This window comes from Centrocercus urophasianus, unplaced genomic scaffold (assembly GCF_019232065.1).
Source record: "Centrocercus urophasianus isolate 14NV4802_14NV808 unplaced genomic scaffold, USGS_Curo_1.0 seq_13, whole genome shotgun sequence".
NCBI lineage: Eukaryota > Metazoa > Chordata > Aves > Galliformes > Phasianidae > Centrocercus > Centrocercus urophasianus.
In genome coordinates this window covers 54,082,178-54,354,834 of record NW_024884475.1, presented here as the reverse complement: position 1 = coordinate 54,354,834, position 272,657 = coordinate 54,082,178, and the positions used below count along the sequence as shown (strand labels likewise).

Below are 272,657 nucleotides of genomic sequence, written 5' to 3'. Positions count from 1 at the left end.
AAACCAAACTGAACCAACTTAACAATGGTGAATTCATTTTCCTGAAAAAATGTAGAGCACTCAGGAAAAGAAGTATTTCAGACAGGCCAGCTCCCTTTCCTGCAGACTTTTATGTTTAGTACCAAAACTAAAGCTCTGTGGTTTTCTTCCCAACTACATTTGTTTTGCTAAGTATGCTGTATTTTATGATAGAAACTCAGAAATAAAACACATTTTTCGTCTTAACATCTGGAAATACGATTGAATTTCTTTTTTCCTTTTTGTTTTTAAGCATAGGGCCTTTTAAGGAAATAAGACACGGGACTGAAAGATCAAAATAATTTATTCAAACAAAACTTGTAGAACAAGTTAAATGACAGCTCTTCTGTAGCTGGCATTGGATACTTTACAATTGGTAGAAGAGTGTATGATCAGTGCAGACCATCAGCAAGCAGCAATGTGCCTCTAGATGAGCTTGGATGAGTACAGAAGAGTGTGCCAGTAGAGGGAGACTTCAACTGCAGAATCACCGAATGGTTTGGGCTGGAGAAGACTTTAGAGACCATCTAGTTCTAATCCTCCCCCCATGGACAGATTTTCTCTCAGTAAGTGAAAACATCAGCTGAATCTAGCTGGAGAAACGAGTGAGGTTGGGAAGGGAGAAAGAGTGCTACTTAAGATAAGTGAGAGAAGGAGGTGTAGAAAGCTATGTCATAACCAGGGCAACAGGGAAGCCAGGGTCAATGCCAGGAAAAATTTCCCAGCAGAGAAGTATATAAGCATGCCATGACAGTAAATTCATAACAAAGAATACTTTACATTAGTCAAAACTGGAGCTATACTGAATTTACATTCACTTCAGTTAGTTGGTAGCACTCTTACAGTTTTGCTTACAACTGTGGTGTAGCACTTAGCTGTCCCTTAAAGAACTGTTAGACATCAAGATGTAATGGTCACACTGGGAGATATTTGGATGCAACTTGACCATGAATTCCTCATTTCTTCTCAGCTGGTCTTGCAGAGCCAGGGAACAAGAGAGAAACCTGCTCACTAGGCTCTGCTCAAGGCACCCATAACCTAATGGAGCCTAGGTTTTCCAGGAGGATGAGTAGTAACTCAGTGCACTGGTCCAGAATCTGCACAGAGGCTCCCTCCTTACTTTAAAACTTGCTAACCTAAGCAATCTGTCTCATTAATTAATAGCCCAGTAACTCTCCTTAAAAAAAGAAGAGACATGAATGGGAGAGGAGAAACATGAGCATTTCCTTAATCACAGAAGGAACAACTTACTGAACAGCCTCACCTCTGATGCTTCCTGGGCAGACTTCATCTCTTCTCCTTCCTGAATCTGACCTGACTCAGCCCTGCAGTCCCAGCCCCATGCAGGTGCCAAGGTGTGTTTGACTTGCAGCTGTATCTGTGCAGCCATTTTATAACAAGTGCTGAAGAAAGTGTGGGTGCTCAGTGTCTGCACTCTAATTACCAGAGTACTGTCCACTGGTCTGTGATAAATATGTCCTTAGCTGTTCATGCCTTTCTGATGTTATATAAGTGGATTTAGAGAAAGAGCATTGTCATGAGCAAGTTTCTAATCAGGAAAAGAAATAAATAGAATTATTGGAATTAAGGCAATACCTCATCATGAATGACCCAAATCCCTTCCTTGTGCTGCAGTCCACTGCAGGCTATTAAAAAACATCTTCTTTTAAATTATTTTTTTTTCAAGTTAATTCATCATGGAGATGCAAGAGCAAAGGCAAATTCCTTTGCAGTCTGGCAACCACGCTCTCAGGCTGCTGGTTCCACCTACCTTGACAATGCTAAGGGCAAAGAACAATGCATTATGAACAGGGTGCTCCGCCATACAGCTGGACCCTGCCTTGTACAAACACTGCTGAACTACGAGCAGCAATGGTGTGTACATTAACGTTTCCTGATTTGCTCTGGCAACTTTCTGTCATCCAAACATGCACTTTGCCATTACTAGTCATAGCTGCCTACTGCTACATACCTACTACCACACTGGCTAATAGATGTCTAAATAACAGTGGCTTTTTTTGCAGAAGTATCAAGCATCCATAGATCTTCATGGCCTGACCTCGACAGCAGAAAAGAGCACTCCAACATTTTTCACAAATGAGACTGTATTTACCTAAATACTCGGTTGCAGATTTAAGTGCCTACATTTTAAAATATTGGCTTGTGAAACTAGTGATTTGTGGCTCTCAGAGGAGCAATCTGAAATTGGATGAAGAAGTATTATGGTTTCCACTCACAATTCTACTACTTACCACACAGTGTTATTGATAGAGTTTGAATCCCCAAAGATGTGGCTGTTTCTTTGTCTGGTTAAAGAAGCTGAGCAGATATCCTGGGATCTCATGCTGCCAGTCAGAAATCTGACCCCCTCGGGAAATCAATTTATGTATGAACCAGAAGCTAGCAGGCACTACCTCACTGAGACAAATTTGTTGCACGGTATAAAATCAGATAGAAACCGTGCACTGGTGATGATGGGTTTGATGAGATGCTAGCTCTTTTTCCTTCACAGAACTGAGCACTGTCTGTTTTCTGCTGTGTAGAGGATCTCAAAGACTTTTACTTGCTGCAGTAAGACTACAAGGATGAAGCAGGAAACTCTCAGAGGTTTTCCTGCCTCCTAAGGCAGCCTGCCAGATGCAGCATGCAGATGATGAATCCAGCCACTGCAGGGAAACACCATGCTCCTGGCAGGTAGTGGTCAGGAATAATCTTTGGCAGTCACTGGCATGCAGGAACCTGAGCCATATGAGAAGGAATCCAGCAAGGCTCATTAATAAAATACCCCGCACAGGGCAATTAGCTGAAGTAGTTGGAACCCTCACAGCCAAGTACAAGTACAAAAACAGTGAGTTCAGAAGCACATTTAACAAAACAAATAATCATTATTTTGGAGAAGACAGCTCCAACTTTGGATAGAGAGCCTCAATTTGCCATGCAGAAGGGTCAATATGTAACCACACTTCCCCAAGATCTGTTTCTCTCCTTTCACTTCCCTGATTGTGGCAAGGTAGGACGGCAGGAAGTGATTTTCCATATTCCCCAAGTTATAGCCATAGGAAAGATTAAGCCTGGGTACACAAGTCGTGTCCTCTAGTAGTAGACAGGCACATGGGAATACTGCACCTGTAATATGATTGGATCAAAAACCTTTGCTACCGTTGTCTGTTATCTTACACTATTTCATACCTTGAGATAAAACTTCTGTTTCCCTTAGGTGCAGAAGAGGGTTCAAGTTATTCTGATGCTGATGCTCCTGGCACCTCACACCACTCGGTGTGTGTATCCACCATGGATGTGGGGGATGTCCTTTCTTTCCATATGCCAGCCTACAAACAGAGACCCAGAATAATTAAGACAGTGTTCGTTTTATTGTACTCAGCATGGAAACCAGAAAATGTAAAACAGCAAACATTAAATTCCTAAGGAAGTCAATCAGGCGAGTAACATTGCTTTATATCATTGTACGACTTCTTCACATGCAGACTTCTGTTGGTATGTCTCAAATAAATGCTATGGTACATCTGGAAGCCTAGAACTAGCTTTACTTTGTACAGTACATCACATTCAGTCAGTAAAACCATAAAAATAATAAAGCCACAATAATATTAGTCATCATTAGAAACACATAACTGTTTTTCTTCTTTTGCTGACTGATTTACAATCATCCTTTTTATGGTGCTTGCAACAGCCAGGAATTCAGAGTTCACTCATCTTCTCTCCCTTCAGCTCTGTATACAAGCTCCCATCCCTTTCCAGTGTGCTACTGAGACCTTAACTTCAGACCCGAGACTTGATTTTATATACCAGAAACACTCGGACTTTTTTCCCCCATTACTGAAACTTCTCAGGGCAGCATCTAAACCTGGGTTTAAAGTACTTGAAACTATTCATGTGATGTTGCTAAGAAGTATCTGACAGACTTGTATTTTGCAGCATACAACTGCTGGAGACTTTGCTGGAAGAGCTGTCATTTATTTCTACGCCAGAGGTTAACATTCTAAGCAGAAACTTAAGAAAATCTCAAAGCGACTCAGTTCATACAATTCTGTCTCCAGTGAGCTCAGATGCCTGCTGTCACCCACAGCCTTTGTGAACAAACCCATCTGTATACAGAAGCATCAGTTTCCTCAAAGCTCTGACTCTGAAGTCAGTGTGCATCCCTGCACACCCAGGCACTGTGCTTTTTGTTGACAGCCTCAACATGGAGTTTGGCTAATTGACTTTTGTTAGCTAGAGCCCCGGGAATTTATTTACGGAGACCAGATAAAACCCTCATTTCTACTCACTATTACAGAGTGATCTAAATTTGCCTTAAATTTGTGGAAAATGTTGAGCCTCCAGCATTCAATTAGAAAGGGCAAAGGGAAAAAAAACCTTAGAGTATGTATAATGCATGAGCCCTACATACGTGTACAGCTCTTTCAAACATGTACACACACATACATGAGCACATACAAGCAACACTTACAGCAAACTTTCTTAGAGGAAAAAAAAAAATATTTCCTCTCTGCATGGCTGGGATCTATCAATTTCTTCTTTAAAGAATGCTGAAGGATGAAAGATGAGTTTCACATAACAAAATCTTTATTTCCAAGATTTGATTCAAAATCCACATTATAAATGCTGTGAAAGAAGAGGTGCTCAGAAAAGAACACAACAGACCAATTATTATAGCTCGGAGATTCAAAGAAATGAATTATGTTCATTTCACTTTGGATCAATTCAGCTGCTATGCTTCTTTCTTTTAAATAGCTACACTAACTCAGGTGGGATATTGAAATTTAGGCCCCTATGAGAACATTTCAGAACATTCGAATGTACAGGACTTGATCTTCAAGCCCACTGGTGACTGCAGCACCCCGTGATTGTGGAGATACTTGCAGTGTACAGCATTTGGATAGGAATGTAAGTGCATCCATTTGAGACAACTTTGAAAACAGTGACCACTTACACAAGCATCAACCAGACGAAAAAAAATAACAACAAAAAAACAACTCTAAAAAAATAAATGAACAAAGGCTGAGATGCTACTAAAACAAAAAAGGAAAAAAAAAGGGACAGGAGGGTTTCTTTCAGAACACAGCCCTTACCTTTCTAAACGATGGAACTGAAACACTGACTGCAAGAGGCTCTATATTGCTCTAGACCTTGGAGCTTGATGAACACTTATCTCGCATTCAGAGCTGTCATCTCTATAAGCTGACTGTGAAAGGCTTACTCTGCCTTGGTAACCTTCGGCATTCATTTTTCAAGGGCGTAAAGGAAACGATACGGAACAAGACAATGAAGAATCAGCCTAACAAACTAGCAAGATTTTTAGTTTTATATTTTTACATTTATAAAAACTTTGCTAAGTAGTAAAACACTGATATGGTAAATCCCACCAAATGTCCAAAAGGAATTTTCCATCAACTTCAACATTGATTTTTATTTGCATTTCCGTTTCTAACTGTAACACTTCAAAGCAGTCATGACACTCAAGATAAAAGCCAGCATTATCTTTAGACCACGTATTTCCTTCTTCTGAATCCCTTCAAGGTATTTCTCCAAACAGCGCATTTTCCAAGCTCTTACATGGTAGTAGTGGTACTAAATGGAGCTTGTTCACCTACTGGTATCACCAGTTACTTTATAAGATCAGTTTTATTGAATCATATTTGCGTACATCTATACACATTAGCAAAATATACAGCGTTTGGAAAAATTCATTTTCCTAATAGCCATGGGACACTTAGAACATAAAAACGTGAGAGCTCAGAATGAACAAGTGGGGATAACTGCAAAAATTAAGCAAAACATTGGCTCTAAGGACACAGAAATATCTCCATGAAGAACACATATCAGCTACGCTTTAGTTTTCATTTGGTCTTTTCTTCCTCACTTTTCTCATTAATTCCTTCTTAACTGTTTCAAGGAAGGTTTCCTACCTCTGAAATGGGGAAGACAGGTATTTTCCTCCCTGTCTCCAGATCTTTCCTCACTCTGTTTTTTCTAAGCCAGCAGAGGTCAGGAGGACCAAGTCAACAGAAATGAAGCAAGACTTTGACACTTGCGCCCAAGCCAACGTGAAGCCAACAGACATCAACCAAGTGCACAGACAGTGGGAGTCATCATGGCCTCAACTGAACTCCAGGCCAGGCTGCAAACTGCCTGCAACAGGGTTCTCCTTCAATTCAGCTTTTGTATTGGAAACACTGAAACATAGAAGTAAACACTGCATCCTCAATAACTGTTCTGGTCTTGGCTCTGGCCACATCAGTCTCTCCAGAAGCTCTGACAGAGATGTTTCCTGACAATTAACTTGTTTCCCTTGTCTCATCTTCCAACAAACTGAATTTAAGAGTTACTTTAACTGGGCAGGCTGCAATACAGTTTCTCTGGTTTTTTTTTTTTTCCCCTATACAGATTCACTCTTAGGAATGACAAAGTAATTTTTGCTTTGTACCCTTTTTTAATTATCCCAAATGGATTTCCTTGGTTGTTAACTATTCAACCAACGCTCTGTGATGCTGAGTCACAGCGCAGGGAAGATGAGCAGGATGAAGGCACATGGATCATCCCCCCAAACACTCTGCCATATACTACTCCAAGCACATTTTTACTTTTGACGCTGAAACGACACCAAGAACAGTCTTTCTTGGCTGCTAAAAGACCACTCACACACAAATTTGCTAATTGCTACCCAAAACATGGTTTTGTTTTCCTTCCGATAAACATACATCATCCATCTGAGGGTTCACAGCATCATCTAGATATAGTAAGCACAAGAAACCATAAATTGCCAGTGTTAAGCTACCAGGTTGTCTACAGTCTGCCCTAGGAGGGCAAAGGAGAAGCACAAAATATTTTACATGAGATGCGCTGGTGATTATCGATTCATTTTTGTGTGTTTGTCTTGGCACATTATTGCTTGGCTTCAAATGCACGCCTGCAGGAGCTCTGCATTGCTGACATTTTGCATTTGTCTGTGCACAAGTATTTTCACAGAGTGCAAAAGCACAATGCTCGGCTGACCATCACGCTTTTTCCAGCTATGCCCATGCAGTTGTTTAGATGCATCCACTTGGTTATCTACCCAGCAACGTTTTGCTGTATGTCTGTATTGGTGAAATTTTCCTGGAAGAAAGGTTGTTGGGTAGGGAAAAGGGGTGGAGCGACTGGTGAAGACTCCTGGCTGGAAGCAGCTGCAGGGTATCCAGAGATCCAGAGATTCTTGCTGAAGAAGCGTTAACTCCAGTGCTCACACATTGCTAAGCTCAGTTCAGCCTCAGTAAAATCATTCATACCCACATTCTAGAAACATTTTGGAGTGCTTGAGCTAAAGGATAAAGTTCATGGAATTTGGTGAGTGCATGATAGCCATTTATTCTCTAGAAGAGAACATTTGCACAGGGACAGGTCAGAGCGTGTCAGATCACAGTGCTGTAATGGGAAGGGATGTGAGCTCAGTCAAGGGACACGGTTTCACAGGAGAACAGGACAGGCAGCAGCTAAAAGGGAGCAGGCAGAAGGTGAAAGTGTAAGAAGAAGCCACACAAAGCCTTGGGCCTGGACAGGAGAACAGCAAACACTGCCAAAAACTCTGTGAATCTGAGCCTGACACAGACACAACATGGTAAGAGACACTGAACTCATCAACTAACCTTGCCTAATGACGCTGCTGCTATTAATCCCACACAAAATCTCACATGAAACTCACATCTCAGACACTGCCAAGAAGGTGATGCGAACAGCAGTACTAACAAAAAGACAGAAGACTTCCCTCCTACTGGATGTGGGAAGACACTCTGATGTTGCATTTCAGATTCAACAATTCAGTGTCAAATGGGAGATGAAATAATGCACAGAAATGGAATGAGGAGGTGCCACAGAGACCCAAATATAGACCAGAGGAAAATTAGGAGTCAGTTCAGTGCCAATCCAACAGCTTTCATTGAGCAAGTTTAAAATATTGGCCGTTATAAAACCTTACAGTGTTTTACCCCATAGTTGGGGAAAAGGTGCCTCAACAGCTGCTTTGAAGTCTTGGCAGTTGAATACACTCAGAAAATCTAGTCTTCTAAATAAAAGATGACCACTTCAGGGCTACTTCACAGACAAAAAGATAAGAAAGGATACTAACATACGTAAGATCTACAGAGTAAGTCTGATGCACAGTACTACAGACAAATAAATTATCATCGTGATTTGTGAAAAATCCTGAATGGAATAAAAAATAACTCCTATTTAATTGTAGTACTCTACAGGATTACAATATCCAAATCTCCAGTGCTTTGCAGAATTGAAAACTATATTTTCTACAAACTGCAGGAGTTCCCCAGCTCCCCTGAACTCTAGTGGACAGAATAAAAAGCTGGTGGGAAACAGATCTCCCAGGCTGTGAAATATTAAGCTGAGAAATGTGAAAATGTTCATTTGAGACATTATTATATACCACACTCCTGGAGAAACAGTCACTAAGCTACCTCTTATTAGCAGGTTCTACAAGTTCTCTAATATTAGAAATACACTAAAAATTGCCTCAAGATTTCAGTACTTCTGTAAAGTAAACGTTTCAAGTTATCTATAAGGGTTTATAATATAGAGAGATTTAGCCAAAACAAGGAAAGCACAGGCTAAATAAATGGTATCAAGTTTGTGAAAGGCAGCAAGAAAAGCATCACAATAAAAAAAAAAAAAAAAAAAAAGATTCAGATAGGAACTTACAAGGAAAAATAATCAGAGCAGCATAACACACTAAACACTTGGGCTCACAGACCTAGGCTCAGCCTGCTCCTACTCTAACATATTACTACGCATCTCTGAAGAGAGCAAAAAGACCCACACCACTTTAAAAAGTGCTTTACAGGAACAGTGTTCCGAACTGCTGGAGGCTGAGAGTGACGCGTGGCTGCTGGGCTGGCACCTGGCATGCCAGGAAATCTGGCTGTGTGCGCTGTCTTGTCTAGCCCAACACGAAGGCAACGCCTGCTTGCAAGCACACTCACACCTCTCTCGTCCCCTCATCAAAATCCCATTTACTCAACTTCTTCTCCCAGAGAGAATCCTTCAGCCCCGGTCTTCATTCTTTCCTTCGTTCTCCACTTCATTGGGAAAAGAACCAGCTCTCTCAGGCTCACCTAATCTGCGCCCCACTGCATCAACAGTACGTCTGCCCAGCGATCAGCATCTATAACCTTCTCATGGACATGCCTCAGTGTAGCCAACTTAAACATGAGGAAGGTTGTGTTGCTCTACTCCAGGTGTCTACAGCTGCTAACCTTAGTTTCACCTCATCCAGCTCGCCCCAGCGTTTTCCTTTGTGTAAGACCTTGTGATGTATACCAATAATTTCTGACAATCATCCTGATAATCTCTCAGCTTCTAGGTTTATCAGAAGTTGCTGCATTCCCTGCAACAAGGTGTTAATTCATATTTGTGCTTTTGCTAAGTGCCTAGCTCTTATCTGACAGTGATTGGGATGGGGCGCCATGTGGAAATGCAGCTATGGCAGTGATGAAGGTGTGATGGAGAGAGTGTCTACTCAGAAAACAAAGGGGAATAATTTCCACTGTTGCTGCCTTGCAACCCCAATGACACAACTGAACAGCAGGACTCGAGACTCAGGGGGAGAGATTCTCGCTACCACTGCAGACATCTACCCACCCCTGTGGACCGCTTCAGTCTAACACAGATGACGGAGCGGGTCGGACACAGCAATTGGGACGCCTAAAATTCTGCAGCATGGACTGGAATACGTTATGCTGCCTCCCTTTCAGTTTCTTATTTGAGGATGTATCCGAGGAAATGGATTTCCGGTTCTGACTGTTCTGAGCCCGGATCAGTTTCTCATGTTCTCGTATCTGTCTCTGTAAGTGGTTCTGGATAGCGATTCCCAGGGACTCAGGATCGAGGGAAGCACCGTAGACCTCCCATGTCATGCCTTGCTCATCCCAGACAACATCCCTGATGTGCTTGGATTGTTTCACCTGCACTTTCGCCTCCATGGCTGGGGTGGGCTGCTTCTTGCTTTCGCCATGGTTTGGCAAGGACTGAGCTGAAGAAGGATGAGTTGTGGCATGAATCTCAGGCCTCGTCTCCTTGGCCTGAAGGCCCTGCTGCTGGGGAGCTGCCAAGGCTTCTGGGTGAGGGCTGACAGGTCCAGAGCTGCAGCCTGGCACAGCTGTCACTCCCACCTGCAGCCCGCTGGCCTCTGCAGCCTGCCTTGCCTCTCCTTGGCCTCTGCTCTGCTGCTCCCCACCTGCCTCTCCTGTGTGAGTCTTTCTGTTGATGGGCTCAGCGCTTGTGTTTACCACTCCCTGGGCATCCAGCACCATCGAGTTTTTCTCCTTTGATTTTGCTGCAGATTGAGGAATCGCCTCCACTTTACTTGCACCCTGACATTGCTCAGAGCTGCTCAGGGCTTCTTCATTCTGCTTGGTTTCACCCTGTGTGTGGCAGAGCGAAGGCAACTTGCTGCTTCCAGCTTCATGGACAAGACACTGTACCTTGTTCTCAGTTGTGGCAGCAGAAGCAGTATTTTCTTCACCAGCTGCAGGCCGATGACGGGGGCGAATGGTGAGCTGCTCGGCGGGCACTGACTTTGGCAGGGCTGCAATATCCGTTGGCAGTGCAGCATTGTCCTTACCACTACTTGTTGCATCCACAGGTGTCCCTTGGGAGGTGGCAGCTGCTAAGGACAAGGGGAGGGTGGGCTCTGCATTGTCTGCTGAAGCTGGGGACACCGCATGAGGTGAGATTCCAGGCAGCTCAGCAGGCTGGCTTTGGGCTGTAGCAGCCACAGCCATACCAACGGTTGATTTCAGCACAATACCAGGAGAACACGGAGATTTCTGTTGTGAAGAGAAGCTGTCAACAAGCTTAGAATGGCTCAGTCCCCCACTGCCTCTGTAAATGATGTGCAGTTCTTCCTTATCCTCAGGAGGAGGATTCCCTTTTAAGAAGGCAGCAAGGATGCTGGGGCTGGTGGAGGCTGATTTGCTCTCCACAGTAGCCACGGCCTGAACCTCAGCATCTCTCCATGTCCTGCTTGCTGCTTCCTGAGTTAAAGTGCTGCATTCTGACTGAACTGTCATTGTACCCGTTTCTCTGAATTTGGACAGATGGGTTGGGGCCAAGTTCCCTGGCTCAACACTGGCATCACGTACAGGATGTGTCCCCTCACGGCTGAGCTGGGTTGGCGACTGGCTGCTCTGCTCTGTCTCAGTTTGATCAGTAGGATGCAGCTGCTCAGTGCCTGCAGCCCTACTTTTTGCATCCACAGCCTCCTGCGGGTCTCTCCCAGAATCAGTGGTTGTGTCCTTTGCTGGAGAGGCAGACTGAGCACTGGCTTCTTCTGCTTTCCCACCTGTTTCCTCTCTTTGCAGAAGACTTGCCTGAGAAGCAGGATTGGACTCATTACCCCCATCTGGACTGCTTGGGGAAGAACACTGCGTTACCTGGAGCATTGGCTGCTCCTCAGCCCTCAGAACCTTCACAGCAGAGTCTTCCACCTGCACCAGGGCATTCACCTTCATCTGGCCACCCTGCATGAACTGCTGGGAGCTCTGTGGGGCTGGCATCATGTCAGGCCCGCACCCTGCTGAGCAGCCCACTGCCACCGGGGTTGGCTCTACCACTGCCTGAGGGCCCTCTGCAGCCTGGCTGGACAGCCTGGGAAGAACGCTGTCATCCTCAAGCCTCTGAGTGTCGGTATGCTTCAGGTCACAGGCGCAAGAGGCCGCAGAACCAAGTGCTGTGCAGGGGAAGCCATTGCTGGTCCTCTCTGCAGTATGAGCCTTAGGCTGCTGCTTAGCAGGTGGCAGGTCTCCCAGGTGGTCCTTATCCTCAGGAGCAGTGACCAAGGAGAGCTTGGCAGGTCCCAGGGGATGTGGTACAGTCCCCATGGACTGTGTCAGGGATGGGGCTCGCTGTCAGCTTCTCCTGGGAGCTTTCTTGCAGGGCAGTGGGTCCAACGGGCAGGCTAACAGCAGTAGTTTGCTGCACAGGAAGAGCTAACCTGTCAATGAAAGAAATGTAGTGTTAGCTGCATTCAGATTTAAGAAGAAAAAGTACAAAAAATATTTATTTGATGGCTTGGAAATAAATACTAGTAGGTAGGGAGGAAAGAAAAACACCCAATTCTGCTTTAAGGCCACATAAAAGACTCAGATTTCAAATATCTCTCAATTCTGAAGTCTGGATGTCTTCTCCAATCCATTAGGACAAGAGGGAATGGTTTCAGTACAACGAGGAAAAATTTTAAACTAAAAGAGGTGAGACATAGGTTAGGATGTTAGGAAACTGTTTCACTCAGAGGGTGGTGAGGAACTGGCACAATTTCCCAGAGAAGCTGTGGACGCCCCATACTTGGAGGTGCTCAAGGCCAGCTTGGATGGAATCCTAAGCAGCCTGAGCTGGTGAGTGGCAGCCCTAGCCATGGCAGAAGGGCTGGAATTAGGAGTGCTTTGAGGTCCTTTTCTGTAATTTTAAGACAATGCTAGGAGCAAAGAGAAAGAGGGATGGGCAGAAAGGGATGCAGAATGGATGTGGAAGTCTAAGGGAAAATACTTAGGTACAAGAGGCCACAAAATAAACTCTGAGGTAAAACCCTCTATCAATTTGTCTGTGGAATGTGAACAAGAAATACCTTGCCTGCTGTGAGCAGGTGAAGATCAGATCTGCTTCCCTGAACCCTTGGGACCTGAGCGGACTCACTCTTTGGCTGTCCATCCATGGAGTGCCCTTCCCTCCCTCCACTGTGACCACGGCAAGGCTCACACCAGGCAACAGGCCAGCACAGACTAACATGCACAGAGTTACTGTCTGGTAAAAAAGAATACAGAGAGAAGATAACCTGCTGGGTAGCACAGATGAATGAATGCCAAGAGAAGCTACTGTGCTGCTAAGCCAATGCCATAGCCAGTGAAACAGTGGGGAGGGATTTTAACCAGGTGGAGCAGAGTTGTCCAGGTTGAAATCTGGCCAGGACTGCAGAAAATCTGTCACTTCAAGCAGAGGATGACCTCAAAACGTGCTTCTTAACTGGGGGCTTCAGGAACACTCAGCATTGCCCAGCTCCGGTCCTGCTAGAAGTCCAAGTATCATTCTCTCAGAGTCTGCTGAGTGGTGGTGGATCAGCAATTAAGTCCTACTTTATTCTTATTTTAAATTGCAGGCTATCTATGCTATATCAAAAGCTCCTTTTAAATGCTTTCCTGAGCTCATGCTGTCAACAGAGCACCAGTTTGTAATTCAGAAGACACCTCAAACATTTAGTTTCGTGTTGAACAGACAGATGATGCTGGAAAAATGTGTGCCCACGTTTCTACATGCACACAGTGGGGTCTCTTTCACAAAGCGACTCGGGAGATGCCGCTGGCAGGAGCTGTGCAATTGCTTAGTACCTCCACTCACTATCTGTTGGCAATATCAGCATCAGCCCTTTCCAAAAGTCATCCCTACCTGCCTTCTCTCTGTAAACCAGAATGGCAATGCTGTAAGACACCCTAAATTTCATCACTTCAGGGTATGTCGAAAGAGCAACAAGAGAAAAGAGTTCAATGAGAGGAAAATTTAAATGAATACAGACAACCTATTTGTCCCAGTTTCAGCTAAGGCAGAGTTGATTTGTTCTTCATTGTGTCTAATATGATGCTATGTTTTGGTTTTAGAAGAAAAAGAACATCCGTAACACATCAGTGTTTTAGTTGTTGCTGAGCAGTGCTGTACAGAGCCAAAGACACTTCAGTTTTTCAGCTTCTGGTACTGTCCCATCAGAGAGGAGGGCTGAGGGGGCATAGAGAGCTGAGAGGGAACAGAATCAGGACAGCTGACCTAAACTGACCAAAGGGATATTACACATCATGTCACATCACACACACAAAAAACTTTAAAGGGTGGGGATTTCGCCAGGAGAGCATCCACTGCTTTGGAACTGGCAGGGCATTAATCTGTGGGTGGTGAGCAATCGCACTGTGCCACACTTGTTTTGTAAAATACATACGTTATCATCATTGCTATTTTTTTTTTTTTCTTTCTGTCTTAGTAAACAATTTTTATCCCATCTCACTAATTCTACTCTGTTGCTTTTTCTTCCCTCATTTTCTCCCCCATCCCACTGGGAGGAAGGGGGAGTGAGCAAATGGCTGTGTAGCACTCAGCTGCTGATGAGTTAAACAACACTATTTTTTTCCTAAGAAAAACACTGCAACTTATTACTTATTCATTAACCTTTATGTCTTCCAGATATTAATAATTTATTATTTTTATCCTGTATCTTTGGGCTCTATCCAACCACAGATGCACACAGCCTTCCAGGGAGCTGAGATCCTGCCCCTGTAGGATACCAAATGACTTAGCTGCAATCTGTGTTAGCAGCCCCATATTGCTCCAAAGTGGGTCTGCTCCAAAGCTAACACTTGCTAAGCTGTTTGAGATGTACTGAGTTTATGTAAAACAGACCGCAAAGTTGCATCCCTTTGTGACTGCCTACAAGACACGTTTGCTTCATTCTGTGCTCACTTCAGTGTCAGCCAGTGCAGTCTTGAAGAAGGAAAGCCATCCAACTTCATGCTGTTGTACCAAGACTGAATGTCGAATGACTGTGAGCAGAGCAGCAGATGGCTCAGGGCATCTTTTTTCCTAAATTCTAGTACTCTCTTCTTTCCTTTTCCAAGTGTCAGTGCAAAACAAACCAGAACATACAGTTGGGGAGGTAACATCATTTTGTTCTTAGGTCAAGAGTTTCTTTAAAACCAACTAAACAAAACCCGGGACAAAACCAAACCAGTTCTTAGGATGAGACACAGAACTAGGGGAAAAGTTTCAGAACAAATAGAGAAGGCACAGCAGATCTGTTTGGCTCTCCGCTATACAAAAATCTCAGAGAGGGGGGTACACAAAATCAAACACTCTGGATGGAAGCAAATTGCCTGCGTTCTCATATGCAAATCCTGCAGCAGCAGAGATGCCAGCACAGCTCCGTGTGCTGCAGCTAGAAGCAGCTGTAACAGGAATTCTGCATACTGGAGGTGCACTGTCTGTAACTGAAACTCACCCAGTGGGGGAATAATTCCTTATTTTTCAGTTAATTAAATCAGTTCTGACCAGAACTCGCACATGAATCCCCCATCTCTTTAGGTCTCTTCAGCAGCATCACTAGAAAGTATGTTTAAGAAAGGTTATTTTTGATGCATACATTTAAATGACTGCCACAAATGCTGATCACAAGTGATTCTGCTAGCTATCTCCAGATGTATAATGCCAAGAGGAACTTCAGCCCTAGTAAACCTACATATTTCTGGTGTGGGGTAAGAGAACATGACTCAGATATTTCACAGAACATAGGGCAGGGAGCCAGGTCATCCTCCTGGAATATACGTTATTTTATGAGAACATGGTCTTTGTAAAGACTTCCTTGTCAAAGTCATGAGAGCTTTGTTATTGCTAGACTCTTCAAGCTAGGCTGACGACAGGAACCAACAACACTGTAGTAGTATAAGTAAGTGTGGTAATTATTGTCCATATTCTTTCTCAAAATTAGTAAAAATCAAAATGTCTTACGCAAGAGAAAAAACACCAAAAGCAGACTAATTACAGACTGCCAGGAGTGAAGGACAACAGTGAGGCCTGCGGGCGCAGCGTATGCATGCTATTCCACTGCCAAAGCAGAGGATTCAAACCAACAAGCAACACTGACTGCAAGCAAATACCTAGAAGAGAACGAAATGCAAACCTCAGTAGCTAGCCAAAAAATTATGTCAAAACAAATCAAGATTGCTAGTAAATTTTGCAAGTGTTATATGCCTGACCTGGAGCAATCAACCAAAAATTTCTTTCATCAGGAAGAGGTATCAGTATCTCCACAAAGGTCAAAATCAGTTTTTAGTAATAAGAGCAGATTCCTGACGTGAATACAACTCTCCTCCACCTTGTTCATTCTGATCACATTAGTCTGTCTGATCGTGTCAATCTTATCTCAGTGTAGAATTATTCCCGACCTCTTGCAAAAAGAAGTTTTTAAACTGACAAAGTCTATGGCTTATAAGTCTGGCAGAATCTTTGTGTGGTCAGCAGAGCTCCACACATTCTTGTCACTGAACGTATCTTCTTTATCTGCTTTACACGAACAAAAAAAAAAAAATCCACACTACCAAACAAATCATCTTAAAAACTTTTCAGGCAACTTAATGTACTTATCCTCAAGCTACAATGTAAAGAAACTGCTATTTTTCTCAGTAACTCACTGCTTACATGAATATCAATAAAACCAGAAAGTCTACATATTTTCTAAAACAAAACAGAATTTTCCAAGACACTCCAGCAAAAGATTCTGCTCGCCACTTCTTTTGGAAAAAAACCTGAAAATCTACAGAAACACAAGTAAGACTACCAGCATCTCTGACTGCCCTTAATTTTAAAAATAATTTAAAAATCAATAATGAAAAGCAATCCAAGTGCAGCTCCCACACTAATCAAGTGCCTCCTTCCAAATTCTGGATTCCCATCAGATTTGCATTCACTGACACTGCACTCTTTGAGCCCTCTGTTCACCCACAGATGTTAAGAACAGAAATTTAGTTATTGCATTTCTTGTCATATGGCTTCTCAGATTATCACAGAATTATATGGGTTAAGGTTGCAGATAAACACTTGCTGTGGCAGGAATTCAGCCTCCCTTCTTGCATACTGGTTTGGGAAAAAACAACCGGTTTGGGATGTTCTAACTTGTATCAGACCACTGAATATACAGATCACGAAGCACATTCATCTAGATTTTATATGCACGTATGCACATGCATCCTTCTTAACTCTGCATCTTGTTTTCTTCCAGCTCTTTTCTCTGTTGTTCTCTGTAAAATGCTGACTTTCTCTCTTTAGTGTCGAAGGGTGTTAGTTATACAACTTCAGAAAAATTTGCTTAATGAGTTATTTTCTCCTAATTGCCACTACAAATGAAAGACAGATCAAACCAAGGATGTACTCATTAAAATATGAAAGCAATAACCCAAAGAGGTAAGATAAGATAAACACAGCTTCCATCTCTCAGCGTGCTCTGGGATACTGACAGGAGACAGGCTCTTTCCCTACAATCGTGGGGTGCAAGATGGGATGCAGACAGATAGATATATTGTGTATATGTAGTTCCCACAAGAGATGGGACTGGCATTTCAACGAGAAGGTGCTCAGCTCTCATTTTGCCACCTTTTGTCCAAGGACAAAGGCAAATGGTTAGACAAGGAAGAACTGAAGTCACATTCCCCTTCCTGCAGCTGGGGTCAGCACCTGTGTGTCACTGCAGGTGCAGCAAGACCATCACTTGTTCTGTGATCTCATTTGAGAAAGACTATCAGACTCCCACCACAGCCACAAGTGCACCATGCCCAGCACAAGGCTATCAGCAGCCATACATCAGAAAATGTGCATGAGATTCAGGCTTACCCAGGGTACCACAAAGACATGGAGGCCATTCAGATATGGTCACTGCATCCCCTTTGTGACGCTGCTGCTCCAAATGATACCCAGACCAAACCTGCAAACACAGCAGGAACCTGTGCCTGGGCAGACAGAGACGTGGATGGCAGAGGCAACAGGTTAAACACTATCAGGCTGCAACGCACTCTCTACAAGTCTACTGTTGTAGCATTTGGGCTCAGGGCTGATTATTATGGGCTTGCTGCAGTATGAAAGCCACATTAGGCCATCCCAAAGCTTTGTTCGGCTCTATCTCATCTGCCCTGAGCACAGAACAGGCAAGATCTGATAGATGGCACGTGTTCTACTTGGGCACACAATGCCACATTCTCTTAAATGTTGGTTGGGTCAGTTGTACCCTTACAGAAGGAGGAGGGAAGACAGCTTGGCACGATGGTCTTCAGAGCTGAGAAGGAGATGGATGGGAAGCCCCTGCAGACGCCTCTTAAGTCAGAAGCCTTTGGTCTGGCTGCAGCCATGTCCAAGAGCAAGGATCTGCCTACAAAGACTTGCACCTAGCCTATTTATTTTTATCTATATTAAAAAATACATTCCTAATTCATGAGTTTGTAACTCTAGGCTTTATTCTGAAAGGTTTTACTTCTTGTTCTTTTTTGGGGCAGAGGAGTTTTCTTTAGAAAAATGTCATATTCATTCTGGCCAGCCTTAAGTCCTAGCACGCAGATACACCCGATCCTTCTTACATCCTTCCAGTTCCCAGCCACCAGAAGTTTAAGGATTTTCTAAATTGACACTATTAATCAATACTGGAAATTAATGCATGCTTATTTATTATGCCCCTCTATGTATTTGGCCCAAATAAAATTCTGTGGTGATGCATATCACAGCACATAAGAATATTGTGCAAAAAATGGTGCTTTACTCGGACAAGCCCATTCATTGAAAAGCCTCTTTAACTTTGCCAAGTGCAGAAGGGCAAAGCACAGCTTAACCTGCTGCCCACAGCCTGCAAATTAAAACAGGGGTTAAGTCAGTCCTGCCAAATGCCACAGAGGTCTATGGGCCTAATCCAAAGCAACACAAACTGCATTGCATCTTCCTTCATTCCATTGAGCTGCTGGCCAAAGCTTCCAAGAGGCCACAGAAATCGTACTGGGAATGTTACAGTCTACTCAACTATATGCAAATACAATTTGAAATACAATTCCAAATCTAATATGAAATATTCACTCACACAATGCAGGTAGCGTTGTCAGATTTTGTTTCTGAGTGTAGGTATTGCTTGCTTGCTCTATAAATCTACAGTTCCCTGTACTCTCTAGACTCTTGCTGAACTCCTGGGGGTCCAGAAACCGTTGTGCCCAGCAGCCTACAGAAACAGCTCACAGTGACTGGGTCTCAAATACTCTCTGGTACATAGACAGGCAATCCTTCATGCTCACTACTATAATTTTGCTACTGAAATCATTATCCTAGTTTAGAAGCAAGCATCAGTCACAGCAGCCCAAGCATGACCTCAAGACTACCAAAGAAATCAGTATCAGAGTAAGTGGGCTGGGACTGACATAAAAGGATTGTACCCAGGAAGAGCTCAAACAGATTTGGGCACACCTCTGCTCTAAATTCCTGCCAAAGGGAGCAAATCAGTCCAAGATCTGTGGCAGTGTGAGTGCACTAAGCCCAATTCAACTCCACCATACAGCTGGCAGCAAAATAATTACTTACACTTCAATTAGAAAGATTTCCATCTAAAAGGAAGGATGACTGCAGCTCTGCTCTAAGACTTGGTGTTACAGCCCATGTCCAATCTGCACTCTGTGGGCACGATCCGACTCGCTTCTGCCAGGAGACTGAGGCAACAACCACCTTCAGCCCAGCGCACATCCACAGGGCCACAATAACAGCTGCTAGCAGCATCATGATACAGATATTCTGCATACATGTAATCTGGCTCAGAATTCATCCTGGTTTCACTTGGCTTTTAGTCTCTGTCAGCAAATAACTGCATCAGAAGATATGCAATTATGGGCTCTTTACCTCAATGATCACAACTGTAGAAGCCATACTGGCAATTCTCACTCAGTGGTCCCTAGTACTGTGCAGCGAAGCTGGGACAGCTCTTTTGTAGAGGAGCTTCTCCTGGCCACCCCTCCCCAGCCTCTCACAAAGGCAGCAGGGCGGTAGGCACCATGGCAGCACTGAGAGAATGGCCTGCTTTGTCCCAGCCTGTCCACCTTTGAGTGCTGTCCCTCTCTGTTCTGCACCTGCACATCCTCTCTCACCCCATGCGTGCCCCATGGGCAGCTTGGCTCTTGGCATGTCTCCTCCAAGGGCTATAGTACCAGGTAAAACACTTCCTTCTGGCAGGCAAGCACAAATGTAAAATTCCCTGCTGAAAAGCAAGCTTGCTACAGAGTGCCACCGAGAACCTGGCAGTCCTTCTATTTCAAGGTGAAAGGGAAGGAGAAATGGGCTTGTGAAAACAGCCAAATCAAACAGCAGCTACCCTAACTGGCAGTCAACTGTAACAGTTACATAAGCTACAGCCACGCTCTCAGCTTGTATCCTGGGTCACTCTAGAGGGGACACAAGATGTTGACAAAACCCACAGGGCTATGTGTTTTCCTTTTTTTCTTATTGCATGTTATTATGTTTAATCTCGTTATTTATCAGAGCATTTTTTGAACTTCAGTGTCTGACACTGGAGGTGACTTTTAGGGACGCGCAGCCTGACTTCAAGGGTAAGCCTTATTTCACAAGGAATGAGTGATCCTGACACGTGCAGGTGGAAGAAAGCCAGCAGCCTGCTGCCCACATCAGGCAGGTGACTCCATTTCACACAGCTCACTGTCACACTCAGCTTCTTCAGCTTACTATAGAGTAACGAGAAAACAGGTTTTTGAGGAACGCCAGGAGGGTTGTATGAACCTTTCAAACACCACTCCCATGTTTCATGTTGAAAGTGACATGACTGCCCATCATTTAAGGGGGAATTTCCGTCCTCATTTATCCTGCTATCTTTTTTCTGTTTGACAAAACCACAATGAAATCTAACCCCTCATTAACGTAGATCATACAACTGACTGCCTCTGAACACTGACCGCTGCCAAACAAAAGCTCTGTTTCTTTGAGAGGGCAGTTTAACAATAGCTAATGATAAATACCTTTTCCCTACACAGCAATACCAATGTGACTTCATTTTAAAGCAGGATGATCACCTTCAGAGGTGAAAGCGCACTGCTGGCTCAGTGCCCATGCAATTCTTGCTTTCTCTGCTAGGATTTCCAGTTAACCAGTGGCAACCAGGATGGTGTGGTTGATGTAAACATACATCTACTGGGAACTGGCCCGAAACCAAACCCACATTTTGTGCAGCCAGGAAAACATAACTACTGCTTAGCAGGCCTGTCTTGGAAAAAGGGTGGCTCTATGGAACAAAGGATGTTATCCAACACGCTTTTTGGTTTGGAACACACATTTCCTGAATTTCATGGTGACTTTCTCCTTAAGAACACTCCCCCAGCACACCGCATGCAGTGTTTACCATTGCTGTGGCAGAAGCGACCCCAGCAGTGGTGGCAGCACACTGCTTAATTAAGCTTGATTTGCTGCTGATTAACTGTATTATTGGCATCAAGAGGAGCTTATTGTGGTGCTGTGGTTATTTGCCAACATACCAACTAAGGAAATTTTGCCTTGGATGAGCTTACAGAAGCAAGAATAATATATACACGCATAATTTAAGAACCAACTATAATTTTTAACTCTTATCCCCTGAGAAATTAAGCTTTCCTCATATACCACACTATTTTATGGAGACACCAGGCTCAATATTGGAGAATAGTTCTATACGTAACAGGAGCTGGCAAAGGATATACCCATTGCTGTTTACAAGCATTATCCTAATGGAAAAGAACTACTCCAAATGGCATGTAATTAGAGAAGAAGGATGCAGACTCCATCCAGTCATTACAGTAACAGAAATTTGCTGTAGTGTGTGATTAACCTAAGAAAAGCACGATGCTGATTTCACCATATCTACTCTTGCCTCCTGGCTATAAGAACACAACTAATGTCAATAGAGAAGCTTGCAGCCGAAACAGCAATTGCTGTGGCTATTTTAAAAAGTTAAAAATATCTTCCATTCTTCCTGCCTCCACCTCCGCAGTAGCTTCCTGCTCTTCTTTGTGTTCTCACTCTACTGTGCTGCTGCCTGTCCTGATAATAAACACAGTAAAAGGAACAAAATAATCTCTGTAGTAAACCACCTCCTGCTAAACACCTTCTGAAAAATCGCAAGAGGAGACCTTGTGCTACAGCCACTTGTTGTCTGCTGTATGGAGGCTCTGCAGGAAGCCAAACAGTGGCAAGTTGGAAGCCTTTGGTACTCAGAGATAAAATCGGAGCAATTCACTGCTATCTTTTACAATGCTGGTAAATGCTCTTCTGAGGACAGTGACACAAACCCCACATCCAGCTGAGGACTGTAACCTGCTCTCCTCAGCCACATGAGCTCACAGTACAGCTCTAAGCCAGGCTGTTACATAAGAAGCTGTTGTCTCAGACTCCTTTACTTGAGGCTACGTGCCTTTTTTTTTTTTTTTTTTTTTTTTAAATTGATTCAGGTAGATTTGGAGCAAACCAGAAAATAGCAATATAGCCCCATTCATTATTATGATTTTAACCAATGAGGCACTACTGCACACAGGACATGGGAAGGCAAAGAGGTGCCAACCAAGCAGACATAGGATGACACACGCTAAATGGCACCTTGCGATGCCCGGGAAAACAACATTTGTCACATTCAGCTGATAGTCAGTGGCACCATCTTTCTTTATATCAAAAAAATGGTGGAGCAGCCTAACATCACACACAGCAGTGCATCATTAAGGGCTTCCACCTGCCTAACCCTAATGAAGATAAATGCAGGACAGGAGCGTGGTGGTAAAATCTTACACCTATAAACCACACCGCATTTTCTTCCACTTCCACCCAGAGCTGACAGCATTAAAAGGCACATCTGAGAAACCACCCAGGTTACAGCAACTTCACCACACTAGATCTGATCAAGTAAAACTGAGAGAAAAATTTTGCTCTGGCTCTTGCTTTGTGAAAATGGAGGTTTGGGTACTATTATCACCTCTATAATATAAGCCTCAAGCCTCACCTCACTAACTTAGAATCCTGAAATTCACTGTATGACCAGAGAGTTCCTCAAGACAGAGAGATCCTTAAACCTTCCCCATCTGCCATGTGGATACGCTTGAACAAAGAGTCTGCATAGTGGTTTCCGTGGATAAAGAAGCCAACTCATTCACCAAGTCAACATGACATCTTTCAGCAGCAAGAAAAGCACCAACAGCTGTGCTACACAGCAGCCTATTTTAGGAACAGCTCATTATAGTCTGTCCCACAGGTGTCCGATGGTAATAGCTGTTCAGAATTGTTCTTGCAGCCAACACAGGTGTGTAAAATTCTCTCACACTAACAATTTCAGGAATCACCCTCCTGTCTTCTATTAGAATTGTTCCCTAATAAAGGCTTATTCAAAACATGTATTTATATCCTTAGATTCAACACTCTTCCATCCTTCCAGCCCCTTTGAGGGTGGTTAAGACTGCATACAGCTTTTATACTGTGTTCTAAATGTGCATTTTCATGGGCTTACGAATAATTTCATTTTCTTCCTCTGAATTCTCAGAAGTCACAAAGTTGATAAGACAAACCCTAGTGTCTGAGACTCAGGAAACTTATCCGTATCAGAACCCAACTGAAATCAGAAATAGTTCCTTAACACAGCCAAACCCAGAAACTAGTTCAATAAAAACTCCCCTCTCAGCTGTTTTACAGTATTTCTCATTTAAACGCACTAGAAATGGAGACCCAGTGTGTCTTGCTTTGTAATTCCCTTCAAAGCTAATAATGATATCAGGAGTCAATCACTGGAGCCATACATAAACCAAAACTTTGTTTTTTGTGACTGTGGATCTCTGCAAGGACACAAGAGCTTACACAAGCTGTTACGACATTACTACTCTTGTTGTGGGCCATGAGCTTCCAGGGCTAGACATCTGGACTTGTTCTTTCTCCAGATTTGAGACAGGAGTATTTACCTTTTCATTTATCATGCGACCACAGCAACACAAACTGTGGGGGAGGCGCTGATAAAGGACATTAACTTTGACAGGAATTCTTGAATTACCATTCCTCAGGATGATTGCAAAATTACTTAATGACTATCATTAGCATTAATTGCAATGACAGCTCAAACAAGGTATATCTTGCCTGGGTTTAACAGAGCCTCAGGTTTACTGAAGCTGGAGCCTCAACTACCTGCTCAAGACCAAGTCCTGAGTAGTGGGACTGGCACTGACCATGGCACCTACCCCTCCACGTACAGTTCTACATTTCATGCTGCTGCTTCACACTGCAAGAGCAAAACATGCCTTCAAGCTTTGAAGGAAAAAAAAAGACCAGACTGAACAGTCCCAGACAATTACTGAATTTATCACCTAGTACCCTACTCCTCACATCAGTCTGTGCTCCTCTCCCCTCCCCCTCAGGGCAGCTTCATCTGCCCTTGCTCAGGCTGCCAGGAATTCAACCTGCAGATGTTAGAAGCAAGTGGAGGTCAGGCTGTTCCTTGCCAAGGCAGAGCTGTGAGTGAGCAGGGCTCTGCAACAGCTTTGCCCTTGTTTCCAAGTCATCTGGAGGGCGTGAAAACCCATCATTCACAGCTTAGAGCTTGATTACTGGACTCGAATTGAACACAATGCCTGATGCACAGATGTCTACTTGAGGGAGTGAGAAAACACATGGCAGCTTTTCAGCTAGAATGAAAATGCAGGCAATGTGATTTATTTCCACATGGGATCTTCTTGAATATAAGCACTGGATACTTTACCAGCTGTGGATGTATGGTGGGCTTCCTACCACAATTTATATTCATTTACATCCTGTTTATGGACACAATTTTTACTATCTCAAACTATGCATACATACAAGATTACAGACAGACAGACATACACAAATAAAATTGTGATATGTGCTAACAGGCATCCTGCATAATCTTGGTGATTAAAGCTAGGCTCTGAGATCACAGAAGTCTGAGTCTCTAAAGTGCTGGACAATCAGAAATGCCAGCAAAGCCAGTGAGAGTCAAAAGATGCCCAGTACTTTTGAAGAGACAATTCCTTTTGTATTTCCTGTTCTTATGCAAGAAAAGCCAGAAGGACTCAAAATATTCTCCCATTTTGCCGGATGGTATATGTAAGCATAAGAATACATAACATCTGCACCTTAAGCAGGCAAAATAAGAGAAGTAGGAACTCAAACTTTTTCCACCTCTTCTTTAAAAGATATTGCAAATGAAAAACACAGAGAAAATCATGGAGTCTAACACCAGCTGTTCTAGTACACAAGAGTTTTCTTTTATAACATCATAATTACTATTGAAAATTCTTTGCATTTGTTAGTGTAAGAATATGACTTTGGAGATCTACTTTTGAAAGATGACCAAAAGGTATCAAAAGGGCTGTCACCTTGCTAGATTACTGCCATTTAGCATGTCCTGAATCTATAAAGAGGTGAAGCAGTCTGGTATCTTCGCTTGAGCATAATCCATAAAAACAAACAAGTTCATAGAATACGATGCTGCCAGCATTTACAAAAAGCAAAACAAAATAATAATAATAATAATTATGATAAAACAAAAATAAAAGAACCCTCCAAACCCTAGCAAAAATCACCACCTTAAAGTTGAACCAGCCTAGGAAGGTTACCCACGTGAGAAAAGTACTCGTAACCCCATGCTTTCCCCTCCAGACCTGCTCAGCTGCTGGTCAGCACTGGCCAGATAATTATTAGAGCTTGATCCTCACTGCTTCAGCTCTATTCACTTTGCTCCCTAATCTATTAATTCATTAACAGCTACAAACCACAGACCTCGGCAGCCAACAGAAAACTGTTGAGCTTATGCTATCACAAGTCAACAGGAGAAAAAAACATCTTCGCAGATGCAGACTGCCATAGGAGGTGGCTAGAGAGAGACAGATGTTCAGTCAGCATTGCAGGCAGGCTGGAAAATCCCATAGCATCACTCCAAGCTTCTTTACTCTTTTCCTCTCCCCAGAAGTCAGAAAACTTGCTCTTTTTCTTCCACAATGCACAGACTATACCCTAAATTTTCAAGCAAAGGCTGGAACCCTTGGAAAGTAGTTACCCCCTGCTGATCTTTTCCCTAGGCAGCAATTAGATCAAGTTGATCAGGTGCTGAATTTCAAGGCCAGTGTTCTTCAGTTCCCAGCTTCTCCCACAAAACTGGAGAATGGACCTGGTCTAGAACTGCTCACTCTGGGATCACTTCTTTCACATGAACTCAATTACTTTATTTGTTACACCAAATTATCTCTAGAATTGCAGAATGAATTCTGGCTTGGTGGAAAGGCAGTAAATGGTAAGTTAAGGTAAGAGCAGCTTGGTTAGAAAAAAACATACAAAGACATACAAGGAGAAACAAGTTGGTTGATCCATATGATACAGGCCTGTGTGCTGGCCCTCCGCCCCCTCGACCTAGGCTCGAATGCTCTTCCAGCACAGACTCCCCATCTGTCTCTCACTGTGTGCTCTGTGCCAGAGTATTTCACAGCTTCATATAGCTCAAGGCCAGAAAACTGTTCACAAGAAATGGATGTTTTTAAACAGTGTTTTGCATCATGTCATTTGAAAGACAATTCAAACACTGCTTAAATATTTGTAAAAGCAGCCATGCTCATACTTCTTGCTGCCCCACATTGTACACTCAGCTTGAGCATTCTAAGCATCTCTCTGCATTTCTAAACCTCTGATGGGTGTTTTCTTCTGTAATGCTATAAAGCAATGGAAAGTAACAATAATAGCAGGGCAGCAAAGTCTTTGCTGCAGCAAACAAGGACAAGCCAAAACACAGCAGCTTTAGACACAAAAACAAATTAAAATAAATAAATGAATAAATAAATAAAATTAAAAAAAAGCACTGCTTACTTCTGAAAGGCCTGAAGTAGGCAGGGATCTCCAGACAGATACTCTCACCTCCACTGCTAACCCTTAAATAAGACCTGGTAAGGGGTGGATCCTGGTTCCACCTCTTTCAGTCACTCAGGTACACTACATGCACCTGAGCTCTTCTGGGTTGGCCCTGCATTGCATCAGGTGCTTGATCACTGCTTCAGGCCATAACTAGCATTTCTGCTATGTTTCTATTTTCTGAATATTATTTTTTTGTTGTAGAGTCTGCGTAGGGCTGTTTTTTGCAATGGATGACTAAAAGCAGAACTATTAAAAAAAAAAATACTCTCTCCCACTCTACAGAAAGTATTTTTCTGAGTAGGGCTATAAGAAGAAAAAAAAAGTGTAGACTTAACTGATAAGTGCATATGAACAAAAGGGAAAAGCCCATTTTCTCAACAATTGTCTTCTTTTCAGTCACAAAAAAGAAATTTTCCCTTAACAAAGCCAGAATTAGTCATGAAATACATATGACTGAGTGATCTTTTCAACTGTCAGAAATGAAGAGTTTCAAATCAAAACTGTGTGCCTGTGGAACATTTACCCCTGTTAAATCCTGGTTGCGGAATTCATTTTGGGAGCACATGAACAAAATTCTACACTGAACACACAAGGTCAGCCTTCAAGATGGGGAAGGAGAAATGAAAGAATACTGTATTACTTCAAGGGTAATGTCTATGGCCACGTACATTTCTTCAAAATACTTTGCAAGACTAAGCTAATGGCTCTGCCCTAAAACGCATTTAACTCTGTCATTAACTCCATTATACAGATCTTAGGAAGAGTCTCAGTATGGCCTTCTAGAAAAGAGGCACTTCTGCACTCTTTTCATTTAAGATACAAGGACAAGTTGAATCATTAACCACTTAGCAAAAGGATCAAGGAAGAGTGCATAAAAGTGATTGCAATTACAGAATGGAGAAAGTAATAACAAGACTTATTCGGGGTCGTCTTCTCTGCAAGTTTTTACCACTCAAGTCTTGCAGTAAGTTATTGCAAAAAAACCCACACTGAAATCAGTGGGCTTGAGGCCTTCGCACAGGATAGTCTATCCACACAAAGCACGTTGGAGACTGGCTCCAGATTTGCAGAATTCACTGGTACAATCAAAGTGTGGAAGCTAGAAGAAATAGTGTTAAGCAAAACCCCATGCTCAAGCAAAAGCACATCCTGAAAGCTACTCTGTACAGCCAAATCCCTGGTAGATTTTATGAAAGAAACACACCTTAAAGAAACCAAAAACTGTTGCGAGGAAAATGCTATCATACTGTTTCATCAACTGATGTTCCTGCCATAACTTAATAACTTATTGTGAATAATTCCTTCTTCACAGTTTGTTTCCCCACTCCTGTAGTTTCTTTCTGGCCACAGGCATCTGTGAATTTAAACGTTTTCATTTGTGAGTTCATCACCATCATTATCAGCTCTTTGGAATAGCAACACTGCTCTGTACAAGCCAGGAACACTTCAGGACCATCACTAAGGAATGGAGAGCACAAGTATTTAGAAGAGCATTCTGCTGGCTGAATGAAGCATCACTGCAAAATCTTCCTCTCATTCATTTCTAACTCATCTGCCCTAAATTCATTCTGAATCAGCTGCCTACAGACTGGATTACTGAAAGGATGTTGTTGTTTGCCTTCCTGTCAGAATGGCAGCTACAGTGCCTGGAAATAAAATTGCAGCAATTTTATATCTCTGGTTGGATACTACTGGTAGAAGGCCATATTTATATTTCATATAAACTACAGCAGCTCGATTGATGGGATTTTCATCAATGAAATTACAGCCTTTTACTACAGGGTGAAATTTCACCCATCTAATTCAGGTTTGGTGTTTTTCTTCTTTCTGAGCAGCGTGTAAGCTATTGACTAATGTACTTCTCACACTAGCAGGTGTGGCAGTGATTGCTGACTAGTTGACCTCATGTGGCGGCTAAAGACTAATTTGACTGCAGATGTTGGATTATAAATCGCACTGAAAAAGACAAAATAAGAGACAAACTGAGAGACTCGTTAGTCACTAGAAGGCAGGCTGTGTTATGGAGAAGCAACAGCACATGAGTTGTCTTAGAGCATCAGCAAACAGATCCAACTGATGAGTAAACAGTGAATAATGTTTGTTACACTGCTCACTATTAGTGATTATTATATTATTAATTGAATAGCTAGCTATTTAAAAAAAATACCTGTTATTAGCTTTTCCTTTTTAAATTTTATTTTACTTACACCTAAGTTTTTTTAGGAGCGGCTCTCTCCCCTATCATCTGCCTGTTTGGGTTGGCTACTGACAGGGACATCTGCTCATGTTCTTGCAGGCATGTTGCTTTGGATGTGATAGGTACCTACACATACCCTGCATCCAGGAACCTAGCTGAACCCCTTCTGTGTGCTATCTGATTAATACAGTCAGTCCACTTGTTTTCTTGTTTGGGAGCAAATGTGAGTGTGCCTACTGTCTGTCTCTGTGGCAAACCCTCTGCCACCTTCCAGCATGGAAAACTGTAATTCTAAAATAGGTCACTTTATTATAAAAATACATTTCCCAAGCAAAGTTCCCCTGAGGCACTTCATAATAAGAACATCTTTTGATTGAATAAATATTGTTCTGCTATTTCCCAGTATCAACTGCATGTATTTCTATGATAATGCCCAAGCACTGTCTGGCTGGAAGCAACTCTTGAAGTACATAATTGAATACAGGAATATTTCCAATAGAAGCCTTCTATGCCTTATGATAGAATTCTATTATCTGGCTGACTTCATTGCTCTGTGGACAGTTAAAGTGGCCCCAAGACTTGAGGTATGAGTTGTTCCCCTGATGTTAATGTATATATCAAAACCTAGCCAGGGAGGTAAAGGCCTCTCTCCTCACCAAAACAAAGACGACCTCTGTATTAGTTTGTACGTCTGGTAAATGCAGGAGGAGGCTTCTTATCCCTTCCATTTCTTAGGCATCAAACTACTCTAGACTAAGACAAAATAAATAACCAAATAAATAAAAATAAAAACGAAGGCTAGATTCATTCCTGAATGAATAAAAATGAGTCAAAAAGCCCAAGTCGCTAAACTAATGAAGTTCATCCTTTTGTAATCCTCATTTGTAAAAACTTTCCCGATGAAACTTTCATCTCCTGATGAAACTTGCCTGACTTCTCAGGAAATGAAGAAACAGATTTTGGTCCTCAGTCATATTTTGCAGCACATCCTTGTGCATTTCCAGCATCATTAGCACATGGCCAGAACTACAAGCTGGATTTAGCCCTATGAATCTTAGGTTCTTAGGATAAACAGCACCAATCATGCACAGTTCTAACCTGAAGTCACCATGAGCAGGTATGAGTCTTTCAACTCCATATGCCACTGACTGGGGTAACCATCAGAAATACCACTTGCCCTTGATCTGAAAATGTCTTTGTTGTTCTGAGAATTGTCAAATGTTATCACTGTTGCATTTGTAAGTGGAATACCTGTCCCTGTGGATTAGATGGAAGCCTGTAAGTTCTTTTACAGAGCACTCAAACTTGTGAGGCTATTGCTTTAGCTTGAGCAGAAATCTGGGTTCTCATAAACATATGCAGATATTTATAGCCTCCTCAGTGGCTTTTAACAGATACTACCTAATTATTAACCTCAGGGGGAGGATTAACATTTTCTTGTAATAAATATGGAGATGCTGTAGCATGCTGCAGTGTTATAAAACTTTCAGCTCTTGTTGTGAAATACCAGACTTTCAGGGTGGAATAATTCTGTCATCTTGTTTCCATACAGCTCTTCTCAGAGTATCATCTTTCTGACAAATGTTTTGTCACATTACTTCTACTCCTTCCAATGCCACCCAGCATGCTTCTTATGTTTTATCATTTCCCTAATGACTCATCTCTAGAGCTAAGCCTATCGACTGTGAAGTTTTTCATGAAACTGATGCTTCAGAGAAAAGAGAGTGACGTTAACATCAGAGACCCATAAATTCAAGAAGTTAAATACTAAGGACTGATCATCCTTCTGTCTTTTTTAGCCTATGGGCTAGACAACCCAGCTCAGCTCTCCAGGAAATGGAAGACTGACGGGACTTCTGTACCTCTTCATCTTCTGAGCTTGGGATACAGTGATATCCAGTTTATTCTTTAGTGCACAAAGGCCACCCTAAAAGCTGCTCTGACCTGCAGCTTTGATAGTCTTAGAAAACCAGAATTTGCTAAAACACAACATGACCCTGCGTATCATCTTTGTTACACATTACCAGGGTGGAAGATTTCCTGTGTAGTCCATTCTACTAACTTTCCAAATTTATTCTGTTGTTCAGTGCTGCTTTGGGAAATAGTCCATGGTCAGAGTCCCGGGGCCCTGTGTGAGTGGAGGCACCTTTCCTCAAGTACTTGGCAGACACACTGCTTTGTGGGCTAAGATCACACTGACAAAATAAGAACTTACCAGAGGTAAAGAACCGGTCCTTTGAGTTAAAAAAATGTACAGTTTCTTTATAAAAGCAAAAAGATTGCACAAGAGTAGAATATTGTTTTCAGTCAGTCTGGCTTTACATTAAGAGATGCTACTGTTTCTCCAGTGTCTGAGTAACCACACTCCTACTCTACTCCCTACAAACAGAAACACCCATCTCTTCCCAAAACCATGTGAGATCAGATTAGTAATTAGCCTACTCTTATTTTCCTCTTCTGTTCCACCCAGAAAAGGAAAATCCATCCATCTGAAATTTACACCCAATCACATATCTATTTTTATTTGTTTTACACACTGTTAGTGAGATAAACACCAGTTTACACAAATTTAAGGTATCATGAGGCCGCTTTGTTACCCCACATTGGAAGTGCCCACTGTTCTATGATAACACCCAAACCGTTTTTCTCAGATCTCTAGTGATGTTTCATGGAGCAGCAGGTCTAGCTCAGCATTTCAAAAGGGGACCCTGGAGCCATGGAAAATTTCTGAAAAAAATCTTCCCCAACATCACTATCATTATTTAATTGAAGCCATTTATTTCTTTTTACAGTATCCTTTTTAGACCTGTCATAATGTAGCATAGTACTTGTGTTCACTATTTGAGTCTGCTGCCTTTTCTTTTTTTTTTTTTTTGCACCAAGAACAGTAAAAAATGCATAGCACCTTGCATAGGTTGCGTATTTTATCTTTTTATCTTGAGATCCCTTTTATAAACTGAGCTCCATTGTTGCACATTGGTATCATTAGTTTTAAACAAAAAAGACCTTTCATCTATAGAAAGCAATCTGGGATCCTGATAACAACAACAAATATTTTCCAACTTTCTCCAAATGAAAACTACATGTGCATCTTCAGGATCTTCAGGACAAAAAACCAACTGCTGGTAATTGCATGAGGATTCTTATCAGACTTTGCCAGGCTACCGGAACTTCAGAAAACACTGATCTTTCTGCCATTCCATTCATTCCACAAATGAATCTATGTCCTCACTGTTTTAACTTTAACTTTTGATATTTCTGTAGTATTCAAATATAGAACATCACTGATATAAAAACTTAAATGTATAGATGTGATCAGCACGGCATACCATGGCTCACCCTGCAAATGACTGCCCTCTCTCTCTTCTTATTGGCTCAGATGTTGGCTGCAAAGTCATGACAGATGCGTTTCACACTACAGACTTGGTAGACACTTTACCATGTATGTTAGTACAGATTTACCTAAAGTAAAGTAAGTAGGTAATAATGCATTAAAAAAAAAAAAAAAAAAAAAAAAAAAAAAAAAAAAAAAGTAGAAGAGGAAGCAAGCAAACCTCTGTGCATTTTTAAAGGTGTACTTGTTACCATGAAACTAACTGCTAATCAGGGCCATCTGCACAAGAACTGGAGGGTCTTAAATCTAAGAGACTGGCACAGTGCTAACCCTACAGCGTGTGCTCCCTCCTTAGTGCTCTTCACCCCACCATGCAGTGTGCTGATGAGTCACTCTTGTGCTGATGGACTTCTCTGGTCTGGCTGTGGAAATTCTGTGTCCTACAGATTGGACCTATGATTAATCCATGGGTAACACAAACAATTTTAAATTACGCAGTGCTACTGCTTCCTGGATCAGAACTTCATCAGTCTGCAATTAAGATTTCTGTCTAGTGACAGGCTTAATATCTATAAAACAGATTTTAAAATAACCATTTTCTTTCTTTCCTTAGTAGCAATTGTGTTGCCTAAGAAGGTAATGAGAAATAGCTCAGAATACACTCTTCTCCATGCTCTCAGGAGAGCAGTTTCATCTCCAGAACTAAACAGTGATATAACTCAGCTGGGAAAATGAATTATCATCATCTTCCAAGTGCTACAAACTGGGAGTCTCAGCTAAGAGCTGCTCCGCACTGCGCTAGGCACCATATTTGCAGATTCTAACAGATTAACCAAGAACCAGGGTTTGTGTTTTCCTCAGTTCTTGTACTTCTCGAGGACAGAGGGAGGGAGATGGGCATGAAAGGGAGCAAACTCAAACCATGCCACATTTCACTAACTTATAATAAATAAAAAACAAAATGAAAAGTAAAAATAACAGGAGTTGCTGACAATTACAACCACAGATATGATAGCTAAAGACCCTTGGTTCTGGGTTATTAAAAAAGTAATAACAGAACCTTCTTGTATGTTTGCTTGATGTTGGCTATGGTAACATGCCAGTAAGTTCTGTAATGTAGGACTGTGGAGTTGAGATGGGGAGAAAGAAAGAATACACTTAGTCCTCTCTGGACATTCTTTATAGAAGATGCTACAGTAATTCATTGCAATGTTTGTAATTGTTGGCATTTTTCCCTCCGCTTAATCATTTTTCCCATGTACATGCATCCACTGCTGGCAGAGGACAAAGCAGGGCACAAAATGATACTATGCTCATTTCTAATCATCGCTCTTTTGGTCTCCATCCTTCCTGTTTTCTCTAACACTCACACACTGCATGCAGTTGCAAGTGTCAGTGATGTGCTTTTCTCGTATTTACTCAGCAACATTTTGACGCTTCTGCCCTTTCACATGTGCTGCTGATTTACAGATGTGAACACTTAGCCACTGCCTCCAAAAAACAAGTCACTCGACTTTAATAAGTAACTGATCTGTGATTAAAAAATTAATCAGTACAAATCTTTCTTTCTGTAGAACTGTTAAAGAATTAGAAGTCCATGTATATAAAAAAATATATATGCAGCCTTTTTTCTTTTTTTTACTGTTTGTAGAAGTAAACTGTGGCCAGAGGCTCTCAGAAGCATTCCCTGCAAGAAGATAATTTAATTCAGAATGTATACAGAACATTACTTTTTTAACCAATAAATACTATCAGTGTTTCCTTTGTTCTGTCTCTTAAGAAGTTGACATTTACCTGAACAAACTGATGTACCCCCAAATATGAGAGTAGTTTAACCATCTTGTCATGTAGTATCAGTGCTTACAGACAGTGCATCCAACTCCTATCCTATGATTAATAAATAAACAATAATAGGTAAATTTTGGTACATTTCTAGTCTTCCATAATAATGCCAAACTACTGCCAACAATCCCTCATGCTAATCATCTTTTTTGGTCAGTTATGCTATTCATACGTACACAGAGGTGCAGACTGAGAAAAGGGCTAAAGCCTCAATCTTGGTTTTTCAGCTGACCTTATCTTGAAACCTAGTCAACCTGGAGTTTCACTTGTTTTAACTACCCAACTATTTTTGAAGCATTCTGCACCAGTTCATAACCCTGTAGGACAGATTTGAAAGTTTTATCAGATATGAAATCATTACATTTCATGAAATAACATCCAGGACTAGACTCAAATCCACAATTGCAACAGATTCAGCCTACGTGCCACCTCTGTCTTCAGTGCATGTTCTCTAAATCAAGGAATTATGCATATCTAGAAGAATAGTCATACAAGTTCTGAGATTTTGCTCTATAGCTGTAGGACTACAAGCATGTCGTTTTTCACACCGGCATCAATTTCAGAAGCAAACCACAGCCAGAGTTCTGTTCTTAGTGTAATCAGCTTCCCCTTAGTTTTGATTGCATCTAATGAATGTTGCTCAAGTTCAAAAATAAATGTTGCACTAATGGCTGTAGGACCCGTTTGACAAATGTTACTACTGCGACCACATTTTTCTTATGAAATTAACCTAGCTGTACCCACCACTTGTCTCTCCTTGCTGAGTGCTCTTCAGCTGTAACTGTGAGACTCATAAAAACACCATCTTCTGTCCATCACCGACTAGCGGGCTTAATCACCAGGCACCATTCTTAATGCCAGACTGACCCAAGCTGGTCATAGTAACTCAAAAACAGATGACTTTTGGGATCAACCACTCTATGGAGAGATCTATATGCTCTTCTAGTGGTTGAAGAGAAGATGCAACATTGAGAAAGAAAAGTTGTAAACAAACAAAAAAAAAAAAACAAAACAAAAACCACCCAAACCAACCAAGCAAACAAACAGACAAAAAAAAAAAACAACTAGCCCAGTTTGGGAGAAAGAGACAGCATTTGAATGAGCAGGAAAAGCTGCATTCCAGGTAACAGAAACTCAGAATTTTGTATATGGGAAATCTACAATTAAATCCACAATAAACAATTTCTAATATGCTGACACCAACATGAAAAGAATTTCCTCAGTTCGAGGGCTCACAGGGTTCTGTATTCCCCTCAGATATTCTCTGATATCTTAGCTCAGTAATCATTTTTACCCTTTTAATAGGCATCTCCCTCATTCATCACTGTTAATACCTCATGCAGCATTTTGTATAGACATATTTTCAGGGACTAGGATCAAAAAAAACAACCCCACAAAGAATCCTTTGTGGAATTGCAAGAGATCTCACTGTAGTGATATTTAAGCCACTACATGATCAGAATTTACATTTTCTTAATTCTACCACTGAAGACATTCAGACTGAAACCTGCCATATTTATTCACGCAAACAAATGCTGCTCATAGAGTCACCTCACTTAATGGAATTGTTCGCCTGTATAGATAAGGACTTGGATTTTGCAAACTGAAACACCTCGAAGGAGGAAATGATGGAGCAGTATTCAATCCAAGGATATTTTTTTAAATCTTACTGAGGTTCGTAATGGTATTATCACCATGCTCCACAACAATGAACAGACGACATACTGAGAAACTATGTCGATAAGGGGCCTTTCTATTCCTCTGCTTGTGAAAGGCAAATACCCTGCTTTTCTGTGCCACAGAAGTGCCTAGCAGTAGCTTTGCAAGCATTGCATTTGTTTGTAGTCCCAGTGTTTCTTCATGAGGCTTACAGGAAATGATTCTTGCACTTTCTAAGTGGTATTAGTTAGAAAGCGACTGACTCAGTGCTGCGTTCAGCACAGTTGCACACACACCAACACCCTCACAGAGCTGCCTGACTGTGCCTCTCTGACACCGCCCTCCCTCCAGCCACACTGGTAACCCCACAGGCAGAGGGCAGTCAGCTTTATTGAGCCAACTCTGCCGCTTATAGAAACCCCAACAGGTCTCACTTCAGAGAACATCTCCGACCCGCAGCTTTTCAGTCCCCTTTGGGCCGCTGCATGCTACCAGACAAGCTGACAACATCCTGCCAGAAGCCTCTGGCCCATGCTGTCAGGCCAAGCGCTTTCTAATGAAAACCATCAACCTAGGGTGGAGTGCAATTTGTACAAGTAAAACTCAGATAATTGAAGTTCAAGACCTGCAACACAGTGACCATGCACATGTCAGCCTTGGCATCACGCTGAGCGAGGGCTTTACCTCTCTGTAAGGCAGGAAAGCAGATCTCTCCCTCACCAACACTTGGAGGCACAGCTGAATAAAAGCAGCTACGAAACCAATTCACTGCAGTGGACGCTTTCAGTTCTTCGTTTATGCTTTACTCAGTATAACTTCTCCTCCAGTAAACTTCAAATAACTTCAAGGTTACACTGACTGAGAAGGAAAAAGACACTTTTAGGATGGAGGAAAAACTCAGTTGATTTGCAGAGGGAGAAACACCAGAGCTTGACTATTGTTAGCATACTGCAAACTCCCTGGAAGTGATAGGAGGGGGAGAAAAGCTTGAATACAGGCAGATCCAGAGTGATGCATGTAGGAAACTTTAGTTTAAATACTCCTTCCAGGACAGGCAACCAACTCCTGAGAAAAGCCTGGCTTGCCTAGAAATGCAGGGATCACAGACACACAAGTTCCCAGCGTGTGGTCGTGGGAAAGCAAAGTTCGTACTGCTGGGTGAATAGACAGGGGAATACTGCGCCCGATGTCATTCTCTCTGCAGTGACATTAATGGCAGCCTTCCTGGAAGCCACTGTGCCGTGCTGGTGGCTGCACTTTGCAGGCGGCCACTCTGGGGGCCTGGAGAAGAGCAGCCGCTTTTCCTCTGGAGCCTTTGTATTCCTGGGAGAGACCAAAGGAGCGCGGCCTATTTATCTCATCAGAGACAACACTAAATGGCTATTTAATTACCGTCCTTAAATACTTGCACAGAGACTATCTGAAACTAGAGAGCTATTTAATCTGCCAGACAAAGACATTACGAGATCTCATAGCAAGAAGATGAAGTCAGAAAAGTTCAAACTGGAAATAAGATACTAACATTTGACAATGAGATTAACAATCGGAGCCGGTTACCCAGGAATGCTGTAAATTCCCCATCGTTTAAAGTCATTAAATCACAGCTATTCAAAGAGGCTGGTGGGCCAGGCCTCCAGCTCAGTGGGGAACACTCTGTGTTTTGTACTATACAGGAGGTTAGGCTACGGGATCACCATCAGAACTCTGTTAAGCCCGCTGGTAGCACTGCTGTCTTTTCCTGGGAGAAAAGGAAAGTAGGATGAAGGAAAAGAAGTGTTAAAGCCAAGGCCTGCACAGAGAGAACACAAAAGTAGGTTGAGCTGTGGACAGCAGAACTTGGTAAAATTCACCGAGTTTGGCCGCTAACTTCATTAGCAGAAAGAAGAGACCCATTGGGGACTTACGACCCTAAACCAGTTTGCTCCAGGCAAACTTTCAGCAAACCTAAACGGCTAGCTAAAAGGCGTGAGCGGCACCGGGCAAGCCTTTAACGCACCCCGTTAACCAAATGCAACCCAGCAGGTCGAAAACCCAGCAACTGAGCCCCCGGCTGGCACAGTGAGAGCGAAGCTGCGGGAGCCCAGAGCTCGCGGTCCACCTGCGCCGCGCTGCCGCCCACCACTCGCTGCGGCCCGGCGGCGGCTCGGAGCGGGCCACGAGGTCGCCTTTCGGCGCTCAGCCCCGCAGGGCGGCTGCAGGTGTGGGGGCCGGGCCGCCCCGACCCGCTGCGAGAACTCGCGGGGTCTTCTCCCGCTGTGCCACCGCGGGCCGTTGCCGTGGCGACCGCAGCGCTGCCGTGGCGATCGCGCCGAGCATCCCTTCGGCCGGGCCGGAGTGCCGCAACCCGGCACGGCGGGTGGGGCGAGGGCACGTCCTTATTATTATTAATTGTTATCACGATCAAAGTTTTCCGCACTCGGGCGCGATGAGAGCGCGGGAGCCAAAGCACCGGTAACAACCAGCAGAAGGTGGGAGCGGGCCCCCAGGGCTGCCCGCAGCCCCGCTCCTCTGCGGAGGAGGACACCCAGCCGGGCAGGGCGAGCAGGCGGCCCTCACCACGTCCGGCAGCCCCGGGCAGCCGTTCTCGCTCCACGCTCGGGCAAATGTGCCGGGGGTTGGAGGTGCTCCCGCTCCCCCCGTTCCCCCCGCCCCTTACCTCCGCGGCAGCGCCCGGGGAGCCGCGGGCGCGCCGCCGCCGCGGGTAGGGATGACCTTGCGGAGAAATTCATCATCCGGCCAGGAAAACAAGCCCTTCCTCAGGGTGCGCGGCGGTGGGAGGGCGGGCGGAGGGAGGAGGGCTGCGCCGGGCTGCCCTCCCCGCTGCGAATGTAGGGGGGAGGCAGCCGGAGCGGGCGGAGAGGAGGCAAAGGCGGCGGGAGCGGCCTCGGGCACCCGAGCCGGGCGGGCGGCGGCACCTCCCGGCCGCTCGGAGCTGCGGCTGCAGGCCGGCGTCCGGCGCGGGGAGGCGGGGACCCCGGCAGGGCAGCGCTCCCCCCCGCGGCCGCCGGCGGAGAGGGGCAGCCCCGGGCTCCTGCCCTGCCGTTGCCGGTAGTGGCGGACGGGCGGCTGCTTCCGCGCGGGCACAACCCGGCTCTTACGGCCCCGCAGCCGCCGGCCCAGGACGCGGGGAGCTCCTGCCCTCCGTCGAGGAAACGGAGCTGAGCGAGAGGCCCCGGAGCCGTGGCCGAGACACCGGGGCGCACCGGGGATCGCACCGCATCGCCTCCTCTCCGCCCGGCGATCCCGCGAGCAGGCTCACTCCCGTTCCCAGCGCAAAGCTACCGACGGCGAAAGCCGGCGGGTGGCTGCTCCGCAACAGAAGAGCCAGACCTGCACGTAGGAAATCCACCAGTCTCATCCACCTGTGCTTGTCCTGCATGTGTCAGTCGAGAAAGTGTGCCTCCAGACTGCTATCTTGGCACCTAACGAGCCGTTTGCTTAAGGGGTTGTACACATTTGCATGTGGGATCGCAGCGTATGCAAATACTGATGGACTCTTGTCACGCTTTCGGCTCGGATTGTTGTTTTTGATAGGCAAATTTAGCTGCCACTGTGAAGCGCTGGCCGGTCTGCCTGCGGCGAGAGAGCAAAAAAAAAAAAAAACCAAAAACCCAAAACAACAACAAACAGAAACCAGCACCCCCACAAAAATACTAGCAAGAAAAACATTTTGTGTTAGGACTCATATTTGTCTGGAAATCTTTGATCAAATTGCAGTCTATTCCCACCAGCGTGGAATTTTATCTCTATCTGCTGCACTCGCAGGAAACGGTTCTGCAGTGCCAGGAGATTTGAGGGCAGGTTTTCAACCAGAGAGATTCCAACTCTTCCACTTTCCTTATGGAAATACTGTGGGAGAAGCTGTGAGGAGAACTCCTGTTTTTACACTGTTTTGTAACACGATCAAGGAAAAGATCGGGGAGCAAAAAACGACAGCAGGCTAAAAGACCCAACAAATCATCTTTTGATATCTAATCACCCCAAGCATTAATAAATCATATTCCCTTTATCCGTATTAGTGGATCCATATGTTCTTCACTGCACAGCAAAACACCCTCAGGCTCAGTTATTGATCCTAAACCTTTTTGACTCGTGGGTTACATGATGGTTGCTGATTCGTGGAGTTCCACAGAGCTCCATTTTAGGGTGAGTTCTTTTTAATGTTTTTAACAAATATCTTTGACGCAAAACTCAAAGGTATAATAATAACTTTGTGAAAGACATTAAACTGGGAAGAACTGTTGACTCTCTTGAGAGTAGAGAGGCCTTGCAAAGAGATCTTTGACGTATCAGAGGTCTGGGCAGTCACCAGCCACGTGAAGTTTAAAAAGTGCCAGATTCTGCATCTGGGATGGGTCAGCCCTGAATACACATATGGACTGGGGACAATAAGATGAAGAACAGCCCCAGAGAAAGGGATCTGGGGTTCTGGTTGATTACGAGCTGAATCTGAGGCATTAGTGTGCCCTGGCAGTCTAAAGGGCCAAACATTCCCTGGGGTGCACCAGGCCCAGCACGGAAGGGATTGTCCCACTCTGCTCTGTGCTGGTGTGGCCTCACCTGGAGCACGGGATGCAGTTTTGGTCACCGCAATAATAAGAAGGACATAAAACAATTAGAGTGTCTAAAGGAGGGCTAAGAAGTTCGGGAAGAGACTAGAGGGCAAGATGTATAAGAATTAACCAAGGTCTCTTGGCTTGTTCAGTTCAGATAAGAGGAGGCTGAGGGGAGGCCTCATGGCAGCCTTCAGCTCCTCATAGGGAGCGGAGAGGAAGCACTGAGCTCTGCTCTGCGGTAACAGCAACTGGACCCGAGGGAGTGGCATGGAGCAGCATCAGGGGAGAGTCAGGTTGGGTGTTAGGAAAAGGTTCTAATCCAGAGGGTAATTGGGCCCTGAAACAGGCTGCCCCAGGCAGTGGTCAGGGCCCCAAGCTGCTAGGGTTCAAGAAGTGTTTGGACAAAGGTTTGAATTTTGGGTGGTTCTGCGTGGACCGAGGAGTTGGACTTGATGATCCTTGTGGATGCCTCCCAACTTGGGATATTCTATGTTTCTGTGATTCTTCTGTTTCCTACAATGGAGTGTGCAACTTATTTCCCAACACTGGCCACTGAGGTCAGCACATATTTATGTAATATCCATGCCTGAATGTGGCTTTCTGTCTTTAACCATGGAAAATTTAAGCTAGATCTTCAATAACTGCCATCAACAGCTGCTTCTTCACATATGCCAAAATCAAAAATAGCAGTAGTTTTAAGAGCCTGAACATCCAAACATAGAGAACCTCACTGCAGGGGGAGAGTGGGGAGAGCATCAAACTTCATCAGGAAAAGCAAAGATGTACAGTACTGGCACAGCCAAGGGTTCCTAGGAATCTGACTCTACTTTGTTCTTGTTACGATCTTGCTCCTTTCTTGGTGCTTCAGAGGACTGTTACAGAGCGTACTCCTTACCCTTGTCTTCTCTGAGTCTGGAATCAGATCAGCCTGACAAACTCTTCTCATTATTCTCTTAAATGACATAATTTTTACAAAAACATTTCCAGACTTCCTAGAATTAACCCTGTTGCCATTAATATTACTATAGAAAAGTTTCCTCTTTTTTGTTAAAGAAGAAGGCTGGATGATGCAATTTCCTTTATTGGCCATTGGACTTTCAGGAGGAGGTAGCTGTAGACCCTTACAGGCCTTGGTGCTACAAAGATATCCTCAGACATCAAGAAGGCAGTTATTGTGGCTTTCCTAAACTTTTCTAAGCAAAAAAATTGCTTATTCAGATTCCTAATACAGACCTTTCTGTTGATCATACCCTCTCCTTAGCCCAATATACTAAAATCACAGTCTTAGCACTCAATTAATCATCTAAGCTAGCCAGTCTTTTTGCTTTATCTGATGCAGCTTTAACCCCACTGCCATCTTTTCATTTGAGCATCTTTCTCCCAATTCACTGAAAGAATGTTAGTGCTGTTACCTTCTACAGCAACTTCTCCCACCTAGGAAGAAATGTACACCATGGAGAGGTGAGAGTCAAGCTTGTCTCCAGTTAGCCCTTATTTGGCTCTGCCACCGTTTGCAAAGAGAGAAATTTCATCTGTCTTAATATTTATAGCTAATACCTCCCTCTTTTTTGGAAATAAACTTTGGGATTAATTGAAATCGAAACATGATTGGATTTTATCTGAACTCTGCAAGAAAACATTTGGGCACTGTTTTTGAAGCACGTGACAACAAAGTGCAAATCACAGTAGTTGTCTTATTTTGGCTTCAGAATTGCAGGCAGGTCCTCCAAGTGCTTGACACAGAAAATCTTCCCAGTTTTTCCAGCTGAACCTGCATGACTCAGTGACTTTCAAGGCTGAATAGTCAACTGCCTCTCTTACATGCCTTTGAAAATCTTCAGGAGTAGTCTGCCTGGTTTTACCAAAGGGAAACCATGCTTGACCAACTTGAAGAACTTCTTGGATGAAAAAACTGGCCTGGTAGATGAAGTGAGAGCAGTGGATGTGGCCTTCCTTTAACTCAGTGTGGCTTTGAGGCATTTGACACTGACTCCCCTAAGATTCTCATAGAGAAACTGATAAAGCATAGGCTAGGTGAGTAGGCACTGAGAAAAACTGGAAGTTTTTTGAACAGCCAGGTTCAGAGAGTACTGATCAGTGCCAAAAGACTAGTTGGAGACCAGTAGCAAGTTGTGTACCCCAGGGGTTGATTCTGGGTCCAGTCCTGTTCATGATCTGGATAAGGGGCAGAGCGCACCCTCTTCAAGTTTGCTGATGACAAAATTTGGAGGAATGACTGATACACCAGATTGTTTTGCTGCCATCTGGGGGGACCTGGACAGGCTGGAGAAATGGGCTGACAGAAACCTCATGAAGTTCAGCAAGGGAAAATGTAAAGTCATGCACTGAGGGAGGAATATCTCCATGCGTCGGTATATACTGGGGCTATTCAATAAACAGAAAAGCACCTCAACCACTCTTTGATTCATTTCATATGACAGGAAGCTTTTGGTCAAAGTGTTGTGTTACTAATATTTTCACCTTGTGTCTGTGCAGTACATTTGGGTATGATTAATTCCACATTCTCCTATTCCTGTTTCACAAATATTCTATATTTTCATTACCGTGATTCTAAATGTGAAACAGGCCATGCAAAAAAAAATAACCCTCTGCCTTCTCAACAAATTAAAACTACCATTTGATGAGTCAGTAATTTATACTGTTTACCTCTTTTTATGTCAACAAAACTGAGATCTGGAACAACACATAATCATAACGATTATAGACATAATGAGCTGATTTATTACGTACTTACCACATGGTATTCTGGTGCGTATTCAACAGTAATGATGGCAAATAATATAACTAAAAAACGTATCTGCTCAGATAACCGTGGCTTACTGTGAGCAATAAATTAAGCTAATGTGGTACCAGATACATGGGAACTCTGGATTCAGGGCCTTGTCTCCAGTTATGTTATGTTAACTGTGTATACCAAATGTGTTTGATATTTTCAGAAGTTCACGAAATAAGAAAATCACCCAGAGCACCTTCTAGGAGGTGATTGTAAGGGCTGCAGACAAACGTAAATTGAAATTAAATAATCTCAACAATGCATTTCTATGAAGCAGGGCTGCTATATATTGCTTGTAGACTTGTACAGATTTTTGGTACTTGTTACTTCTAATTGCCAGTCTAGTTCTGCCTACTTCCCTGGGTGTCATCAGCTGTCTGTGGAAAAACATTACTCCAGAGAGAAACATCCTTTGATGATGTTACTGCAGCTACTTTTGTGCTCTCCCATTTTGTCAGGCAAGATGGAAGCTTCTCACGGAATCAGATGTGGAATGGCTTGGGTTGGAAGGGACCTCAATCCCCACCCAATTCCAACCCCCTGTCAGGGACAGGCTGCCCCCCACCAGCTCAGGCTGCCCCGGGCCCCATCCAGCCTGGCCTTGAGCGCCTCCAGGGATGAGGGATCCACAGCTTCTCTGGGCAGCTGTACCAGGGCCTCACTGTCTTCACAGTAAAAAGCCTCCTCCTAATATCTAACCTCATGTTACCAAAAGAATTCTTTCCTGGGTGGCTACCAAGACAGTTTATAACTCATGGTAGCCTTCCCTACAACTTGGATATTTATGCCTATTCATATTACAGGAGAGATAAAAAGCTGACGTAATTGATGCTGCAAGGTTAGCAGATAAAAGATATATAGGTGTAAACATGGAGAGTAAGTACTGTGAACAGTAAGGAGTGGAGATGAAAAAAAGCAGACGAGAAGCAGAATATCCTGTTTAAATGTAAAAAATATTATAAAAACAACAACTGCTGACATAAACTGTATATCAGTTTAGAACCAGCTGCCTGAAAAGATAAAAAAAAAATCATGAATTAAATCACCTATCAGTATTGTCTCTAAATTCCTCAATGCTGCCCTGAAACAGAAAGCTTTGCATTCATTCAAGATAATGTATAAAATGAAACAGTAAATGTTCCTGTTTCCAGTATTTAGTAGTTCTCACCAGAATCCTACAAATGTGTGTTATCAAGTGTCTGTGATGTATTTGTGTATTGTGAAGTGATGTTCCTTGCTATCATTGAATTTGTCCGTGCGCAAATTATTCTTGAATTATTAAAGAAAAATTGATTTACTTTCTCTTGACCATTCTTAATGTTGTTGTATCTAAAATAAAGACATCCAATCTTTCCAGGTTTTTTTTGGCTTTTTCATGCCTCTGTTGTATCTTATACTCAGCGATGGGTCTAACAACATCACTGACACCAGACACTGGTAATAACTTCCATTAGTCTAAATAAATAGGAAATAAATATTTTGGGAAAAAAATAAAATTACTTGTAGCTCAAACTTAGCTCAGAGTAGCTCTGTATGGAAGCTAAGCTTGATCTTTCAAAAGGCTTGTTTTGCTTGTTTGCTTTTTCTCACCACAGAAGTAACTATCTCCATTTGATCAAGCCAACTCATTTTACATTTCCTCAATTTGCAGTAGCTCAGGCCTTTTCATCTCTGTCTCAGGACTATTTTTTGCTAAAGCATTCATGCATGCTGTAAGGAACTCAGTCTGTTCACACACCCTCATCCCCATGTGCAACCAAGCCTCTTTCCCCAAGTGACCTCAGTGCACCTTCACCATGGGCTCCACCACAGCAGTATTCAACCATAAAGCTTACACTGGCTTAGTTTCACTTGAATGCACAAGGTTTTCCTGTGAGTTTCTCCCACAGAACTGTTTGTCCTCATAACTCTTTCTGCTAGGGTGATTTTCCACTGTTCTTTTGTTGTTTGCTCCTTCTAAGTTTTTCCTTGCTACAGGCAGCATTCAAACTCTGTCACTAACATCGAAGAGTCAGACATGACCTGTTCAAGCTAGGACTGAAGCAATTGCTCTGGGATATGTGCAGGATCCTTTCTGTACAATCCCAGCTTTTTATGGCAGGCAGATGTACGGAATGCATTTTGAGATGGATTTTCATCACCATTCTGTGTGCAAGTCCCCAGCTAAAAGCATATCCATTTTGGTTGTTTGAATTGTATTAGGAGTATCAACATACGCCTTCTTTAAACATGTGGAATTTGTAGTAGTTGTTTGTTTTCCTTTGGAATTTGGGACACCTTCAGAACATGAGATAGGCAACGTCTGGTGAATCAAGAGTAGCCTTGCAAGAAATATCTCCTGGTTGCAGAGCAAGAAATCATTTTCCCTGTTTTTAAGGAAATGCGTAAGTACTAGAAATTGTCTTTCTGTTCAATTCAACTGACATTACCTTCTCTAAAATATCTGCAAAACCCCCTTTTTGCCCTGACCCCACTATTAAACATACAAACAGGCTTCATCCTTGTAAGTCTCCACTGAATCACATTTCCCCAAGCTCTTACTGGGAATGATCTCAGGTCTCATGTGATGGTATTTTTCACCCTCTCATCTTTTCTGTAATTGTGCTAAATGTTTCCAAGCCAGCTGCTATTTTTTCTCCTCTCTGATAGCATCCTGATGGACTACAAAACGTGAAGCCTGGGGCTGATTCCTGCTCATTAACACATTCAGCTGGTGTGAGATCCTGGACGTTGTCACGGAATGCAAAGCCAAAGCTAAAAAAAAATAAGGTGAATCAATCTTCTTTCCTCCACTACTTCCATATCAGTGAAGTAAAGTTCTCAGTCATCACGGTCAGTGCTTTCTGAGGGTATACACAAACAAACTCAAAGATATAACCTGGGCTGAGGTTTTGCATGGCTAACTCTTAACACTACATGACTTCTGTCTTCAAAGGAGCTGGACCCTCTCTGTTTCTTAAGTGCTCAGTCCCCAGGCATAACTATGTTGGATTTAAATGAGAGATTTGTGTACTTTTTTTCTGAGCTAGGCTCTTGAAAAAAATGAGGCCAATTGGTAACACGGCAAGAAGAAATCATTATTGGTAAACTGAAATCAATGGATCTCTGGCAATTTACAACGGATAGGAGTCTGCCTTTAGAAACAGATAAAGCCTTAAAGCTGATCTAAAGGGTCCAGTATGACACAGAAATCTTCAGCAGTCATAAAGCTGTCAAAACAAAGTTAAATGGACATTCTGGGGACATAGAACTAAGGCAGCATTGCCAGATAGAGCAGATGCTGCAAAAAGCCCTGAGATACAAAGCAAATGACTGCAACATCAAGTAGTCATGGAACTACCTCTCCTTTCGCTAATTATTGAGAGTTGCAAAGACCCTGAGAATTAAGTAATGACATGAAACAGCCTTAAGTTCAGCCACAAAGAAAAGGTTTCTGAGTGTTCAAAAATGACTAGAAATTTAACTCTCTCTTGGTGCTGCCTCTGGAATACATGGAAAAAGAATATTTCTTATTTCCAGTAGAACAGTGTACTTTTATGTCACTGGAATAAAAAACATTTTGAATTTATAGGCATCTTTTTATATCAGCTCTTTGTCCACATATAAATCATTTTTACTTGTTATGGAAGAATGAAAGCATAAATATGGCTTGACATTCTTATCACCTACTTAGCTCTCAATCAAAAGATTTACTGCATTGCTCTCTGGGAAACTTTTGGTAGTTAAAGGACTACAGAAATAGAGAAAGTCAGCTTACTTTCTGTACGTACATGAGAGATGCAAGTCATCATAGCCATCTCCACAGAGCTATAGTATATTAACTGCCAGATTGCAAAGGGTGGATAAGACACTACTCCTGCTCACTTTACATTGACATATCTACCTACAACTCATATTCTCCACATAAAATTATCATGTTTGAGAGGCTCATGGCCATTTAAATTTACTTGAGAATGGTTTACTGCTCAAAACAGTGGGAGTTTTTAAGGCAATGAATTATTTTCTGAAAGATCATCAACCTGATTAAAAATATATATATTGGTAAATATGTGATTTACTTACTAATATATTTATAATTGGTACATTTGGTAAATTGATTTATATTTGGTATCTGTAGCTGTGTATTTGCTCAGCTTCCTTCTAACTCTCATGTATTCACAGAAGGACCCCATTCCCAGGAGACACCAATACCCTGTTCTATGAGGCACCAGAGCTGTTTTTTCCACTGGGATGGCTCCAATTTTATTGGAGCATGCAGTTACTTCACATTATTCTTGCTCTTCTTTAAAAAGGGTCACATTGCTCTTTGGGAAAGCAGTTTGTGAACTCTCTTCAGCACAGGAAATTTGGTTGAGCCTAGTCTTTAAGTGGATTGTGCTAATGGACACAATGGCAACAGTCTGTAATAGATGGTATACTGCCACTTCAGTGATATAGCCAATAATAAAGTCTCACTCATTGCAGGACCTCCAAAGGAAACTCTGTCATCTACATAACTTGTCTTGAGCCGTATACACCATCAATCTTTAACACAGACAAAGATAAAAATTACTTCAGTAATTACCAAGAACAGTTACCAAGTATTTGACTAAGTAAGTCTTAACAAGATTAACTTGTGCTTACACAGTTTGCTTTTGATACTACTTGCAATAGGTTTATCTCCTTGTACATGCAAACAATTGCCTATTATGCGTACACATGCAAAGAATTCAAATTGCCAAAATGATAAAAAAGATAAAAATCAATCCATTTTTAGCTGAAGAGCACTGTGAATTAGTTACACATGCATGGACATGTACATATGGAGAAAATCTACTTCTGAACTTGTTCGTATTACTCAACCTTTCTCTACTTCAGCAGGTGGATTTTGGATTCTTTGCCCTAGAATAAATTTCAGAATGCCTGATGATTTAATAAATGAGCCCTGCTAATCCTCGTTGAGAGACTAAAAATGAATCTCTCCCAACAAGAATTAGCATCCTCAGTTCTTGTGTTGTTAAGGTTTCTGTAAAGGCCATGTCACAATCTATGCCTTTCTTTTCCTCAGGATATCATGCCAGATTTTGAGCTGGCATCCATCGACATTCCTCCCCTTTTCTTTCTTGGTTTGCTTTACTCTTTCCCAGTGCATTCACATCAGATGATTTTGACAAGTCTTCTCCCCACAAGCAAGCATGACTGTCACAGCAAGACAATACTCATCAGAACTTCCTATTTTTCTTGCTTTCTCAGGAACACAGTCTTCTGAAGCATCTCAGCTAACATGTAAGTCAAGCACATCCTGTTCTTTCCCTGCCTCCAGTGACTTTTCAACATCACAGCCCATGAGTTTCTACATATCCACCACAATCTAAATAATTCAATGGCCGTTCAGAGACATATTGGAAAGATTCAATTAGTCATTGAAAAAGTTGATATTAATGAAGTGAGTCTATTTATGTAACTGCTTTAATAGGCAGCAGGAGAATTGTTAAGAATTTTGCCAAGGGCAAAGGGTGCCATTTATACCACTAACAAAAGATATTACTCACAACTAGAAAAATAAATTGGATATCACCAATGCACTGAACGGGTCTCTTGAAATGCGGATAGGGAACAGAAGAAAACATAAAATCTTGATTCTGTTAAGGAATCTCTCAAAGAGTTTAAGGCTCTGTATTAAAAACTGCAATCAAAGCTGGATCCCACTGTGCTCTCAGGCTAGGTTAATGGCAGACAATGCTTCTCTGATCTCAGTGCCATTGCTAAGAAGGGACTCAGGTTCAGCTGAGCACAGTGAAAGGCAGATTCTTCTTTGTTTCATTTACTTATGTTAAGAGAAAAGTGGATTGAAGAGAAAAACCTGCTTATTTGCTGAGATTGATGAAGAGAGAGTGAGAAATGAAAGTAATTTTCCCTCCTGTGTTCATTTATATTGTGCAACTGCGTGACAGCAGTGGCAGGGCACAGGGAAATCTGTATGTGCTTCCTCATTTACCATGGGCTGCCTTATGACCTTAATTAAGGGGCACTGCAGTGCTGATCAGGACTTTTGCAAAATGACAAGTGTCTTGACATGCATGGGCCCCTTGCCTGGGCTGTGTCTTGACATGCTCACTTTATCTTAACAACTCTTTAGGAGAATTCTAAAGTGAATCAAGACAAATTAGTTCATTTCAAGTCTCTCACACAAAAGAGAGATGCCATGCATTTGTAGAGTAATCGAGGCATTGCTTTTCCACATAAGTCAGCAGTGTGTGGATTTCTCTTGTGCTACACGTGCTGTTTATTGACTCGTTTTAATCCTGTTTCCATAGAGGACAGCAGTGTGCTTGTTCTCCATAGCCACTGAGATCAGGCTTAGCGTAGTCTCCTCCAGGACATCTCCCCCAGGAGCTTCATGCCAGAAAACTTTTTCTGCCTGTATAACGCGAGGACAAACATTTTGGAAACATAAAATAAAGATATTGAGGGAATTCAGTGGAGAAAATAGGGCAATTACCTAAGATGTTTTTCTCTCTTCTTAAGATTTTCTTACTGTTTTGCAATCCAGAGGCTTCCAAGAAGACAGGTCAAGCAGCTGGACCGTCATTATTCTAATGACTGATCAACTAATGTTGATCTAGCAAAGTTCGAGCTCCTGCAAACTGATGCAACCTGCTAGACTACCTGCTACAGGACCTCATGCCTTCATGATTTTGCTTGTACTCTCTCAAGTGATTCCCAGGCATAGCCAGCTGGCAGGTAGGGTTCTCCAGGTCCATCCCCAAAAGCACTCCGCATGCAAGCATCCTATTGTGGAGGATGTGAAAATTTACAAAATTCAGTACAGTTGCTTCATGGCATTTAGCCTCATCACTTGGCAGAGGGGCCACGGGCTCAGTCTTTGCCTAGGAGCTGCCTAAAGAACATTCCAGAGTGTAGTTTTGGGGTAGTTTGCATTGTTCCTTGCCAGCCTCACCGCTAGCCGGACCAGAGGGTTAATCCAGGCAAAATATCTGCATCTCCAAATAATTAATTTTAGTTGTAACAGCTTTCCCAACCCCCCAAACCATGGGCCTTCCATCACCTGAAGTGAATTGTGGGTACAAGAACAAAGCCCACAGGTCATAGACTTAGCCTAAGCTGTTGTGGAACTGTACCTAAGTAACAGATAAAATCTCACTTGTTCTCTGTCACTTCTCTTCGCAACGCTGAAGTAAAAAGCAATTATTTCTCAGTTCTGCTTCAGAAAAAAGAAGTGGGCCTTCCAGTTTCTATAAATAAAACCAAAGCTTTCCTACAGTAAGACATGGTGCTCCAAGTTCTATTGAAAAGGAAGGGTGTCGTTTTCAGGGTTTGAAAGATTCAAGAAATATTTTCATGGATCTTACCACATAGTGGCTACTATTGCAGCAAGACACTAATAAAACCAGTGGCCTGAGGAAAATAGACTCTCCTGAAAAGACTGAATGATCTATACAATTTGTGATGGATACCATAAAGTCATCTGGCAGGCACTCCTTATTCCACATCTGTGCATTTGCACAAGGCTTTAAACAAAGACGCTTTCTTTGTTGTTAACTCATGGGCAATTCCACAATACTTTACATACCAACAGAATTGCTATCAGGAATCTCACTGTTAGCAGACTCAGAGTATCAGTTTTTTTGCAAATAAAGGTTGTTGTAGGATAGACTTCATGTTGCCATTTGTCATGCAGACATATAAACACACATCTAAAGATAGGTACACATGCAATAAAAGAGAAACATTTACGCATTACAAATAACGTCTGCTATATACGCATATCCAGCGGAACTGTACGGTGAGAGGTTCTGATTCTATTTCAGTATCTGAGGGCTTGTATGTTTTGAGTTTCCTCTGACCTGTAAGTTAGAACTGACTTTCCCATTTAAGAGGAAATTCAGACGTTGTTCAGTTTTCAGACTTACAAAACTGAACTTTAGAAGTCCTAAGAATCTCTAGTTCCACGAGGGGTACATACATAAAGCATGCCCATTATTCACCACTGTGCTACTCCAACTGAATTCCAAATCATTTCTGTAACTGGTTCAAAACCTGACTAATGAAGTGCTAAATCAAGCTCAGCAAGTGCTTCAAGATTCAATTCCTTTTTGCTTAAAAGATTTTGCAATTAGGAGTAATTATGATCCAACATTTGTACTGCTTCTGTTTCAGTATTCTTGCAGATGGGTTTTGCACATATTGTACTGTTTAGTTTCAATAAATGTTTCCGTAATAATGTAAATGCTTAAATGCTCCATTATCACTTAGGAAAAATCTATTGGAACATTTATTTACTAATAGCACTGAACAGTTCACAAAGAAAAAAAAAACAAAAACAGCAACAACCCAAACATGAGCAAGGGTTTACAAAAGCACTGTTTGCTTTTTTTCCCTGCAAGCTTCTACTGCTGCAAGGAAATTTGATTTATGAAGCCTTGATTCCATGCCTGCTACAGACCCTGGCCTATTGCTTAATTTAGCAACGAGTCATCAGCTGTGGATTGGCTGCCTTGGAGCAGCACAGTGGTTGGGCTCACTCTTGCTTTCCCTCGTGTAAGGTCACTTTCACCATGAGCATGAACGTGTGATGTGTTGCATACAAATAGACAGGAGAAACCAACAGCCTGCTTGTGAAAGATATCTGGCATTCTGGTAGTCATCAACAGTAATCAGCCCATTGTAACGGAAATGATTGTTCCTTAATTCTCCAGACTTATACCCCAAATCTCCCTGTAGGCCAATTTGTTTCTGCAAGTCTGCCCTCCCCAGCCCTCTATACTTTCCACTTGCATTATTATTTGATGGATAAGCGGTCTTATCTTGCAGATTTTTGGAGACAGACCAGGTGAGTTCCATACTGTATGGTCCAATAGAACAAATGGAAGGTGATGAGACAGTTGTAGAAGCATTGTGTCACTAAGGACATACAGTGAGATGCAAGGAATTCTTATATCTTACAGCTTCTCATGCTGAGTGGCTGTAAGGTATAAGGTCTGTATTAGGTAAAAAACAAGTAACAGAAGGCCTAAATGGTTCACCACCTAAACTCTGACTTTGTTTTTTCCAGGGCATTTCCTTGTTCTTTGAGAATAAAATTTCTTCCTATTTTTATCTCCTATTATTTTCACGAATATTTTACCTAACCCATATCCATTTTGATCTGGAGTAGCTGCAATCACTCCTTGGGATCAAATGGGGAATGTGAACCATTGTAAAAATTCACATTCATCAGATGTCAGAGAAGAAAGATAAACAAAGATAAAGCAATTCTTAATGATAAAACCTCTTCTGTCATCTTCCTGTAAATTCAGAGCCACTGATCACTTTGGTTAGATTGACATTCTGTTTGCTTCCTGTAAGAGCAGGCCTGTTCTACCACGTATCTTTCTGGATATGCAAATCATTCCCACGGACAGAAACTGAAGAGGGCTTTATAAGCAAAGCAGAGGCACTGTGCAGCCACAGGGCAGTCAGTCCTTCTGCAGACATCAGGCTTATTCAAGCAAAGAAGTCTCAAGAGCCCATAATATAATGAGATCTATCAGACCATCTAAATATAGATGTTTCCATCAGTTCCCTCATAAATCACAAAGAAGAAAACACAATTGCTGCGTACACAAGAGTCAAATCAAATCACCTGACCTTTACTTAGCCTTAACTTCTGCTATGATTTTTTCCATAGTTGACCTTTTCTGCTCCAGAGACCCCTTCATAAAGAATAGGCGGAGAAGGGGGGGAAAAACAGAGATGAAATTATCTTGCTGAAGTGATAATTAAGCCAGACAAGGGCCATGAAATAATGTCTTTTCATGCAGCTTGCAAAGGTCTGTGCAAACTCAGTCGCCTTGGGCAACGGGACAAACTGCACGGTCCTCTGCCCCACCTACAGCACTTCCTGTCTCTGACATCAGCACAGCACTGCCATTGCATCTGTTGGAAAGAAGCAGACAGGGCTGATGGGCTGCCTGAGAGAAGCTGTGACAGCTGCCTCATGCGTGTCACTGTGTTTTATCACTCCCTTACAAGATAATAACAGTGATTAGCCTTGTCCTGTTCTCAGAATGGAAAGAGGCACTTTTGTTGAAAGAAAATACAAACTTTCTTCAGGCATAATGGTGAGATTTCATGACTCAACAACATCCCTCAGTCGACCTGAGTAGTTATTATGATCTGTGTTACACTAATGCCCAGCTGGTGTGACACAACTCCTGGCCTCAAGGGCTCACATTAGAAAATTAAGGGACATGAGGCGGAGTAAGAATCCAGCCTCTAAGCCATGCACCTGAAATGAGGCTCTTCCAGTTACCTGTGTATGAAAGCAGAGCATCCCAGTCTGCTACTATGATTCAGCCTGTGATGTGTCAGACCAGCCTCACTGCATCTCACACCAAATGCCAGCTTCTAGGTTGGTCTGAAGAGTGCAAACATCTATCTGCTGTGATATCATTCCTGCTTCGATGCACTTCTTCAAGTCCCTTCTGCTACCTTTCCCATCAGCTGGAATGCTTGCAGATACTGCTTCAACACCCTTACAGTCACCACTTGCAATACATCAAGATATACACGATAAGCCCACTTGAAATTGTCAACAGGGTAGCTGAATAGGCAGGTGTTGATAAGTGTCTCTCTCCATATTTTCACCCACCACACAGCACCCATTGCTCTTGTTGGCACTGCCCTTCTTGCACTAAGCCACTGTTTAGAGCTAAATCCTCTCAGAAATTTTGCACCCGTCATCAGTTAGCGTCTCCCTTCTTTGATGAGAATCTCTCCAGTAACTTGCACAGCATTTTTTTAGATTGTGCTAAACCATGAACATACAGGCTAGATAAGCAGATGCAGATAAGGAAGCCCGATAGTAAAACGTCCTGCTGAATTACTCTACTGAAGTGCAAACAATACCTAAATGCTGGTTGAGAGAATGGACTGTCCCATTCTGCTCTGGTGCAACCTCACTTTAAGCAGCGTGTGCAGTTTAAGGCACCACAATATAAGGACATAAAACTGCATGAGAGCATCCAAAGGAGGGCTATTAGAATGGAGAAAGGTCTAGGGGCACAAGATGTGTGAGGAGTGGCTGAGGTCCCTTGGTATGTTCAGCCCAGAGCAGAGGAGGCTGAGGGGAGGGCTCATGGCAGCCTACAGCTCCTCACCAGGTGCAGCGCAGAGCTCTGCTCTTTATGACAGCAACAGGACCCAAGGGAACAGCATGGAAGCTGCAGCAGGAGAGGGTCAGGTGAGTATCAGGAAAAGATTCTTTACCAGAGGGTGGTCAGGACCTGGAACAAGCTCCCCAGGGCGGCAGCCACAGCCCCGAGCCGCAGGAGCTCAAGGAACGTCTGACAACACTTTGAAAAAGTGGTTTGAATTTTGGTTGGTCCTGTGGACCCACGAGTTGGACTTGATCTTGATTGGTCTCTTCCACTGCAGGATATCCTGTGATTCTGGTTTTTTTTTTTTTTTTTTTTTTTTTTTCCCCCTACAAGTAACTTGCCTGGTTCCAGTATGAGCAGTGAGATCGGGAGCAAGATGGTTCCTATCTCCTTTGATTGTATCACTTGGACAGTATCTTATCTTGCCCCTTTCATTCAACCAGCCTTTTTCTGATCTTGGAACAGCAGATAGTGGCACAGTATCTGCTGACAGAGTTTTTTGTTCCTTCTGTATGATAAGTAGAAGCATAGAAAGAACTTGAATCTTTGCCAGCCTCTTACATATCTTTCGGGGTTAGTAAGTCACAAAGTCCTTAAATGCAGCTCACAGCCAGAGAAGTCCAGCTGTTCTGAAGGTTTCATTTATGAAATGAGAGCTTACCCACTTCTTGCCAGTCAAGAGAGAACTGGAGGTGGGTTAAAACCATGAGACAGGTCGCTTGTAAAGTACTGAGAGCAAAAGAATATTACATCTTCAGTGCATACTAGCAATTCCAGATCCTAGAAAGGCCAGCCTGTTATCCACAGGATCAGTGTAGGACCTGACCACATGCGCCTGGTACAGATGGAAGCAGCAGCACTCATTCCTCTGTGAGTATGCAACAAAGGCAAATAATCTGGGAGTAGTCCAAAGATATCAAGTTAATTGCTCATTGCTACATGCGTGCTGTGCAGAGGAAGGAAGTAGCAATTTCATTAAGCTTTTTGTGCAAACAAAAGACACCTCTTTGTCTAGCTCAGTTCTTAAACGTTATTCAGAATTTGTTGCCTTCTTCATATTTCATTTGTATAAACAGAACTGTCATTTTGCAAAAGGATCGCTAGTTTTCATCAGCATTGACTGGCACATTCTATTCCTAACAAGAGAAAATGTATGTGGTCCTTGTGATTTGGCCTTTGGCTTACAAATTAGCAGCACGAATACAAAAAATGCAAAAAGACACTACTTTACGACTTTCAGACAATCACAGTTTTATAAAGCATCATCAAAAGATAACAATATCCTGACTGTATTACTTAAAAATTATAATATGTAGTAGGAGAGTGGAACAATTTGCAATCCAGTGACTCTTTAATAGCAGTGGATAAATTTCTCTGGGCATGCTTGAAGAAGCATCATTTTTAACTGTCAGACTCTCCCACTGATAGAACACAGATGGTTCTGTTGTGGCAGAACAGCCATAGTGAGAATCAGAGGGATAGCTTGGACATTTGGACAGAATCCACTTGTATCAAGAGCCACATAAACACTAAAACTTTTTCATCCATGATCAGGCCATCTCTCTTTGTCTTCCTGACTTAAAGGAACGTAGCTCTTACTTAAGTTTCATTACCTAAGTGCTTGGTAAAAATCCCATGTAAGTGCACCTGCTATTTAAAATTACTACCATATTTTAACTCAGACCCCATACAATTGACTGTCACCTACTGAGGTCAGTGCCCCAGTGTCTGTTGCTGCCTTGGCATTCACTGGGAGGAAAGATTGAACTTTGGAGGCAGGCAAGAGTATATCTTCTTACAAGACTACTGAGATACGCAAGGGTAAAAAAAAAAAACAACAACAACAAAAAAACCCACAACTGTTGGAAGTTACAGCAACAGTAGTCAGTACAGCTCCAAACTCCTTTTCTGTCCTTCCCAGGGTGATCCTCTCAGGGCATTTCTACTTGCTAAATCTGTTTGCCCTTCTCCATGCTGTGTTCTTTCAAGTCACTGCCACCTCCATCAAGTATTCCACTTTGGCCATTTGCTTGGCTATTCCTGCCAAAGCATTAAAGATGGAGATGTTCAAGATCACTTTCACTCTTGACCAATACCGTTGCTTCACATCTGTCCTTCACTTCACCTTCCAAAGCAATGAAATGCTGTATTTGTTTAGAGAGCAGAAGAAAATCCTGATGGATTCCCAGCCTATATTTAAGTGGATGGAAGTAAGCATTCATATAACCTTCTTTAAGTACCTCAACTGTCACTCTGCTTTCACTCACTTGTCATGAGCAACATTAATACTCCAATTTCAAATGGTTTCTTAACCTAAGAAAACTTTCATGCTTTTCCCTATAAGCATTCAGAGTTGCAGCTGTACATACGCTGCCATTTCCCTTTACCCTCTGCTAAGGGGTTTTCCTACTCCCTATATCTTCATAGCTAATTTTTAATAGAACCAATTTCTCTACATGGAAAAAAATGGCACCAGCTGGCATTGTTTGATGCTTGCTGAACATGGGTAGAGACCAAGCAGTGAATGTGAGCACAGTGAGGTGGTAGGTGGTCTGTTTCAGCAGTGGCAACAGTGGATCACCTCTGCTAGAGCAGATTTGCGTGAGCCCAGCACACAGGCTCTTGCTCAATGTTGATGAAAAATGCATAGCTAATGGTAGTGACTACATTGAGAAATAGTGTTTTGTACCTGAGAATTTGCTCTATCAAATAGTGTTATTGTGCTTTTCATAACTATTGTAGTTTCCATGAAAATAAATAGGAGGCATTACATTCAGGGCAACCTAAATAGCTGAACAAAATGAATAAATCATGCCGAGGTGGCTGGTCCATTGCACTTTTTCCTGGGTAAAAAACCTTGGCAGAGAAGACCTCAAAGAAGTGGTTATCATGGGGCACCTGGATCGTTCTTCTGAACCTCTACAGTCTCTCTTAGCTCATCCATCTTTCTGCCTTCCCCCCAACTAATCCTGCGCCACTTGCAACCCAGGCTGCAGATGGACTGCACAAAAAGCTGATGTGATGTGGGAACCCATTAGGCTTGCTCCTCTGTGCTGCGGATCACCAGCACAAGGCAGGCTGGGGCACAGACGCAATGCAGCTCTGCAGCAAGCAGTGCCTACAGGGCCAGCAATGCAGGGAGTTGCAGACATCTCTCTGCACACCTGTACCAGCTGTCTGCAGCCCCCATGGAACACACACTGTCCTTTGCTGTGACTGAAACAGAGCCAGCCAGACAGGCTTGGGTCTGGTGTGGTTCTGATATGCAATTTTCAAAAGGCATGAGGAAAAGAAATAAAATGCGCAATTTTGCTACTTATTTCTAGCTGATGTTGTCCCCTTTAGGGCAAAGAATGTGAAGCTGTTTTGTGATGTCCTTCATCACTGTGGGCAAATGAAATAGGAACAACAACGTTGTGCCCAATTGCAATTCAGAAAGGAAACTGTATAACATTTCCAGTCATATTAGATTTCACCTCATTGGCTCTCGTTTTCGTTCTTTTTTTTTTTTTTTTTTTTTTAAAGCTAGTAGGCAATGTTCCTTTTTCATACTTGAACATGAAAATAAATCACTGCTGAAATATATAACACTCAGTAGCGTTCACCTGCAGTAAATCCATAACACTGGCACTGACAAGCAATAAATCAAAACATGATGCTAAAGATCAATAAGGCAGTGGGTGCTAAATAAACATATACATCACACATGCAATTTCTGGGAGCAGGGCTCCTGCTTTTACATGCCATGAGCTAATACTCGCCAGCTTTTTCCCCCATTTTTATATATGAGGATACAAACAAGGGCATATCAGTTTTATAATAGCCTTGTCAGATATAAGGCTTAAATTTTGGCTCCACACCAGCTGCCTGTTATTATTCTGGCTTCGCACCAGAGTCTGCAAGAACAGGAGGAGGAAAACATTTCAGTTCTAAAGCTTCTCAGAGAAGAAGGGCTTGGTTTGATCCCATTTTTCATTTAACATTAATTGCATGCTTATGGTTTTGGGCAGGGGCCCAAACAGCAAAATAACAGCTTTCCACCACAAGCATGACTAGGGCTGAGCAGCAGCATCTAGGGCCATCTTGTTCTTACTGTTTTTGGCAGCGAAAACCCCTAACTAGTTCAGATCCTCTCTCATCATCTTGGGTGGATATTACAGAATAATCATGTGCAGCTACCTGTAGTGAGAATATTAAACTATTCAAATAGTCATGAGTGGCTTTCAGTGGGTGTCTGTATAGGGGCCTGTCCTTTTTAATATCTTTACTGGTGACCTGAATGAGGGGATTGAGTGCACCCTCAGTAAGTTTGCAGATAACACCAAGTTGGGAGAAAGTGTCAACCTGCCTGGGGGTTAGGAAGGCCCTTCAGAGCTATCTGGCCAGGCTAGATTGCTGGGCTGAGGCCAACGGGATGAAGTTCAACAAGACCAAGTACCAGGTCCTGCACTTTGGCCAAAGCAACCTTCGGCAACACTACAGGCCTAGGGCAGAGTGGCTAGAGACTGTGCAGAGGAAACAGACCAGGAGGTCAGACTGGATGATATTGTAGGTTTTTTTCCAACTGTGGTGATGATGGTTCTATGATTCTATCTAGGGAAACAGCTACAAATGCTGCAGTTTACCTCACTGCATCTGTAGTTCTGCCGTCTTCCTTTCCTTTTACACCTCAGTAGCACCAAAGACATCCCATTGCCCCCTGGCAGGCTAGGTGGACCTTGTGCCTCTGTATGCATCTTCAAAACAGGCTGTAGGAAGACAACGTGCACAGTACCAGAGCTCACCATGCTGTGCCACAACCTGTCTCCAAAGCATGCTTCTCAGCTTATTCTAGGTATATTATTGGATAAGCTCTTTCCCCTACCACAAGCAATACAATAATTTATTCAGCAGTTACCTAATTTCCTTCTTCCCACTGATATTATCATTCTTAGTTCTGAAGTCATTAGAGAAGCAATTAACAACACATTTTGTGCAGCTAACAGAAATGGGAAGAAATTTGTTTGTATGTCTTACCTCAATATTAATAAGCAACAACTTAAGGGAAAAAAAATTAGTTCTTTCGAACAAGTAATAGACACATAGAAAAATAACAGTAATTACCAGTTAAATGTCAAATAAGTACAAGTTCTCCATATACCCTATTTCTCATTCCTACGCTATTTCTGTATGAAAAAAACATTTCAAAAAATAGATTTCGATAAGTGATTGCTAGGAAATACTTCATTTGATAGCAGTGCTTTTTTTTCTTCCCTGCATTTATAGCCTAGGATTTACTGCTTTCAGCTGTATATGCAAACATAAAGGTATCCCAACCTATAGTTTGAATATGTGCTATTTACTCCACCTGCTCTGTGTTTGCAAGACATGATTCAGTCCCTTCTATCTAGAGTCCCTTCTATTTAGTTTCAATTAATACTCATTCTGAAGTGTTCCATCAGTTTGTTTACAAGCACCAAAATCAAGAGAAAAGGTATTGACACAGCACTGTACATCTTGAGCTGAACACTGAACACATCTCTAGCTCTCCTGGCATATCTATTCGAATTACGGAGAGACCTCAGTCACTTTGGAGAATTTGTCTTGGGGAAGAGAGCCTGCTTATTTGAGACACTCTATGCTCAATCCACATTACGATTGTGCAATCAATAAAAATACATGCAAATTGCTATAAATGGCAGTTATTTGGAAGTTTAAATTAAATCTGGATAAACACATTGTCAGAGTGGTAGGCTGCTGTAGGACACAAAGTCTTTCCTCCCAATGTGTTATTTGCTTATAAATCTGCTCTATACCACAGCCTCTCTCTGCCAGGTATCCTGTGAAGCGAGGCCTTGATATCTCCAATTCTGCACCTTTATGGTGAGCAACAAGCTTGGTCCTGTGCTGCTGCAGTAACAGGGAAAGAGATAGTCAGGCTGTCCTGGGCAAGGTGCATGGAGCAGCCCAGCTGAGCAGTGCCAAGTCACACCTCGTGCTTGGCACTGCATAGCCAGGAGCACAGTCAGCCAGCAACCATCTCATCTTGATCATCTATCTGTATACCACGCAGTGTGCACTCAGCCCAATACTACAGAACGCCTACTTCTCACAGCATTTGTGCTTGCTTTTCACACTCCATGTGGTGGGGAGAGCAAATGACTCCAGAATGTCACAGCCTGCTTCGTCCAAGCAATGTGGACAAGCAACTGTTTGTCAGTGACTCTGCAAATGTTAACACAAGCGTGTGGCAAAGTAAAAAGCATTTCCTCATAGCTGCGTAGGGCTGTCAGTTCTCTTCCTCCCCCGGTGCTTTGAGCTACTAGTGTCTCAGCCATCTGGTGTGTGTTCAGGACTTTGAGCTGATAACTCCAGCCAGCCCTGGCAGTGCTACACACTTGGCCTGTGAAGCTGAAACAGGCTTTGAAGTGTTTATATAAAGCTGAGAAAGCAGAGGAAAGGCTATAGAAAAATGAGTGGGAAGGTGCGAGGAGGGAAGATGGCAGGCTGGTGATGCAGGAGGATCTGCACACATTTCCCTTTTCTAGGAAACAGAAGATAGGGCTTTGCCCTTTGGCTTTACCCAAGTAGCAACCCCTCACGGGACGCAGCTACAGGAGAATAAGGTGGTAGTAGTCATGGCTTCTCCTTATTCCCTGCTTGGAAATGGAAATGCAGATTTTCAGAAAAATGCAATGACACAAAGTTCTTTGGATGAAGGAAGGTCTGAGGAACCATCTGCCTCGGTTTTCTCCATCTCCTCACCCTTCCATAGTACTCATACATGACAGTGTGGAAGCTAAAGAAATCTTTATGTTGTGTTTAGATTAGTGTGCCAGCAACCAGCATCAGAACCAGACTGTGCCCACGTGGTTTGCATGGGCAAGAGAGGAAGCTGCTGCTGTGTCAGCTCACCTGTGTGGCTCTCTATCATACAACCTGCTCTGACCTCACCTTACGCAGATTTGCTAATGCAAGCAGCTGTAAATTAAGCATTAGGCTACTTTGTTTATGCACTTTCATATATGATAGGCAGACAGGAACCTATCATGCTAAATAAATGATTAATTTGGCTTTGTAAGAAGATGTAATTTTGCCTACAGGTACAGCGCTAGTGTTAGGTTATTCATGCCAACATGAATATCTTCTTGATTGATACATAGGCTAGACTTCCTTCTCAGCATTCCTACTTAAGAGATACAGCAGTCATGCTGTACTGACTTGACTTTTATCTAATGGGAATAACAGGATGTCAAACACTGATAGCATCTGAATTTGGGTACAAGTTGCTAGCTCAGCATCAAGTCAGAAGTACCTCAGAGGTAAAAGAAAGTTTGTTAGTTTTAATCACCCCCTAAGTATTTCCTATAATATTTGCAGGGGATGTAATAGTACTACCACACAACTCCAAAAGAAGTCTCCCATCGTTTCACAAGCCATCGTGCAAGTGTTTCAAAGCAACCAGCTAGAAACATTCACAATGAAATGTTGATGAAATGACCGCCCTCTCATGGTTCCAGTTGCTCCTTGTGTGTTCTTCACAGGTTCTTTCCATGTGAGGCTTTCTCTTCCTGTATTTTCACACAGACAGAAGAGCTTGTTGGCACCAGCTGGTTTAGCCTTGACTCTTTATCTGCAGTGTTCACAGCAGCTGAAAATGCACACTGTGCCACATGCCTCCTTGCTAAATACCACCTAAAACAGCACTAAAATGAATGCCCTTGCAAACCAAAGTGTGCTCATTCACCTGAATGCTATTTCAGTCAGGCTCTAGCAAATCTACAACTACAAATCTATTCAGGCAACACTGCATCGACGTCACAGTATAAATTCATTTCCTGAATAAGAATCAAATAATATCTGCCCCATTGGAGCTGCAGTAATAGGAGCTCTGGAGAGTACACATCGAGATTAATAGCACAAAAATAGTAGGGCTCCATAAGGTGATAAGGCCATGTATAAAATGCAATTGCCTCCTCAGGCATAAATCAAGTTTATGACTTGATCAGGCCAAGCCTTTTTGCACACTAGCCCCTTTACTCCACAAAAGCAAGACAGGGTTACTTTTAAAGGTACCCTTGCAAAATCTTGAAAGGAAGACATGGATAAAACTATATTTTGCCTTTCTTTGCTGTCATTCTACTCACATTCTCCTTTGTAAAACTCTATCAGCTGATGCTAAAAAAAAACCAAACAAACCAAACACCACCACAACAACACTCAAAAGCAACTAAAAAAAAAAAAACCCACGCACACAACAGTATACTGTCCTTCCCATCTTCAACTCATCTTGTGGTCATCTTGTGGAATCCTGCTGGTCAAGGCCAGAGGATGGAGCCATGCACAAACTTAACATTTGAACAGATTCAAATGCACACTGCTAAGCTGGTTTTGCAGGCTCAAGTATCCACCACAGACCTGTATTAACTGATTAGCCAGTAGTTACACACAGATAATAAACATCTTAGACTGAAGGAAAAAAAAAAAAAAAAAATCCACCCCCCCCCAAAAAAAAAACCCAAAAAAAAAAAAAAAAAAACACACGTACTTCTTAGATTCTGGCATGAAATGGTACACGAACAAGTTAAACACTAAAAACAAGCAGGAAGAATCGGCTCAGAGAGGAAAGCAAGGCGTCCTTTCTCTCTGACACGAAACTTTCTATTACTCCCTATAGTCAACATGTAAGTTAATACAGCTATCATAGCATGAAACAGTAAATCCAGAGGAACAGAGGAAATCTGCAGATCACTAAACACAACCTTACTGTTAGGCTACTTTTCTCTGTAGTCGTTTGCCAATCTGGCCAGCAAGTTAAAAGAATCAGCTGCACACTCAGCACCTTCAGATGCTACCTGTCTAGCACAACAAAACAGAGGGTTGTGACTGTTCCAGAGTCACGCCAGAAAAAACCTGAGTTTTATTATCAGCTAGAAAAACATATGAAATTACACCAAAGCTTTTGTATCTTACAGCTTAAGACAAAGGTATCTTACAGGTATGTTTCAGGAGATTAATTTACATAAAAAGCTCTGTAATTTACCTAGAATAAAGAGAAAGTTGGTGATTTCAACTCATTTTGGCTGAGAGCTCTACATAAATAATCTTTTTAATGATTTCAGAAGGGAAATTTCCTGATATTTTACGTTTCTTGAAATTGAAAGCCCAGTCTGACAGTGCTGAGATTAGAGCCCGTGAAATCCAGGGTCAGTGGTAAAATGAGACCGCAGGCTTATTCCAGCTTTAACTCCTAAGTGGTTTCCAATATGGTGACAGGTTAAACCTTGACCCACAAACTCTTACTAACAACCAATTTGGATATGCTACTGTGTTTTCCTCCAAATGTGAAAATTGATCTCAACCTACATATGCATTTTCTTTTCACAACTGTTTGTGGAACCAAGTTTTACTTAATTTGAGGGCAGTAAGAACATCAGGAAGTACCAGCACTATGAAGAGAAGTCTAGTATTTCCTGGCAGAACTTCAGCACCCTAACAATTCAGGGTGGATGTACTTTTACAAACATCACTTCAGGTCAACACATTCTCACTGCATCTCATTCTTCACCAGCCCGTTATAATAACTCATGGCTCGATCTGCAGCTCAGTTTCTATAAATGGCTACTTCTAGATAGTGATTGAATGTCTGTGTTTTCAGATCTGTTACGTACGCAGTGATGTAAAACTCCTATTTTAAAGACAATATTTATTTATCACACTATAAGAGGCCATCATCTAGAAAGGCTGTATCGGTAAAGTAAACATGAAGCACAACTGAATGAAGTTGAACATAAAAGGTCTGTTTACATTCAGCACTGGACTTTTAATCTATTTCCCCATTTTGTTATAAACCAATAAGGAAGAACCAATACAGTATCTAAAGGAAAAAATCCAGAACACTGCATATTGGACAAAAGGAAAAGCTGTCATCCTCATACACTTTTGCTTTGTTATTGACAACAGTTTGTCCTCTGGCAATAATGTTGCTAATAGCAACAGGGTTTGCATTGAGCTCTCCTCTCCCATTTATAGTCTAGCAAGTTAATTAGAGGTGAAACTAAAGGTTGAAGTGAGGACAGGAAGGAAAGGAGGGCTTTATGGTGTGTAGGCTGCACATTCTACAGTAAACATCTCCAATCTGTCCACTTGAAGAAGGAGAGAAGGAAACTGACTGAAGACCCTGACAGTTGCCATGAGATGGCTACAGAGAACCCTGGAATCCCATAAAACCTGTGTTCTCAGGCAGCTCTGCTGCTTTGGGACATAGGCAACAAATAAGGGGACATATTCCACTTCAGGTTCCTTATTATTACAGCTCTGGAGGCGACCAGCAAATGAAGACTAGAGAAACCAGGCAGAACACAGGAAGATAATGAGGGATTAACTTATCCTAAAGGGAATGGGAAATCAGACTTAATTTCAAAGCTCTCCGTGGAGTTAATACAACCAATCTGAGAAAGTCCTTCTCACAGAAGAGATGCGAGAGCTACAAGCAATAGGGACCCTACTGGGAAACCCAAAAACTAAAACATTCATGTGAATAGATGAGGAGGATGCAATATGTTCACCTAGTTTATAACCCTCCGTAGCATCAGACAGAAATTTATCCAGCAATTTCCAAATCAGGCCCAACAACATTTGCGTTATCCATGGTAAAACTCTTTGAAAGCCATCTGACCATGTTAAAAAGTCCATTTGACAGTGACGCTATCAAGTGTCCTTTTCAAATTCTCCCTTGCAAGAATTTCCTGATTTCAGTATAGGTCCATCTGCTCTTTCCCTTTTTAATTCAGTGTGTGCATTTAACTACATGATTACTAGGTCTTGTTATTTGTGATCCTTCTCTGCACCCCCTCCAGGTGTCTACATCCTTCCTGGATAATTCCAAGAGTACAGCTACAGAAATATCTCTATCCTTCACTCTGCTACTGATTTCATTCCTAAATCTCGTGTTTAGAGCAGCTGTCTTGGAATTTTACATTGTATTGTTGAGGTTAAAAAAAATAATAGTGGAAAGTCAATTCTGATACAATTTTGTAATGGCACAAGGGACATAAAACTCCTATTTTGAAATAGGAAGGTCAGGAAGGCGAGGAAGGAGTAAAATCCTGAAATAAGATTGACCAAAAATCTCTGGACAAGGTGAACTTATGCGACTTCGTGCACCTCAGTTGCCACAATTCTCTTAGCCTCATTTTTCCAGTGAAAGTCCCCTGGCCAGATGCACAAGCATTTTTATGAACAGCGAAAGCAGCACAAAGTAAAGAAGAACAAGGGAAATCAGAACTGACTACTATTGATTTTGTGATAAAGGCTCCATGGAGACCAACTGTTAATTACCTTTCCAGAGAAGAATCTTGTTTGCTTGGAGCCAGTGCTGTTTTTCCTTCCCCCTTTCCTATCACATACAATAGACAGTACTGCTAGGATTAGCACAGGATTTAAAAAGTAAACGTGCATTATGAATGATTATTATTCATCAGTTTTATAACAGCCCCACTAACGTCCAGGCAAGAAAGAAGCAACACAGAAAATAAGTGCCATCCCATCCCAACCCCTATGCTAAAGAATAATAACCTTCCTAAGTAGAACTTGCATCAGCCTGGGCCTTTTCCAGCCAATTTAAGCCAAAGCAACACACATCTGTCCATCTTGTTTACCTTCCCCGACTGCACTTGTATCACATTCCCATTAACAACCTACCCTTCCGGATAGAGGGTTAGGCTTTCAGCATGGGGGAGGACAACACAGTGTCACCGTGCTCTGCTCCCTTTCCAATAAAGCCACTAAGCCCAGGCTGCATGAACTGAGCATGGTTGAAGACTAGCTAGTCAGTACAAATGAGGCTTGAAAGCCATCTGTTCTCTCACCAGAGCCTGACATGGGCTGACTCAGCCCAGGGCATGGCTGCTGCAGCTTTGCTGGCCTGCCCATATGATGTGAGCTGTTACTTGTGGCAATAACAGGTACAAAGCCTCCTGACAGAAGTGCTGTTTTTAAGTCTTGATTCTCCTTAATAACCCAGAGAGGTGTCAGGCTGAGCTCTCCAGAGCCGCAGTCAGACTTTGTACATGCTACCTAAGCAATTACAGATGCAAAACAACACGTGCAAGTAGCGTTGCGCTGTTCCACAGTTCTCAGAATTGCTAGGGATCACGCACAGAGAGCAGGAGCACACACAACAGCAGGATGACATTGCTAAGCTTTGCAAACACGCAAGCTTTTCCCTGAAAACCTGCCTGCTGTTGCTGATGCAGTTTTGCTGGAAGCCCTGCTGCAGGGACCTCCCCAATTTTTTTAATTTTTTAATTTTATTTTTTTTTAAACCTATATTGAAGAAGATTAAAGAGCAAGGACTTAAGCAGCCACACAGCCCAAACAAGCTGAGCACCTGAATGACTCCTTTTATCTAAGGTCTCAATTACAAGATTTAAAATACATGGTGCCTGAAATACAGCCTCTAAATACTTCCTAATTCCCAACACCCTCCCAATTACAGTCTGAGAGGAAAAAAAGCTACAGCAGTTGCAGCTCTGTAAAATGGGCAGTAACAGACCATACAGGAAGATGAGTGACTCCATTTGAGGTTACAATCTTGAAGCATAAGTGAAAACGCAGTTTTGACCCAAAGGGAGAACTGAGTGCAGTAAAACTTATAAATCTGCTCAGAGTAGATAGTCACTCTCTTCCTGCCTAGCACGCATTTCTTTAGGTTTTCTTTGTGCCTGTGTAGTACATTTAGTATGAAATAAGTAAACAGTGTAAGCTAGAAGCAATCAGCATGATGATCTCAGTTCACACAAACAATCTCTTTACCTTTGCAAGCTGCCACTTATAAAGAACTCAGTGCAATCACAAGTTAATGATCTCTGCTGGCTTTTGATACCAGATCTATTGTGCCTTATAAAATATTACATCTAAAAATACCCTGTGTTAAGATCCCCAATGGGCTTTGAGCACGGTGTTCTGGAAATGATCTGTAATATTTCACACATTAAAAAAAACAGCAGTGGCCTTGGTGAAGAACAGTTCTGCTCATTTGTATTTATACCCACTCCCAGCCTTGCAAGGCAGCCAAGGTGACTTTGGGGGAAACACTGCTTGAGTACAGCTGGTGCAATCTGGACCCACAACTTTCCATGCTTGTCAGAAGTAGTTTGCATATTCATTATCTCGTGATGAGCTCTGTGTTGTCAAGGGAAATGTACCAAGGGAAAACATACCCCTTTGGTGTATATCTCAATTTGCTCAGCCTTCTGTAAATCTTCTGTGTGCTCTATCAGTCTGAGGATAATCTGGCCTGTTTACTGTAAGGATTAGGCCCTATTCCTAGATTACTGTTGTTTTAACTGTATACAGAATAGCTGACGAGGCACAGAGTCTGGTGAGAGCTTTGCTGGGGGTAAAGAACTATAAACGTTCTAATTGTTAACTACTTAATCAGGACCGGTCCATAGGACTCTTCTAAGAGGCAAGAGAAGGTTCTTATTCATTGGGGTGCAGTTAGAAGTAAACCCAAGAAAGTCTAGCGTTGGAATCTGTGATTAGTTGAAGTTAAAAAGCACAGGTCTTCCGTCCTCATGAAGAAGGAGAGCAGTATAGGAAGGAGGGAGTTGCAGCAGTTTGTGATCGGATCCTATGAACAAGAGAGAATCAGCAGCAGAAGAGCTGCATCTTACCAGATGAGCAGAACTACTGCAGGTTCCTTTGGCCCTGAAAGCTGGACATATTTAGTCACGTTGCATACTTGAAATGAATTCAAGGAGCTGCCCAGCTTATAGCTCTGTAGGAGCAACCCTGTAGCTCTCTCTCAGGGCACAGGACAGCAATGCCACTTAGTGGCTTCATGAAAGCTATTTCCTCACTAAAAAAAAAAAAAAAAAAAAAAAAAAAAAAAAAAATCTGTGTTAGCAAAGGAACCAATAGATAGCAGCTCATTGTGGAATCTTGACCTTATAGTTCCTCATTTGCAAAATAAAACACCCTCCCCCTCCGCCACCAATAGGCTACAGAATAACAGTCAGGCACCACTCAAGTTTTCCTGCTGAAGCTCTCCTGTGAGGCTTGCCCTGCACTGGGATATGCTCCCCTCCTGGATGAACACCTAGAACAGACATGACGCAGCCCTCAGCATCCAGCAGGCAAGGCAAGGCTTCAGACACAGTGATCCACCCTGCCTCAAGAAGGAGCTTCAGCAGAGCTGTAGAATTTGGGTGGTTAACTACAGCTAAGCAGGAAAAGAGTTCTCAGGAAACAACACCCCATCCTGCTGGGCTTTCTTTCATAGAATCAGCAATGTTGGAAGAGGCCTCCAAGATCATCTAGTCCAAACATCCATCTATTACCAGTATTTCCCCACTAAACCACATCCCTCTGTATAACATCTCCACATTTCTTGCACACCTCCAGGGACAATGACTCCATCACCTCCCTGGGCAGGCCTTTCCAGCATGCCCATTTCCTGACATGAAATCCTGAAACTTTAGTGGAACCGGACTGGTCTGCATCGATGCAGAGCCACTCAAGACATTTATATTTAATAAGACTCAAGTATTCCTGAGATAGAAAATTAGAATGTGAACAAACCTAAAATGGATAGTTCAAATGAACTTAGTTTTGTTATCTAAAGATGAAAAAAATAGTTTTATCTTCGTTGGTTTTCTGGGCTTCTTATTCTGTATGTCACTGCATTAGGGAGAGGCAGCTGCACAGACTGCTCTCCTTTTCTGGTCCCTCCCTGCCTGGTTAACTATTTGAATATCAAAGATCATAGAAAATCCAGGCAGATCTTCCACGCCACGCTTTCAACTTGGAGGATCATCTTTTGGAGTAGAAATAAATGCAGAGTTTCTTTTCTCCTGGCCATCCAGATCTCACAAGCTTGCACTTGAGGGATGGGATGGCCCCTCTGTGCCCAAGGGCTCTCAGTTGTCTTTCTGGCCATCACTACCTTGCTCAGTAACCCCCAGTCACTCTCCTTCATTTTAATCCCTCTCTCAAGTATGTGAGGACATACAGCAGGGCAGGGTGGAAGTGTTCTCTTGCTGCATTTCCTTTCCTGCTGAGACTCAGTATACTCAGAATTAATGTTTGGTTTGGCAATAAGCAGTACAAACCCTGTTCCTCTCTCCTTGCACAGCTCCTGATCTCAACCTTTGCAAGAGAACAGAAATAATATTTCAGGGTATGTGCAATGACTTTAGAAACAGTACTTAAGCACCAAAGCTCTTCACATTTTAGCCTAATCCCATAGCATCTGAGGCTCTCAGAACAAAGCTGAGAATGTTTTAAGGCATTAAGGATTAGACTAGGCGAGTATTGCAACCAGAGTCATTTCAGAATCAAAGAGCAGATAGTCTGTGCACGTTCAGCTGGATTCAGCCCTGAAAAAGCTTATGTATCTCCTCTGACTGTAACTATTCCTGCTTTCCCCAAGCCGAATACAGCCAGGCTTATACACTATAGCAGACCAGCAAAGCAGGCTCAGGCAGCACTTGGTAAGAAGCAGCAACACCGAACTTGGAAGTCAAAAAGACAAGAATAATACATGTACACACAAATATTATATATATGTGTATGTATATATATATAAATTAGCCCATGCTTTGAGGCTGAAACATCATACACTAAATGACTTCAGTAACTCTAAAGGAGAATGAGAAATATTTCTGCTCTGATACTCAGAGCTTAGCTTGCCCTGTCTTGCAGTGGTGAATGTAAGCAGGGACTTCCCCAGCTCTGCCACAGCTCGCTGTGCAGCCATACACAGCCCTGGGATGCAGCTCTTGTTTTTCTGGGCTGGAGAAGACACCGGGGGGAACCACTCCTGTTTTCAGCTGGCAGATTTTTAGGAAGGAAGTTTCATGAGAAGTAATTACCTGTGGATATTCTGCTTTTAGGTGAGGGTTAGGCAGACAAATCGATAATGGAGGCAAGATTAAGCTGGAGGTACCATTCTGTATGTGGCCCTCTACTTCTCTTACTGGTCTGCATTGTGCACTTCTTTGCTGACCACTGTATCCGCTGCTTCTCTGCAAGCAATATTTAGGAGCAGTTTGGCCAAATGTATGCTCCCAGCAGGTATAAAAGTCCAGTTGAATAGTGATGTATATGAATTGTCCTCTTTTCCCTCTAGAAAAATTCAGTAATTCTTGTCCAGACTTCAGTCTGGTCTCAGTTATAAAAGATGTGCTTACCTGTAGCATCCTGCAGTTCATCCTGTCTGATGATTCACACTTTCTGTTTGTTGTGTGACTCAAAGAATGAGCTGTTTTTGGTACTGATTAACAGTTCCTACACCTTTTACATTTGCCTTCCAAACCCAGAAACTGCCACCCTGTGTTCTCAGTGCAACAACACCTGCGTTCTGTCCCCTGCTAGGACTGTTGCCATGTGCCTAGTACTTGCCTGTTCTCTTTTTATGTTATTATTCCTGCTAATCATTTGTTTGCACCTAGAAGCCCAGATGGAGATAAGGGCTGCAGCAGGCCACATACTATACAAACATACAAAGCAGCATTAAACTTAAGGGCTTTCAGGCTAAATAGACAGCAGATACGAGTGGCGGGGCAACCAGAAAAGAAAAGGGCATTACTCAACGCCATTCAAATTTATTGTGAAAGCCAGGAGTAATGACAAGCTTCCCAAACACTCATCCATAACCATATCCCGCTGGCTAAACCTCCTTTGGCCCACATGAAAGAGTTTTTCCTGTTTTGTGTCTTGCTGTAACATGATGGAAAGCACAACAAGAACAGCAGAGCAACAAGATTCCAAGCTGCAACAAGTGAGAACTCATTCAAGCACGAGAGCAATGGACACAAAAACAATGAAAATAAGCTGCTTACCTCTGGAAGGCCAAAAGTATGCAGAGAGCTCCAGACAGATACCCTCACCTTCACTGCCAACCCTTAAATGAGGTCTGGGAATGGGTGGATCCTGGCTTCACCCCTCCTGGTTGCTCAGGTACATTGCATGCACCTGAGCTCTCCTGGATTGGCCCTGCTTTCCACCAGGTGCTCAATCACTTGTTCAAGCCATGACTTAGCATTTCCGCTACACTTGCCTTGGGAAAAAAAAATGATAGGAAGGACTGAAACCAGTAACTACATGAATTGTGATCACAGAGTGAGACCATCTCTCCAGAGAAACGTGGGCAACTGCATGATGTATGTTGCTTGTTCTAGCCTGGAACATCTGTTCTCATGTCCTGCTATCTCCTGAACACCTTAGGATTTTTATTTCTGTGTTTCAGTTGTCTTCATATGCTGTTTTGTGGTCCTCTAGTGAAGGGATATCCAGATTTTCTCTTGTGCAGGTCTGCTGTTTAAATCAATGAACATGGCTAGTATATAATTCATACACACACAGCCTCAACCATTGCTCAGTCACTACTCCAAACTCCTTTCCTTTTTCAGACTGTAGCTGAGCACCAACAACATCTGGAGGAATGACAAAAGAGAAATAGGACAGAGTTTACTTCATCTAAAAAGAACAGAAGGCTTCTCTAACACAAGTTTTCAGTTGAAGCAATCCAACTGCTACCATAAAGGGTATGTATTTTTTAACTCTATTACTTTATAGTTGTTTTCTTACTCTTTGCATTCATGTAATTAATCTGTTAAGTGAGGAAAAATTAGTGTGCCATGTAGATAGATCCTTTGCAGACAACTGAGAATAGTGAGGCTGTCCTGTCGCGAGCATCTCTGCAACTGGATCAATGCAATAAGGAAGAGTTACAAAGGAGATGGCTAACAAGCTTAAAGTCGCAGCACAGGCAGTGTAAAAAGAAAGCGTTCTTTCAGTTAGAGGTGATCAGAGAAGAAAATGAAAGAAAACAAGAGATAAAATGAGTTGTTTACAAATTGTTGGTGTCCCCAGAGATATCTATGTCCACATGTATCTGTGACTTTTCCAGGGCTCTGAGGCAGTCATGGAGATGAGGGCAGTATTTTTACTGTCCACAGGTTGTCCATGCACCAGAATCATTAAAGTTGGAAAAGACCTCTGAGATCATCTTGTCCAATCCCTGCCATGCCCACTTAACCATGCCCCTCAGCGCCACATTCACACTTCTCTTGAGTACCCCCAGGGACAGTAACTCCACCACCAAAGCATCACCACTCTTTCAGAGAAGAAACTTCTCCTAAAATCCAACTTGAACCTTCCCTTGCACAACTTGAGGCCATTACCTCATGTCCTAGGTTCTCAATAGCTGCTTATTTTCACCAACTACCTTTCACACGCCATCTTATATAAAGACACAGGAATCGCACATATCCATAATTAAATATCTAAACAATGAAATACAAGGAAGCCTTGGAAGTTACCCACTGCAGGGAGCAGAGATGAGAAATTCTAGCTTGCTTTGCAGCACCAAGCAAAGAGTGTCTGCGCTTTATCGAACCAAAGCTCTGGTATGTGACTCGTGGAGGACTGCTGCTCCTTGGAAAGCAACCTGCAGATTTAACTGTGTGTGCTGCTACTCATTCTGCCCTCAAAGTGAATCAGGAGCTTGTGTCCTACCACCACAGAGCTGAACAGTACTTCTTTCTCCAGTGGCATTTTCCCCTTAACGCTGCAGGTGTCACTGTGAAATAGAAAATCTGTGTTTAACAGCTTCTGCTCCAGTTGCTTTGTATGGGGAGAAACACAGCTAGAATTTATGGTGAGCTGGCTATGAAAATGTTTGACAATTTTCTCCTGTAATAATAGATTAGAAGCTACCCTCTATTCTAATACAGCTGCTCAAATTTTATTTGGGGGTTGTGGTTCCCACAGAACATGTTGATGTTGTCAAGGCAGACTTTTCCCTTTCTGATGTTGCCATCTGTGAGAAAAATGCATAGTATTCCTGGTCTGAAAATCCAGAGTGCTGCTTTGTATGAGCATAGTGGAGCTGTGACAGTTCAGTGATGTAAAAAAGCAATTTTGTTCTGTCTCCATGGGGATAAGGTTGTCCATGGAGCTGTAGTTTTAAGGGATGCCTCAGTGATTCCGTGCAGAAGGAGGTTCAAGGGCTTTAATTAGAGGGGGATAGCCAGTCCACAAAGTTATTAGGACAATAATAATGATGTGATTTATCTCCAGTAAGCCTGATGGGTCCTGTAGTATTACTGCTCCCCAGAGTCCCAGATCTGCCACACAGAATTAAATTACAAGCCATAGTCCACAGAAGTGGGTTATTCCAAGTGTGGATTGATAACAGCCGTAGATGCAAACTCGGGCAATTTCCATTTCTCTTTGTATAACCACCTCTCTTACGTTTACTTTCCCTTTTTCTATATGGCTTTAGTTTTTTGTTTCTGCTCACAAATCCAAAAAGAAGCATGGATGCTACTGATAACCAGCAGTAGGCTCATTCCCAGCTTACTTTGCCAGTTTGGGAAACGCTCAATTAATGATATGCATTTCTGGAGCCTAAATACCTTGAAAAACCCAGTCCAGGACTTTGTACTCTGCCCTCAAAATCCCAGCTTCCTTTTGTCAACATGGATGTTTATAAAAGAAGACAAACCATGGCGGTGGGTGGTTTTTGTTTTGTTTTTGTATTACATGTAATCATCTCTGCTTTTGAGACATCCCTAGGGATGTTTTGTTAACATGGATTTTGGTACATAAATGGCTTACTTCCTTTAAATCTTTCGTATAACTTTAAATCCTAGCTCCAGTTCCTGTAGCTGCTTCTGACAGAAGGTGCCTCAAAGAAATAATGTTAGGAGCACTTGTGTTTGCAGTTAAATTGTCTTCATCCCATTTTTTCTTTTTCTTCTAACATGAACACGTTCTTTGTAATATTATGGGTTGCAGATGCTATAGGAGGTATTAAAGCAGTGGCGTCATGTCCCGGTGTTTCTGGTTCCCCATCACTGCAAAGCCTACCTTCTGTCTAACACAAAGTTTCTAGCTGCACTTCAGCCCCGCTATTTTTTGTTTGCTTCCCTTTTTTTGCCTTTTCCAAACTCAAGAATGACTGATAAAACATTTTCTACTCACATGACATATTTTCTAAACCTTTGCTCTTTCTCACATTGTGGATTATTTCACATTATGGATTATATATATATATATATATATAATTATATAATTATTCAATTATTATCACATTATGGATTATAAATTGGATTATTTATAGTTGCTCTGCATCTAGAACTGGACCCATGCTTCAGTTACTACATTGCTCTAAATAGAATGACAGAATTAAAGGATCACATAATGCCTTGGGTTGGAAGGGTGTTTTAAAGACACCTCCAGGGATGAGACATCCACGACCTGCTCCTATGCCTTGCCATGATCTGAGCAAAGAATTTCCTTTCCCTAGCCAGCCATGGAAGATGTCATAGACAATAATGTTTTTGACTGCTTCCTATGATCCCCCTCCGTGGAAAGTCAATTGCAGCAGCAGATAAAGTAGAAGCTACAGGTGAGCCATAGAAGTTTCCATCTCCTGTGCATTGCCAGTGAAAACTTCACATCTTCTAAATATAACCAAGGTAAGCAAGTAGTGGATGTCTGTGTTTTTCCTGGGCACTGCCATCCAGAAGGGAGCTGATGGGCTTTCCTTCTCAGCAATTCTTGGATAGCCCACTAAGATTTCAAGGTGTTGAACTGTGACCTCTTGCAGCATCTTTAAATACTGACGGTTTCCTCCTCTTTTTAATTTTTTACTGTATCTAGACTTAGGGAAGTTCTAGGAATCCACAGACCTCCTTAAGCAGTTCTGATTAAGCACTCAAAGACAGGGAAATAAGACTAACCTGGTTTTTAAAGGTGCTAAGTGGTCCCAGGTTCCCACAGAGAATGTAATCTGGCTATAAACATCAAACTACATGAAATAAAATATAGAAGCGTTGTCCCATAAGTGGAATTTTGTGCTTGCAGCAGAGAAAACATCTAGCACAGACCACTGCACAGAGATCTTTTCTCTGTGATTAAATTACACCACTTCACTGGATCCTCATCTTTGGAAACAAATCTCTCTCTGCAATTTGGACTACCTTAGCAGCTGATTAGTCTTTACAACAAAGGATGGGCTGCAGCCAGGTTTCACTTGTGGCTCCTTAGAATCAATGCTTCCCTCTCAGACGTTTTACATCTTTAGTTCCAAGTGTCTTTTCTTTCTTTTCTTTCTTTTTTTTTTTCTTTTTTTTTTTTTCCTACAGCAGTTCTTGTATCACAGCCCAGATTTTTAAACAAGAGGAAAAAATCAAAAGTATTCATTACTAGTTCTAGACACACAGTTTAAATGACAAGCTGCTGTGCATGCCTGGGCCTCAAGCAAAAGAAGATGTTGATAGGATCTATGCTGTGTTTGGAGACCCAGCACAGGAGCCCAGCTTTTGGGAGTTCCAGAGTCAAATGAGTCTACATTAATCAGAAAAAAATGTGAAAATCATGCAATAATATCTCAGATGTGGCAAGTATTTTTGTGTACCAGTGGATGGTGATCCTACCATTGGCTGCCAGCATACACAGGGATACCTCGAATAGCATCTCTTTCCCTCGGTGCTCTATGACAAGGTGAACTCAGACCACATTCCAGCCCAGCTCTTGGCAGCACAGGGCAGATGCAGGGCGTTTCTTTAGCAGCAAGAGGCTTGCTTAGTAGCACTAGTCACTTGGAAACTGCCCACTTCACCTCTGTTCCTCAGCTCAGATAAAGCTTCATTAATTCATCTGCTCATCGGTAACCATTTTACTAATTTTGTGGTTGACCTCCACAGGTCTGGCTTAAGTCAAAGTGGAGAACCCTATTTAGCACTTCCATAAGGCTGACCTACAGCAGACTGTCATTTGATATGAGATGTGAGCTAAAATGGAAAAAGTGAGATGCTCTCAGAGTCTCTGTTTTTCAATATTTCTTTTACTGCAATTACAAGGCCTCCTTCACTTAGCCATTACCAGACCAAGCTGAGCTAACGCAGAACAGCTGGAGTTGCATACAATTCACTCCTACTCTTTCTACTATGTTTTTGTTTTCTCTGTAAGCCACCTTTTGCATACTGTGTAGTAGTTTCACTGTTTCTCTTCTCACTTTGCAAAAAACACCAACTGCTGAACTATGGCAGGAAGCAAATGGTGCCAGTCTGTATAAGTACTATCCAGGTAGCAGAAGGAACCAAAGAATGGCAGTTTAAAGATGTGCAAATGTGCTTACTGAAAATACATCCATAGAGTCCTGCGCACAGAACAGAGGCTGAAGAGGATTGGTCAGGAACAGAGCAGAAGGCATCCTAGGATCAGGATATCCAAAGATTTATGGCCACAATGGTCAGAAATTGCCCTTCAGATCCAAACAGAACACTAGTGTTCAAGTATTTAAGTCAAGATTTTAAAGATTTGTGGGTTTTTTGTTTGGCTGGTTTTGTTTTGCCTGTTCACATAATTGTGTAAGCAATCAATCAGGGCAAACTAGGTGATCAATGAAGGAAGAAAGGAAGACAGGACAAAGCTATGTCACAATACACTTCTGCTTGGTGTGAATCTATGCATGTTTTCCTAAAGTCAGTTAGGGGCTGGAGCCTGAGATATGATAAAGTATCTGTAAAAAGAGTATCGTATCTCATATCAGCTGCTTTCCTGCTGTCCAAGGGTTCTCACAGCATTTTAAGCAGCATTTTTTAAGGATAAAATAAGGACAAACATTTTAAAGTTAAACACTATTAGAAACTCTTTGTTTCCAATTCCTAGCAAAGAGTAACCTCCTGGCGATACATATAAATTTATAGTATGTATACGTGATGGAATATCTTCTAAAAAGCTCTTCAGGCCTCTTTTAAGAGTGATGAAGGAATTCCCAGAAAAAGGTGACCTTTTCTAATGACATAAACCACCAATTTCTTACCGGGACTGACTGCTGAAGCTATGAGCCAAGATGGAGTCTTCCGAAAGACTGCAGTCCTTGTCTTTTTTTTTTTCTTTTCTTCAATTTTCTATTTTGGATGTATGCATTCCCAACACTGTGCTCCTTAAGTTATGAGCATCTTCGTAGACTTTATGTTGCTAAAACTGCCTACATTTCCTTTGGTTACACCACTGAACGCTTCACAGAATCATTTAGTTACATTCACGCCAAGGTGCCACAAGGACAGCTCAAGCTCTCAGCAGCTGCAGTGATAATAAGAAGAATGATACCTTATTATGAACAAAATCCACTGAATGAAGTTTTCAAATAATCCTCCTTCTTCTTCTTCATGATCTGTTGTTGTCAGAAGGGAGCTAATACCTCCTATCCTATTTTAACAGGCTTTGCTCAGCATGTAGGTTCTCAGTTCACTCTGGGTTCTGCTCTGCTGGCATAGAGGGAGGGCTGCAACTTACATATTCTGTTCAGGTTTGGGCCCCTCACTACAAGAAAGACACTGAGGCTCTTGACCATATTCAAAGAAGATTAACAAAGCTGGTGAGTGGTCTGGAGCAAAAGTGATAGGAGGAGCAGCTGAGGAAGCTAGGAATGTTCAGCCTGGAGAAGAGGAGGCTCAGGGGAAACCGTATTGCTCTCTCCAACTATCTGAGAGGAGGTTGTGGTGTGGTGTGGGTTTGCCTCTTCTCCCAAGTAACAGTGATAAGACAAATGAGAGTGGCCTGAAGTTGTACGAGGGGAGGTTCAAGTTGGATATTAGGAAAAACTCTGATAGGCTGATCAGGCATTGGAACAGGCTGCCCAGAAAGATGGTTCAGTCACCATCACTGGAGGCATTCAATAAATATGTAGATGCCGCACTCTGGGACAGCATTTAGTGACCAACATTAGTAGGGGGTCAGTTGAACTACATGATCTTGGTGGTCTTTTCCAACCTTAATGATTCTATTCTATGTTCACACCTCCAGTAACAAAAAATATATTAAAATAATTTGTTAGTTTGCCTTTTTTGACGTACAGCATCATAAGTTAATCACAATTTGTATTCTTTAGCATGTAGAAGAAATGAATGCAAAACTAAATGTTAAATGAGAGCATATATGTTATGCAATTCCCTTCAGGTCACAGACTTCAAAGCTAATTATTTTCACAATGTGTTTGCTCCTTCCAGTAGCCTGAAATGACACTCTTGGTTCATAGCCAAGATTTTCAAGCAAGCAAATATATTGCAGGGGTATGAAGTAAGTAGGTCTTTTGTGTTCTTGAATCAGTTCTAATCCCTACAGTTTGGCAAGAATTACAGACTCTTTGAGTGCAATAAAATCTCTGTAGTCAGCAAAAAGTTATCTATTCCTGCCTCATCCTCTGTTCTAAGAAATATTAGTGCAGAATCTATGCAACAAAAAATGTAAAATCCAGAAACTGTAGATGACAGCCATTCTCAAGTGCTTATACTAGAACGATTCATCTACAGTAAGTGGTTCTGAAAGCAGGAGAAAAGAACAGGTACTTGTAAGAAACTTCAGGTGTCTGAATTCTCTTCATGAAGAACAGAGATCTCATGCTATCTTTTAAATATTCTTTAAAAATAAATGCAGAAATTATTAATAATTCAAAATACAAAGTATACACAATAATTTAAAAATTCTAATAAAACCTATTACATTTAAAATATTTTTATAAAAATGTTATATATAAAATTTTAAGTATATATTGTATACTAAACTTATATTTGCATATGATACGTATAAACAAAAATAGTCCCAAGAAAAATCCTTGCCCATTTTGGAAAACCGTATCTATTAAAAAATGTAATTCAATAGCTGTTACTATTTCATGAGACAGCAGAGACTTCTGCAACACACTCTGTTTTGAACATCTTCAATGCTTGAGAAAAAGGTGCAAAAATCAAGAAAGGGATATTGTTTTATCTTTGTGTGTGTGTGTGTGTCATGAACTCACAGAAGTAAAATCCTAAAGTCTGGGAAAACACATAAGGCTTCTTCATAAAAGCAGATCGACTCCTTAAAATCACAGAGGGTTGTATAAGCTGAATAAAATCCAGTTCCTCTGAAAATTCAGGAAGTTTTAGGAACTTCGGTCAAGAGCAGTCAATGTTCTCCTGTGGACTTTATTACTTGTACATTGAAATGCTGCTAACTCCAGCCCTGGTACTGCGAAACAATTAAATGCATGCTTAAACCACTCTGTCTTCACACATGCTTTGCTGAAGCACAGTGTTAGGCAGTTTTCAGGTCTATTGCCCAGCGGATTGATGGTATTACAATAACCCATGAGAACTGCAGAAAATACCATTCCTCTAAGCAGAACAAAAAAGAGGAAACCAATTTCTTTTGTTTTTTTTTCTGGGCAGGAAAGAAAACAAGAGTAGAAATGCAGTAAGCACTTGGGCTGCTGGACTTGAGTGGTGCGTCACAGCTGTGGGCCTGTTTTCTGTGCTAGCAGTGATTGTGAATGACGTGCTGAAAGAAAAGTGACTGCTGCAAAACAGTGGAGCAAATTTAATTCAGCAGTTTTCCTCACTTTTCATTAGCATGATACTGAATTCACACCGGACTAGGAAAGATCAACAAGCATGACAATAAGGGTCAAATGTGAGCTGAAGGGAAAGTACGTCATGCTGTCATGCCTTGTAATTACCCTACAGGACATGCACCACATCCAGACCTTGGTTGCTGTCCATCTGTGTCCAGCCTATCTTCATGCTCAACAGGCAGTGAATGAATCATCTCCACTCCTGCTGGTGAGCTGGCACTGCAGGAGGGGGGTGCCAGTCTATAGCTCTGTGCACCAGGTCCAAAAAAAATAGATTTTTTTTTTTTTTTTTTTTTACTCTGAAACGACAGAGCAGTTTAAATATATATAAACGTTAGTTTATACCAGCCTGCCTAGAATCGCTATGGAATCTGCAAGAGCTGATCCTTACCAGCACAGCAAACTAACACAGGTTCAGGTACTAAGATGCACTATCATCTTCTCTTTCTCTGGACATCAGCATTCAATCCACTGCTGTTTGAAAAACAGGGAACTAGACAAATAGTAGAAAAGGAGACTTCAAAACAAGTAGGGTATTTTTTTTTTTTTTGCCATTTTATTGAAGACAAGAAAGTGTTAGTCTTCATAACAGGTCTGCATAATTATTTCAGAAGTACTAAGAGATGTGACTCTTTCCTCATGACATATATATACACACACAGATAAAACTAATATACAGATTTGCCTGATACACAGGGAAATATTACAAGAGAAAAAATGAAATAAGTATTGCTAAGACACTGTTTAGAAAAGCACTAATTCACTGTCCTAAAAAATTTAGTTCAATAAGAGAGACACTTTTTTATGTCTCTGCCTTTTATCTACAGTAAGTAGAAATATATAATTTTGTCTAGTTTCATTATGGGATGTAATCACTCTCCCTTTCATACACAAAGGTGCATACCAGCAGAATGTCACATTAATCTTTGCCTCTCTTTTATGCAAATGTAGACCTATTAATTCTGAGATTTTTTTTTTTTTTAAGTATAGGCTGCCTTACCCAATTTATACAAAAGTGCATGCGTTGGTTTTCCCTGTTTAGTAGCCTTGTTTTAAAAGCACCTAAGAATTTTTTTTTCACACCTTTGTAAGTTAGCTACAGTTGAGGTACCAGTTTGAAAGTCTAAGTATTACATGCAGTGGAAGACTTTATTATTAAGGACTGTAGCTTCCCCAAATAAATCATTATCATATCATTATTATTTGAATATGAAAAAGAAACCACATTTAAGAAATATTATTGTTAAATATTTTATTATTTATGTTTTATTGTATTAATATTAAATAATATTTAATAAAGAAATATATATACAGAGAATTTAGAAATTTTAGTACTGCCTAAAGGCCCAGTGTTAAGTTAAAAAAATAAACCCTTCATTGTCCTATTTGTTTGCCACATGCCTCCTGGAGGTCTGTAAAGTTTCTGCACATTATGTTTTCCACCAGCAAAATCCTAGTGCAATAAAAGATGAAGGGAAGAGCCTTGAGTTACCCAGAGCCCACAGCTAGGCTTCACATTTCCATGCCCCTGGTATTTAGTGTACTAACGGGCCTGTATTCTGACAAGGTAAGTTTCATATTAAGGCAATGATGATCCTTCTGCAATGCATTTCTCTTTCAACTACTGGCAGCCCTAACTGCAAAATCAGAAGCCCAGGTCCTTCTTCTCCTTCCAGGGAGGTGGGTGAGCCACCATCCCTGGATGTGTTTAAAAACAGTTTGGATATGATGCTCAGGGACATGATATAGTGGAGGGTTGTTTGGATAGTATAGTTAGGTTGCAATTGGACTTGATGATCTTTAAGGTCTTTTCCAACCTGAGCAATTCTATGATTCTATGATTCTCTTTCTTGAGACACTTTCACACTGCACAGTTCCCTATTGTCTCTATCTACAACAGAATTTTCTTGACTTCTCTTGGTGTTGCTGGTAATCATACAGTCCCTGGACAGAAAGACTTTGTGTTCACTGCTTATTCAGGCATTATGCAAGACATAGAAACCACGTGGTGGCAGCAAGTGACAATGTCAAGAACAGGTCACCTTTCTTAGTAACTATGCATCAACAAGGAATCCAAATCTAGAATACTTTCTTCTCATCCTGCCTTAGCGTGAGCACAGCAACCAGTCAACTGTCATCATTCTTGCACTCTTGAGTCAATAAATAAATAAATCAGTGCTATGCAGCATCTTCAGAAGTTGCTGGAAGTCCTGAAGGTTCAGCACCTGAAATATTGTATTAAGTATTTGCATCTACAGAACATTCCCTTGGAAGAAATCTTGATTTTCATGTTCAACTATATTCGCACAGCTTCACCCAGATTTCTTACTATTAAATGTCACTGTTATCAAACAAGCTTTGTTAAAGCTTTTAGTTAGCTCAACTGCTTACCAAAAGTAGTGAGAAAGAGAAAAGATTTCTTACTGAAGTGAGTGCTGCCTGTGAACTCAGGAATTTGTTCATTTTAACTGTAGTTAAACTAGTAGAGGAATAGCAGGGCTAAATCATAGACCTTTGTGCTTTCTTTCCATTACATCAAAAAGAATAGCTACTCACCTTTTGCCCGTAGCTAAACTATATTGGCATGTCCAGCTCTCTTTTTATACATACAAAGAAATGAAGAGGCCTATGTGATGTACTCAGAGCCCATCCACTGGAATAGCATTGCAAAATTCTGCCTTTAAATGCTAAGATTCTACAAAGTCAGCAGTGTTAGAGCTACCACTAACTTCAGGGAGAAAAAATAGAACAAGCATTTATGATTTTATGCATTTAGGCATAAGTGGATTCATATCCAATTTCTGGGATTTAAATTTGCAGCACTGGAGACTGTTCCAGTGTTAGAGAACAGTGTTTTCACTCCATGTATCAATGAACATTTTATAAAATAAAAATAGTAAGTTACTGTTATTCTATAGTAGATTGATAGTGAGCCCTAGAATACCTTGAACTTACTTACCTAAGTTAACAATCACACAATAATAGAAAAAGAAACATAGCACAGAAAACACACTTTTTCCAACTAGATAACAATGCATTAGATAATAAAACTAGAAGTGATACTTTAACACTATAATGTGATGAAAAGTACAGCAATAACAGTCAAGTAGCACAACCCCAAGCTATGGAAAATAAGAACAAGCCCAACCAAATGCAGAGGCCATGGATGCAAAAGCAAAGGAAAAAAAATTGCTTACCTTTGCAAAATCTCAGGAAATCAGGGATTTCCAGCAAAATATCTTTGCCTTTACTGCCAACCCTTAAATGAGTTCTGGGAAGGGGTGGCTCCACCCCTCCTGCTCACTCAGGTACATTGCACGCACCTGAGCGCCCCTGGGTTGGCCCTGCCTTTCTGCCTGCTATACCAGAATAGATCAAATGCGAATTCAAAGAATTAAGCATTGGTATTTGAAGATTTTAGCACAAAAGATATATATAAATTATGTATAAAATAAGAAACTATTAGTTTCCTTTTCACAAGCAATTTTAAGACAGATTTTCATTCCTACTTCTTATCTATAGACCAAATGGTATTTCTTGTTGTAAAGCAAGAATATTCCAGTCTGGATTTTTTTGTACTGTCCTGTTTTATCCTCTTAGTCCTGAAGCACTAGTGGGGTCAAACCGTCAGCATTCTCCAGAGTTTTTTAAATTACCATTTTTCTTCTTTCTTTCTCTTTTCTCTTTCCTATTCTGTTAGCTCTGTGAGCTACATCCTGCTCCCAGCTCCATTTTTGTAGTTCTGCATTGTCCATTGGAGTCACCTCTACAAATTCATTTACACTGCTTGTCCATGTTTGGTTATAAACAGCGCTGCAAAATTTTAAATGAATATTTTGAGTTTTCCATGGCCGTCAGCCCAGATGGTACCACCTTAATACAGGCATCTGTTGGCTCTGGATCATGCCAGCTGCATACCACTGGTTTACTATCAGCCTTTGTGGAAAGAAAAGGCTGATCATCATTGAAATTCAAAACTATGTTTTAAGCTGCTTAAAAACAGCATTGCTAAGTGTTGACAAAGTTGTCATTGAAATCTTTCGTTCTTTCTTGTAGGAGTAATAATGGCAATTTTGCTTCTCAGCCTCAGCTGCCACTGAGCCATTTCAAAGCTCTGACATACTATTGCTATTTTTATGAACAATCCTGTCAGCAGCCTAGAACATAGGAACACCAGAGATTTCCGGTTGCTTACAGACTTGAAGCTGCAGTAAAAGTGACGAAAGAACCATCAAACTGTCCATCAGGATGGCTCCTTCCAGGGTACATTTCTAGTTACTGGAAACATCTTAGAAAAAAACATCTTTTCTCTTTCCTGCCCACCTCCAATAGATGATAGCATTGCTGAAATGTCTTGTGTACATGAAGCCACTACATGCTTTCTCATAGCATTTACTCTTGGGCTCTGCTTTTTCCATGCTGATTGGCCGAGTTTTGCAGTAAGGCAGATCCACTCTTCCTTTTGCTTGAGCAGAAAATTCCTGTTGTGCTGAATACTTACAAAGAGTATCCAAAGCATTTCTGTCAGTTCACCACCTCTGTCTGTACCAGGAATCTCAGAAATCCTGACCTGGCAGGAGGGAGGGATGTCTCTCAGCCATAACATGAGCCTTCGTTTGACTTAAAGATGCTGAGTAAGAGACTGCACTGATGCCTCATACCTTATCACAAGCTGTTGAACTGATGATCTTGCAGTCTTCATCCTGATAACTGTCCATCATGCTGAAGAAGTATGCAGAGAGATCTCAACACTGACTTCTTGCCAAGGAGAGTCTGCTCCTTGTTATCAAAAGGGAAGAAATGGGGAATATGAGGAAGTAACCAACTCTGTCATGCTGCCTCGCCCTTAGATGACCTCATGTGGGTATTCCCCTCATTGCAGCCCTTCTCCCTAGAGGAATTGAGACCAGATCTCAGACATTTTCATCTTCACACTGGCGCAGCAAGAAGGAAGAGGCACAAACAGCCTCACCAGTGTTAAACTTTTAGATAAATTATTTAATTAGAGATCTTGCCCTTTTAATGGTTGACTATTTCATATTTCAGTCGGCCTCTGGTTTACCATGAGAAGGAAAAAGGAAAAAAAAAACACTGAAAGAAAGCTCCGTCCACCCTCAGTTGACTTTTTTTCCCCCCCAGTCACTTCTATTTTCATTTAAGTGAACTAATATGTAGACAATGTCCTTTCATATTTTACAGAAGAGAGGCTTGCAGTTAGGAGTCCTAGCTAACTAGAGTCTGAATCTCAGATCCAATGGCTTCCTATTTTTTTTTTTTGTTATGTTAAGCCCTTAATTTTAATTTCTATTTACTCACTTCTATTTTTCAATTGAAAGCTGGGTACTTTATTGCAGAAGATGGTGATCCCACCAGCGCAAGCGCACAGTAGTTTAACTCACTGTGTGTGTTTCTGAATGCTGAGAGAAAGTAATGCCACAAAAGAATTATACAGTTATTACTAAATCCTGAAAAGTTTCTGAAAAGGCATTCTGATAAGCCATATTTTGCTTATTTCAAAAGAAAGGCATATAATTCATCTCCAGTTTTCCATACTTTACTCTATTACTGATGATATTTGAACATGTTTAAGATCTTTCCCCAGATGCCCTTCCCAAATATAAACCTTTTGCTATTGTTTTTCTTTCCCCACTGTAAATCTTATTGTTTGGTTGTCCATATGTCTTCCTCTGACTTAAACATCCCTAGCAGTAGCTTCCTCAGACAGTAAAATTTTATTTTAAGATACTGAGATATGAGAAATGAAAATAATCTGAATCCACTCTAATTAACATATGGTGATCTTAAGAAAACCTTGTTCCTGCCATGTTTTATCGTGATATTAAAGGCATTTGCCTCTCTCTTGTTAAGAGTAAACAGAAAAGATATTCTGCTATACCATGCTGGGTACTCAATCTAGTCTACATATCAAGCTATAATAATTAATCAAAACTGCTGTAGAAACACATATTACCTCTCAATTTTGGGCACAAGCTACATCGTCTCTGATCCTTTTAAAATGGGACAGCTTCATCTCAGCCCAGGGACTTTTCCTTATTGTGCAAAATTGATCCCTTCTTTCTTTTGATTAAGAATTATACATCTTCTTTGAATGATCTTCTGCATGTGTATATTATCCTTCTAAAGACCAGGGCTCCCGTGGAAAGATAATGAGAAATGTACCAGAGCTGCTTCACTCTTGCATTAAGACCTGCTGTAGGAAGTGCTTCTGCCAGGAAGAGCAGATAAACTGGAATACTTCCAGGAACTCTGGCAGATAAGGATTATTTATTTTGGAGACAGCAGGTCATCAGTATATATTGCCACATACCACTGTTATTCATTAATCTTTTACCTGTATTTTCCTTTGGCTATTGTTATTAGGAAATTTCTTGTTGTTTTTTTTTTTTTAAACTTTCATACATGCTTGAGGGAGGATTCAGCTGAGAAACTGTGAGCCAAAAAGGAATGTAACTCATTAATATTTTCAATAAAATGAAGATGCAGACCCTCCTGGAGACAGTGCTGGCTTTGCACAGGATCAGCTGAGGAAATTATGAAGTCAGACATTTTGCCTGGAAAAAAATGGAATTAATCATGACAGAAATCTCACCAACATCTCAAAAACTGCTTGGCTTTATCCCTGTTTTTAGTCAGCTGTGTGATACGAATCATTATCCAGGCTTTCACCCATATATGCAGTGCAGTGCAAGTCTTTCAACAGAGCATAATTAGCATGGAAAAAAAGTTGCTGATACTTTTATAGCATGCAAACAAATCTTGGAATAAAGCCTGCCTGCCCCAGTGAGAAAATATCCTCATCGGCAGAAATGAGGGGAAAGTCAGAAGGGATTGTATGAATAGATAATTTCCTCCTATCATAACAACTGAATCAATCAGTCCTAACATCTTCTCTCACAGCTTACATTTCAGACACCTATCTCTAAGTCTGTATTTCATTACTGGATTGGTTTGTTTTTTTTTTTTTTATCTTGTGATGCCACTGATATTTTGTTTTCCTTGTATTTACCTCTATTTACTTTAACTCCTCTCCTTTAGTCTCACCAATTGCTTACTTTTCTCCTTCTTGTGTGTCCTTATCATAGCTTTTATACTTAACAAACATTATTATCATGTTATAGACCTCCTGGTAATGGGGATTTGAATCTCTTCAGGAAGAGATCAAATAACCAGTTTTAGCAAAGGCAAACAAACTTCCTTTCTTTACCCTGCTTCTCTAGCTTTCCTTGAGGGAAAATTCCAAGCAGTGCAGTACAAAGAGCGTGGCTGCTCTTTACACCGAGGCAAATCTGCTGAGTCAGCACTCTTGCAGAGGTCTCGGTCTGAGCCTTTAATACCACTGAGACCAAAAGCATGTACAAATGCCAGCCTGAAAAGACTTCCTTCCAAAAAGCTTTAGTTTGACAGGAGCCCATCTCCTTCCCTGGACGATGACTCTTACATCCAAGTATTTCTGCACTAAAAACTTGTTGCCTCAACTCAAACTATACAAATTTACAGGTCAGCTTCCAGGTGTTCTGGCAAGTGCTATTTAAAATCTAATTAATGTCATAGAGGCCTTTGCTCTGATGTGATTCCATGAGCAAACTAGTCAACTGTGAAAATGCATCCTTGTTGCTAGATCTTTCTGACAGGTGTCACGTTTGCTTGGCTAGAGTGGCACAAAGGATTTGCAGAACAGTTGAGATGTTTATTAAATTTATGAAGAATAGGAAAGAAACAAATAACAGCAATGCACTTTTTTAAAAAAATAAACCATCATTTTACAAATCTGTAAACTCTGACTCTTTTTTCAATCCCCCTTTTTAAGTTAAATATCATCCAACCTTTTGGTTGGAAATGCTATCTGAACAGCTACTGTAGCTCACAACAACTGTATGAATTATAAAGTAGTAGCCATAATATTGTTTATTACTTGAATTTTAAGGTTTTAGCCATTCAACTCTGAGAATACTGAATGTAAAACATCAAAGGATGACCGGAATTGATTGTTCTACAAAATTACATTTAACTACAGAACAGCACCCCTATCAACTGCACACTTCTGTGTTACTCATTAGCAAGTTTTCCTTTAACAGTTGTAACAACTGACAGGTGCAGATTGTTCATTGGCAAGCATCACATGAATTGAATAAGAGATCAGAAACACATGGTGAGATTTTTATTGACAGATAAACTTTAAATCATTTCCAGTTTTACAGAGAGCGTATCTGACCATAAAGAAAAGAGCTTTGCAAAATAAAAATCACTTGAAACGTGTATTGAATGTATTAAATATCTTAGAGATCAGTAATAGATAAGAAGATGGGAAGATGTAATATCTGAACCCACTAGTTAGGGACAATGCCTAAGAACTTGTGTTTTCTCTTGCAGGGATACATCACAAAATCTGCAATATCATTGCATGAAAGGGGCTGAAATTTTTGCAGTTAGCTGGTATGACCATCCTGGTAGCTCCAGGAACTCCTGTCTCCATCTTAGATTTCACTGAGTGTAAAACATGAAACAAAGCTTATACCAAGCAAAATGCTTTAGCACATTATCCACTCCAGCTTATAACACACATGCACACCCTCATTATTACAAAAATCTCTCTGCCTTATTCTCTTCTGTATCTGGATTTCTTTTTATTCCCCTACACAGAAAATCTTGAGATCTGTATTTCTAACTTAATACTTTTCATCTCCTCCCATCCATATTGAGGATTCTGTTAAATTCTAGTTTTTCTTTAGCGTCACTTGAATCTAACATCTTCCCCTTTCTAAACACCCGTATTTGTATTTGTATTTGTATAGGGTCAATATAAGTATTGACTATTACAGTCCTCACCAAGGGCTCTGAGCAGCCTCTCTATAGCCACAACTTTGTCCCTCTTCTATTCCTTTTTTCCTCCCATTTCTGTGTCCTTCTTCCCTCTTTATATCTACCTGATTCTGCTCTACATCTTGTCACAACAGAAGTCATTTCCGTGATTGCATCTGTAAGGGATTACTTCTACTAGTAAGCAGAAAGCCATCCAGTGGGTGAAGCATTCATTAAAATCTTTCCTTGGTCCTATTTTTGACAGCTCCATTGCGTGAATATACTTGCAGAGAGATCGAATGGTGGTATTTAGACTGGAGTTAAATTTGTTACGCATACCCATTCTAAGCATTAACAGTGGTTATCCTATGTAAATTAAATCACTTTGAATAGAAAGCCCTGTTGTTAGTCAAGGGACTTTCTGAAAAGTTAGAAAATAATCCAAATGTTTCATGACTACCTGAAAAAATCATGAAATTATATTCTCAGATCATGGGATACACTGTAAATGGCAATTCTGGAGATTCCTGCTATATTTACTATTCCAGGATATTAGATGATCTTGGCTGTTCCCAGTTCGTGAAGGTATCACAAATAATACACATTAGTTTTTGTTCCTGCCTAGTAGCAGGACTTCCAGTAGACTACAATGTCAATTTTTATCTTTTGGTGACACTGATTTCCTTTCATGGAGCGTATTTCCAGTATAACAGAACATATAAAACTACCTAGTAACAGCACAGGAAAAACTCCCTGGGCTGGCAAAGGAGCATTGCAGCAGCTGAGCACATGACCCTCATTTTTTTTGCTGAGGAAATCCATCATAACGACAGACACACGAGAGAAAAGCCATAATTTCTCTCCCGGTCACGTATCCACAGAGCGTGTATTAGACACAAAGCTCGTCTAGTCCTCTTCCACACAAATGTCTGGTTATTATCTGGCATTCAAAGCATAGGAAGCCAAACAGATTGTGGATTTGACAACATACATGCTATTATCTTCCTTATGCTTTATGTTCTGAATGAACACTCTGAATTGGTTTCTTCTGAAGCAAAATGTTTTCACTAGCAACTGATGTTTCCTCCACTGATATTTGACAAAGAGAAATGCTCCGGGCTTTGCATGGATGCATTTTCCCAGTTCTGGAAATGGTTCAATATTTTATCATTCTGGGGAATGCCTTTATGCTTCTCAGGAATGACTGACCAATCAATTATTCCACATTCTCTAAAGATATTCAGTCACTCACAAGCCTACCTCTTATTTACATTAGAAACACTGCATTTCCTGAGTTAAATACCTAAATACTTTAGAAATTAAAATAATTCAATATTGTGTTCTCACGGTGTTTTGTAGTCAGAGCCTTAAAAATATGAGCAAAGTGAATTAACATTACTGGAAAAACAAAATAATTCTGTGACTGCTTGAGTGATCTGTTCAATAACAATATATAAAATACCTTTTCCCTCATAGTTATTTACAGATGTGCTGGGATTAATACACACAGATATGAGGACATCCAGCAGAATAAATTTAACTAAACTGAAATCTGGTTATGGAGATTCTGCTTTTCTGTTTTTCAGCTCTAAAACACCTCTCAGAGATTAAACCTTGCCTGAGTGTAATCTGAAGATGGAAGGAAGGAAATGAGGAATAGGAGACCTCATGACTACATGTAAAATACAAGAGCTACAAATCATCATTACACAATACAAAAAATAAAAGGTCAGCCAATAAAGGTGATAAGAGAGGTGAGTTAAATTTGATAGAAACACTTCCCTCTGCTGACACACGGCTGAAGAGTAGCTCCTCCCCAAACGAAAGCCAGACATTAGAGACCTTTCAGAGACTACAAAGGACATGCTTGAATTTCAGCAATATCTATGTTCACACCAAGACCCCTAGAAAGCCTTCAGCCAATTGCACTTTTTGTTCTCTGCCTCATACTCAGGTGATTTGTGTAATGTTTTTCCAAGCTACCTGCTTTGGTGAAAAGAAGAATTTGTGGAGAAAATCCTTGTCGTAGTTCATTCAAATGATTGTGAGCAAGTTGCTTAAAAACCTTTGAAAATCCAACTCTAAATCTCTGAGGGGTGATGTGAAGATATGCACAGATACTATTAACGAACACAAGTTGAACAGTGAGGAATGTATAATTAGGCTGTTTCTGATGTTTATCAGAGAGGAAGGAGCCATGAATAAAAAGCAGGCGTTTAATCAACATGGCGAGACGTGCATGCTTGCTGCAAGCAGACTTTCTCCAGCTCATTTAGACTGTTAATGTGGAGATGCACTAAGAGGTGTGTGGAATGGCACGATGTGTGGAGCACACATTCACCCCCAGGAGGATATGCAGGTGCACAGCATTTCAGTGCTGAGGCTGTCACAAGTCAGCAAATGAAAATGGAAGTATATTTCTGCCTACACTCCTCATGGAGCATGTTTGCAAAGAGAATATGTGAGTTGTAGTCAGGTCATAAACACTGCTGTCCTTTTGATTTACCAGTGGCATGCTTGGGACTTAGCATGATGCTGGATGTTGAGTGAGCTGATTTCCAGAGATGGCAGTAGTATGCCACATAGAGTCATGGTTTTCAAGGCAGTTTTCAAGAATGCATAGGAAGAGGGATGAAAACATGTAAGGTTTCTTCCACTCTGAAAACATCCATCCATCTTGTCAGTCAGGGCAACTGGTAAAACAAAGACGAGTTAATCTGGAAGGGCGTAATTCAGTGTGGAAGAGTGAGGAAACTTTTCAGCACAGAATAGGAGAAAGAACTGTGGACTACTGTCTAGAAGGATGGTGCCAGTTAAATGCCTGACCCAACATCTGAGAGCTACGTTTAATTTTTCATTCAACCAGACTAATCCTATTATTATTCTGGCTACATGCCCCTGTAAATAGTGCAGCAGAAGCTTTTTCTTCCAGCCTCTGTGCTGCTCACTTCCATCTAAAGCTGTCCCAAGGACAGGGAGAATCTCTGGGTCAGGAAGGTTATCATGAAACACTGACCTCAAAGGCAGCTTTTAAGCTAATATCATACTACTGTATTTGATCTAAAAGTCTTCTCACTCATAGGGAAAGACAGTATTTTCACTGCAGAGCTACAAAAACAAAATTTAGATAGAACTAGATAGAACTGCTAAAGAAGGCTGATTACTGTAATTTAAGAAAAATTCATATGGAGCAGATGAGGAAAAATAGATATTACTCTCCTGCCATGCATCCTTTTCTATTGTTGTACACAAAATACCAACAACTGAATGTTTCTCCCTCTGGGGAGTGTTTTTACACTCTCACCTTTCATAACAGACTGTCTGGATGTGACATGGCCCTTCCAGCATAGCCCCACACCAGCCAAGCAAGGCATTCCACAAACATCAGCTGGGTCTGGCCTCTCATTCCCATCAACATGATGCCTACAAATTAAAGGTAAAAATAGCCTGAGGTGGCTCACAAGAGATATGTTGTCTAATAAGGCCTATGTTTTAGCTATGACATAAACAAGCAGTTTTATTTTTTTAGGTCCACTTCTACATTTATACCATTTTATCAACAAATGTAATGCTCCTTAGCTTCATGGTCACGTTCAACTTGACAGAGGGAAAAAAAGTCAGATATATCTAGAGGAACTCCAGGAATTGCCACAGAAAACATGACTATAAACACTTGGGCAACAAACACCTGGAAAATATATACCAGCATCTCTGATCTCCACTGCAGGGCTCCAGATTTATAGCACTGATCCTCCCAACAGAGAAGCTGAGCTTCTTCTGGATAAGGTAAAAATGTTTCCTTCTATGATACATGAAAGTGAAATGGACAGATAGTGAGGAGGACAGCAGAAAAATAAGCTTTTCACCCTCCCAGCTTTCTGAGACATTAACCACTGGTGGGATAGATAAAAGCTCGTTCAGCTAATGAATCTTCTAATGAATACATTGAACACTTTTCCAGATACAGATACACTTTTCTAGATACAGATTGTCTCTTTAAAGTCATCATAGACCAATTCAGCTCTGGTGTGACTGCAGTGGCTTCAGTAGGGCTGCATCATCCTTACAATGAGGCTGAAATTGTTTCTTTGTTTCGTTTCCTTTTTCCTGACCAGCCATAGATCCATTGTCCCGGATTCAACTCTTCTAACAAAACAACAATTACTGCATACAGTGTTTTTGTTGTACATTTGCAAAGGGTGACCTTCCTTTTCCCTTGCACAAGTCCCCAGATGGAAGTATAAGCTTTCACAGCTGAATGACTTTCAATACACAAACAAAAACAGAGTGAAAACCTTAGCATTGCTATTATAGCTGCTCTCTATAAACAATTACTTATCTTAACAGGGATTAATAGAAGAACTAATCAGTTACAGAAATAAACTGAAACTGCTGTGAAGCCTGTCTTGGAGCTGTAATTTGCTCCAGTAAATAGAGCTGTGGAGCTACTAATCAAGTTGGGCACTTTTCACCAAGGAGATTACCAACAGTGTGAAAGTGCAAAAACAGGGTATGCCAGTATTAGTTAGGAAGAAAGTCTTCTCAAAATTAGCAAAAAAGAAAGAAAACAACATGTGAAGACTGCAAATACATGATGACACATAAAACACATGCTACATGTACCTTGTTAACAATACAGGATTTACAAATGATTTCAAATACAGGAAAAAGGATCAAGGTGTGCAGAAAAATAGAAAGCACCAGAATGAGGTAATCATTTTACATTTTAATAGTGAATTTTAATAGACAGTTCATTATGAGCAATAATACAGAACCAGCAACTTAAAGATGCTGTGCACCAGCATGATCAGTTAGATTAAATGTAACCTTGTGAACCACTAATCAGATTACATTTCAGTGAGCTAATCAATGCACTGTTGTGATTATATGGAGTTTATACAGATTATTAGAATAGAAGTAAGAGCTGTCATTTTGATAGAATTAATAGTCTGACTTTTCTCATTTCTCCTGAGTATCAGGAGCATTACAAATCTTTTGTTATGTCCTGTTTATTTGCCATTCACTAGGATAACGTCATTCAGCCAAGCAAAGGGATCAATAGAAATCTCTTCCCTGTCAAACTAGCATCATACTTTGTTGTGATGTGTGGAGGAAAAAAAAAAAAGACAACATACAGAAAGATCCATGTTTTATTTTGTGAAGGAACAGAAGTTTTACAAAGATGCTAATAATAGCAGCTCAATCAGAGCTCCTTTTATCTGCTGGATTTGGGGCCCTAAAAGTGTGTTCATTCTGTTGTTCTGATGACAGTTAATAGCCTATTCTATTTCAGCGTTGCCTCCACCTCAGCTGTCTCCTCAGCTTCTCAGTGAAGCTCAAAAGATGGCTCTGAGCTGCTTCTGCAATTTGTGGCTCAGCGTGGGATTCACTCTCCACTCAGTCAGCAAACTGTGCTGAGCTGTATGATTCTTCTGAAGCTCATATGTGTGGCCAGTCATAGCATCGCTGTTGTAGATGCAGAGCTTTTCCAGTCACACAACAATGTGTTCTCCACTTCTCTGTAAGTAGAAAGGTTATACCCAAGCCTTGTTACCTCCTCCAGTCAGCTGTCTCCTGACTGCCTAATACTGTATGACCTTTGAGCAACTTCTTATCTTACCCACTTCGTATTTTTTTTTTTTCTATTAAATATTGTCTTCTTCAGTTGGAATAGTAATTTCTCTGCTGGTACCTAATCAAATACTCTGCTTAAGTGTAATTAGATGAAAACTGTTCTACTTTCTTGTCTCAAAATAATAATAATAATTCTTACTGACCTAGAGGTTAGTTTGCTTAGCCTGCCATTTAAAACTACACAATATCTATATTTTTCTTTGTCATTTTCAGAAGTCTGTGTATTCTGAGGTCGGATGACAGAATGTAATATTTGCACAACTCTTTTTTAAAAGACATCTTTCTCCAAAAAAAGTGATTCATTTGTTATTCTGTGGCCCTTCAATCTAGTGTTTCTTTAACATAAAAACTAAAAATCTTTGATGTCTTGATCTCTGGGAAGAAGATCCCATTTTGCTGTCTTTTTTTTTCATGTTTACGGCATCATCTTAATCTAGTTTCTATGCCTGTTTATTTCTATAGGCCAGACCAGATGTTTCTGTAACCTTTATGAACTCCGATGCAAACTGTGCTTATCCCATTCTCTCCACTGGCCCATTTATTATCTTTTTCTCTCCACAAGACTGCCCTAATTTCCTTAGCATGATCAGTATCTGCCTAAGCAGCATCTATTGTTACTTTATTGTTGTTTTACAATCTTCTAATAACCTTTTTAATATCCCCCAACTGCAAGGTTTTATCCTTTCTACTAAAATAAATATTATAATATTACTGCTACATTTTAATACATAAAAAGAATAAGCAGACAAATACAACTGAAAGAAAACCTAAATGTTATATCCAAGCAGATCAGAGTGAATGCTTGGTGGCACCAGCCTGATCTTTTCCATATTTTTGAAGTTTTCAAGGCTAATCTCCTACAAAACAAAAATTTCAAGTAAGGAATGTTCTCCCTTGTTTCTAAAAGCAGAATTTGTTCTAGAATCTTTTGAGTTGGAAGGGATCTTTAAAGGTCATCTAGTCCAAAAGCAGTAATATTCTAAGGGGACGATGGTTGTATGGCTATCCTTGCTCTGATTGGCATATATTTAAATGCATGTTAAGCAAAGGAAGTTACCAGGTCTTCTGGAAAACTACAGAAGCTGAACACATATAGTAAGGAAAATACACACTTCTCCATCTATACTCAGATAGCACCTTTGTGGTGGGACAACACACTGAATAAGAGAGGCATATTTAGATCATCTGTGCGTTCTCTGGTGAACTCTGCATAATCACTGTGGAGGAAAATAGCATATTTACAGAAAATAATGGTGTTAAATTAATACTGTCTGAAGGGCTACGAATGATAATACAGAACAAGTCACCTAACCATTACTACACGAGGATAATAACAGTGATTAAGAAAGATACAACCCAATTGCCCTAATACTTTACCATCACCCACCAGATCCCACAGTTTCTGGGGAGCCTCAGTTGAGATATCCAACTTCACTGCAAGAGGGTCCAGCTTTTATATTGTTGAATAAAAAAGTTCACATGACAATTAGGTGGAAACAGCTGGTTTCACTGTCTATTTGTATTCCACCTCAAGCTGGCCAGGGCTCAAGAAGGAACCAAGGAAGTTTGTGTACCAGTAGGTCCTGACACTATGCTTCTAAACAAGGAAAGGTTAATACACTCTCATAATGCTTTATCTAAGCTACACCTCTAGCTAATGAGGTGGTTTGTCCAAGACACATATTTTGGTAATGATCAGATACCCATGATATATAATGCTGGGTTGCGAGATTCATCTAGAGATCAACTTTGATTCAAGACCTACTGTTCAGACCTACTAAAATACAATTCAATTGTATTACAATTACAAAAATACAGTTTCAGCCACTGAAATACAATTAATCTTTCCTTGCATCAGTTCAAAACGTAAATTGCACTTTTTTTATTTTCACATTTGTTACATACCTCTTTCTCGGGAATACAGTTTTCTTAAGATGTATTTAACCTGCTAAACAAAACCGTAAGTCCCTGGCTCAAACATTTTAAGTATTCTTGGTATCTATCTGAAGAGAAGTTAAAAACTCATTTTACTTTTTGTTTAAACTTCGTTCCATTCCAGTTTTAATCCATTTTAAGGTCAGAAGAACCATTGTAACAATCATTGCTTAATCAAAATACACTGGAGAGGAAAATGTCAAGCAATCTCCTCATGCTTTCCTGTTTTTCAAGCAATGATAAACACCCCCCCTAGATCTCCTGTTGATGCAACTATAACATAGCAGTGAGTGCATAGCCTAAACCCAAGCACATACCACAAACCACAGAGGCATGATATGCAGAAAATCTAAGTAAAGACTGAGTCCGTAGCAGAGTTTGTTTTTAAATTTGAGTCATATAGCGTTTGCTTTTTATCACTGTCAGAGCCGGTATTCCAAATACATGAGTTCAGGCATTTAGAAAAAAATACAGCCAAAGATGCCTTGAGTGACCTCATTGTGGAGTAGTCTGTCATAATACAAACAGGAAGAGGCCAACAAACACCAATACAACCCTTACTCTTTTGATTCTTGCTTAGGAACAATGGAATGCAATAAGAATTAATTTTTGAATTCCTACAGCTGAGTCAGATATTGTATCGGGATATACAAGAAGCTCTAGCAGGGCCTTCTTCCATAAATCAATCACCAGAGTTTCTGTTGGGTTGTTGAGTATGACAGGGCTGCAGAAGCATAGCACAATGGTCTTCAACAGAAAGACAGACAGAAGCTTATTTCTTGGTATCTTATTACTTCGGTACAGTCTTCTAAGGAATGATTGGAAATGGCCTAGAAAGAATTGATGATGGATGAAAATATGAAAAGAAACATTTATTTACAACCCTTTGTCTAACAATGATAAGAGAAGTTGTTTATACATCAGCTAATGCCTTTATTTTTTCAGTATAGTTATCAAAGAAATCTAGGTAACTGGACTTAAACAGCAGGTTTACCTGAGCTTGTCAGCTGTACATTGCCTAATATTGCTCTGTCCAAAGTTACAGATATTTTTGTTTCCTTTCTTCTTTTCCCCTCTCATTTCCTTTGCAGTAAACTCTTCCAAACCTCTACTTTTATACAGCTGTTTTCTTTCTCGCTACTTTTTCTATATTTTTTCCCTAATGTTTTACATGCCTGTATGCTACCAAAGACAAAAAAAAAGAGTATAGCTTAATTGCCTAACAAAAAGAAAGCTAGAGAGGGACAGGATGTTATAAGGAAATAAAACCCCATATGTTTGCCTATCGTGACATAGTACTACCTTGTTGTCTTCCCTAGCCCTCCAAAAAGGAAAAAAAAAAAAAAAAAAGAAAAGACCACAAATTAAATTAATGGACTCAACTAAAACAGACAGTAGATTTTTCAACCTATAGATTTTTCAACAAAGTTAAAATGCTGTCATCATTACCTTTGGAATTTCTGTTTCCTTTTGTAAGTCTCAGAACATCTGTGTATCACTTCATAACAGAAGATAATTAGCTCCCAATTAACACACCTGCCACTGCAAATTTTTATTATTTTACTTTTTACATACTTCCCAGCTAAACCTGGTCTAAGCCATTCTGTTATGAATGAACAGCTTTGCCTGACTCTTTTCCACTGTCAAGTTTTGTGTTGGCTAATATTAGACTGTTATCCTAGAAAACTAAATTCTTGGCAAGATTTTGAGCACTGATGCTCATGTACAGCCCTGCGTGTTAGACACCACATCCTGTTACACTGCTCTGGATATCAGGACAACTCTTGCTAGTGTTATATTTCTCCAGATACTCAGAGAAGACAAAAACACTTTTTCTAATACACTTCTAGTGAAATTCAGGTTAAGTCAGAGCAACTCAGAATTTAAGTCAGCAGAGAGCTCTGCTGACAGGAGCTTGGCTGAATGTAGGGGAGGCAGCTAGTGTTGTATTCAACAGCACATAACACAACAGAAGAAAAAGAGATTTTAGTTCATAGCTACATACATCTCACAAGTGAGGAATGTTTCTTTTTAGCTCCATATACCCAAGTGCAGCACATCTTGGGCTTCTCATATATCACAGATATGTCGAGTAGAAAGCACTTGCAAAGTGAAAATGCACTCACCCTGGAGAGTTAGAAGGATGGAAACCTCCTTTCTTCTCACCATCCACCATTTCATCCGGCAACAGTTGAACACATAATTACATTACCACCGAATTTATATTCATGTTGAAATTGCTCCTAAATTGGTCACTTAGAAGATGACCAAAGGTTGTATATGTTGTTTGATGACTGGAACATTCTAGAAGGGTCATGTGGTAAGTGTCAAAGCAGACTCTGAAACAAATTTAGCTTTAGCATTTGCTGTTTGTTGAGAACATATGTTTGTGAAGAAGATTTGAGGCTAAATCCTATCTTTAGGTTTGTATGCTTACGTACATTCAAACAGCAGATTCTCTAGATAAGGAGAAACATTGCCATTGGACTAGAATATTAAACATCAATCGTTGTTAGTCCCTAAATAAGGATGTGGCTCAAGGTTAGTCTCAGCAGTTTCTACATATTTCCAGCTATTGTCTCATCTTCTTCGTGCATGTTCTACTTCCCACTAGTCATGGTGACAAGCAACTTCCACAGTCACTCATTCTTGCCCAGACTTCCTCTGGCCCGACCATCTTTATTATGTTCTTAAGGTAAGGTCTTCCTTTTTCCATACTCTGTTTTCTGTAGTGCAGTTTCTCATTTGCTCCCCAGTGATATAAAGATTTACTGTGGCTTTTTCTAGTTCACTCACTCCCAGCCAAGGGAAGAAAGCTCTTCTAAGCTGAAGTCATCCAGTATTTCCTTCAACAAGAGAATTCAACACCATTCTCTCTGTCTAATACCCGTGTTTCTTCTGCAAAGTAATAAGCATCATGTAACCTACAGTACTTCCCAGTTCATCCACCAGGCAGTATTTTCCACACCTTGCATTTGCACAACCAGTGCAATCCCCTCAAACAAGGAAAAGTAGGGGAAACAGTGTTATTTTTTCTATTTTACCTGGGTATTTACAGGCTATATTTCCAGTCCATTAGTAATGTCTGAATACGAAATGAAGCGAGAAGAATTAGAGGTTAAATTATTTAACAGAAATTGCACTACAGATACAATAGTTGGCTCTTCCTTTTTGCTGAAGGGGTGAAAAATAAATAATAATAAAAAAAATCAGAGCTGAGACTGCATGCAGACTTTGCATGTTGCTATGAGTTCATGTTCCCTCCAGGCTGTGTACTTGCTGGGTCTCAGCTCAGGATTGGAGCCAAATCTTGTTTTCTCTGCCACTGTTCAGGTACACACTGAATGTCTTCAAGGACCTGGGTGATGGTCAGCAAGTCAGTGGTGACACTGTAGTGAACTGGACCCTGAAAGAATCTGGCAAGTCCACCTGCATCCCAAAACTTCAAGGTGCAGGTCCAAAAAGAGTGGGAGTTCCTAATCACAGAATCTTTCGGTCAGGTAGTACTTCTTGAAATCAAATTGTTGTCCTTGTCAGTAACGCCTGGGTAGAGGTTGCCTGGACTATCTTGCCTAATTGAGAGGAATGCAAAACAACTCAAGCACTTCTTTGCAATGATCTCTTCTGTTTGCTCAGGCTTATGAAATGCTCACCCAGTGATCAGGGTTTGGAGATTGAGCCCTTGTCTTTCTCTCATCTTGCTGAATCACTATAAGTTGTCAGGTTTAAAGTATTTCTATTAAATCGTGGCTTTGAAATATGTGTTCTGTGACTATTCTGTAGTAGCATAATGACAGGCAGTTTTCTTGTCGGTAATAGTCTCATTTGATTATTCCTAAAAATGCAAACAGAAGATGGAATGTAAATGTTAGCTGATAAGTCCTCAATTATGCATGCTAGCTATTAGCCCTAACAAATATTAATCACAACTTTTAACAGTTGGCAAAGTGGTCTTGACATTTCAAAGGTGAATTTACACATTAAAGACACTCATCTCTGCTGGGGAAGAGGAATACAGCAAGATCAAAATGCATGCATAGAACTGGTGCGACAGGACTGCTGCACATCTTGAAAACTAAACTGAACCTTAGTGAAGAAGGTAGCAGGTGAAATTATGTTGGATGGGGCAGAGCTAACTTGTCGGTTTTGGGTACCAGACCAAGAGCCAATGAAGTCCTCTTACCATGGCAAATGGGGATGCTGTATCCACGGAAGAACTGGCTCCTGAGTGTGTGCTCTTCCAGATCTTGCAGTGGTGAAACCAAAGATAGAGATGTATGCTGCTTAATGGACAGAGGAATGAAGCAAGTATACAAGAGCTGCTCCATGTAAAAATTTAAGCAAACAGACAAAATGCAACAAAAATTCACCTTCCCACCAGGGGTCCATAAGTAGCAGACCAGCCATGTCCATGCTGAAATACTTATGGTCTAGCAACTGCCAAAGCTCTAAGATGCTATGCTTTGCAAACTGGTATCAGGAGAGAGCAGTTTTAACCAACAAACATACTCTTTTCCCATAGGAAAATTTCTCGAGAGCTCACAGAAATGCATTAGTAACAGACCAGCATTTGCAGTGCTGCTCTGGAGCTGTTTTCACCTCGTTATTTCCCCAACACACGGTGTGTGGTTTTGTGCTTTGTTTTGTTTGTTTGTTTTTCCCCTGAGAGATACGTGGTGGTGGGTATGAGCTGTTCTGGGAATTTATCTTTATTCCTACCTGCAGTCCCGTTAAATTGCTGTCATTTGGTCCAAGGTTTGACCACTTCTTCACCCTTGCAAGCAAAGCAGCCATACAAAAGTTGGGATCTGCAAAGTCCTAGGCTGAGTATTACATGACACCTGCATTGCTCAGCTTGGTGTCGGCTCTAAACTCGGCCCACGGTGCACTCAATCCCATCGCTTAGGTCATTGGAATAGGTCAAACTGTCCCCAAGCACGACCGTTTCAGCCTTATTATCAAGCCCTGCACGGCGCGCCCTGGATTAGCTGCGCTCCTCGCTCTGTCAGCTGGCATCCAACGGCACAGCGAGGCGCGGGCGGCGAGAAAGGTCGCGCGCCCCCTGCTGGTGAGGGCGTGTGTGAGCGCGTGGGTGGCGCTGGGCGGGAAGTGCGCGCGGCACAGCCTGCTCCCCGGCCGCCATACCTAACACAGTCACCAGGTGGCGGTGCGACGTCGGCGAAGCGCAGTTTCTAAAGCTGCACTGAAACCTTCGAGTACTGAGTACAGCCCTTTGCTAAAAAATAACGCCCAAACACTAAAAAACAAACAAACAACCTTCGCCTCCCCCAACAACGACAACAAAAACCTTGCTTTTAGTACACAGGTAACTTTTTCCTGACCTCTCCGGGCCTCCCAAGCCCTTCACTGAGTACTTCCTAATGTCCCAGAAGAGAAGCGAAAAGAACAAACTGTTCTCACGGAGCAAGTTGGAGAGCTGGTTCACAGCCCTCTCAAACATGATAACAAGAAAAATGTAGGTTGGTTTTACTCTGGGAGGAAGAAGCAGTAACAAACCATGCAGAAAAGAGGTTTATACAGAAGGGGAGTCTGAGGTGCTGGTAAGAAGTAAAAGGGCATCACCAGGACAACGCATTCACACGATCATCACAGAGGACTTACATTTGTTCTGCACGGCTGGGATTTCCTCCATGGTGCCTCTGTCTGCGCTGGTAATACTCATCAAATGCAGAAGTAGCCATGATGGGATTTCTTGCAAACACTGACCTGTCCTGAAATCAAACAAAGTTAAAAGGAAATGAGCAGAGAGGTACATAACACTACCTTACACGCTGTGAGAGAAAGGACAGAAAGGCAGATCTTAGCCCAGAGCTGCAGCCTCTCAGAATACAAATGTTAGGCGAAATAGGAGAGATCAGTGCAACCAGCCTGACTGCGAAAGCCATCACATACCTGAGGAAACAAAGGGCAAAACACATCTGTTTGGGTCCTGCCACCTGCAGCCTGAGTAACACGCAGTTTTCATTTGACTGAAGAGGAGAAGGGAAAAAAAGTCTATTATCTGCTAAATCTGCAAACAGAGCTGCATTATTGATTACAGCTCCAATTAAAAGAAAGTACAAACTGTTCTCTAGGTCAAAGTGAAAACAAGCAGCAAGAATTCAGTAGTATCCCTGAATTCCTTCTGAAATCTTACTATGAGAGCATGTGGGAACCCAGCAGGCAAACCCAGCTCATGGGCACTGAAGATGCCATCATGGAGCCCTTACGAAGACACAGGCAGATCATGGCAAGCATTTACCTCCTCAAGCTGTGCCCTCCAGGTAAGTCTCTAAATTTAGTTTCTGACTTAAAAGTAGATTTTTGTTTGCCTAACACACTGTGCTGTTACTTGCCACACAGCGAAGAAGTAAAGTAGCTAAGTTAATTTTACTTTAAAGAAACAAGTTCCACATGCCTTAACAAGGGCAGGAATCACCTCATAAAGTTCAAACTCGTCTGCCAACAACAACAAAAAAAAGTACTTGAAATCAACTGAGCTGTCATTTATTGAAGAATAACTGAGTTTAAAAGCATGATTTGGTCATAATTTGGCCTAGTAATATTATAATAACAAGGGGCTGGCCTGGTGCATGAGCAAATGAAGGTAACTAGTCTCTTGATTACCTGTATGGGCTCTGGGCTATTTTTCCTCTCCCTGCAAGGGAAAAATGGGTAAGTATCTTTCAGCACAATGCATGAGCTGACCCCAAACCTTCAGCATTCCCGTGTCTGAAATGTAACAGGAATGGCAAAGTGAATAGGAGTAGGGGAAAAAAGGAAAAATTCAGAATGCTTGAGGTTGGAAGGGACCTGTGGTAGTTGGGTGATATCTGGATGTCATCTTGTCCAAAACAGAAGTTTTTAACTGTTAAATAACTTAAATACATAAAAAAACTAACTAAATTACCTGGATAAAAACTGCTGTTGAAAAAACAAACAAAAACCTGATCTGAGCTTTTATGAATTGTCTGGAGAAATTTCTGTTCAAAGAAATTCTCTTCATGCTGTGCTGATAGATTAGATTTTATATTCTTTTGTATGCTGGGTGCCGATCTGAGCAAGCATGGGATGCGCACGCAGGTGAATACAGGCATGTAAGTCAGGACTTAACTGGAACAGAAAAAATTGAAATAACAAATACTACCTGAGCCTTAGCTATGCAAAGACTAGAAAGAAACTGAAACTGCAGTTCTGCTCATGCATTTGTAATTTTCAACAGAAAATCTGAATAGAGATCATCTATTCCTGATGGGTAATTTCTAGGAAAGAATCTTGTGTAATTGAGTGCTTGTTACACTCTATATTGTATTTAATTTATAAATTAAAGGAAGTAAGCCTCTAAGCCATAATCCAAGCCAACTATGAGCCTAATCTGTTTATCATGCTCCTTGTAAGTTAGTAATGAGAGGCTGGTAGGACTTCTCTAAACTTGGGATGGCCTGGAAAAGATCCAGTAGTTTTACAGATCTGAGAATTCCAATAGGAAGAAAGAAATTAAATTAAATGTACAGTGTTATTATAAATAAAAGTTCCCAAATTTCAAACTCAATTTGAACCATGGCCCAGACTAAGGGGTGATGTGACTTTGCTGCTACATCGTGTAGCACAGTTTCAGCTTCCCATTTCTTTCAAGCCCTGAGGCTTCCCTCCCACTCTTCCTCTTTATAGTAGCCCAACCGCGCTGCCTAACATGTGATGGGAAAGGGAGCGGAGATCAAGTTCACATCCTTTGCTTGCCATCTCCAGCTCCACAAAGACTTCTGGTCACTTAGTTCTCTCTTCTACCAATGGAATAATCTGCTTCTTCATCTTCCTTTACACGAACATGCAGTTGTACTTTTCCTTCTTTTTCCTTCAGACATGTTTGTAATCTAGGCTCCTAGGCCATTGATACATGAAGGGAGCGCTACAACACTTTTGCCAAAATTTTTTTTACAAGTTGTTATGAGTTACATCCTCTTGGTATGTCTGAAAAGCATCACACTGCTTCAGTGCTGTGCCATTTTCAGGCTAATGCGTTTTATCTCTTTGATGAATTGGCATATGGTTATGGCACAATTTAATATTATGCTCTACTCCATACAAGAAGCTACAAGAAGGTGTTCAGCAATATCTTACCAGTGTAATACAGACTTTCTCTCAGTGTACAGTGAGTAATTTGCAGCGGGAACACAGGGACCACGAACAATAACATTTATCTTCAGATATTTTTATCACGCTCCTGCAATCTAGGCACTGCAAAATAAAACCAAAATTAAATTCATAGATAATTCTTCAGAATTATCTTCAAAATCAATGCAACCTCTGCTAGGGCTGAGTTGGAGTTATTCAGAGAAGAGGAGTAAATGTCCCTGTGCTATGTTTGGAGGTAACTCTTCCATCACTGGAAATAAAAAGCTATGCATGATGTACTTAAGCTGTATAAAAATTCCCAGTTGGTAATACGTATTCTATTTTGAATGACATAATTAAAAATGTTCTGTACAGAAAGCCCACAGCAAGTTACGTAGAAATATATAATATGACATTTCAAGGTTTTGATTTTTTCAGGACATTGCTGCATTTCTGAGTATTGTATTTCTGAATCAAAAGTGTTCCAAGAAAACAAGGAATTCAGCAAGCCCCAAATATATCACCAGAAGCCCCTCAAGTTCAGGTAGCCAAGCCTGGAGGATTATGTATGAGTACTTTCTGTTTGACCACCTCATGGCTAGGGCCCAGTGCAGGTAATGCACTTCCCAATGCCCTTGCAGTCTCCAGACTTGCTGGGCCTCACATCCCATCCCAGAAGTCCTTAAACTCTTGCCTTGCACCATGCCTTCACTGTACAGTAAGCATAGGGCTGCCTTGCAGCACTTGTCTCTCATCACAAAGCCAGAACCTGTCCCCAGCCTGCTTCAGTTTCTAGACAAATATCCTGAAATCCCTAAACCAGAGCTGTACGAGGGCTCTCAGAAATGCCAACATTTCTATGGCAATGCTGAGATGGAAGAAATGGAAGTTTGGGGCTGTTTGTAAACTGTATAAAGCAGGGATGCCCTGGAGCTTTCCATGCTGCTTTGTGGACCTCATTACTGGCACTGAGAATATCCCTGTCCCCTGAAGCAGCTGCTATGTGAGGGAAATATTTTGGTTCAGATACAGTGAGTACAAGTGCTTCTGAAATCAGATTTTCTTTGATTTCTGGTTCACAGATTTCTGCTGGAAATACAACAAATTGAATGAAAAGAATTAAATAATGTCTCATAAGCTGTGGACCTTGGCTCTACAGTCATCTCTGCTTGGCGCTGTTCTGTAGAATAAAAGTTGATTTAAGGATATTTCTGATTGCTTACCTGCTAGTGGATAAAACAATAACATGGTTGCTGGGTTTAGCTGTATAGCTGCTTGTTTAGTTACACAGATAGTATGAGGTAAGTACAGCCTTAACATTTGTGCACAGAACAAACAAAAAGTGCATGGTTTTACCAGCATCAGTCAATGCAGGACTCTTTAATGCAATGTGTGAAGTGGGAGTAGGAAATACTCCTGCTCTGATCCATCACTGCATTCACCCAAATAATATATCTTTTTAGAAATGTTACCTGCAGCAATATCTATCAGAACAAAGAAGGAGGGAGAGCAGTGAATTAACATTAACGCCTGTTAGTTGCTCCTTATGAAGTGACTAGTTTGGTGAATCTCTTGACATCACCAAGAAACATGATGCTTTCCTTTGTATTTTTTCTGAATCATGCCATATCCCTACAGGATTTTAGCTTCCTTCTCATTAACTACTTGGTGAAACAATTGCTGTACAAGTGGGTGGGTGGGAATCGAGTAGCAGCCACTCTCCTTCCTATCTTGAGCAGCATGCTGCAACCTGCTGCTTTGTTAACATCCTGCTGGCATTCATCCTCTTTACCTAAGTGGTATCTAAGATAGGAAAATATTTGTTTGTTTAAAGTGCAGCTTCTTCTGAGAACGAGGTCAAGGCATATGAAGTATGTGCTGTTTTTTATACAACAGGCTTTGGTATAGGGTCAGTTGAGAACTGAGTAATGGCTTGCATTCAAATATTTCCTATTTTAACAGCTATCTCTGAACAAATCTGAGCTTCTGAATGACAACATTGCCATGTGCTTAGTTTAACCTGTGCTAGTTACCTTGACATGCTAGCCATGGAATTGACGTCACCATGGAGCTGGCAATGTGCAGCCACCATGGGATTCAGGAGGGAAGAGGTACAGCAGTTCTGTCCTTGCCCTTCTCAGTTTCATCCTCTTTCTGGCTTCTATGTCATTCCCTGCAGCTATTGCCACCATTGCCAGTAATTTCTAGCTCCTGTATAGCACCTTTCATCTATAGCCTCTGTAGAAGCATTCCTTTTACCTTCATTAAATACCTAACAAGGCATTTAGGCTCTTCCTCCTCCAACCATGTCTGGCATCTACAAATCTCTTCTTGCTGTCTTGGCAGCCTACTGGGCTAAGCCTTAGTCATCTAAATAGCAGCTGCGTCAAGGGAGTGCCTCAACAAAAAGCAGCAAACTAGTTTTTGTTTCAGAGAGGTATTTAAGATGTGAAGTACCAGCAATGCTCCTAACTGAAGGCAGGCTTTGGTCAGTTCACTGTCTAAAACAGCTACAGATTGAGAAAGTCTCCATATTACTTAAATAGTTTCCTAGGGTGGTATTTGGGGGCGGGGAGGGGAGGCAGGAAGGAGAGGGGGAATGGAATTATTCGTTGAGCCTAAGAAGAAACCAAGGCTAGGCTACTTTTGGAATCACAAAACCAATTTAAAAACAAAAGCAGTTATGTGTGCAGAATTACAGCTCACCATCTACCCCATATCCTCTTGAAATAAACATCTAAAAAAGTAAAACGCTCAGAAAACCCAGATGTCAGACTCTCAAAGTTGAGGGTGACTTTACAGGTAGCGAGAGTGGGAACATGGGGAAATAGCCGAGGCTGCTGCGATACCAACTGTGCTCTGTCTCTCCTTACCAGTTAGGAAAACTTGTAACCTAAGAAAGGATAACACGTTCTTCCTCTGTTCAAGAAGAGATTTCCAGAGTTCACACTCACACAGTAGCCTTCTTGATGAGCATCCTCACTGCCTATCTTAAGTGCTTAAGCACAGTCTGCTCTCTGCAGATTTTTAGCGATGCAGTGGTCCCATATAAATACAATTCCAGGTACCTAGAGAAGGTGCACACTGCAAAACTGACGTGTATTGCTGTGGTCTGAAAAGGGTGTGAACGAGTGCTGCTGGCGTAGCACGTTTGTGGCCAGCATGGACCCCTTTGTGGATGACTGGCTCTGTATTTCCTTGACAATTTGGAGGCATTATTTTGAGTACTGTTAAAACAGAAAACAAAAATACATATATATATATATATATATTTGGCTCTATTTACTTTGTAAAATTAGTTCCATAAGCGTTTTTTAGGATGACTTTCTAAATCCAATAAGGATCTAGTAAGCATTCATTAAATTAGATGAATTATGGGTAAAGACAGAATTTGCAAATATATTTTTGCTTGGCTTTGCCTCACTGTTGGCACAGATATCTGGAGACTCTGATTCATGAACACCGTTTTCAGATCAGATTTACTTTTAAGACCAGGAGTACACTTACATTAAATGAACAACTTTGTGATGTGTTTGCCTCAGATTTTCTGAGAGAACGTGTCCTGGCTGTCAAGTGATGATCACTGTCAGAAGGCTTGCAAAATTCTTGTCTCGAAAGTCCTTGCAGAGTTTAAAGTGGTCTTCAGGCTTTTTTACAGAATGCAGAACAGATAACCAGAAATAGTATCATTATATTAAAATGCTTCTTAGAAACAACGGGTATAATTTAAAGAAAGTGACTCAGAAAGAGGCGTGGCTTTGTACAGTAATCCTCAAGCAGTAGCTAATAGGCTGAGATTTACAAAGTATTCTGTCTGTGTTTCTGCTTGTTTGTTAAATCTTCTCTACTTAATTACTTTGTGGGATTGAGAAGAACTTTCAGGGTGTTTCTTTCCAATTTCAGAAGAATGAAAAAATTGAGGATTCTATTAACAGTTTGATTGAACAGCTGGCATAAATCACAGTACTCTATACTAAGAAGTTTGTAATTTGTCATGTTTTGATGCTACTTAGTTGATTAAATACTCCTTGTTGCAGTAGCTAAAGAGCAAAATGGCCAGGGTACTGATATGAAATCTAACCAAAACCAGAGTTTGTACGGCAATCTAAGGAACCTTAATTTGACACTGGTCTTGTCAACCAGCACAAGGTAAATACTACAGAAAACATTATGAATTTGAGAAGAAAAGCTCTTGATTGAAAAAAGAGATAAGTTCAGTACAAAAGAGAATGAACAACACTGTAAATTGCAGCAGACTATGAAAAAAGAGTGTGTTTAATTAAAGAAAGCTGCTTTCTCATGTAGGAACATGCTGCCCAGGCTGTGTAAACATGCTGTCTGCCTAATCAAGGTTTACAAAGACCTCGTAGCAGTGAAATAAAGTAAAACCCAAGGCAATGTGACATTCTTTGATTTTGTTAATTACCCCCTACTTCATCTTTTTTGTTCCCAGGCACGAAGCAGCTTCACACTCTTTCACAGACTTGTAGTAAATTAGACTGTTCAGTTAGGAACAGTAAAACAATAGGATGGAGGTGAATCTGAAGGTCTGAGAGTTTCATCTAATAATGAGACCTTGGAAGTTCTGCAGTGCTATTGGTCCAAGACTCCATGAAATTTTTCTAATGAAATGTAAATTGAGTCTTTGCTGAACGCAAATGGGAGAGGGAGGTTGGATATACAACACTGAATGTTGTACCTGATCTGCAGGGGAAGAAAAAGGCAAATCAACTTCTACACTGTACATTCAGATTCCTGCAGACTTATCAAGCCATTCTGAGGGTAAAAGCCTCACCTGAAGGGCCTCATCAGCTGCTGAAATTGATTCTGACAGACTTTGGCTCAGGGAAGAGGATCTTCATGGTACGAAGTGCATTCAGACACTGAATCAACCAGACTAATGGAAAAAAAAAAAAAAAAAAAAAAAAAAAAAAAAAAAAAATAGAATTAAATTCCAGAATGCAAAGTCACAGCTCAGGTACATCTCAGCATAGTTTCCCATGACAAAAATTGTCCAAAAACACTGAAGAGCACAAATATCACTCAAGTGCTATTCCCTAATTTTGTACCTTTCCTATTTCTCTAATTGGTGTGTCTGTATGCCATTGATGCTGCAGCCAATGTTTGCAATTTCCAATTTAGATACTATTAGGCAGTAACGATTTAATTATGTACAGATTAGAACATTTTTTTTTCTTTTGTAAATTTCAGACTGTGTTTCAGCAAGACATGTTTTCTTTTCTGCAAGTAACACCTTTTTGGGAATAATAAACTAAAATGAAAAGGTGTAGTAATGCAAACAGGAGTGACTTGATCCTCAAATGCAATCAGAGCAACTCAAAGATGAAGAGCTGGAACAAAGCAAATTAAATGGTTTTAGTACTGAAATTTTTTACAATTTATATACACAAAAAAAGACATGAGGGAAAGAAATTTTGTAACCTCTGTTCAGCCAGTAGTGAAAGAGATTCTGATTATCCTGTATTTTTGATGCATTATGTGAATCAGTAGTGGTCCAAGGACAACAGTGGTCAGAAGCTTCTAGTAGCAACAGCATCAGTAGACAGTGCAAAGCTGTGAATGCAGCTCCTATATTTGTGCTATCATTTCTTAAATACAAAGTTGAAAATCTGAATTTTTGGTAACCAAAAGACAAATTTCCTAAAATATACATATTTCCATCTGCTATTTTTGCAAAATGTCTTTAGCTTAAAGTGAGCAGAATATATACTTTTTTTTTTCTGTAAAGACCAGATATTACTAATACTACTGCATCTTCTTTTCTTCCTGTCAACATTTTTTTCCTTCTTATTTCTGTCAAGGAAAAACAGAATAATAGAAAAAAAGAAATACAAACATATGAAAAGCATGAGAACCAGGTGTTTACCTAATGATGAGTTTCACTTTCATTCTGCTCCTGAACATAATGGAGCCCTCTTTCTCAGGAAGACCTAGAGTAAAAAACCCAATCCATTTATTGTTTGCTTATCAAGCAACAGTGGTTATTTGAATCTGTTTTCAAGAGAAGAAAGTCATTCAGTCTGTCTGCAGCAGTCACATCAGTGAATATCAAAAGATAGGCATTCATTCTGGCATGGTCAGCTGATCCATTTTTTCAGCCCAAAATTCAAAAAAGGAAGATGACCTAGACTATAACAGGACAATTAAGTCAGCATCAATATCAAGTAAAATCATGGGGGAACTGCACTACAAAATTCAAGCGACACACAGTTAAAGATGAAATTAATGCCGTCAGCACTGCTTCGAAGAAAACATTTATGAAATCTGTGGTTTAACAGCGAAATCTGCATGTGTGCAGTGTAGCCTACTTAGTTCTTATTCAAGTGCTCAGTTTATCTTTGCAGCAAATTAGATAAATAAAAATGAGCTCACACAAATAGATTTGGTCAGATTTCAAGAACACAGTTTTATGAAAGCACAGCAATTAAAGTCAGTGTGATATTTTGGATATCACAATATTTTGCAGTATACGGAACATATTAGGTCTGATAAAACTCAAGTTTTTCCACCAGTGATCCAAAAGTACTTCCAAAAACTTTGTTGATCAAACTGTCAGATAACAAATATGGGTACTATGAAAGTTCTGTGACTGAAAAGCAGTCACACAGAACGCCAGAAATAACCTGAGAAATTGGTCCTAGCCATGAAGTTTTCTTTCTAAAAGTCTGCAGTGCAAAGTACCACATATAGATGCACAGAACATAGAAGACAGAGCAAGCTTAGAAGATGGTGGCCTCCACTCCAGAGCAGCAGCTCAGGGAAGACTGCATGATATTTAGAAATTGCACCCTAAGGTCATGGTGTCAGTACAAAGAAAAAAATGACCTGCAGCAGAAAGAGGAGAGTAAGCTAAAGACACTGAGGTAGGTGTTACATACTCCTTTGCAGAGGTTTGGAAAACATGCAGAAAAGACTTTCCACAGTGATCCAGGAGACAAAGAACACACTTTGCTCTTGCAAGAGATAAGGAGAATAATGTTTAGTAAGCATGAAAAATGAAGACTGAAGGGGGATGGGATTACAATGTACAAACACTTCCCTGAAAAGAAACAAGGATTTCCTGAAGTGCTTTTCAATTTAGCAAGGAAGGGCATAACTTGAATTACTTGATGGGAGCTAATGCCAGGGAAAATCAAACAGAAAGTACAAATCTTCATCATGACAGTCATTAATCAAAGCAAATTATGAATGAAAGCAACTGATTCTGCAGCTCTGGATACCTTCATCCAGACAGTGTACCCTGCAGGAGCATATATGAATGCAGCAGAACTCAAACAGTGGCTAAACTAGCATCATAGCCAGAGCCAGGGTAGTACAAAAAGGACTCTCACCATGGTGCAGACACTGAGAGGAGTGCCAGTGTCCAGGAGCAGAAGCCATACTTACATCTGCTGGTGATGGACTAGGGCACTGCTTCGTTTTTCTCCTCAGACGTGGACCCTGCCCATATTATCCTGCCAGCAGCACTCACTGAGAAATAACTTTGAAAATGAGAGTTGTGGTCCCACATTCTCTCTGCCTCTCAGGTTTTCCTCTCCCTGGTACATAAAATGAGGGGAAAATAGTTGAATGCTCACTCTGCTAGTTCTGTAACCTCCTAGGGGCATCTTTCCTGCTCTGGTAGCTCAGGTCCAAGAGATACCCAGAGCTGCCATTCAACTTCAGGAGCATGAACGCTGTTATGTCTGCAGTGCTTCATAAACACAGAACAAATGGTACCCCTGGAAATTAAAGATCATCAATAAAACAGATGCCAGCTTACTTGCGAGTGGAAACAAGCATTCTCACCGTTCCCATTTTTCTGCAGTATTCACTGCAGAATCTACTTGGACAACAAAGTAGGACATCAGATAACAAATTAAATGTGCCATAGAATCATAGAATCACCAAGGTTGGTAAAGACCTAAAAGATCACCCAGTCCAACCATTAAATCTTTATGCTTTCTGACCATGTCAGAAGCATAAAGATGAAGCTTTCATAGGAAAAGGAGTAGGCACAGCACTATAAACTCAGCTGTGTTTTTCAAGGGGAACAAAGAGAAACTATACGGACACAAAGGTGTCCCAAACAAAGCCCCACGATTTGAGTCAGTTCAGACTGAATGATCACGGCATAAATGATCCTGGCTTCTGAGCAAATCTGGCATCTTGTACAACAGATACAAGAGCCAACTGGACAAGCATCAACTCTGAGAGCAACAGCAGCATGTGCTACAGATGGAAATGACTAATGCTGAGAAGTTCAAGAATGAAATGTTAACCCACACTGCACTGTTTTAGATTTCATCCCTTCCAGCCCTTTGGTTAATTCCTTCTTGGCAAGATTTCCCCGAATTATTCTCCAGGTTGATATCCACGGTTTAGGTCTGATCTGAATGAAAGGTATCTTAACAGAAGGCAAAGCAATGGGAGTTTCAGAAGTCACATTTCAGCCATAGCAGCTCCAGTCCTGGCAGTAAGTCAGAGCACGTAACCAATTAGGACCGCTACGGGACCTCTGACCAACAGAGATTTGGCATCTGTATGAAGTGCTCCCCTACCCCACTCTCATTCATCCTTCCAACATGCTGCCTTTTCAGTGTCCTACAGTAACAGGAATATGTTGATGGTCCAAAGCACAAACAAAGGGGTCAGGCATGAACGCATTTTACTTTTTCAGGAAGTCTTCCCGAAGAAGACAGCAACAGACTCTTTCCTCTTCCGCAGATCGATTGAGCCATGAAGATTTACCTGCAGCACAGTAAGAGATTTGGTATGCTGCCATCTCTGAAACACATAGTGAAGTTTTGCTTATACAAATTCAATTTTTGGTCAGCCACTCTTTCCTAAAGCAATGATACTTGCTCTTGTTCGATACATAATAATGGTAATTTGTATCCTGTGTACATGTGATGGAGAGTGGGGAAAAAAATATTTGTGCCATCTTACACTACCGAAAAAATCACAGAAAGATAAAAGAGTAGCCAACACTTTCCCCTGGGTAATAAGAGTATTTGTGAATTCATGTTTAATCCATTCTTTTACTTCATTTCTACTGCTTTGATTCTACTCCTTTCCTTCCTGGATGTTACCTAGCTCATTCACAAATCCATGAAACATATTCAGCTGACAGCAGAAGACAGCAGCCATTTTTGACCATGTAAAAAGGATGCTGTGTAATGTCTATCACGCACCTTGCTATAGTGTTCATCTGCGTCAGTGAAGTAACCAGAGGCAGCTCTGTGTCACATTTACCTGGAATAACGCTAGATGATGCCTTATGCCATCTCTCCTATCTGTGACAGCCACCTGGGGCAAGCACAAAGTTGTGCCCACTCCTTCCCAATCCATGAAGCAGGACAGAGGGTTGAAAGGTCCTGTAGGAGATGACTGAGCACTGAACTCACTGCTTCCATATCTCTCCAGGAGAACATCCTTTCTCCACAGAATACATCCGATTCCTTCAGATCCCCCAAGTATGACAGGTTTAGAATAGTGATTGGTGGCATAGATATCAGTCAAGTGTTTCTCATAATTCCTGAATTTCTAAGCAGGTGACAGATCTGACTATGTTAGTACAGACACCGGATGTTTGCTCTTCACTGGACTCAACCAGACTCACTCATGCTTATGTAAAGCAAATCCAGGTGTGTGCCAGGGCTGAGATGACAAGCTGTACTGAGGCCTTTAAACATACATGCCATATTGCTATGTTTTTCACAATCTAAAGTATATAAAGAAATAATAACTAGCCAGTATCCAAAGTGCCATTGTCAGTGATGTCTATAAGCAGACAGCATCACTGCTTAAGAGCAGGTTAGCGTTATACTCTTCCAAGGAAGGTGTCCTCAAGCTCTGTAACAATTCCCTTTTCTGGGAGACCCACTGAGCCTTTAGTTTCATCTGAAAAAGATACAACTCTTAGCTCATGAAGAAAAGCTCTACAGCTATGTTTATGCAGGACAATTATTATATTACATAAAATTAATTGACCTTCAATAAATGAAACCAGGAGACATGTTTTACTTTACTGTGCAACAGATTGGTACAATATATTCCTTCCATTTCCCATTACTGTGATAGGAGAGCACTTAGTAATGCAGGTTTGCCTTAAAGTACTATAAAAAGTAAGCATCTGCCACTCACTGATTCCTGGAAAGAGTGTAATACTTGGCTCTCCAAAAATGCCCTCTGAAATAAACAAAAGCAGTTAGTAAATATGGATGCTACTTACCAATCCAATACTCCAGTGGAGCTATTGGAAAGAATTTTAGGCAGGAAAGATGCGTTTATGACTGGACAGCACTGAGGACATTAGAATTTCAAATACTCACTGAGCTGAAATGTTTATGCACTGCCACAGTCTGATTAATAACATTATCAGCAGGGTTGACAATGTTATTAATTGTAGGGATGAGCACCAGCTGATCAGGAGCTGCCATGGAAGCTGTTCCATCATCTTGGACATAGGGCATCCAGATCCCACTTCTCAGATGCGAAGTCACAGGCCATGAGATAAGAAAAACATTCTTGTTCACTTCATTCTGACCTGAGTCAACTACAGACTAGCTTAAAGGTCTAAAGCCTAAGTTTTAATATCCTTTTCAACCTCCACTATCACATTCTCAAATAGAGTTGTGGTCGCATTATCTGGCTGCTTTTCAGGCTAAACTGCACAGTGTAACTGCAAGAACACAACTTTCATGGCACAGGAAAGGTAAGGCTATGATGCATTTCAAAGCAAACGTAATGTAATGGAAAACACCAGCCCACAATAGAAAAGGGTGGACCAGGAAGCCTTCAAACAACAGCTGTCACAACGCAGCACAGGCAGGCAGTTCAACTGCCCCCATATTAAAGGTGCCTTGTTGAGTACCTGCATGGGTGTCCTCAAGCTGCATACTTTGTCAACGTACCATAACTGAGAATATGATGAAAAATATATGGGAATAAAAAAATAAAAACAAATTAGTTACAAAACTAAACAGTTCACTTGGTAAAAAAGCAAAATATATTATTGCTTTAGTATCTGCACTGATCATTTTCTTGACTGCTAACACATCCAACAGTATTACTATAAGAGCAATGGAAAGAAGAAAAACTGAGTGGGAAAACAGAATGCAGGTGCAATACTGTGATACAATGGAAAACACAGCAATGACAGCAAAGTCCTAGGCTGAGGACTTTGAACATTTGCCCAAATGCAACAGCCACATGCACAGAAACAAAGAAAAGAAAATGCTTACATTCAGTAGGCCTGTGTAAGGCAGGGATCTCCAGCAAAAAATCCTTGCCTCCTCTGCCAACCCTTAAATGAGGTCTGGTAAGGGGTGATCCTGGCTCCACTCCTTCTGGTCACATTGCATGCACCTGAGCTCCCCCAGCTTGGCCCTGCCTTCCACCAGGTACTCAATCACAGCTTCAGGCTGTGACTTAGCATTTCTGCTACAGTGGGTAAATATACATGCTAATTTAAAATTTTTTAAAAACACAAACCTGCCATCTTGAGAGAAACTATGGCCTTCCGTTTTTGGTTTGAAAATGAAAGCTGTAAGCTACATCAAAATAAACAACGTAAGTGATTAAGAGGCGCTGTCCTTCACTAAAAATTTATATACCACTAAGGCAGAGAGATATCTCTAAGAACAAGATGTCCTGTGGATTCTCTTTTGTCACTGTGTTACCACCTGGTAATATCAAATCAGGTCATGTAGAGCTGTGCCTGTGCTTCATTGTTACTTAGAGGAAGGAGACAACTTGAGTGATGATACAAGGCTTTCTAAACTATGGCTTACTGAGGCACTGACTGACCAAAAGCCGGTAGAAGTTGGCTTTATTTTTGTGTGTGTGAAAGAATTTAAGCTAACCAGAATGGTCGTGGTCTTCAATTATCATGAGCATTATCAGGAAAAGATCTTAAAAGACTTGCTTTGAGACGTGTTATTTGTCAGGCGGTCTAAAGTACCAACCAGTCAGTCTTGAGAAATCACAGTGATTTTTTTTTTTGCATGTATGTTTAACACATACCCCACCATAACAGCTGAGTGCTTTCAGACTTCAGTTACAGCCTAGAAAATTAAAAAAAAAAAAAAAAAAAAAGAAGTTTACAATAAGGTTAGAAGAAAATATACACCGCAAGATAGCGGAATAGAGCTTGCAAAAGGATTTTGGGCAAATGAAACGGAAAGCTGTGCACAAGAACAATTATCCTGCAATGATATTTTCTATGATTTATTTTCAAGAAAATCTCCTTGTTTAAAAGGGTGGAAAAAAACATGATTCGTTTTCACAGTACATATTGTCTCATATGTGGTTTAGGAAGTCATTGAATCCTTATTCTCTCTCTTTTCAAGAGTGGGAGGCAGGAGTCGAATTAGTACCTCTGCTCAGGTCATTGTTGCTCCTCATTTTTGGGACAGGTTTCTTGGTCACTTCTTCCAGCCCTATAGTTCATGGCACCACACCTTCTCCTAGCCTGCCCCAACACACTGGCTGCTCCTCATGTTCCATGCAACATCTGAAAATGAGAGAGGATGCCAAGACCCTACTGCTGCAGAGACTGAATCCTAAATGACAATCCTGCACACTGAACAAGGCAGAAAGAAGCTGCTGTTATCCTTGCTTCACTGATGGCATTGGCAAACATTGGTGGAGGAGATATTTTAAGCCCTGTGCTCCAAAATAGAAGAAGTTGCCCTTTCTTTCATCGATTTCCTTAGGGGTACTTTTCTCAAGGTACTGATAGAGTACAATACAAACTGTCCTGCTGTAAAGGCAGGAGAATGCAAAGACTACATGGAGACAATCTTTCTGAATGAGACGGAGGTCAGGCAGAAAATAAGACACATATTCAATTGAAGTATGAATGGCTGACTGTGCATTAATACAAAGGAGGCAAAACAATACCAAGTATTTCTTTCTTTTCTTGCTTTCTTTCTTTTTTTTCTCAAGCCCTGTTTGGCTTTGAAATCTTTTTATATGCTTTCATATATAGTCTGATATCTTTTGTTATTAGGATTTCTAAATAATTTTTGTTTCTTTATTATTTTTCATCCCCTCAGGAACAGTTAGCTATTACCTTCTCAGCAGTTCCCAAGATTATTTGCAAATAGTCTTAGATTGCCTGCCTCTGTGAATTGTAGAAGGAGAAGAATTAAGCACTTTGCAGGTAAACTTAATAAATAGAAAGATGCTGGGTAGGCTTAGGAAATGATGGAATTAGTTTAGGAAGGAAATGAGCTGATGGGAAGAAAAATGTTTTTGCTTCCTTTTTCCTACAAAGCAGTTCATCTCCAGAGAAAAAACTAGCTTTCATCTTCTGACAGAAACCTGCTTTGACAGTTCTTGGGGGGGTTGCCTTACAGAGCATCCTTCAGATGCACTTGTACCTCAAAGTCCTTTACTGATTTCTGTTTGCATTGTTCTTGCAGCTATTGGAAATTTCCTAATGTGTACCATGAACTGTCCTCCAGCAGAAGTGATTAATGTTTTATACAGGAAACATTCTGGTGGTTTGGAAGGCTTTTTTTTTTTTTTTTTTTTTTTTTGTGCTAACGAGCTCCTGTGTTGGCTTTCCCTCAGAACTGTAGCTGGAACTCTCATTCTGTCACTTATTCTGCACGACTACGTCACGTCTTTTCACCAGAGTCATCTCTATGATGTTGAGGCTGTACACCTCCTTTTGATATACTTCATCATTCCTTAAAGACACACTTTTATAGCATTTTACCTACCAGCTCTCAGTCCTGCCCTGTGCAGAATTACAATGCACACAGCCAAGAGCTGTGCTGTCCACCAGGTGAACAGCTGGATTTTAAAAGCAGATGCCTAATGAATTGCATCTCTCTCCATTCTCATTTCAGTTGTGCTTTTTTTTTTTTGTTTTGTTTTGTTTGTTTGTTTGTTTTCCGCTGGACAGGATTAATATTCATTTAAACCCTAGAGGTTATGGAAACTTTTCAGAAGATTAAAATCTTATATAAGCCCAAAGGCATCAGACAGCTAGAAAACATTTTCACAACAGACAGAAAAAAATGTTGTTTAAAGCAGCAAATAATTTTCCATTTAAAGACAACACCATTGGTAAGATCAGTTTTTCATCCTGTCTGCCATCTCCCCTCTGGGGAGACTCCACTGTTTCACCTTGCTCTTGGAGCTAGGCCTAAAACGCAAAGAGTGTAAGAGTGAGAAGATTGTAACTGTTACTTGGAGTAAATTGAACAGTTCAGTCTGTTGCATTACAGAGCCTGATATGCATTTAAACCTCATCGAATCCCTTGAAAAATCCCATGATGTATAGAATACTGGCCAGCAAGTCTATTTCTCCTTTTATTACCCTGAATTTTATACATTTTAAGGGCCACTGACTAAAAATATTTTTACCCAAGACCTAACCATCAGGTGCTCTATGGTGGTGATTACTGAACCCAAACCAAACCAGTATCCTTGGTATTTCCTATAGTTTCATATAGTTTCATAGTAGATTTGCAGCTTATGGATACGTGATGTTCTACATGTAATGTTTGTGTATATATACGTGTAGATGTAGGTTTTTTTTTTTCAATTGTCCAATATGGCATGGAAGTATAATTGTATACATCGATAGAGGAATTTTTAATTTTAGCCATCTTTTAACTATCAGATCAATGTATAAGAGTAATGATATACCTAAAAATCATCCTTAATAAACTTAATAGACTTGTTTTGCTAATATAAGTCGTGCATTTCCAACATAACAGAAGTTGAGCATCATAAACTGCTGACCAATGATTATTAATAAAAATACAAGGAAAAAGGGAAAAAGGAAATAACAAAAAAAAGTAACATTTTTAAGAAAAAATGTGATTGGAAAACAATTATGAGCTTAACAATGCTACTATTCCAGCCATTTCAACTGATTAAAATATCAAATTGTTTTAGGGAAAATGACACTGGGGAATAGACATCTGGAAAAAAAGAATATCAGCAGAATTATCTCAGCTGAAGACATAAGTAGGGAGGTCAAGCCAATTCATTGAGTGGCAGGCTATACTGAACAAAGTTTTTATTTGGAAAGCTAACTTACCATTTATATTTGGTAGACAATCTCCCAGTAATTGGGCTCACCGCATAACTCTTTGTTTCTAATATTTTCAGCGTTCTGCAAAATGGATTTAAGGCAGTAAGGCAGACAGTGCAGGAGTCTCTGTCTCCATGACCTCCATGCTGATTCTACAGCAGTTCAGGACTCCCAGCCCTCCATTCAGCTGCCTCAGCACAATGCCTGGGATTGAAGCCCAGAGCAGACACCATGTGCAGTGAGCAAAACCTCAGGAAGTCTGAATTTTCTGTCTGAGCAAGTAAGTGAGGTTTATTTTTCAGTTATCTTTGGAGTTAAAACTTCGGTACAACCAAATTAATATGCTTGAGAAGAACCAGACCAGGCTAGAAATAGCCAGTTCAAGGGCTATAAAAAACTGAATTGAAGCAACAGAAACCTTCCCCCACCATGTTTTCTGGACTTCATTCCAGCAAAGAGGTATGTGGGAACTGAGTAACAATGAGAAATCAGCACTGACAAGCCAAAAGCCAAAGCTGAGTTATTTTACTGACTAAGAGCACAATTTACGCTTGAGAAATCAAATACTCCATCAGCAAATCTTTTCTTGTTCTAGGATTAAAAGCCGAGTTTGTATTGCAACTCTCCAGCCCTCTCCCCTCTCTCCATTTAGAAGTAAACTCATTAGCCAAAAATGGGAATGGTGATAAAAATATATAAAGGGGTAAGAGTAGAGTAAGAGAACAATGGTACTCCCTTAAATGTAGTCTATCTTCAGATTTCCCCAGATGCTAAGGAAAAAGCAATGAATTTTATGGAGGCGAAGAGAAAACAAACATAATTAAAAACAAACTCCTTCACCATCACAACACTGGTGTAATAGCTTCACTACAGGAAAACAAAGGAACTGTTATCCACGTACGGGGAAAGAAAGTTGTATTCCTCTCAGGACTAGAAATAAGTGATAAGTGTTTTCTGCCTTAACGTTTCTATGCACCAAAGAGATCCTATCCAAGCTATTGCAAGGCTAGAAACATTCTAGTAGCATTGGTTTCTACTCACCAAGCAAATATTGTGTTGACAAAGCCCTGGTATGGTACTTCATGAGTTTTTCCCCACAATACTGAGAAGTATAAGGACGTTCAAACATTTTAGGTCTGTGGAGAAGAACTATTACAGTTCTGCAGAAACTGATTTTATTGAGCTGGTTCCTTCCCTGTTGCTTTTGCAGCATGAGCACTGTGACTGTGCCGTGTACAGAAATCTGACAGTGCTGAAACAGCAGGAGGATTCCTCAGAAGTGGCTGAGCCTCAAAGGGCAATTTCAGAAAGCAAGTGTGCTGTAACCATGCATGCCAGGATGTCTTTAAAGACTGTTTGCTTTTATTTTACATTCTCTTATTATTAACAATGCACCTAAGATTTAAGTACTGTACACAAAGTCTCTGTTGAGAAGTAAAGTCTTTGCAGATGAAACAGTTTAAACCAACAGTTTCCATTCCTGCAAATTTCACCAAGCCACCAGCTGTATTTGGCAGAGCGACTGTTGCCTTAAATAGCTCCTTTCAAGATAGTTAAGGTGAAGCTGGTAACAAGACAGATCTTCCTGGATTGAGTTAAAAAAAAAAAAAAAAAAAAAAAATCCAATAGTCTACAAAAGCTCTTTAGAAGTGGGAATTTTAGCTTTGTTCCTGTGTTGCTTGCAACTTTATGCCAGGGCCATCCTCTGCCACTGCTTCCCTTCCTGACTTCTTAGAGCCTCTCTTCTTCCTTTCAGCCGGCGATTCTTCTTGGTCAAGCATCTGCCCTCCTTGTTCTGCCCAAATAGCTCTTAAAGCCTCTGCTGTGCTGGCCCTTGGCTTCTTCAATTGTGCTCATTTCTGTAGCTACTTGTGTCTCTGAAGTGAAATGGCCCAAGCCTTGTGTGGGAACAAATGCATAGCACCTGTCCTCTGAGAAATACAATCTGATACATTGCTGATGCACAACTGAGAAGTACTTCATGCTTTTTATGATTTTTAAATAAAGTCTGCAAAATATTAACCTAAAGATTTGTATTTTTGGGTGATAACTAGAGCAAGCTAGCTGACTTTTTTTTTCAGAACGTTCACCTTTTGTTTGTTTCCCAAACAAATTGTTGGCAAAGGAGATTAAAATAGAAAGAAAACCCTTGCTTTTCCAGTCATCACAAAAACATCAATTGCTGTTCTCCAAACTCTTCAAGAAGCATTTCCAATCAATTTAGCAATGCAATTTAGGTTAAGATACACTAAAAAAACTGAGAAAGTGATCCAGAATACAAAGAATTTGTTCTCCACCTCTCAGCCACCAACAAAATCAGACCTGCAACCCCACTCACTTGAAGTCATCTTCAAGTTCCAAACAGTCCCTACTGTAAAATATAGTTTAAGTCCAAATAGAAGACTATTCGTTTAAGATACTTATCACTCATCTACAGTGAAGGAACCACAAAACTGTAGTTTCTACAAGAGGGTTCCTGCCTTCTGCTCCTTTGCACAGCTCTGTTCCAAGATGAAATAACCATGCTAACAGGGAGATGAGCAGGGCTTCTAACTCATGGAGTACCAATTCACACAGTCTTCTGTTACAAAGAAAATAAGTCTCAATAGCTCCTTCATTAGGATAATTGCTTGCCAACAGAAGGAATGCTTGACCTATTTATTGTATGTAGCTGGGAATAAAGGTGAACCTCACAGTGCTGCCTTAACCTAAGTTTTCATCTTAGCACTGAGCAAATACCCTAAAGCCCAAAGAAGCCGATCATGACTTGGAAAACCTTGACTTGTATAAATGTGTTTTCACAGACAAGGTAGTTATTAGCTTCTATTCTATTTTGCAGTCCCCAGATACCTGCTGTTAACATTCATCTTCTTCTAAGAATATCAAAGCACTGCAAGACAGAAGAAAAATTATTCTACACCTTCATATATTTAACAATTTCCAGACTTAGGGTCTTTTTTACAAAACTTTTGTAGTTAAGAAGAGACAGAAAAATTCCAAATGAGTCAATCTATGTTTGTGCAGTCTTTCAGAAGAGCACATCTGGAGCTGAAAAGGAGACAGAAATTGTGAAAAGAAAAACCTCTAATAGATTGGTTGCATGTCAGAATCTGGCAGCAGTGTGACTCATTTGTACTGCAATAAATTACTCCTTTTCTAGGCTTGAATTTTCCCACTTGATGTTTCACGACAGCACTACATGAAGTAAACCAGCGCTGATCCCCCCATTGCAGGAATGCCATGTGGGGTTAATAATTAGCAATATAATTTTAGAAACAGCTGGAGAAGGGTGGTGCAATGCACAAATAAATATTAAACAAATAAATAAAAACAAGCAGGAGGTGGATTAGAAATGAATGGCATGGCCTAACTGCAGTATGCTATTTCACGCTGTCATCAATGTTTCCTTTAAAATGCCACTTAAGAGCCAAGTAGTCCAATTTGAGTGTGACATGGAAGAGACTTGCTGAAACTCAGGAGCTGATGCAAGAAATATGATTCACTAATATGAAATAAAGGCTTTTGATACACTTAGTGCAGAGTTAAATACTTGTTTTTAGAGCTGCTTAAATAGAGCATGCCTCTTTTGTTCCATACAGGCAGATGTTGTTTTCCATCTGAGTTACAGACAACATTTGACAAAAGTATCACGTCTTCTAATCAACATTAATTTAAGAAATCAAGTACACTCTCTTTGGTGTGACTGCACAAAAGCACCGAGCGAGCTTCTAAGAGCGTGACCTCCCCTCAAATATAACAGAAACCAAGAAAATCATGCTAGTCTTCTTCCTTGCCTGTGTCAGAGAGAAAAAATTACAAGACTTTTTTAAAGTACCCACATAAATATGCTACTTAAGTAAAGGTGAAGTGTTCTAGGTGACAGCACAATTATCCTTCACCAGAAGGTGCTTAGGCAAATGGTTATATCTGTCTGTAACCCTGATATTTGTGTTTCTGTGTCCAGCAGCAAATGACCTAAAGTCTTGACCTGGAAATTCCCAAGACTCGTTAAACTCCTCATCAGCTGTGTGAGACACTTCATTTTGAGTATGCACATATGGCACATAAAGCAGGAAATGTGGGGCAGGAAGAGCATCAACAAAGAAGGTTGAGTGGGCACTGCACTTAATATGCAGTGCTTCACCTCCACTGAGTCTGGCTTACTGGGAATTAATCTTATACAATTTTACTGCTAGATATTAGGGGAAAATAAATGGTATGTGATCGTTTGGTGAATCATTTATTCAAAAAGATCTTGTACCTAATTAGATTCTCTGCTCTTCAGCTCTTCATCTGCTGACCTGAGTGCTAAATAACATTTAAGGAAACATAAGTAGGCATGTTGGTGCTACGAATCAGATGATTTTAAGTTCTTACTAAGAACCTATTCAAAACCTGTATGCCCGAAGTAGGTAAATTTTAAGGTATACTCATGCATGCTGTTGAAAGGTGTTATTGGTGTTTAAGGTACCCTTCCTAACAGCATTAGATTCAGAATTTGGGGAAGTCTTTGTCTACAATAACAGCAAAGATAAATATACAAAGCCAGTATTTGTTCTAACAAGGAGAATGGACATAAATAGTTCTGTACAGATAGTAAGGCAGGCAGTTGTAAATTAGATTCTTATTGCAGAGGACAAATACTGACAAGATATTATAAGAGTATGTGGTGCTAGAAGCAATATGAACAATTTCACAGATTAGCACTCATTTAAATCCCTCAGGGTACTGAATGAATTTTGCCAAAATCTCACTGAGCAGAAAAAAGCGTGTATCGATAAATATTTTTTTTTATCTTTGTATTTCCTTTCTGTTTTGAAACCTTCCAGCTTTTATACATCCAGACTTCATCATAAAACCCATTTTTTTTTTTTTTTTTTACTCAGCTCTTATATCTCAAAGGGCTGGCATATATTTTATTCAGGACCAGCGGTACCACCCTGGTTTTTAGCAATTTACTCACTGAAGCTTAGGACGGGAAACCTGACCTTGCTGTGACATCTTAAAACAGTGAGCACTGTCTTGTCCTGCTACTTGATGCTTGATTGTTAAACATACTCTCCTGTTTACCTGCTTTGGCACCAGCATGCACAATATAGTCAAACATGTACCACAAATAGAGATAGCACAATTACAAGAACATTGTACGGAGAGTCTGTACTCCACCCCCAGCAGGTCAGTCTACAATCTAGTTTTTTTTTTTTTTTTGGAATTGATTCTAAAAAAACATCTCCCTCACTCTCACACATAGGTAATTTGAGGCAAATAATGAACTTCTGACATTTAAAACTAGCAATGCATGTTTTTTCCCTGCAATGTTGTTGTTTATTTGCATGACACTGGAGATGTGCCAGATGTTCTAAAAAGTCACAAAAAACACATCTTCCCTTCAGCTTTGTAAATAGCAGCAAATCCATTTAAACTCTTTGTCAAACCTCTTTCTTGAACTTGGTATTGGGCTCCTATCCCAATCTTATCTAGGGCCTGTAGGTATTCTTGTAGTAGAGACAATAAATAACACAACCCAAAGTATCTGGGAGTTCATGGATATGTAACTACTATGACACTGAGATCTGAAATAAGCTGCAGGCCTGCTGAGAATTCACAATCTCATCAGAAAACAGATAAATAACACCAGTGAGTTGGCCAATAAACTGTACATGACAGTCACAAGCATTGCTTTTCTATTCACCAGTAGGTGAATATGGGTGAATGCCAATGGGAAAGTAAGTCTCTCAGCTTCAGTAATCTTCTCTCTCAAGCAATAGATAAAGACTTGCATACCCATAAAGACTGTTGCAAAGCTCCCTTGAGAAGATAGTAGTCCTGTTTTCAGTGTAACTGACTACATGAGGCATCTGTGCCTGAAAGCCTTGTAAAACCCCATGCTATTCTTTATCACTAGCTTCCGGACCAAAAAGGAAAATCCAGGGGAGGGAGGCACGGCAACAGAAGCTCTCACGCCTCTTTTGTTTCTCTGCCTACCTTATGCAGCCACAGGGCTTCTCTAACTCAATACTCACCATGTCTTTGGATAACAGTCATGGAAGCATCCTGACGAGGATATGAGCTGTGGTCTTTCAGCTACGTAGAGGAAGGGTCAAAGAGCAAAGCTCAGCTCTCCAAGCATACTAGACACAATGACTAAAATAAGATTTTCCACTAAAATTGACATCGGGCTACAGGGATAAGGTGCAACCAAAGTAGTTGAAAATTAGGCAGATGAATGTAAGGAAACGAAATGTGAGACTGGTGAATAGAGAGAAAAAGAAGTTGAGAAAGAAAGATCCATGTTTCCCTGCAGTTTCTTGCTCATAACAACATCCTTCTTGTTAAATCCCTTAAGTTAACCAACAGAAACAAATAGGTGCTGTGGCATCTTGCAAACAGGTCTCCTTGCATCTTGCAAGCAGCTCAAACAAGCACTGTTGTAAATTCACCTGTTCACCCAATACAAATATTAACAGAAAACGCCAAAAATCCACTTTTAAGCCTCCACTGGAGGAAGCATTTTCAAAGCTTTTCTTCCAATGTGGAAGAAATCTCTGCTGACCTAGTTTCCTACCCTGTTTGTTACCTCTTGGCTGTCTCATCTGAGGTCCACCTGCTGTTTCTCCATCTGCCAGCCTTTTTTAGATCAGATGAACCTCCAGAGTTACACATTAAATGTCAGGCAGGCTTGAGAAAAGTTGTTTATGTCTGCTTTTAAGCAGATTGTATTTTCCATTAAAAATGCAGCACGGAGACACTAAAAACTAAGATCTCATTTGTTTTTGGTTAGCGTAATTCAAAAACAAGCCTGCTTACATGAAAACTGATGATATTTGTTCAGAAACTGTGGATATCTGTACAGAACGTAAATCAGTGGAAATACTCCCTTTGTTTTCAGGGAGTTAGGGAGCAGAACACTGCATTATCAATTCCACTGTGTACCATCAGTCTGACAAAAAGCTGCAGCACAATCACTACTCCTGGAAATCCCCAAAAGTTTCAAGGATTATCTCCCTAAATAGCAAAGAAAGAATGATGGGAAATTCATCACATGAGCATGCATTGCTGTGTGGTGCTAAACTTGTGCTGGCTCTACGGACATTGTAAAGCCTCCATGTTAAGGCAATAGGAAGCTTCAACATACGTTGCATCATGTCTTAGAGGAACTAAGAATTTAAGATTTTTAACATTTTATGAGTAGGCAGAGTCCTCTACCTATCTTCTATTTTCCTCTTGGATGAATTTCAGCCATCAAATGCACAGTCCCGCATGCTCGAGTCTCCCAGTTCTTGGAGAGAGTTGTCTCTCCCCTGATCCTCACGGAGCTGATGGACCCTCTATCCGTGTCAGATGATTCTCTACAAGAACCACAAATTCTAGAGTGCCCAAGATATGAAATCAAGGATGAAGTTCATGAAGAGATGCAGACATAACACTTCCTGAGTTTAAGACACCGTAAATTACCTTAAGTTTTCTACAGCTATCTTGAGGAAATAAAGTCACAGTGGGGGGAAGAGAACATTTCTTGCCCTATTCCTCATGCAAATATAATAACTTGAATGTCATTATAACAAAAGCACGTAGCACAAGTATTAACACTATAATTTACAGTAATAAAAGCATTATTACAAGTGTTTAATTAGTAGCCATTGTAAGACCAATTAAGGCTGTCAAAATAAAAAGGAAACAAAATGTGATTTTTCCCCTGGAGAACTGGGATATAGTGGGACTCATTAAGTCACAGATTGAGGACAGAAAACTGCTTTCAGTTAGAAATAAAATCTAGGCTCCTAGAGAAAAGTGAGCTGAGAGGTACGTTGCTCTCCAATAGACATTACTTAAGCCAATATTATCACAACACAGTAGAAGCATTTTTAATACCCTTTAAAAATTTTGAATACAGAAATAGCTATTCAGTTCAGCTTTAGCATCGTTCTGACATTTGCAATCCACACGTCATCGTTAATTTCACTGCAGGAAATGAGACAAAAAAGGCATTTATTCTACCTGGAAAGGATGGCTGGACAGCCCTTAAGGAATCTAATTAGAACACAGCTTGTTACCAGAACAGTGTATCACACTGTGCTACCATAGTTACCAGGATCCCATGGACCATCAGGGTCATCTGAGGGCATGTTGGCAAGAGGCATGAGAACAACACCAAATGCCTATGATACATTTTGAAGGAACACCTTGAAAACTCTGAATAACTTGCTGATATTAGTCTATGAAAGAAAAGAGTCTCTACATGCTCAGAAAATTGTCATGTCTCAAGAATCAATTTATTCTTATTACTCCTTTTTAGAACATACTGCTTCCCAGATCTTATTTAAGAAGCATGTGACTTATCTGCAACATCTGAGCAACAAAGCAGTTTGACTCCCTAATACAGGAACAACACAGCAGTTGAGACCTGGGGAAGAGTAATGTTAGAACTGTATTTTATATCTAGATGGTGTTTCCAGTGTCTGCTGCAGTACACCAGGCATCTGACCAATCATCAGGGTGGCAGCTCTGTTACTGCTTTTGGTGGCCAAGACTCTGCTAGCTCACTAGGGAAAAAAACAAAAACAAAAAAAAAAAAAACACCCCACAAGACTGCATCACTGAGCTTTTCTTGCCAATTCCTTCACATAGAAAGATCCTTTAACAATATTAATAATTACAGAAGCATGATCATACATTGTATGCCATCCTGCTATTTATTTACCATGGAAGCAAACAATAGACATTAAAATAGATTATAACAGTAAATATGTCTGTGTAGAGAAATTCTTTTGACATACTGTGTCAAGGACTGCAGACTGCAAACTGACAATGGTTTGTTGCAGGTTGCCATGAAAAAGTTCTGCAGAAGAGCAGAAGGCTTTAGTCTTCATTATGCACTTTAACTATTGCTGAAAATATCCACAAATTGTTTGGAATGATCAAGGAGATGATAACAGTTTTTAAACAAGAGTTTGATTGCAATTCTTTTGAAAAATAATTTTCCCTAGATAGTTTCTCTTGAGGACAACAATGAAAATTTCAACACCAGTTTTCAAAGCATGTAAGGCCAGTCCTGATACTCACATTCTCCTTTCTACTTTTAGTATAGAGCAGGCTTGTTTGCTTCTTTTGTTCCCCCTGTTCCTTCTCAGGAAGCCAGAAAACCTGAATTCTTCAATGCAAGCTCTTGGAGAGAAAATTAACTGTTATAAATAATGACAAGCCTAGAAATTAATTTTTAACAGGTTACATTTTATTTGCTTCAGTTGAACACCATTATTTACAGACACAAGTTAATAAAACACATCACACAACAATAAGATTTCAACAGTTAATATTTATAGGTGCATAGTTCATGCTCAGTTACTTTTTTATATATATAATACATAACATTTACATAAAGCTTTCACAATAAGTCTTTTCTGCACAGAAATAATAGTCATAGGAAACAAATAAAAATTGTATCATAAACAATATCAAATTACTGACAGCCTATCAACAAAACATGTACAGAGTTAGAAATAAGCAGTAGACACTTAGGTGTTTTTATTTAGTATTTTGTTTTTAACTTTTAAAAGTGAAGCCACAATATCCACAGCACAACAATGACCCTGCCAACCAGCTTTCATTTCAGCAGGAGGGAAATGCTGAAACAAGGTGGATGCAGTCACAGATACTCCAATCATTGCTGATGGAAGACTTCAAAATACACTGTAAAAACTGTAAAAAAATTTTACGACTGGGCACATTGGAACTCAGCACTTGTACAGGATGGGACGTCTTTGTTAGTAGATTTCAGGAGATATAAAGGAAGAAAAGATTTCTCATGCTTCAGGTTCATAATCTTGATACTCTTCCTATGAAGGAGAGCAGAAATCAATGCTACAATTTCAGACAAATATATCCTAACATGTATCTTAACTTTTACTGATTGTCCTAGTCACAATGGATGCAGCAAAAAAATAAGGATTTGTGTGTGATGAGAATCTTGTCTAGTATTTACTGTTTTGTCCCATTTTCCAGATACCCTATTTGACAAAGTGTGGTGTTAACAGGAGTGTAAGCTTTTACAGTAGTTAACATATCATTCACAGTTATCACAAAGACTTACAGCATTTGTGACTAATTCCCAGCAGAGAAGGAAAAAAAAAAAAACAACCAAAAAAATAACCTGTTTGTAGTTTACCTACACTACTCTTTATCCTTTTTTAATTAATTATTTTTTTAATCCCATTCATGTGGGTGGAAACAAGCTCCTACGTTTAAGCCGGAATCCAGCAAAACAATTGGACATGTTCTTTAATGATGAAGATCACAAATATTTGAGAGCATGTAACTGGGCTCTTCAGTCTGCTTACGGTGAATTAAATGAGTCTCTTTTTGAAGGATCAGGAGTGCAAACTGTTTTACAAAGGCCCACTGCAAAACACTTCATTCCTTACGTGCTTTACTGAAGCAATAGAGGCAGTTAAACTGTATATCTGTGCTGAGCTGTTAACATACATTTTTTCAGGCTCATTATCTATGTGACTACAGGACTTGATTCAGCTCACTTGGAACTACAAAATGATCTCTTCTGGTCCCCATTGACATTGCCAGAATTCCGTGAGACAGCCCACGTCAACTCACTTAGGACAGGAGGAAGAACCTTTGAACAGCACACCAGGTGCTGCAAATACTCTGGAAAACTGAAGAGCATTCAAAGTTCAGGTGCCCTTTTAAGTCCTTCACTGCATCAATTTCTAGATGCCTAACATCTCTGGTTTTCAGCCTGATTATCTGCACTACTGTAAAACTGCCACTCCAAATGCCAATGCATCATAGTATCATATACTGTTGTAAAGTTTCAGAGAGCATAATCAGGATTAGCTCAAAACCCTAAATAATTTACTCCTATATTTGCATTAAGCTGTAAATATATTAACTATGTTTTACGAAGCATGGTGCAAAGAAATACATTAAATGTCCAACCTATTAAAAGAATCTATGGAGAGGTAGAAGTTTCTCTCCACAGTTCGTATCAAATATGAGAAGAAGTTACTGCTGATTACTCAAAAAGTGAAGCATGCATGTTTTGAAACAAAGATAGTATTTTCTCATTAAACCTCAAGAAATGGATTTTTTTTTTTCCCAGCACTGCACCTCAGAGAGATTTTGGCCAGAGACTTATTTCTCCTTTGACCCTGCAGCTCATAGTACCAGTCTGTGCCACATTAACGCAACTCCAGCTTTCAGTACTCTGTCTTTGCCTTTCTCCTATGGGCATGAACAGCAAATACCACAACAGATTTACCTCTGGAGGCATTTCATAAGCCTCATTGTCAGGATCCACAGGAATATCAGTATTATTCACCACCCCTTCCTGCAGGAAACCTTCTTCATTCTACATTTAAAACAGGGAGAGAAAAAGAAAATAATAAAGTCTCAGATCAACTGCTTGCCCTCTCGTATTCCAAAGCATGTCTTACCTCCCCACGTGGAGGATACTGACTATAAAGGCATGCAGAAGTAAGAGGAGGCCAAAAGGAATTTGACAGCATCAAGACATAGAAATAAAACAGTAATTCTTTTATGTATTTTATTATAGGCAGATAACTCATCCTCCTACCCCTTTATTCCATTTTACAGTTTTCACCCTTCTCATATTATTTTTCAAAGTGGCCAAAGGAAGAACAACTGTAATTTATTGTATGCTTTTTCCTCCCTACAGTTTTAGTACCTAATGATATTGGGAAACATTTTTCCCTTAACGAGTCATAGTTTTAATCCTTTATTATGTTGAGTAGCACCTCACTGTATGCAGTATATTTATGACACACGACACTGCCTACCACACAACTTCTTACACGCTTCTCTAGAGATCTGTTATTGACCATTAAAGAAGCACTTCTAATGCCCCCTCCCACTCATCCCCCTTAGCAGTTGTTAATGCTGAAGGTCACAGAGAAGAAATGAAAGTTTTACCAGAACAAAGACTGCTGGAGTTAGTCCTAGAAAATTGATATGAAAACCAGAAGATTATCTCAGCGGAACTATTTTGACTATACTCATTTATAGCAGTTGTCAATCTACACAGAAAAGTACTAGAAAAATCCTAACAAACTCAGGAAGAAATTCACTGAAAAAAACCACAGTCCTGAGGCTAGAAGTGTGGAAAGGAATACTAAATTAATTCTGTCACAAACAAGACTAATGAGGAAACTCTTCAAAATTCATAATTTATAGGACAGTTCCGCTAAACTGAATTTAGGATGTAGATGAAAAATGAATAAAAGAGCAGTTAAATTGGAAACTCACCTCTGCCAGTTTAACAGAAGATATGAAGTAATACACAAAAGAAGCGGCCTGAAAACTTCTTTACCTTAATGCACTATTTGTCATGCTCCCTTAACGATTCCTGATGACTATCTTAATTTTATGACAGATGAAGGGCATGGAGTGAGCACCACATACTGAAGAAATATTATCTTCACTGGGAAAACTGGATTTAAGACTTTTTCTTCCCTCTGCCAAACAATTATTTGGAATGAACACGAGGGAAGACTAAATAAAAAGGTGCACGCATTAATCTACAATGTTGTAACACGTAGCTCAGCACTGGAAACCACTTCCCCATGGTCCTTAACAAGTGTGGTGGTTGGGCAGAATATTTGGGATGAACTCCTAGTATATGAAGACATACAGCACATCTAAACTTAATTAACTATCTTCATTGCATTTCCTTAAGTGGACGAATTCATAAAGAGCTACAAGACCTCAAGGATACACTGAGATTGATGAAGTACACGCAAAATTTCATATTGAATTTGAAAATGCTTAGCACACGACCAAAATTTCGCTAACGTTGTAACTGAATTCAATTAATTTCTTCGCTCTTTTTGATACTTCCTAATCTTTATCCTTTCCTTTATAGTCTTCTTTCTTTTATTAACTTCTTCATATGAACATTTTGTACATCATAGTCATAACATGTATTCAGTACTACTAACAAGTCTACACTGTTAAAACTCTACAAACGCAGGAAAAAAGAGTTAAGTCCTGAAAACCTCAGTTTCAGACACTCAGTATCAAATACCTTTTATTTCTCACATCGCCCACACTTTAGATACAATTTTTAAATGATTACTCTTCTTTCACATTTTTATATTCTCACACAGCATTTAGCACTGACTTTCAGACTTATTCTGCTGCCTTTTTCAGCTGGTACTCCCTTCCACCATTTCCCCTCAGGTATCAGCAGAAGTGTGAAGGCTATTTACTTCATTCCAGGCTCTCTGTGGCGTAACCAGCTGTCCTCAGTCATACTCAATTCTTAGCTTGCTATATCTCTCCATGCAGCAATAGTGACTTTTTCCACCAGAAATCCTGCTCTTCATCAGTTTGGTCGTATCTTTTCTTTGGCACCCTTGCCTGTACATTGACATCTTTAACCCTCATCTTCCATGCACATTATGGGCAGATTTTATTTCTATTACGTGAATTTCTCTCACGCTCTTATTTCAGACTACTATTATAAGAGTGACCAGCATCAGTTAGCAGCTCTACTGACTGATTTTCCTTTCTGAGAGAAGTTACAATGGGACACGTCTGTTCTCTTGGCAAGAGAAGCACACAGTCTTTTGGTGAAATTCTCATATATACCCAAACATAAAAAGATTTAGAGCAAGTCACCAGTGTAACATGAAAGGTCCAGTAAGAAGACATACCTTGCTCCTAGATGGTATCAGGCATCATTTTTCATGTGGAGGTAAGCAAAGCAGTTTGTGCAGAGCCAATGCATGGTATTCTGCCCAGCTCCCACCCCACGTGCTTGCTATAAAGCATGCTTTTTTTTTTTTTTGGTCTGTGCTGCTATTTATCACAGACAACGTGAATAAATTCCGTAACTGAAAAGACACAGATAAACAGAGTTGCTAATACCTTTCTTTAGCCCTGTGTTTTCCAGAATTAATTATTCTGGATGCTCAACATGACATGCAGCGTTTCAAGCATAAAACTATCAGAAAATAACAGGACTACTTACAGTTCTACCCTGGTTTATCAAAATGCTCAAACTCCAATTGAGCATTGAGTTTATTTGATGTGCAATATTTAATTACCATATTCTTAAAGCATATTTTCACAGTAATTCATGCCTGGTTACTTCTCTGAGAAGTAGACTCAATCCCTACAAGCTTTGACTGAAATAGCTAAATTGTGTGTGTGAGATGCAAATATTACAGCTGCCTCATCTGACGCGTTAGATCTAAGGGCCTTCAGCTCCTTTTTGCTCTCACTCTTATTCCAAAATGCCATTCAATTTCTGCTATCACCAAAGAACAGCTTTGGCTAACAATTGGTGCATCAAGTGAAAGTGTGCCCCAGATTCTCCCAGCGGCTGCACAAGGAAGAATAAAATGTAGTTCAATGTTATCTGCAGCAGGAAAACACACAGCAAGTGATACCACCAGAACTGCTAGGAATAGCAAGGCAAAAGATTTGCCAGCAGAATTTCAAAGTAGAGTTTCAATGCTCATATGCTGCTTGCTTTTAGGAACCTCTGAACTACCCATCAGAGTTACAGATAAACAGTAATTAAAAGAGGCAGAATTTATCTTCCCAACTTCCTTTATCGAATCCCAATGGTAAGTTCAGGATGAAGAATTACGTATAGCTTCAGATAGAAGAACCAGTAGCACTAATAAAATACAGAGATCACAACATCAATATTTTTCAAATTCACAAACAGTACCAAACCAACAAGGGAACTCTGCCTAGTAATGGCTTGTCACCTTCGTAAGCAAAACTCTACCTCTCATCTCGATGTCACTGCAACTCAGATGAGAATGCTGTTACTAAAGGTCACATCTACTATATTTAACTATATAGCACAGGTGGCACATCAGTTTTAATGGCTGCTCTCTCTGCTTCTCATGTATTTTCTCTAAAGTTAGGACATCACAAAAACAAAAAACCTCCCCCAGTAACACAGAGCCACTTACAATACACCTTATATCATTACTCATTTCCTTTAAAACAAAGCAATGCAATTTTGCTTTCTTGTGATCAATACTTTCATGTCTCAATCTAATTATAGAAGGGGAAAGCCACCTTACAGAACAATGTTCATCTTATTACGAAAGATTTATTTTCTTGAAGCTGCCAATTGTCCTTTTTAAACCATACAGAAAAGCAACTCTAGAGGGAAAACTTTTAGTAGAAAATGCAAAAAGCTAAACATCAAGCATCTGAGAAGTGAAATCAATTTTTAAATTGGGAATTCAAACTTTTTGCAGGCATGGTATTAAAAGAATGGTGAGGTGAATGCCTGCTTGTCCCCCTGAGGCCTCCCTGAAGAATAAGCAAGGTGCCTGTCTGTATCTTGTTTTGAAATAAAGAAGCTCTGGGAGAGACCTGCACTTCAGCATTCTCCAGTCTTTTGGAATCACGTCACTTAGGAATTCCTCCCTTGACAAAGCTTTGAGATTATCAATCTTGGAGAGCCCAAGACCTACCTGCCACCAGACAGCCTCACCAGCCCTCATTCACTTTCTACAGGAATGAAGGGCTCTCTTCCAAAATTTGCTGTTCTCAAGCAATTTAACAACACTTTGTAAATGAACTTAACAACATAAATGTAAATGGAGAGAGCAGCATGCCATGGTAAAATTGTATATCTGCATGAACCTGAACATCAGTTCTAAACTAAACAGACAACTGCTATACAAAAACAGTAAAAGTCAGATATGAGGCAGAACTCATTACATAATTTAGTACAATAGCTCCTAACGATTGACTCCTCCTTCGCTATAGGGACAAGCCCTGATAAGCAGTGTGCATGACAGTGCTAATTGACCCACATTTGCAATACAATATTAAGCTAACATTAAGAAAGCCTCCCTTGCCCTTTCTTTTTATAAGCCAGGGAAAAGTAAACAAAAGGGTTTCTCTTATTTCATTGCCTTTTGTTAAAATTACACCCATCACTCGCATAACACTCTTGAGCTAGAAGTAGAAAAATTGTTGAAGACTGTCTACACTTGGAAAACAAATCAAGTGGTCTGCTCATGCTCCAGCAGTTTAGGCAGCACCAGGTAGCAAAATGGTAACATTTGGTCTTCTCAGTGACGTGTCTTTGAATGCTCAGTTAGTTTCATCGCAAATAAATAAAATATTTTATCTCAAGCCACCGACAAAAGCAATATTATAAATGGAAGCAGCATAACTATAACCTAACCTAGCAGTAAATGCAAGTATTGTAATTTACTATCTCCCTGGGTTATCAGCACTTTTTTTTTCCCTATTATAAATCCTGAAAAAGTCTTACAATCACATATAGCCTCATAATTACTGGAGAGTAATTCCACCTGGAACACTTCTGTATTCTGAGATAAGTAAAACAGAGAAGCTGCATGGCAGGAAATAAGCATGTGTAACTGCCTTCAGCCAGTTTTCAGATAACCCAAGAAAGGTATTATCCAGAATCCAATACCAAAGAAGGAAAAGCTTACCCCACTCCCAAGGTTAGGGCCCATTAAAAAACTCCTAGAAGGAAGTAGTATCCAAGTAGAGAATTTCCTTACAGTTGCCAGCCTGTAAATGAGGTTAAGGAGAGGTGCACCCTAGTCATGCAAGTGAATTGTTCACACCTGTGTTCCCAGGGCTGGCTATGCCACCTCACCAGGTGCTCAATCACTAGTTGAGGCTGCAACCGAACAGCTCTCATACCCATTTGTCAGCTCCTCTAATGCTTATACTGTCAAGAGGAGACTGCTTGGGAGGTCAATCCCACTGTTCACCGAGGTAGGAAGGCACCACTGGAGTCCAGACCCCTGCTCACAGGGCTGTTCAGGTGCCTGGTAAGGTTTTGACTGTTCCTACAACCTGTAATTAAGCAGGGCTACCTTAAGAATGGTAAAAACCCATCTCATTTTGTTATTATGCACTTGCAGGAGCTTCACTAACATAATTTTCATTGCATAGTTAATAAGGAAAATCTGGGGATTCCTGAAAGATTATCTTTCAGTTGTTTTGCGTGATGTCCAAATGTATCTCTTGATACAAGATGAATTGCATTTTGCTCTGCCAGTGAGGTTAAAATTCCCCTTTGAAAAGGAAATCAGTTATATTTTTTCTTTTCCACCAAATGTCAGATTATTTTAGGGGCTGGATACTGGAGCTAAGTGAACCAGTAACTGCTGTTTCCATTTAATAACTCATCTTTTACAGTTATTTGACCATAAAGCCCAACTTACCTCAAAGGTGAAAAATCCTTTAACAAAACAGCAAATACCAAACAACGCGCATAAGAAAGAAGTGTTAAAATGGCCTTAATTCATTTGCTTTCTTAGTCCTAATGTATTCGCTGTGCGAAGCTGATGGGTCAGCTTGCCGGTTTAGTTTATGATGCCCTAAAGTCCCTGCCCACCGGCTACAACAGCTGATGCTGCACATGGCTGGAAGCCCCAGCTGTGAATGACACAGCACTAGAGGCAGTCTAGTGATTTTATTCCAGTGGCAGCAGGACACAGAGAGCAAATGTACCACCGCAATGCCTAGAAAGAAACAAATGTTTTTAATTAACCCTATGCTAAACACCCAGGTGAAGAAAATGAGGAGAAAGCACCATGCTTGCATGCAGCCTGAGTGTAAAGGAATTATCTGTCCCACTGCATCACTCAGAATACAAATAGTGACAAGTGGCTGCTATTGTCCTCCTTAAACAGATAAAGTGAGTGAAGAAGAGATAAATGTCAGAGCAATAGCATGAGTCCAACATTTTCGTGGACTCATGCTGGGAATCCTGAGAATGACAAATAAGTGAATACAGTAAAGACTGAGGCCTCTGGATAGAAGAAAAAAAATGTTATGACTCCCTAAATGTAGTTACATCTATCATGATGTCTACAAGTGAGTGTAAACACCATTCACAAAAGTTTATGAACTGCTGCAAAATCCTAAAATCAAATTTCAATACAACACGAAATGTGTTTATTTTATTTCTTCCTCTTAAAATCCCCCATTTGTAAAGATGGGGCTGAGCTCATTTCAGAATACAACAGGAATATTTTTGTGAGCAATCAAATTTCCTAAAACCCAGATGGGTGTTTTGCACTAACAAGGCTCATAAAGTTACCAAGTTAAAAGTGCTGATATTTTGTTACTTGTTAAGAAATGTCCGTGGTTGACAAGGCAGGAGCTGCCCATCACCTACGTCAGACCAGCAAGTGACACCCATTCAAAAGTGACAGCCAGTGCACTAGTTATACATGACTTCAGATAACCAGTTGTGTGGGGCTGACTCATTGTGCTATTAGTAATGCACATAAATGCATCCAGAACAAACAACACTCCCAGCTTTACCCTCTTCAGCCTTGGAACATTCCAAATCCCACTGAAAACATCAAGCATCCTCAGTGGAAACTGCACTGCTAAAGAAAGAAAAAGCTAGGGCTTTCTTTTTTAGTAGCAGGAATACTGGCTAGCTAAATATCAGGTCAGGGGGCATTGTGCAGAGCTGTGGAAAAGCCCCAAACTCTCAGAATGACCAGGGTTACTCTGGCCTCCTGAAAGCTGCACAGACTTCAGAGTTCTCTCAGCAACATCATTGAAGTGAAGGCTGAGAAGAACAAACACATCAGATTTTTCCAGTTCCTTAAAAACCTTCATATTCACATTGTTAGTGCCACTGCCTCAAGCCCTTTTTACTTTAGTAACAAAGGGAAAGATTAGAGGCTGTGAGAAGAGTCCTTGCTGACTTCTGTTCTTCTCCATGCAAAACAGCTTAGCAGGTTCCTCGCTGCAATTGTCATGAGCTCCCCAAAATGAACTCAGAGATGCCTGCACTCTCCTCAGAACCCTGTGGGACCAAGGCTGCTTTGCATACACCCTGCTTGCACAGTAAGACGACAGAAATCCCTAAGGCTTTACTGAATGGAAATGAGGGACTGGTATTTTGGGAAAGAGCCAACTTGCACTCATCTTTGCAATGAAAAGAAAAAAAGAGTGGAGCTGAAATACAGAAGAGTCAGCTAAGCTCAATGGCTAGAGAAATACCCAAATAAAAACAACTGTTTGAAGCCAAAAAGAGAAAACAGAGAAATGAATTCAAGCCAAAATCAAAACAAATAGTCAAACTAAACTATTTTTTTCTCCTCAGTCAGTATAATTTTCCTTGTGGATGTTAGATAACTTTATTTTACTGAAGGCTTTGCTACGTCACACTTGACATTCTCCTGAACAACGTAGAAAAGCATAGGTCAATAAAAACATTTTAGAGTGATTGTAAGTAGCTGTGTTGATGACAGACACTCAAGCAGATAATTCTCAAAATGGAAGTCTCTATCACATATAATTTCACAGACACCCTGTGTTCAATAACTAACACATTCATTAAGGATTTGGAAGAAATACTGAAGTCAGTACTTACTGTATGTTTGCTCTTCAGCATTAAAGTGGGACAATAAGCACCCTAAATTCATTTTAGTGATGTTACTACAATTCAAAACTATCAGGACAAAATTGAACAAGTGACTGAAATAGCTAAGATGCAGCTCAACGTGTTAAAATGCTGCACTTAGGCACTCATCAAAGCAAAGGAAAGCAAACTGTGCACAGAAAAGAATTATGAAGTCAAGGAATAACGTTAGCCAACAATGTCTTGTTATTGCAAAAAGGGCAGACCATTCTCTCAAGTCTTAACAAGGCCTAGTGGGTAATTGTCTGGGACAATTACAAGCATGCTTCCTGAATGCAGACTGCAGGCTGCAGTATGTGTGTTAAGAAAGATGTTGGGAGATCTCAAAGGAGAACAGCAGGAATGATCATGTCCTAGAATAGGGAGGAAAGATGAAGGGACATGGCAAGAAAATTGAAATGAATTAGGTTCATACAGTCCTAAAGGAATCAACTTAATTTAAGTGTTTAAGAGGTCGGTGTGCTATAGGAGCTGTATGGGATTAGCTAAACCCATCTGACCCCTACACAGTGGAGGATTCTCTGATCTGTATTAATTTATCAAGAATGACCTCTACATGTGACACCTGAGCTCTGTCTTCATTAAATAGAACATAATTATTAGATTAGAACAAATTAGAACATAATACTAAATAATATTGATTGATCATATTAACTAAAGCAATGACTTTAAAGTCAGCATAGAAACGAGCAACTATGTTCAGGCATGTCTCTGTCAGAATTTGTTGGTAAAGATTATTTAAAATAGAATAGTCCCAGTCTATGCTTCAAAGTTACACTTTACTGAAGACCACTTAAAGATCATGATCGCATTCCAACATCCCATGAATTTTTAGTGCAGATAAATTCCACAATTAATTGTACAAATTCCTCAAGTACACGTTCTCTTTACTAAGAGAATAAATTAAATGAGAAGAATAAGTTCATTTTAAAAAGGTTTCTACCTCCTACAGATATTATTATAATAAATAGTATTATCTAAAAGAAAAATCTGAAACGTGTTTATCTACAAAAAGTCCCCTGTACTGAGCTGCAGGACCAGCAATCCTCTAGCACAGTGAGCAACACTAGCTCTGACTGTTACATGTTGCCATGCAGACAGTATGCATTTCAATGGGGGTCTCAAGACCCTCAGAGATGAAGCAAGCAATATTCCTCTTCATGACCACTAGCTGCCCTCCTCTTGTGTTTTTTCCAAGTTGGCAGTTTTAGAGAGATACACTGGAGAGGGCACCCACACTGACCTAGACATACTGGGCTTCCTGAGTAGATAAGGGATGTTCTGCTTAGCATCATGTATGTTTTGTTAGCATTAGCAAGTTTTGTGAAAGCAAGGATTATTTAATTAAGGATATCATTAACTCCTTTCAGTCTCCTCTTCCCTGGACTATGCAGCCTGGTTCTGTTCATATAGCACAGTTTGCTAACCTACTGAGCATCTGCTGTTCTGTCTCTCTGGTGCTTGTTTCACAGATGCACATAAGGTACTTTTTGATGTAGTCGGGATGCAGCTGCTTTGCATTTGGCAAGGAGTCAAGTAGGTCAGATGCCACTCTGCTAGAGGAGGAGGGCAAGCCCCATCTATCTGTAAAGCAGGAAAACCACTATGTGGACTAATGATCTCTTCAGCCACAGATGGAGTTCCATAACAGTATTGTTACTAGCACCATTCTTACCAGAAAGAGCCTTCTATAGATAAGCTCTGTCAAAGCATTTGAAATTGATAACTTCTCTTAAATAATCAAAGAAACATAAAAAATTAGTTGTCAGAATTGTTAGAATGATACTTTCCCTCCAGTCACTCCTTGTTATTAGACACAGTAGCTTATTAAAATTCATCTTTTAGTCTGGGATCTCTGCATCTGGGAATGAACTGGTGTAAAAGCGCAGCGACAAAGTGATCACCACAAATGGCTACAATTCACAAATACCAGTTGGTCACACAGCTACATGGAGCGTAACAAAAGGGAAATGTTCTTTTCTCCACAGCTGCCTTTATGGCTTGAAAGCAGGGACTCTAATCATAATACAGCCATCACCCCACTACTATTTGAACACCTAAGTGGAAAAAAAGATGCATGCTCCCCATACGGACGATGCACAAATAGCAGTTGAGGCAAAACATGAATTCTGTTCACTACTTCCAGAACAACAGACAAACCACGTTTATGCCAGGAAATTCTGAGTGAAATAGTACTAGCACAGCAATTGCATTCATTATGCCCTTCACTTTGAGCATAACTAGAAAACAGCAAACCAAACCTAAACAAAAAACCTGGACCACTTTTCTCCAAATTATAAATCACATGTGATTTACAGAAGCTCAGTTGAAATAAAAAACAATTTCATTTATGTCATGCCAATGAGGATGATGACCCAAACTTACTTTATATTAATGAAGGGGCTCAGTTAAAATGCTGAGGAGGAACTGAAATAACACGCAGTTCATACATGGCAAACTATCTCACATTTGCAGTTCCTGGAATCAAGATTAATGTACTTCCCCAGAGCAATAAAACATTTTCAGCATTTAGATTCTCACTGTTGTACAGCCCTTTTGTATATTAAAGCTTTACAAAGCTTTTCAGTGCTGAGCATGATAGAAAAAAAGGCTGCCAAAACCACTCCATGCTTCAGAAAATGATGGTACATTTCCAACATGGCTCCTTGCAATCTGAAAGCAACACAAAATCTGTTACCACCAGAAAAAATTTCTTTGAACGCAGTTTGTGTGGTGAAAATTTAGATAACAAGAGCCATACCTTGAGAATTATTTATGCAGAACTAAGTGCGAGCAACACACTTGCATGGTACCACAACCAGATGCCAAAGCGTTTGCAAATGCTCAAGCAATATTATCAGTTAGATGCCCAGCTGGTCAGTTTACGCACAAATATCATTTTAAAACTGAGCCAAATTCATAAAATTAAGTGTAATATGAGGCAAAAAGTATAGTTTGCCATAAATTTGGATGATAAATAAAGATGAGGGGTTTGGTGGTAACCAATATGGCTTCACCAAGGGCAAGTCATGCCTGACAAACTTGGTGTTACACTGGAGTTACACTGTTAGTGGATAAAGGAAGAGCAATGGACGTCACCTACCCAGAGTTATGCAAAGTATTTGATACTGTCCCACATGACGTTCTGGTTAAAAATTCTGGTCTGGAGAAAAATGAATTTGATAGATGGAGCACTCACTAGATAAGGAGTTGACCGGATGGTTGCACTCAGAGTGTTGCAATCAGTAACTCAAATGTCCAAGTGAAGACTGATGAGTGGCATTACTCAGGGATTGGTGCTGGGACTGGTATTATTTAACATCTTTGCAGGTGATATGGACAGCAGGATTGAGTGCACCCTCAGCAAGTTTGCAGATGACACTAGGCTGTGTGGTACAGTTGACACGAGAGAAGGAAGGGATGCCATCTTGAGGGACCCGGAGAGGCTTAAGAAGTGGGTCTGTGTCAATTTCATGAAGTCAACAAGGCCAAGTGCAAGGTCCCACACCTAGATCAGAGCAATTCCAAGTACAGATACAGGTTGCGTGAAAAATAGCTTAAGAGGAGCCCAGAAGAGAAGGATTTGGGAGCAATGGTTGATGAATGATTCAACATGAGCCAACAACATGCACTCACAGCCTAGAAGGCCAACAGTATCCTGGGTTGCATCAAGAGAAGTATGACCTGCAGGTTGAGGGAAGTGACTTTGACCCTCTGTTCTTGTGAGACCACAAGTGGAACACTGTCTCTATTTCTGGAGCCCCCAGCACAACAAGGACATGGAGCTGTTGGAGCAGTTCCAGAGGACTGGAGCACCTCCCCTACGAGGACAGGCTAAAGGAACTGGGGATCCTCAGCCTGGAGAAAAGAAGGCTCCTGAAGGATCTTCCAGTAACCTTCCAGTACTTGGAGGGGCCTACAGGAAAGCTGGGAAGGACTTTTTGTAAAGGCATATAGCAACAGGATGAGAGGAAGCGATTTTAAACTGGAAGATGGGAGTTTTAGACTAGCTATTAGGAAGAAACTCTTCACTGTAAGGGTACTGAGACCATGGAAAAGGTTGCTTAATAAGGTTGTGGATGCCCGCTCCCTGGAAATGCTCAAGGCCAGCCTGGATGGGGCTGTGAACAACCTAATCTATAGGAGGCATTGCTGCTTACACCTACTGGTTTGGAACTACATGATCTTTATGGTCTCTTCCAACTCAAAACATTCTATGATCCTGTGATAAACAAAATAACATTTGTCAGTATGTTTTCTTATCTTTTAATTATAATTTCCAAAACATTTCTCTTAATTTTTGTTCTAGTTATCTGACAACAAATATATGCATGACCCCATAATGTGGGTACTTCAACAGCTGTCACTGAATTATAACTTTTTCAGTGGTCCAGCTTGAAGCTGGTTGTTGCGTTTACTATTTCATAAAAAACATTTAGCAAGTGGATTTAATGAGGAATCATGCTACTGAATGACATATTGGCCAAAAATCGTACCACTTCATATGAACTGTGACACTGCTTTGAAATCTGATGTAAATTTTTAACTAGTGAGATGGACAGGCTCAACATCTATTCACCTGTAGTTATACAATTAAATCAATGAGAAGATAACTTGTCTACTGTATCTATGCAGAAGAAGCTTGTTGATTCACATATAAAGGGAAAGCATTCAAGTAAACTGTATTCCTAACACGTTTCAAGACACTGTGGTAAAGAATTAACATGAGTCAGAGAAATCTTTTGGAAAGGGAATGCGAGACAATATTTTTCCAATTACTACTGCAGAAGCAAAACCAATTAAGACTGAATTTGTTTTTTTATACTGCTGGTGATCACCTCATGCAAAAGAAAAATGCTCCAGAGCATTTTCTTTTTTTGTGGGTGATACTCCCATTTCCCAACTGAGTTAAACTGAATGTTTATACCAGGGATAAAGTGTTCTAAATTGGTTTGTATCAGTACAATGACTCCCACGGAAGTGGGAGGATTTCAAGCATTTGACATTGCTTCTCATATTCTTGATGTCACTAAAGCAGATGCGAGAGAATTTAAATTCATTTTTATCATGTTATTTTAAAATTATAAAAGGGACTTTGATCATTCAAGAGCCTGTTAAATATTTAGCAGTCAGAAAGAGAATATTTTTTCCATGAATGTTTAGTCACTTTCAAGTACAATACTCATTTCTTCACATGAATACAATGTATCATCATTTGCCCATTTCTCAAAAAAAATCCTATAATTAAAAATTTATGTTTCTATTCAACTTCAATGAAAAGACAATTAATACAAGCAGAAACAAGATGGGGCTGTGAACTCTGTGAACTATGCCATCTGTTTTCACAGAACACGTGCACATCTTTCGGACTTTCATGAAATAAACTTAAACTTCAGAGGATGGCACAGTAATTCAGTGCCTTGCAAATAGTGGCAGAATCAATGCTACAATCTTGAAACATAGGATGCTTGTCCTGTTGGCAGCAATACACTAAAAGCACTTAAGTATGTCAATCCCATTGAAGCGTACTTGATTGTGTTTTACCATACTATGAATCACACACTATTAGGATTTCTTTCATTTTAACCAATGGACTGAAATTAAGCACCTGTGACTCAATTCACTTTGGTGGCTAGGTTTTCCTTTGCTCATAACTTAAGTCAAGGTGGCTTCTTCACTCTCACACACACACTTTCCACTGCTCCTGGTTGCAAGCTGCTTGCTATGTTAATGACTCATCCGCACTGTAAAGCATCTGTTCAGACTTCTCACCAATCAGCTCAAGCACGCTGGGTTTTGCAGACAGCTCAAACCCTCTTGGAATTGCCAGTTTATGAACAATTTAAGTTTGCGCATTACAAACACAGGGAAGGAATTTGGACACCTCATAGCAGGATGTTGGCAATGACACTTAATATTCACACAAAATACCTTGTGATCATGAGCCTTTCTTTCATGAGCCCACTTCAAGGCATTTCGTGGATATTTCTCATCAGTCAAAATACTGCTTTCAAAATGTGATTGCTAAACCTGGTGAATGGCCAGGCAGTCACCTCAGGTGACATGCTTGTCGAGAGATATAGTTCTACATCACTGCCTAGTCTAACCTTCCTGCAGAAAAGCCACTATCTCATTCAACAGTGTGAAAAACCTAGAATAAATAACGAGGGCACTGTACTGCAAATACAGTAGAGGAAGAAAAAAATATCCCTTAAAGCATACTCCAAAAGGCACTGAATGCTCTATATAAATGAGACAAACAGGAAAAAACATTTTAAGTTGTGGAGATGAGTGTTTACTTGTAAAGGACTATTGCTATTTTCTCCCAATGTTATCATGATGCTATCTCAACTGTACAAGAAATTGGGCACTGTTTGGGTAGGACTTTTCTTTTTGATAATGAGTAGGATAAACTAGAAAGCAAACATCAGCATCATAAGTTAAAAAATATTATTTATATAGCTCTGAGGGTTTTTAGGAGCAAGGTTTAAGAGGCTGAGGTCTGCCCCTTACAGAAGTCAGACTACATACATTACAGAACCAGAGAACCACATGATAACATCGTGAGGCCAAAGGGACTCATAAGGGTGAAAGCCGGGGATCCTCAACCTCCAATTTAAGATCTCTCTGCTCTCAAAAGCTATCACCAACCATTTTCTGATGTTTGCTCATCCATGCACTTACTTAGTATACATTCAAGATCTGTATCCAAGTCATGATGAAAACATTAAAAAAAAACACCTGGCCCTGAAACGGAGCCCCGTGGAACAACATAAATGTCTGGCAATCAGCCTGATGTCACCCCTATTTTTCTAATCCTTCGAGCAAGTCCCATCAGTCAACTTTTCCCCCCTCTCATTATGTTTTTGTCTGTACACCGTGTATTGTCCAGCTGTATAGTGGACATTTTGTCCAGAAGTACATACTATGAAGAACAGTATCAACAACTTCACTGAAATGAAAATTACACCACTGGCTTCCCGTGGTCAATTAGGTCAGTAACTTTGCCATAAAATGAGCTTAAGTTCATTAAGCATGACTTCCCCTTGTTAATCCGTTCTGGCTATGACCAAAGACTACGCTGTCTTTCAGGTGTTCAGTTTTACAGCTTGGGAAACAAGGGGAAGCAGGCCAGCCCATCTGGTTTGCAACGATCTCGGATTTACTATAGTCATCTCCGCCCCCCTTAGAAGAGCCAGGGCTAAGGTTATAGAGTCAGACTCTGTCACTCTCAGCCAAATCCTCCCTGGTCACCCTGTGACACTATGCCAGCTCCTCCTTTGTTCCCTTCTGTCTGCTATGGTTGTAGCCCTAACCTCAGCCTGGTGCTGGCAAACATCAATCAAAAATAAATACAAATGCTCCTACTAGCAGGAGACACACATTTAATATGTTATTCCCTCATAGCAAACAGATTAGATTCACCGCTTCTTTACACTCCTTTCAATTTCAATTAACTGTTTCTTAATTATTTCTGCAATAACTTCATTTTACCTTATTTGAAAAAATGACTTATTTCTATTACTAACCACAGAATAACTTGGCTTCTCACTGTACGCCAAAACAATTTTCACACAAACAAACCCTAGGGTAAAGAGCACTGTTAGCAAAACTGTATGTATAACTCACGTAAATTTACATTCACCCACAAGTCAGGCTGTCAGTTTGTCCTCTGCTGAAACTTCAAAACACTCTCAGTCACGCTGACATCCCAAGAGGCTTTACCACTGAGAGTAACAAAATACTTCTCCCTTCTAACTTCTTACACTGATCAATGAATCATTTGATATAGAAATTAGAGCTAAGACACAGCAGCTCAAGAAATTTGGTTGATATGTACGTGATGCATCAAGGCTGTATAACAACTTGACACACAGCTTAATATTTATCTTCTCTAGGTATTGAAAATCATATATTCAGCAGGTATATATCAGAGCAGTTGCACTGACTTTCCTACCATGATCAATCACTGTTTATCTATCTTGACTGTAGTTTTCCATAAATCATTGTAGATCTACATGCAAAATTTGTTAAGGAAGATTTTTATGTAGTTCTAATTGAGCAGTTGGATATAAAAACTAACTGGAATGTAAGCTACTGATACATTTTCAGAGATGGGCTGATCAATCAGTCTCTGTCTCATTTGACTTCTCTCAGTATACGTACACAACAAAGAGCTGAGGTTGTATGCCTGCACTGTAAGTAGATAATTTACAGAGGAGGCTTTGTTCTGAACAAGCATACTTGTCTTTTTTTTCCCTCTGAAAAACAGATAGATCCTGCTCAACAGCAACTGATAGTTTCGGCTGTACACAACCCAAATTCAGTTTATAATGTGGAAGAGGACACAACCAAAGAAATTCTATCAGGATGAAAGTCCACATTAAGGAATATATAGACAAAAGTTCATGAAAGAACAGTCAATATTTTGAAGCTGATAAACCTCTGTAATGCTGAAGAAAGAGTAATTTGCATCAGGTGTAATGATGAGAATGATCCTAGGAAAGGAAATATGTTCATGTCCATTTGTGAGAGCTCATACTGCTGCTGTTCATCACTTCCTTGGTTTTGCACTGTGAAAAAAATACTAACAGTATGGAAATCTTCTCTCTCCCTTCTCACTAACTATTTCTCATTCCACTATAACTGGTTTTTATTTTTCAATGAGACAGTTTTAAACCTTAAAAAAAGTATTTTAATTTTTTAAAATCTGCTCAGCAATCTCCACTTCCAGACTATTAACCTGAGTTTATACAGCCCTAATGCTCATCTTAGACTTTCTAGCGCATAAACTCAAAGGAAAAAAGACAATAGCAATGTACATACGTTTGGGAGAGATGTAGACTTCATAGCAACTAGGTAGGAAAACACAGATTTGGTTTAAAACATTGCAGTAAAGTTTGTCTTAACCCCACCAAGATTTTTTCAGATATTTTTGGCCTCCATTAATACTGGCTTTGTCTCCTACAGTCGAGCCACAATATTTACTGCTTTACCTGAAGGCTTTACAGCATCAACTGGTTATTCAGCTGTCACTCTGCAACAAGCAACTAGCCAAGTTTAATTTCAGAAATATTTCCCCACAGTGTGACAGGCAAGACAGATGGAAATAAACTGCCTTCTGAGCATGAAGATACATATTTACTGATGAAGTAGTCTGGACGTAAGTGAAACAGTTTTTTCTCCTTATGGGCACCAGCTCTCACAGAGTTAGTTAACTTCAGCTCATGCAGTTTGTATCAGCCAAACCAAAGGTACAGACCTTCATGGCTCACTCTGGAAAAGAAGGGCAAAGCTTACCTCTTGCCAGTGACTGCCAGAATCAAGACAAAATCCTATAGCACAATTAAGACTGGATATACGAGGTTCAGTGAGTAATTATCTAATGCTTGTGTCTTGGAAACACTGCTTAATCTCTTTCCGGTGGACAAGCAGCCACAGCTTTCCCAGTGAAAGTGTTTGTTCCTCCCTAAATAAATACCTTTCTGGCACAAAGTGGTTGAGCAGAGAAAACAACATACTTTCATTGATGCTACATACAGATGGCATCTCACTGTCAGACAGCAGCCTCAGACCTCAGCTCATCACCAAAAGGGGCTGCCCACAGTTGACAAAAATCCCAACAACTCATTTAGGCTCTCTTCTAAAAATCCTTTTGTTTTCTGCCTGAAATACATTTTCTTCTCCCTTCTGTTTTTTTTTTTTTTTTTTTTTTTAAGCTTTATGATCACAGACTGCAAACCCAGCAACCATTTGATGGCTGCACAAGATTATCTTACTGGCCTTTTCCAGCCTTACTAATTTTATGATTTGTTGCCTGTTTCTCAAAGTCCTGGTTCTTCTGGTCACTGCCCCCTCAGTTAGAGCCTCAGTCCCAGTCACACCATGCTTTTCAAACCACCAAGGCCAGCTCTCATCTGGTGTCCAGCCAGTACCAATCTGTTGTAATGAATGGTCCCATGCCATTACATAGGAACACATCCTGGCTGCAGACGCTAGAACTTTGGCAGTGACTGGGCTTCTCTTTTCCAGAAGCTGAATATATTGTCTATCCTGGTACCAAGTTAAATGGTTAGTGCTAGACCTCTCGCATCACAGCTCCTGGTAGATCAAGTCTGCCAAAATGTGTTATTGATCAGATCTGCGAGAACTCTCAACACTCTCATTCAGGGAATATCACTTTATCCAACAATTTATGAATAGCTGTCTTCCTACATAGGAATTTAACAAAGTAATTAACTCTAAAGGCTCAGCTTGTCAAAATTCACAGTGAAATCACTATGCGGAAGTCCTACCCTGAGTTTCCACTGGAAAATTTGTCTGGAGTAGTTCTATACATTCGTATCACAAAACCAGTCTGTCTTTACCTGATATGACTGCCAGAAACAACACCCATTAATATAGTTATTTCACCATTATGACATATTCTGAGACATTTCCTTAAACCTCTGTGTTTCTAAACAGCAAAAGCTGTGTTGACACTTGGGACAAAGTTGCTTGGAGAACAATGCCAGTTTGTCCCTGCCTTCTAAATATAATCAGCTCCTCTATCATAACCTCTCACGTACACATCAAATCTGTCCATACTTCCCACACATTCAGAGACAAATTTAACCTTGCTGGGGTAGTATTGATCTGCCAATGCTTCTCTGGCATTTCTTCTCCTTTACCATCCTTTACTAGACTGTATTAAGTTTATTCCCTCCAGTGCAGTGTGACTGCTGAGAAAGAGCCTGTTTTGAAGTCTGTAAAGTTCATAAGCAAAAGATGTGCTTTGATGCTTTTTCTTCTAAAACTGTACAGCAAGAACTGGCTCCCAGTCTCTACTCCGGACCACTTCTAAATTTCACAGACTACTTAGTGAGGTCCATTTGAAGCAGGGAGTGATGAGCCTTGCACCACTACAAAGCCAAACAGTTCCAGAGATTGCCACGGTTCTGAAGTCAAGAGCTTTCTATGTTTATTTAAAATTTCTGTTTCCTTCACAGAACCACAGAATCAAAGTTGGAAAAGACCTACAAGATCATCCAGTCCAACCATAGCCAACAGTTCTCACTAAACCATGCCCCTCAACACAACATCCAAATGCTCCTTGAACACATCCAGGGTTAGTGACTCCACCACTTTCCTGGGCAGCCCAGTCCAGTGCCCGACCATTCTTCAGAGAAGAGAACATTGTGGAGGGAAGAGTTAAAAAGAAAAAATAAAATACTGCTGATACAAAGCAGTGCCTTCTAAGTGCAAACAGTAAGTGCATAAGAAGATGCTTTAGACACCATGACATGACACTAACAAATGTGATCATAATAATCTATGCTTCTATACTTGGAAAAAGTAACTGCTTTTCTTTTTTGGGGATGGGTGGGAAGGCATTAGTAGGAAAAAATAGCCACAATTTAGGTAGTACCCTTTGAAGGGCTATCCTAAAGACATGAAGGCAAGAAAAGCACTCAAGTAACATGAAACATCATCTGCTTTCCTTTAGGCTTCTTAAGAGTAGCAGCATTGTCAATATTGCAACCATTAGTCACTCTCCTCATAGTACGGGATGTTTTTCTTATGCTCTCAGCTCTGAATCAAAGTCATACAACTACATTTTATCTAAAAGAAATTAAAAAAACCTGATACTTCAAAAAACTGTAAGAAGTCACAAGTTCAGAAAAAAGCAAGTTTAAACCACATATTCAGACAGTTAAATGTGTATATTTAAACAGATTTGAACCAGCTAACTAATTATTATAAACACATTGATAAGATTATTAATAGATTAATAAGCATACTCCAGGGAACATTTCTCAAAGTAGCTGCCACATATTCAAAGGAAGAATAGGTCATTGAGTTACAATCAGATTTTTGAATATAGCCACAGAATATTTCCTAGATCTAGTTCTAAGCCCCATTTTAATACTGAGATCGCTTGTGAAATGAATGGGACAGCCTGACTTCATAAGCCACAGCATTCAAGCACTGTCTCACCTTCATCACAGGTCTCACTTCCTCCCTCATCCAAGCACAGCTTGTATTCCTGTCTAGGAGAGAAGAATGAAAACTCTGCCTTTCCTGCATACTTTACACTTACCATTATTTTGTGCGACTCAGCAGCCTCACACCGTTTTTATTTTTATGCAAAGTGAAGTTTTCCTATTCTTGAGCAAAAAATATGTCATAGGACTGCATATTAACAGAATGTTATGGGCACTGTGCTCCAGCCAGACATCAGCACATCTTCAACGGGCAGGCAGAGAAGGGCAGCCATGCTACTCACAGGTGCTTTTAGTTAGACTTTGCACACTGAGCCCAGACTGATTTGGACCCCATTCAGTGCAGAGATCACCTGAAGACAGGAGCTGCTCCTGGAGACACATGCTCAGTTGCAACATCAATCAAAACATCAGTCTAGGCCTTCAGTAAGAGGCAAAAAGACAACAACAAAGTCCTGTCATTCTGTTCACGTCTGAACTGGAAAGTAAAGGCTGCACTGTGTTACAACTTGTATCTTTGAAAGACTTGAGGGCACCATGACTATGTAAGCCACGGAAGGCCCATATCACCAACCATATCCACCAGACACAAAACACAATGTGAAGACACTCACATAGCCATGCATCCAGGGCTTCCATGGGAGCTTGTGCATAGGTGGTGAGGTGCCTCAGGCCAGGATGGAATGCTAGGATGCTTCCCTCATGTCAGCTATGTCTGAATTTTAATAAGGGCACTTCAGAGTCTTGTGCCAGCTCTTAAATTCCATGCAGCGCTAGGGACTGAGAAGCCAAGTGAGAAAAAAAGAACTGTCAAGTATATTATTTCTTGCACTACATGCTATCACAGTTGATGGATTTTAACATAACCAACAGCACTCAAGGGAGCATCACCCAACTTCCGTCAACTGAAGGAATAAATAATTAAGGCTTAGCTTCTCAGGTTTTTGAATTCTTCATTTCTTATTACTTAAAGCTCCAAACAGTTTCAACTGAGTGGTCCTCTAGCTCACCCTGTTTTAACACCAGCCATGATGTCCTGATCCCGCCTAGGACTTGGCATACACATGCTTAAATTAACACAGTCACACTGAAGAACCAACACAAGCATACACATGGTACTTCACAGGAAACAAAATGTGGTATTTTTCTCAGCCTCATTTGTGGGAGGTAGTTCTCAGAGTCACTTATCTTTGGCTTTCCTTTTCCTTCATCCTTGTGGATGAATTATCAGAGAGTATTTGGATATTCAAAATGAGACAGCTTTTAGAAACAATTCTCACAAAACAGGAAGTTAGTCCTCTGAAAAATCAGGCCTTCTTGGATGTCAGTGCAGATAATCTGAAGCACTCAGTTAAACCGTGCTTACTTTCAAACCATTAATTTTAAAACTTAGAGAGGGGACAGATTATGAGATCATCCACTTTGCTCACCTCCAGCTGCTACTGTCACTATAGATGTTGGGGAGAGGAGACAAGCATATGACACATGAGCAATCTATTCTCTTAATTTACTACAAATCACATCAACAGCTACTATTAACAGTGGTCACCAACATGTACTCAGATGTCATCTCTAAGCTCATTCATCACTGAACACGCAGACTTCAGCATCTTTCTAAAAATAAAACAAACTATTACACTGCCATAGTTCCAAGTTGATATTTTACCAGTCAAAAACACATGAGGTTGAAGTCCTTGGAATTAAGTAAACTGTCCAGAGTCACAGGCATTGTTTTCTAAAAGCCTTTGTATCAGGCTTTATGGCTGCAAGATTTTCATGAGTACAATCATCGTTTATCTCTTTGGTTTATACTATTGAAATCTTTAAAATTATAATAAAAAACAAAATGTGAGGCTACCAGGCTTACTACATATCATTTATATCACATGGATCCCTCTAGCATCACAAAAATCCTTAACTTATATCCAGAAAAAGCTGAAGTGAGAGCAGTTAGCAAACAAGCAGCAATATTAGAAAGCATCTTCGTTTCAGGAAACAGCATTGCAGCAAGTATAGACAGAGCCAACAACATCAAGAAGAAAAGCACTAGCACCATATAATTTCTATGTTACCAAGCCTTTAATTACCCTGCAGACAATGACCAAATTTCATCCTTCACTGTAGAGGAGAGACTGAGGAACAAAGGAAATGTTTTAGAGAGCAATCACGTAAGTGGAGCAAGCAACTAGTAAGTAGATAAAGAATTACAAGAGACCAAATGAGATTGAATCACTGCCCCAGGTTTAAAAAAAAAAAAAAAAAAAAAAAAAGAAGACTGCTGCCCTGTCTTCCTATAGTAGCATTCCCTGCACCCAAATGAAAACCAGATGTCCTGCTCTTCTTGCCCGTAAAATAGAAACAAGGGACACTATACACTATTTCTCTGCAACAATACTACAGAGAAAACTAACCTTCCTTCCTCCTTCCCCTTCACCCCCTAAATTTTTATTTATTGTTTTAAGGAAAAAAATGATCACAGCATTCACATTTCCACAGTTTTCAAATTAGCACTGCAATTTTTTTTTTCTTTTTAATTATCTCCTGCTTATTTAATGTTTCTTTAGAACAAACAATATTTAAATAGAGAACATAACTGCTCTATTTGGCATCCAAGAATTAGGTATTAAAAAAGAACAGAACAAAATGCAGCTAAGCACACATCACAGTATGATAGACAGTCTAAGAACCCACAGTAAAAAGAAAAAAACAATTTGAGAAAAGGAATAAACTGACAAAATCTTTCATTACTAACCCAAATTTCATAGACTAATGAAAGGAAATTTCTCATGGTACTTTTAGTGAAACTACTAAGACCTTCTTCTTAATCATTTTGTTGCCATACTGTTTCTGATAAGTAATGTTTGAACTAAGTGAGGAAACAGATTCTTCAACCACTCAAATCAAATAAAGAAATGTAAAGAAAAACAAAGCTAATGGAGACAGCTTCAGACATTCCTATATTCAAGCCATTTTCCCATCACTTGCTTGTAATGCTTCAATACATGTATTCTCCTAATGCTACTTTTTTTGGTAACAGCTGAGTTACCTAAAAGCTGATGTCACTGTGGGAACTGGACTCTGTTTTCACTTACCACTTTCTAAAAAGTAGATCAACATAGCACAAATCATCAAGCATTAACCTGTCATGCATAGGAGTAGTTTTGGGGCAGAATGGTTCTGAAGGATTGCAGCAAAGATTACATGCCACTGTCAACCATATCCATGAATTTCCACATTCTGAACACTTCACACTGTGATGTATTTACTTGTGCAAAAGCCTTCAACTTGCTTACAACAAGAGCATAACAAACTCATGCCTTTTACATATATAGACAAAGCAGAAACATTTAACAAGCTCTACAGGTAGGAAAACAGGTCTTACCAAATCCTCAGTAACTCAGTGCAAAGTCTCAGGAAATTTATGATGGAACAAACCCATTCCTTCAACTTCTGCAGCAGTCACTGATAGATTTCAGAATACATCAAAATGCATCACAGGCATTTTAAGTTCAAGGAGTTAGAAATTCATTTTTCCTAGGTATGAGCCCTTGTAGCATTTTAATTCCACAGAAATTATATGAGTGAACGTTTTCACTATGGAAACAGCTAGCATTCAGTATTAACAATTTTGTTTATGAAGGATCCTGGAAGAACCTGGAAAAATCTTCACTCAAACCATGCAACCTTGAATTTTCTTTTCGAATTTTCAAACGAATGCCACTATCCTCATTTCCACAAACAAAAATTACTTAGCATTTCTTTGCAATGCAAATATTTTTTATTTTCTTTTGACATCTTAGGAGGAAGGACAGACTTCACTGAGGAGTCACCACTTGCAAATATCACTCTTTTTGTTAATTTTCTCTTGACCAATTGTTTGTCTGCTGACAGACTATCATAGAATCATTGGATGTGCTTCTTACCATGGGAAAACATCAAATTCTTAATGATTACCTCTTAGAAATGTAGCAGCTTCAGAAGTATCTCTCAATTCAAGTAGAGATACCCTGGCAAAGTCTTCAGACGTTCTGTATTCCCCAGTCTCATCATACCATACAATCATTGAATCCCTAGAGTTGGACTAATGACTTCTAAAGGTCCTTACCAACTCCCCTCCAACATACAGGGACATGCACAGATAGATCATGCTGCCCAAGGCCTGGTTCAGCCTCACCTAGAAAGTTTTCAGGGACCAGACATCCACCACGTATCTGGGCAACCTGTCCCAGTGCCTCACCACCCTCACTATCAAAGACTTCTTTCTAGATCCTGCTAAACAGTCTATCCCCTTCTTTCCTGTAGCTCCCCACTACATAACAAAAGGCTGCTAGCAGGTCACCTCAGAGCCTTTTCTTTTCCAGGCTGAACAACCCCAGCTCTCTCAGCCTGTCCTCATAGGAGACGTGTTTAATCCCCTGAACCCTTGTCGTGAGCCTCCTCTGGTCACTCTCTGACAGATCTGTCTCTCCTGTACTGAGGACTCTACATCTGGACACCGTACTGCACCTAAGGCCTCACCAGCACAGAGTAGAGTGGCAGGATCACCTCCGCAACCAGCAGATCACTCTTCTTTTGGTGCACACCAGGATACAGTTGGTTTCTAGACTTTGAGACCACATCACTGACTCATGTCCAGTTTGCCATCCACCAGAATTCCCAGATCTTATTTGGCAGGGCTGCACTCAATCCTTCCATCCCCCAGCTTGTATTACTAGTGAAGGTTGTCTCAACCCAGGTGCAAGATCTTGCATTTGTGTTTAACCTCATGTGGTTCACCTTGGCCCACTATGCAAGCTTGTCTAAGTTCCTCTAGATGGCATTTCATCCTACTGGTGTGTTGACTGCAACTTACAGCCTGGCATAGTCAGCAAGCCTGCTAAACATGCACTCAAACCCGCTATCAATGTCACTGATAAAGATATTGAAGAGTACTGGTCCCAAAACTGACTCCTGTGGGACACCACTCATCACTGGTCTCCATCCAGTCATGGAGCCATCAACCATAATTCTTTGAAATCAATCCTGCAGCCAGTTTTGTCCATTGAATAGTCCATCCATCAAATCCATATCTTTCCAGTTTGGAGAGGACGTTGCAAGGATACTGTGTCAAAAGCCTTACTGTGAACTGCTACAAATAAAACCTACCTTTGCATGTTTCACATACATAGCATCCTCAGCCTTCAGCAAGGAAAAAGGACACGACAGAAAAAAAGCTTTCCTTTCCTAAGTAACAAAATAATGCTGCTTAAGATTTAATTTATTATAATTATTTTATCATTTCATCCCCACTCCCACCCCCCCAAAAGCAGTTGTCATTAGGGAAAAAAAAACCTAGCTATTTTTCAGGCACTTTGCACACTTTGTACACCTTGCTGGTTCCATCTTTTATCTGTTGAACTCATGTTTTGCTAGGTGTTTATTTCCACATGCTGTCCCTTTTTTTGAGCAACACAGATTGCTTCTCCAGCATATATTTCTTCCCCCACTACTTTGGCCACTGTTTCCATATAGCTGTTTTCGGTCCATTATTTAGGCTAGCTTACAACCTACATTATTGATTTCACTCCCATGCAGACTTTTAAAGTACAAAAATAGCCCAACAACCACTTATCTTCAGTGTCTCAACAATAAGTACACCTTCTGTCCTCCTGTAATCTCTGGCATATTATCCTCACTTCTGTTCATTGCTCTTAATAAATAATATAGGAAAAAGCATACTATCGTTGAATTCTCTTCTGCATGAATGATTAAGAGTTATTCTTTTTTCCTGTAGGAAGATTTGAAACAGAGTCCTCAAAGCATAGTAAACATACTGCTTGTCATTTGTTGGCTCCTCCTTGAGAGATTTGGTAGATGTACAAACCAAAGTGAAGCTCTAGGACCAAGCTTCATCTAGTTTCTTGTGTTATTAGAAAAGCCCAAACAGAACATTCATAATAGAATCACATACTTGTGGAATTATGCATCAAAACATAATTTAATGGGGGCAAGTTAATTGAAACATAACAGGTGCTGAATGTTCAATAAAGGCACAGAAATATTATTAGGCCAATATGGTGGACAACATCTTCTGAAGTTCTCAAATAAGGATCATTCCTTGTGATGTAGCTACTGTACATACAGACACACAAAATCTTATGGCTTTAAATTCTTTTCTCTGCCTTCTCTCAGATGCTCTATAGCACATTTGTTTTTATAAAACTGGAATTTCATCCATCTTCCTCAGAGGCCTAAAGAAACAAAACACCAATGATGGGGGTTGGACTCAATGACACCCAGAGATCCCTTCCAACTCCTAAGATTCTATGATCTCAATCTAATTTCAGGGCTACATTGTAGTTTGTGGAACAGTATGTCTTACAAACTAAGCATTGAGAAATTGCTTCTCCAGCAATACACCACATAATGCAAGACTCAGATTTACTATGTTTGTCAGAAGTCTTTACATACTGTACTTGTCTATTCACATCACACTGCACTGAATTCTCCTTTTTAGAAAAGTTTCCTACATGCTCTGTACTAACAAAGATGACATTAACAAGTCTTACCATGAGCCTTTTTTCTCCTCAACTAATTTTATCATGAGTGGGAGTAAGTCAGTTATTTATGGCATGCATTTGGGTGGAGTGTGGGGTTTTGATTGCCAACTTGAGGAACTTTTGTTGTTGGACCTCTTGGCCAACTCCCTGATCATTTAAATGTGGATTAGGCTTACTAACACCAAAAAGCCCAGTGGAATGCATGTTAAAAATATCTATTTTCGGGTAGTTCTAATAAATTTCAAGTTACTCATCTTAAACTTAGAATCTTAATTACAAGTCACTCAAATATCAATGAACGATATCTTAATTTTTAATTCTGAAGCAACTTATTTTACTGCTTCTGAAAAGGAAGCTGTTGCCCTCCAAAACACAGTAAGAAAGAACGACTTAAGTTTCCTTTTTAATTGGAAACATTAAAATTTCTAGAGTTACGTGCAAATAAAGCTTCCCTGAATTACTTTCTCCACATCAATGACAGGGTTCCACTACACAGGCTGCAATATCTGATTTTGACAGAGTACATTATTTCACTTCTTCAAGCAAACACTGCTTTTTTCCCTTTTAGAGTCTTTAAACTTTGAGTAAGAACATCAGATCCAAAGGCAGTCTTCCCTACACTCACTTCTGAGAAGGAAGTAAAATAACCAGGACAAGCCTACGTTAGCTCTTATGTTCTAGGTTTTGGAGAACTGATTTTTGTCTGTTCTTCCACGGAGAGTCATCTGCAGAGAACAAAAAAAAAAATCTCAAGGAGTGTTTCAAGTTCATCAGAAGAACAGGTTCTAATTCCTGCCTATGTTTTCCTCATGAAATTTTGGGAAGCTGGAGTTTTAAGGATTAGCATCCCTTCTAGTATTTCCTTTTAAGAATAACACAATAACAGCATACCTCCAACCATCTTAGTTACAGCACTGCAAACTGTAAACAGCTTCTGAAACCCAAAATCTCTGAAGTCTAGCTACTCTCCTACTACATTTTCTAGGGAATACTTGACCAGACCTTCGGGTAGCGTAAAGTAAGAGTCAGTGAAGATCAACAGACAACCACAGGCAGTCACATGGTACTCTGGCAAAATAACGAGACATCTACGGAGAGCATTTCAGAAGAACTCCACACAGGTCTTAAAGCTACTCTCACAGAAAAGAAGAGTAAATCTCCAATTGACTGCATGGATAAAAGATGCAGGCCACCACTACACACAAGTGAAAATCCTAGGCCTAAGGGGAAACTGAATCATGAGCAATAAAACACAATGCACTGTTATGTGACAATCTTTCCTGACAAGTCTGCTTCATTTGCACAGAAATAAAATCGGTGGATTAAGGGGACACAATTTAACTGATGCATTTAGATTTTAATGAAGCAAACAGTTTAGTACCTCAAAATTTTAAGTAAAAAAAATTTATTTGAATAAAAACAAGTTCTGAATCAAAGCTGAAAGCCAAGAAAGAAAGAGTACTAATAAATGACAACGCTTCAGTTTGAAGGAAGATGCCTCACACCAGTTACTGAAGAGATTTTTAAGAACTTTCTCATCATGATCAGTGGCAGAAAAGATAGTTTACTGTTCACAAGTTTAGAAGTGGTAATGAAGTGGAAGGAATTCAGAGTACTCAACAGATCAGGAACAAAAAAATCTAGAAACTGAATCCCAAGAGCAAAAACTAAAGAGTTTATCACAACAGTCCTATTTTTTTTTTTTAAATCAACTCACTTAAACAAGAACAACCTGTCTAGCACTTGGTAGCAGAAAACCTTGAGATTATGAGCCATGTATAATGGTTCCAAATTACAATTCAGAGATGCTACTCCTTCCCTCAACTTCAGGCTGTTAAGTCCAAAACCTAACAACAGTTTAAAGGTCATCACAAAATCTCAGTAGTTTTCACTACAGAAGAACCTAACTAATGCCTGTAAACACCCACAATGACAAATTCCCTTCCCGATTAAAGTTTCCAGGATCAGCTGTGACAATTACATCCATAAATACCTGTTAAGTTTAAACTCTTACCAAAATTAATTTCAAATGAAGTCAATTTCCAAATTTTTTGCACCGGAGTATTCCTGAGTAAATAAGTGTATGCAATTAGTGTTGGACTACGTGGTACTTTATTATGAAAAAGTTCATAAGTATATAACTAAAGATCAAATAACTAAAAATAAGGGAAAGGTTGTCACACAAAAAAATAGCCACTACTTAATTCTATCTCAACAGTGCGCAAGAAAATAATTTGAATACAGTCTTTGCAACATCGGACTGTAAAGGAATCCAGGAAAATGTGTTACGACGTGAATCCATCGTAAAATACTCCAGAACACTTACACAAATATGCTTCTTACAACCATTTCAATTGAACTCACTATTCCTTTTACATTTTATTATCATACATATGAAAAACTACAGCAAATACACATGCAGAAATATATCTGCCAGAGAATTTGCACAGTCCCTTAAGAAAGGCTTTGTGAATTTGGAAGATCGCCAGACCAATACCAGTGGCCAAATGCATAGTACAAATATCAAACAGAAAATAATTAAGATAGAGAAATCAATAGGCTGGAACAGCCAGATAGTTTTAAATAAGGGATAAATTTATGAAAATTGAGCTTTGTTCATACACCATTTGTGGACATAGAGATTTCATCTTTTTCCTGCATAACAAAGTTTTGAACTATGCATGAGAAGATATATTATAGGAAAAAAAGATCTCTAGCAGGACCAAGATGGATGGGATGGATTATGCTTCCATTTTTCAGGTTTCTTCTAATTATTCAGAATATGACAACAAAACGATTCCACTGAATAAGTTGCAGGAAAGTGTAGACTCTCTCCTTCTGTCCTATTACAACATGAATATTTTCTCAGTAAGAATAAAAACCAGAAACACGGAAGGCTGTAAATTGAAAACATCAAATGCCACAACCAAAACCAGGCAAAACTTTCTCACAGAGCATTTAGCTAAGCTGCAGAACTCCTTTCTGTAGGACTACGTAGTTGCAGAGAGCTCCTCGTACGCAAATAAGCGCTGGACAAATGAAGGAGTATTGCATAGAAACATACTGCCTTCCATACAGCACCTGCAAGTGAGAAAGTCTTTAAGTAACAAACCCCTGATGGTAAAGGGAGAAGTGGGGAGTGACACTATGACAGCTAATGTCCAGCATCTGCGATTCCTGCTGCCAGTAGTGAATGTTCACTGTTGTAATCTCAGGCATTTCTTGGCTGTATATAATTAGAAGCTAAGTTACTTGCTCTTCTAGAGCAATGGGAAGTCATGGCTTACTTAGTATGAAACATTTCCACTGTTATGAAATGTTGTTTTAGACAGATGGGTTTCTCAACTTCATTCAGATATCAAAATCAATATATTCATTCACTCTGAGCTTGTTCATCAAGGCCAAAAAGCTAAAACAACAAAATATCCAGTAGCTGCAGAATAGTTTCTAGACAAACTACAATTGATACTCTCATTCTTAGACGTTCCAGACACAAATAAGGCCATGACAGCACACATTAACAGGAGCTCCAGCATTTAAATTACATAAAACTCTTCTCCTTTATAAATCCACAAAGCCTTTAACACTTGAGAGATTTCAGTGACTTGCAGTTTCAACAAGCACAAAAAAACTCCCACCAGTATCCTACAGTGTAGCTCTGAATCCTCTGAAGCAGCAACACAAAGAGATGCAATTGAGTTTGGACAAACGAGCATCCCATCTGCATTTGACGCTGTTCTGCGGACATTCTCCCATGTCTTTGTACTAAAAGTTTTTAGCTAGAAGCATTGTTCAAGGAGATTGCTGCTAACCTTTGTTTTCTTGTTACTCTAAGCATCCCAATCTTCAAAAAGAAGACAGACAGTCATGACCTAAGTAAAATTTTAATTATTTTAAATGTGAAAGGACAAGGGATTCATGAGGTTTGGGATCTACATGAGGAGACAGCTGGCATCAAGATTTCTTCCGACATTCAGAAACCACTGACAGCACATATTTTAAAATGCTATAGAACTTCTTGTAAATTTTAACTAATGCAAATAGTTGTGGAGAAACACAACACTGCCCAAGTCCAGCATCCAAAACCAGTGTCCCTCTGGGACCTACCTCTAACTTCACTTATTTTCACCTAATGAGCTCAAGCATCCTGCAATAATTATCTGAGGTTTTTCTGCACTCAGGCAGGGGAAAAGATCTGCAATAGTTTTCAGCATAAAAAAGCTTTGTGAACATTAGGCTGCTGATAAAGCCTTAGACAACTTATTAGAGCATCCTCTAAACTCTGTAGGTGTCTGAATTGAAACTGATTTAGTGAACCTATAATCACACATATATGTACAGTCAGAAGACATCTGGGCAGCTTGAGCTCTGACTTGTAACATCAGCATTACTAATTGAACTAAGTACTAATTGCATCTTTTTGCCTCCCAGACACCAAGAGAATTCCAGGCTTCCCTCCTCAGATTTCCAACAGACTAGAAAGATATGTTCTAAAGATGACAAGTGAAATTTAACTTAAGTACTCAAAAATAATCTGCAAGATCTTTAGAGTTTACAAGCAGATGATTTTAGTCAACATAGATATTTGAATCCCCTAGTCTAACAGGTCTTACTCTTCTGTTGCATTTTTTTCTGAGTAAAGTTTAAAAAAACTCCTAACACAAACAACCCAATACAAAATAATAAAAAGTCTTGAGTACTGTATTTCTTCATCCATCCAAATTATACACTCCTCAAGATAGTTTCAGACAACAGCACAGAGTTCTTCACCCAAAGATTAATAAAAGTTGTTTTGTATTCTACTCACAAAGTTTTATTTAGTTTATAATGGCTTTGAGAGAAGTATTATGGGTGCGCAACAGTCAACCTCTTGAGACTGGGGAGGTGTTTTTGGTGAGTCTGCTGGAGTATTAAAGGCAAAGAGAAGCACCAGCATGATTAAATTCAAGCCAACACTGCCCTGAGCATAGCTTTCCATCGATGCCACCCATTAGGACATAAGCCATTCTCTGCCCCAACCACACAAGAAATGAAGTGATTAATTCTCTACAAGGACACATCTTGAAGCTACTGCAATGAATGCTAAGAGATCAACTAGCATCTCATGGTGTACAGTGTCTTCTAGAATCGAGTAGGACCACACAAATCCAATTATTATAGCATATTTATCACATTTGAATTGAACAAAACAAGTCACAAGTTACTGTTGTCAACTCAGGCTGTCTGACTATTACTTATTAACAGTATCTTCAAGTATTAGCTGACACTAAACCACCTGCTTCAGTTTTTCCAGCTCTTATCCAAAAGTTAACTAGACATTTATATGTGGACTTAAGCCAGTCCTGGCTAAATACTGCGACACAGAAGAAAGACTGTCTAAAAAACACATAGAACAACACTATCACAGTTCATCCTACTTCACGTGAATTCAGGTAGGAAACACTTGAAATACAGATAGCCTAAGGAAACAAAACCATCTCTGTTCTCTTTACACCCAAAGACCTTTCTTTCTATTCACAGACATGGGAAAAGACAAAAGCTTGAATATACAATGCTCTACCACCCCGATTTCACAATTGAACAGAGCCTAAAACTGTTCAAGCTCTGGTATGCTCGGCAACTATCCATAATCTCCATCACTGCGCAAAAATTTGTCTGCTTCTATGACAATTTGAAGTAGCTCTTGTACCTTACTGCATTGCCAATACAAAATGTTTAAGCTGGGAAAATAAAGGAAGGAGGAAGGAAAAGTAGAAAACAGTAAAATACTAAGTTACCACTTACTACAGAACTCAAAACTTTATGTACCAAGGAGGAAATACGTGAGCAAGGGAAAACATGTTGAAAGGCAGTGCATGTCACTAACTGTGGCAAGTAGGATAGGCTAAATGGATATTGATAGAGTAGTACTTCAGGAAAGCAAACTCATGATAGTTTGGATGATTTGTATAATAGGATTACTGTTTTTTTTTTTTTTTTTTTTTTTTTAAATTGTGCAGTAGTCCTATGCAGTGCTTGACTGAACACTATTTCATACATTCACAGCTAAAGAACAAAACAGTTCATCTGACAAGCGTACCCTACTCCCCAACTCCAGTGTTTCCTAATCTTGTTACTAGTAGGCACAATTACATCAAGTACTGATGATTGAGAAGTGGAATACAATATTCAGAGTGAAATCTGGCCTTGGACCAAATTATCTCAGATTCTCAGGTGTTCAGCTTCAACGCAGCCTAGAAAAACTGTTGACATGGCATAAGTACTCAAAGGCCAGAGCAATCCTAAACAGAAAGCAAACAAAGTGAACAGAACACAAGTGTTTTAGGCTTGACTGAAAGCATCATTCTTTTGTCTTCTTCCATCTTCCCTCTCAAGGAGTGCCAGTCCATGCTAAGATGGCTGAGAAAACAATGAGATAAAACTGGCTAAGGGAGTGAATAAAACTCAACTACAACCTTCATTCAGCTGCCACCATACCAGCCTTACCTTTTTACCTCTAATTGTCATCTGAAATCTTACCAGCCTCCAAGATATACTAGGCAGATCAAAGAAATAATGGTATAAGCTGGAATAATAATCAACACTTAAAATAGCTTTTATTCATGAAGATAGTCTCATTTGATACGATATTAAGAGATGAAGTGATCAGACCTCAAGAGCATTCTTTCATAGCATCAACATCATGTTTCTTGCAGCTGTAATCTTCAATAATATCTACCTACTTCTTGATGTCTCTGAATGCAACACTTGCTCAGATGATTAATGCTAACTCTCACAGTAAAGTGCAGAGACCAAACACACTAATGAAGAACAAAGAACAACCTAATATTTCCAGGTATAATTTCTCTTATATTACAAGTAACATCTCATTTATTTCCAGCCTCTGAAAACTTATTTCTAGAAATAAGTTTATATTCAATATTAAAAAAAAAAAAACATTAAGTTTTATTATTAACCAAAATCTGAACATCTGCGATCCTTGGCATACATTTCCCTAACAACAGGAGCTAAGCAGAAATGTGTCACAACTGTTCTGAACACAGAGCCCAGAAAAATCTGTGAGAACTCCATATGGAAACATCCCAAGCACATATAGGGCTTAACAAAACTAAGCAGTCAGTACAGTCAGTCTACTTGGAGACATGACTGAAAGCATACTATTGTGCTGAGTATGTCATCAGTTACTCATAAAGGTAGACTCTCACTTCAGGTTTTTATATTAGCAGTGTGCTGATTCATTTTTGCTTGTTTTTCTCTTACTTCACGTGCAACTCCAATGTCAGTTCAGCTAATCTGCTCACCAAAGCACTACTGATCAACAGAAGAGTGTTACAGTTCTGTTTTTCATGTTAATATATTAACAGAAATTAATCTTGTCTAGCATGTTCAGACAAAGCTGATAACAAATAGAATGTAGTCATGTGTTTCCAGTTAATGTTTTTTTTCCTAATGCATAACCCACCGGCAAATATGTGCCCCAAATCTCTCCTGGTGGTATTCCACTGAGTGTGCTCTGTTGGAGTGTTCTCCACTTTTTTTGAGCTTGGACCGCAATAACTTTTGCTTCTCAAGCTGCACAGTTCAATTCAAGCATCACCAAACATGGAGCATTGGTCAGGCTCCCTTACCCCTAAGCTCCTGGCTTAAAAATATATCAGATCTTCACAAATTCTGTTATTATTCATCCCAAAACAACTAAAAGAACTACAAGCAGTGCCTTACTGGAAGAAAGTTCCTCTGACAAAAAGGTAAATACATGTCTATACTTTTTGCCCCCCATCTTTCAAATCAGTCCTGACCATGGCAAATGCCAAAAACTATCTTGTCAGAGAAAGAGGCACTCTTTTAACAAAGAGAGACAGTGTTCAACAGACAGATGGGTGATTCAAAGGACAGACTGCAACTTCTGGGGATGAGCCAGGCAAATCCCTTTCCCATCCCCCTCAGAAGAGATTTAAGCACTGTTGTACAGACTTGCTTACATTTGCCTAAGCAACTTGAATACTTCGAAAACAAAGTAAAGTACTCTCTCTCTCAAAAAAAAAAAAAAAAAACCAACAGCAAAATAAAACACACCAAAAAATAACAGCAACAAAATTCTTAAATCCAAACCTCTGTTTAAAAAGTAGAAGATTTTAAATACTATTGTTTCATAGACAGCTCGGATAAAATCCTAATCCTTCTAATGTCAAGGAAGCCCTTGAAAGAACATCCATACGTATGATCAGCCTTTGGGTATACCTACAACAATTTTCTAAAATAGCAGTAAGTTCTGACACGGGATCCATGTCACAGCCTATAAACTTCACATACAACATCAGGATTATTTTTCTCTGTAATGGTTATGAGCTAAATGATTTCAACGCACACACTTGCAAAGTTTGCCAAAGACCAGATATTAAGATGCTACATTAACTTTAAGTACTCAGCTACTGTTAATACTGTCACAAGGACAGACTTTTTCCCCCCCCCATGCTGCCTTTGTAAAACTTTAGATCCCCTCACCGTTTCAAAGCTTTCAAAATAAAGGCCCCCTTTCAGACCTACAAGCAGGCATGGCTTAAAGTAATAGTGACTTTAGAAATCTCCAGGTCTAAAACCTGCATCTTTTGACAGCTGAATACCAGCTACTGCCAAAGAGCAAAGTGGAGCTGACTGTGGTGTTTAACACAATGATTGCACACATTTTAGAGCTGCAGGAGGAAGCAGTACCAGAATTAAAGAGAAAACTCTACCTGCTGACTAACGTTGTTTTCCTTTCATAGACACTACTATAACTCATTTACCATAATGAACGTACCTACTTGGCTTGGTAATAATTACCACAAAGAACATACTACCAGGTTAACAAGATCTGTCAGCAGAAATAAGGTGAGTCAGTAGCGTTCAATAGAGTTTTGCCAACGGATGCTGACAGAAAGGCTATCGAATCATTTAATCATAGAATCCTTGAAGTTATAAAGGGCCTTTAAAGGTCATCTCATCCAAATGCCCTGCAATGAACAGATAGATCAACTTGCCTGCTCCAGCCTCCACTTGAAAGTTCAGGGTCTGGTCATCCACCACATCTCTGGGCAATGTTCCAGTGCCTCACCACCCTCACTGTCAAAGCCTTTTTCTTTATATCCAACTGAAATCTAATCTCTTTGAGCTTGAAGCCATTTCCCCTCACTCTATCACCACAGACCCTGCTAAAGAATCTATCCTGTAGCTCCCCACTAGAGGCTGAAAGGCTTGCTGTTAGGTCACCTCAGAGCCTTCGCTTCTCCAGGCTGAACAGTTCCAGTTCTCTCAGTATGTCCTCATAGGAGAAGTGTTTCAATCCTTTAGTCTTTTTTTTGCAGCCCTCTTCTGGACTCTCCAACAGGTCCATATCTTTTGTACTGAGGACTCCACATCTGCATGCAGTACTCAAGGTGAGGTTTCACCAGCACATAGTACAGGGGCAGGATCATCTCCCCCAACTTGCTGGCCACTTTTTGGATGCAGGCCAAGATACAGTTAGCTTTCTGAACTGTGAGAGCACATGCTGGCTCATATCAAGCCTGCCATCCACCAGTACCAAATAGTAGCACCATCAGTAACCCCTTTAGAACCATCTGTCAAAACAACTATCTTTTTCCTAGTAGACGTTAAATCCAAAACGCTCCCAGGCACAGAAAAACTGAAACTACTTGTACCATTACAGCAGTCTGAGCTAGCAGAGCACAGTAGTTTCAAGGCAATTACCATCACTACAGGTATTTTGATTAGAAACATTTAGCCACATAAGTATGATCCATTGTCCCCCATGTTTCCTTCTCATGCCTCCAAACCAACAGAACAGCCAAGTATGATTCCCCTTCAAGAGGCCAGTGAAGGACTCTGTGTTGCTGCTTCACTTCACATAACATACCATACTGGAAATCTAGAGGAAAAAACTGAGTTAGGAACAAAGGACTCAGGAAGAAAGAAGCAAACAACTATCCTTGTTTAGATGTCATCAACGTGTTTACCACTCCGAAAAGATTTTGCTTTTTATACTAGTTCCATTAATTATTCCCTTGTTTCTTACTCCTGAACACAGCAAGCATTTTCATGATTCCCACCAGCTGCTTGTGCCAGGGGAAGTTCAGACTGGGTTTTTGGAAAAGTTTCTCTGAAAGAGTTTAAGTGTTGGAACAGGCTTGCCCAAGAAAGTATCAGAGTCACCATTCCTGGAGATAATCAATACGTGTGCAGATGTGGCATTGAGGGACAACGTTAAGCAGGCATGGTGGTGATTGGTTGACAATTGGACTCAAAGACTTTAGAAGTCTTCTCCAACCTTAACGATTCGATGATTATAAAGCACACATCTGAAATGCAGTCAGGGAAAAACCTGCAAAAGAACTGAGACTTAACAACCTTTCATCATAAATGCATAGATGGTGTGTAGGAGGTGTAAAGCAGCATTACTAAATCTGTCAACTTTCCTGTGAATTATGAGCACATCACCCCTTACAAAAATAGGCTGAAGGAATCATTGTGCTGACGACCATGAATAGCAAGCTCACCACACTTGTTTAGACAGCAAGTCAGCTGTATTTGAATATAATCCCTCCTTCAAAGCTACTAAAATAGTTTTTATTATAAAACAAAAAGAATTACACAATTTATTTGAAATACTTATGTTTGGAAAAAATTGTTCTTGTATTTGAAATCTGTTTTTTTAAACTCAAAGCCAGCAAGATGAACTAACTGGCACAAAACTTACAGCAGAAGTTTCCAATTCCTGCCTGATTGTCATGCAGCCCTGTGCTACAGTCTGCCAAAACATTCAGCAGCTCCTCCTCTTTTTCTTTATCTGAATAAAGATATGTTCTCATAACGGGGCTGAACACAGCCTGCTTCCATCTATCACCAAACACATCTGAATGCACTTCAGATAAATTTTCAAGAACTCAGTGGGGATCAGAACGGTATATCTTTCTTCAATCTGAGTATTAGCATGAAACACTTTTATTTACATTAACTTTCCAGTGACTTCTCTCTCAACCAGTTCAAATGCTGCTCTCTGGACAGGAAACAAATTCAGCCTTAAGCTCTGTTCGATCTGTGATCTTTCTCTGCAAAAAGATTTACACACAGTATGCCTACCTGAACTCTGACAGCTATACCTGGAGGAACTTGCAGGATATACATGTTTGTAGCATGCACAACATTATGACCCAATGATTAAACTTGATACAATCAGGAATCTGTAAAGCAGCAGTTGTTCACAACACAAAGTATTACTGAAGTGAGATCAGGGTTAAACAAGCATCTTCAAACCTAATTTTTACATGACTAAGATACACTGAGTGCTAGCTAGCAAATTGAAATGTTTGATGCCCCAGTACAATGTTATTTTTAACTGGTTTGTCTACACCTTATCACTTATCAACTGCAAAGAGATGCACATTTGAAAAGGCTATGACTCCTAGACACTGAAGATCTTGATTCAAGTCAACACTCCAAAACCCTATCAAACTTAGGGGTTTTTGTCTGTTCTAGTGACTACGTAGATGCATACTTACTTAGAATTAAACTATGTAGTTCAGTACCTTTGCAGTATCAGCTGTGCTTAAATCACATGCTTAATTATAAACATGAGAGAAACAGATTAAAAGAAATCAGAGGCCAGTTCTCAGTACTGCAACTGCTAATGACTTTTTAGAACTCCCAGACTCTTCCCTAAATGCTCACACAAAGGTAAAACGAACTCCAAATTTTAACATCTCGAGTCCAACTGTTCCAGTTGTTCAGATGCAAAATAACTTGAGAGTATTTTGCATCTTCACCTGTTACAGGCTGCTCCTCTTTCTACTTGGGGATGATTTATTGAGCAAGGCAAGAGAAGTTCTTTACTAGCTGAGCATGAGTTGACAAAACAAACAGCTCTGAAAGCAAAAACAAAAAGCTTGGAGGACACACATCCTAGACACCATATTATAGACACCATATTATCTCAGCCTGCTTCACTCTTGCAAAAACCAGTGTTTCTAGAGGACAACTTCAGCAGCTTACACCTCCACTTTCCACATGGAATATTTTGCATTAGGCCACTGGCAAAGAAAGGTCTGAAATCCACCTTTTCTGACATATTTCTGAGATGTTTGATGTAGCTTTCTCCAATAACAAGTTTTAGTCAGTAGATAAATCATGGAAGCTTTAAAAGCAAACATTTTGAGACAAGTACTTTAAAACTGAAAACGAATACTTTGAGACAGGTACTTTAAACTGCTATCAGTGATCCTTACCCAGGCCACTTCACTTCCTTCAAGGGACAGATTTAACACAGCTGAAAGCAAATGAGAGCCACATGTAAATGCTAGTTTACTATAGAGAAGCTAGGTCAGCATGTCCTCCTTTCTCCTTAGTAATATGCTAGTGGCTTTGCAGAAATCTCATACATCCGCTGTATATCAGCTTTCATCGAGTAACACAAACTCTGCATCATCAGTTTCATCAGTGGTCAAAGTGGCCATAAAAAATGTATATCATACGTCACTGATGTTTGCTAATTACCTCTTGTCCTCAAACTCTTTCTGCTGTAATAACTACAGTACTACAAGTAGGTAGTCCTCACAAAAGCATGATTTGTTTCCTCTTTTCCCTCTGTTACTCTTTCAGTTTGTTTAGCTCTTAAGATGACATAGGGCTAGTATTCTGAAAATACAGATTGAGTTCTCCCTCTCCACAGAGAAGTATTTCCTCTACATTTTAGTCCTTATTTTTTTTAGTTTATACTACTCTAATCACCACAGCAATCCAGGACCTCAGTTTGCTGCTTATAATCTTTGAGCACCCCACTGCAGCATTCAAAGAATACAGTCACAGACAGAAGAACATGTTGCAGTCCTTTGCCAAAATATCATTTCAGCACCTGCCATAAACTTACATTGGTAGCTAAAAAAAAAAAAAAAAAAATACACATCACCAGCAATGTTTGGATTTTACTGTATTAGGAAACAGCCTCAGCTATCTTCACAACACCTGAGAAGATAATGACTTCCAAATAAAAACAATGTATCTCATTTGCTCTCCCCACTTTCTGAGAGTAAGCCAATTAGGCTGAAACATACGTTGGTCAACAGAGGAAAGGAACACCAAAACATGGCAGAAGGAGACAATTATTATAACCTAGTAATGTTTGCAAGCTCATCAAGCCTGTACCTGAAGCTGCACAAAAGCACTGCTATTAAGTGTGCATAATTACCATGGGCTACAAAGAGCCATTTCCCATCTGAAACATCAGAATTACCATGCAACAGTGAGCAAGAAAGAACAAGAATAGTTGGCATGAGTATCATCCCCAAGTGAACTTAAACACATTTCTCTAAGTAAACAGCACCTTCCTGAACATTTAACATGGATTTGACTACTATTTAAAGCTGAAAAAAAATACGCTATGAACAGCACATAAAATGCCACAGATGGCTGCATAGGAAAGACTAGAACACCATGAAACAGAACGGGTGCCAGATGAGTCTGAGAGACTTGCACAGCTCTATATGCACACAGCAGCCTGGAACATGCTATGGGGGCACGTCAGGTCAGTCAGAAAGCAAACTAAAGATGGAGGATTTCGGAGGTGGATGAAAGACTGGAGTAAATACCATGAGGAGGAAAGCAGCACAGGCTGCAAACAAATAAGCTCTCATATTAAATGCAAAGTCACTCTCCTGATAAAACAACAAGAAAGGTCTTCTGCATCCCCTTCCAAAGGTAATGAAAATTTTCTGTTGTATATACATTTATAAATCGTATTGTAATGACATGTACAACTCATATTGCAGAATACATTTATCCTTTGAGACCAAGGGACATTGGCATATACAGATTAAGGATGAGGTACTTTATTTCTAAAGGTTCAAAGCCGAATCTGCAGTTAGGCAATTGCTTGGGATGACAGATCAATATTAAGCCACCCAACAGCTTCACAACCTAACTCTTCTGCGGGTAGTTAGGAATTATGGTCAGCAGTAGTGAAGGTATCAAGTAGAGAATATCAGCCTGCACTAAAATGTTATCCCACAGCAAGAAATCAGAAGAAAGCAAGAGGCCTTTACATTTAACTGATAGTTGTTTCTGAATTCATGAAGAGCAGTGAAGTCCAGGACATCTAGATAAAACCACACGAGTTATCTCTCCCTGTGCCTCAAACAACTCAAGTTCTATTTTAGTTGTAGATGTCAATACATGGAAAGGCTACATCACTGAACACAACCTTCCTCCAAACACTGCAGTTTTCCCCTGAGAGGAAAAACACTGACAATGTGCCATACAACAGGAAAGGTATTTTCTCTGCTAACTAGAGAGGCCAAGCAGAGGTCACAATTCAAAACTTCCCCAGTACCTCCACACTCTGATCAAACACCAAAACTTTATTACTTCTAACTAGAGTCATGCATATTTCAGTACCTATTTCTCCTAATTTTTTTACTTTTCCAGTGCAAATTTCTCTAGATACCTCAAAAGTATTTTAAATACTGTTGTTCCAAACTGACATGGAATTGAACTACTTGTGCCCAGAAGTTGCTGCCAGCAGGTGCACATTTATCTGCTGAGAAGTGACAGGAAATTTCTCAAGTGAAAGAAAGGTAAATATGGTATTTACGTTTGTATTTTTTTTTTAATTCAGTTTTTTCTGACTTCTGTGGCCTTCCTATTTCCCAGCCTGTTTCCTGTGGGCTTTGTTAGAACATTTCACAAAATGAAATCGCACCGAAACATTAGACTGTTTCAGTAAGCACTCTGCACTGCTCCTTACAAGGCCATAATGCAGAACCAACACATGAAGCATTTAAAGTAAATCCATGTCACTTGTTTCCTCTTGGTATCTCCATGTAAACCAGGTGCTTCAAGTGGCTTCAATTGCAACTGTCCAGTTAATTTTGGATTGAAAATACAAATTGATGAATCAAATGCACTTTGCCTTATGGAGCATTCATACATGATCACAATCAGGTTCACAATTCTTGACTTTCATACCTCTGGACTGCCTCCATGATTCCTGAGCTTTCCTACTCCAAGAACAGATATGCAGTGTTATGAATGGGAGATATGACAGTGTACACAAAATCCAAAACCTTAATGTTGTCTAGCTATAGGTGCCTTACATTTTAGAATAAATAAAAGTTTCCTGTATTAACTTGCTTCAAAAACATGGATTAGCTTCTCACAAGTATTTTGTTATTCAATATGCTACTGGTAACCTTGAGATTAGAAGAGTTCAAACCCCTGTAAGAAAGGACCAGACAAAAAAAAAAATAAATAAAATCAATCTAGCTCTCCTGTAGTCAAACAGACACAGTTTACTGAGAACTCCCCCACCTTACTATATGAATTCAAAGGAAAAGCTAACAAATGCTTTTACTTAATAGGAACCTCTTGTGGTTTGGTTTGACTAATGAACAATATAGAGCCCCTATTGGGGATTAATCTCTCCCCTCATTCTTCTACTCTTGATCCATCTAACTGAATTAAAAAGGAAACAACACTAAATCCTGATAAATACCCTTTCTGCTTTGCAGCAGATATTTATACATTATTCACAGATAAAGAAATGAAGTGGAAAGGGGAAGAGTAACCCTATCTCAAAGTACATGCCCTTCATTAGGGACAATTTAAATAGAAATGTAAAACAAGTACCATCTGATAGATGCCCAGTTTTACCTACATGAGCAGACCCACTTATCTAATGCATCTATTACACTTAGTCTTCCCTAAAGAACACTATCTGGTGGTCATTCTATCACAAATAAAAGCTTTCTGAAAGCACAGATTACTGCTACTATTGCTACCACAGACAAAGCTTAAAACCACAACTGGGCCCACGCTTAACAGCCAAAAATCACCTTCCCTGCAATGCAAAGACAGAATGGACACTGCTTGCTACAGTGAACTACACTTCAGACCCTCTGGCTACTTGGCAGCCTCAGTAGGGATCTAGATTACATACTTGTAATCATAAACTTGCTCATTCTCAATTTCGACCTCAGATTAGAGCCACAAAAGGCAAGAATTAATGGAGAGAAGTAGTCCAAAGAAAGCAATTAGACACTGCTGCACCTGCTCAGACCACTTGGACTGCAGCACCTACAGAAAAGCACCAGCTCCGTAAGTTAATAAGGCAGAAGTTACTTCTACATTTAACATTGAAATCTTATTTTAAAATTCTTAATTCAGAAAGTCACCTTTCCTCATAAAAAGCTCTAGAAGAAAGGAACACACCTGCTTATTGTATCAAGACAATAACAGTTAATGTCTCATGTATCTTACACTAACTGCCCTGCTTTTTCTTGGGGGTCAGCTAGCTAATAGCACGACATGTAATGGAAAGGTGGAAAAACTCACTAATCCCTTTCCGAAGGATGAAATAATATATTTATATTCAGCAATTTCTCCTTGGAATTTTTGAGTTCACCTACAGACTGGAAAGATGTGGAACAGTCATTCTTCAATGAGCCAGGTCTTCTGCAAGATATGCTGAGTGTAAAGATGGTCAGAATGTAAGGAAATATGAATATTCTGTCAGGACGTATTGTTTAAAACCAAACTTTGGAACAATCAGACTTATTCTGTAAAGTTACTCTAAAAAAAAGGGCATTCAAATCAGCTTTAAAAATTTCAAGAATAGTGTGGAAATTTAAGTACACAGTATAAAAAAAATACGCAAAACATTAAAAAGATAAAAACAGAAAGTTACAGTAAAAATGAGGATGCACCTGTTTGAATTTGTCCATATTACTTTAGTGAAATACTCAAGTCAGTTCTAAGCTTTTGGATCTTTCAGCATAAGAAAATACATAAAAAAAAACCCTCTAAGTTTATCTCTACATTTTTAAACTGCAAAATCTAAGTGAAAAAAAAGCTGAAAAGAAAATCTTTTAAACTAAAGGTGGTAATCAACACTTCTTTGAGGAATACTTAGGAATTCTTACATAGTAATTTTCACATTAAATGCAAATAAGAAGGTCTTAATTATTGAAAAAATGCCTAATGCCCAAATTAAACATCATCCTACTTTTCCCTCAATACTTGGTAAATAAACCAGTAAGCTATGTTTTCAGCTACATAATTGCCGATTTATACATTAACTTCTCTATTATCTACTACAATAATTTTGTTTTCACAAGTGTTATTCAGAATGCAATGTGTTATATTAAGAGGCACACTGGAAATAAGAGAGATTTAGCACTTAAAGATACTGAGCATAATGTTAAGGATGATGCTTGCTACCAGGTACCTTAGTAAGATCTTCAACACAAAATTTAACTAAATCTTTGCAATATTCATCAAATATTTTGAGGTTTGAACTTGACTGTTAGTTTTGCTGGCATTTCCCAGTTAGAGCAGTATAAATACAACTATTCATCACAGAAGTCAGAAAACTAAAACGTATCTGCTCCTGCAATGCTAGAGGACCAAAAACCAAGAGATAGCATGAATATAGATTATTCAACATTTAATTACATGATGGAAAGTGAAGCAACGACACCAGAGAAGCAAAGTCCTAGACTACAGCAAAGAGGACTAGCTCAAATGCAACAGCAGTGGGCAAAGAAACAAACCAAAGAAGCTGCTTACCTTCAGAAGATCCCAGACATACAGGGATCTCTAGACAGATACCCTCACCTCCACTGCCAGCCCTTAAAAGAGGTCTAGGAAGGGGTGGATCCTGGCTTCACCCCTCATGCTCACTCAGGTACACTGCATGCACCTGAGCTCCCTTGGGTTGGCTCTGCTTTCCCACCAGGTGCTCAATCACTGCTTCAGGCCATGACTTAGCATTTCCACTACAAATTACTTATTTGGAAGAAATAAACTTGATAATTTTTATTTTGTTCTAAAGCAATATTATAAAACGAATAATCAATGGTTGTTATATCACACACACACACCCCCTGAGCTAAAATTGAAATACTCGAAGTACTTCACAGCTTTCTTAACTTAAAAAGAACACGTTCATTTGTACAGTAAACATAATCATTAATCTGACATTTTTCTTCACCTTTTACACAATTATTTTGGAAGCACACTGCCACTATACACAGACCTAAGGACATGCAGGCACAGTATAAATATAACACACACCTTATATCAGTATACCCTAGTATCTCTCTTTGTTGTCTTTTCTTAGCAGAAAGAAGACAGCATAAAGACACTGTTCTCTTATGCTTCCAGGACAAGTTACAATAATGACAAATAACAAGTATTATTGGTAGTAGATTTTAAAATTAGTCTTCAATTTACAACTAGTTTATAAAGAGTTATCAATTTTCAATAGGTTCGTGCAACACACTAATATACACTACAAATAATTCTAACAGATCCACACTGGCAAGACACGAAAACTTCTGAATCCTAGATCATATTACAAATTCTTTGTCATTTACTGAAATGCTACTCAGTGCATTAGACCTTTTAACAGTAATACAAATCTAGTAACTGAAACCATCTTTGCTGCATTAAGTAGTGAGGTTCTGCCAGCATGTATGCGCTCTGGGACAATTCTCTGACTAGCACTCTAGCACTATCAAGACAACCCTGTCACTCACTGTCACAGCAATCACACTGACTGGTGTAGCCTCAGCTGGATGCCTGTGCCTGCTCTTCATGCATTAGAGGCTCTATCTTGTAATTTGCACTGCCCACGCAAGTGATGTCTTGCACACAGGATGGCTTACATTGAAGAGGATCCTGAAGTTCACCTATTCCAGCCCCCTTGACATGGGCATGATTGCCAATCACCTGATCAGGCTGCACAAGATTCCATCCAACCTGGCCTTCTGTGCCTCCTGAGATGGGCATCAACCTCTTCGGACAACCTTTTCCAGCACCTCACCATCCTCTGAGCAAAACATGTCTAACCTAAATCCCCCCTTTTTTAGTTTAAAACCATTCCCCCTTGTCCTATCGCTATCAGAGAGTGTAAAAACCTCAGTCCTGCTTGTAAGCTCCCTTCAAGTACCAGGCGGCCATAACAATGTCTCCCCAGAGCCTTCTCTTCTCCAAGTTAAACAAGCCCAATTTCCTTAGTCTTTCTTCATAGGAGAGGGGCTCCAGCTCTTTGATCATTGCGGCCCTCCTAAGGACCCACTCCTACAGTGGGACACAGTTGCATGCTTTAGGACAATCCCAAATAGATGTCTACCAGAAAACACACCTGCTAGAGGCACTGGCTAGCCACACTCAAGTTCAAGGAACGCATTAGTTAGTTGTGGTCTATTACACCCAGTTTAAAGTAGCCTGAGGATAACACAACCTTAGGAAAGGCTGTTATAGAAAAAGATATACAGAGTTACATTGAGATTTAAACTGTACGACTCCCTTGGCCTTTCCCTTATTTCTCGAGTTCCCCTGCTTCCAAGGCTGGATACAGATGCTGACACTAAATTGCCCCATGTGAATGGGCAGTATTCTGAATGCCTACATTCAAACATCACTGGAAAAACCAAGGCATATCCAATATCCTAACTGCACATGAATGCAAAATATACTAGGCTTTAAAATAACTTAACCTGATTGGATTTAGATGACATTTGTGAAATGGTTATTCAATTCCTGCAAGTCCAATAAGGCACAAGATGCAGTAGAGCCTGTGAGGAGCTGTAGATACTGATCAGCTAGCTGAACAGCCATGCGTGTAGCCGACTGAGAAAGTCTAAAAATAACAGTATCAAGAATCAAATGAATGCTTTTTTGTATCTCAAGAACAAAGCACCAGTTCAGAATAACAGAGCTATTTATGGGGCTATGAAATAACACACATCACATTGTGGATGCTCTTTAATTTCACAGATGTGATTTTATTACATTACAGCCATCATAACTCATATGTATTATAACGTACAGGACAGAACTAAATCAAAGTCCATAGAGATTCGCATCATGTTTTATAATTATAAAGCACTATAAGCTTGCATTAAGATGAAAAGCATTAGTTATGGTCAATATTAATAGGCAGCTGCATATTAAAGCAACAATGATATTTATGGCATCAATTAAAGGGTTCAAAGAACTACCAGCAAAAAAGATATCCTCAGTGCTTAAGTACCAAAGAGCCAGTGATAAGCATTACCAGAAGCTAAGTGTGTACACTACCGCGGTCAGTCCGTACTCCTTTGTCCCCCTGGCAAGTTCATTAAGTACTTTAATTTGTAAACCTTGAAAATAGCTTTTATGAAGAACTATTGGCACATCAAAAGCAACATTTTCTTTATATTTGAGCAAAAACGGACTAAAAAGCCCCCCTGGGAAACCTCCTTTGAAAAAGAACAAAACCACCAGTGAGATGTTTTCCAGGCAATCTATCACAGAGGAGTGAATGCCTACCACAGTCTAATACCACTTTCTTATCCTGATTTAAGCAGCAATAATCTTTGTAAGAGACAGAAATACGCTATAATAATACATGAGAATAAAGAAGAGCATTTAGGGACTCAATTTTAACAGCACCTCTGGACACTAAATGGAGAAAAGATACACAACGGAGCTTCAGTTTAAAAATCAATATGAAACCCATATTTCTGTGAAAATACTAGTATTCTTCAGAACTCTATTTTGTCATTATAAACACAAATGCTCATACACAAAGTAGTATGAAAGGAAAAGTTCGGGGTTTTTCTGGGTCATTTTCATCTCCAACCAATACTAAATGCATTTTAGAAAGCATCATTTCTATCAGCTGCCTAGGGTCACTTTCTGTCTAGCTTAAGTGGAAGAGTATGACTTCAGTATATTAGCAAAAAAAAAAAAAAACCACAGTAAATCTTGAGACTGCGCAAATACGTAATGTTCACCTCTACTGAAATAGAAAAACCTACAGGTTTCTTTCCCCCCAAATGCAATGAGCTAGAGCAAATTTAATTTCACAAGTTCAATATCATTCAGAAAAATTCACAAGTTCATGCCACTGTATTCATAGAAGGCAGGGACCGTCCAGCTAGATTTTGACCTTTAATGTATCTAACCAGTCAGTGGGTTGGTACATGATCCTCTCTGCTTTTTATCTGCAGACAATACCAACTGTGGTGTTAAACTTCAGATTCACCTGTTTTATCTTTCAGCTCTAGAAGCTTCCTTTTCAGTCCCAAGTTAGTTGGAGAAAAAAACGTTATCTTCCCATTCAATATAATGGTAGTCCTACAGCTATTGGCCCCAACTAGAAACTACTAAGTTTACTTCAGTTCTCAAATACTGCAGGTTGTCAAAATGCAAGCTATTAACATCAGCATTTTTCTTTGTTATTCATTTGTTTAGCCCAACCCTCATGCTACCAACTGAGGCAAAACGAATCACTCAGTCGGCCCCTGAATTTAGAAGTGCCACCCATCCTTTACTTCATCACCCAGAAAAAAGCATAAACAAACCAACCTGTTTAGCCAGCTGATCCTTCTTCACCAAGCCAGTGGCTGCAGCAATATTCCCTGCTCCTTCCACTGTCTTCTGGGCCACTGCCGTCACCCCTGTCACCACAGCTCCCCCAACATTGGATACCTGCTCTTTGGTCTTCTCAGCCACTAAGGATAAACCGAAGATGGAAAAACATTACAGATTTCGGAACTGGAGGTTACTGAGCTCTTCAGAGTCATATTTATCACTGGCAGCCCAATGTCATAGAAGGGCCTCAAGTGGATCTTCAGTAATGAAGATTACTTCAGTTAATCTGATCACAGTGGAGCAGGAAAGGTAAAAGCAAGCCTCATCTGTGGCCCTTATTACACCCAACACACAGTGTAATACCTAATTAGTGCACTCCATATAGCACATTTTGGAAATGCATTCAAATTATTTCAAACACCCTGCTGCATGTTACTTGGCATGGAAGACTCTTATTTTAAATCTTAGACTCAAAAGCTTTTGATTACCTCTCTTTTTTAAAATATGTGATTAATAATCAAAGCTACTACTGCTTGACCAGAGCATTTCTAATACAGCATTTTACCTGATTTGCTGAGATTTCTGCCTCACTGCTGATCCTTCCATCCACAACATACAAACTACAAGAAGATTGAATGCCAAAAATGCCTAAGCAAACTGGATTAGTAACTAATTTCAAAGCCTTAGGGAAACAGACTCATTTAGCCTACATATACATCAGCGGCCAACCTTCTACCTTTCAGAGTATTACTGGATTCTTTCTGCTCATTCATTCCCAAGGGCTCTTTTCCCTTGCAGCAACTTGCATTCCAGTGAAAACCCTCTAAGAGTAAAGAAATGAGGTGAACTCATGCCTTCAAGTCACAGGATCAGATATTCAGAAAAAAGAGCACTTAAGAAAACAAGGGAATAGTCTTCAAGAATATCCAGCACATAGCTTCGTTACTCTAACTAATTCTGTATTTTCTCCAATCAAAATTCCATCTGACCCATAAAATGCATTCATAACTCTTGCTGCGTTCCTTATGAGCACAGGCTTGATATACAGGCTAACCTTTCAGAAAGTTTTTGAAGTATATACAAAGAAATTATTTTTTGCAGATAAACTCGAATTCTTTAACAGCTTACAAAAAAATCAGCTTTATATAGCAGAGGGGGATGCTGCATAGATTGCCATGATTGATATTAAGTAATGGCAAAGTCTATAAAGGTAGTAAAATCTCATACCAAGTACGATGTTTAAAGACCTGAATAATAGATATCTACTGACAAGGCAAATGATTTAATGCTTATTCTAACCAGCTTTGTGTGAGAAAAAAATATACACAATTAAAACAGTGAAGATTTCAAGGCATCCAAAGCTGCTGACAAACTCCTAACCTGTTATTTTTCATAATAGCTTAACACTTGGTACAAAACCAGTAAGCTGGTTCTTTAGAAAAATACTGTCATTCAGAAACTAGAGCCACTGACATAAATGAAACTAACTATACACATAGCACAGATTTGTAAGCGTGCTAGTAGGAAAGGTTCGTTTTTCAGTTTCTAAAGAACACAAACACTATCAACATTCCTATTACCAGAACGATTCTGTAAATAGGCTCTAACTTCATAAGCCTTCAGCTATGTAACTCTAGTGACATGTGGGAAACAACAAAATAGGCTTCCAGTACTACATTTTATTTTTTTTTTTTGCTTACACTAAGTAGTAACAAGGGACAAGCATTAAGTGCATATTAATTTATTCTGAACGCAGCAGTCCTACCAACTAACAAAATTAATCTGAACACCAGGTTGTTAAATGACTTTAAGCTGTTAAGTCTTTAACAAATTGATATCTGCTTTGCATCACAGTGCTGAGAGAGTAAATTGGTTTCTGTAGAGCTCTACTGTGCTGTGGCCTGATTACTTGTGATCACCTGTGGAATAAGGGATCCCGGAATGACATATAATAGCCACTTCAAGGCTAACATTGAAATGGAATTTCTAGTAGTGACTATAACGTTCTACCAAAAGTAGTAGTATTGAAGGTTTTGTTTCCCCTCATCATAGACAACTGGGTAATAAAGTTACAATATTCAGAACAATTCAAAATGAGAACTTGCTCTTTTCTATTTTGATCATCACAAGTAGGTGAAAGCCACACAATTCCTCTGAATCAGTGAAATTAATTCTTACTAAATATACTTTCAAATATGTATTTCAGACAAAAAGATTGCTCTAGGTACTTGAAAAATTCATTTATGAAGAAGCCATGAGTAAATTGTGGGTTTTTCAGTTGATACATTTACTCTAAGATACCTGACAATTAAAATGAATGCAACTGGAATACCTGTGACTAAGAATATAAAGAAGCTATCCAATATGAACAGTTAAATAAAAGAATTAGGCAAAAAAAAAATAGACCATGATTGATAACTGCTAAAATTGTCTCACTTCAGGAAACTGACATCTGCTAGTAGTACTGAGGCAGAGGACTTTCTGGCCTTGAGCTTTTTTACAAACCAGGGCTCTACTTGGACTACTAGGACAGTCTGTAAACATCCCATCTTGGATGCTGCACATTTCCATGCACTTGTTCTTGGGAGATGAGTAAGATGCACACGTTACTACACATTTAGAATCAAAGGACTATAAACACGTCAATTAAGCAGGCAAGTCAGATACACAAGCTAGTACCCCCATAAGGTCAATAAGCAACACTACTTTTCCTCTGGAAGTTTTGAGAAAGGGTAACCTGACAAATAACAAGTCCACAGCATTCCTATTCTGCAATGTCTTGAAGTGACTAAAGCTGGTAAAAATCAGGCCACACTTTAAATCAGGAAACTTCTTAAACCTTGTTAATTTCTGGGTTTGGAAAGCCACTAACTGAAAAGGTTATTTCATTGATCAGCACTCTAAGGATTATCAGTGTCTTCACCAGAGGGTTTTACATAATCAAAAATAGGAAAACTAGCAAGACCTTGGAGCTCAAATAGTAGGAAAGAACTGAAAACAGTTTCATTTGGATCTGTGATTCTATTTCACATTCAAACGTCTCTAGCCTCTTGAATAATTTCTTTTTTTTCCAGAAAATGTGTTAATGCATCTCGAGTTTCACATCAACATCCTAGCACATATTAAGATCACCAGAACTGGCAAAATCCTAATCCTACGGGGAAAAAAAAAAGACAAGCAGACCTTTAGAAGTACCAGCATTATCACTGCAAATTTCACGTATTTAACAGATTTGATTTCTAGAACACCTTCACTAGCATTTTTCAGAGCATCTTTACTTTTTATCTTTGAAAAAAATCAATCCTGTGAATCCAAATCTGTTTTCATCTCCCCTCTTCTACCTCCCAGAACAGCACCTCATGAGTTTGTTTTATTCTATTGCTCTTCCCCTCCATTTCTAAGCAATTCCTCTGTTTTTATACAACCAAGTCCATACTGCTCCATTTTAGAAATGACGTTCTCAGGATTTTACATCAGCTCCTCTCTTCTGTCCTCTGCATGCCCTCTGCCCATTTTTCATTGTTATTCAACAGTCAAACTCCTGTCAGCCAGCTGAAATGAGTCAGTATTACGCCAACTGTGGCACAGTAACCATTATTCTCAAGCTATGAGTTACTCATTTCATAAAGTGGATGAGGAACTTTGTCTAAAATTCCCAGTAATATCGTTGAACATTGTACTTATAGGCGCAGCACAGAACAGATGTGTTCTCTCTCTGTTTTGATTTATAGTCTGTTATATATCACGCAGAACAAAATTTAATATATCTTCAAATCTGTCAAAAATCTGTTCTCTTAGTTTAAATTTCCTGTCTCACTATATATATTATATCTGATAAAGATGGAGGGAAAGGAATCTCCCACTAAGCTAGCCTACTACAGAAAATCATTGCTTCAACAAGTTTCTCAAAGCCCAGTTTAGTAAAAAAATTAACTGTTAACTTGCGTGCAAGTGCTATCTATTGTTCCCACATCTGTGATCAAATGGGATATACATGCCCCAAACCTTATTCTACTGCAATCCTCTATTGGTTACAGTAATTATCCTACCGAATACTTGCCTTAATTTAGGTCTAACAAGCAGAGATTTGAAGCCTCGTAAAAAGAACATAAATCTATTTAGCCCACAGCTTAGTTCTGAAGGCCTGTCAGAGATGTTCTCATCAACTGTGCTCCTAAATATACACTTGGTTTACTTCTCAAACATTTGAGTTCTGATATTTCCTGTCAAGTAAAGTCTAACAGTTTATTCTTTGCATTAACCTGTATAAGCACAGATCAGTGATAACCTCGCTGTACAAAAAGTAGAAGAAAAAAATCCTTTCCTATTCCCATTTTCATTTGCATTGTTCGGTGGTTTTTTTTTTTTTTATAAGAAAAATACTGCATGTTTCTTGACTGAACATTTTCTTCAAATCTCCACAAGTCTAGTATTTTGCAGAATAAAATTACACATTCTACTCAATGCATTACGGTCAGCTCAAGTTTTCCTGCACTTCACATACATACAGTATTTCCATTCATTCTGCCACTTACTAGTTGCTTCAAATTATTGGTTACTGGTTTCAATTTGTATAATAAATGATCCCTGTAAATCACTTTGAAATGCAAATTCATTCCTTTTCAGTGTAGAAGTATGCATGTAAAGATACATGGCTAGCAATAACTTCAGCATTTGAAAGTACTGTTGCAACAGAGAGATTATGCAGTTAAAAATATTTGAACATCTTCTAATCCATGACAAATTCAAATGAGTTGAACAAAACTCTGAAACATGTTTCATTCCTACAAGCTATTTCCCTCCTATCTTCCCACTCAGCCAGCTCCTGGGAGACATATTGATGAGTCACAACCATCTTTTAAGAGTGGAGGGAGTGATGGGGCACACCCATACTGTTGTTGCAGTAAGACCTAATCTAAGTCACTACCTGTAGTGGAGTGTTGAAAACAGTTCTCAGACAAGGATGAAGAACCAGTACAAACACCAATAACCAGGTATTAAGTTTGTGGAATTTTTTTTTTCAGGCACAGACTGTTAAAATACAGCTATGCACTACACTATAGCTACACTTAAGTATACTGGAGGCAACCAGCTTAATGGATGGATATAATCACACAGACTGCAATTAGCAGCAATGACTGCCGCAGAGCTAAGTTGACAACTATATAGGAGAAACCCCCATTTTGCATCATGGCTTTAACTGTGAATTATCAAAAAGACTTTTGCACAGACAAACTGATGGCGCCACTGCTGGCCTTAACTGCAAACCCTCCCAGCGGTTTCTCTTTTCTACCCAGCTCTTACAGTCCCTGCTGTATAAAGGAGGTTTCTTCTACATTATTTGCCTCCTTCATCAGTTGCATTAATTCCTTATCTACTATACTAGCATACATCCTATTTGACTCCACAGGGTCCTAAATCAGCAGATAAATGTCCTTCAAACTTATGCCCAAGTCCTTCCCTACCGTACCTTCCCCATCACTCCCGTTCAGTGCTATTTCTCTTCTCCACTCCCACCTCCAATCCCACTACTCTTCCTCCTCAAATAACAAGCAAACAGAATTGGACAAACACACCAGGCTTCCAAAAATTCTTCACAAGAAAACTAAAGCTTTTTTATTTTCAATGTCACCATGCTTGTAACTTTCCTACATAGAATATTTTGGCAATAAACAAAGAACAAAAAAGAAATAACTTTGGTATACTTACTTCTACAAACACAAGCTATTTCCTTCTCTTGGAAATCTGTTTTCACTAGCCCTCCAGCTCACACTGGCATAGCTTGACTTTGATTCAGAATACTGCTTAGAAAATCCTCCTCACATACAATGATATTACACTTAAATATTTCACTGTAAAACATAAAACTTTACGCAGTTTACATCAACATTTCTTTACACTTCTCAAATTTTCCTACATTTTACCATCCCTCAGAAGCATGAGCATTCAAAGAAATAAAAAAATTTAATAGAGAAAAATTTAATTAATCAAGAAATTAAGAGAATTGACTTACCCGTTGTGACACCATGAACAACTCCTTCCTTGGTCCTGGAACCTAAACAACAAACAATATTCAGTTGAAAATACTTGCTCTTACATACTGGTAAAGGCAAGATGGATAATAAGGTAGAATGAATAGATAGAATACATACTATTGCACAGTTTCCAAATTAACTCAACAGAAATTCCATCTAAGGGAAAGGCTCAAACTGTCAATTGAAAGCAACTATTTGAACTAAAAAAAAAATGATAATACTGCAAGCACTTCTGCAGTTAATTCCTTGTACTTACTGACTTTCTTGCCATTGTCTTAACAGTCATGTTAATTAAGTCTGCCACTCCAAACTCACAGGGACAGCTGCACAGAAGTCATTAGGATGTTAATACTAAGATGAAACTCATGCATGCATTTTCCAAAGATCAGACTCCAAGTTCCCAAAAGATCCTTATAACTTCTAACAACTCTTGTTCAAATCTTGGTTTCTAGGGAATTAACAAGCTTTACTGAGCCTACAGAAAGACTTAGTAGATAAATTCACTGGGAACTTTTAGAATGGCTAGATTTAGACAAAGAGCAATCTGAAAGGGAAACATTAGGTAGCAGTCAGCACTTAAACATAAAAATGTCCACGGGGTCAAAATCAAGGCTCACCTAATGCACTGCACTCCTTATCACTGACAAGAATAATCAACAAAGGTTCTGCAAACAGAAACCTTAAGCTTGCGCAGCACTGAGAAATATTATAAGACCTGCTTAAACAATTTAGCTTGGCACCCTGAAGACCAAGCCGAGTTCTGGAATGCCCATGTGAAAATACCATGACGACGACTTCTTTTTAACTACCAAAAAAATTATACATCATTATTTTTGTGTTCACACGTCACTCAGTATTTCAGACTTTATAATTAGTATTTGACTCACCACTTCTAATACCTATGTAATTTCAGCATATCACTATATACAAATATATAAACACAAACTGATACTAGCAGAAACACATGAGAAGATAACAGTAAATCAGCAGAAATACATTAGAAGAAAGCAACTTATTATAATTCCTTGAAAGTAATATAAATACACGCTGGAATAACATGAAAACCTCATTCAAGCATACTGTTCACTGCTAGTGCCAATTTGTAGAGCTTACACCATGAATTTATGACACTATTAGATTGATTACAGCATTGAAAAGGCTCTTATATATGAGCAAGAGCATTATTCCATTACAAAATTAAATAACGTTGTTGCATCAAGTAAAATGACTTCCTGTTCCTTTAGACAATAAAACAAGTTAAACACCTGAGAAACCTTCCTTTACTTTGATTTTCTCTTCCAAAATTAGCAGTTTGTTTTCTCTCAGGGAAAACATTTACTATTGGAAGAAGAACTCATTTTGGTGAATCCAAGGTGCTAATATTTAAAGACCTGTTCTAGGACTTCAATTCTCAATCTTGCATCACCACGAGCACTGAACAGCACTAAAAACACATGAGGAATTTAAGCAACGACTGGTTCTACTGTCTGGTACAAAGAGACTAAACACCATTTTAGTCTTACAGGAAATCTATTTGAACATTTAACATTAACAACTTTAACATAACTTAACTAAACAACATTAACATACTTTTAAATTCATTTGTAGACCTGACCAAAATATCATTCATCTTACTGAAGTTACTGCCAGTAATCTGAGCCATTAGCAAATGCAAACCTGTGAATAACAAGTATGCAGTTCCGTAGAGCTGATAAGAATGAAGGTGAGAGATGGTATGACAGAATTCCCTTGGGACCTCTATAATGCACTTATCTTCAGAGGAACATCCACAGACTGATTCTTAATTCACTTAACTCTGCTATAAGCACAGCTAGTCTAGAAATGCCAGATCTTTTTGCTGCCAGATTTTTCTTCAGCAAAAGCACAACTTGCTGACCCGTACAGAACAAACATATTTGTGAAAATAACCAGCTAAGCTTTAGTCCAGAACATACAGTATACATTAGAGCTAAACATTCAACTCTCGCATACTTCAATGGAAGTAGCTGTTTCTCCAGACAGAACTACAATAGGATCTAGAAGAACATTAGGACCTGCCAGAACAGGTCTATAAATAGAACTACTGAATTTGTTAGGGCAACTCCTGGCTTGGAATGAATGAAAGCAATCATCCACATTGCTTCCTCCTATTAACTACCTGTCTTTCATTCTGCTATTTTCAAAACATGAATAAATCAGCTCATTATACTCAGCACAACAGGGAGAATAGAGAAACGAGACAAGTAATCTGATACTGACCTATGCCTACTTATTTTAATCAAGAGCAATAGTAGCACACAGTACAATATTTTTCCTCATTATAATAGATATTCAAGTCACTCAGAGGAAACCAAACCCACAATTTTTGTCTTTATGTTATTATCTGAAACAACAGACTCTCTCCATTTCATTACATACAATCATCACTATCAGTTTGTCAACACTCATTTCTGGGCGGTTTTAAGAAATGATTAGAACATAACAAGCAAGCCTTTACTGAGATTCAGGACACTTAGAGCTTGTTGTGAAGACACATAAGCCCAAATCAGGGGAAGGGTAAATCTTAATACTTGCTCCTGAGTGCTGAAGCTCACTATCCCACCAGATGGACCTCCAGCCCCTTAACTCCTTCACAAAGCTTACCTATTACTGTAGGAAAACAAAAAACCTTAAGAAAGTACAGCAGAGGAATTTGGATGGTCCTGCCACATGTGTCATGACTGGACTGATCTACTCTAAGGCCAGTTGAACACAGGGCAGTAAATTCTTCTGCCACAAACTTGTCTCCTGATAAGCTACTCCTGTGTTCTGCTATAGTGTATCATGACTAGAGAGATCAGATTGGAAGCCTCCACTCCTGGGCACCGCACAGACACTCAGAAGTCAACTGAGCACAAACAGCAGCTCCCTGGTAACAACACAGAGCTCAAAGGAACCCTTTAGCAGCACATCACTGATCACATGCAAGAGCATTATCCTTAGTCACAGATCTTGGCTTCAAAGTCGTGTGGGTAAGCATTGCCACGTTTTTCTTCACTGCTTCACACCAACAGCGTTTGAAAGATACACGGAGACCCAGTTTTGAGTTTATGATATCTCAGTCCTCCCTCCTTATCAACAATCAGGTCATTCTTTGAACAGAAAAAAAGGTCCTGATGCTGCTTCTGTAAGTCAAGATAAAACCACTGCATTTCAGTTGGTCAGCGTTGAAGGACATCAGCAGAGGAACTCCGGAAAAAAAGGAAATAATAAAAACATACTACAGACTGTATTAAAGGACATTCTGAGTATTGGTAAGACAGACAAAGATCATAGAATCCTTATGAGTTGGAAGTGACTTCTGAAGGCCATCTATTTCAACATCCCTACAATGAACAGGGTCATCTACAGATAGATCAGGTTGCCCAGAATGGTAGGAGGGAAGACATATATGGAAAGGAAAAAGAACCCCATTAATCCTCCAGGAGATTCCCTCAGAGTTTTATGTTTCACACTTGAACCTAAACAGTAGCTGTTGTTAATAGATTCTCACTATGTAGAAGTACGTTACAATCTTTATCATAATAGTCAACCATTCCCTGGACAGAAAGGCACATATTTTCATTTTTTACTTAAATTACACTGCCAAATTACTTAAGTTCTACTACCTAAATTTATCTCTTAAATGAAAGACCACAGCATCTTGGGAATCCAGACCAAACTTATTTTTTTTCAATCTTGCTCATTTTGTAACAGCAATGGGAGGCTGAATGCCACTGAGATGACTGCTGACACTAAAAATGATTAACATGTCCCTCCTAGCCTAATTTTGTCAGACTGTTTGCAAGACGTCAGGTAGCTTTCACAAATAATCTCACTATCTGTCTTTGCAATTTGTATCTGAAAACTCAGCTACAGAGGCAGAAAGAAATCTTTAGAATCCTTAACACCCTATGCTGCTCCTTCCCTCTGATTATAGAGGTGTTTTTTTTTTTTTAACCACCTTCCAGATTGCAATCATTATCAGCCTACAGAACGAAGAGATTATCACATCAGTCTTTGTTACGCTGTTCAAGAGATGAGCTGCCCCTGCTATGTGCTTGGGAAGCACAGAGACATCGCCAGCTCAGAAATGAAGGGGTTCTGGGCAGCCTAAACACGCTGCTTAGGCAGTGAACACAGAGCTGTGACCCAGTTTCAGCTGCCCTCTGCCAGAACCAAGCCCTCACAGGGGTCCCCAGACACCACTACAATTTGCTGAGCCTATTGGTTTCTGCTCTGATTTTTACTCTCCTTGTTTTAATTCTGGCTTCTCCAGTTGCAGCTGGAGAACCCAAGGAACCAATAACCCAGCAAGTTTATCACTTGGGTCCATTACCTAGTACAACATTTTGAAAACTTAACTATGGAAACCTTGGCTCACTAAACCCAAGCATACACCCAGACACATTACCTGTCAGAAATTCTGAGGAGCAACTCTAACTGAAGTGTTTTCTGCCTGCATCACTGAAACTGCATATAGGTCTTTCTTCCTGAAAAGCATTTATCTGCTGCAGGAAGGTGCTTGCTTCACATCTCTGTAGTTGTATGCACAGATCCTCATTATGGCTCAGGGCTTTGCTGACCAAGGTATTTCAGTTATGAAATAAACAGCAAGCCTGCCCTATGAAGCACAGCCTCAGCAAAAATATCTCTGAAGACAACAAACAGGAAATCTCTTGCCTTTGGGAGGACAGCTAGTTCCAGACATTATTACCATCAGGAGAAGAGCTCCGGGACAAGGATTATTTCAGCACACAACACAGGTTTCCAATACAAAGAAATCAATGACCCTAAAAGTACACTCAAGATCAACAAAAAAATGAAGTTTTAAAATAAAGCCATATCCTTAAAATTAATTTTAATATCAAGCATGATGTGCAGTGAAAGTACAGCTATTTCGATGCTGGAAATGAGCAGATGCTCATTTTTAAATAGATTCATCTTACAACTACTTTTCAAATTGACTTCCATCTCTGTTGGCAAGAGCACCAAGCTCAGCTACAGCTCAGCAGGAGAAGAATATATTCCAAATCAGTAGTCTAAACTACATGGAGAAGAAATAATTTGTTACAGACTGCCATTAAGGGCAAGGGGATTCCCTTGCAACTGCAAAGGATTCTGCAAGGGCAGAAGGAATCCTGGAAAGACGTACAGAAATATCAGTTCTTCCATTTAAAATAAATACCTCTGGATTTGAACTCTGTTCAATTCGGTACAGAAACAACCTGCTGCCAAATTATTAAAAAAAGAGCAAAACTACAGAAAAGAATCTATTTTCCTTTCTATTCTACTACCATGCAACTGAATTTCACAAAAAATACGGAATTCCTCCAGTTGAAATGACCTATTTGTATGGTCTTGGCAGTTCTTTTCCTGGACATTTTTCACGATGGCATTTACAAGACAGTATTTTAAGGCCTGAGAGTTGCTAAGCGAAAATGATGATCACGCCATCTACATACCAATGCGGGATTTAAAAAGAACCTCTTCCCTGGTTCATGCAAGGTTCTTGCATAGTCTGGATAAGTCAACTAACATCTGCTTCCCATTGTCTCCACTGCTGCTTGGAGGACTAACTACCCTAGCTCAGTGACTGTAAAGGTTCTTCTTTGAGAAGCAAAGGAAATTAACTGCTGTGCAGTAAGTATAGAACATCAGGTCAATTTTGAATGATAAGGTGTCTGTTCCTTGTCTTTCAAAATGTTACTGTTGAGGATTTTTATTTAGTGAAGAAAGTAAACAAGCTCATTTCTTCACTTACCCTCATTTTATTCCAGGAAAAGCCATTGACATTTCTTACACTCAGTTCCAGAAACAACATCTCAAGTTTCTGCTTTTAAAATCCTGCTTTAGACTCAGGCATTCTACAGGACTCTGTGAAAATACTTCCCATATAGCAAACATCTCGAATAGCACCAGCCAGTAACTTGCATTGTAAGGCCTCTTCTACCAGGCAAGCTTATCCTTTATGACACTACAAAAGCTGCCCCACAATGCAGCCACATACGGCCAGCACAACACAGTGACAACAAGCAAAACAGTGACAGTACAACACCACAAACAAACACACAAACAGCAATCTTCAAAGACCTGGAGCTCAGGTGAGTTCAAGCCCCATCCTGTTTACTTTGCGGTTAACCCTCTTCTGTAAACAATTACATACTTCACAGAAGAGAGAATTCAGCTCTTTCTTTCAGATGAGCAGGGCTGTCAGGGAAAACTAATCAGCAGCATGACCTTGCTGCCCACCTACCCACATAGAGGACTCCCTCTTTTGTCTTTCCTGCTGCTTCAGCCACTCCTTGCTTGGTTTTCTCTGCTGCTGCTACAACTCCCTCCTTTGCCTTGTTTAGTCCTTTCATGAACACATCCATGGCTGAAGAATTTCTTCACACAAAACTAGGAAAAAAAAAAAAAAAAAGTGCTTTGAATAATGATTCTCAGCTTTTTTTTTTTGCCAGCAAAGGAAGAAAATTACATTAAAACTGATTGAACATCAAAATATTTAAAAAATAGGTTATTTACACCAACATATTATATAACTTCTATCTACATCTCTATCAGCAATATACACATAGCTGCCTGTATCCTGTAGTGTAGATAGAAAAAACAGTTAAAACCAAGCAGCTCAGTTACACAAGTCACCTTTACATCTTCTCACATGCTATCACAGATAGCAAGTCAAGCAGCATGGCTAGAGTAGTCCCTAAAAGGCCTGGGAGTTCCCACAGAAACCTACAGAGGTCACTGACAACGCAGTTCTCATCTGAAGGTGCATTCATTGGAAGGAGCAAGCCCATTCCTTGCCCATCACCATCTCCTCCAAAGGACAGTTTGTTCATCTGCTATCGGCAAGATCTAATCCCATCATTTGCTGATGCTCCACCTTCTCATTCAAAGGAAAATCTTAAATACTAGCTACTTCACAAACACCTCTTCTAAATGAGAAACGTTCACTTATTGTTAGAAGAACCGCTAGCATTCCAGAAGGACTTGAGCACACACAAAACACTGCTTTTCAGCAACTCTTCATTTTGCGTGCAGCTCATATCACTCTGCCAGTACTTGAGTTCTCCAAAGGGATCCTGCACATGTATCAAGTCTAAGGAAAAAAAATTACAAAAACGCAAAGCCAAGAACATGCAATGCTAACAACTCTGCACTACAGCTAGCAAACGAGTTCTGTGGCAGCTATACAGCCCCACGCTACAATTAAGCTACAAAGACAGTAATTAAAGCCACCAAGTCAGCATCCCTTCCACAATCCCATCACGACAGACCTTCCCTCTTCTCCCTCCCCCTCTCAGAAGCGGCACTGCCTGCTAGTTCCTTCCCTCCGCCAGAGGAAGGGATGTCTAGGAAGGCAGTGGGCAGCTTGCTACTAACCCGTGGCAATCAGAAGGGCAGCATCCGTGCCCCAGTGCTACACCATGGGCAGCACCGAGAGCAGGTGTGGGAGCACCTGGGTGCAGCGTGGGGGAAAAAAAGCAATACACGGCTACGTGGCTCTGTCCAAATAAAAGAAAGGGCACCTGTGGAGGGAGGAAAAGAAACGCACAGGGCTCTCCTACAAGCAAATAGCTCTATCTATAGGGACTACCCGAGGAGAAGGGGAGGGCGACGTGAGCAGATAGCACCCAGCGGCTCCCGCACACGGCAGCCGCAGCACCCGCTGGTTTCCCCTCTCGTTCCCTTCCTCCTTCGTGCCCAAAGGAGAACGCTCGGCGGTAAAAGCACCTCTATACCCCTGCACCTGTACGCACACTCACCCCAGCTGCTGCCCAGCCCCGGGGGAGCAAAGCCCCTCACGCATTCCCCACCACTTACCGCTGGGTCCGCCGCTGCAGGAAGGCGGGGGCAGGCAGGGAAAGAGGAGGGCGAAGCGCGGAAACCTGATGGGAGCTGCCCCTTCTCAGCACATCGCCGAGTCTCCCGACACCGCCCCGACGGCAGCACGGCGGGCAGCGAGTGTGAAGGAGAGTCAGGGTGAGGGGAGGGGAGGTGGGAGGAGGGACCGGGGGCGGTGGGGCGGCTCCCAGCCTTCATCCCCGGCTGGGGAGGGGGAGTGTGCTGCAGGTCGGCTATGCGTCGTGACGTGGGGGTGGGAGGTGAGGATAGGAAAAAAGCGGAGGGGAGAGGCTGAGGTCCTGGTCACCTCGTGGCACCACCTGTCCGCTGTTCGCCCCGGGGCTGAATCACCACCGTACTCAGAAGCAGTATGAGCAAGCTATTGGCACACCTGTTTTGCTTCACCCACGGCTCAGAAAACGCCCCCGAGCTCTTGGTTACTTCCTATCGAAAGTCTTCAGGTTGGAGTGACTCGAGGTGAATGCTGCCGTTCTGTCAGGATTCGTGCTCCCAGCTCATTTTCAAGGATGGCGGGTGATTCTTTCACAGAAAAAAAATATGAGTCTTAGCCCTACTGCAAAAATACAATAAAATCTTTATCCAAATGACGATGAGAAGCCCAAACTCCCAACTGTTGGACCCCTTAGTGGTCTCCATTGTACAGACCAGGGCCACTGCTGCTCCCCTCTTGCTCTGTTGCACTCAAGTGACTTTTCTCCAGAAAGAGAAAGCAATCACATTTCTCTGTATTGCTACAGAGCGTAGGCATGAGAAGCCGAATTCAGTGAGAAACAAGGTATTAGAACAGATAGACCTTCAGCATCAGTACATCAGTCAGCATGCTGTACAGATCCTGCAAAACCTTGCAGAAACAGTTTGTTCTGTCAGTGCAATCCAAAGGAGAAGCAGAGCTTGGTACAGATGAGATACAGGGACATGAGCTGCACAAAGCACCTTCAATCCATCATCATGGGCAGGCAGCTGATGGGGCCCTGCTTTTATTTCCATTCTGAGCATACAATGGAGAGTTTTTTTTTTTTTTTTTTTTCCTTTCTCTCCAGGTTTCTTAATATTTATCTGCTGCTTGGTAAGCTTTCTGGGGATTCACTCCACTACCAGATTTAACCAACCAAACATTTGGTGATAGGTTGTATTTCCTTGCATCATAAAGTGCTGTCTGAGAATACAAACCATTCCTCCTTAATTACACCCTCCAGAACATCTTTAACAAGCATCCAGGAATCGCACTAGGAGGCAGCACATCTTATTCATCATGAGCTGCACATTTGTACTTAATGATGCAAATCTTGATGTGGTATTTCCTTCTAGCAGTGGGGGAGAAACACAAGTGTAATATTAGACAGTAAATCCAAAGAAATAAAAGTCCCATGCTTTCTGCATAAAGACAACATTTTTCTTCCCAAATGTTACAAGCTGCCACGGTTTTCTGATTTTTGTTATCAATATCCCACATTGTAACATCACATACAGCACTGGTAGTTAAAGAGTTAATGCTCCAGTTCCATGGATTGTCAGTATTTCCAGGTACCTGGTTCTCAGCAGAGAAGAGCTACATATCCCATAAGACTGTCACTGTTCCGTTTTGCATTTGAAGGGGAAAGATGCAACTGTTCCTAAGTCTGAGATGCTCCTTCTTTTACGCTCCTCTCTGCCATGTGTGCTCCCTACCCATCTCGCCTTCAGCATTAAAGCCTTCAGTATTGGACTCTCTCTTGCTTTATTTGATTTATTACCTTCACTTACAATTACACTGTATTATATTGTGTTATCTTCCATTCTGATTAGTAACTTAGTTTTTACTCCCTTCGCCTATTGCTGATGTTTATAGGCCTGTCTCCCTAGCTTTTCCTCCTTCCCCTCTCCCAGGGCATGGGTCCATAGCTCCTCCCACCCCATTAATCTCAGAAGCAGGTCAAACCAGTCCACAAAACTGGCAAAAGCAAAAGCATGCAGGAAATTATTAATTATTAACAATTAATACTGGGTTCAATAATTAAAAGACAAAATTAGTATTAGCCTGAGTATGCTTTCATAATAAATAGAGAATATTGTGCTCCTTGTGCAAGTGTTATCTACTAGGTTTAAATAAATGCTTGTTTCTCCAGCTCGATAAGGTTCTTTCCTATGCACTGCATGATCAGACAGAGGCATGATGTTCTAATGTCAGACAAAGTAACAGCCTGTTGGATAATAAAATCACATGGCCAAATTCAGAGTGGTAGAGACAAGAGGGATCCATTTCCATGGCATAAACAGAGCTTATCGAACACTGCAGTGTTTTTTCACAACTGAAAAAACACTGCAGAGTAAAGCTGATCAGTATATGGTGTCTTTAGGTTAAAAAAAAAATCATATGTAAAACTTTTCAAGTAGAAACACTGACAAGATGTCCCCTAGAAATAATAAGTTGAAGGCATTCTCTTGCTGATGCAGGATGACTCACATGTGCTCCATGTTCCCACAGAACTCATTTATGATATTAGAGGAAAGTTACCTTTGAGAACCTGAAAAGCTGCAGAATGAAAAGAACCTGTCTTAGTTTATAGTGACACCACAAAATGACATTAAATGGGCAGGCTATTCATAAGTAACACTTGTTATTCCACTGCATGATCTTTCTACCAATTGCAAATAATCTGAAAGCTACCTTAATTTCACAAATTCATTAACTGTGTAGAAATGCTATTTTTCTGCAAATATTTCATTCTCAGCCTTTCTTACAGAAGAGGTTACTATCTGTATTTAGACTTGATGGAAAGTTCAGGCCAATTTCATACTCCTGCATCACACATTTGCAGTTCTGTCATATCTCAGGTCCCTGTGAAGAATGTTTCTCTTGTCAATCATGCTACGCTTTGAGAACTCAGAAACGTGCACAACTTCAAAAACACTGAAGAAAACCTCTATTTTGTGTACGGGTAAGCCTGAGACTTAATTTTTTTTTTTTTTTTTAAATGCCTAACATATTCACCGGTCCTTTGGTTATAGCCTAATACTTCATTACAAGAATTTGCCTTGCTTGGTGTTCCCAGTGATGTTTACTCAAATGAAGCATAATCATTGCTACCTACACATATATGCATATTCATATGCATATAAGAGAGACGGAATATTTGGTAGGTATTTATATTAATATGTTTTAACTGAGACAAATGTATATGCCAAAATATCGTGTTGGAGGCAATTATGCATATAAGTGTGTGTATACCTATTTCTGTTTATGTGTACTTCACTCCAAATGTAATTTTCCTATATCCATGGAAACTACGAAGAGCACAAGAACATCTTCGGTAAATTCTCAACTACGGAACACTGTCTCAATATAGTCACCACCATCATTAACTATGAATTTTCACCAGCAATGATGAAAAGTCTGCATGCCATGCTCAAAAAAGACTGCATGACCATCTATAACACAGCTGATCTTTCAGGGCATTGTTGTCACGGCTGAAACACACAACCTAATGCCTCACTGTGCTCACATTCACACTGTTTGGTCTCAATAAACATTCAAAAAACATGGATGAATGTCAGTGGGTGCAATTTCCTTTGCATGGAGGAATTGAATTCCACACCTTTGCTTGATATACACTTCCATGTCAGACAGTTTTGTCATACTGCCCCTTCTGCTATCATCTGTTACACAGCATCAATATGTAATGGAATACTGGCAAGGAAGTACAACTTCGCCACAACACGACCAACATTCAACTCTGACCTTACTGGCCAACATAATAAAACTGGAGGCATTACTTTCGGAGCAGCCTTCATACATATTTAAAGAAGGTTGAGGTACATCTCAGATACCATAAATATCAGCTCAATAGACATAATCCCAGTAGCTCTTTAACAAATGGAAAAAAGGGTCTGACAGCTTTGCACCATCCACATCACAGGCAAAACCAATCCAACCTACTACTCCTTTACTTGCAGTCAAGGTTGAAGTTGCAGAAATAACACATCTTACATGAGCAATGGTAGAGTCTCAGATCAATGAATTTGTCCGGGCTAGGCACTCACTGTTTAAGTGGGAAGCAGCTCTGCCGAGACCTCAAGTGAAGCTGTACTCTGAAAAGCAACAGCTCAAGCGCTAAGGAGGCCAACGCTACAGCAGTGTTTCTACTCAGACACGTAGTACATCAAATGAGGCTGACCACAATATCCCTAGAAAAGTCATTTCTGATTGTTCTGTAAGATGTTTCCCACTACATAGCACCAGTGAGCTGACTGAATGACAGAACAAATAGCCTTCCTCACACGTGATGCAATACATTAGCCCTATCTGATGTAACTGATGGTGCCAACACTAGTGAAGTGGGAACTGTCACACAGGATCAGCTCTGATGCCTGTCTAGTTTCAAATTCTGTTTCAGATAGAGGCCAGCACAGAACATACCCAAGGTCAATGATAAGATAGTATGCTCTGAAGTAGCCTGCTTCAAATGTAGGTATCTGAGCCAGCACAGTCACAGCACATTAATTACCTGGATGGCAGCATTTCTCAGGAGATACATCAGGAAAGCAGCAGCTTTAATTAGATACCAATGTTAGTCACCAGCAAACTACTTAAACAAGAGCAAAACCCAGACAGTAGCATACTTCATTCCAAACTATCTTCTTTCTACAATATCAAAGGGGAGGTAGCACACAAAAGAAAAGTGACAGTTTTCAAACAGGTTGTGGTTTTGTCAGAGGTATTAATAGCCCATTAAAAGCACACATCTGCATCTTAACAGAAGAACCTTTCTCCAATTTTGCCTGCGAAAAAGCTTCATTGCTGCAAGTCTATCTGACACATTCAACAAACAAAACTTGCTGTGCATAAAAGAAATCTTTTATTGAATATTCAGTGTGTGCAAAAATACATATATGCAGCAATGTACAGAAAAAGGCTATATAGTTTGAAGTTATGCTGCTTTAAATAGCAAAAAACCTGGATGTAAGTATTAAGAATTAAATACCAGGAAGCTTCAGATTCAGATGATACTGAATTGGCAGATACTAATATACAGAACAATTACTGAGTCTGGCTTTAGCCAGTAAAGGTTAGGATTTGTTTCAAATTTGAACACAAATGTTTGGTTTTAGCTCACTGCCAAACTAAACACATATTTACTTCCTGGAGAATTTTCGGTGGAAAAAAGGGTAACAGCTACAGGAATCAGTCGCCCTCTGGACTGTAGAGTGTGGAAGTAACCAAGTCCAAATATTTTCTAACAATCTGATGTTTTTTCTGATACCTAAATTTTGTTCAGGGTATGACAGATTACAAGCTGTAAGAAAAAAATTACAACATGATTCACTTTACTCTGTCTTGAAGACACACTCAGTGTCCACTGCTGTGCCTCACACCACCAGTAGCTACAGAGCTTAAAACTTTGTGTAAGAAATCCAAGTTACCTTGCCTAAAAAAAGCTGGACCTCCTTTAAAAAGTTTTGTATTATTTGCACAAATATGCTTTATTCACAGACTGATCTGCTCTCATACAGGCCATCCATCTCTCTCCTTGGGCCACAACACAGATTTATCTTTGAGTTTTGAAAAGAGATACAAGACTTGAGCAGAACGTGTGTCTCAGGAGGTCATCTGCATCTCACAGTCCTGCTCAATGTAAAATGTTCGTAATTGCCAGAAAGCGTTCTTCACTCAGAAAAATGGGTTATCTTGGTTTCCTAACAAGACACAAATGGGCAAATGAAGCACAAATAAGTATGCGAGAAGGAACAGTAAGTGAAACAGTTTAGCCACTCACATAAAAAAGTAATCAGGGATCACTTCCTGCATAGGTACCAACTGCCCAGCAAAAATGAGAGTTGAGCATCAACAGGGGCTTTTTCTTCCTTTCTCAGTGAGCTTAGATTAGGATGAATAGCTTCTTTTCAGCTTCTGCTGTAATCTTTTCTGCTGCTTGCTGTCAGGATTCGCAAGCATTCAACCTGTTGCTGACGTACCACAAGGTACTGCATTAGTCACTGTAATTTCAAGATTATTGGAAAAAGCAAGTCTAGTTTGCTGCACACTTGGAAGATTCTTGCTTTTGCAGTTGTACAGAAGCGTCTGTATCAAGAGATACACTGATGTTAAAGCATCCTTTTGTCCACCACACACACCCACGCAATATCTTCTTTCCATGGTTTCAGCAGTTGTGCTGCTCTGGTTTGGTTAGGAGAAGCAGAGACAAAGTGCTTACAGCCCACATTAGGGCACTCTAGTAAATAACACTGATTTGACCACAACCTACAATAAGCATTTTTACATAAGCTGTTTATAGAAGCCTAGTGTGTTTTCAGTGTTTCAATCACTTTTTAGTAATTTTTATGAACTGTTATTGTCCACACAGTACATTTTTTAAACCTGTAACATATAGTTCTTGTCACAACTTCCTGCTGCTGTCCTCATAACTACATTTCTAGGTACATTTGAATCTCCCTTAAATACTAAACTCTTACAGAAGTACTTGAAAAGGGCACAAATCGGAACTGTAAACATCTTTCTCTTGCTATTCAAAAACAAAAGTCTTTTTTCTTTGATCAGCTTGAATGCACTGCTGAAGGAAAACAGTCCCCTCCTTAGAAGCAAACAGGTATGTTTTTAAATGAAACAAGCTAGGATGGTTTGCTACTTAAGAAGCTGAACAAATTTGACTGATGCCCTTCACATAAAAATCAGTGTGAAAAACCTTACAGAAGTGAAGGGAATTTAGGGAGTTTTGAAGACTGCACTTCAGACATTACTGCTGTTGTATGTTATAGAAAATATCTCACCCCGTGGGGGTTATCTGTGCTGTGAGCTGCTAACACACATTATGAAAAAATGAGATTTTGACTCTTCATTAAGATACTTCAGCCTAAAAACACTGTTTCCAATAACTTCAATTTTTCCCTTAAACCAGTTATACTTCTCCCAAGCATATCCTTTCAAACAAGGAGAGAACTATAGTTTCACAGTTTTTATATGCTGCCGTTGTCCCAAACCATCTTCATTTGCATTTAAGTGACTCCCATTTGATACTACTTGTCCAAATGAGGCTACTAACCTCACAGAACACTGAATCCTCATAGAGATCATGAAAATAACTCTTCCTACAGCCTGATTTAAAATACTAAATCAACTAAAGTTTTGAAGTTGTTCTGCCTCATTCCTACCCTCAAAGAACCTTTTTGAAGAACATCAATATGCTCAAAAAACAAGTGTGATGTGTGTAACACCTAGATAAAAACAACAATAACCCGTAGCTCCACCCTCCTGCAAAGAAAACCCAAACCAACAAACCAAAAATCATATTAATAAAGCCTACCAGGTTAACCTAACCCATTAACCCAGCAGAAAATAAAAACAGCACTTAAAAACTTTTTTTGCACAACACTTCTTTTCTGACAGCTACTCTTGCTTCTGGACTACTTACATTAACTCAATGACTTCAAATTGCAATAAGCACATTCAGTACAATTGTCTCTGATCCTTGGGCAGTTCTTCATCCCCATTGTAAGTCTGTTAATTACCCTACATTCTTTAAAACAAGCGATATAGTGAATGGCCTACAGACTTTCAGCTCTAGACCTTGTCTCATGAGCAATCAACAGTTTCACAAAAGATTGCAATTTCTTTTCAATTTCCATACGTCCTTCCAAGGAAGTCATCTCTGGGCATATCAACACTAACAAGGAGCATAGTAAGATAAAGAAAAAGGAAGTCCACAACATACATATTCTCAAGGAAAATTCTCTAAACTAGCTCTAATTTAGTTCAATAGACAAACCCAAGAGTAAAATAAACTTCTACTTTCACTTAAAATGAAAACCTAGCCAATTTTGAGGCCAACCTATAATGCCTATCATTAAGTCCAGTAACATAGACAGTTCCCTTCAAAAGAGCATTCCTACTTTAAACTAAAATAGCAACATATATTCACTGAGACAAGTCCCCCCTACTAAAATGCTATAAATAAACATGCATCTACATATACTTTTAGAAATACACTTACCAATTCTGAAAACTACCCTTGTAGTGCAACAGAAACACCAGGAATAACAAAAGAACAACAAAGGCCCAAACAACAGCAAATAAGAACCTGCTAAAACACAAGATTCAGAAACATTAAAGAAAATAAACTCTTACCTTCCAAAAACTTCAGATACACAAGGATCTGTAGAGAAACATTCCTACCTCCACTGCCAACTCTTAAATGAAGTGAAGGGGTGGATCCTGGCTTCACCCCTCCTGCTCACTCAGGTACATTGCATGCACCTGAGCTCCCTGCCTTCCCACCAGGTGCTCAATCAGTGGTTCAGGCTGTGACTTAGCATTTCTGCTGCAACTCTCCAACAATGAAACAATGAATCCAACAGTGCATTTTGTACAACTCACTTTCCTTTTCTGATTTTCCTGTGTTGTACAAACGTGTATGTATGGGAACTGTTAAGTCATGGCCTGAACCACTGATTGATCACTTGAGGTAAGCACTGAGTCATTCACATAAGCACAGGTGAAGGCAATTGAGCTGAGTGACAGGAAAAGGTGGAGCCTGGCTGTACCCCCTCCTAGACCCCATTTAAGGGCTGACTGCAGTGGGGGGAGGTTTTCTTTCTGGCAATTGCTTCTTTTGGAGTTTTTCCTGCAAGCGTAGGACAAAGGTTAGCATTTCATTTATTTATTTATTTACTTTTCTTCTCATTGTGTTAGTTCTTCTAGCTAAGCCTCTTGTAAAATGCCGGCCTAATTACGTTGTTCTGTTAATTGAATATTTGTTGGTTGTATAGCATGCAACTGTAGAATAAGGAATTGTGTTTTTTTTGGTTTTTTTTTTTGTTTTTTTTTTTTTTTACTAAGGAAGAGCATTTTTACAGTTTATGTTCTTGGTAAAATATGGGATTAGGAGTGTAGAAGACAATACCTATATATTGTGTAATAATTTAGTATTGGTTTTTAGGGAATTTGCAGTGAAACACAGCTAATGTATGGTAATTATAAAGCAGTAATATCTTTTCTATGTCTAAGTTAATTTGTTACAGTTCAGAGAGGGAACTGGGATTAGTTTTAAAAACAGCTATTGCTCTTAGTTTCAAATACTGTGTAAGATATTATCTGTTTACATAAATAAAAATTTCAGAGATGATGTAGGTAATATGGTACTCCTAATATGCTACCAGTTGCTATATTTAGCAGAACAAGTCTTAAGCGTTTTTCTTTCCTCAATTGGTTTTTGTAATCCAAGGCATTAAAGAATATTGTGAGTTCTGCTCAGTAAGCAAGCTGCATACCTGAGCCTAAACTACCACCACTTGTTTCTTATAGAGAAATCATTTTATCAGACAGATAAGCGGATGTTACCCATTAGAAGTTTGTTTTAGCCTTCCTGTGTTAAAGGATGGAACAAACTATTTGCTGATTTACATTTGGTTGGTACCTTTACCAACCTTTTGGTACATTTGGTTGTGCCTTTACAGATGTAATTGCTGAGAATTTTGTGTTTTTGACTGAATGTTGAGTAAAGTATTGAGAAGACTTTTTGGGGTTAAATTAAAAAAAATAGTATGGTAGAAAATTACACAGCATTTTATATTTTGGTGTGTATGGTAAAACAGGTATGTACATAATTTATTTTATTTCTAATGTTATCCTTCTGTGAATATTTGGAACAGAACTATTTGTGGAATAGGGAGTCACTTCAGATGAGAATTTTAGTTACGAGATTTACATACTGGTTGTTAAGGTAACAGAATTAAGAACTTTGGGAGCTTTCATCTGTGGCTAACATCTAAGTCAGTGCATTTTGCTTGACTGGAGAATTCAGTATCTAAAAACTAAAAAAACAGAAAAACAACAACAACAAAAAAAAAAAACAACCAAGAGTCTGAATTCTGAGAAGTGTTTATGCATTGGAGAAAACAGTTTGAATCTGCTCAAGATGTTGGACTTATTCAGCCACAACAGAACATGATATATTCTTCAATGTGGGTCTTGTAACTTACAGAGAGACTGTAGGCAAGGTTGCAGCTGATTAAGTGTATAGGAGAATAGGAAATGTAGTGGCACTGGACTTTGGAGCTTAGAGCCTAGTAAATGGCTGTAGAGTCAAGTTTCTACTGCTAGGTGCAGTTCATGTTAGTGGAAGGAAGGCCAGGCAGGCTGCAAGCTAGATTGATGATGATTAAACCAAAAAAACTAGGAGACAGAAGCATGCAAGAAGCAAGCTGAAGTCTTGACCTACTTTTATGTGAGACTTGCTAAGCACTCTATGCAAGCAAATGAACCTTTCCCTACTTAAGCCTGGAAATGTAGAATAGCCTTTACTGAAGAGGGTGCTCTTTGTTGCTTGCGAATTTAGATCTGGAAGCTGTTTGTCAAACTTGTGGTAGCACTGAGTTTTGCACCTGTTTAGCTATGCAGTTTCTCACTCTAGCACATGAAAGTTTTTCTATGAATACCTATGCAGATATGTTGAGAATAGTACATTTGATCTTCACGTTCTCAGCTAGAAAGAATTACCTTAGTGGACTTACATGAACAGATTTTTATTGTAAGATATATCGTGCTCTTTCCTTACAACTATAGAGGAATACTGCAATTTGCTTTCTTATTCTACTGCTTCTATCTTGACTGCTAAATACACTGCTCCCTCAGGTTGCCCTGTTCTCTCAAGCAGCTTTGGCTATCTGAGTTTTCTTTCTCTGCCATCAATAGGCTGTCTGAAATTTGTAATCACAACAGCAGGTGAAAAGGTTATCAAAGCCTGAATTACAGTTTAAACTGACAGCATCGTTACCCTTCAGTCAATCTCCATGCTAGAATATATAATATCTTTGTATACACTCAAGCCATGACCAACTTGAGAATGTGATTTCAGTTCAGTAGTGGAGTTCTGTTATGTCCCCAGGTCTACAAGGGACCACATGATACAGCTGCTTCACTAGAAGATACTTCTGATCTGAGTGTGGTATTTAAATGAACCAACATTCTGGATCTTTTGCTAGCATGAAGAGGCTATTTAAACAATTGCATGGCCAAGGAGAACAGGCGCAGGGCCCTAAGGACACCAACAGCTGTAGATGTCCTCAATAACCTCATCTGTGGTCTCTACTCTATACTCTTATGCTGACCTAAGGACTGTGACAAATAGAATATATTACTCACTTTCTCTGCGTATGATTTCTCCAGGTAAGTATTTCTATGTTCTAGAACTCATACACAAGATATGATTCTCACCTTCATGTTGAGAGCTGTCCTGTCAGAGATGACTTGTCCTAGTAAAAACCTCATTATCACAACACAGAGAAAAGAAGCAACTAACAACCTAAGTAACAATAGGAGACATCTGGCAAGGTTTGATTTAATCATCTCAGTTTTATTTGTGTTTATGTAGTGGAAATACTAAGTCATAGCCTGAACCTGTGATGGGGCACCTGGTAGGAAGATAGGGCCAACCAAGGGGAGCTCGGGTGCATGCAATGTATCTGAGGGACCAGAAGTGGTGGAACCCCTGGTTCCCCTTCCCAGACCTCATTTAAGGGTTGACAGTGCAAGTAAGGGTATTGTTTTGGAGATACTGGGATCTTGCTGCTTTGCTGTTGTGCTTTCTATTGTTAGTTTACAACCACATCCCATTTCACAGTTAGTCTTGATGCTATCAAAGTCAGCTGCAATTCAAAAGAACAATGATGGGATTGGAAGCTAGAATATATGAATATAACAACACAATGTATGGATTTAATAATTTCATTTCTTAAGAAAAATTTCTTCAGGAAATAGTGAAGAAACAGTAGTCCCATTGTAGGAGACTAAAAAACAAAAGAGCTTATCTCTCTATCAAAATATTGTTTACAATGAAAATCTAAGTTGAACCAGAACAGTCTGAATTTCACTAACATTATAACTGCTCTATGCAAAATGTACCATAACACTGTATATTACTTCTCTGTGCTGAATGTAACTCACATCATGTATAACCTGAACACAGGCCATGTTTAACATCCTGAGATAGATGAGAGATCAGTCATGCATTGAGTGTCCTAAAATGCAAACAATTCTGACCAAAACAACTCTACTGGATAAATAATGATAAAAATAATGATAATATAAGCATGCTAGAAATTACTATTAACTTGCTCTCATATTCGTGTCTGCAGTATCACTTTTCCCCAAACCTGGTTCAGACAGCAGTGTGCCTGAGCACTGTGCCATGCTGCAGACAGAACAGGATATACATGTATGTAAATACCTGAATGTATTAGATGGCTGTCATGGTGGGTTATTCAAAATCGCAATGGATCTCTAGCCAGGTGTTGCCATATTAATTTATATACCCTATAATTAATTCCTGAGTGGTTTTAGGCAGGCTGTAGCCTACTGCTTCAGGTATGTGTATTTTGTTGCACAACAACAGCTGCCATCCCAAAGTACTGTTATCTTTTCTACCCCTCCATCTCTCAAATTTATCAGTGAAGAGCAATTGAAACTCGGCAAATGTTCTGGCAGTGGCAAAACAACAGTGAAGCAGATCATGTGGAAATTGAAATGGGACTCACAGGGAGAATTTCATTATCGCAGGGGATGAGCATAGCTCACACTCAATCACAAGTGAGTGTGTTAGGCTGTGAGTGTAGCTTATGATCAATTGCAAGTATGTATCTTTGGCTGCCACCTGACAGTAAAATGTGCTACTCAATTCAAGCAGTTTGCAAACCCAGTAATAAGCCATTGTCATTTCATTTTACTGTGCCTTATAAGTTTGTCAAATCTGTATTTCCCAATGGACCTCAGAGCCCATTTAGAGACCCAGGGAGCTTCCCAGGCAGCCAGGCGCAGCTCTGTTCTGTTACAGTTTCTTTGGATTTTCATCTGCAATGCATGCCATTAGTGATGAGACATTTTACAAGAAATGAGACTGTGGTACCCCTGCCCATCTGCACCTAGAAATAGCCCTGGTTAAAATACCCCTGGTTAATGATCCTGTTTATTGGCAAGGCTTGTGCAGGACAGCAGCATGCACTGACATTTTTTTTTGCCCTTCCAATCTCAGTCATCTGCTCTCAGTATGACTGTTCTGCCCTCTGTTAACAGTATGTTGCATCCAAATTCAAGACTAGATTGCTTGAATTCTCCTTAATTTTATCACATTTCAAATCTTATATGCGAGACCAAGAGCTTTTAGTTATCTAAAAGCCTAAATCATTTAAACAAATACTTTTCATCTAGTTATGATGGTACTTGCACAGCTCAAAGTATTTGGAGTTAAAAGTGACTTGTATACCCTTGCACCATTCTTCTGTGCATGAAAGTTGGTGGCATCAGGAAGCAGGCAGCGAGTTATAGCACAGTCAGCATCCTCTGTTGTGAGAAGTAAGATGTGGATTCTTTCTTGTCACTCTGGAACTGGGTTAATTGTTATGTTTGCTAACAGTGACTATGCTCTCCTTTCTTCCTTAGTCTCTGACATCATTTTGACATCACATTTGTGTGTTTAATGTGTTTTTTAAATCAATTATTTTATTCACATATAATATATAGTGTGTTATATTAAAGTTCTGTACATATAATAGCTTTGTTCTTATCTGTTTCTGCTGTAACTATTTACTCAGCTGACAAGGTTTCTTTTGATAATCAACAGCTGACCAGTGCTGAGCTGTTTATAGCTTGGGGCTTCTGATATGATCCTGTGCCAGTGCTTTGGGGATCCTACTCTAATCTTATACCTGTGGTCCTTCACGATGTGTTTCATTTGAGGGTCCCAGACAATTCATTCTACGCGTAATTTCTACTTGCTATTGCTGTATGTTCATTACAGACAACAAGTTTTACGTAACATAACAGTAGAAAGAGGAGCAAACACCAAAATAAGTCTGGTAATAGAGATCTGATCAGCAACTAGAGGCTGTTGCTTCCAAAAAAGGCAAAAAAATCTTCAAGCATGCTGGAAGAAGTCCTGGCATTTCAGAAATTTTAGGTACAAGCAGAGAAAGGAAGACAAGCATCTAGCCCTGTCCCCTGCCTCTGAATGGGAAAGAGTTGGAGGAGATCGACAGTAACTTGCTTGTGCAGTAGGATCAGCTGGAGTAAGAAACTCTGCAGGTAGTGAAAGGGCAGGGTTTCTCTCTCTGTTAAAGCAACATCGAAAAGCAATGGGGCCTTTATCATCAGTGGTATTCATTGTAATAAAACATGTAAAGTTCAGGTCACCACCCTCCCAAGGCAAGAAGTAGCTAGTCAAACTAGTGACTGCTTTCATTTTTCTACATCTCTGAAGGTTTCTTATCATGGAATCATAGAATAGTCTGGGTTGAAAAGGACCACAGTGATGATCTAGTTTCAACCCCCTGCTATGTGCAGGGTTACCAACCGTTAGACCAGGTTGCCCAGAGCCACATCCTTGAATGCCTCCAGGGATGTGTTGTCCCCAGTGGCTCAGTGCTTGGAAAATGTCTTTCCTTTTTCAATACCTGAGTGTTATGTAGAAGGCTTAAGCAAATCTTGGTGTTTTCCTGTCAAGGATCAGGGAGGCTGCCTGATCTTTTCATAAGCATTTAAAGGCAATCCTAGAAGATAGGTTAAATGAGCTCATACTGCTGTACCTCCTGTAGGAACACTGTGCTTGGTGTCATACTGAGATCTTACACTCCTCAGTAGCTGGTCTTACTTTTGAACTACAAATGATAAAACTTATCAGGTTCAATTCGTTTTAAGTCTAGTTGTGTAGCAGAGTTGATAGAAGGGAGGAAAAGAGTTTCACAAGAGCCTTTGAAATTTAAATTCCTTAGCTTATAAAGAGGAACAATTTTACGTTTACTTTTATTTGTTTTGTAAGAGATTTTTATTTCAAAAGCTTTTTCTCAGTTATTCAATTTGTTTCTCTTTGTTCCATTTCCCTTTAATCTTGTCACCAGCAGTGACTGCTGTGGCAAATAAAACATACACAGTTATTAATGTGTAGATTTTTCTAGTGGCGAAAAAAACCCAACCATAAATGTTTTGATGAAACAAGATTTTCTTATTTCCTTTACTAAAAAAGAAACATTTTCTGTAGATCTAGTGACTTGCTCTTGGGGTTTCAGTTGGAAAGTGTGAACGAAAGAAAGAAGCTGGCATGAGAAACAAAAGAAATTACACTTATTCACTTGGTACAAGGATTTTGAGGTCTTCCGTTAAAGGTCAGCTGCTGTTGACCATTACTTTTTGCTCTTGTCTCCCTTGGCCCTCTCTTAACTTCCAGTTTTTCTGTAATTGTTACAACTAAGAAAGTGAGACCCTTCAAACCCAAGCACTTGTTTGACACTTCCTGTGTCACAGTTACTATACATGAGCATACATACATATATTTAGGTTTAGCACTCAAATCCCAAGCTCATTATTTTCTAAATTAGGCTCTTTCAGGCTCCAGTCCAAATCTGAACTCCCAGCAGCTGCAGTACATTAGTCACCCCTCCTTTGCCTTTTGGTTCCAAAAAAAAAAAAAAAAAAAAAAAAATTGCTACAATAGATCTACAATTAATCAAATTGAGGATTACACAGAGAGGTTCCTCTTACTCGCCTTTGGTTTTTCTCCCAGGGCACGTCAAAACTGCTAACTGATTTTCTAGGAATAGAGTTGATGGCATGCGCCAGTGAGGAGTCTCATGAATCTTTTTTCCACATGATGAGGAAAGCTCCTCTATAAATGGCAGAGGGCTTGCTCCTTGGTGATCACAGATCACAGAATCACCCGGGTTGGAAGGGACCTCAAGGATCATGTAGTTCCAACCCCCCTTCCTAGCAGGGCCACCAAACATACACATTCAGATCAGGTTGCCCAGGACCCCGTCCAACCTGGCCTTAAACACATCCAAGGACGGGGCATCCACAACCTCCCTGGGCAGCCCGTTCCAGGGCCTAACCACTCTCCTTGTAAAGAAAGAAAAGAAAGAAAGAAAGAAGTGATCTTTAAGGTCTTCTCCAACCTGAGCAATGATTCCTTGAAAAAGTGGAGTTCTTTGAGAAGCCTTGAGTATATTTAAGCTTCACACATTACTAAGGCTTCTGGAAAAACAGTACAGCCTTAAAGTGCAGCATACTCACAGTCACAGAATGAGGTTTTAAATCCAGGTTCAAAGACTGCAGGAAAAGATAAGTTTCAGATGATTCACAGGTTTTTGACAAAATAAATCTGGGTTTCTAGCTTTTCCCCATAGCTGTACAACATTTTCTGACTGGAAAATTGAAGCATGATCTCACTGGACGCATCCACAGATAATTTGCCTTATTTTCAGATGCCAAATTTTAAGGAACGTAGATCCCCAAGTATCTTTACAAGTAAATAAAAATGAAGAATAGCATTATAAAATAATTCTATAAAAGAAACTGAGGATCTTAAATTCAGTTTCAGAAAATCAGTTCAGGAAACTGGCTCCAGCCAGTCACTGCAAATAATATTAATCTCTTGTAAAGGCATTCAGCATCTTCAGCTCTTCTACCAAGCCTATGTATGAAACATGAAAACCTGCTTACTGATCCAGCTAGACAAAACACCTCTCTATCACAGGAAAGAGAGAGAACTACTTCTACAATCTCCCTGGGGTGTGCTGCAGTTGGTTCTGGTCTGGGATACTCAGCTTATCTCTGAGATACCTAAATTAAATTAAGAAGCTGCTATATCCTGCCCCAGTGCACTTGAAGGCATGGAGTTGCCAGCTGGGAAGCACCAGGCAAACCAGCTTTCTTTCCCCACTGAACTACAAAGCAATTATCCAAACAAAACTCACTACAAATCATCTAAGACTGACATTTATTCCTTGCAGTCCTAGGAAAATGCATGGAAGCTTTTTATGTTTATATATGCAAGGTTTTTTATGTTGATTGCTTTTTACACCTTTTGCTCACTGATCCTTCTACTTGGAAAAAGCTAGTGGACTTCCACTGTCCCTTTAAGCAACCATGACTCTCCTCCAGACAGAGCAGATCAAGAGGTAAAAAATAAATAAATCTATTTTTCCGTGAAAAACCTATCTACAGGAAAAGTGAGAAAACAGTGTGGTTGTAGAAAACCAAGTTTGTATATTTGCCATGGAAACAGCATTTACAAGAAACATGGTGATGGGAGGAATATCAACTACTGCCTCAGTGCAATTACTGCAACATGGAGGCTCAGCCAGCTGCTGGTTGCTCCTTGCACAGCCTGACAGAGCTGTCAGTTTTATTAACTTGGTAATTATGGGTTGTTTCTGGCTGCGATGCTTGAGATGCCACATGTATCCTTCGCTCTATTCAGGAAATACAAGGGGTGAAATAGGAGAAACTGAAGATGGGAAGGTGCCTTGATCTGTTATGTTCCCTGCTTGATGCCTTGTTCCTCTTTGGTCACTTTTCCCTTCCCTATTCCCTTTTTGCTACCAAAGCTATAATGGAAGCTTCCTGATTTCTCTTCTCCTCTGTGTGGATGTGAGCAGAAATAAAGCCAAACCAAGCAATCATTTTGCCAAAGGAAAAAGAAACACATGCTGAATGCAGTCTGCAAAACAGAGATGATTCATGCTCTGGATTAATTAGCAGCATTTGATGACCTGCTCATCATCAGAATAGAGAGGTGTTTAGTTGCTACCACTGTTCAAATAAATGTCATTTGCCAGTCCCCTGCTGCCATGCTGTTTTGAAGGGTTCATCATCTTTCTTTGTGGAACCATCTTCTACTGTGAGAATGCAGCCCAGTGCAGGTTTGAACATGTGCTACCAAGAGAGGAATTATTGCTCCAGTTTTCTGTAAAAGTCCTGGCTTCCTTCTAGCTTTCATAGAGAATTCTTGATGAATTTAGTAGGAAACAAGCAATATGGAAGCTTTTCAGTGCTTATTCCTGGCAGCACTGATTTGTTTTTAACAGTGTTTCTATTAAAGCTTTCTTGGTAGCAGATGTGTGGGAGCTTCACACTGCAGACAGGTTAAAAGTGCATCCAAGAAATTTCCGAGCTTCAGAAATGACTGCTTAGTCCACATCTTGCCACGTTCCCCTGAATTAAATGCAATAAGGCAGAGCTTTGACTCCAGGGGTTAGCCAAGCTTTTCTTAGTGTTGGATTTAAAGCTACTGAAGTAACTGTTGTTCTTCTAGGTCTTTGCTGATTTCTAGGCCCTTGGGAATGTCTTTGTCTCCAGAATATTATGAGCATTCCACAAGCTAAATTGACATACACCTGAATTTACTGAAGGCTGCTAAAAGAGGCTGTGATGGTCACTGGAAACCATTGTCTTCATCCCACTTTGGAGGTAGTACAGGGAAGGAAATAGCCAAGGCTAGAGCTCTGCATCAACAAGTAATTTGTTTTGTTCCAGGAAAATCCCAGTGGTTTTGCTTTATTTGCAACTGATTTATTTGCAATCTTATATCAGTTCTGGAAAGGAAACTCTGGAAGCAGCTCAGCTGTAGGCTTGTTTATTTTTTTAAAGTAAACCGTGCCAGTTTTTACTTTCAAAACCTTAAGGATAGGCTGAAGTTAGAGAAAGCAAAGCAGAGAGCAATCTGTCTCATCTTGGAGGCCTTTTCCAACCTTGGTGATTGCATGATTATATGATTTTTTGCTCAATTACTATTTTTTCAGTGGCTTGTGATTCAGATCCAGCATGCAGCAATCTGAAACTGATATCCGGTGTTTCTGACAGTCCCAGACAAAGAAAAACAGCTTCAACCAATATTAACATTCAATCAGCAGCCCAGACATTTATTAATGAAACTACACTAACAATAAATTTTAAGACTCTTCAATTGCAGGAAAAAGCCTGTTGTAATGAAATCTTCCAAGCAACCAGAAGTCAGATTGTTTTCCATAGCTATCCTGTGCACTGGTAGAAATCTGCATTTGCTGTACTGACTGTAGAGGCATAATTAACACTTGCAGTGGAGTAACACAAAGCAGAATGCGAGCTTTATTTGTTAGGCAAGTTGATTGTATGAATTCATCAGATAAAATTTTATTTCTAAAACCAACTTGCATTTAATTTGCAAATACAGCCAAGACTTAATTTACCTCTCTTTTTACCTTGGGATTTCTAAAAATATGAGATGATGAATGCAAACTCAGGAAATTGTTTTAATTCAAAATCATAAATGTAGAGCTCAAAAAAAGAAGTATTCACTTGTAGCCTTTAAATAGGCTGCTCATTAGACTGTCTGCTGTGTACTACATACAAAAGGTATTTTAAGGATTTTTACTAAGAATGAGAAGAATAGAGGAAGAACCCTTTCGATGTAAAAAAAACAAACTCTTTATATTGAGCATCCATCTCCCTCTGATCATTTGTGTGTAAATTCCCAATGTTACGTTTAGGCTGCAATTAATGCTAGTTTAGAATGCCATCTTGTGTTGCGCAGCCCTGATTGTGAAAATAACTTCATGCCCTGCAAAGCGCTGAAAAAACTGGAAACATGTAGGATAAAATACCCCCTAAACAGCCTTGATTTTAAGATCTTAAACCTTAAATGTCTTATGGAAGTGGCTGCTGGAAATTAAAGTGCAATAAAAGGGAAGGAACTGACTCAGTGATTTAAGATATTCCTTTCAGCTATGTTTGTGGGTGGGATTGAGTTAGTAGATTTAGTGTTATGTATTTAGAGGTGCACAAATATGGGTCTACATTTGAACTAGGTGTCTAAACTAGTGAGCTTCTAACACCATCTGACATGCTCTCAAGTATCCTGAACTCAAAGGGCACATGTATACCATGGATCATATGCCATCTTTGCTGGGACCATGTGAAAGTATCTTGCATCAAAGAGGATCTGAAATGGCACCAAGTGTACAATGAAGTTCAACAAGGGGAAGTGCCAAGTCCTGCACCCAGGGAGGAATCTGATATTTCCTATGTGGGTAAGCAGGCACAAGTTACCCAAACGGTTTATGGAGTCCCTTTGGAGATCTTCAAAAGTCACCTGGATATGTTCTTGGACAGCCTGTGCTGGCTGACCCTGACTGAGCAGGGTTTGGACTGCTTGTTCTGAGATATGCCTTCCAACCTCAACTGCTTACATTATCCCCATTCCATCAAAAGTACAAAAAAAGCTGCTTCATCATGTCTGTGGGCAATATAGATACTGAGAGCTGAACCACATGGTTATCTTTACTTGGTAGTAAAGTCCCCTGTTAACCACTGTCACATGGTTCCTGGACAGAGTAACTAATGAAAAAATTCTTATTCTCTCAACTGAACTGCTTCCTCTGCCAAACTCGATTCATTTTTTTACACTATGGTAGGACATTCTGTTTTTCTGTTGCTCTTTTTTTTCCCCCAGTGAAGGTTCTAAGCGTGCTGCTGGGGTGATGTATCAGCTCAGGACTTGATTCCAATTCTTTTTCAGAGGTAGCATTCAGAATGCTTTGAATGTTGAGAGCAATTCTATAGGACCAGGTATTGTTATAAATAACCAGTTACTTTCAGGTAAGTAATCGAATTATAGACTTGTTGCACAACTCGTTCTTCAGTATTTCCCCACTTCTGGCATGAAGTGTGGTTAAATATTCAAAGCAACAGACAAGATGCAACAAACTGAGCTTTATGTAGTATGGTAGTTTTTCCAATTTTGTTTTTTTTTTTTTTTTAATGACAGGGTCACAAACCATCCCAAGTGTGGTTTAGAACAGGTGACAAAGTCACTTGTGTTCTCTGGTCGTGTATATGTGAAAGGAAAATTACCTAATTATTTCATCTATTTTCCCCCGGGATTACCTTACAGTACATATTTTTCCACATTTCTATTGTGTTGTTAACCTCTATCCTGCATGTTCTGCAGAAACTTCTTTCTTCCTTCCACAAAGGCTGTCAGGCTCCTGCTTTCCAAGGGTCATAGGTTGCAGGGGAATCCACAGAAACAGGAAACCAGGCTTCCTCAGTCAGTTTTCAAACACCAAAATCTGTTTCCTTTCTACAAAACATAAAGCCCAGCAGGGCATTCTATGGTGGGCTCTCATCTGTATGAGTAGCAGCTCAGGAGGAGAGAGAAGCTATAGGGTTCTTGCTTGGGAAATAAATGTGAGACATCCAGTAGCACTTACAAACCCGCAGAATGAAGGAGGTAATCTTTTTGCTCCTATTGCTCTTACAGAGTGGCAGCAATGGGTTTAATCTTACAGGAAAGCTCTGGGTCACAGACCAAGGTGGTGAAGCCCTGACAAGTGACACAGATTTGACTCCATCTCCAGCTGCAGTGCATGGTTCTGTGGATGCCGGTACAACTGCAAGATCGCCTCATTCTGAGATTCAAGCTGCCGAGGAGAGTGTGTTGCAGGTACTCATTTCTGCATCTTCAGGCAGGACTCTGGGACAGAAAGCTCTGAAGAAAGCCTCCAATGCTACGACCTCTGTCCTTGCGAGCCAGTCAAATGGACACAGTGATGGGAACTCTGACATAGATAAGATCAGAAACTTGCAGAGCAATGTAAGGAAGGCTCCTCTACAGCAAGAGGTCACTACAAACCAGGATACAGCTATAGAGAACAGGAATCCCAAGCAGCCTTCCCGCAGCATTGGTATCACCAATGTTCAAAGGGATGCCAACTCTAAACCATCTGGCTTTGAAGCTACTAGAGGAAAGTAAGAAAAACTACACATTTTTTCTTGTCTTCTATTTAAGAACACTACTGGTTATTTTCCTTTTCTCAGAGAAATAATAAAAGTCCTAGTAATTTTAGTAAAGCTATTTTCTGAGCTGAGGTAAGACTATGAAGAAACCATCAAGGAACCAAATCTATAATACATACTCATTCAAAACCATTTAGTTATGAAAGACTGAAGGTTGCAGTTTTTAATTCTTGAGGTGCTTATCTCAAAGACAACAGGAAAGTCATTAACACATATAGGCAGGGAAGGACTACGATAGAAGCCTCCCTGTTCTATGCATGGTAAACTTTTCTTGTTCTCTTTTCTGTGGATAAAAGAAATTTCAAGTGCAAGATCTCATTCTATTGAAAATGATTTTGATTATATTATTCCTAACTAAACTTATAAACAATTGAGGATACAAATTAGGGCAGCATGTGACAGCTAGAAGCATTTTATTCTGATACAAATTTACTGCAAATAGTGTCACAGGTGAATGTGCATTCAGAAGTGTGTAGCTCAGTATGTAATGGCTATGCTTAACAGATAAATTGTACTGTCTAGCTTTATAACTCTGAACACTCAGTTGTTTTCTTTGTGCTACCATGTCTTCCATTCTAAATGGGGATACTGAGTTTGGACATGTTAAAAGCTTCACTTAATTGGTGATGTATATTCAGATACTGGTAGAAAATGGAAGGCACGAGGGACTGGTGTTTTTCCATACTGTTTATGGACAGTGGCTTTCTTCTTTTCATTGTACTTGACAAATGCTAATACTCGAAACGTGGAAAAACTCTTAAATTCACATTAAAAAGAATGTACCAGCTCTAAGAAATACTACTACAATTATGTTGTAGTGTGAGACTATAAGCTAATGCTCCTCCAGACTCAAAAAAGAGATTCCCATTGACCTGAATGTCTTTGATTAAGCGTAAGTGAAGTGATGTGGGAAAGGCACAAAGGAAAAGAACTCCTTACCTCAGCTGAGAAGAGATACTGGCTAAGATGCTGTGTTTTTCACATAACTTTCCTAATATATTCCAGAAGTGAGTGTCATCTGTTACAGCACCTCATCGCAATTTTTGACAGCATCTGACATAACCTGGGTAAAATGGTTTCTCTTTATTTCTTGGGCCTTATTCCTTCATCTCCTTTTATGTAAAGCCTTAACATCTGCTAAGCTGAGAGTTTTTTGAAGTCCTCCTCAGCTCTTCCAAAGAACAGGATTCCAATGAAATTAATCTTCAGGAAAACTTTGTGAATTGGCAAGTATTGTTTCTACCTTTTACATAAAATGTATAAGCAGAAAGCAAAAACTCAGTGTTAAAAAGGATCTCCTATATTTTTTTTTTATTACAATAGGATGTGGTTGCAGCTCAGGACAGGCAAAGGAAGTTATTTTGTGTGGCCCCCTATTTCATGAGTGATCTAGGAGCAGCCTGCTGTGCAGCATACATATAAAGGTCTTGTTTTGAGTGCATTGAGGAAGTTAGGCATAAAGCAATGTTTACAGATGATTGTCACAGGACTGAGTAGCAGCACAAAATCCCATCTTAAAACCCAATGCTGAATCCCCAGCCTCTTTCTCAAATTGTTCTAGGTGTTGTTTGATCCTTTTCACATCTTCTTGTCTTACAAGCCTAGTCGTCCTACTGCAAACAAGTGTTTTTATGAGCAGTATGATCTGAGCTTTTCTTTCTGATTTATCACCAACCTAGGCCATGACTTTAAGTCACTACACTGTTTTTTTTCTCCCTTTCCCTTTGAGTTAGACTTGAATGAATAGTAAGGTTCCTTGCAACTCAATTTCCTTCAGTAAAGCCATGACAAAATGCCCAGACTTATATACTTACTGTTTCAAGTCACTGCTGTGAAGCACTTGGAAAACTACTGCTGTGAAACTGTGCATAAAAGTCCAACTATTTGATTTATTATACGCAGGTTTTATTGACTACACTCTACATCCACTCCTAGCATGTTTTTTCTTTTTTTCTTTCTCCTTTTTATTTTGCATCATTATTACAAATGAACTGAAATGCTCTAAAATTTCCAGTAAATACAGATTTCATTGAGGTTTCCTTATTGAATACCTGAGTACAGCTTGAGTGAGTCAGTAGCAGAATTCTAGTTGTAAAGCATGCTATCTGAGGAAATTGGGAAGGAAAAAGTTGCTTTTAGCTTTAATTTAAAATTAAAGGAACTCTTAAGTTGTAGGCTATTCCAACCTGAATATTCAGATGACCTTGTAGAAACTTCATGACTCTGTAATCGATCATGGCAACCCCTTCTGCTAAAATTTGTGCAGAAATGCTGATGTTAAATGGTTCCATATACAAGGGTGGTGGCCGAGAAGACAAGACAAGAACAAGAAAACAAAACAGGCAAGAGTAAGAAAAACAAATTATGAGCCTTTAAATATATATTTGTAATTAATTTATAATTTATAATAAACATACTTTGTTGGAGAGTCTCCAGGGCAGATTATTCACAAGGCACAATATGTGCCCATTGCACAGAATTAATTACCCACACATCCTCTTTTTGAAAGAGGTTGTGTGCTCTGCTGATTTAATTACAGATGGAAATCTCAGTTTGCTCTACCCTAGATTATTTGAGGATGAAATCATGTATATAAATCAAATAATCCCTAGAAATACCGATAGGTCAACAGTGATGGGGCAAGGCCAAAGGCAGAATCACATCATCGGTAAGGTTGGGAAAGACTTCTGAGATCAAGTCTAATTGTAAGTCCATCCCACCATGCCCAATAAAGCATGTCCCCAAGTGCCATATCTGAATTTTTCTTGAATGCTTCCAGGGACTTCAAGCATGAGCTAAAATGAAGCTGGAAAACTATAGCAGAGTTTTTTCTAAATTTTGGAGAAATTAAATGTAAGCAGTAACTTAGTGTCAAAAAAGACAATTGATAATATGTTGCTTTCAGTTGAGTTCACGTGTGATGCATCTTTTTCAGCCTGTGAAGAGAAAAGAATTTTGGTATTTCTTTTTATTACAAAGCAGCTTAAATAACAGTAAAACTATGGAGGACATCAGAGGCTAAATCTTGAGTCTAGAACACTCATCCTTTCATTCTGAACACAATTTTACTAATTATTATTCAAGGCAGCTCCGGAATACACAAGACAATCATTTAGGCTGTAAGTTAACCATATTGTCTCCATGCTGTTGAATGACACTATATTATTGTATCATCTTAGTGCTTATTTCAGAATTTCCAATTATAATGAATCCAGTGAGTCTTTGTGGATTTCCCTTACCATGCATAGCGCTGAGGTGACGGTATTTTATTGCTAAGCACAGAAGGCTTTAATAAAGTCAACACCAGGGACAGATTTGCTCAGCTGTCATGTGGTAGAAATGCTGAAATATTTCATTCTCAAGGCCAGAGCTCTCCCCAGAAATCTCTCCCCAGAAATTTCTCCCCAGAAATTGCTTCTGCTTTTATCCACCTGACAGAATTTCTAGTGTACTGGTAAACTTAAATGAGTGGTTCAGCTCAGCAGATGGTTCAAGTATAGAAGAAACACAGAAACCTGATTTAACTGCCTGGTTAATGTAAGGTTGGCAGTCTCTTTTGATCATGTCAATTTTTAATGGAGCAGAGAGAACAATTCTTAAGTGGATTTCTTAAGATTTTGCCTCACTGTGCATTTACAATAATTAAAACTCATGCATGACTTACATTTCTGCCTCACTAGGTGTATTGACTAGAACCTGGAAGAGAAAATCCCTTACGCTAGTGCTGAGGCTGCCTTGGTGGTTGAATGTCAGAAGGTGTTTGATGGTACTATGCCTTCATAACATTGTATTCCAGCTATGCAGAATGCATTTACAATGATACTCTCTTCTCCAGTAGCATTTTGAAGGTAATTCTGAAGTATGGCTGTGAGTCTACAATTTAATTTCTCTGGATATGATCAACGTAGTATAATTCCTATTGCAGTCGTTAAAGAAAACAAAACAAAAACAAAGGAAATCAGTAATTTAGGTGCTTTTATTCATTACTTTATTGCTAACTCATCCATTGAATGGGGGGAGCTGGAGGGGAGATGCAGAGGACGTAATAGTGTGGTTCAGTAACGATGGTATGAGTATTTAGAGACTGGTACTGATTTCTGCTGAGCATTGCAGTAAAACAGCTAATGGGAAACTGAGAGTACTGGTGTGAAATATAAATCTTACCAGATTACGCAGATTAGGTACTACTGTATGCTGTACAGCAAGACTAGTGTAGGGCAACCAACCAATCCACAGGGTACATGTGATTCACAGACAATTTGTATCAGTTCGTATCAAATATCCCATGACTGAGGAAGACGTTCCCATTGCTGATCCACGGACAGAAAGAATAAAAAGATCTGTGAAAATATGAATCTTCGCAGTGTTTACATTTTAAATGGTTTCTGTACCTGGGAAGAATCATTGATGGAGACCCAGATCGTACTGCTTCCCGGAGTGACTCTATAAGATATATTGTCTTTTAGGTGGAGAAGAAATGGTGAAGATACACTCAACTAATTCTGGACTGTAGGTGACAAAATCACTTCTCTGGAAACAACAAAATCCATAGTTTTGGTTCTCTCAGCTTTTCAGCAGTGACAGTTTGGAGGAGTCATGACAGACTTTTTTCCAGAGTACAGGACACATAATACAGGAAACAGCACTGGAAAACAAAAAGCACATCTTCACCCACATAGATTTTGTGATAGTCCCAAGGCACTTGTAAAAGATGTTTTCTCTCTTAGCATCTTCAGATTTTGACTATTTATCTTTTCTGTGATCAGATTCTGGTAAGGCAGTGCTATGCATATGATTTCAGAAATATTTAATGAAGACAATAAAGGTTTCCATTAATCTTGTTATACTACCTACTATATTAATGCACACTCTTATCTTTGCTCTTGCTCTTTGGTTCATCTATCATGAATAGAGCAAGGATTAAGAACAGTTTTCATCCCTATTTGACATCTCTCCACCCCATTGTGTGGATAAGGATTACTATAAAAACTGGACCAAGGGTTAGGATTTTGCTCTCAGTCACTGCAAAGTGTAATTTTTTCACAGCATTTCATCTAAGGTTCACCAGAGAAATCTGCTCAAATTTGCACGGAAAATATGCATTCTCACAATTCCAAATATGTTTAACACTTTAGAAAACTATCACTCTTCATTCCTGGAATAGACATGACAAGGAAAAGAACAGCAGTAAAGTGACCCAGGTTTTCCAAAAGCATTCAATGCGTTGCCAGATCGAGAATGCAAGTGTTTCAAAAGACAGTTTCCTTGCTTCATCTCAACACGTCTATACTGCATTACACACTTGGTAAGTGGTATGCAAATAAGTGACACTGCAGGTCACGAGATAAAAATCACCTTGAATTTCACAGATTTTGGTTCAGATTCTTTTTGTTCAAGAGCTCCAGAGAAACCAGTTAGTGACAGAATAAAAACACAGCTCTTCATGAGTAAGTGGCAAATCAGGTACAAAACAATTAGCAAGGCAATTCAACTATTTAATGAAAGTAAATAAGAAGAGAAAAGCTGCCCAAGCAACACCATAAACAGATTAAAAAAGAAGAATACTCGTTTCTGGAATTGGGATGGGATCTTCTTTTTCAACATTTTCAGGTGTCACATTGTTTTGGTCAGCATTTCTCCAAATGAAGTTATCACTGACAAAGAGCGCTCTCATTTTACAGAGACAAGAAACAGACTTAAAAACCAGTAAATCTGAGGTCATCTGAGCAGCAAGGTCAGTAAACTAGACTAGGATTATCTTCATGAATTCTATATTCTGGGCCAATTACATAATGGAAAACAAATTTGTACTCCAGAGGGAGAAATGCACAACTAAGACACTTTAAAAGAGAACTTTGTCTGTTTTCTTTCAAATATGCTTTACTGGATAATTCTCAAATAAGCTTAATGGATAACTTCTCAAAAGTCTAAATTCCATCTGTGGGAAAGTTTGATTATTTTGAGGGGCTCCAAACACAGCGGAATAAGGTCTTGAAAGAGCTTACGTGGTGTGCAAATAGACAGCTTTTTTAATTAGCTGGTGAAGTGCTAGCCAAGTGAAAATTGTGAACTAATTTTTGCAGTACAAGGACGCAAATTTTCACAAGAGTAAATAAAAGCTTGGATGAGACAGAGAGGCTGTTCACAGCACAAGGTTTCAGCACTGCATGTACAAATAAAGAGGAAATGAACAATGGGAGTAGAATTTGTATTTTGTAATAGGCAGGACAAAATGTCAGAACCCTGAATCCTGGAAAAAAAAAGCAAACAACAAACCAACAACCGTGAAACAAACGGTGAAGCAAATGGTATCACTCCCTCTACCTGGTACTTCAGTGCCAACAAGTCAGCTCTTTTTCAGGGTTGAAGACATATCCTATAACATATTTTACAATCGCTTATTGCCCTGCCTATCAGACATACTTCTCAGAGGCTGTCCAGCTTTGCTATTCCATTCGGCATGTAGAGAAGGTCTCCCAGTCTGCTTTTTGTATGAGGTCAAAATCTGTCATTGTACTGAATTAAAATTTCAGCTGAGATTAGTAGACTCATACATTACTGAATAAAGGAACCTGAGCAGCGAGTGTAGAAAATCAACCAGTCTTAATTCAAGATTATAACTTCTGTTTGAAACATAGTTCATATTTCAGAAAGACATCTGATGCTCATTTAAAGATACAGAGTTAATGTTTAAAGATACGGAATTCAGTTCAGATTCAATTATTCATAGAAGGCATTGGGTAGGGAGGAACCTTAAAGACCATCTGGTTACAACCCCACTTCTGTGGGCAGTGACACCTTTTGCTAGATCATGTTGCCCAGGGCCCCATGCCCCATCCAACCTGGCCACAAACACTTCCAGGGATGGAAAGTAGAACCTGTGCCTGTGCTCCACCAACCTCTGAGTGAAGGATTACCTACTAACATTTAGTCGAAATCTCCCTTCATTCATTTCAAAATTACTACCCTTTGTAAAAAAGTCTGTTCTCATCTGTATGGGAACTGTTGAGTCACGGCCTGAACTACTGATTGAGCACCTGGGGAAAGGACCTGGTCAGCCCAAGGACCACAGGTGAAGGCAATTCATCTGTGTGACCAGACAGGATGGAGCCTGACTCCACCTGTCTTGGACCTCATTTAAGGACTGACTGCTAGCAGGGAACGATCTGTTTCTGGTGATCCTTTTTTGTTCAGGTTTTCTTCTGTGAACTTAGAATCTTCTGATATAGGTGAGTAATTGTCCTCTCTTACTTTATAGCGTTTTTCTTTTGTGCTGGTCCTGCCATTATTTCACCTTTATTGTAATGCCTTTCTTATTGTAGTGAGCTGTTCAATTGCTATGCTACTTTTCTTTTAATTTCTTTTTACGTATGGGAAAGTCGCAACGAGGTCTTCCTAGTGCCTTTTTTTTTCTCCAGGTTGAACAACTCTAGCTTTCTCTGCCTTTTCTCACGAGAGCGCTGCTCCAGCCCTCTGATTATTCTTGTGGGCCTTCTCTGGTCCTGTTCCAATGGGTTCATGTACTGCTGGAGCTGCAGGCTCCTGAGCTTTTGCTGCAGTACTGCAGGTGGGATCTCAAAAGAGCAAAGAGGGAGAATCATCTCCCTCAACCTGTTAGCCACATTATTTGATACAGGCCAGGATGCGGTTGTTTTTCAATACTGCTAATATAAATAATAATAATAATAATAACAATAATAAAAAAAAACAACTAAGAGTCCTCCTGAATCAACTAGTGGATTTCAAGAGAAGTTGTTGAAGTGAAAATCTGGTATTTTCTTGCTATTGTTAGCAAGAGCGAGAAGGAGGAAGGTGTGGAAGATATGAGTGCTTTCTATTCATTCTAATCATTTTTGAGTGTTGAATTAAGTGTATCAGCATATCTTTCCTCACCAAAACTTGGTAGAATGCTCAAGGCAATTTGAAAATACAGTGTACTTTTGTTTGACCTAAATTCAGGAGTTTTGTGTAATGCTTTCAGACTGGGAGAAATCTTAGATTTATTGCACGTGGTATCAGTATATGAATGTTTATGTGAATGCAGTTATACTACTATGTTTAGAAGAACAATTGGATTGTTTGAAATATATAAAAGCAAAGGACATTGGCTCACAGAAACATTGAATCACTCAATTTGGAAAGGGTCTCAGGAGGTCTCTAGTCCAAATTCTTGCTTGCAACAGCAGACAATAATAGGTTACTCTGAGCCTGATTTAGTTGCATTTTTTGCTCTAGGTCTCACCAGGTCAGGCCAGTGACTGCGCAACCTTTGGACTCTACTCCAATGCCTCAGAGGGGAACAGGTTTCTCATGCTCAGTCTGACTACTTCTTGCTTCAGTTCATTTGCTGTGACTCTTGTTCTCCTGCCATACATTGCTCTGGCTCTAACTTCTTAAGAGCATCCCTGCAGGTCCGTGGTTGGGGCTGCTGTTAAGAACTTGTGAGCTCTTCCTTCCCCATACCAAATAAGCCCCAGTTTCTTAGCCTCTCCTTCCAAACTACTTCCTACAGGTGCTCATAGTACCTTTCTACAACTCCTCTCTTTAGAAGTAATGAACAACATTAATTGAAAATGTGTAGAGTTGGGATTTGTATTTCATTAACTGTTCTATGAAAGAACAATCATCTCTGTAATCTGAATGGAGCACAGCCAGCAAACCGTGCACTGGCTTTAACAGCATTTCCAGGTGCTGTTCTATTTCTTCAGCAACACAATAATCTTGTTTCTGTGATGCAGTGATGTTCAACTGTGCTGATTCAATAGCATTTCTATTAATAGCCAGGTAATCTAATCTACTTGTGGATAAAAATAACTCATTTTCAGATGTAATATGAAAGGGGCAGAATGAAATCTCCACCCTTTGTGTCCTAGCTGCTCCTGCTGCTCTTTCTGTGTGCTTTTACATTTATGAGTGCTGTTTGAAAATATATTGGCTAAAAAGCAAATGGGTTGACTGTGTACAGCTGTACTTGATGATCACCAGCTGGCAGTTTTTGTGCTGTTTGTTACTGCTCCTGTTCAGTTACCCAAAGATTCAGTGATTCAAACTAGGAAAATAGTATGAAGGGGGTTGATGCAGTCTCATAACTTCTACTTTCCAAAAAAATTAACCTTTTTTTTGTTTAATTGATGGTGTGAATTGCACTTCACTTTACATCAAGTGCCACAGTGTCGAGAGGACTGGTTCAAAGTCTGCGGAAGTCCCGTGCAAATGCATTCAGAGTACACGGATTGCCATAGAACGGCTAACTTCACCAGACAAAACACAGGGGAGGAGAAGAGAGGTAGAAGGACGAAGGCCCTGTGCCCTGGCCGCCGTTAGCCGCAGTCTGTCTCGTTCTCTCCTCTGCGGGCAGCGGCCGCCACCTGCCGGCCCAGCATGGCAGAGCTTGTCGTCGGCTAGAACGAAAGTCCGAGCTTGTAACCGCTGCTGAGACATTGCCTCTCGTTGGTCTCTTAGCTATGCACCGAAGGGCAGACCCCCGCAGGCTTGGTGATTTTGTTGACAGATACGGCAGGTGCTTTTCACTGGCAATTGTGTCCCTTTGAAGCTGTAAAACCTTGCCTGATACATGTGTATTTTCCATATCATGAGGCTGATGTAAATCATGAAGATGAGTCAACTAAACACAGGGAAACACTGCAGTAGTTCCTCCTATGCCTTCAGAAAAAGTGGTGTGGGTTTTTTTTTTTTTTTTTTTTTTTTTTTTTTTTTTCCTAGAAAGAAAGGTGTTGTGCCTAGGTAACCTGGGCACAGAACATGTTGCCATCGAGGAAATGTGTAGGCAGCTCTTAGTTACAGTGGCCCTGGAAAGACCTCTATCTCACAGCTGTCTCCAGTATGCATCCCATTTTCTGAAGACTCAAAGGTGTTCTCCACCACCTTACTACCAGTGAGTTTTGCTGGCTAGTACTTGCAACAGCAAGAGAAAATCTCACAAGAGCTTTTGGTTTCTGTATAAGGAGATATGAGGTATGGTTTATTGTGGTAGCAATGGTAATGGGAGGATAGTTGGGCTAGATTATCTTGTAGGTCCTTTCCAACCTTGTGATTCTATGTTTCTATAACAGTTGACTTACACTGCTCTTTCCAGACTGGATATCTGTTGTACTATGTGTTTTGTTATTAAATACAGCTTTCCTGATTGAGATCAGCCTTAATGGAAAAGAAATAAGATGCTGCTGCAGCTCTTGACAAAATCTGTGTCAGAAGCCTGTGTTACTGATTTGGACTACGTAACTCTAGTGAGGTTTGAGAGGCTTTTCAGGTTTAAGTTCCTGTTACGCAAAACAGTTGTCTTCTATTCTGCCTTCGCATTAAAGTATCCCATAATAGTTCCTCCACCATGCTTCATCTTCTGCTTTCAAATCTACTTTTTTTTTTTTTTTTTCCTCCTGACTTCAAAATTCTACTTACGTTCTAAACATTTTAGTTCATGAGTATCATAAAACTAATTATGAGTTACGCCGGGGACTCTTTTGTTGAGAATATGTCCTCTAATTTAGTTCAGGGATTGCTGGGCCCTTCTGAGAATCACAGGTACGCAGATATTGTACCCATTCAGTGTGAGAATGAGTTAATTATTGTAAGTAGAAACAATCTGTTCAAGGTGGGTTACTTTTTTTTTTTTTTTTTTTAAGGCAAATCAAAAGGACCAAAGAGATCAGAGGTTGAGTTCAGATTATCTTTAAAAATAAACAGTTGTCCTTACTTGATAAGTTTGGTATTTATAGTGTTGCTTTTTCCTTTAAGGGCATCTCCAAATGAGCTAATTCCAGTAGCTGTTACCTTGAAGTTAGCTGCTCTCTATAGTAATGATAATGAGTGGATTTACATTACCATTTTTAAGAAGTAGTTTTCTTAACCTGGTCTTCTGTATTTCAGGGCTTTGTATTTGTACAGTTGTGCTTTTAACATCTGTTTTACTTGATTTATCTTTTTGTTGATCATGTTTGCTTAGATATGAAATGGAGTGCAGTTACCAAAAACAGTATCTCTCCTGTATACACTGCATGAAAGACCAGCACTGATAGTACTGCTTTATTTCCTCAGCTTATTCCCTCTTTCTGCTGAGTTCTCAGGTCTGTTTGTAAGGATAAGAAGGTAGATGAGGGAGCCAGGAGCTTAAGTCCTAACCACAGCACCAGCTCAGTGTAGGTTGAGATAATAAAATTCTGCGCTGATTTTCAAATCTGACTTGTCTTTGGTACTTTGGTACTTGTCTGGTACTTGATTTGCAAGGTGTGATAAAACACCTTGCTGTCATTTGCTTTTAGCTCCTCACGTTCTAGGCAGCTAACTTACCAGTAAAAGAGATGTGGTACTGAATGACTGTTATCTTTTCAAATGTATTTTGATCAGACTTGATGTGCTATCAGTTAGTTAATGGAAGTTATTCAGGGATGTAGATGTTTATTTTCTGTATTGAGACTAAATCAAAAGCAATTCATAAGCAAGACATTATGTTTAGTTGGAACTAACTCCTGGGTAGACTGCAGTCAGTCTGGACTAACGCCGCTTTCTGAATTTGTGAAGGCAAGTTTGGTATTTCATTCATATACTGATCATTTCTTTTTTTATTTTCAGTGCTAATACGTAAGAACTTTTTTAATCTCAGGTTTGAACACTTACTATAGCTATAGAATGGAGAAGCTGTAGCTATATGGAATCATAGCACATCCTGAGTTAGAAATGACCCACAAGGATCTCTGGGTGCAACTTGTAGCTTCGTGCAAAATTCAGACCCTATGACTGAGAGAATTGTCTAAACAATTCTTGACCTCTGAGGGCAGTGACTACAACCCTGGGAAGCCTACTGTATTATTTGTCCACCCTTTCAGTAAAGAACCTTTTCCTAATGGCTCTGACCAGCCTCACCTGAAACCACCAACCACACCCAGGGGTCAGGAACTCCATTTAAGCTCCATGTCCATGTGGAAGTGCTGATTTATATCAGTCCTTTGGGACTGTTTTTCAGCTTTGTTACCTATACTTTCTCTTCCATTTGCTGCATTGTTTTACTTGCGTTGCTCTGCTTGCTTTGGTGTTGTGGTAGTACTCGGTGTTGATGTTAGTGCCTAGCCTGTATGGTTGCATTCAGTTCCTGGCTCTCTTTCTGTGAGAGGTTTTGTTGTTGCTCCTTGAGGCCTCTGCAAAGAAACTGTAGAAGAGCTGTCTTCCTTGTTATGTTTAGTAAGGGTGCTGAGCATGTTATTATGTCATGTTCTTGTAGAATGCTTGATGTGAGGGGATCTCTCACTTCTGTTGCTACTGAGGCAGTGAACTAGAAGGGGTGAAGCTGTCAGCTACATATATAGCTAATTGTTGGCAGTATTTAAGCACAGATATTGCTACAATTTAGTTATTGCTGCTATTCTTTGTGTTCTCAATATATAGGAGACTGTATAGGGCATTTTTCTTAAAATGTAAAGAAGCTTTTCCCCTGTTGATTCTACCAGATTTGTTTCACAAAGTTGCTCTTGACTTCCATGAAGGTGATGAGAAGATTACCTGATGTTTAACCGTGAAAACTGAGAGCTGTATTTAGGTTTTGGCAAGAATTTATTCAGTACATGTACATCACATACATGCAAGAGGCTAGAGACAGAGGGAATAGAGCAAAAAGTAAGCATCAAACAAAAGCACAGCCTCTTTATATTAAACTAATAAGAAATATTATCCTAATGAAAATTTTCCTGAAAATGGTAAGTAGGTAAAATCTGTTCAGAGAAAGAAAGTAAAAATCCCTTTTACATGAAGTGTGTTATTTACCAATTAAACTTCACGTGTTATGTGAGGGTGTACTGCAATATGATGTTGGCAGCAGAAGTACTGAGGTGATCCATCTGTTGGCCCTACTTACGATCTTATATCTCAGGAATCTTTTTTTTCTCCGAAAGAGCTACTGATTCTGTCACAAATGTCTTGGTAAGATCTCACAGTCGAAAGATAGGTTCTCATGCTATTTTGCATTTGTATGGTTCTTTGTACGAAGCTGTAAATCTGTGTATTTTGATTCCCCACTGTAAGCAGCCTAGAAAGACAGTGACTTCGGGGCAAGCTGGGTAACGTAAATACTTATTTTCCTGATAAACTCTAAAACATTAACAGAGCTATATGAATGGGAAGCAAGAGTTAGCAGCAAACCATGATACTGGAAGTTGAGCTTCTAGGTATGGTATGCAAATGTTAGTCTGGAAGTACTTGTAAGTTCAGCAGCCCTACAACTGAAACAATGTCGTGTCACTACTTTGTCAAGCCAGTAATATGTTTCAGCATGGGAATAACGGTATGTCCCTAAGAGGTCCAGAGGAGCAACAAAGATGATCAGAGGGCTAAAGCAAATCAGATGCAGATGAAAGCAATCCGAATAGTTTATTACAGGTTCTCGCATCCCTTATATATATTCACAAGTTTTCTCTTGTAACTTTCCCACCTGCCTTTACATGTCAACAAAACATTCCACAAGCACTCCTTAACAGTGCATGCAGCACTTATCCAAACAGAGCTGAGAGTCTTTCCAAGCCATTCACTCTTCCTCCAATCCAGGTTGTTACCATGTGGCCATCGTGCAGCTTACTTGACTTTGTTTTTCTTCTAGAGATGTCCTTGATTCTCAGTGTTGCTTTCTTATGCTGTTTATCTTGCTCCACAGCTTCTGCTCTGAATTGTCTTTCTTGTATTCCCACAATTCCCCCTTTTTTGTTTATTAGGAAACTATTAACATACTATAAAATAATAGCACTAATTATTAATAGCATAATCATGACCATTTAGAGACTTATCCGTCATTTTGTGTAACGCTTTGTAACAGTACTGCTGGATGCATTCAGGTTATCATAATTCAATCAAGGCTTAAATTGTTAATATGCTGAACATAAGAAAAAAGGCAAGCCGAACATAGCATAATGACAAGAAATACTATTAAAACCATTAAGAAAAGAACAAGCACGTGTTTGGTCCATGGCCCAAGTTCCTGCAACCTAGAAAAGAATCCCTGAAGGTCCCGTTCTGTGTGTACCTATTGAAGATTCTCTCTAATCAGGTACTTTGGTATGCACTGATATAGATTTTATTTTTTTTTTTTTTTTTAATGATCACTAAAGTTCATATAGCACATGCCTTCAAAGTCTTCACAACCATGCCTTTGGGTTAATAGTAGAAAATCAATGGCCAAACAATTCTGTAATGTTGCCTGTTGGATAGAATTGGTAGAGCATCACTAGTGGTGTTGTTTTTCAGCCAGCTAGCATCCTAACTTGGTGAGCGTGGCCAAAGCTTGAGCAGTGCTCTTTCACAGTATGTTTGGACCTGAAAGACAGGATGTCTCAGGAGCAGAGACGAGAAAACTAAGCACTCAGCAGCTCAGAGGTTTATGAGTTTCAGTTTTCAAATGCATGTTCACACACATGCGCAAGCATTTGTTTTAGATAATCCCCTAAGAGGGAAACAAAGTCACTGAGCAAGTGCACTGTTACTTACTGACCCCTGAGAGAAGGCAAACTGCCAGAAAGGAGAGAGGAGGGACGTTCTGGCAGTGGATGCAATAGGTAGTGCCAGCAGGGTGTCCCCTGCTTTAAATGGCACTTTTCCTATCTCATCCATCACAGACTCTCTCCTGCTCTTCCAGTGGTCTGAAGGGTTTTTCCGTTCCCGAGGGGTGTCTCGCAGTCACCTACTACAGCACACTGCATCTGTATGACCATTAGGTGCTACAGACCCCGAATGGAAAACCTACTTGAAAAACAAAATAAGCTACCAAGATTAGCTATCTCTGTAAAACAAAACATTTGCAGCTATAGCCACAAATATCAGTTCCCTTAAAACTACCAGAATATTTTGTTCCACTGCAAGATCGTTCTTCCGTCAGGGGCATTTAGGTTCCTGATGTAGGTTCCAACTGAAGGGGCTAGTGAACCAAAAGATGTATTGGGCAGTATTCTGGAATTTCTATATTAAATTCGTATATTGAATCCCAGTAAGATACCATGTGCCTTTGTCTCAAGTGACGTATGGCCAAGTATTTAAAATCCTAATCAGTGGGATGAAAGATAATTGATCGTTCTATAATGCAGGGTCATCCCTTTATCAGGGATTCCTTTCCAGGTTTAGTCTCTTCAAATTAAGAAAAGGCTACTGGATAGACTAATAGCATCTTAACCAAGCATTACTGAAAATGAGAGGTTGAAATTATACTAAAAGAGCTATTCTCATAGATTCCATCACTGATAACATCAAGTTCTGTTCAATTTACATTTGATCTACAGCTAAAATAAAGGAAGAAGCACACAGCAACATAGATCATGCATAATAATTCTAATTCTTGAGGCTGCTTTGGTAACGCAGGAAAATCGCCCACTTTTGTCGTACCATTACCAAGGTTGTTATTGTGATACCTTCCAGTGGGCAATCACAATCCAGTCATTCTTTGTAATTTGCTATGGCACCCATAAGTTATCTGTAATGCAACAAATTGCAAAACAATACCAAGAAGTAAGAAGCACACAATCCCAGTCATTATGAAGGCTGGATGCTCTTTTCTGCTTTGAGGTGAAGTTGAATGTATCAGGTTGTAACCCACGTAGGGCTAGTCCCAGTGGAAACACAAGCGTATCCATGACACTTTTACCAATGGTAAGGGACCTTCCCAATGCTGTGTGGCCACATTCTAAATGTTAGCCATTGGCTGTTCCTTGAGTGTTGGGGTGCCCCAAAAATGGTGGTTACTTGAGTTGTATCTGTATGTTCATGATTCAAAATACTTAACCTCAAGCAAAGCTTTACGAAATCTTTCTTGTGGTGTGTCTCCAGTATTTCCCCTTTTTTGTTTATTAAGGTACATTTAATGTTTGACAAGCATATTCTATGACATGCTCCCTCACTGGGAGAATGAGGAATGCCTGTAGCATGTCTATCCACCCATTCTTGGAGGAAAATTAGAGTGGCCTTAAAACCATAAGCAGGTCCGTTATCTGTTGTGGTTGAAAGTGGGATCCCTCTAGCAGCATAAGAGAATAACTAGTGTTTATGGGCATTGTGACTGTATTCACCTGTATGCTCTGTGGCAAACATTTAAGAAAAGTCTGTGGTTATGTGCTTTTATTTTAGATGGCCAGATTCATGGATATGAGTGACATCTGTTTGCCAGAGTTCAACAGGTACTGTGCCACGGGGATTCCTCCCTGTTTGAGGCAAAAAGGCAATTGCCTGGCAGTCTGGGCATGTTAGAATGATGTTATAGGCATGATTCACTGTCAATTGGAATTGCTTTTACAAGGCTCTCCTATTCTGATGCAATAAGTTGATGGAAGAATTGCGCTTCTTGAAATAATTGAGGGCTAGAAAAGGTGATTGTGACTTGATCAGCATTATGGTTGCCCTCAGTTAATGGACCAGGCAATGCAGTGTGTGATTGAATATGCACAATAAAATAAGGAAGAGTATAGTGAGAGACATAATCTAAAATTTGCTTAAGCTGTGCAAAAAAGGCAGGGTTGTTAAATTCCTTAAGAAAAACCCTTCCATCAGCTGAATGATACCTGTAACATACAAAGAGTCAGTTAGCATGTAAAGCTTTTGTTCTGCAGAAATTTGAGAAGCTCAAGCTACCATAGCAAGTTATACAACTTGAGGTCATCCGTCAACAATATGCACATCTGACTGCTTTCGTTTAGCAGTCACATGCCAGAGAAGCACTGCTTGGTGTGTCCTGATGGAGCCATCTGTAAATACAGTAACAGCATTAGGTATTGGAACATGTGAAAGTGAAACATTTCTAGTAAAGGATAGATAACACAAATTATGCAGTAGCTGATGTCTGGGGGATGAGTGGAAGTTTTCCAGTACAGTCAGCTACAGCAGTTTGTGAAGTGACCAAATGCTCAAGCATTCAATGTGAATCTTTTTTAGTAGTGGGTAGATGCAATCAGAGTCAAAAGCTCATAAAATTTATAGACAATGCTGACCTCACTCTATTTATTAGCATTGCAAACATCTCCACTCATGATGTAATGGTTTTTAATATGTATGTGGTAACAGTATCCGTTCAAGGATGATGAGAGGATCTTTTCTTGAGATATGCCATTAACATAACAAACTATATGGGTGGTAGGAGTTTGATATTATTTCAAGAGATACTGTAAGTGATAAGCAAATGTGATGGCTGTGTTGATGTTGTACTGATGTTATTACAGAGTCTAAGCATTGTATTGCTTTTGGTGTTAATTGTCTTTTAGAGGTTAGATCTCGGTCTCTTTGTTGGAATAGAGGGTGTACCTCTTAAGTAGTGATACTCAAGTGTATGGAAACTGCTGAGTCATGGCCTGAAACTCTGATTGATCACCTGAGGTGAGCAATGAGTCAGCCAGAGGAGCACAGGTGAAGGCAATTCACCTGTGCTGCCAGAAGGGGTGGAGCCTGGCTGCCCCCCTCCTAGACCTATTTAAGACCTGGCTACCAGTGGGGAAGGATCTCTTCTGGAGATTGGCTCTGCTGGAGTTTTGTGAGTGAGCCCAGGATGGGGGTAAGCCTTATATTTATTCCCTTTTTGTTATCATAGTCTGCTTTGTCAAACTCTCTTGTTTATTTCGTAATTATAGCATCTTAATATTCATTGATTATGCACCACGGCTGGTAGTAGGCACCACATGACCAGCAGCCAGCTGAACTAGCTCATGGAAATGTAACGGCTTTTCCTTTGTTAAGGGCCACTGATCTACCCAAACAGGTTGCTCTTCTTCCAAGCTAGGGGTATAGGTTGCCGCCCATCAATGGCCTGTATTGAAAACGCATCTGTAAAATCATGTCCCTTTGACAATGAAAGATCGTGACCCCACAGAGTACAGGGAACCAGCAAGACGTAAGGAGCAGCGTGAGCAATGTGATTATCAGGCCCTTCAAAAAAATAAAATTTGGGCACTTTTTTTGGGCTGCTGCGCACCCCCAACTTCTGTAATAGCAGAATTAGGGTTTCTTAGTGCCCCTTCAGAGGGCCGTTCACTTGGCTTCATGATGGTAACGTTGGCTCTGGTATCCAGGAGGCTTAATAACTGTTGGCCGTATGTGGTAGTATAGTTTTCTTTTTACATTTGTGTAATCCATACCACAGCAGGTTTGTCCATGCTCCCGAATCCACCGGTCCAGTCCCTGATGCCAGGTTTGGCTATAGAATGAAAAAGGGCTAGCTGTGCTATTTTATGGCCTATCAGAATAAAGCGGGGGTGGATGGGAGGGTGTCCATGCTATTATGTTAATTTCCTCAATGTAGTCAGCATCTATGACTCCCAGGAAAACAAAAAAGTCCCATCTGTGTAACAGAAGAATGTCCGAACAAGAGAGTGCTACGCTGTCCACAGCGGGGTCCATTATACCCACTAGAATAAGGGTCATGGTGTTATCAGTCAGTGTCGCTGACTGGGTGGTGGCCAAGTCCACTCCTTCACTGCTTGCAGTGGCTAGTCTGAGTGAGCTGGACAGGCAGTGGCCAGGTGATTTGGGACTGTATTTGTTATCATAGCATGTGGTCTTGTACTGCTCTTCCCATTTCCCAGTAGATCAAAGGGCTGTACATCAACAGGGAGTTTAGATCAGCATTCTCTTGCCCAATGTAGCCCCCTCCCACACCGGGAACAGGGTTGAGCTGGAATAGCATATGCGTTTTTATTTGCTTGTCTAGACTTTCTACAGTGCTTTTGCACGTGGCCAGGATTTCCATGATTGTAACACTTCATTTTTTGAGCTGTTCCTACATCGATTTGGGATGCCAGCATGTCTGCTAACAAGGCCATTTTGTGACTTGCTTTGTCTACATCTTGACAGGCTTTAATCATGTCAGTAACGGATGGATCTGTGTTCTTTAAGGACTGTAAAACCTTCTGACAATTCGCACTTGTGTTTTCTACTGCGAACTGCTTGAACAAAATATCCTGGGCAGCTTGACTTTTCCACTTGTGTCTCTGGCATATTTTGTAAATGGTTAAGAAATTTAATGTAGGGCTCAGCAGTCCCCTGCTTAATTGATATAAATGAGGCATTAGATGAATAAATGTCAGGTATCCAGTGGATAGCATGCAACGCTGAAGTCTTAACTTGTTCAAGGCACTGCCTATCCATCTGTGCCTGGGCCTGAGGTGCTGCCCAAGCCCATTCCCCCAGGAGCTCCTCTATGCCAATAGGATTTAAGTTAACTGAATTACTCATAGCCTGGATGGTAGCCTGTCTTGGTATTCAGTCATAAACAAAGTGTATTGTATGGGAGACATAACTCTTCTTAACAAAATTTTCTAGTCGTAAGGGGTCAGAACGTAACTGTCAGCGATGGCAACCAAAAGATTGTGTGTACAGGTGGACTGAGTTCCATAATCCCTCAGTGAGTTTCTTAGCTCTTTCACTGCCTCATAAGGGAGGGATTCCCGTAGGGGGGACTGATTTGCATGATATGCCATAGGAAAGGCTTGTAATATATCAGCATCACCCCATGATATTGCTTCTTTTCTGCACTGCTCTAAAGCACCATAGTATGCTGTAGAAGCAACCACGTTTTCCCTCCCAGTCCCCTTCAAACAGTCATTGGGAGGGAACATCAGGAGTTCTCTTTGTCCTTCGGGTCTACTGGACCGGATTCACAAAAATGCTTTGGTTTCGGTCCATCCTTGACTTTAACCAAGTTACATGCGGGCAGCAGAGGCAGAACGGCAAGCGAAGTCGGAGATGCGGAGGGCGGCAGCGGTCCAGAGAGCAACGGGAGGGGGTGCGGAGGGTGGGAGCGTCGCAGCGAGGATCGGTGGGGAGGAGGGGTGCGATGGGCTGCAGAGCGGTGGCGGGTTGCAATTGTCCGTCTCCCCGGCTGGGGATGGGGTTGGAGCTGCGGATCGGGTCCGGGCAGGAGCTGCTACCCTTGCCGAGGGGCAAAGGCGGGGATTGGGGGGAGCGTGATGGGGAGCAGTCAGAAGGGTTTGCCGTCTGTTGTTGGATTTGTTTGAGCGCTTCCGATATTTGGTGCCAAGCAGGTGAAGTTCAGTAGCCGCTTGGTCTGTAGTAGCAGAAGCCTCCCAGATTTTTGTGCCGATTTTGTTCCAAAGCTCCCCATCAAAAGATAACCCAGTTTCTGGAAAGTTGAGGACACTTTTCCTTATCCAGTTAATAAAAGTAACTATTGCTGAGCTAGATACAGGTCGGTTCTGACATCAATTTCATCTGTAATGCTTCGAGATTTCTTTGCTGCTCCTTCGTTGGTGAGCTCCCCGTAGCTCCCGACTGCTCACCTTCTGTCCTGCTGAGCGGTGCGAGCACGCAGGAAATGATCTCCCCGCAGTTCAGTCAGGCAGCGCTGCCTCGGCTCGTTTTGCTCCACGCAGTGGGCTCCGCTTGCATCGTCTGATGCACGGACTTGGATGAGAACAATCCGAATGGCTTATTACAGGTTCTCACACCCATCCTTCGTGTACATTCGCAAGTTTTCTAACTTTCTCACCTGCCTTTACATGTCAACAAAACATTTCTCAAGCACTCCTTAACCGTGCAATCCAATCAGAGCCATGAGCGGCTCCTGGCCACGCGCCTTTCCTCCAATCCGGGTTGTTACTACGCAGCCATCACGCAGCATACTTGACTTTGTTTTTCTTTTCTTCTGGAGGTGTTCTTGGTTCTCAGTGTTGCCTCCTCATGCTGTTTATCTTGCTCTGTGGCTTTTGCTGTGAATTTTCTCTCTTGTATTCCCACAGTCTTTAAATTCTCTTCCAACCTAAGCCATTCTGTGATTCTCTGATGGTAAACTTACCTCATAAATATGAGGTTCATAGAATCATTGAATTGCTCTGAGTTGGGAAAGATGTTTAAAAAGATAAAGACTATTGAGTCCAACCGCAACCTAACCACGCTACCCTAACTCTAACAACCCTCTGCTAAATCTTGTCTCTGAGCACAGCATCCAAATGGCTTTTAAATGCATTCAGGAAGTTGGCTCAACCACTTCCCTGGGGAGCCTATTTCAGTGCTTAACTGCTCTTTCTGTAAAGAAGTTTTTCCTGGTATCCCACCTAACCCTTCCTGGGCACAACTTGAGGCCCTGGCAACTGGAGCTTGTATTTATTTATGGCTGACCATGTATTCCAAGAGATCTTTTTGGCACTTAACTATTTGGAAATTAAATATGATGAGATTCATGCTGTTCTTCATAATCAACTTCAGCTTGATTACCTAATTATATTCTTATAGAAAACTTCAGGTTTCTGGAACTATGCAATTATTTCTGGAGCTACGCATTTTTGTGTACTTTTAACTCTCATCTCTCTAACCAGCAGTCAACTCCTTGATGCATGTGATGTCTACTACGTATTCATGGGAGTTTGTGTTGTTAGATTTCTCAAGAAATATTATCTAGTCTTTTGCTTTTCTGTTTGAATGCCTTATAAAAATCTGTAACAGGACATGTGTTCTCAATATGTGACATCCTTTTTTTTCAGCTTAGCAGTTGCTGAGTGACCTTGGTGAAAGCCTCTGAAATTTGTCTACGTACTTCTGATTCAAAGAGTGCTGTTAGATTTCAGACGTGATTTCACTGTACAAATTCATCCTGAGCCATCATGCAAATGATAATTTCAATTAAATTTGTTTTCCTTTTGTATCTTCTACCAACGTACCTGTTTTTCAATTTGGATGTAAACAGTTTCTTCTAACCACCTGGTACTACTTTTAAAGGAATGTAGCCTTACATTCACTTTCTCCCACTTCCTGCTCTGCAGTTAACACTTGGATTATTTCATATAGGACTTCTTTCCAGGGAGAGTAGGGGAGGAAAAAGCCAGTGGCATAGCCAGGAGCAGGACTATGGCATATTATGATTGTGTATGGCTTGGACCTCAAAGTGCACTGAAAAACACTATTTATGTGTGCTCAACTTATTTCCAGGGGAAGGAAGGAAGACTAAGCTATCTCATCTTAAGATGAAACCTGTTGGAGATTAAAAGCTGTGTTAAACAATCCTTTGATTTCTGGAGAGAGTTTCTATGATCTGAAATGCAGGAGTATTTTAAGATCTATGATTACTGCTGGTGAGATAGACTTCTTTGTATTTGGTACTACATAAACATTTACAAAGAAAAAAAAATGGGTATATCTAAATAAATGTAGAGGTTTAGAAATAACTGCTTGTTTTCTTTGTTAATGGACAGATGAAGCAGAAGGAGTAAGTAACTTGCCCAAAACTGTACTGGTAGTCTGAGGGAAGTTAGGTTTACGTAACTTAATCCTATCTCTAACTGATATTCCTGTGAAGTATCGTATCTCATTATATTGTGCAGAATGTTATTTGTATTTCAATTGTCTGCTTTCTATCTCTTACAGAAACTGGTGTGCTTATATCCATTCGAGGCTCTTACCAACAGTTGTAGTGGACAACCTGGAAACCTTCTCATCTGGCCGGGCAAAGCCTTGCACTTGGCTTATTGGATCCTGTGCTCAGAGGTGTGTAGAACTAGGAGGAATGAATACTCTAATTGTCACCAGCTGTCTAATGAATATAACCATAACTTCAGAAAACAGACAAGCAAAATAACATATTGAGGGAGCAAATTAGTATGTTTGCAGATCTCTTAGCGAGTATAAAAAAACCTGTGGTTGGAACTGTCCTTCAGTTTCACTACACATGCTTGGCATACCCTGACTCTGGCATCCTCTATTCTCAAATCCATGTTTCTTCTGAATTACTTTAAGAGAAATTGCAGGTCTTTAAAGCTCATGTGAGAAAGAAAATCCTTTTTGTGCAGTTTTCCAAGCTTGTGCGTTGTGTTGCTGGGACAAAAAGCTTTCTCCTAATAGCATAAATATTTTTGTTATTATCTCTTCTGGGTTCTTATTTCTGTCACAACTATGTTGGCCAGGCAGCAAAGCTAGAAAAGTTATTGGCCTGGATACAATTTGTAAGTAATAACTCTGAACATATTCAGATTGTCGTTTGTGGTTTCAGTGACTGTATTCTCCAAACTTTAGATTTTAGTAGTAACTGAAATCGGGTTTTAATACATGGGCCTGGAGAATGGCAGCTTGAAAAAGAACTAGCAAAACGAAGATTATAACATGTTCCTCCCTTGTAAAATTTTGGAAGCTTCACACCAGTCAGTTTCTTCTGAGAATTGTCCTCTAGATGGTAGGGCAGAGCTTGCTTAAACTTTGCGGTGAATCCTGAAACAGAAATATCCTTAGGATGAGGAGAGACTAAAACATAATTAATTATATATCAAAATTGTGGGGTAAGCCCTGTGGTTGCAGTGTTGGCAGCTTTTTTTCTTATTCAATCTGATAGATTTGCAATAACTCTAATTTTTACTTATTTCTTTCATTTTAATGATTTCCTTGGGCTGCTCGTGTAATTTAGTTTGCTATATATACTTCTGGGGCTTGTCTACGTGGAAAGCTATTTCTGCAGTATCTCTTCCTGAAAGTGTCCTTTCATGGACACTTCGTTTTTATGGGTACTTTAAGGAACTGGTTATGCTAATATAGAACAAGGCAGTTTCATTGCAAAGTAAGAACACATACACGGTGAAGTAATTGAGAGGACCAAGCTTGATTTCAGTTCACCTTGATCTTTAGTGAGTTCTTACTACCGGAAAGTTCTTTTCTCAGAGGCAAAGCAGTTCAAAAACACGCAATTCTGCTACACGTTTTAATATATGGTATTGCATTCCTTATGAAAGGCTGACAAGATTAACTCCTGTGTAAAACAAGGATATGTATATATATATATATATATTTTAAATTGTTTGGGAGTGTATTTATTTGGTCTGACATTTTTCAAATTCTCCCCCTTTCTGAAGTGATTTTGACAGGGATTATGTGTCTGGAAGGATTCTTTGCTTTTTCTGAGCTCTAAAGTGTTTTAATGGTAGTGTTTAGCAACCAGCAGAACTATCTGAAATTCTTCTTTACTTGAACATTATATTTAAGAGAAGCAAATAGACGTACATTAGCACATTTCTTCAGTATGCTCTTTTGATGTGTATTCATTCTAAAATGACTTAATTTCAGAAAGATATTAGAAGTGATGAAGTAAAGAAGTGAGGGGCATGCAGACTGTGTTAGAACGCAAAATTGCTACTGATTGTGCGGTTACCTACTTTAACTGTAAGAACTGAGGTATCATGATTGCGTAGCTATACCCTGCTTGCTTCAACTTACAGACTGGAAATTTTAATGTTTTATCAGATTTATACGTCTATAATCTTCATGATTCTACAAGTATTTCAAAAGAGTAGTTAGGGTTGGAAGGGACCTGTAGGGCCATCTAGTTCCCACCTGTGCTATAGGTAGGGACACGTCTTGTAGACCAGGTTGCTCACAGCCCCATCCAACCTGGCCTTGAATGCTTACAGGAAGAAGGCATCCACAAACTCGCTGGGCAACCTGTGCCAGTGTCTCACCACCCTCACAGTAAAGAAGTTCTTCCTGATTTCTAGTCTAAATCTACCCTCTTCCAATTTGAAGATATTTCCCCTCAGTCCATCTCTAGCTTTCCTAGGCCCTATTCAAGTACTGGAAGGCTGCTATAAGGAGCTCCAGAACTTTCTCTTCTTGAAGTTGAAGAGCCCCAGGTCTCTCAGCCTATTGCTGTAGGGGAGTTTCTGCAGCCCTCTGGCCATTTTTGTGGCCCTCCTTTGGACCCGCTCCAACAGCTCTATGCCCATCCTGCTGGACACAGTACTCCATATGAGGTCTCAGAAGAGCAGGTGGGCAGAATCGCTTCCCTTGACCTGCTAGTCACTTTTCTCTTGATACTACCCAGGATATGAGTTGAATCAGAAACAAGAGGCTTCCAGTATGTACTTAATATGGTCTGGTTTAGCATAAATTCATTAGAAATGTTTTTTGTTATTGATTTCAAAGGAAATGTGATTCCATAATTGTATATTAGAATCGCTCTGTCCAGCTTAGTAGTTATTAATTGTAATAACAGTTAATAATATTTAATTCCTGGGTGATACATTCAAGGAAAAAAACCTGACAACGCTAAACAGGTGTTAAAGGAAAGTTTTGTCTATTTGGGTTATTTGGAGGTTGCAGTACTAACACTCCAATTGCTGTTAAACACCAGCTCGTAGCTAGGCTTCATTTTTAGTTTCAAGCAGTTAATGAGAGGAAACATGGAAAAAAAAAAAAAAAACCATAACGTAGGTGTAGGTGGATCCTACATCTCCTGTACCATTACATAAAACAGGTTTAAAGTAGTTTTGTTTTACAGGTCCCGGACAACAACACACCAAGCCTATAGAGTTGAACATAAAATAGTAACATCGCTGGAGTGGAAGTGCTGTCCTGGATACATTGGGCAAAATTGCCTACCAAAAGGTGGGTGGGAGATGCACTGATTTGAAACCCATAAACTTCAACAAAAGAAAGCAGTTCAATCTTACTTGTAAGTAAATGGCTATGCTAAAAATCAATATGGTTCCTTCTCTTAATTCAAAACCAGGAAAAATGCATGCTAGGCTAAAATGCTTTGGTGTGTTGACTCTTCCGTGTATGTGAGCTTCCACAGCAGCTTAAGCAAAACGCCATTTCCTTTCTTCCTCTCTAAAGCTCATAATGTCTTCGCCTAATTCCATTTTGCTCAAATATGAGGTTGATTTCAGGGCTTCTCTACTTTCGACCTTTCGATTATTGAGTTCTGCAGTGCTGGAATATTTAAACCCAGGTCCTCCCTTGAGTATTTGCTATAAAATCTGTTCGCAGCACTGTCACCCTTTTTTCTTTTAGCTTGTCTCTAAAAATATATTTGACACATTCAGTAAAATAAAGTGATAACTTTGTTTTCCTTTGCATTGAGGAGGAAATTTGTTGTTCGATTCAGTGGTAAGTTAATTTTACTTGATATTGTGCAATACATGTTTAATTTTGGCTTTTTTTTTTTTTAGCGGAACAGAACACTTTAGCCCTGCCCTGGTGGTCAAATATGCTTTTAACATAGCGTAGTTTAATGTCTGTGTAATAGTTATTTCTTTGCTACTAGCCTTTAAAAAAGCTGCCCTTGAAAAATAAGATATGGCATCAGCATACATATTTTAAATGAATGAATATTACAAGAAAGGCCATTACATGTGATAGGGAGTTCAATCAGCAGTGGTAAAGAAGGGGCTGTGATTAAAAATTAATGTAGAGAAATGAAGAGAAATCACTGTTGTTCACATCCAGGAGGGAATTTCAGTGCGGCAAGAGCCAGAACCTCAACAGGCACAGAACTCTCTTCTGTGCAGCTGAGTGTGCAGTCAGATATTGACACAGGACACAGCCCGTCAGCAAGGCTGTCCAGTGAGCACGGATAAGATGTTTTATAAGCTTGCTGTTAAAAATAAAATAATGCAAGCATTAGAAAAAATAGATTTAAAAATGCTTATTAAAGGGGCAGAGTACAGCTGATCAAATTGAAAAGACATCAAAACAACATGGGAGCACTGTCCAGGAAAAAAGCTATTAACTCAAACAGTAGTGGCATCTGTACAAGTGAGAATAAAGGAATATGTTGTCAAATGTTAAAGGAGTGGGTTTGAAACGACATCTCCTGGGTTCTATTTTCAAAGCTCTTACGAGTTGCTGAATAACTTGGGGAAGCTGCTTATAATCTGCATATCCAAGCTTACTCATCTAGAAAATTGAGATGCACTTATCTCACAAGGGCTCTGGGATATTTAATTAATTAATGCTTTTAGAAGTGCTTAAAGGGATGCAGAAGAAAGCTATTGTGTCAGAAGTGCTCCCTTTCCCTGTTTCTGGAATGCTTCTTCACATGAGGAGCAGACCACCAGCACAGGCCCTGCCTGTATTACTCAGTTCTCGTGAAAGGGCACCAGCTAACGAACTTGAACAATTGTGAGCCCGATAGCTTTGTCTTGGTGCACTCTGTTTCTACAGCAGCAGAGAGAGAGACATTATAAAAATCAGACAGTGACTCCTCAGAATTCTTGGAACCTCCCCTTGGTCTCTCTGCACTCGATCTGTTTAACGTCATGACCATCTAATGAAGGATTTCTCTGCTGAGGGGGCATAATGATCTGTCTGACAGTCTAGGGAGGGGAAAAACTTGTCTCCATGTGATACCTATTCCCAGACTTTGGCAAACTCTACTTGGTAGTTGCTGTGTGACTGACTGGGTACTGGTACCCTGCAGGTAATGGAGTAGTGAGTGATACAGAAGAGCTGCTGGAAAGGTGTTAATATTAGTTTCCTCCTCTCATTTGGCAAGAACACATTACTGAAGTGAACAAGGCACATATCCTTTTCTACCATGGACAACGTACTTTTACAAGAACTACTTTTTTAATAAATAAAAAACAGGACATTATTCCTTTAAGTCTTGTGGAACAGCACAGTGTGGACAAACCAACAAACAAGAGTGCCAAAAAGGAAGGCCTTGTCAAATATGAGTTGCACAGTTTGTGGTGTGTTATTACTAAGCACGGCTTTATTTCAACTTTTTATCCTCAAGCTGGAGACAACTTTTCATCTGTAAGCTGGAGAAAAGGGCACGTGTGCAGAAATGTTTTGGGGTGTGACAGAAATTCCAGTTCATTCATGGACATAGGGTTTATGAACACTGTGTAATGTATCAGCTTTGCTGTGGGGTGAGGTGATGTGCAATAATTCATTTCCCCCGAACCTAGCTGTGGCTTAGAGCAGAGAGCTTGTTTTTGAAATGGCTGACAATAGTGTAGCCATTGTTAGAGCTAAATTCTCTTGCTTGGTAGTGATGTCATTTCTCCAGCAGGTGGCTGTAAAACGTTCTGCACACGAGCAAGTGCTGTCCTCAGCATGGGGTGAGCTGAAGACACAAAAGGTAGCAATTCATCTTCAGGCACAGGAGTGCCTGGAGAGGGAATATGGAGAAGCTACATAACTCCCCAGAGGGGTTCCCCTTAAGTCACTTCTGACTAATCAAAAATATATTGAGAGGAAAAGATCCAATTTTAATATTTTTAATATTCCCTGAAATCATTTTGCATGCCGTGTTTAAAAATGCATGTGACAATGAATTATACATCTAGGCTGATACATTCAATGTTAGGAGTGTGGTGTTAGATTCCTATGTGCTTTAGCTTATACTGGGGACTGCTGAACATGCTGAAGCTCCTGGAGGAACCGGGAGATCCTGGAGGCTACTTGTCACTCAGCCTTCTGAAATGCTGCTTTTTTTTTTTTTTTTTTTTTTTAGTGGGTTTTTTAAATTTTTTATTAATGTTGCTTTCTCATTGTAAATTACACCTATAGGGTAGATAAGGAAGTCTATTTTTGGTTTTGTATTTTCTCATTTTAGCTTTAACTGAGCATAGCATATCCCGTTTCAAGTTATTTAATGGTTATTTCAAACTTAAGGATACGTGTGTTGGTGTTTTAGTCTGGTGCTTCTGTCTCATCTTCTGCTTTTTGGCATGTGGGATGGGGATCTCGGCTATGGGAACAATGAACATGAAAGGTTTCCGTCAGTGTGGTTCCTTTGGAAAACGTCTGAGCCACTGGAGAAGAATGATGTGAGCTATATTGCCAGTGGCTGTTATGAGCTTAGCAAATGATATTCCTGAATCTAAGGCTGTCTGACCAACACATTTTATAGACAGTGATGCAATTTCATAACTGGTATGAGGTATTCTCTCTGCATCGTGTTGTTCGGTTGTGTGCATGTGTGTGAATTGCTGGTTACAGTCCGTGGTGTGGTTAGAAGTGTGGAGGTTTGCTCCTTTACTGGTTTTCTCCACCGGTGTTATATGTATGTTCTGGGTTTTACAGGGATTAGGTTATCTGAACAGTTCAAAGCGTTAGTAAACAAGCACGCAGTGATAAATACATAGCCTTGATGCTCTTAAAGCAAATAAAATAACTGTAAGGGCTTGGGTATTCTGCACAGTATAGCTGTGAATGAGGCACTTGACTTAATGGGTAAGATAGAAGATAAGATGGATAATGTAGAAAAAAAGTCTGTGTCTATTTCAGAAGTGGTGGTGGTGAATATATTTAGAGCAACAGAAGCACCAGTAAATGAAAGAATAAAAGAACATGGATCAGCTGGTCTTTATCACTGTCAAGTAATTGACTCCCTTGTCATAGATGATATCATCATGTCAGCAACTGATAACTCGTGTAATGAATTGGGTAAAATTCAAGCAGTTGACTCCTGTCGATAACCATGCCACAGAAAGATAACAGAAGCTATTGAAATTGTAGCTGAAGATTTTATACTTTTTCTCAGACAATTTCAGTAGATTTAATGAAATTTTCAGTCATATTATAATTTTCCTTGATGAATCTCTGTTCTAATTGTTTCTTTCTCCCTTAATTTAAAACCTCAAGCTCCTTATCCTTCAGTGTAATAATCTATTGATCCTTGAGCACACTGCTAGGAGGCTGATGGGACATGGAGAATTTTTTGATTCAGCATTTAATTCTGTTTCCTTGGTAACTCACATTATGGCCAGGCTAGGTTTTAATATTTGAACTGGAGGATAATGTCACCATACTCAACTTCATCTGCTTCGATCATAATAAAAGCAGGAAATCATATCTGTGACATTCCTCACATGTGCTCCAACTGGAACAGCAGCCACTTCAAAATATATTTTGAAGAAGCATAAAAAAATTGGTATGAATTTACACTAGGAAGGTTACAATGTACATTACTACGTACAAATATCATTATTTTTTCCACTTTAATGGAAGGGGTGGTGTAACACTGTTAAGCTTAATGGCTAGAGATATAAGTAATGAAAATGGAAATCTCATTTTATTTCTTAAGTCCATCAGTTGTTGCTCATGTTTCTGGGGGGAAGACAGTTCACTTTTCTAGACCTAAGTTTCCCCAATGGTAATGCTGAGAAAATAACATAAATCCAACTTTTTAACAAGTGCTCTTGGATCTTTGAATTGAGATGTAAAATAAGAGCAGAATATCTTGTCTGCCGTGACCAGAGAAAATATTAACAAACTCTCAACCTTCCTGAACTTCAATGTACGTACCTGTCACATATCTCAGATTATATTTATTAAGAGTCTGGAATTAGATTACATCTTGTAGTGGTTTTCATTTTTCAGGTACTGCAATGCCATCATATTTATTGAGTAACATCTAAGATTTGAAGAGTTGTGTAATCTGAAAAAAAAACACCATCAATTATTGGTGACTTCTTTTGTATTGTCTTTGCGTTTGCTTTACATTGACATCAAGTTTTCCCCCAGAATTTTTAGCTCTGTATACTTCCATGTGCTGTTCATTCTAGTTTTGACCTTTTAGTACTAACACCAACTCTCATAAATATTAGGAAGCCATTTATAGAACTGTTCACTATATTTGTCTAGATGTAGTCCTGCACTCTGTTATAAGGGCTAATCTGCAGTTATTTCTGTTTAGTGAACTTAGTATAGGGCGCAGAGGGAAAGCAATTGATTCCAAATACTGATTTAGTGATGTTCACTGTTTCACTTGCTTCCTTTCCTTTTTGTCCATCTCTTAGCTCAAGAACATCAATCACTTGTGCACAGCACTCAGGCTGAAAGCAGCAGGACTCTCAGTGAGAGGACACCAGGAGCTACACAGGAGCCTAGTGGGCCAGGTCAGCTGTTACAACTGATTTCATCTTTAAACACTTTCCTCTTCCTAACATTACCAGAGAATGGTGATTGACTTAATAAAAAGATGTGAAGTTACTTGCAACTTAGCATGACTAAGCTAAGAGCATTTTGAAAATTTGCTCAATTACAGTATTTAAACTGCTGCATTACGAAGCTAAATGAACTAGCAGAAAAACGAAGTCTATTTGTGTAAACCAGCACTGAATTGTAGGAGAAAATGTAGTGATGTACACTGTTTTCATCAGTCGTGTGATTGGCCTTTATCCTAAAACATTTAGGGGAACCGGATAAGATATGTCAGGTCAGCGTGCTCCAATTGCCAGTATACTGCACTGATTTTGGGATAGTCATGCATGCTCTGTGAGCAGTGTGTCAGAATGAGGACTGCCACATGGCTTTAAGGAGATAGAATGTTTGTATGTGTTTATGGCCATGTATGTGCTTCACTTCAAGTAACAAGAAAGAGAAAAATTACAAAGAATGGGCAGGAGAAGGGAAGGCTGAACATAGCATGGAGATAAGGAGTAGTAGTTTCAAATGGGAGTTAAAAAGGTAAAGATTCTTGTACTTCAGTGATATTGTGTGAATAACCAACTTTCCTACTGCTGGAAGGGGGAAGATGGTGTCTAGTCAGGCAGCCAGGACTCATGAAGAAATGAGCCTGATCAACGAAGCATGAAGCAGGGCCACTTCTTTTAGTAGTAATCCTAGTCTAACTAGGAACTAACTCTGAAACTGAAATCTCAAATTAAATCTCCATGTTAATTTCTTTTCAGTGATTTTAAAATGAAATTAGATCAATTTGAAATTGGAATCTAGTCTGGTTGCCAATCCTGAAAATAAAACCTGGGGCCAGGAATATCTGACTGCCTTGGTCTGTCACTCCATCAGCTGCTGTCAGGACTAAAAGTCAGATTGTGTTTCCAGCTGCTGCAGTGCCATTGTGCCATTTATAAACCACATTTCCAGGTTCACTTGTGCAGCTTGACTACTCTCTTCAGCAGGAACCACGAGAAATGTAACTGCAGAAACTGGTGCACCCTGCAGATTATTGTTCAATTACCAGTTTTGATGGCTGTAGACCAGCCAGTGAAGATCTCAGTTCCCTTTCTCTCAGTGACAATTCAACCAGGAGCAGAAGTGTGCAGACCTATTTGTCTGCCCATGCCAGAGAGTAGTGTTATAAGAAAAAGTATTTGAAAACGATCTGCCAATGGCTTATCTTCATGATGATGCTGAGGAAAGGTGAGGACAAGGCAGACTCAACTGCTTAGTTAATGTATAATCACAGCTTTATGTCTAAGTAGAGACCAAGGGGAAAGAAAATGGCTTGATAGGCTAGCATCCTAACCTGAAACAGTCTTACTCACCAGGATATACCTATTAGGAGTTGTACAATCAATGTGCCTCCACAGGAGAGCGTAGGTGTTGGCGCAGTTCGTGCGTACTGACTTGGTGCATTTAGTGAACTGTCGATGTTTTCCCTAAAGTATTTTTACATACCAGAACTGAAGTCTAGTAAGAAGAAAATGCTCTTCTATGTGTAACTTGGTTTTTCTTGTTGTAGTTGTTAGGCCCGGGTGCCTTCAGCTTTTGACTCTAAGCATGTGTCTGTGATTGCTGATTTATGACTGTTTACAGCCATGGGAAAAGACAGTGGTCCCTTAATGAAAAGCAGCATATGATCAGTACCAATACTGTAAATTTACGCTATTAAATACTTACATGTATTGTTAAAGAATCTCTTGCATAGCAATTTATTAAGTCATAGTATGTTTGATTTGTTGAAGGATATGAAAAAAATTCATAGCTTTCCTTACAGGAATGATAGTGTATAATTAGCATCTTCTGAAAATGGCAGACTAAGTCTTGTTTCTGTCAGCTGTTAAACTCGAGTGGATAATTGGAGCCACACAGAGTCTCAGTTTGCAAGACCAAGTCTTTCTTTACTGCTACCTGCCTTAGAAGCGGCCGGATAGGCTCTTTTGCACCTGAAAAGACTACAGATATCTGGAAAAATGTAGGAGCTCTTAAAATAAACTTGACTGTACAGGCTGGGTGTCTTTTTTTTTTTTTTTTTTTTTAAAGACAAATGGTTATTCTGAAGTAATTTATCTATTAGCTATTTTTATATCTCTATTTTGAACTCATCTCTGAAAAGATTATGCGTTCCTTCAGATAGAAGCCTTGTAAAGTTGTGATGTTATAAATAAGTGAAAATCAATACTTTTGTGATTACAGTAAAGGAGGAAGTTAACTCTCATTTAGTCTGAAAACCTTGGTGGGGTGCTAGGTGTTGGAAAAATGGCTTTAAGCTGATTAAAATATGCAAACCATTCCAGGCTTATTCTAGAATCATAAATGCTTTATGATGGATACAGATGCCTTAGTAATTAGCTGCTGCTGTGCTGCTGAGTTTCATTAATACATGATACACGACAAAAATTGAGATGATTTGCTCAAGGTGATAATTCAGAAAATTTTCACTGCGTTCTTGACTAACGTCTTTGAAGTCAATTATATTCTTTCCTCCCCACAATTTTGTAACACTACTTTTTTTTTTTTTTTTTTTTATTTTTTTTTTCTCCCTGACAAAGCACTTGCACAAAAAATGAATGAAAATATTAGCAGCCAGGAAATGAAATTGACTTCTCTACAGAAGAAAGTTGACAACATTGCTGCTGCCGTGAATGATTTGAGCAAGATGCTGTCTTCTCTGGAAGGCAAAATCAATGAAGATAAGGGTACAGACTTCCAATCTTTTCTAAAAGGTAAGAAAAATAAATGAATGTAATCACTCAACCAGTTAAAGGTGCCAGGAAAAAAAGGTGCTAAGAACATGTATGGGCTGTCCACTCTATTGTTAAGCATTTGGAATGAACGCTATCTTTTTTTTTTTTTTTTTTTTTTTTTTTTTTTTTATTTTATAATAGAGGAATTTTTTTTTTTTTTGTTAAAAATTTGTTTTGGTTTTTTTTGTAAGAGAAAAAAAAACAAGTTGTGTGTTGAATCATCTGTGCGGTAGCTTCAGCTGCTATGAAGACATTTTTATTTACTTTGAATTTCTGCAAGTAATTGTTATTCTTATTACATTTTATTTACTTGATTGCTGCTAAAGGAGGTAGTATTGGCTCTTATGCTTAAGTGCAAGTAATATTTTTCAATGTGTAATTCACATGTGAAAGGGAAATACGTAAAAAATCCTATAGTTGTATCTACAACATATCATCTTCCTGAATAATTTACCTTTGTGACAATATTATGCTAATTCTGATTAACTTCTGTACTTATGAGCTAAAAATCAAGTAAGAAATTACCATTGTCTTTTGGGTAAATGAGAATGACATGGCCAAGGATCAGAAGATTGAGCAGATATTTTTCAGCATAAATATGCATCCTTTTCTTGAGAATACCACAGCAAGAACTGTTTGTTATCTAACTAAAAATGATACTTATCAAACACTTTGGTATTTCAGCTTTCTTTCCCTTGATATGCACTCATTTTCTCATCTCTAAGGAATGTTTCTCAAATTGATTGTATTACATGTTTTAGAATCCAGTGGACCACCTATTGTTTTAAAGTACCATGAAGCAACTGGAACTTTTTATGTAGAGTTAAAACCAAATGACAAAATAGGTGATTTTGCATCTTCCTCGATTTTATCAGTTGTTGCCTCATTGCGTTTTCAGCTCTCATCTGTCTCCTGAATTGCTCATGCCTAATACTAGATGGCTCTCTTGTACCCTGGATCACATTTATCCCGTCCCTCAGTGACCTGCTTTCACCTCTCCACATATTGCTAGATGGCATTCTTGACCCTTGGGCATACGTTTAATTTGTCATTGAATATTTTCCATTTCCTTTCTGCTTTCTCTTCGTTCTGTTTTGTACTCCACTCATTCTAGCTGTCATTTTGATACTATTTCAAGAGGTCTTTTGCTCCCGCTTATCTATTCCCTATTTATATCTATATTGAAGGTCTTAGTCTTAATTAAAATGCACAGTATGAAACCCGTTATTTTCCTACTTGTTTTCAGATGTGTTTCAGGTCTTTGTTTACATCTACCATGCTCTATTTAATACCTGCTTCAATGAAATTCCAATTGCTGGCTTTTTTAAAATTTATGTTTTCAATATACCCCCTAACCAAGCAGTTCTAATGATAATACTGCTTTCATTGTGGACGCTCCAATACCGGTTATTCTTGGCTTGTATGTAGGTGTAGGGTAACTGTTAAGTCACAGCCTTGAGCACCTGCTGAAGGGGAGGGGGTGGGAATGGCTTGCTTAGGAAGCACAGATGCAAGCAATTCACCTGTGCTTTCTACCTGACTTGAAAGAGTTGTCTCTGGATCCATTCCTCCCTGGGCTCATTTAAAAGTTAGCCTCAGAAGGGAAAATGTCTCCTGGATGAAGGCTACTTCCTGAGAAGGAGTGCTCTATAGCTAGGGATTCTATCGCCAGTCAAGTGAGTCAACTTTTTCCTATGTAGGATTATTGATAATTTTCATAATACTTGACCTGGTATCTCAAAGAACAGATCAGAAGCAATTCATATTGCTATTGGCTCACATGTACAATGTCCAAGGGCATCTTTGCAATTTCTGTCCAGCAAGTATGGCTTTGTCATATTCCAAGTGTGCAGAATGTACTAAAGTAACAGAAGCTGGCAAGAGTTTTCAAGCTTCTCTCTAACACAGTACAGATGCCTACCACAGGTGCATCATGGTGTTGCTAAAATATTTACTTAGAAACCAGCCTGAAGAAAGCACTGGAGTATTTTTCCTACTGCCATCCTGAAGCAATATGCTTTCAAAGCATGACTAAGTCTGTAGTTGCTTTGTGTTAGTCAGACTTCTACCTTCTTATCTTTTTATTTTCTTCGTATGATCTCCACCTCCTTTTTCATATTCGTTATTTACCCTTTTTCTTGTCACAGAAATTCTAATGGCTGTCCAGCTTTTTAATTGAGATTTGTTGGGAGTGAGGTCTGTTTTTTTTCTCTGTAGATGAATAATTCTGTACAATTTGCGGAACCTTTTTTTATTCTGTTAATGTATTTTGGTCCTACAAACTTGTCATCTGTTGCTATGAGGCAACATTCACGTTAATAACTGATATTCTCCTCTGAGTAGATTAGAGAAGCATTCTGTGCTTATAAAAGACTTTTCAGTACTTAGACTGTTTCTACTTTTTAGTTATTAAGAGAAAAAAATTTTATATTCTCCATTTAATAATCTCTACTTGTTTTTTCTTCCTTATTTCATGCATATCATGACTTTCTGTAAACTCCCTTCATAATTAAAATGCATACTCATTTAAAGATGATCTCAAGAATGAAGAATTAATTACTTCAAGTCAGAAATATCATTTACAGCTGGATATATAACCCCAGCTCATTCTCCTGTGTACATACATTTATTTTGCATGCTATTCTTCAAATACTAATTGAAAATGCAAAGGGAGTATATGTTGACACAGAGTAATTACACAGTATATATTTCAGTCAGAGAATGAAAATTAATAATCTCATGGAAAGTGTAGGGGTTCTTCAGTGATCACAGGCAGTTTAGACCTTTCTATTTCACAGTAAGCAACAGAAAGATTTAGTTGCATGTGTGAACAAACTTCTGTATACTGAGCTCAAGATTAAAAATTCGTGGAAAATCATGCTCCTGCAGCCACAAGTGAACTTCAGAATGGCACTTGCCAGTTAGGCACCTTGTTTTCCCAGCCAGTAGGTAAGGGCAGCAAACCCTAAGTTGTCTGTTTTGGCAGGCTCCATCCCCGATAATAACGTTTGGAAGTAAGTGCTGAGCTTTGCTCTACTGGACAACCACAGAAAGGAAAGGACAGTGTAGATACTGTAGAAGAGCTTTTGTAGCAGGATGGCCTCTCATCACTATTTGTTGCTGATATGAAGAAATGTTATAGATTCCTTGTAGAAGGAATAAAGTAACCTTGTTTCTTTCCACACTCACGTTTCTTCATAGCTCCTTGTGTCTTGTAAAATACTTTCTAGCATCTTACGGTAATGAGTTCCTCTGCATACTCTGCTTCTCATTGCTATGTTGTATCTTCCTCTCAGCTGCCAGTGCATCTTCACTCTTCAGTATTTTTCAGTTAGAGTGTGGTCAGGCACTGAAACAAGTTGCCCAGAGATGCAGTGAGTACCCCATCCCTGGAGATGTTTACAGCCACGTTGGATGGGGCTTTTGTCAACCTGATCCAGTGCCTGATTAAGTGATTGGAACTTTTCCCACAGCCTGGGGGCTAGAACTAGATGATCTTTAAGGTCCCTTCTAACCCCTGCCATTCTATGATTTAATTGGTTATAGAGGATACTTCTGGAAGTGAAGGAGAAAAGTTCTAATTTCCCAGAGAAGCAGAATACTTGCTGTATGAAAATAGTTTTCTTAATGCATTGATCTTGTTGGACTGCATTTATTTGTCTACTTTTAATCACCTAAGTCTATACAAGAATCATACATTCCCGTTTTTCACAGGAACAGAATTTCCTCATTTACCTCTGCGTAATGCTGTTCAGGATTAGTATTCTGAAGAGCTATTTTAAGAGTGTGCAAGAGTAAGTAAATAAATACGTGCACCCTAGTCTGCTTTTTGCAGCAGTTGTGAAATCCTAATTTTAAATATTCAAGCAAGTCCATTTTTCATTCTTCTTTCCAATATAGAGAATTGTATGACCACTTACCATGTATGACATAACAGGAAGGTAATAATAATGTCTGCTTTCACTTCTTCTTGACCATAATGTTGATAAAGCAGGATTTTTTTCCTTTACTTTCCAAATGTAAAAAGGATACGTTGTTTTATTCTGAATAAGCAACAAAACATAAATATCCTCGTTTCAGTGCTCATAGACAGCTTAGCTAAGTGATTGAAGTTGACACTGTGTATTCAGAGTCTGAGTTTGCCCTTTCAAAATAATAGAAAAAGTCCCTCTGATTTCACTGGAAAAAATAGACTACAAACAAGTAGCTGTCCTCTGTGTTACTCAGTTACAGATTTTGCTCTGTGGGTGGGTAATTGGAGGGGATATCTCAATTGAGAGCAATTGTTTGCTCACAATTTTGGGGAAAAAAAAAAAAAAAAAAAAGATTGCTGACAGTATTGTTTTGATTTTTTTTCCTTATTTTTGCTTTTTCCTGAAGGTCTCAAATCCAGGAATATTAATGTGTTAGTCAAAGATATTGTCAGAGAACAGTTAGAAGTATTTCGAAGAGAAACGCTAGAAAACATGGCTCAGATTTTCAAGACTGTGTCTAGTTTGTCAAATGATCTTGAAAATACAAAACAATTAGCGAAGCGCCTAAATGAAACCCAACAAAAGTTTTCTCTAGAGAAGGACATGAGGCCAACAAATCTCGACATTTTGGAGCTGAAGAGTCATATGGTACAGATGAAAGAGGAGATCACCCTAATTTGTGAAGAGCCTGTGAAAGCTTTACAGAAAAAGCAGAAATCCTTGGAAGACGACTTGAAGCATCAGCAGTCAAGAAACGTCATTTATTATGAATCTTTAAATAGGACCCTTAATGAAATGAGAGATGCTCATGAACTGCTATTATCAGCTGAAGCATCTCCAAGACAAAACATGCCTTCAAAAGATGAAGTCACAGAGTACAATATTACAGAGTACATGTTTACTCTGCATGAGAAGGTGAAAAAACAGGACCTACTAGTACTACAGATCTATGATGACTTAAGAGTCAAAGATAACAAAATTAGCAATCTCAGTCTTGCACTGGAAATTCAGAGAGGTTCTGTTCTGGGAGTCTGTGATGACATGTTGTCAGAGAGCAGAAAGGATTTCCAAATGCAGCTGTCAGGAACCCAAGAAAATGTTGTTGTCCTAAACAGAAGTGTGTCTGATTTGGTCCTTTCATTGGACAGTAAGATGGACAAAATGAATGAGCAAATTAATGATTTGTCATATGATATGGAGATCCTGCAACCCTTTATTGAACAAGGTCCACCTTTTAGTCTGACTTCTGAGTATGAACAACAAATCCAATCTGAAGCAATTAATGAGAAGCTTGAAAACCTCACAGCTGTTGTTAACGGAATGAGTTCTATCATTAATGAACTCTCAAAAACTCAGGAAGAACTTAAGAACAAATCTCAGGATTATCAGGAGTTCTTGGAGAGTCATATGAATGAATGCTCTGTGGAAATAGAAGATGGATTAAACAAGACCATGATAATAATCAACAGTGCTATTGATTCTATTCAAGACAATTACGTACAGAAAGATATGTTATATGTTCTGAAAAATGAGACTGAGGTCTGCTGTGGCAGGGCTGAGAAACTGGACAGCCTGTTGTCTTTCCTTTCCCAGTTCCAACAGTTGAATGAATCCATCTGGACATCGCATACTAGCAAGCAGAAGCATGAATTCACTTCACAATTAGTTCCATTGCTTTCTGATCTCCCACGTGTAGAGTCTGACAAAACTATCCTTCACAACTTTAGAAGAATTTACTACATTTTAAATGAAACATCATCAAAAATGGACAATCAACAACAGGATATCACTCGCCTGGAAGAAAAGCTATTTGACTCTCTGGAGGCATCAAAGGACCTTGAGGTTCGTCTCCTGGTTGCAGAGTCAAAAATTTCCAAGTTTTTGGCAAATAACTGTGTTTCACAGAAAAAAACTAAGGCTGATTTGACAGAGAAAGAACAAGCAGCCTCACTTCAGCTCCAGTCACTGACTTCTAGAATCAAGGCCTTGGAAACAAAGTCAATCCGTTTCTCAAACAGCATCCTACTACTGAACAAGACTGCACATGAAGCCTGGGGGTTGTGTCAAGATGCCAACAGCAGCATCCAGAAAGTGAACGCAAGTATACCTGTACTAATTGAGCTTGCTCAGCCAGATATTCCTCTGCTGCACAGAGGACTCCAAGAGCTCATTGAGACTGTGCTTGAGATAAAAGCAGGGACTATCCTGACAAATTTAACACAGCATGTTGACACGTTGGTGGCAAGTGCAATAAACAATGTCACCAAACTTCAGAAGCAAGTGAAACCAACTATGAAGAAACCAGTTCCAGTGAAAAAAGGAGCAGCAAACATCACCATGATTCTGACAAGCCGAAGTCAGAGAAATACAGATAATACCATAGATTCAGGTAACGTTTTTTAGCCTATGCAGAATTTGGCTCTTTTGTAGCGGTCTTGAGCAATCACTGTGATGAACTGAGTAAATAAAGTAGCTGTAACACAGGTGGCGTAAGAACTTGATTTAAGGTGAGTAAAGACTTAAAAGAATGCCATGGAAAGTGTCTCAAGGGAATCTGAGGTTGCTCTATTCTCTTGCTTGCAAGAAGGTTTTTTTTTCTTCTACATGAAGTCATCCAGAAGCTCCTTATAATTTTTCCTTAATACATGTTTGATCTATTTAAGCTACGTGTATGCATATATTCAGCTGAAAACCTGACCTTTCAAACCTAACTGACAATTTAGACAAATCTAAACTGCAAGACTTCGTGCCTGCATATCAATTAGCGATTTATGTGAAAACATGCACACTGAAGGAGAAATCTGGAGTTGCATCAGTGCCTTGCAGCATCAGTAGGGATGAAGAGTATTAGAAATACTAAACGAGTGAATACACCAAATGATTGCAACATGGCTTTTGCCAGCTCCTTCAGAACTTCACTAAGATTATTAGTGAAGTTACAGTTTTAACAGTATCCTTGCAGAATCAAGAGTCAGGCCATGAAGTAGGTTTGACTCTTGAGTGTGGTTGCCTTTCAAATGTTTAAATTCAAACATGATCGTAAGAAATGAATTCATATGGATAATTTCAGAACAATACTTTGATTTATGCCTTCTGGCATCACTGCTGAGAGAAACATGCTTTATGGAAATATCTTTTCTGGCAAAGTACATAAAATGAAAAGTGGTTAAGTACTTAGAAGGAAGCTTGTTCAGATTCAAATAAGCAAGATAGGGCAAATATAGGCAAGTGTCCAGATACTTATTAGGACCCAGACCTAAATCCTTTCTGTACAGCATTCTTAAAGTTAAGAACATCTCTGAAACTCCATTTGGTCTTGGTTCTGAGCAGACAGGGGGTAGGGAGAGCTGCCAGTATTGTTATTCTGCAAGCTTGCCCTCCATCCTTCCCTTCCCTTCCTTTTCCACCTGTGCTAGGTACAGTCATTTCAGTATGCAGTGGAAGGATGCTTATTAACACCTTAATCCCACGAGTATCTTGACTTCTGCTGAAGTCATTCTGAAATCCATCCACGCTGAAGGAATTAACTTCTTGGTTGTCTTTTCAGGGAAGGCACACTGAAAAAGCCACTCTTGCAACAGAATTTGATTATTTTGACTTTGGAAACAGCAATTATTTTTGTTTTATATCTATATATATATAGAATATATGTATAAATTTTTATATCTATATTTAAAAGTATGTGTGTTTGTATGTTTTCTGTCTGTTTTTGCTGCAGCACTGGATGGAAATATAAAACACTTGATCACAATTAAAACAGGGAGAATAAAAGCTGATGTCTTGATCCCTTCTGAGTCTTTTACATTGGTGGAAACTGTCATTAGTCCCACCTGCCTGAAGCACAGCGAGTTGCCACCTGCTCTCTGCTTTATTGCGTTTTACAGAATTAATGTCTTTCCTAGTTATTTACCTCATGATGAATTTTAACAAGTAGCATATTTGTTAATGTTGACTATGTTATCACTCTTACAGGAAGTACAGATCTTTGCAGGTAAAGTAATAACCTATTTTTAAACAAGGTCTTCATAACGTAGAGGTCTCATCATGTAGAAGCTGGTGTATGTGTATACAGAGAATAGAAAATCCAACTCTTTATCAAATCCAACTCTTCGTCTGACAATAAATGTAATGGCTCTTTGGGTTAATAAAAAGGGAATGTCTTAAGACAGCTTCAAGTAGCTAACATGAGGGTGATCCATTCCTTTGAAGGAAAAAATACCCAGTGAAATCTTCATTGTTTCGATATAATTACATTTAGGTTTACTTTCCAAACATCGTTCTACTATAGAAGGGCATGATGCAGTACAAGGGCAGTGTATCTAATTCTCGTTTGTCCATTGCCTGTTGATTCTGTTCTGTAGCGAATCTAGGGGCTGTTGAGATTTTCAGAGGTAAATGTGCTCTTTAGAGGCAAGTGTTAGTTGTGGTTGTCTTTTATTCAGATTATTCCATCCTCACATAAACATGAATGACTGAGAGTGTAAGGGTATTATGTTAGTTGTTATGTTAATATATTTTAAACAGTGCGTGGTTATAAGATTAAGGTTGTTTCTTTACATTATCATCTTCCATTTATCTTATTTCTGACCCTTCCATCATAATACTTTTACGTAGGAATGACCAGAATCAATGCTCTCAGTACCCTGGAGGATGAAGTACCTTAGGATTTTAAGATTGTGGTGTAATTAAAAAAAAAAAAAAAAAAAAAAAAAAAAAAAACAACTTTTTTTTTCATCTCACTTCTGACACAAACTTAGGCAAGGCAACCTTCTGTACTGAAACAATGAATAATAACTTTCAGTGGCTGTACTTTGTTTTAGGAATTGCACGCTGGAACTGAAGGTGAAGTCAGAAAGCTTGCAGTTGAATATGTGGAAAATGTTTTTTACTTTGTCAGATTCTAGTAGCACACCATTTCTGACTCCTAAAAGAAATGCAGGTTTCCCTTTCGTTTATATCCCGCAATTAAGTTATCCCATTTAAGTGTTTTGCATCTTGTGATTTAATTGTATGAGTATGATGATACAGTTCAGTTTTGTGGTCTATGCTTCCATTTTGCATTATTACTCTTTAGGTTAACAAGTACGTGAAACAGCTTTGTTGTGTTTAGTACTCTTGAAAACTGAATAGTGCTGAAAGACATATGGAAGCATTAGATGCGTCTTACTAACAAAGAATCACCTCAACAAATTTGTCAGAGTTGTCAGTCCAAGTCATTCAGATCAGTCTTGACAGTGTGCCTCCATCCTAAATCTGAGAGCAGAGCTGCAGAGTGCCAAAGGGCCTCCTATCCTTGGGTTTTGCCAAAGAGTGGTGTGAGGCGAGTTGTTTCATTTTTTAGTATCACAGATACCCACACAGCATTTGCCCCTGAATTCTCTTCCAAGGACCTGAGGTCACTAATAGCTTGGCTGCCTTTAGCAGCCTGACCTACCCCCAAACAGCACCCCGCCCATGTTTTTGAGAGCCCTGCTTCTTCTCAGGCCAGGAAAACCGTTTGGATGTGATGTTCAGGGGCGTGATTGAGTGGAGTGTTGTTAGAGTTGGGGTAGTATGGTTAGGTTGTGGTTGAACTCAATGATCTTTAAGGTCTTTTCCAACCTCAGTTATTCTGTGATTCTCAGGTCTTCTTGGGGGCTTGCTTGGCTGTGACTGGCCCTGGTTTCTGTGAGCAACTTGTCTTGCTTTGCTTGTCACCTCTCTAGGAGGTGCCCTAGCCCTGTTGTCACCCTAGATCCAGTGGGTAGCCCTTCTTTGGCAGCTTTGGCACTCCTTGCATCCAGGCTAACTAGGATGCTCAGTGTTTTTATCACTGTCAAATTGAGAGCACTAAGCTAGCCATGATGAATAACTGTAGACTGATATCTGGTCAGACCCTGTGCAGCCTCAGTGTTTTAGTGGATTTCTCAGCTCTTCCAGTCTCTTAGGGCTTCCAGTGACGTGATTGTGGAAACGAAACACTGGAAAGTCACTTCCTTTTCAGACATTTTCAGATTGAGCCCCTGGCATCACATTTTTCTATAAGGAGGCCATTAAATTTCTGAGTATTCTATTTGCTTCTAAACAATATTGTAGTAGATACTGGTAAAGCTTCATTTATTTTCTTTTTAATACTTATTTATACAGCATTGGCAGCCTATTTCCCAAAAGATTTTCTGTCTGCTTGCCCTTTCCAAAGAGTAGAAAAAACTCAGCATTAACCAGCTATCCTTGCTCATGCTGTATTGAGTGGAAACAGCAACTGCATTTCCTTTGTCTTTTGCTATTAATAGTTGCAATTCAAGTTTTTCCATTTAACTTACAGAGTGTTTCTTTTTCCTCATATACACTACTGACTTGTGAAAGATAAGATAGGAAAAGGTCTTCAACTATAGTATCTAATATGAACCTCTCAGCATTTTTATCCTAACTGGAAAACATCTGTAAAATGGGCACAGTACCTCAGAAAGGAACAAAAAGAAAAAGAAGTGGAGAAGAGCAGCATCAACCAGAAATGGTAGCAAAAGCATATTGTCCATAGCAAACTTGACAATGAACAATGAACATGGCAATTGCATAGGTTGCTTGTTCATTGGCCTCCTATTCTAAAAATCCTAATTGGCTCAAGCTTCCTCACAGCTTCTTTTTAGCTTCTAGAATCTGGAGTGTCCATCTCAGATGTTTTTAAGCAACACTGCTTCATGAAAGACTATTTAATACTACTTCAGAATTTAGTTTAACTCCAAGGTTAAATGCAGGCTAAGTTGTTTCTCCGTGGGATGGTAAAATGCTGTTCTCAGTCTTATTATTGTTTCCTTTTGTGTGGTCTTTTTCCTGTTTCTTGCCTGTATCAGGGCTGCTCCAAAAGTGATGGTATCCCTTTCGTTGTGTAGGTCCATGATGTCAGAAGTGGATGTTGGTGGTATGGCGGTAGAGGCTGAATCTTCCCACCAATATCCCATTACATGTTGTTGCTGTGTGATGGATGGCAGCAGAGGGCAGTCTGACAAAATAGTGAAGAGAAAGGAGAACAGTGGAACTGAGGTGGTGGGTGGTGCATTTCAGCACTGCTGTAGATATTCATGAGAAAGGCATGCAGGCATATTCATTGTTACAAAAGTGCATAGCTAATGGTGGTGACTATGCTGAAATAGTGTTCTGTAGGTAAGAATTTATTCTATCAAAGAGAGTTAATATGCTTTTTTAATCTATTGTAGTTGCCATGGAAATAAATAGGAGGCATTACTTTCAGACTGGCCTATGCATGCTTTGTTTATAATTCATGCTGATTAACAGGCTGGCTGCTGTGTATTTCTGGAGTATGATAGCACAATCAGTTATTTTTCTTCCTATCCCGTTCTACTTTCATGCAGTATCTAAGCTGCTGAGGATGCTTGGTAAATACGAGTGAAAAATAACTTCAATTAAGTCTGCAGCAGAACTGTTATCTAGGAAGAAAAACATAATTTCCTCATGTCCAGTTGCCTGTGCTGTGACCCCAGTAATGACAGACCTAAATTGCACGGTTACGACGTGGACATTATTTTTTTTGTTGAAAAGAATTACTGCTGTGTTTTTACTTTGTATGCTCTGTCAGTGCAAATTCAATTGGCACTACAGTGTGATTTAGCATTCTGTTCACTGAACTAAAATGTCTCACGGAAGCTGGTGTTGTAATTGTTTTCTCTGGATGGGAATCTAAAGATAACTATAGGCATTACTGAAATATCTGTGTGTGAAGATGTAGTTTAATACTTCTGTGAAAAGATTTTTGAGCTCTCATCCAGCAGTCCAGGTTTATAACAGGACTTGGTGGTGTCGGAGCTCTTTCTAGAACTGTGGTGGTAGTTTCTGTCAAATAAAATACCGTTTTATAAAGCACATGACTTTCATTTGGCAACAACAGAGGAGAAGAAAGACATGTCTTGGGGGTGTTTCATATTATGTTTTCCATGGAAATTTTTAATATTTAATATAGCCAGAATGTTGTTCTCCTGAACTGCTATGAAAAAGCCTTATACCACTCAATAATTACTGCCTAATAATTCAGAAGCACTGGAGTTACTTGTTTCTCAGTTTTGAGAGGATATGATTTGGTGAGCTCATACATATGAAGAGAGGAAGGCCATCTTCAGTGTGGGTGTACTGCAGAATCGCCTGTTTGGTGTAATTTGCGTTGCTTATGATATTGAACTTTTACAGCAACGTTGGTGGATATTTGGAAATAGAACTGAGATTATTTATGGACAAAGGACAAGTACCTGAAGTAGTCTGGATAGTATTTAGAAACTTTCATCTCCACGAGTTGGTGATTCTGACACATTAGGGTAATAATGTCATAAACCAGACAGTACATTGTCAACACAAGAAATACGAAATTTGTTTTTCGATCTGTTGAAGTTGACTCTGCCTTAGAAGAGCAGCTTTCTGTGCTTGCACTAGTGAAACCAAACCAAAGCACAGATCCCTCTGAAGCAACAGGAAAACAGTTATTTTTCTCATCAAAAGAAGGAAATAAAATGGAATAGATCAGCACTGCCTCTTCCAAGTTTTCCTGTTTGTGCAGTGTTGTCAGCTCCAAGCCTCTCAGCACATTTCCAATCTTAGCAGAGATTAATTAGCTTGTCCAGCCTATTTCTTAAATCACATGATCATAATCTGCTGATTTTCACTTGTCTTTGCTTTTGTGTCTGAGATTAAAAGTAGAACTCAGTGAGAAAGGAAGAGGGCTGAACCAGCTGTATGGTGGTCACCACAGAAATTCAGCTGTCATTGTGAGCTACTGGTGTTGGGTGCTCTGTGCTTTCTGTGTCAGGGAGGATGGATTCTCAGTACCCCCAGATCCTTATGGGAATGAGAATCCACCAAACCAAATATGTCTTGAGGACCATCTGTAGGTCTACCTTGCCTTAAATTGTTATAGAAAGGCTGGTGTTGGGAACAGTGAAAGAAACGTCTGCTAAAGCTTGGCAATAATCTGGCTTTGCTAGCTTTAAATTTTTATTCTGGGGAGAAATGTCAGGAGAAAGGGAGGGAAGAAATGCACAAAGACTCCTATTTCTTGATAGAAATGTCTTGAACTATACAATCACGGCTGTTTAGTTAATTATTTCAGCTTTTTAATGGTTCTTATGCTTGTCAAGTTAAAGATTTTGTAATATATTATCTTACTACTTGTACCCAAACCCCTGAGACAAGAACTCAGGTTTTCTAGGTATTTCTGAATAATTTTGAAACGAGCTGAGGATATGTTATGTTCAAGCAAAGAGGTAGGCTACTATATTACTTGGAGAGGATCTGAAGTTGGCCTTCATACATGGAATGTTTGCGAGTAATGCTGCTGGTTTTCTGAATTGCTTAAGAGGCTTCCCGGAATACCGAAAACTTTGGGCAATGTTACTGTAACGACTGTTTGGATATGTGCATATCGTTGCAACTTGAAGTTGTTGGTTTTTCTCCCTCTCTATTACAGGGCAGTATTCAGCTTGTGTCAGCTCCCCATGCCGGAATGGAGGAACCTGTATCAATGACAGACAGAGTTTTGTTTGTGCTTGTCGCCACCCCTTTGGAGGAATCAGTTGCAGTACCAAGCTGGTGAATGATGACTCTCCGAGCATCGGCAAGTAAAGAATTGGATAGCACAATGTTAGCAGCATGGGCCTGTGCCCCAAGGTCTAATTAGAACACATTTGCTGGTTAAAGGTCTCACATTTCACTTTAATGAGTACCAAATCAGGTAGTAGTGTCCTGTGTTTTGGTGTTGAAGTCATCAATCCCTGTGGGTAACTCACTATCTCTCTTTTTTTTTTTTTTTTTTTTTTTTTTTTTTTAATATGACAGGCCAGTGGGATTAAATTGGGTTGGCACCCATTACAATAGCTGGAAATCTCCCTGGTGACTTCTGCTGTAGGCTGCTGAGGGATGGTATGCTATAGCTGAGGGGGAAGTGAAATTAGGTCACTTGGGAATACCAGCTTTAGCACTGTCCTATAAATACTGTTAGCTACCATAATATATCTATAACATAATATATGAGATTACAGCCTCAAGGAGTCCTTTTAGGCATACCTCTGGTTTTCACTAGCAAGCCATACAGCCTTTAAAAATGTTTCAAATTAGAAATTGTGCTTATTAAGCCTAGAAAGCAAATAAATAATTTACACACAAGCCACATGGAGTGCAAATTTAATGCATCTTTTTGTAGCTGTTTGGCTGATTGTCAGTCATAACAACATATGAATAGGGAATAAAATCATTTTTACACTGGCATGGTATCATAGTGTGCATGCTCAGCTGGAAAAGAAAACATACATTTTTTTACTACCTCATTTAACATCAGGAGTGCCAAATTTCTTCACCATTTGTCTAAGATTTGCAGGGAAAATTCTTGGCTTCAGCACATACAGATGAACAATGGAAGAGATCCTGGGGAAGGGAATAAGTTGGGAGTAGAGGGAAGAAATAAGAGAAACAATAGCAGCTCTCTAAATGGTAACTTAGTATATGCAATCACAATTATACAGCACAAATGCTGTGCTTAAGTAGAACTTTATGTTAGAACTTAATTAGTCTTAATTAGTAGAACTTAATGTTAGAACTTAATTAGTCACTTGAGCCAGTAAGTTATGATTTCTGGCTGATCCAATTTACCTTTCTATAATATAAAAGGAGGAATGGGAGGGCTTTGTTTGAAACTGTTCTTTATTCCTTTCCAGATTTTTCAAAGGGATCATACAGATATGCACCTATGGTGGCCTTTTTTGCCTCTCATACGTATGGGATGACGACTCCAGGACCCATTAGATTTAACAATCTGGATGTCAACTATGGAGCTTCATTTGCCCCAGCAACTGGGAAGTTCCATGTTCCATATCTTGGGGTGTATGTTTTTGAGTATATCATTGAATCATTTAGTCCCCATGCCTCTGGATATTTGGTTGTTGATGGAACAGACAAACTCAGTTTCCAGGCTGAAAACATTAACAGCAACAAATACAATGACAGAGTAATTGCTGGAAATGCATTATTGGAGTTAAATTATGGTCAAGAAGTCTGGCTCAGACTGGCAACGGGTTCTATACCAGCCAAGTACCCACCGGTCACTACGTTTAGTGGTTACTTATTGTATCGTACCTAAATCTCTCATAAATGTAAACATTCACCATCAAATGAAGCACCTGGCATATACATTTATCTTTGCTTTTAAATATTTCATTTCTTTCACAGCAATAAGTTTTTGAAATTAGCTAAGGAAATGGCATTGGCATTTCAAGTGTCTACTGCGCTGAATTCTCCAGATAACTTGAGCATGCTTCAAAGAGAGTCCATAGGTTGTGAGCATAGGAAAAATAAGCATCTTCCTTTTGTAAACACAAGTCAGAAGCACAGATCTAACTGTCCTATATTGCCATTGGATAAACAGACAAGGAAGCTGAGAATCAGTTCTCAAGAACAATCAGAGCTTCTTTTGGTTACTACTTTACAATGTGATTGCACACCAAAGGAGCTGGATAGATTTTGATGATTTGAATGATGTATTGCTACTTAGCTCATTGTACCAAGGGGTAGTCATGTACAGATTTTTTTGCAGAAAAAAATGTTTTCCTCAGTTTGCTTGTTATTATCCACCAGGTACCCTGATATATCAGCAATCAATTGATTCAAAATTTGACATAGAACCATTATGCCAAGAAACATTTTTTTTTTTTTTTTTTTTGTATCGCAGAAAAAGAATCTGAGTTTATGTGCTGAAATCAGAAATAAGGTGGTCATTTTTAGTGTTGAATATCATTAGTCATAGGAAAAGCATTACACTGGACTTGGTGGAGACTTACTCATGCTTAATGCATTTAAATCACAGCTGGATTTCCTTAGGAGACATCTTTTTGAGGAAGCATTGTTGTGGGGGCTTTATGCACGTGTTGGTGTGTATTTAGCCTATAGTACACAACGCTAAATGAGATAACCATAGCTGTCCTTTCTAAGTTTGAACTCTATAAATCACTGATACTTGCTTATTTCTGCTTTATATTCACTGACAAGTAAGGGAGGATGAAATTAATTATGAACTTCAGTCTGCATAATCTCAACTGTGATTACTGAGCACCAAACCAATTAAAGTATTTTAACTCTATACTATGACTGCCTGTGTAAATCATGTGTCACATTGCCTCAAAGGGGAGCAGTTTGAACATAACTGAATAAAAGTAAGACAACTGCTTTTTTTTTTTTTTACATACTTATTCCAGAAAATGCTACCCCTAATATATGCAAACTGGGAAGTGTAGGCCGGTAAAAATCTTAAAATGAAGTGGAAGTTATTTCTTCACAAAGAACACCAGATACTATTGTTCTGAACTGATGTAGTTCATCCTCTCTTTCTCTCTCTTGTGTGCTGAGTTCATTAAGTAGTTTAACCTTTAAATGGTAGGTCCAGTCTTCATGCTTAATGCTAAGAGAATCAGTATTCCTCCTGTGATCCTTCTGGAGCCCAGCCTGTTGCCTGGGGTTTGACTTAAGCTGAGCTGCAAGGTTGATTAATTTCTTGGGAAGTTGTTCAAAGTGTCCTGTAACAGCAGATGTGATCAGAGATTTCTGCAGTCTTTCTTCAAAATTAAGGCTTCTCTTAAATGCTGGAAAACACAAGGGAGGGCGTAAAGTGGTCTCACTGTCTTCTCTAATCTTGGGTTTATCCTGCTATGGAATAGGAATCACGTTTGACCTAGGGAAATACATACTGCCTACTGCAAGCCAAGCTGTCCCATTGCATTTTTTTTTCTTTTTCCTGAGCACAGTGATCCAAAAGAAAGCCTCTTATCATTTTTTTTTTTTTTTTTTTTTTTTTTTTTGCTGCAACCAGCATGTTGGTTACATGTCCAAGGCTCATTTGCTGTTCTCAAAGGCTTACTGTGATTTCAAGGGAGATGATGATGTTATATTAAAGCCCATTTTTCTGAAGACCTAAATCCACTAATTACTTGTTATTGTATCTTGTAGCATGTAAGTACTCAAAACCATCCTATTTTTTCCCGAAGGATCTGAAATAAACAAAACTACTATTCTAACTGCAAATTTCACTAACAGGTTGGAATGTTTTTCTGTTGCTTGCATTTTTGTTTCGGATTTTTTTTGAAGCCTCAAGTTCTTTCATTTTTTTGGCAGGTGGATTCTTGATATACCATGACGCTTGGATGAGTATGCTACAGATCTTTCTACTGTTGAATACTGTATTTTTACGTAAACGCTCAAAGTCCTTGATAGAACACTAACTCAGCCTACCGTGTCATTGAATTTTATCAAACTTAATGACCGCGTGCTAAAATCCCCCCTTGTATGATTTTGTCATTTTAATGTGTTTAGTCTTCTTTATTCCTGCTGTGGCTATGGCTAAGTGGCGTGAAAATTACTCTGCAGATGAAATTCAAATGACCCAGCAGAGACTGTATGTCTATTTTAACTTGACTTTCTTTGCCCTTGCTGCTCTTACCACTATATGGTACAGGCTTGCTCCTTTCCACTCTTTTTCACCGATAACCAGAAATTTTCTAGGCCATTTTATTGCTTTTTCTTCCTCTTTTGCTGTTGTTGTTGTTGTTGCTGCTTTGTTTCCTCATGGAACTCCTAATTCCTTATTGGTAGAGTAAAAACTCTATTTCAAGCTGCATCTGTAGATGCAACACAGGAAAATCGTTTCCCTAATTCAAAATAATACTGAAATTTATGTTCATTGTATTATTTAAATCACAGAAGAAATAATCTTTTAGAAATGTAATAAATACACATAATACTTTTTCATACTGTGCAGTAAGCCACAAAAATATTTCTTCAGATGTACTAAAATTAAATGTTCTTGGCTTTGTTTTCAAAAAAATAATATTCTGCACCAGGAATGTAGGTTTGCATTGGCTGCTGAGGCTTATTTGTGGGCCTGTGGCCCTGAACCTTGTATGCTTGGAATAAAGAAGCTCATAATATTGTAAAATAACTGAGGATCGCTAAGATGAATCAGCCTACCCATTATGCAGACAATTCTAAATCTATCAGTCTGAAAACCCAGGAGAACTTTGTAGGAATCAGCTAGGAAAGGTGGTTCCTGAGGCGTTTTGTCACTCCGCTGCTTTCATTTTCGCTGTCTGATTTACATTCCCTAATAACAACAGGCTGCAAATCTGGATGTTTATCACTATTCACAGACCCAGTAAAGGATCACAAAGCTATCCTGAGACTTTGTACTATAGAGTGAAAGGTGTTCTCTTTATTTGGGGGACTCAATAACCATGGCAACGTTTGGTCTGGCTTGGCTTTGACAAGCCCATCCAATTTACTCCAGAGCCTGCATTATCTTTTCTTTGCCTATACCAAGTTATCACTGAATACATTCCCCAACTGCTCCTATACTTAGCATTCTTGTTAAGATCAGCAGTTTATTTTCCTTGTGTACCTTTTCTAGTTGAATAGACAGCAAAGCTCAGCTTCTTTCCGGCTTATGCCACATTCCTCTTTTAACATGTGTTTGCCTGGTGCTGTTGTTGTTCTCTGTCCATACATCTGGGGTATGTTTGTTCAGTTGTTTTTTTCTTGGATAGCAACATCCATGTTTCTAACAAATGCAAAGAAAGATGTTTATTTCTGAATTTAGGCATTGATATGAACTTGTCTACTAGAAGCAACGCTGCAGCTAAATCCCATTAAAATCAGTGAGAGTAGGTTAACAAGTGCTTTGTGACTGTTGCAAAAGAAGATTTTTGTAGCAGTAGTGTTTGGGCATGTGAGCAGATGAGCTCAAAACAAGTTTATAAAAATAAAATGCAAAAAGACACTTTATATGAGGGGAGATCGTCGCAAGTTGCGCGAGAGGAGGTTTAGGTTGAGTATCAGGAAAAACTTCTTTACAAAAAGAATGGCTAAGCACTGGAATAGGCTCCGCAAGGAGGTGGTCGAGTCACCATCCCTGAATATGTTTAAAAACCTTTTGGACATTATGATCAGAGACGTGATTTAGCCAAGGGTTGTTAGAGTAGTATAGTTAGGTTGTGGCTGGACTCGATGATCTTTAAGGTCTTATCCAACCTGAGAAATTCTATATTTCCAAGCAATCTGTATACAAAAATTGTACCCCAAAGACCGTAGATTTACGCATTTTAGTAATCAAGATGAAACAACTGCTTCAACATTGTACATGATACTGAACTGCAAACACAAATTGAAAAGATCAGCAAATAAAATAGAAAATGGTTGCGGATAGGCTAGCAGCTCTGTGGATTTCATCAACCCTTTCAAGTTGTCAGATGTATCGTGGAGTTAACAAGGCCTGCAGTTTTCATTTAGTTTTAATTTGTTAAATTCCTCTTTGTATGCTCAGCTGACTGCTAGAAAGCACAAGGCCCAGGCTACCGTTCCTGTGTTTGGGTGGTATCAAAAGGAGAAGATTTCTTGAGTTATGGTGGAAGTCTTTGTGCTTATTAAATCTTAGTGTAATTATATTTTCAGCAAGTTCTATAAGAAATACAAGTATTTATCACAGCTTTGCATTCAAAATGTACATTCAATGTCTAGTTCTAGTCATTTGCTATTCGCAAAGCTGTCATTCTCCCTTTTATAAGAGAACAGGAATGGCAGGAGAGCTGTCAAGAGCGACATTTAATGAAACACTGTCTTTAAATGGGACTATAGTCAAGAGTGCTTAGAAAGAGAACTTTATTATCAAGCTGCTTTCTTGTTGAAGTTGCTATAGACATGTTACAGTGAACACACTGACTTGTAATGAACTTCCCTGCCCTGCTTAAATCTGTGATGGTTGCTAAATGAAAAACAGACTTCTGCATTCATGTATTCTATGTAAACAAACTGAAGTGTTTCTATTTATTGGGGAGGTTGCTGTAAAAAGAACTCTTAGCAAAAGCAAGTTGCAAACAGAACAAACCATAGCTGTTTACAAACAGTGGACAAATGCTTCCAGAAAGCTTACAGTTTGGATCTGCAGAAGTTGCATGCTATGCATATGATCTGAAGTGCTCAGTAATTCTTTATAATTACCAGAAACCTTTTGAATGGTTTGTAAATCCATTAAAGAAAACCATTATACCTCACATCCACACAGGTATAGCATCATGAAGACTTGGTTGTCTCAGATGAAACCACACTTATGACACTAAATGTGCTAAGACATTAAGAGCGCTCCCTAAGTGTGAATACACTTCCGTCTTATCTAGTGTCAAAATCAAGGTAAGGAATAACTATTATGGAAATATGTGTTTAAGAATGTATTGTCATTAGATTTTGCAGTGAACTGCTGAGACAGGCTTTAAAAGTTGAATCACAATTTCTATAGTTTTTCCCAATGCATTCGGGGAAGATGAAGGCTACGAAGCCAACTCCTCACTGCAATTCTACCAGTTATACTGAACTTGTAGGGGGGAAGGAGGATGCCCTTCTTGGATAGAGAGCAGTAGCAGTGCCAGTGTCATGACGAGAATGTTCTTAAATTCTTGAGCTTTTGTGGTTATGGTAGTAGGTGAGGAGAGCTGTCTGTGAATAAATACTGAACTGTGTGTGTAACTCTTTCCATCTAATGGATTAGGGCTACATAGAGCTATGTGTACACAGCAGGTACTTCACTGCAGTGGTTGCTGAAAAGAGTTGAGATGCTTGACAGAAGAAAATTAACATTTACAGTGGGCACATAAAAAGCCAAAGTACCAGCAACGTGCCTCACAGTACTGACAACTTCAGAGCTAGACTCCTGCTCAAGTGAAGCCTTCTTGCTTGTTTCTTGTTGTGTTTGTACCTTTTCATTTTCACAGCACTGTAAGATACAATCATGAGCCCCACTGCCTGAAACCAGTGTGACTGTTGCACACAGCAATATCTGTTTGTTATTTAAGTAAAGTGTGACCCCAAGAAGTGAATTGCAGTAACTTGCCCAGAAACTATCTGGTGCAGTTGTAGATAACTGGCTGCAGGATGAAGTGTTGCCTATAACTAGTTATACTGCTGCCTTTCTAAATTGGAAGTCTCTTGCTTCTCAACTGTTCAGTAAAATAATGGAGTTCTGCAGTAGAAGACTGCGTCAGAGTAATCTTTCATCATCATCCGATTTGCTACTTTTCTTCTCAATGCAATTTTCAAAAGTGCTGACAGAACATCTTGGTTGCAAAGCAGCTTCCCAGGTAATGCTTTTAATGAGAAATTTTTGTTATTGTTTTGATCTTTGCCCAGCATGATGACTGTCCTTGGCAGAGCTATAGCAGAAGGCATGTGCATATGTATGCTGAGGACAGCATCCTACCAGTGCTGATGCTGTTGGACTTGCCTCTTCAACCTCACAGAATTTATCAGAGAAGTTCACCTCTGCACTGCCCAATACTTCTGCAGTACTCCAGACCTTCTGTAGTGACAACTAGTTCTGTGCTTGTAACTTGCTTTTTTTTTCTTGCTGGTTCACTCCAGATACGTTATGAAACTTCATGAGGGCTTGGTTTTTACACCCATGCTCTGAGTTTCTGTGTTTCTTTCAGGAGCAGGTACAACTTCCACTGTCATCGTTAAGCTGATGACTCCCTGGTTTAGTTATCAGTTACCCAGGGCTACGACCAAATCTTGTTAGTTCTATACTCTAGGAAGCATGAAAAGAATTAGCTTTAGAATGGCATGTTTTTCTGTCACCTCAGTATAACTCTAATCTGTTTCCAAGTGTGAGTTTCATGATATCTGATCTAATTTGTTTATGGGATTTTTATGAACGTAATCGTGTTCCTGTGCTCCTGCTCAGGATCATCTGGTCTGTGAGCATGCTGCTTTAGTTGGCCCCCGGTATGTTTATCTGCACGTGCTTTAAGGAATTAAACTTCTCAAGGGTAACTTCCCATCAAGGCTGTTCCTGACCAGCTTTCTCCTCCCTTTCTCCTCCCTGCCTCTTTCACAAGTATGTCTCTATATGACAGAGTAATTGCACACAGTTTCTGTCTGACCAGCCTGTCCAAGGATACTAGGTTTCTAGGCAGTGGGCTTCACGTGGAACCTGAAAGTTTATCAGGAACGTGCAGTGAATACCCAGAGGAAAACATAAATGGAAGACTTTGATGTCTTTAAGGATAAAAACTAACTTCAATAGAGCTACGTTTAGTGGTAATTTTAGAGAAGGAGCTCCTAATCTGGTATCATGTCTGGTTTTATACATATTGATTGTGAAGAGTAATTTAAAACACATTCACTGATTCTGTTTTTCTATCCTTGTGGGGTCACTTTGCTGTCTGGTATTTTCTAGTTGGAGTGGAAATATTTGTCACAGTATTTTAAAAAGTTAACTCAAATCTATGCATTCCTCTAGAGTTTCCAGAACATCTGAAGCTGAACACTTCAGAATTCAAAGAAGCTTTGCTCAAATACATAGATTAAAAAAAAAAAAAAAAAAAAAAAAATGTTTTCATGGATACAGTTGCGATGCTTTTAGAGCATCCCCTCGTTTTTACACCCTGACTTCTCTTCACAGCTTGCAGATCTGAATGGCTTGTTTTGAAGTCACAAAGCTTCTCTGTATTCTGTGAGGAGCTGTGAATGTAATTCCTCTGTGAAACTAATGCAGATTGCTGAAGTGCTGTAATCTTTGAGAAAACAGTGAAATTTCACTTTGGAAATTCACTCCTGTTTACTTGTACGTTGCCAGTTCCAAAACTGGCAGACTCAGTGTGCATGTACCCTCATGATCCTTTCATCCCACCATATGGAATGAGTTTGGGATTTACAGCTGCTAATTGGATTATTATTGCATTGTGTAGCTGCACAGAAGGGTTAATTCAATACTTATAGAAAGGAAACAAAGAAATCAGAAGGAAAACATTCTTTTTCTTTGTATCTCCTTCCTTTGTAGTATTGCTATTTAAAAATGTTTTTCCAAGAGTAAAGCAAACAGCTTGATTCTTAAGGATAGCAATGAGATTTTTTGATCTTGAGTGCTGTCACGAGTATAATTACTGTCAAGGGTTCACGTATGTTCCTCTGGTTGCCATGTGGTTCTGTTTCAGCTCTCTGACTTCTACCTCCCGTGGGGTCAGCACCCTTTATGCAGTTGTAGCATTCTACTAGCCCAAAATAGTTGTGTTGGTGCAGCCTTGGGTTGGACGCCACCTGCCCACCACTGCCACTGTGTGCCAAATGGATGAACGTGACAGCCCTGTTCCCCCAGAGGCTCCTGGCTTCTGCTTTGTAACAGGTGGTGGCACAGCAGGATCTGAGCCAAGGAATGTCACCAGAAATTGAAAGTGGAAGAGGGAAGGGAGGAGAAGCCATGTGAGATGGTGAAGCAAAGAAATAAATACATAGATAAAACATGATAAAAGCTGAGGTGTGAGATGCATCTTTATGTATTTAAGTATGTTACCAGGGAGAGAGAGAAAGAAGTGAGCATGAGGGAAAAACCCTCAGAGAGAATGAAAAGATGTGCTCTGAGCTGAAGGCTGCAGTGCTGTTACAGAAGAATATCCGAAGCTAGAAACAGCAAGGGACAAAGGAAAAGCAGTATGTGGTATGCAGTACTAAGGCAGAGAAGAATACAAGGGAGGACATAGAATAAAGTAGGATTAAGAAAAAACAAAAATTGGAGGGGGGGAGGGAATTAGGAGAGAGAGAATGACGTAGACAGATTAATTAGCAAGGACTTCTGTTATCTGCTTGACTTTTTTCATAGCACTGAAGCTATCTGTTTTGTGGAAGTTAAATACAAGAATTTTAAGAACTAGCGAAGGAAGTATAGAAGACAGTGCACTGGGTCCTGCTGCTTGATTCAAGGGGACAGGTGAGACTCGACGTTGTAGGCCTGTGTAGGAGCTGATAGTTGACCTGGATGCAGCTTCTATTTGTTTGAAACACACCCCTGGAGCAACAGTCAATTGGCTATGGATGCACTGGCTTTAATTATGGAAGATATGTTATAGGAATAAGGGACAAACATAAACAAAATGAGTGTAGTCTGGACACTATCTGGATTTTTATTCCTGTTGGTTATTGCTGCTCTCAATGGAACTTGCAATTAGCAGGCTATTTCCTTGTATGCTTTTGTGTCTTCATGCACCAAAATTTGTTTTTGGCAACACTATGATTGTGAACAGTGTCATAATTTCTTTTTTCCTAAAGCTCAAGAGAGCATCTAAAGCATGCTATTGTCTGAGTTGACACTGTTCAACTGATTTCCAAATAAATGAACCAAAGCTGACAAGAGGAGCTAGTATGACAAGGGATGGAGGGAAGAGGAATTTCCCCTAATGTTACAGCACAGAATTAATCGTGATAGATTTGATACTGTTTTCATTTTTTACCAGTGCTGTTGAATCAGAATAGGTATTAGGAAAGCTTTCCGTTTTCTACTCTCCTGTGATATGACACTTAGCTGACGGAAAGATGATATATTTGCTTTTCCAGCACGTCTACACAGTTCATGCTTCTCACATGGTAAAGCCTTTCTGATTTACTGTGTTTCCGTAGAAAAACACATCTTTTCTTTGCTTTTTATAAGAACGTTCTTCCATGACTTCATGACAAGTGAGTTTTAGTTCTAATTCTCAAAATAACACTGTGTGTGATCTTTCCAGCTCGTTCTAAATATTGAGAAGCTTGAATGACTGTATTCATGGGTGGATTGTGAAGCAATTGTTGGAAATAACTTGTTAGGATACTTTCTTAAAAGAAGAAAAGCATTGAAGAAATCTCCAGGATGGAGTACAAAGAATATGCAAGGTGTCTGTTCCATGATAATTCCCTGAACAACAACAGACCTGCAGGTGTTAGTCTGTTAGCAGCACCAGGGGAGCTTGGTACGATGACTACAAGAGATGCAGCACACAGTGGGGAGCAAGGTGTGACATTCAGCACCCAGGCTCTGTCATGAGATTGCAGCGATGGGAAATTCTCAGTGCTATGGAACTGACCAACTGTTCAGTAGTCATTCTGGCTTATTAGCTTTTATGTTTTCTGTTGTAACAATTGCAACTAAGATAGGTATGATTAGAGTAACTCAAGCTCTACCTGAGAATAAGAAAATAGTATAAAAGTAGCTGAAAAAAGGATTTTTGCGGAAGGTACCTTCGCAGACAAGAGGGGAGGATATTGTTGACTTCTGGGACCAGTGGGTGGGCTGAATCTCTCTTCCTCCTGGTTAGGGATGCCTAAAGGGTAAGATTTGCGTTCTTGGTTGTACTGAGTGCTTCCCCTCGGAAATGTAAGAATGTCTACAGAATTATTCTGTAGTTTAACACATTTGTGGTCGGCTGTATTATTCACATTATTGGTGTTAACACGTGTTCTGCAGACTAGGTATTAATCACCAGCAATTCAAAAGAATCTGTAATCTGCTGTTCCAATAAAGAGCTCTATTCTATAAGCCAGTTGTAAGAGCTCTCATTGGGAGTGGTCACTCCTTAGGGACGGTCACGTGAGTCCATTTGGCACAACTATATGAAGAGGTTCTG

At 39.8% G+C, this 272,657-nt stretch overlaps 3 protein-coding genes across 6 annotated transcripts; 1 reads left to right on the top strand and 2 right to left on the bottom strand.

Moving 5' to 3' along the window:
- Positions 1–3,370: 3,370 nt before the first annotated feature.
- GPRIN3 (GPRIN family member 3) lies at positions 3,371–84,201 on the bottom strand. 4 transcript variants are annotated; one of them, XM_042812378.1, is made up of 2 exons: positions 84,083–84,201; positions 3,371–12,019 (listed from the first exon to the last, which is right to left on the bottom strand). In XM_042812378.1, exon 2 carries the CDS (start codon positions 11,904–11,906, stop codon positions 9,681–9,683), a length of 2,226 nt encoding a protein of 741 aa, XP_042668312.1. In that variant the 5' UTR covers positions 11,907–12,019; positions 84,083–84,201; the 3' UTR covers positions 3,371–9,680. The 4 variants fall into 4 exon arrangements, with proteins under 4 accessions (XP_042668312.1, XP_042668311.1, XP_042668310.1 ...); XM_042812377.1 differs by lacking the exon at positions 84,083–84,201 and adding an exon at positions 38,865–38,995; XM_042812376.1 differs by lacking the exon at positions 84,083–84,201 and adding an exon at positions 38,191–38,267.
- Positions 84,202–128,235: 44,034 nt separating this feature from the next.
- On the bottom strand, positions 128,236–192,321 carry SNCA (synuclein alpha). The gene is made up of 6 exons (XM_042812428.1): positions 192,209–192,321; positions 190,635–190,780; positions 184,339–184,380; positions 178,320–178,465; positions 130,256–130,345; positions 128,236–128,819 (listed from the first exon to the last, which is right to left on the bottom strand). Exons 2-6 carry the CDS (start codon positions 190,753–190,755, stop codon positions 128,787–128,789), a joined length of 432 nt encoding a protein of 143 aa, XP_042668362.1. The 5' UTR covers positions 190,756–190,780; positions 192,209–192,321; the 3' UTR covers positions 128,236–128,786.
- A 20,823-nt stretch (positions 192,322–213,144) lies between these two features.
- MMRN1 (multimerin 1) lies at positions 213,145–263,329 on the top strand. The gene is made up of 8 exons (XM_042812160.1): positions 213,145–213,794; positions 236,187–236,306; positions 239,080–239,186; positions 244,334–244,432; positions 247,049–247,222; positions 251,624–253,606; positions 260,669–260,815; positions 261,912–263,329. Exons 1-8 carry the CDS (start codon positions 213,268–213,270, stop codon positions 262,331–262,333), a joined length of 3,579 nt encoding a protein of 1,192 aa, XP_042668094.1. The 5' UTR covers positions 213,145–213,267; the 3' UTR covers positions 262,334–263,329.
- Positions 263,330–272,657: the final 9,328 nt, after the last annotated feature.

Bases quoted from the DNA above. Each gene is read 5' to 3' on its own strand.
- GPRIN3 (XM_042812378.1), bottom strand. From the start codon at position 11,906: ATGGGGACTGTACCACATCCCCTGGGACCTGCCAAGCTCTCCTTGGTC.
- SNCA (XM_042812428.1), bottom strand. From the start codon at position 190,755: ATGGATGTGTTCATGAAAGGACTAAACAAGGCAAAGGAGGGAGTTGTA. The intron at 178,466-184,338 runs GTAAGTCAATTC...GTTTATCCTTAG, and splicing joins TGTTCATGGTGTCACAACGG to TGGCTGAGAAGACCAAAGAG. The intron at 128,820-130,255 runs GTAAATCTGTTG...TCTCCTTCATAG, and splicing joins CTTATGAAATGCCTCCAGAG to GAAGAGTATCAAGATTATGA.
- MMRN1 (XM_042812160.1), top strand. From the start codon at position 213,268: ATGAAGGAGGTAATCTTTTTGCTCCTATTGCTCTTACAGAGTGGCAGC. The intron at 247,223-251,623 runs GTAAGAAAAATA...TTTTTCCTGAAG, and splicing joins CTTCCAATCTTTTCTAAAAG to GTCTCAAATCCAGGAATATT. The intron at 260,816-261,911 runs GCAAGTAAAGAA...ATTCCTTTCCAG, and splicing joins TGATGACTCTCCGAGCATCG to ATTTTTCAAAGGGATCATAC.